This window comes from Pseudonaja textilis, chromosome 7, assembly GCF_049901715.1.
Source record: "Pseudonaja textilis isolate UNSWEBS1 chromosome 7, rPseTex1.2, whole genome shotgun sequence".
NCBI lineage: Eukaryota > Metazoa > Chordata > Lepidosauria > Squamata > Elapidae > Pseudonaja > Pseudonaja textilis.
Window position 1 is genome coordinate 9021149 of NC_141996.1, and position 272305 is coordinate 9293453.

Genomic DNA, 272305 nt, shown 5'->3' on the forward strand with positions numbered 1-272305 from the left:
TATCCTGCCCAGTATCTTCTCTGTGGGAGTAGACAAAAACTATCCACGTAATCCTCAATATACTACTATAATGGAGTTGCCCCTTAAGATCGTATGTTGTAGTGGTTGTAATCGTAACAATCTTACCTTTTTTGGGGGGTTATGATCATTAAGTGAGTCGCTGGCTTCTAAGTGAATCTTTGGTCATTAAGCAAACCAGTGGGTTCGCTATGGGTGCCATTCTGCCAGCAAATGTGCTGCGTTACTGATCACTCAAAATTCAATCAAGTGATAGCAAAGGAGGCTCAACCATCAGAACTTTGAATTCAGATTATAGGTCCTCTTTTTCGGGTTGGTTCTAACTGCAAATGGCCACTAAGTTACTGGTCATAAAAGGAGGACTACCCATAATATAACCTTTATAGGTGTATCAGGAGGATGTACCTATAAAGTCAAGAAAATCAGGATGATTGCTGTGATGGATGCAATCCAAGTGGATGGAGCTCCAATTCTACTTTCATGGTCACCATCTTTTTTCTGACCATGTCTTGTGGGTACCCTGGATCAGGAGTGAGATTCAAATTTTTTAACAACCAGTTCTGTGGGTGTGGCTTAGTTGGTGGGCGTGGCTTGGTGGTCATGTGACTGGATGGTTGTGGCTTGGTGGTCATGTTATTGGCTGGGCATGGCCAACTCAATATCAATCACATCGAGGCACGCATCTCCTCCCCTGGCCTCTCATGACTGTGGGGATGCTGCAACAGTCATAAGTGTGAAAAATGGTCATAAGTCACTTTTTTTTCAGTGCCATTGTAACTTTGAATGGTCACTCCACACAAGGAGAGTACCAGCAAAGGAGGGGACGAAAACAACAGAGACGTTCCTGAGACAGGAAGTCTAGTCCTGCCAAGAATGTAATAAGGGTTAACGGAGAGGCAGTTTCTGTAAGCAACTCCAGAATGTTTCCTTCCTGCCTTCCTTACAGGATTAGGCCAGTAATTTCTTCTAACAACCGGTTCTCTGAATTGTTTAGAATGTTAACATCCAGTTCTAGCAAATAGGTGCGAGCTTGTAGAATCCTACCCCTGCCCTGGATCCTTATCATAGGTTCAATATCATTATAACATAAAAACCCTGCCAAACAGGAAAACAATGGGAAATCCACTTTGATGTGGCCCAGGTTCAGCCCACCTAGAAAAGCTTCCAGCTTTCTCACAACCCCACATTTCTCCAGTCTGCCTTAAAGGATTGTTTCCATTCTCCAAGCACTTGGAAACTTCTCCTGCAAATGGAGCTGCTGTCACAGACTAGACAAGAAGCCAAGCTGCTTTTACAATCCTGATTGGAGATCGGACAACATAAACCATACTGCACAGGTTGGATGACAGTGATCACACATTGAGGAGGTGGGCTGCAATGTTCCCCTGCACCCTACGCAGTAAATAATCCAGCTTTCTCACAACCCCACATTTCTCCAGTCTGCCTTAAAGGATTGTTTCTGTTCTCTAGGCCGCGGGTGTCAAATTCAGTCATGTCGCGTGATGTATCATGACATTTTTTTTTGCCTTTGCGGAGCTGGGGTGGCTGTGGCCAGGGCATGATGCATCTGGCTCATAGACCACCAGTTTGACACCCCTTCTCTTGGCACTTAGCACCTTCTCCTGCAAATGGAGCTGCTGTCACAGACCAAACAAGAAGCCAAAGTTGCTTTGCAACCCTAACCAACAACACAAATCATATAGAGATACATTGCACAGGTTGGATGGTGATGAGAACACAGTGAGGAGTTGGGCTGCAATGTTCCCCCAGGGTGCTCCTCTGACAGACAAGCCCCTTGACCCTTGGAAGGGGTCAGGTGGCATTCATGCTTTCACTTACCTGCTCATTGTTGCTCGCCCACCATTTCCCATACTCCCTTTTGGAGTGAAACACTCTATTTCTGACTTGTGCTGGGCCAGCCTCCTGTCTTTGTACCTAACAAAGCATGACAATGACAGGAGCAACAAAAACAGAAAGAAATGATTGTGGGCATTCTCCTGTCATATAGCAGTGGCACAAGAGAGAGGGAGAGAGAGGGATGCACGTGCGAACCTCCAAGTGGCACACTTCCAAGGACTATACTGACCAATCGGTCTCTAGTCTCAGTAAATGATTATATTTGTAGCTCAGGGTCTTGGGGCTCTCTGAACTTGGTTGTTTTCTTGTGTACCTTTTGTTACCCAACTAGGTAATAACATCAGTACTACATAGAAAGGAGTTGGGTTTGTTCTCTGTTTGTATAGAAGTGGCTCGCCCTGTCAGTGTTGGTGGGGATTTTCTTAGAGGTTCCTTGATTAGGCTGTTGTTACGCTTCCTTCTAGTACTGATAATGTTACCTAGTATGGGTAAGGAAACGTCTGCACGAAAACCACTGGGCTCAGAGAGCACCGAGGACCCCCTCAGCCTCCAGTCTTTTAGGAGTGGGAACCACATGAGGGTGGGTAGAGGAAACTAGAAGAAAAGTCCAAGGAGAAAAAGAATAACCATGTGGTTGGAAAATGCACAGCACCTCCAGCCCCTTATACAAGTTTCTTTTTCTACTAGGAGTACATTTGGTGGCACATCTTGGCACGCAGCTGAAAGTTACAACCGTAGAATAAGATCATTGATGACAGAGGCTTGGAAATGCACAGGCTTTGCCATCTTGGAATGAAAGGAAAAATGCAAACCGTGGTTGCCAGCGTGGTCCCTGGCATTAGGAAAGGTCCAAAATGTAATCATCGTTATTAGATTATTGAAACGGCTGAGCATTTGCGAGGTTACCTCACCTCACCTAACGGCAGCATTTTTTTTCCCAAGAGATCTTGCAAACTTTTACAGACGAACTCTGAAACATGGTAACTTTGATTGGTCTCATGAATGATTTGCTCATGTAATTTGGGATTTTTTTCCCCCCTAAACAAAAGTATGTTAGGGAGCGGAGGAACTCAGCACCTGAAAAGATGGATGATGCTAATCTAATCCTTCTCTTTGCCCGAACAGCAGATAAATGACAAGCGTGCCATAATCAGACTGGTTTTTTTTTAAAAAAAATGGCTGATAATTAATGGATAACAACTGCCAAACTTAACTGAGATTGAAAAGTTGCAAGAAAAAGAAAACACGAGGTGCTGGTGCTGTGTTTTAAACAGGGGTAGGATTCTACTGGTTCGGACCGGTTTGGGTGAACCCCTAGCTCCAACGATCAGCTGGCAGTGAACCGGTTTGCTCCAATGATCACGTGGGCCCGCCCATCCACCCCTGTGCTGTACTTACCTATATCCTCTCAGCTGATTGGCACTGCAAAGTGGATTGACACTCCTCAGCTGTAAACCTCCCCAGTAGTAACATAGCGGGTAAGTGTTACTGGAAAGCTGTTCACGGGCGCGAAGTGTGCAATCAGCAAACCGGTTGTCACACTGGCAGCATCCCACTACTAGTTTTAAGGAATAAAATTGTGCAGATTCGGGTGGATGGCCACCATTCCTCCCTGGAGAGACTCCACACAATAATCTACACCAATTTGCCTCCATCCGATAGTCTCTGTTATTTTAGGACTCCCAGAATTCCTGACCCACCCGAAGGAGCCCAGACTGAAAAGGTGTGTGGTTAAAGCATCCAAACACTAGCTTTGCAGCCAAATTCAGTGATAACAATAACATTAAAATACAATATAGTCTTTTAACAGCAAAATTCAGAATGCGTAGTCAAGTGATGAAGTGATGAAGCTAAATCCCGTTAGGACAGGAGCAACCAACATGGTACCTTTTAAAAAGTTTGCTTTACAAATTGTCCTTCCTGCACGGTCTTAAACATTTGGAAGACAGCAGGTTGTTGGTCCACAGCTGTCTACGGCGTTCCTGTTTCCAAAGCAGCGCTCTGTGCAAAACTGTGATAAAACTCCAAGATTTGGAAGGTAAACCATGCAAAATATTAGATCCGTAGACATACTGAAGGAAGTCAGTTCCTACAACGGACAGAAAAGCAGAAAGTCCCTGGCTGGCGGACAAAATTGCTGAAAGAGACAAAAGGGATCAAACTGCATCACACAAAAATCCGCGCACACCTTCATTCGAGTGGCTAGAAAAGAAAGGCATTAAAGATAGATGATTAAGAAGTGTTAATCGCATCTTCGGGAGAAAGTCAAAATGTTTTCCATGGTAACATGAAGTCAGAGGTGGTATTCAGCAGATTCAACACTGTGTGAAATCAGTAGGTTAATATAAATCTGAGCTGGGGCGTCCAGGTAATCCTTGACTTACAACCCCAACGGAGCTCAAAGTTTCTGTTGCTAAGCGAGACTGTTGTTAAGTGAGTTTTGCCCCATTTTACATCCTTTCTTTCTGCGGTTGCTGAGTGAATCCCCGCAGTTCTGACCTTGTCAGAAGGTCACACGACCCCAGGACAATGCAACTATCTATACATCTATATCTGTCAGAGTATATTCATGAACGGGAATAGAGCTTGGTAACAAGGTCAGCCAATGAATAGGCATAGCAACTAAATCAGTCAATGAGGACAGTTTGGAAACTGAAACTAGAAGTAGCCTAGGCGTGACTCTATATTCAGCTCTGCAGCTCTGAAGCTCTGTTGTACTCTGAGTCTGTCTATTGAAGATGAAACTAACTTGCTTGCTTGCTGAAGACTGGAGCTCTGCTCTGAACTTGCAACATGTTTCTGTCTGAATTTGCTCCATGTTGGAGAAATCTACGACTAGTTTGTAAAATCTACTTATTATGTTTATAAAGATGTTAAATGAAGCACCAGCCATCTGTGTTTATTTTTCTGGCGCTGAATTAACGCTGGAAAACTCTGAATAATCTCTTTCTCTCCCTCTCTCTCTTTCTTTCTCTCTTTATCTATCTACACACATTTCCAGTTGCCAAGTGTCTGAATTTTAATTATACGACCATGGGGATGCTGCAACAGTGGTTAATGTGAAAAATGGTAATAAGTCACATTTTCAAGCACTAATGTAACTTCGAATGAACTATTATAAGTTGAGGACTCCCTGTATCCCAAGAGAAAGCAATCTTCAACTACTTTCTTACCGTTTCAATGAAAATCCCATGCTATTAGAACCTCAGCTCAGATATTACAAAACACCCCATGTTACCCTTAATTTCGTATATCGAAAACAATGAATAAATGGAAACGTGGAGAGATTCCTCTTTCTCATCCTTCCTCTCAGACTCAATTTAAACCTGAGATCGCTGTTTCATTGTTTAGTCATTTATCTTACCTCTGTGGGAGTAACCTTTGGAAAATAAAACTATTGAAGTTAGACAGTTACGTGTAATTGCTTTGCAAAAATGATTTTCTTTAATAAAAGATCTACACACAAAGGTCTGTCTAGATCCAGGGAAGGGCGGGGGAAATAGATGACATAGCCTCACTGGTGTTCAGAAATGCTTTAAAAAAACTTTCTAAGCTCCATTCACAATAACTCAGAGGAAGTACTTCAATACTCGATGCTCCAGTTTAAATGGGATTTCTCTGGACACATGATAGATAGAACAGAATAGAATAACAGAGTTGGAAGGGACCTTGGAAGGTCTTCTGGTCCAACCCCCTGCTTGGGTAGGAAATCCTATATCAGTTCAGACAAACGGTTGCCCAATCTCTTCTTAAAATCTTCCAGTGTTGGAGCATTCACAACTTCTGGAGATAAGTTGTTCCACTGGTTAATTGTTCTCCCTATCAGGAAATTTCTCCTTAGTTCTAAGTTGCTTCTCTCCTTGATTAGTTTCCACCCATTGCTTCTTGTCCTGCCTTCAGGTGCTTTGAAGAAGAGGTTGTTTAAGACAACGACAATGAACCAGTGCCGATGGAAAATCAAATTGTATAGCCCTCCACTTAACAAATAGTGAAAAATAATAATAAGCAATCATTGTGATAGCTTGCTGAATCGTATTTCATTTTAATGATTCCCTTTGTTGTTTTGGACAATGAAGACCACAGCAGCAGCAACAGTTTGCAGCAGCAACACATTTCTTAAAGTCTAACAGAAACCTATAAATACACAGCCAGCTTTATTCAGGGGTGGGATTCTACCAGTTCACACCTATTTGCTAGAACCGGTTGTTAACATTCTAAGCAGTTCAGAGAACTGGTTGTTAGAAGAAATTATTGGCCTAATCCTGTAAGGAAGGCAGGAAGGAAACATTCTAGTGTTGCTTACAGAAATGGCCTCTCCGTTAACCCTTATTACATTCTTGGTAGGACTAGACTTCCTGTCTCTGGAACTTCTCTGGAGTTTTTCCCCCCTCCTTTGCTGGTACTTTGCTTGTGTGGAGTGACCATTCAAAGTTACAATGGCACTGAAAAAAGTGACTTATGACCATTTTTCACACTTACGACTGTTGCAGCATCCCCACAGTCATGAGAGGCCAGGCGAGGAGATGCGTGCCTCGATGTGAGTGATGTTGAGTTGGCCATGCCCAGCCAATAACATGACCACCAAGCCACGTCCATCCAGTCACATGACCACCAAGCCATGACTACCAACTAAGCCATGCTCACAGAACTGGATGTTAAAAAAATTGAATCCCACTCCTGGCTTTATTCCTCAGGCTGTATATTTGTTTGTTTACTTTTTTAAGGGATAGCAGAGGAGTTTGGGAATGTCATTAGAAAGCCTCAGTGGGATCAGCTGCACAATTTCAGAAATACTGGAAAAGAAGCTTCCAAAATAAAAATAAAAAACTTAAGTCATATAGATCCAAGGGATTGCATTGACGTGAAAGATGATTATACTTGTCTTGTGTAAGAATGTGAGTGATAAATTAATGTTATTTTATTGATCGCCACAATGTAAAAAGTGAAGACAAGAGCAACAAAGATGATTAGGGGACTGGAGGATAAAATATATAAAGAACAGTTGCTGGAACTGGGTATGTCTAGTTTGGTGAAAAGAAGGACTAGGGGTGATATCTCAGTGGGACTAGAACTCACGGTCTCCTGGTGATTGGCCCAAAGTCACCCAGCTGCCTTTCATGTCTAAGGCGGGACTAGAACTCACTGTCTCCTGGTGATTGGCCCAAAGTCACCCAGCTGCCTTTCATGTCTAAGGCGGGACTAGCACTCACTGTCTTCTGGTGATTGGGCCAAAGTTACCCAGCCACCTTTCATGGCTAAGGCAGGACTAGAACTCACAACCTTCCACTTTCTAGCCTGGTGCTTTAACTACTAATCCAAACCGGTTCTCCTTTATGGTTGACAGCAAGTTGAGGGCTGACTCCCAAAGTGCCAGCAAGCCCACACATTTTTATGGAGGCAGAAAATTAGAATATATCCATAATTTCTATTCCTGGGATGAGCAGCCATGGCACAAGACTGGAACTGGGCTGATTGAGGGCCTGCAATGCAATTCTTTAACCAACAGAGGGGAGTAAAGGGAAGGAAAATTTAGAAGTGAGCTCACACTAAAGTCCTATTTTTATAACATCTTTTTTTAAAACTTCCTGACAGTGAGAACAATTAATGAGCGGGGCAGTTTGCCTGCAAAAGTTGTGGCTGCTCCATCACTGGAGGTTTTCAAGATGAGACTGGGCAGCTATTTCTCCGGAATGGTATAGGGCAATGGTGGCTAACCTTTTGGGGTTCCTGTGCCAAAAATTGTGTGTGCGCTGGTGTGCGCTCACATGCCAGCACCCAGAAGGCAATGCGCGCCCCCATTCCCCCTGCACATGCACGCACAATCATGCTCTACTGCCTCCCCACTGCCTCGCCCCCCCTTACCTGCACTGCGCCTCACAGATGATTTTTGGCTGGTTTGAGGCCTTTTTTGGCCTGCCAGAGGCTTGAAAAAAGCCTCTGCAGGCTTTGCAGGATGAATAATAGGCCCTTTTCATCACTTCCAGTATTACAGGAAGTGATGAAACAGGTCTATTATTCGGCCTGCAAAGCCTGCAGAAGCCTTCCTCAAGCCTTTGGGAGGCCGAAAGAGGCCTCAAACCAGCTGAAAATCAGCTGTGAGGTGCGTGCATGCACAGTGCGGTAAGTTTGCCTGTGGCTCACGTGCTGGCACAAATGGCTCTGCGTGCCACAGGTGGCACATGTGCCATAGGTTCGCCATCATGGGTATAGGGCCTCCTGCTATGGGCAGAGGGAGTTAGACTAGAAGACCTCCAAGGTCCCTTCCAACCCTATTGTTCTATATTCTGTGTTCTGCTCCACTGAGACGGTGCCGAAGAGAGAAGAGATTAGGATATTTCCTCAAGAATCTTGGTTTTGGTGTTCAGTGTCTATAATTCTGGTGGCCATTGATCGACTGAAAAAGAATACAACTTTTGCCCTGGAGAATTGCTTTCTGTCTGATCTCAACTATTCCAGCAGATGCAACAGTTGTATGGATCTTCCTACTGCCACAACTATGTGTCTTCATCAGGATCAGTGGACACATCTCATTTTTACAAACCCTTGAGCTTCTCTCTCTCTCTCTCTCTTTTTTTTTGCAAGAACAGCACAGCAATGCAAACAGGCACCCCATCATTTACAAATTAGGAAATGTTGCTATGGGCTTTCATTGCTTACTTTTCTCATAATCATGTAGATAGATGGTTTGGTAGACCCAGGGGCTGACTGCATTTGCTCTGATCTAGTACCTAGTCATTCTGGATGGCCTAGGCCATGTTAGCAATAGCACTTAGACTTATATAGCCATAGCATTTAGACTTATATATCGCTTCACAGTGCTTTTACAGTCCTCTCTAAATGGTTTACAGAGTCAGCCTGTCACCCCCAACAATCTGGGTCCTCATTTTACCCACCTTGGAAGGATGGAGGGCTGAGTCGACTTGGACGTGGTGAGAATTGAACTGCTGGTAGTTGGCAGAATTAGCCTGCAATACTGCATGCTAACCATTGCGCCACCATGGCTGGAATAAGGGGTGGACAATTAATTTTCCAAAGAGGCCACATGAGAAATGAGGACTCTTGTGGAGGGCATTCAGGCTCAACTGCATTCTGCTCATTACAGCTCGAGTTGATGAGGATCGAATGCCTGGCAGTTGGCAGAGTTAGCCTGCAATATCACATTCTAACCACTGCGCCACCACGGCTGTGTTAGAAGAAGCTTGTAAGAAACAGTAACCCCTGCACAGTAAATATACACTCTGTGCAGGCGTTTCAAGTTGTTTGGCTTCTGTGCTGACATTGACAGCTGGCAAAGTTTTGTGTAGAGCATTGACGTCATCGCTTTGACAATCTTCTACTCCAGCTTGGCAGTGCCATCAATTAACATCACATCAGCACACTGTTAATGATGGGGAGGGAGGTCTTTGCGACCTGTTGCTAGGACTTAAGCAGCAAGTTTCTTTAAGAACTGGCATGATTAATTCCTTTACAACACTCTGTATTATCTATATATAACCACTTCATTCCAATTCACGTTTTTTTCCCCTCCTGCCTTGTTTTGTTTTGGCTTCCAGTCACTTCAGCATTGGCTCAAATAGATTCATGGACCGGCTGCCAAACGTAACTTAGAGATATAATTTATCTTTTGGGAAAAGTCATTTTCGACCCATTGATTATAGGATCAGTGGGTCTGTGTTCCTAGACTTTACAAGAACAGTCCATGGAATTTGAGTTCTGTGCAAGACTTTGTGCTGTTCGTGTATTTATTTATTCAACTGGTATGGCTGCCTATCTCAAACAAGTGACTCTAGGTGGCAAACAATCATGGAATCATTTAAAACCAAAATAAAAATGAAATGCATTCAGTAAACAAGAAATATTATAAAAAAGGTAAAAGTTCCCCTCGCACATATGTGCTAGTCGTTTCTGGCTCTAGGGGGCGGTGCTCATCTCCGTTACAAAGCCAAAGAGCCAGCGTTGTCCGAAGACATCTCCATGGTCATGTGGCTGGCATGACGAAATGCTGAAGGCGCAGAGAACGCTGTGACCTTCCCACCAAAGGGGTCCCTATTTTTCTACTTGCATTTTTAACGTGCTTTCGAACTGCTAGGTTGGCAGAAGCTGGGACAAGTAACGGGAGCTAGGGATTCAAACCACCAAACTGCCAACCTTTCTGATTGACAAGCTCAGCATCTTAGCCACCGAGCCATCTGTTATGAAATATTATAGAAATGTAGAAAACTGATGGGAGAAAAAGACCTAGAGGTCCAATCAGATCTGCCCATTGACTTCTATTTGGTTTCCTTTTAGTTAGTTAATTAATTTATTATTTGTAGTGCTATATTTATTTATTTATTTAAAAATTGTCAGATGATGGACATGTGTTTATCCCAAGGATGTTTAAACACAGTTGTTGATGATTGACCCATTATTTCTGTAAGTTGGTTCCAAGCTTCCACTACTTTTTCTGCAAGGTCATACTTCCTAACATGACTTTTAAAGTTTCCCTCCTGCTAGTTTGAGGTTATGACCTTGTGTTCTTAATTTTTGCTGAATACTGAAAATGCTGCCTTCTAGAACCTTATTCATACCCTTAATATATTTCAAGGATTCAATCATGTCACCCCTTTTCCCTTCTGTCCTCCCGGCTATACATAGCAATAGCATTTAGACTTCACAGTTGCATTTTTAGCCCTCTCTAAGACGTTTACAGAGTCAGCCTATGACTAAGATGATTAGGGGACTGGAGGCTAAAACATACGATGAACAATTTCAGGAACTGGGCCTGGCTAGTCTGGTAAAGAGAAGAACCAGGGGAGACATGATAGCAGTCTTCCAATATTTGAGGGGCTGCCACAGAGAGGAATGGGTCAAACTATTTTCCAAAGCACCTGAAGGCAGGACATAATAGAAGGCAGGAATAATGGATGAAAACTGATCAAGGAAAGATTCAACTTAGAAATACGGAGAAATAAGGAGAATTTTTCTGACAGGGAGAACAATCAACCAATGGAACAGAAGTTGCCTTCGGAAGTTGTGGGAGCTTCATCACTGAAAGCGTTCAAGAAGAGACTGGACTGCCATCTGTCAAAAACGGTGTCGGGTCTGCTTGGGTGGGGAGATTGGACTAGATGATCTACAAGGTCCCTTCCAACTCTGTTAAACTGCATCAGTCCAATTCAACCCAACTCAACCATCCAATTGCTGGTCCTAGAGGAACAACCGTCCAGCCAAGATTCCAGTCAGTCACAACGCAAACTGGGAGGTATGTTCCATGCATCACATGCAATTCTGTGCCAAGCCACTTTGTAGCCCAACATGGGACATGAATCAAGCAACCTCGGCAAGAAAGCAACAGCAGTCAGGCTTGGTAGAGTGAAAACAAAGTGTACAAAGGTTCCACCACCCCTTAATACAACTCTCCACACCACCAACCTGCTGCGACATACTACAATCAACTGTCATTAGCATCTGGTCCATCACACATCCGTCTCAGTGCCATTTTAGGGGATTCTTTTTGTTTTACTTACAGGGATTCTAAGAATTAGCCCTTTTCTCCTTTCGATGATAGGACTCCAGTTGTTTAGCACTAGGAAAACAAGGTAAGGTTTTCTAACCTTGCACCTTGGGAAGATTGGCTGCTGTTTAGGGTTGCTGCTAAACACATATACATGCACACACCCCAACGCTTGAGTTTGGGAAGATGGTATTGCTGATTCCAGCCTTAAAACTGAGCCCAGTGTTCAGTCTTTGATGTATCCTAGAAAGAGTTATTCATGAGGTCTCCAATTTTATTTTATTTTTTTTGATAAAGTCTAAACTCTTTCCAGATGGCTAAATCTTGCAAGATGTTGGTGTTCTTGCTTGAGTGTGAGAAGACTGAAATCTTACAATACCAGGCATTTCCCTTCCACAGGCATTTTAGATTTGGGGTGAAAGATGTCAGCTAGGTCATTGTGTGAAATTGTGATTCTGTTACTCAGAAAGAGTCCAACTGCTGCTCTAAGTCAAGTTGAGGAATATTTACTTGTGCCTTAATTTACATTAAGCTCCATTCATTCGTTCTGTAAAGGAGATTTGGAGAAAGATAATGGAGATGTTTTTAAGCCATTGGAAGATGAAGACTATTCCTTCCTTCCTTCCTTCCTTCCTTCCTTCCTTCCTTCCTTCCTTCCTTCCTTCCTTCCTTCCTTCCTTCCTCCCTCCTTCCTTCCTTCCTTCCTTCTTTCCTTCCTTCCTTCCTTCCTTCCTTCCTTCCTTCCTTCCTTCCTTCTTCCTTCCTTCCTTCCTTCCTTCTTCCTTCCTTCCTTCCTTCCTTCCTTCCTTCCTTCCTTCCTCCCTCCTTCCTTCCTTCCTTCCTTCCTTCCTTCCTTCCTTCCTTCCTCCCTCCTTCCTTCCTTCCTTCTTCTTTCCTTCCTTCCTTCCTTCTTTCTTTCCTTCCTTCCTTCCGAATCAAGAAGGAAAACCAATGTGTTTGATGTCCAGACAGTATATATACAGTATATATATAGGGAATTGAGTTAATTAAGTTAGAATTGGGAATTGTCCCCTTCTAACTTAACTAACTCAATTCCCATTACCTATATACTGTCTGGACAGCACAGTTCCCTTCTCACCATATTAGCAAACAAATCCTTTTCTCCATTCTGTTTTTGTGAGGATGCTGGGTGATCCCAGAAAAGGGGGTTTTTAGAGACAAAAGGGATTGTCCTGGCTAATGGGAATGGTGATGTTACAATGGTGATGTTTTCTCCCAATATTATTCTAAATAGTGGTTTGGACAAGCCATGATGGTGTGTTGCATATATTTGATCCATCAACTACCATTCACAAGCTGTAATGACTGAATTTGCCCAAACTAGTGCTGCAGGGAAAGAGTAAGTAAGTGAAGTCACACAGCTTCTCACAACCAGAGATGCCTGCTGCTCATTTTGTGGGTTGCAAATAATGTGTGGAGAGATCCCTGCAGAGAAAAAAAGGGACAGATGGAAGATGTCCAAGGTTCCTTCCAGCTTTGTGATTCTATGAGACTATTAGTAACTGAGTAAGCACGAATGCCTTGGGGGAAAAGAACGGGGTTTGGATGGTGCTTGCAGGTTCAGATGGAAAAATCTAGAGACCTAAACTGTCCCACAGAATCAGAAGCGAGAATATCCTTTGCAGATGAGGTTGTGCTTTTTAATTGTTTTAAGCAAGTGCAAGGCACAGCAGGCTCAGACTCTAAGAGCAATTTCCATTCTCCATTCATTTTGCTTTTAATAAAACCAATATATGGTTTACTACATTGCTTTAGTTGCAGTAAAATAGATGCATTAAATGGTTTTTTTTTTTTAAAAAAAAAGCAGAAAATTGCACTAATGATGTCAATGGTTCAAACCTGAGGCTCGAGAGACTATTTACACTATTTGGGCAATAGGCTTCACAGCATTAATTTGAGCAGGGCACAGAGGCTAAGATCAAGTTATCATTTGGCGTCGCACGATGCTTCACAACAGCTTGGTTTTGTTAGATTGTGGGAATTTTAAATGATTGCTTAAAAACAGTTTTCTCATATACTGTTTTGTGATAGTGCTGCTGTACCATCTATTTTGGCCTCAGACTTTAAAGCAGCCTTGGTTTTCCATTTATTTATTTCACTTACTCTGTTTTGCAATGTAAAATGGCCTCTCTTTTTTTTAGCTAATGGAACTGCTGCTGCAACTAAACAATTAGTTTGGGATGGATTCTGTTTGAGCCACTATTCTCTGGGACTTTATGCTATAGCTTTGTTTAAGTGCCAAGATATGGCCCGAGGCTTGCACAGTTTGATCACATGAACCTAGTGATTCCCTCCCCATTGGTCCAAACTTTCCCCTTCAGGCATTTCCCCTCATAAACAAATCCCAATCTGATCAACAAGAGCGTCTTCCAACATAATTAATTCAAAGCAAATTCTTACCAAGCAAAGAGCACAGGATCAACCTCTTTTAAAGGCTATTTTCCCTTCCTATACTACCACTTTTCATTCTGTAAACAAGTCCATGTCTCCTAAAGCTTTTCATCTATGCCAAGAATTCACAATTTATAGTGGTTTTGGATGAAAGTCCTATAAGCCTCAGGCAGGGGGCCACGGGGTTCAGTGTTGTGGCCCACCAGGGGCTGACGGAGCTGGCAGCAGAGTTGGACAGTAATGAGGAGGTTGGGGAGGAACCTGGACCAGTCTTGGAGGCTAAAAAATGCTCGGACAAGGGCTCTGCATTGGAGGCAGGGATGGGGCCAGGGCAGGCTGGCAGTCATCAACTGCCTTCTGACTCAGACAGCAGTGAGGTGGGGGAGTTTCTGGAACCGGTTCCCAGCCTACGCACGCACATGTGCAGAGCTACCAGAAGACAAGAACAATTGAGAAAGCAGGGTCAACTCAGGAGTAAGGCCACACCTCGGAGATGATTGGCCCCTCCCATAAGACATAAAAGAGGAGCAAACAGGACGTGAGCTTTTGCAGGAAGCAATTAGTTCATCTGGTCGATTCAAGCTTTGAAAAGTCCTGTTTGACTCTGTGTCAAGTTTGGCCTTGCCCTGCGTTTGGCAATTAGTTCTCTGGCAGCATTCCAAGTGCGATAAGCGGCGGGGGGGAATGTTTATAAACATTCCCCTGAAAGACTGTTTGTGAAGCCTTGCAGGCTGTGAATGAATGTAATTCACAGCCGTGGAAATAAAAGAGGTTTTGCCGGGACTAAGATTGTTTTCTAAGGAAGCCTAGGTCAGAACACTCAGTGGTTAAAGACACTGAGCTTGTTCGATAGAAAGCTGACAGTTTGGGTTCAAGACCTCAGCACTGCATGATGGGATAAGCTCTTGTTCTTTGCTTCAGCTCCTGCCTACCTAGCAGTTCTAAAGCAGGCGAATGCAAGTAGATAACTAGGTACCATTTTGTGGGAAGGTAACAGCGTTCTGTGTACCTCAAGGTATAGTCATGTGGCAGAAATGTCTTTGGAAAATGATGCCCCCCCTTGACTAAGAAACAGAGACCTTAGAGTTGGATATGGGACAGGGGAAATCTTTACCTTTACCTAAGCCTCAGGCAACACAGTCAATGGCTAAGAAACAAGGAAGTTGGGTTTATAAAACATCATCATCTTTTCATTTCATATCCACATCAGGTGTTCTCTTACACCTACACCTTCTGGTCATTTCATTGTGCTTCCCATTGTCAGCCACATTTCAACTCTACCACCTGTAGGGAGCAATTCTGTGCTCTCCATTTCTCGGCCACTCCTGACCCGAAAGTACCCTTTGTACTTGGCTGTGCCCTATGGGATCACATTCCTCTTTTCCTTCAAATTTCACCGTGAAGGTTCCTAAAAAGCAAGTAACAGACTGCACCTTCATAAAGCGGAAGAGCTAACGCAAAAGAGCTGGGACTCTGCCAGAGCGGGAGATTTCAGGACCTCGGAGAGCTCACATATCTACAGTGTATTGCAAGCTTCGTTCATTCTTCCAAAAAATTTGATTCTACCACTTCTCTGTGGCCAACAGAGAATCTAAAAATTCTAACACGACCAAGTCTGCCTTTGCTTTCACCTGACTTGATTTAAAGCATGTGTGTCTCTTCAGGAAGCCATGAAAAATAAGCGAAAAATTGGTAGGATGAAAATAAAAATGAAAACAAATAAAAGCTAGCTGATTTATATCCTTCCTTTGCAGTGGGTGCATTCCCTTCAAATCAGTTGGGGCTGAGGTACAATAAATATTTTTTGCCCACAGCAATTTTTCTTTCCTTATTTTCTGCCCGTGTGGCTGGCTGCTTTTTCCCCGTGGTTGCTCCTCCACCCCCTGAAGCTGTGTGTATTTTAGTAAGACTGCAGAGGCTATGCAGGTGTAAACCGTGGAGTCTTTCAGATAATAGAATGGCTACGTTCTACAGTTGGAAGAGGGGATAAATGTTTCTGAAAGGTCCCCCTGAACCTTTGTCCCTCATTTGTCCCTTGTTGGCTAATGATCCTGTCAACACACAACAGACCCCTTTGAAACACCCGTTTTTGTCCTAATACTCTTGGCTTCTTGGTTCACAAAGATCACCCTATCCAAGCATCCATCGCTGCTGTCTTTGCTTGCCTTCATTTTTTTTTTTTATTATTCTTGCATCTCTTTAATTAGGAATAAGGAGGCCACCCAAGAATTAGCTTCAGACCTTGACACTAAGGTGACGAATAACAAGCATGGAAACTGCAAGGCCACAGGAAGCAATAGCATCAGAGGGATACTTAAAGCACGGCTGAGAATAAATTAAAAGGATAAGTAACGGCAGGCAGAGAACGGAAAGCCAAGAGTAGGCAGGAATGACATACAAGGAGTAAAATTTATAGTAATTGAATCGCTTGGAAAACACACATGGAAATTCCAAAAATAGCAGCTAATGATCTTATCTACTGAATGGTGAATGATTAATTTCTAGTTAGGAAGCAATTATGTTGTCTTTTCACTGTACTGTGCTGAGATATACAGTAAAGCCCAGGGTGAGTTTGACAAACAGCGGAGAGAAGTGAATTTTGAATTCATAGCTTTAGAGGAAAGAAGAAACAATCTTCATCTCCTGTTGTGTCCCAGCTCTTAGTTTTTTCTCTTTTTCTGGCATACATGCAACTGACTCAACAGGTTCTCAAAGTGCGTATGTGTTTGGGTATGTATATGTAAAAGGTCAAGGTCAAGGTTCCCCTTGCCCCCTCACTAGTTGTTTCTGGCTCTAGGGGGCGGTGCTCATCTCCGTTACAAAGCTGAAGAGCCAGTGCTGTCCGAAGATGTCTCCGTGGTCAGTTGGCCAGCATGACTAAACGCCGAAGATGCATGGAACGCTGTGACCTTCCCACCAAATTGGTCCCTATTTTTCTACTTGCATTTTTTACATGCTTTTGAACTGCTAGGTTGGCAGAAGCTGGGACAAGTAACAGGAGCTTACTCCGTTATGTGGAGCTAGGGATTCAAACCACCGAACTGCTGACCTTTCTGATTGACAAGCTCAGCGTCTTAGCCATTGAGCCACCATCTCCCCAAGTATATATAGGGATACTACAATAGCGTCTGTATTCTACATTTTGCCACACCTTTGCATGGTAAGCTTTTGCTCAGAAAGACTCATTTTATGTGCACCTAGAAACATCTAAAGTTGTGTGTATGAAGGGAGGTTAACCCATGGATTTTTTTTTCCTTATTGAATTACAATCCTATCATGTTATACAAGTAGCCTGACCTCTGACCACAATTTAGTTCAAAATTTCCACTGCTAAGTGAGACATTTGTGCTATGAGTTTTATCTCTTTCTATGACTCTTCTTGCCACAGTTGTTAAGTGAATCACTGCAGTTGTTAACTTAGTAACACAATTATGAAGTGAATCTGGCTTCCCCACTGACTTTTCCTGTCAGGTCACAAAAGATGATCATATGACCTCAGGACACTGCAACCGTCATAAATATGAATCAGTTGCCAAGCATCTAAATTTTGATCCTGTAACCAAGAAGATGCTACAACAGTTGTAAGTGTGAAAAACGATCATAAGTCACTTTTTTCAGGGTCATTGTAGCTTCGAATGGTCACTTGATGAACTATTGTAAGTCGAGGACTATCTGTATATCTAGTATAGCTGGGAGGAGAAAGCAATTCCCATAACACAAGGAAAGATATACAGGAACTCTGACGATCAGTTTAAGAAATGATCTGTTAATACTTGAAAAATTGTCTTCTGCATACATTGCTATTGTATTATTTAATTTAATCAATACCAAACCATTTGTTTCCAAGAGGAAAGTCAAGATCCATGACGGGGCTATGATCCATTGTAGGATAAGTTGCATCCCTTCTATGGGGAAAGAAGAAAGCTTGCAAAAAATAGAAAAGTGGAGAGAAAGAAATGGGAAGAAAAGGAAAACCAGAAGACTGTATTTAGGGAACTTTCTTCCAGTTAGTATCCTCCGAATATCGGGATTCCTAAAATTCAGAATTTATTTATTTATTTGCAAAGTTTATTGGCTATCCACCTTACCACAGAGTAACAGTTGCAAAAAGACAAAAAACTATAGAGAAGGCTGCTATGCCAATAAATGTGGAGAGTATTAGCTGAAGAAGGCGATCTGATTCTAGTTCGGTAAAATAATTTCATCACAAATTCTGGAATAAAAATGCTTAAATATTTTCTGCATTGCAAAAAAAAAGGTACAAAACGAAATCCAGTGCAAAGAAGGTTTCTGAATCTTGAAGAATGCCAGATTGCTCTAAATAATATCCGTGAAATATATGGCGTCGTAGAAGCAATCCTGTTTAAAACTAGCATTTTTCTCTCTGCTCATCTAACCCTCAAGAAATCACACTACAGCAAGGATTACCTTAGAGTTTCTCCAGAAGATCCCCTTCTCTTCCACAGGTTGATCAAACTGCTCGAACGGCTGGCCGCAGAAGAAGGCTTTCCATCGCCCACGTGCATGCGAACCACAGTTGACGTGGTGAACGCGCTGCGTACGTTCCTCTCTGGCTTGGCAAGGATGATGTACACCTTGGGTACGAACATGCAACCAAGGGCTACGGTGGCACTCAGGCTTACCGAAAAGCACATGGTGATAATCTTATAGTTGCTCCCGAAATAAATGGGCACAAAGGCCAGCCAGATGATGCAGGTGGTATACATGGTGAAGGCGATATATTTGGCCTCGTTGAAATTAGCAGGGACGTTTCTGGTCTTGAACGCGTAAAAGGTGCAGCTTAAAATGAGCAAGCCATTGTATCCAAGAGGGGTGACAACCCCCAGGTTGGTGGTGTTGCATATCAGGTAGACTTCTCGGATACTTGGGTAATCGTGCTTGATATCCGGGGGCTCCATAATGAAGAGGGCAACGATGATGCCAAGCTGAACGCAGATCAAGATAAAAGCTATGATCAGCTGGGCACAAGCGCTCATGAACCGGGGCTTTTTGGTACAGATTTTCTTCTTGCTGCCAGCCAGAATCCGGGCGATGCGGTTGGTTTTCGTCACGAGAGCTGAGTAGCTCATCGCTGGGGAGAGACCAATGCCGACCCTTTGAAGGTAACAGTAGATCTGCTGGGGCTTTGCAATCAGGCAGAAGGTGCACAGGTAACCCAAAAAGATGCCAGCCAAGATGATGTAGCAGAGCTCTCGGCTGGAGGATTTGACAACTGGCGTGTCACGGTACATGATGAATACGGCGGTGACGAATAAAGTAGCCAGGAGACCCAAGCAGGCAAAAACCACTGCAGCAATAGGCTCTGGATCACCCCATCGTAGATATTCAACTGGGATTAAATCACAACCTGGTAAGGAGAGGAATAAAGAAGACAATGTTTTTTAAAAAAAATAAAATAAAAACAGCAGCCCTGGTTAAGGTAAGTAGCAATAGCACTTAGACATATAGGCCACTTCACAGTGCTTTAAAATCCTCTCTGAGTGGTCTACAGAGTCAGCCTATCGCCCCCAACAATCTGGGCCCTCATTTTAACCAACCTCGGAAGGATGGTAGGATGAGTCAACCTTGAGCCTGGTGAGATTCGAACTGCCAAATTGCAGGCAGCCGGAGGTCAGCAGAAGTAGCCTGAAGCACTGCATTCAAACCACTGTGCCACCTTGATTCTGCAGACACCTGTTCCTTGATATGTTGCTGATGAGAAAACAAATCATTGCTCCTTCTAATTTCTTCAATCAATCTAGAAATCACATAGAGGTTTACTGAGATTTGTCTGAGCGATTAGGGGGATCTGATGAAGTTATCTGGGCTCAGAAGTCAACAGAGTCGGATGTGGTTGCTACTTGGTTGGGAGGTTACCAGTAAATACCGAAATAGAATTCATAGGGAAGCTGAGAACAATATCTGTGATGGAATGTTGTCTGGATTTCCAGAAGGAAGGGAGCGCATTTCAGAGGAGAAAATGACAACTCAGTTTAGATAGTTTGTGTGAGAGAAAGTGGGTGAGGATGGCTGCTCCCTAATAGTTCCCTTAGTAGATTCTTTATGTGGCTAGTCCTTTGCTTTAGTTTGGCAAGATGTTGTCTTTAGGAGAGGAACAATAATGAAATCTGCTTGGAAGATTCACAACATACCTTTCTTTAGTTTTGGAGTTTCGTGTCAATCTTGTAAAATGAAAGCCTGCTATCAACCCCATAAGGCATATATTCTGGGAATTATTAGGGAGGAGGGTTTTTTTTCCATACAAACAACTAAAGTGAGTTATCCGGGTGGTGCTTTGCTAAAATCTTGTTTCATGGGGGCCTTCAACAGCAAAGGGGATCTCAGGCGACGCCACCCTCACGAATTCCCTCGACAGGAAGGGGGGGCGCGGCCCCCCCCCCGCCCCCCCACACCCCCAAGACGGATTTAGCGCACCACCCCCCAAGCACAAGGAGGGGGCCACACCCAAGGAGTATCTCTTTCTTTTCTATTTACTCCTTCCTGCCTGGGAATCCAGACGACGTTCCATCACAATTTTCTAGAAAAAGTCAGTAGCAAAAAAATTGCCAAGAAAACTATATGGATATGTTAACACGATCACTAGAGATTGATTTGGACTCAAAAGAGATTTATTTAAATTTGGTCACTATTTCTTAGTCTTATTAAGTTTTATTATGTTTTCCCAAGCAGATATACTGATTTCATTCTGAGTATAACAAAAATCCTTCCTTCCTTCCTTCCTTCCTTCCTTCCTTCCTTCCTTCCTTCCTTCCTTCCTTCCTTCCTTCCTCCCTCTCTCCCTCTCTCCCCTCCCTCCCCTATTGTACATTTATTGTTTTTATTTTTATTTTGGATTTCTCTTGCCAATTTCTTCTAATTAAGAAATGGGAAAAAATAACTTACAGAAATCTCTACCAGACGTGCTAGTAGAATTACAAAACTGGGCCAAGTAAATGTGAACCCTCTGAAAGTTAGTCCCCAAAATGTATAACCGAAGTTTGAAAACAAGTCACACAAAACAAGTCAACCTGGGAATAAGGAGAAACTTTCTGACCATGAGAACAATCAACCCATGGAACAGAAGTTGCCCTTGGAAGTCGTGGGAGCGCCATCACTTGAGACTTTCAAGAAGTGATTGGACTGCCATTTGTCAGAAATGGTGTCGGGTCTCCCACTTGGGCAGAGGGTTGGACTAGATGACCTATAAGGTCCCTTCCAACTCTGATTATCTGTTAAGATTGCACTTTCAGGGCATAATTTTTAAAAGAAGTGTCAACGTCTCAAATTGGCATAACATGACTAATTTAGATTTTAAGGATGAAGTGAAAAAAGCGCATAGGGTTAAAATTCTGACCTCCCAACTGCCTAGTGTAATCGCAACATGCTCCTGGGATACCTATAGACCTCTCCCCAAATAAGACTATGATGTCTATGTGACTAGCCTTGGCTAGTCTTGGCTTGACTAAACAGCCTTGGCTGAGCTTGGAAGATAAGAAAGGTTTGGCTTGGTTTTTCATGCATGAGGAACCATCTGGGAACCCCAGGACTGTTGGCTTTGATAGTTCATAGAACCAGGCAAAGACAAACCACATCCAAAGAATATGGGCACATTCATGAAGTCATCAGAAGCAGAGCTCAAAATGAAGAAAAGCTTTCTCTTTACAAAGAAAAGGAACCCCCTTGTCTGCTGTGACTGCAAAATGGTTTCCTATTTGTGATTTGAGGAAACCTGTAGGTCAGTGATGGCTAACCTTTTGGGGCTCCTGCGCCAAAAATTGTTTGCGCATGTACTCATGTGCCAGGCCCCAGAAGGCAATGCGCGTGCCCCACCCCACGCCCCCTGTGCTTGCATGCGCAATTCCACCCCCACTGCCCCCTTACCTGCACTGCGCCTCCCAGCTGATTTTCGGCTCTTGAGGCCTTTTTTTGGCCTCCCAGAGGCTTGAAGACAGCTTCTGCAGCCTCTGGGAGGCCGAAAAATAGGCCTGTTTTGTCATTTGCACGAAATGACAAAACAGGCCTATTTTTCAGCCTGCAAAGGCTGCAGAAGCTGTCCTCAGGCCTCTGGGAGGCCTAAAATCAGCTGGGATTCACATGCATGCACAGTGAGGTAAGTTTGCCTGCGGCTCACATGCTGGCACAAATGGCTTTGCATGCCACCTATGGCTTGCGTGCCATAGGTTCGCCATCACGGCTGTATGTGATAGGTCTACAAGACAGATTTTGCCATATTCATCAAAGTTTCTTATTCTTACAGGAGTTTAGTTAAGGAACTGGTTTGGTGAAGTGGCTTCTTCTTCTGAGCTGCTTATCTGGTCTACACTTTGTGAGTTGTAACTGACAAAGTTGGCACTTAATCATCATCTTTTTTTAACGACTCCATAATCCCTTCCAGGGTGGAGTCTGGGCAACTGATGGAGCTAGCAGAGTGTTTACTGGTCAGCTGCCCTTCCTACCACTCATGCATCATCACAAAATCTCCAGAACTGTAAAGCCTTCAAACTTGACATTTGGCACGTGTGTTCCTCTTGGCTTCTAGATGCTCACTAAGAAAGGATTTCGAAATGACCATCACAGCATTAGTATATCATTATTAACATGCTCTGATGCTAAGGAGTTCTACTCCCCCTCCCCACCTGTAAAGAAATCTCTTCCAAAGCAAAACACAAGCAGAGGAGAGGAGTTTCAGTTTCAGTTTCAGTCTCACAGCACCAAGCAGCTTTAGTACAGAACTGTTGAGCTAAGCCATGCCCAGGCTCCTTGCCTTCTCCTTCTTGCTGACATAGCAAATACTGTTTCACTTTCCAAACAGCCCTCAACTCTCTCACACACTGACAGGACGCTAGCCAGATGAATACCGATGGATGCTGGTAGGCAGAGGCAGAATTTCCCCCTCTTATTTTCCTCCCCCAAAACTAAACCCAACCACATAGTTTCATAGCAAAGCACGGGTATCCAGCTAGTTTATAAATATATGTCAGCCATCCTTCCTTTTAGTTTGTAACCGACACATACTCTGCAGATTAACTTTGTCATAATGATCATATCCTACATTAATATTTAGTTTCCACCCTCTCCTCCTTTTCATACCCAGAAAGGGCAATTCCTTTAGCTCTTCAGCTGATTAATCAAGCAACTGCAGTAGTAATATATTTAAATTTTAAACTCTTCACATATGGCACCAGATGACTCGTGTCTCACTTCCTGGAATAAACTGTTGACATTTATGCTGTCCTTAAATGTGCCTTGCAATGTAATTTCTCCGATGTTTTCTTTCCCTATGATGAAAAAGGCTATGTTTTTTTTTTCTTTTCTTTCTGCATTATTCTCCAGGCACTTGATGGATGCGCTTGAATTTCCCTGGGTGACATTTTGGAGCTAAGCTGATTGTTAATGTTGACATTGTGTTCTGCTATGTATCTCTCTGAAGCGGCTGGATTTATTAACTTGTCTCAGTCCCCCAAAATTCACTGGTTCAGTAGAGGTGCCGCGAAACTCCCTAGAGAGATTGTTTAATCTGCAAATTGCTGATTCGGTTTCCCCGAGTAGTGAATCTCCTATCATCAACCCGTTCCCTTCTTTTTTTAGAGGAAGTCTGGTCTACTTTTCTTCTTGTCATCATTATTATCATTAATAATGTCCCTTCCCCAGTCTGTGGAGATTCTCAAACATCCAAGTCATGACCAGAGGTGGTATTCAGATGGTTCGGACCGGTTCTGGTGGACTGGTAGGAGAAATTTTGACTGGTTCAGAGAACCAGCAAATACCACCTCTGGCTGGCCCCTCACCTCCCCCTCCCTGCCCCTTCCAGGAGTCCTCCTGTGGCCCATTTTTGCTCCCAGAAGGCTCCAGTTAGGCCTACTAGGCCCAAAATGGGGCACAGGGGCTTGTGGTGTGGCCCCCTATGGTCTGTTTTTGCTCCCAGAAGGCTGCAGGAAGGCCTACTAGGCCCAAAATGGGGCACAGGGCCATGTGGTGTGGCCCCCTATGGTCTGTTTTTGCTCCCAGAAGGCTGCAGGGAGGCCTACTAGGCCCAAAATGGGGCACAGGGCCATGTGGTGTGGCCCCCTATGGTCTGTTTTTGCTTCCAGAAGGCTGCAGGAAGGCCTACTAGGCCCAAAATGGGGCACAGGGCCATGTGGTATGGCCCCTATGGTCTGTTTTTGCTCCCAGAAGGCTGCAGGGAGGCCTACTAGGCCCAAAATGGGGCACAGGGCCATGTGGTGTGGCCCCTATGGTCTGTTTTTGCTCCCAGAAGGCTGCAGGGAGGCCTACTAGGCCCAAAATGGGGCACAGGGCCATGTGGTGTGGCCCCTATGGTCTGTTTTTGCTCCCAGAAGGCTGCAGGGAGGCCTACTAGGCCCAAAATGGGCACAGGGGCTTGTGGTGTGGCCCCCTATGGTCTGTTTTTGCTCCCAGAAGGCTGCAGGGAGGCCTACTAGGCCCAAAATGGGGCACAGGGCCATGTGGTATGGCCCCCTATGGTCTGTTTTTGCTCCCAGAAGGCTGCAGGGAGGCCTACTAGGCCCAAAATGGGGCACAGGGCCATGTGGTGTGGCCCCCTATGGTCTGTTTTTGCTCCCAGAAGGCTGCAGGGAGGCCTACTAGGCCCAAAATGGGGCACAGGGCCATGTGGTGTGGCCCCCTATGGTCTGTTTTTGCTCCCAGAAGGCTGCAGGGAGGCCTACTAGGCCCAAAATGGGGCACAGGGGCTTGTGGTGTGGCCCCCTATGGTCTGTTTTTGCTCCCAGAAGGCTGCAGGGAGGCCTACTAGGCCCAAAATGGGGCACAGGGCCATGTGGTGTGGCCCCTATGGTCTGTTTTTGCTCCCAGAAGGCTGCAGGGAGGCCTACTAGGCCCAAAATGGGGCACAGGGGCATGTGGTGTGGCCCCCATGGTCTGTTTTTGCTTCCAGGGGGCTGCAGGGAGGCCTACTAGGCCCAAATGAAACATGGGGGGGCGCAAGGTGCCCCTCGTGGCCCGTTTTTGCTCCCAGGGGGTGCAGGAAGCCAAATGCTTCCTGTTACCCACCCCTGGCCAAGGCTACCATGGCCATGCCCACCTAGCCGGTCATTAGGGGCAGGGAATTGGTTATTAAATTATTTGAATCCTATCTCTGGTCATAACTGTCCCCAAGGTGTATTTCAAAAATACAGCTTTGAAAAGCACCTTTGGGATGTCCCTTCTCCAGATGTTTGCATGCTTTCTTCCAAGGGGGACAGTATGAAATGGATTGCTTAGCTCCACCCTGGCTGGACTGGGCTGCACAGTCAAGGTTCTTGGGTTGTTTTCCCTTCTTTCAGTGCTGGCATGTTGCCATCTGTTGTGGCCCGTCGGCTGCCACTAGAACTGGGCCAGCTTCAGAGCCTTTGGAAGGCTCTGATTAGGAGACAGCCTTGGAGACAGAGGTAGAGCCGTGGCCTTCCATCCTCCCCCAGGTGGAGAGGCAGCTGTCTTTGGTGCCTGAGCTGAAGGAGAGGGAGGAATAGACGGGGCCCATCCCAGATGCACATATGTGCAGAGAGGAAAGGAGAGAAGAGCAAAGGAAAGCAATAAGCTGGCTCTCAGGGGAAGGCAGATGTAGACACTAGCTAGCCTCCTCCCTGGCTGGGAAATAAATAGGAGGGGGTTTGGGAGGGGCCGGTTGTCACAAATAACTGTTCATTTCTAGTATACAGCAAGCAATTCAGATTGCTTGGCTAAACCCAGGTTTGTTGGGGCTAATTACATTTTTTTTTTTATCCACATGAATAAAAGACTGTTACTGCCCTGTTATAAAGAGGGGTTTGTTTTACTCATGAATAAATGGCTTATCATTTCTTGCGAAGGCTGGGTCAGAACACCATCAGTCTGTCTCTAAAGGTTCATTTTAATCTATCTCTAAAAGGAATCATTTTCTCTGGTAGTTAATTGTTCCATACTAAGAGGCATGGTAACTCAATGACTTAATGACTTTGGAGATGGTCTTTGCTCCAGAGGTTTGAATCCTAGCATGGCAGGGTGAGCTCCTGTCATTGGCCTCAGCTTCTGCGCACCTAGCAGTTTGAAAGCTTATTATACACGACTAGATAAATAGGTACCACTGGACCTGCCCAGTTGCGACGTCCGTTTGCAAGGCAGTTGCAGTGGAAGGAGAGGCCCAGGATTGTATTGCCTTCATGTCAGAAGCACCAAAGCACTTTCTGATTAAAACATTTAGCCGATGACATCTCTGTTGCCTGACGAACTCTCAATAGGGGGCTCATTTCACATCCCTGGCTGGAGCTGAAGCAAAGGATGGAAGCTCAACCCGCCCACCCATAGCAACACTTGGATCTCAAACGCGGGCTTGCTAACCTCCAACCCAGCATCCTCATTATGTGAGCCACCATTCTCCTACAGCAAATACCACCTCTGATGGCAGATTTTACAGTATCCTTCCCCTGCCACGCCCACCAAGCCACGCCCACAGAACCGGTAGTAAAAAATTTTTGAATCCCACCGCTGGTGTACAGCTATCTTGCTCCCTATGGCGCACCTTGGAAAGTGCACAAGAATGAACCCAACACAGCTAGCAGTCTTAGGTAGCCAAACTACTGCTCTGCATTAGCACTGTATTCTCCTGACTAATTCTACATCACGTTGGGCTAAATCGTAAGAATTGTTCCTTACTGTGTTCAATTTGGGTTGCAGACTTCTTCCTTTATACTTTAAGGCCACCCATCTTAGCCGAGGCGTAATGTTCCCTCGGTCAAATAAAGTCTGATGCATCGCAGGGACACCAAGGAAAAAGATTGCTCCAAACATTAAAGCAATCTGATTTTTCAATTCTCTTCTATCTCTCCCAATAGTGAGAATTGATTGAATTTTTTCATACAAGTGTAATTTGATGGTATCGTATTATTTTAAAAAGCTTCTGAGAAGCCAGCAGAGTGACACAGAATGTGGAGTCATAACTAATATGATAGCCAGAAGCTGAAGTTTCATGCCGAATGAGCATTCTAATTGCTGATCACTAGAATTATTCATTTTTTTCCATGCATTTTTCAAGGTGCAGGGTAGCTTCTAGAGGGAAATTTAGGAGGAAGGGGACAGTATAATGCTAAAAACTAATTTTCTTTCTCTCTTTTTGTAATAACTTTGAGATAGGTAAGGTGTAGCTGTTTTTAACATCTAAGATATAGTAATAATAGATGTACTGCAGCAGAAACAATAAAGAATATATATATATATATGTCTATGTCTATGTCTATGTCTATGTCTCTATGTCTCTATCTATTCTCTCTCTCTATCATCTATCTATCTATCATTTCTCTCTCATCTATCGGTGTCTGTCTATCTAATCTCTCTCTCTCTCTTATCTCTCTTTTATCTCCCTCTGTCTTATCTCTCTCCTCTCTCTCTTAACTCTCATCTCTGTCTGTCTGTCTGTCTGTCTGTCTGTCTGTCTGTCTGTCTGTCTGTCTATATCTATCTATCTATCTATCTATCTATCTATCTATCTATCTATCTATCCACCTCCCTCCCTCCCTATCTCCCTATCTATCATCTATCTAAATCTACGTATCATATCCCCCCCCTCTCTTATCTCATCCATCCATCCATCCATCCATCTATCCATCCATCCATCCATCCATCATCTAATCTACCCTTATCATCCATTCCTCTAGTACCTGTGTTTCCATTCTGTCAACTGAAAAATCAAGCCATCAGCATATCTAGAGGACATGAAGAATTAAAAATGCCTGCTCAAAGGGAAGGTTGATCAAAGGCTGGTGGAATTAATAAAAACATCGACTCTCTTCTTGTATTTTTCAAAGCTACTGAAATTAACAATTTCTTTTACCTACTGCGGCTAATCACAAAGACTGTGAGTTGGTCTTATTTTCCTCCTCTGAGAACAGTTCAAAAACAGTAATAACCCAAGGAAAAAAATAGTGAGGAGAAAGAGACCAAGAGAAGGGTAAATCAGTCTACAGAAAATACTTGCCTTCTTGACAGGTGTGCCCTCCCTCTAAATGCAATTCCCTTTCACTTTTTGCATCAATCTAACTAAAATCACGTTCTTTTAAATACTTCAGAACCCTAGGAGGGAAGATGAATAATAAAGCTGCTGTATGGCAAGAATGCAATATGCATTTATACTCATATTAAAAAAAAAAAACCCTGAACATTTACCAGAGCAAATGGAAGCAGATGTGGTTTTTTTTTTTTTTTCAAATTAAATGACAAAGGGATTTTTTCTAATACTGGTTAATTTTTTAAAAGCTCAGAATGCTTACAGCGTCACCAAGCTGTTACCACAAGACTTCATCTCTTCTTTATCACTGTTTGGACTGAGTGATCAAGGGATATCATTTCATCTCCTAACTATCCCAGCAAAATCCAGAAATGAAGCTTCTCATCTACAAAGAGGGATAAAACTGCAAAATGCATGCTAGGGTGTTTGTAAAAGATGAAAAGAACTTACAGGGAGCCTTATGTCTTTTGTGTTTTAATGTGTTTCAAGACAAGTGAAATATGCACCAGCTCTGATGAATGAACAACAAACCAATGAACCAATGTATGTATTATGTATGCACAAACACACACATATGGGGCAAGGAAGACCAATGGTAGCGGATTGCACTTGTGCCTGGAATTCATCCCACTATATGTGTAGATTCTTCTGAGCTTAAACTGCCAAATCCAGTGCTAGAGGCATCTTTCCATTTTTAATCCAGTTTTTATAATATTGTCCTAAACACATAAGTTCTGCTTAACCTAAATTGTGATTGATTCCTCAGAAAAAAAAAATGGGTTAAAGAATACAAATACTCTTTGAAATGTTTTCTGTCCCAATTGGATTTATCTAAATTAATTATTTCCATGTTGTTGAAAATAAGAAAAAAATAATTTACAGGGAAGGGAAGGGAAGGGAAGGGAAGGGAAGGGAAGAGAAGAGAAGAGAAGAGAAGAGAAGAGAAGAGAAGGGGGAAAGGAAAGAAAAGGAAGGGAAGGGAGGAGAGGAGAAAAGAGAGAAAAGAGAAGGGAAGGGAGAGATAGAAAATGGGGAGAAAGGGGGGGAAGAAGGGACGATGAGATAGAAGATAGGTGAGAGAGGGAGTGAGGGAGGAAAGGGAAGAAAAGAGAGAGGAAAAGAAAAGAGAATTATACAAATAATGCATGACCAAGGAACCATATTGGTGATATCTTAGCCTGTGTGATACCCAAACAAGGAGCTCTTTTCTATGCATGTTGTGTCCATATTTGCAAATCTGGTCCACTGGCTGATGTTTGAAGAAATATAACAGATGACACGGTTGAACATGCTGTCCTTCTCTTTTGCCTCCAGAAACTTGGAGAGAAACAAGAATAACTTTGCATTCAGTGCACAACTCTTCAGTCCCTAGGACAACTTTGTCTTGGGTCAGACAAGACCTGAGTGCCCTTCAGCAATCTCAGATAATGAGGCATTTCAAGGACAGCTGAATAAGCCTTGCCAGATCCACCAGGAAGGGCATTTTGAGAGAAGAAGCGTCTTAATTTCCATTCAGCTGCTAATTGGGGGATGATTTTCCCTCTCCTTTTTTTTTTCCAGGGATATGAAATTACTGCTTCAGAGCAGAGATGCTATTCAGCCGGTTCTGACCAGTTCTGGAGAACTGGTAGCAGAAAATTTGAGTCTTTCGGAGAACTGGCAAATCCCACCTCTGACTGGCCCCGCCCCCATCTATTCTCTGCCTCCCATTGAGTCCCAGCTGATCAGCTGGGTCTTCTTTTGTTGCCCTGAACAGGAGAACGGAGCTGGAGAGCAGGTCAGTGGGGTGGGGAGGGAATGGAGATTTTACAGTATCCTTCCCCTGCCACGCCCACCAAGCCACGCCCAGCAAGCCATGCCACACTCACCAAGCCCATCACGCCCATGAAGCCACGCCCACAGAACCAATAGTAAAAATTTTTGAATCCCACCACTTCTTCAGAGGAGAGAAACAGAATCTTGGGGGTGGGGAAGACCTTAAAACTTTAAGGCCGGGGACAGATTTTTTTTCCCTAAGCTACTTGTTGGTCAGACTGAAATTTTGCAAATAAGGCTGGCAAAAGTAACAATTGCCTTCTAGATTGTTAGAAAGGTGACTTTAAAAGACAGCCTAAGCCTTGACAGAGCTGATGGAGAGCGATCTGATTTTTTTTTTTTTTTAATGCATCCTGCAAACAGTCCCTGTCATCCAACCAATGCTTGCACTGGGATCAATTTATTTTCAGGTGGCGTCAGATTCTTGCCTGTTTTTAACTGCTGTAGAAAAAACATTGCAAAGCTCTGTGGATTGCAACAAAATCTGACAGGTCGCTTTAGAAGAAAGAGAAAAGCTGCAGCCAACCCCGGTGTTCATTTTTCAAAGGTGTGTTTCTAGATGAGATTGTTTTTTTTTTTAACAAGACTGCAAAAAAGAGAGTAGAGTAAGAGAGAGCAGGGAATACTAAATAAAAACAAAACAGGATGCTAGAAACAGGCAGTCCAAGGACATTTTACTTCTCTCTCTTAATTAGTTGTCACCCAGAGGGGAACGGGAGAAAAACATAAATAAAATGTGTGATTTGGGGACACAGTTGAAATCAAAGGATCTGCACTTGCATTATTAACTCTTAATATTTGTATACTGGTAACAGTCTCCTTTTAGGGTCAAAAGGGGGACGAGGTGGCCTAATGGTTAAGATGCTGGGTTTGTCAACCAGAAGTTCAGATGTTTGAGACCCAAGCACCATGTGAAAGGATGAGCTCCCGTCCTTGCTCCAGGTCCTGCCAACTAGCAGTCTGAAAGCACGCAAATGCAAGTAGATAAATAGGTAGGGATGGTATTCTATCGGTTCAGACTGGTTCTATAGAACCGGTTGTTACAATTCTGCCCAGTTTGGAGAACTGGCAAATTGTGCCCCTAGCTGGCCTCTCCCCTCTCTGCCTACCCCTCCCTTCCCTGCCCAGTCAGTCCTTATCATGCATGCACAACATCATGTGCATCGCTGTCTGCATTCTCCCCCACCTGCAACGTCCTGCTCAGTCACTCCTTATGGTACTTCTTTTTGCTTTTTTCCTTCCGATGATCAGCTGTTCCAATGATCAGCTGTTCCAGGATCCCTCTCGCTGTCCTACTGCTTCACCCAGGAGGCTTCCCCAAAGCCGAAGAGGCAAAAAAATGGAGCATGGAGGGGCATGTTTATGTGGGAGTGGCTATGTGGGCATGGCCATGTGACTGCATGGGCGTGGCTGCTTCTTTTTGTTTGACAGCACAGCCCGTCCTCACACTCCATTTTTTGGCCTTCTGGGACCCAGGGAATCCTCCTGGTGGGGCGTTTTTGCTCCAAGGAGGCTTCCCTGAGGCCCAGGAAGGCAAAAAGAAGCAGCCATGCCCACTCAGTCACATGGCCATGGTCACATAGCCATGCCCACAGAACCAGTAGTAAAAATATTTGCATCCCTCCTCTGTAAATAGGTACCACTTTGGTGGGAAGGTTGCAGGGTTTCATGTGCCTTGGCATATAGTCATGCTGGCCACATGACTGCGGAACACCCTTCAGACAATGCTGGCTCCTTCGGCTAAGAAACAGAGATGAGCACTGACCCCACTAGAGTCAGACACAACCGGACAGGAAAACTGTTGAGGTAATTCCCCATTAGGAGAATGAGTGCATACAGGGAGACGTATTTGAGAGGAGTGTTTGAATAATACACATACAGCACACAGATACACTGTACAGTAAATCTAGGTTTTTACTTCCAGAAATGTTAAGCAAAGTCCAAAATAAGCAATCCAAAGTCATTCACAGGTAAAATCAGTCAGTTTTCATCCAGGGATAATCCAAATATCAAAGTCCAGTGTCAAAAAACAGTTCAGTATCAGACTTAAATTAAATCCAGTAATACCAGTCAATTAGAAGAAATGGAGCAACGGCAATACTTCCATACTTCCTTCCAACAGAAGGAAACAGAGATACACTCACACTCTCTTCTGAGACTCAGACTAAGACAATCCAGGTTTCTGGCTCCATCTTATGGCTGTTTGAGAAACCACACCGAACTACACTTTTGCATTTTCTTAAAGATACAGTTTTAAAATGTCTATCCTGGTTTATATATTTCTAACTCAAATACCTGTTAGGTGACTTATATTCCTAACAAAAACCCTTTACCTTAATTATGTAAACCCATTCATATCTCTCAACAGTACCCAGCGAATGGGATCTAGTAAATCCCAAAATTTCCATGAATATTGTTTGAAGGTAGAAAGAAAGTTGTAAGATAGTGGAAATAAATACAAGCAAAGTTGGTGAACTTCCTATAATTATATATGCTGATGTGGTTGGGGAGGAGGAGTAGAGGAGGAGGAGGAGGAGGAGGAGAGAGGAGGAGGAGGAGAGAGGAGGAGGAAGAGGAGGTCTTTTTCCAGAATACCCCGTCTGCTTCAACATAAATCTTCAAAAATTCAACATTCTGTTGCCATTCCTATATGCAAGTCAACGTTCTATTATTCTGCACCTACCAGTGAGGTCATGGTTGGGCCAGGATCCCAGCTCACAAGCCCTGCATGTGTATTCATCAAAGACAAACTCATTTTCTTTGCATCGTGTGCAGGTCCAACAGCAGCTAACTTCTCCTTTGCGGATAACCTGAGAAGGACACACAACGAACCTATTTGTAAATTCCTTAGGTTTTCTAAAGTTTATGAAATGTTTTTTTTTTAAAAAAACAACAACTCTGCTTTTGTGGTGTTGTGTGACATCCATCCATTTTTATTTTTATTTTTACAAAAGGACTGAAGTTGTTCATGATGGTTTCTGGATGAGTGGTTTAGAGATCCTCGCCCATTTATATAGATGAGCGTTCAGGTTTTATCCACCTGGGGGCTGAGTTTTGCATTCCAACTCCTTCAAGATGTTTTGCTCATCATGGGCATTTACAGTCATGGTTGTTTAAAATCTACAGGTTAGTTCCTTCCCTTGGAGTTGGAAGAGAGAATGGACATTCTGCTAAATTCTGAATTCTACCGATTTATTTATTTATTGGTGCATTTTTAGGTATTAAAAAAAATCTATATAATGCACCGATTCACAATGACACTGCATCCTCATCCTCATCATCTGCATTTAATGACCCCATAATCCCTTGTGGGGTGGAGTCTGGGCAACTGAATGCAGCTAGCAGAGTGTTTTAATGGCCGGATGCCCTTCCTGTCACCAGTGTTCAGGGGATATATTCTCAGTGTGCCCAGAGAGAGAAATAGCTGCCTTTACCTAGGATCAAACACAGCCTCCTGATTGTGAGATAAGAGCTCTTACCCAGGGATGGGATTCAGCCAGTTTGGGCCAGTTCGGGTGAACCAAATATTAAATTTACATCTGGTTCACTGAACCAATAGTTGAACCGACCAACTGGACCAGCCCACCCCACCCCTCCTCTCCCCGTAGTCTCCATGTGGCCCATTTTTGTGCAGGTAAGTGCAGGTAAGTGCATGGAGGCTAGGGGATGGCAAATAATGGGCCTGTTTCTGGCTTCTGGAGGGCCTCCGGAGCCCGGGGAAGGCCATTTTTGCCCTCCGATAGGCGCGAGATAAGCCTCCAGACTCTGGGGAAAGCAAAAAATGGCCCTCCTGGAAGTTCCGGTAGGCCACACCCACCATGGCCACACCCACCCAGCCCCTGGGCAAAGAACCGCTTGTTGGGATTTTTTGAATCCCACTCATGGCTCCACCTCTAGGCCACCACACTATACCACTTCACAATGGCACTGATAGAAGAGAATCTTTGTAGCTCAGGGTTGAACTGTGGGGTGCTTGGTGCCTTCTCTGAGCGCCTGTGGGTAAAGGTTTGGGGTGTTGCCCTAGGCTGGGTGATCCACAGGCAATTCTATACCAAGTGGGTTTACCTTAATCTCTCCTTTCTCACATGGTTCACTGCACACGGATCTGATGACGGAACTTTTCTTTGACCAAATATCATCGTCCATCATCTTCAGCTCACCGTTGTCCCAGCTTCCGACATTGATGTAATCATATTGATCCTTATTCATTTTTTTAAAGTTCATGATCTCATACCTTTGAGAGAGAAAGAGAGAGAGAGAGAGGGAGGGAGCGGGAGAGGGAGAGAGAGAGAGATATCACTCCATTGAACTTAAACCCAAAATCAAGTCAAGGGTCCCTGTGAGGAAAGAGGTACAAAATAAGGTCACAGGTAACAAACAACATTTTTTTTCCCATTGGGCTGTTAAATTTGGGCTGCATTGAAGTCAATAGGATTAATGTTAGATATGACCAGCAACCAGCATATATTTATGAAAGTTGCAAGATCATGCCCTAATAATTTGTGACCTTTCCAGGTGTCTCCTGATAAGCAAGGAATATAAATCCTTCCATCCTCCACCATTCAATCAGAACTGAAGAAGCTTCTTGGATGAGAAATAAAATGACTTCAAAGGGAAAAAAAAAGGCCATTTGCCTTTTGAAAAACACTTTTGGGATACATATGGTTTAAAGTGTAATTTTTCTGCTTGGGATTGTACGATGTGTGGATGGCATCTTTTCCTAGGCCTTAGGAGAGAAAGCAAACTAGAAACAAAGAGAAAACATATTTGGCTGCCAAGGAAAATGCTAAATGTTTTTTTTTTCCTGTCATCTTCAAATGATTTGAAGCCTTTACTGAGAATGGTTCTGCCAACTGGCCAATTGTGATTCAAAATCCAAAATAGTGAGGCATGATTTAAATGTTAGCATGAAGCCAATTGGTCCAATCCATGGTATCTCCAAGAAGCAGCTTGTGTGAACATTTAGATCATTTTGGAAAATGAAGTGCTTCAGTCGCTTGGAGTCCATAGTTGTGGTCTAAGAAAATGATAAAAAAAAAAAATCCTATTGAGTTTACTCATGTTAGGTCCTTTAAAAACTAGATTAAATACAATGCAATACACATAGAATAAGTTTAGTTATGTCAACACCTGGACTCATTTCAAGAATCCAGATGGCTGTGTTTAATCAAGAGCCTATCCTGTTATATTGCATTACTGCCTGGTTTGGAAGCATTGCTGTTTCGGACAGGAAGGGGACCAGAGAGTGGTGAGGACAGCAAAAATAGATTATTCTGTTAAATCTGGGAGGACGGTTCAAGAATGGAGGCAAGACTCAGATAGCAACAACAGCTCTTTATTTGTGACTTCAGATCTGAGCAACTAACCCCAGCCGCAGCAGCCCCTTATATAGGGCTGGCTGCGGCTAGGCAGCCAATGAAGGCGATTTGAGTTTGCCGCTCTTGGCAGGGCCAATCGCGGCAGCCCGTTTACTGGCCAATCGCATCAGTCTATGGCGACCAATCACGATCGACTTTCAGCGGGCCAATCAGATTTGCAGGCTACGAGCCTGCTAGTCCGGAACATATTTGAAATTCACTTTCTTCTATCCAGGACATGGCATCTAAACGATGCTCGATCAGGGTCCACAGGATTGTTTGGGATGTTACACATCCTCTCCATGACATGTTTTCCCCTGTTACTTCTAGAAGGTGGCTTCATAGTATCTGAAGCAGAACATCTAGATTCCGTCATAGTTTTATTCATATAATATCAAACTTGTGAACTTCCAAGTTTCCTCCTGCTATGTATTCAAAATGGACAGTGAGGAATATACGTGTGTGTGTGTGTGTGTGTGTGTGTGTGTATAGAATCGTATGTATGTACAATTGTATATATATACAGTATGTATGTATATGACCTAGGCTTCCCCAAAAAGCACTAAGCAGACTCTTTGTCCCGGCAAAACCCCTTTTATTAAATGAAGGTGAATTTCTTGCATTCACTTTCAGCCAAAGGCCTGGCAAACAGTCTTTCAAGGGTGTATTTAGGAGCACAGACCTTATGTAGCTTGGAGAGCTGCCAAGTAAATATTTTCAAACGCAGTGCTGACAAGGAAGGACTCAGCACAGAGTCTCTGAGATGCACAGACAGATCTTCACACTGCTGCAATGAACAAATTGTTTCCTGCAAAAGCCCCCTCCCTTTTAGTTCCTCTTTTGATCCCTATGGGAGGGGCCATTCGCCGTCCACCTGTGGCCTTACTCCCACCTCGAACCTTAGTTCGTAATTGTTCTTTTCTTTTGGCAGTTCTGGGCATGCGCAGGCTGGGAACCGGCTCCAGCTGTTCCACCTCCTCACTTCTGTCCGACTCCAAAGGCAGCTGATAACTGCCAGCCTGCTCTGGCCCCATCTCTGCCTCTGATGCAGAGCCTTCATCTGAGCCTTCCTCAGCCTCCAGGACTGGCCCAGGTTCCTCTCCAACCTTCTCACTCTGCTCTCAAAAAGAATATATATATTCTTTTGAGAGCGGGCAACAGAATTTCATTTTTAATGTGTGCCAATGTGTTCACAGTAAAAACTGACAATAAAGATTATCTTATTTATGTCATCTTATTTTATTAACGAAATGGGGTACAGGTAGTTCTTGACTTACAACCACAACTGAGCCAATATTTCTGTTGCTAAGAGATATTTGTTAAGTGGGTTTTGCCCCATTTCACAACCTTTCTTGTAACAGTTGCTAAGTGAATCATTGCCATCGTTAAGTTAGTACCATAGTTGTTAAGTGAATCTGGTTTCCCCATTGAGTTTGCTTGTCAGAGGTTCACACGAGGTGATCGCATGACCCTGGGACACTGCATAAATATGAATTTTCAAGCATCTGGATTTTGATCACATGACCATGGGGATGCCGCAACCATCACAAATGGTCATAAGTTTTTCAGTGCCGTTGTAACTTGGAAAGGTCCCTATATGAACTATTGTAAATTGAGGACAACCTGTGATTAGGCTTGCCAAGGCATTGTGTGTTTTCTAGATGGTGAAATATATACTGTACCGTCCTGGTGAGTCTCCATTCTCATCGAACGAGATCATATCTCCAGAAACCCCGGTGAAATTGGACTTCATCAGTGAATCCAGGAGTTTCCGTCCATCAATTGGCTTCATGGCATCACAAAGACCTGCATAGCCTGGACACAGGGCCATTTGCATGTTGTGGAGGCCATAAGCCATGGAGTAGATTGCATTGATCACAAACCCCATCTTGGAATCTTGTACATGTTGGGTTCCTAAGGTCAAATTACCTGTGGGGAAAAAAAGAACACACAACGATCACCACTGATTCCAGTTTAACAAAATACACTTGATTGTCTGCTTGTGGGATGTTTTTCCTCCCTCCCTCTGTGATGACCCTGGGTGGGATACCAAATAAACACAGTCACAAAAAACAGGTGAAGCCCCTTTTATTCCTTCACTTTGCTTCCAAGCTCCAAATATCCATGACTGGAGACAAAAAACTCCCACATAAACAGTTACAAGAAGGAGGAAATGCCATTTAAATTATAAAGAGTAAAAAATAACACAAACCAGGCAAGATAAGGGCTGGAGGATGTCCACAGATAACAGAACACACACTGAAGAGGACACCAAACTCAGAGAGGAACCATAAACTAGAGATATTTCCATGCTTTGTTTCCAGCACTCGCTAGTACGCATGTCTGTCCTCTTATCCAGTTGTCACAGCTGCAGCCCATGAAGAGGATCAAGGCCCTCTCTCCCGAGTAGACGACGTCTCTCCCTTATCCTCTCCTCTCTGTGTGCCCTAGGATGGAGAGGGGATGGGCCTGGGTCCTCTTCTGACTGCCCAGCCGGCCTCTGCGCTTCCTCAGCCTCCTCCACAACCTCTGGAGCCACACATGCACTCCCTGTCAGCTGTTCCTCCTCTCCCTCAGAGTCAGTCTCCACCAGGGCATGACACCCCCTCCCTCCCTCTCCCTCCCTCCGCCCCCAACCCTACGTTAGAATAAATAAAAGTATCTGTATTTAGTCAACACCACAGTTCTCTTTAACACCAGGCCTGACTCTCCATTCTTCCATAGGGTCAGCAAGTAGTTATATTTTCATGGAAGTCAACCTACCAGTTCTTTTTTCAGTAAGTGTCTCCAAGCAAAGGGTCTGGCATCTCAACAAAGAGGCCTGCTTAAAAAGAACAGTTGGAAGAGAACATTCCCTGGCATGTGAGCCGCGAAAAACCAAGAAATTTCCCTACCACCAAAAATATTGCCATGGCGACGAAATAGTGTGCGATTGCTGAAGTGGCCTGCCAATGTCAAAGCACGTGTTTGCAAAGCCTCCCTCTGTGTGGTGGCTTGAAAGATGTTGGGTAGAGAAGCCATTTTCTGTTCAAAACAGTGGGAGCCACTGAGAACAGAAGGTCCTTGTAGGGACAACAGCCATTATAACGAATTCCAAATGGAGCTCTTACTCTTACTCTTACTTCCCCTGAAAGTTAATGAATACTATTCATTTGAAAAGGAAAAGTTGTTGTGTGTGGTGTTTTGCCAAGGAAACTATTCATGCCCTACAGTCATTTCCTCCCCCTCCCAGAAAATAAGAAAACCCACTTTATATAACCTTAGATTGTCCAATGTAATAATCTTATGCAATTCTATTCACAGTAATGCTTCAGGACAATTAGGTATCCTTGCTTTGTTATCATATGGTTCTCAGTTCCTGCCATGTTTCCAAGATCAGCTTCCTTTTGGGTTCTTCAGGACTAAGAACCTAGAACGAGAAGGGGATGATGATGATGATGATGATGATTTCTTCCTCCTTCTTCTTCCTCTTCTTCCTCCTCCTCTTCCTCCTCCTCTCCCTCTTCCCCTGTTTTCCTCCTCTTCTTTTTCCTGCTCTTCCCCCTCACCCTCTTTTCCACCTCTTCCCCTCCTCCTCCTCTTCTTCACCTTCACCACCTTCTCCTCCACCTCTCTCTGGTGTAAGATTTTTTAAACATTTCATTTGTGAAAATAGAAACCAAAGCCATCATTTCTCTATGAAAGAGGAGGGTAGTAGTTAGTTCCAAAGTTGCAAAATGTCAAGATGGGGAACCCAAGTGAGGAAATTTTGACTGAGAAAAACAAGGAAATGTTTAGAGCAGCGTTCATTGGAAATGGAAAATGAAGGAGAAAGGTGTGAGGGAATGAAGTAGAACAGCATAGAGGGAGAGAGAAAATGGACGCATCTCAATCTTTTTTTTTTCTCTCTCAGAAAAATACCTTCTAAGAAATTCCAGTTCAGCTTGGATTTAAAGTCTAACTTCCCATTGGCTGAAAGGATACAGAGCAGAGGCAGATAATCCCTGGCTTCCAGTGGACTTCATGAAGGTAGCTATTGAGGTCTCCTCCTCCCACGATTTCTGGCAGCCCAACAAACAGCTATGAGCAAGTTGCCGGGAAGTCCTCTTTCCCCCCATGGCTCTCAGCAGCCTACCAAACAGCTGGTAATGGGCTATGCTGTTTCAGTCTCTGGGTTTCTGCTATTACTTGCATCAAAACCCAACCAGTGATCTTCAGTAGTAGCCTAGAGCTAAAAGGGGGGGGGCATTTAAGTAATTGAGTCCCTACCTCCTGCTCAGTACAGAAATTAAAGCATCCCCAACAGATGGCTCTGAGCAGCAGGGTCTCTAAGAAGCGAAATAATGGACTATGCACCCCCTCTGCCATTTTGTTCAGGATTCTTGCTTTCTTTTTCTTTCTACCAGAAAACAGAAATGCTATCAATAAAGCAGAGTATTTGTAGCTCTGGGTTGAAAGGAGGGGTCCTTGGTGCTCCCTGAGCTTGGTGGCTTTCTTGCAGACATTTCATTATCCAAACTAGGCAACATCATCAGTGCTATTCATCAGCTACAATCCATGAACGGGGGTAACCCTCCCCTATCTTAAAGATATCTCAGAAACAATCAACAGATGAGTAAAACCATTTGGCATGTTTGTGGCACACAAAGCATCTAAAATCCTCCGAAACATATTAAACAAACCAAAGGACCCAGTAGTCTAAGAAGAACATATACAAGTCATCTACAACATGTAGGATAGACATGCAGAAGACTAGCAAAACACGCACACACACACCAATTAACAGGGAGAAGAAATGATGAAAAATTCTTAATCTCATGAAAAATGGACAGACTCAATGATAGTTTCAACTGGGAAACTATTAGTATTTTAAATCAAGTCCAATCCAAAAACACCTTGCAATTCCCAGAAGTTTGGCATTCAGACAAGTCAGCCATCAACAGAGACATAGAGGTAAACAAGTTTATCAACCATTTAAAAGAGACAGCAAAAAGCCCTAGGAAGGAAACGAAGACTCGAATATTTCCCCTCTTGCAGCCAAAAGTCAGATAAGCAGGGATCAGCACCAGACAAACAATCAGGTAGAAAACAATACTTTAATCAAGGAGTTACCAAGGAGGAAACCATGCTCCCACCAAAACTATAGTAGGGAAAGCTACGATATATACATGTACAGCAAACCCCACTGTCACTTATGCTGATGATGTTACCTTGTTGGGTAATGAAACATCTGCAAGCAAACAACCAAGAACAGAGAACATCAAGCACTCCAAAACTCATGAGAATACCACGATAGCCAAGAAATCAAGCAAACAGATCATAGAACAAATCAATTCAGAGTTGTCACTTTGATACCCAAATGGATCAAATTATCAAATTCTGGGCACATTATCTGAGACGTCCATGATGTCAAGAAAGGTGAAAAGAAAGAGAAGAAGATGACAGCCAGCAGCAAACTAGATAGGATTAATTACATCAACGGTGGGTGTACTGTTGGAAGATTGGAAAAGCCAGGTTGGGAAATAGTCTGGATATGCTGTGAACCTTTATTTATGTGATTGTTAAGAGTTGTCACTGAACTGATGGTTCATAATCAACCAACCAACCAACCCAATCAAGTATCAATCCATCAATCATTGTTGCCATGAATTAGGATTGATTCATTCTAGCCTTATCAACACAGCATATTTCACCTACTCAACCGTTTATTGAGTCCAGTTTCTGTTGTGATAGTTCTTGCAGCATACAATCGTATAATACTCATACTTTCAGAGAGCCAGGATGACAGTGGGAAAGCTTTATCATATCTCTTAAACCTTTGGGAAACCAGAAGGTATGACTTGGTCACTATCCACGCTTGGGAGACATGATCTGTGCTGAAATAATCTGACAGCAAGTTGTATAATGGGGAGCCTTGTTTTTCCACTTAAAATCTCCAAACTTTCTTGGAAGACAAGAGGCAACATATACCAGGGCTGGATAGGAGACAGAGGAAGAAAGTAAAGATAATCATTCGTTAGAATCTCTGTTATGCTGTAGCAAGTGGTAAGAGTTTACTCTGGTAAGTTTCTGTCTACTGTGTGTAAGCGAATAAAGAACTGAACCCTTGAATTGTTCCACATTGTTTTTTGGTTGAGTTGGATATAGAGTTTGTAAACCATTTGACTTGGTTATATTGACTCTTTGCAGTCCACAGTTAACCAGGTGAAGGTAATTTAATTGAAAAAAAACTGGAGTTGCTTTAATTTAAAACTAACTCCCTCCTAACCCACTGCTATAAAAAGAATGAAAAATAAAATAAAATTTATTGGACCCCTACATCAAATCATAAGCCCAGCCTTCCTTTCTGCTGGACCATTTTATCTTTTCTACTTACAATGAGCCTAAAAGCAGTACGTAAGCAATATTATCTCTATACATGTGCATATATATGCCAGATTGGAGCACAAAGCTTATACAGAATGTACAGCAATTACAACATCTGCTACACAAAGGCACACTCAGACACCTGATTAAAAATGCGAGGAGCATCCATTCGAAAACCTTTGGGTTTTAGGGGCAACCTGCCCTAGTTAATGGACATGTTTTTTTTTTAATTTTTGTCTACCATTCTACAGTGTAGGGCCTAATTACACTGCCCCTGGAGTAGTTTTGATTATGAAATGACACTGGTGTTGAAAAGATAGCTGCTCAAACAGTATTTTCTAAGATTTCATAAAGAGGGATGATTTCCCATTAGAGCGCAGCCTGAGATTTTCCATCATTATCACCACACCTGCCTTATTATTTCCCCTCCTACATATACATTTCCTCTGTTGCTGTTGAATTCATTATTGTACATTCTGCATTATTTGATCTTATAATGCGCAGAATGTATCTGTTGCTTGGTGGTGCTAATTACTCAGAGGTATACGTTCAATTATCTTCCAAGACCATACAATCCCACTTTGGGTCTTGCTTTGTTCCTTCTGCATTGGTATTTTCTGCTGTTGTCCAGAAATATGGCTTGTTAAATATCTATGATTTCTGCTCCACCTTGATCTACGACCATCATAATATATATGGTGAGACACCGTGGAGATAACAACATTGCTGTTCTGTAGAGTTGTGATGGAGCAATGGTTAGAATGAAGTATTGCAGGCTAACTCTGCTCACTGCCAGGAGTTCGATCCTGACTGGCTCAAGGTTGACTCAGGTTTCCACCCTTCAAAGGCTAGTAAAACGAGGACTTAGATTGTTGGGGGCAATAGGCTGGCTCTGTAAACCACTCAGAGAGGGCTGTAAAGCACTGTGAAGAGGTATAGAAATCTAAGTACTACCTTGAGAAGTTGCAAACCTTGAATGGATTTGTCTCCTCCAAGACAATAGAGACAGACAAAACAAGTTTGGTTTTTTTTGAAATGGGAAAGATTCACTCTACATCTGTTGAAGCTAAGCTTTGAGTAGGATAAGGTAAGGTGATTTGCTTGATTTTCATTAAATTGAATTTTAATTCAATTTAATGAATATGAACCCAGCTGTTGTTTCATCATTATATGAATATGGCTAATATTGATTTATTCGAGAAATCGTGATTGACAGTAGAGTCTGAACAGCTGGAATATCAGCAAGTGTACGATGACTCCCCCCCCGTGCTTCTCCAGATTACCGCTCCAGATGTCAGCTCAGAGAAGGATTAACCAGTTCCAGGCACATCTGGAGTGGAGTTGGACCAGAGGTGATATTCAGCAGGTTCTGACCAGTTCTGGAGAACTGGTAGCAGAAATTTTGAGTAGTTCGGAATACCGGCAAATCCCACCTCTGACTGGCCCCGCCCCCATCTCTTCTCTGTCTCCTGAGTCCCAGCTGATTGGTTGGATCTTGTTTTGTTGCCCTGCACAGGAGAACAGAGCTGGAAAGCAGGTTAGTGGGGTGGGGAGGGAATGGGGATTTTACAGTATCCTTCCCCTGCCATGCCCACCAAGCCATGCTATGCCCACCAAGCCACGCCCTCAGAACCGGTAGTACATTTTTTTGAATCCCTCCACTGAGTTGGACAACGCTCCCAAGCAGCCACCTGAGAGGGATTTGGCTACAGCTACAGCATGGCACTCTGAGGCTTCAGGTGGGGAAATCATGAAGCTGCAGCCAGTCAACGATGAGACAGAGGAACTGCCTTCTGCACCTGATCCAAGAACATGTAGGTCAGAGAAAAGGCAGGAACAGCGAAGGTCAGCCTGATAACTCACGAGGAAGCAGCCTCACCCCTCTTGATGGGCTATACCAGAAGCTGGCTATTTTGCACAGCAGACAGATGGAGACAATGCTGGCATTAATGTGTTTATTTCCTTGCCGGTTGCCCAGTACCCAAATTTTGATCATGTGGCCGTGCGGATGCTGCAATGGTTGTAAGTGTGATGGGTTGTAAGTCGCTTTTTCCAGCACTATTGTAACTTTGAATGGCTGATAAACAAATGGTTATAAGATGAGGACCACATGGAAGGCCAGGTTAGCAACTACTCCCTTTCCCGAAGTTGGTGGCAGCTGAATTCTTCGGGATAGTATTGGTTGTCCTCAACTTACAACCATTTGTTTAGTGACCATTTGAACTTAGAAAGGCAATGAAATTTAGGACTGGTCCTCACATTTATGACCATCACCGCACTCCCATGGTCACATGAACATCATTTGGCCACTTGGCAACCAGTAAGTATTTATGTCATGTGATCCTTCCTGACTTTTCCAGTTGGCTTCCAGTAAGAAAAATGGGAAAAGCTGGATTCACTTAATAGCATTGATTCGCTTAGTGGCAAAGAAGTCACAAAATCGGGCATGGCTCACTTAACAACCACCTTGCTTAGCATTGGAAATTCTGGTCCTATTGTGGTCATTAATCCAGGACTACCTGGCCTTGGTGGATGATGGGCTATGTCATTGGGAGTTTTAATCTATTTTCTGTCTTTGATTTGATGGATAAAAACTTATGGAAACCCACACGGACTGTTTTGCATACAAACAAATGAATTGACAAAATAAATTAATTACTTTTAAACAATTCTTTCATACAACCCAGAAGTGTGAATTTGCTGCCAACAGATGGAGTGATAATTCCCCATTTAGATGCTTTTAAAAGGAGAAATGAAAGAATCAAGCATTCAGCAGTTACTAATCTTAACGTTTGTTTGCTGATCCTGGAAGTAGAGGCCACAAATCTTAAATGCTAGCAGTCAGGGACATTTGGTGAAACCAAATAAGGCATTAAATGGACTTAAAGAAGCATAGAAAATAAGTTATCCATCAAGTCTGCCCCTTAAATTTGTTTATTTTTTGTTTTCTTATTTTCTTATTTTTTTAATTTTATTTTTTAATTATTATTTTTATATTTTATTTATTTTTAATTTTTTTGTCAGATGATGGGTCTGTGTTTATCCCAAGCATTTTAAATTCAGTTACTGATGATTTTCCGCTGGTGGTTTTGGTTTTGAGCTTCTGTTACTCTTTCTGTGAAGTCATATTTTCTAACGTGAGTGAGCCAAAACATGAAGAAGTTTCTTGGATGAGAAGCGAAACATCTTCTAGGAAAAAACAAAGTCCATTTGCCTTTTGGTCACCACACTATAAAAAAGATATTGAGACTCTAGAAAGAGTCTCCAGGATGATTAGGGGACTGGAAATTAAAACATATGAAGAATGATTACGGGAACTGTGCATGGCTAATCTAGTGAAAAGAAGGACCGGGGGAGACATGATAGCAGTGTGCCAATATTTGAGGGGCTGCCACAGAGATGAAGTGGGTCGAGCTATTCTCCAAAGCACCAAAAGGCCAGACAAGGAATAATGGATCGGAACTGATCATGGAGAGATTCAACTTAGAAATAGGTAGAAATTTTCTGCAAGTAAGAGCAAACAACCCATGGAACAGAAGTTGTCTTCAGAAAACATGGGAGCTTCATCACTGGAAGCTTTCAAGATGAGACTGGACTGCCATCTGTTAGAAATGGTGTAGGGTCTCCTGCTTTGGCGGGGGTTGGACTAGATGACCTACAAGGTCCCTTCCACCTCTGTTAATCTGTTTTAGCCTTGTGAAAAAAAGCACCTTTGAGATTCTTTCTTGTTTCTCACACTGTGGGTGCGTGAGTGGAACAGCACAAAGACTGCTAAAGTTTGGTTTTGAACTGGAATAGATAGGTCCACTTCATGGGTTCATTCAAGAACTGGGAATGGATGAATGACCAGATTTGACATATAAAACCCATCAACTTGAATAAGGGTGATGATGTTGCCTTCTGAACTATTTGCCTTCCAGAGTTTGGGATCTTCAGGTGTCTTAACTGTTTTAGGAACTCCTACATTTTACACGTAGTCCTTAACTTATGACCACAATAGGGACCAGATAATTCATAATTAAGCAGTGCAGTCATTAAGGACCAAACTTTGTGATCTCCTGACAGCTTCCTGACCGCTTTTGAGATGATTATCCCACTAGTGTCCTTCTGCAGATGATCTTGGCCAGCCCAGATTGAGTCTTCAATACTAATAACTCTTGATAGCCCTGTTCTCCATAAATATACCCGTTCAGTTGTGTCTGACTTTTGGTGATTCTGTGGGAAAGGTCTCTCGGGAATTGGGTTTATCTAGTCTAGTGAAAACAAGGCCCAGGAGTAACATGATAGCAGTGTTCCAATATTTGAGGGGCTGCCCCAAAGAAGAGGGAGTCAAGCTATTCTCCAAAGCACCAGAAGGCAAGATAATAAACAATGGATGGGAACTAATCAAGGAGAGAAGCAACCTAGAACTAAGGAGAAACTTCTTAACAGTGAGAACAGCTTGCCACCAGAAGTTGTGGGTGCTCCATTGCTGGAGGTTTTCAAGAAGAGACAGGACAGTCACTTGTCTGGAATGGTATAGGGCAGGGATGTCAAACTTGTGGCATCATGTTGTCATCACGGGATGTATTGTTGACTTTCCCCCACTTTGCTAAACTGGGGGTGGGCATGGCCAACTGTTCTGACTCATGTCCTTTTCCGACAAATCAAATGCAATTCAAAAAGAACAGAAACCTTGTAATGCTTTTACAAAATAATTAGCTGTGATAAGCACAAGCCTTGACAAACTGTGCGAGACTTGCCAAAAGATAACAGACAAGAAATAATTTGCAAAATAAGAATCTTCAAATACAAACTCAGGATACTGGAATGTCCATGAGGCTGTAGTTCCAAAACGTCTTTGCCTTCTGCAAAGAAGGTTAGTTTCACAGCTGGCTTTTATCTTCTTGAAGGAGGGGCCATTACCAGCCATATTCCTGAGTCGCCCATGCTGCTGCAGCTGCTCTTTCCTGCGAGCAACCCTCGGGAGCCTCCTCATCACTGCTGCCAGCCCTCACAATCTCTGAAGGCAGAAGTCCACTCCCTAATGGTCCTGCCCCCTCATCTGAGTCCTCACTCTCCTCAGCCGTCTGCACCTGCTGCCGGCTAACTACAACACCAGCGCATGACACATCTGGCCTGTGGGCCATGAATTTGACATCCCTGGTATAGGGTCTCCTGCTTGTATAGTGGGTTGGACTAGAAGACCTCCAAGGTCCCTTCCAACTGTTATCCTATTATCTTCCAATCTTACACTACTTCTTTGAATTGTTCTATGCTCTGGCTGGTGCCAGCTTTGATGTTCTTTGGCATCCTGGTTTCCTTTTACGGCTAACAAAGATAACATACAGTATCTCTCTCTTTTTTTTTTTTGAAAACCATCCCATTTGAAGTCATCATCAGATCTCACAAAAGGTAATTCTATATGAATCCTGTAATTCAACGCAGCCTTTTTCACAAGTTTAGAAGGCATCATCCGCTTAGGCAGTTAAGGACTCTGCCACTGTACAGTCCCAAGAAGAGAGAGAGAAAGAGAGAGAAAGTCATTTGAGGAAACTGGAAACAGCGAGGTGCATGACAAGGGAGGCACTGAAACTATTGTTTGAATGTTTGCTTTCAGTTTGGGTAAATTCACACGGGATCTGCCTCGCTCTTTTATTCTGGGGAAAGGCGAAATTTCTGCAGCACACAGAGCCTTTGTCCTGTTCAGAGCTGTTTGCAGAAGGGCATATTGTTCACCTGACCAGCTTTTGAAGAAAAGAACAGAAGAGGTGTGGGTAGAGGAAGAAGGAGGCCCATTATTGGTGCATTTTGTGAAAGACGGCAGAGAATGGCTTTGCTGCATACTTTTTTCAGACTCACTCATTGTCAGTGACTGTGTGTGTATTTGCGGTTGCTCTGTAAATGAGAAACCAGCTTGAGCAGAAAGCAGTCGCCATGGCATCGGTGTAAAATCTGGCAATTTAAATCGGGATTATTTCCATTTCTGTAGAAGCTTTCCAAATATTGCAATGTTTCAGGCCACTGTACTCCTTCTGGAGCTGAAGTGGTGGGATGAAATGCAGCAAGGATCCTATTTCCTGTCCATCACTCAGCAATCTTTTTTTTTTAAAAAAAATACAGAATCACCAAGTTAGGGATACCTCTTCCCGGCAGTTGGTGGAGACTCTCAATCATCCAGGTCATAGCAATAGCAGTTAGAGTTATATACCACTTTACAGTGCTTTACAGCCCTCTCTAAGTGGTTTACAGAATCAGCCTCTTGCCCCCAACAATTTGATTCCTTATTTTACCCACCTTGGAAGGATGGAAGGCAGTGGGTGGTAGGTTACCGGTTTGGACCGGTTGGACTGAACTGGTAGTTAAAAAAAAAAAAAAGCCATCCGAAGTTCAGCTGAAACAAGAAAGAAGAGAAAAGTGCAGGATTGGCCCTCCCACCTGCCCCAGTGCAGAAACATCTCTTATTTATGTTCTCAGCTGATTGGCGCTGCAGGCCTCAGCTGGTGTGGGGAAAGCTGTGTGCGCATGCGCGATCACTTAACCGGTAGTGGAACAGGTAGGATCCCAGGGTTGTGGTTTGCCAGCAGCCAGCAGTGGAATTGGGCAGTGAGGAAGAAAGGAAACCAATCAGGGAGTCTGAAGAGGACTCAGACAAGGGTCCTGTGTCTGATGCAGGGATGGGGCCAGGACCATCTGGGAATGGGGTGCTGCCTTCGGAGCCTTTGGAGTCTGGCAGCAGCGAGGCAGAGGACCCAGGGGAGCCTGTTCCCAGTGCGCGTGTGCGCAGAGCTGCTAGAAGGCGAGAGCAGCTGAAACAAAAGGGGCGACTCAGGAGTAAGGCTGGGAGGTGATGGCCACTCCCATAAGGGATAAAAGTCAGACCTAAATGATGGAACCTCTGCAGGAAGCAAAGTAGTTCAATCAGGTCCAAGTCCTCCTGGAAGCTCTGTGTACTTTGGTTGGTTTTTTTCTTGTACTTCGGTTGGTTTCTTTTATAGTTCATTTGATACTTCTGTTTTTGGAAGCATTCCACAGAACTGAAAGGTGTGTGCTTATCTTGGGTGACTGTTTAAGATTAATTCTGGCTGGGAATGAAAGCAATTCCCCGTGTTTCAATAAAATAGGCTTTACCTTTAAAACAAGTTTGTGAATAATTACGATTTACAAAGCCTGGGTCAGAACACCCACTGCTGATGGAAGGCTGAGTCAACTTTGAGCCTGGTGAGATACGAACTGCCAAACTGCAGGCAGCCAGCAGGCAGCAGAAGTAGCCTGCAGTACAGCACTCTAACCCTTGTGCCACTGTGGCTCATAGTTGTTATAGGTCATAGTTGTCTCAAAGGTGCTTTTTCAAAAGGCATTGGGGCTTTGTTTTTCCTTGAGGATGAAGAACCAATGTTTCATTTCTCATCCATGAAACTTCATCTGTTGGGATCACAGGGGGATGGAAGGATAGGTACTGACAGTTGAGATTGGATGGTGAGGGGAAGGATGGATGGGTTCTGCTTGGATTGGGGTATGGGATGGAAGGATTGTATTTCTTTGCAGTCATCTGGTTGGTTAGCCCTCTCTTGCCCTCAGGGCCACCTGAATCAGAGGGCAATTGGTTGTGGAACCTTCTTGGAATTGCTGTGTTGTAGACTGGAGGTGGGTGGTGTGTTATCTATCTCCCTCTGTTAAGAGAGGGCTGCTCAATGTTAAAATAAATAGCCTTTTTTGGCCCTTCTTTCTTTTTTTGACCCTTCTTCCCTTTCTATCCAAAATGTGGACTTTGCTGTCTACAAAAGAAGGAGCTTTATCTTTCAAATTCAGATGGACCACTGAATCTTGTCCTGTTGGATTTGATCTCCTATGTTGTGCAATGCACTTGTCCCGCCAGGTTTTTCCTTTTTACTGTTTACAAAAACAAGAAGTTGAGTTGTCCCCTGAAGGTGTGAGCAAGAAGGAGACAGCAAGGAGCCTGGGCATGGCTTAGCTCAACTGTTCTGTACTAAAGTTGCTTGGAGTGGTGAAACTGAAACTCCTCTCCTCTGGTTGTGTTTTGCATTTGGAACAGATTTCTTTTCAGGTGGAGAGGGGGAGTAGAACTCCTTAGCATCAGAGCGTGTTAATAATAATATAGGAAATACTAATGCTGTGATGTTCATTTCAAAAAACCCTTTCTTAGTGAGCATCTAGAAGCCAAGAGGAACATACGTGCTAGATTTCAAGTTTGTAGGCCTTACAGGTTCTGGAGATTTTGTGATGTGGTCACCAGAGGTCCAGAGGTTTTGTCTTCTGAACTTTTGGACTCATGCTGGAGCTCATCCTCAGCAACCAAGATGATTAGGGGACTGGAAGCTAAAACATATAAAGAACGGTTGCAGGAATTGGGTATGTCTAGTTTGATGAAAAGAAGGACTTCCAATATCTCAGGGGCTGCCCCAAAGAAGAAGGAGTCAAGCTATTCTCCAAAGCACCTGAGGGCAGGACAAGAAGCAATGGGTGGAAACTAATCAAGGAGAGAAACAACTTAGAACTAAGGAGGTATTTCCTGACAGTGAGAACAATGGAACAGTGGAACAACTTGCCTCCAGAAGTTATGAATGTTGTGAATATTCAAGGAACTGCTCTGTGTGCTTTGGATTGTTTTGTGTGTGGTAACTAACACTGAACAGTAACAATAGAGGGAAAAATGTTTTTGTGTGTGTGTACAAAAGAAAGGGATGAAAGACACACCCACCCACCAAATGTCAAAAACATCTAAATTGAATATAAAGAATCCACCCTGGCTGGTTGCTGAAATATTTTTTTTTTATAATAACCTGGTAGCTTCTCCTCCCTTTACATGACAGGCCTATAGATAATTATAAGCTTTCCCGTTCTTATTTGACAAATATACTGTATTAAATAAAGAAGTATTCCAGATGAAAAAGTCTATCATAATATATATGTAGAAAAATAGAGAGGGAGAAACAGTCAACAGGTTAGCTCAAACATTACACCAATTTTCACCAACCCCTCTGCTAACCATCTATTATTGTATAATTGTTCCTCCTTCATGGATGAGAGTGGAAGTAGAGGAAATTGTAAGAGGCAAGAAGAGTAGCATATGAAACCCCCTTATGGTGGTGACATTTGATCCTATTCCTGCATTCCATGCCACAAAACATCTTTTTATTCCTTGGCTAAATAACTTTAAAAATGCCTATTGCTGAAGATCAGAAATCCAGCCAGGTTTTTAAGGCCTTAAAGACCAAACTTTTTCTCAGAGGTCTATGGAGATTCTCAACCATCCAGCAGTCCAGGGCTGTCCTTAAAGTGTTTTTTTTTCCCCAAAAGGCAATTGAACTTCCTTGTTTTTTCTCACCCCTGAAAACATTTCACTTCTCATCCGAGAAGCTTCTTCAATTCTGAACGGAGACTGAACTTCAGAACTGAAGAAGCTTCTTGGATAAGAAGCAAAATGTTTTCATTTGCTTCTCATTCAAGGGGGAACAAAAATTACCCCAAGAAAGTCCAATTGCTTTTGGAAAAAACACACTGAGACGTAATGGAGACTTAGAAGATGAACAGCTGTCCTGCCCTACATAAGAGGTACTACAGACAAAATCAGTAAGATACTACACAGGCATCACATCAAGACGGCCTTCAAAACAGACAGAAAAACAGCAGCCATCCTAAGAAACCCCAAAGATAAAATTGACCTGGAAAACCAAGGCATATATGAAGTTCCTGTGCATCATGCCCTACCACATCATGCCCTACCACATACAGACCAATAGAAGAATAAGTACCCGCCTGGATGAACACAAAAATGCAGTAAAAAAGCTGGAACACACTTCCTCACTAGTCCAACACATGAAAGCAACAGGTCATAGCATCAACTTCAATGGCACCAAAACCCTAGCCACTATAGAAAACCCTAGCTACAGAATTATCAGATTATCAGAGAAGCCATAGAGATTGAAAAAAGACCTGAAAGCATGAATAGAAGAGATGACTCCACCAGACAGTCAATTATTTGGAAGCCTGCACTCACAAACAAAAAAATCTTCACACCACAAGCCAGGCAAACATCTGGGCACAAACAGACCCCCCCCCGATACCTCCAGCTCAAACACACCCCAACCAGGCACCCAGATGAAACCTAGCTTTCTAATAAATGATAGCCATCCACTTACTCGGAGCCAAGCCACACTAAAAGCCTCCAATACAGGAAACACAATGTTGCCAGCCAATCAAGACAAAAAAAGCTACAAAACAGACAGAAGATATTAGAAACACCAATCAAGCAGAACACAGCAAACTCCAAGACCAATAAACGCAGACCCAGACTTCCAACCAATCAGGATGAAGAAAAAACCATTCTGGCACAGCAGTAGGCTAGCACCAAATTTAAAACAGAAACGGCTGTGAAAGTCTGACTCACAGACAACCGCTATACAGAAGCCTGATGATGGCAGATGAGATTTGGCCGAAATGTCACTACAACTTTAAAAGCACAACTATAATGACGTGGGAAAATACCCGAACAAAGCTGAATACCCTTACATATAAACACCCGCGAAAACTTAAGAATATATATATATATACACACATAAAGACATAAATACTTACATAGTAGTAAAAAGCACCAACAAGACCGGGATGCAAAGGAAACAGACGCACTATCTTACTCAACTAGTGTCTCTTTCTAATTAATAATAATAAGCACAATAGCTTTGAAAAAGGATGGCCCACAAAATGCATCTTAATTGAAATTAAGTGAAACGCTGAGCAGCAGATGATGTTGCAATATGCAAAACTTTCGCAAAGTATTCATCCTCAAAATTAAGTGTGCATGCACTGTGCAATTAATTACACTAGTCATTTAACCGCAATTGGAGTCGCTCCAGCAACTCTGACATGTATAATCATAATAATCAGCCTGTTGGAGGATAAATAGCATTCTTTTAGATTCCTTTCAAAGGTAGGAGAAATCTCGATCTGTTAGGGTTTGAGCTGTCTTACTTGGCTAGTTCCTTGTTGATTATGTTCTCTGTAGACAAATCTTGGATTAAGGGAGTTCACCAAAATTACCTGATAAAAACTGGGCAAGGTTTATTGGGACTTCACTTCTGTGTATTTTTTTTTAAGTCAGCCTATGCCAATTGAATAACAAGGAACGAAACATAGATTAAAGAATTAATGGCTTAGGATTTGATCAAAGTTTGCCCCTTGTGCTATATGGATATCCTGCTTCTAATTTAATTATTTCAAAGGGTCAATACTCTTAAGTATGCCAAACATTAAGTCTATCTCCTTTCCTTTCCTTTCCTTTCCTTTCCTTTCCTTTCCTTTCCTTTCCTTTCCTTTCCTTTCCTTTCCTTTCCTTTCCTTTCCTTTCCTCTCCTCTCCTCTCCTCTCTTCTCCTCTCCTATCTCCTCTCCTGTTCTCTCCTTCCTTTTTTCCCTTGCCCTCTCTCCTTCCTTCCTTCCTTCCTTCCTTCCTTCCTTCCTTCCTTCCTTCCTTCCTTCCTTCCTCCTTCCTTCTCCTTCTCCTTCCTTTCCTTTCTCCTCTCCTCTCCTCTTCCTTTCTGCCCTCCCCTCTTCCCCCCTCCCCTTCCCCCTTCCCTGTTCCACCTGCCTCCCTGCCTCCTTACTTAAAACTATCTCTACCAAAATCTTGCAATTCTCCAAATGCTCTCATCTAAGATGAGGATGCTGGAAACCTCACACATTCTCTCTTGAAATTTTACAAGATAAGACAAACACACGAGATTTATGGCATTTTTAAAATCCTTCCACTGAATTTTATGACTCCATAATTCTGTTAGGAATTGTGAAACGCAATGGTTGATGCTTTGACATTGCCTCAAGACGTCCATTTTATACCGGGTTGCCCATGCATAAATATATTTCTAAAGAAGTTCTTTATGATCCAAATATAAAATGTTTATTGAAAAAAACAATGAAGAAGGAATGAAACAATAGTTAGCAACTGAATGGCAACCTGAGAATCTGGTCAAAATCTTGCCAGTTATGGTATTAATACCCATATTAAAAATGAAATTATGTGTACAATTTAAATTTAAAAAAACTGTGTTTTCTTGACTACTTTTCCATCAATGAAATGATGTGGAGGGGCTAACATTACTCATTTTTCAAAACGCTTCCTTGATTGAATTGAATTTTCTGGATTGTCACCACATGACCCGGAATTGAAGATAGGTTCTCCCATTATTTTAATGAGGAACTTGAATCTTCCAAGACTTTTCAATAGCACACATATGAGAAGAACTCCAAAAGAATCTCATTGTGTGAGATTCAAACGTCGGTGTGTTAAAAAAAATTATATTGTCACAATTCCAAGAATTACGCTCAATTTATCAGAAAATGAAGTTGTTCCTCTTCAGCAGACACATTCATTCATTCATCCATTCAATTTTTATTGCCACTGAATTCAGTCAAGTGATTCTGGGTGGCTTAAAACAAACAGTTTAAAATACAGTAAAGTAATATTTGTTCTCACTATACATGAAGCACAACCCATGGAAAATGTGCTGATTTCTCTGGAGAAACTGATATCCCAGCATAGTTAGCTATGCTGTATGTTGCTTTAAGCCAAGGAAAAAAGAAATGAAAACAATATAGCATTCCTTAAAAAATGGCACATCAACCACAAATACTGTCATCAAAGATGTCCTCTGTTAAATGAGAAACATCTATATTTCTTTTGCTACACATCCTTCTTCTTTAATAAAGTGTTCATTCTATTTTTCTGTTTAGGTAAAGAAATATCTCTGAAAGGAAGATCCAGTGGGTCACAGGTTGTCCAGTAATGCAATATAATCTGACACTGCATTTATCACAAATGCTCTACAGAATATGTAGGTTTAAAAACAAGTACAATTCTACAGATTTTGTGTATTTTCCATGAGCACACCTTCATTTGGCTTAGGAAATGAACCAGAGGTAGGATTCAAATTTTTTTACTACCGGTTCTGTGGGCGTGGCTTGGTGGGCATGGCTTGGTGGGTGTGGCTTAGTGGGCATGGTTTGGTGACATGACTTGGTGCGTGTGGCTTGATGGGCATAGCTTGGTGGGCATGGCAGGGGAATGATACTGTAAAATCTCCATTCTCACTCCACTCCAAGGGAAAGATACTGCAAAATCCCCATTCCCTCCCCATCCCACTAACCTACTTTCCAGCTCCGTTCTCCTGTGCAGGGCAACAAAAGAAGACTGGGGAAGGACAAAGTCCAGCTGGGCAGAGCAGGCGGGAGGAAGAACAAGGGAGAGGGAGTTCAGAGGAAGACCCAGGCCCACCCCCTTTTCATCCTAGGACACGCAGGGAGTAATGGAAAAGAGAACAATGTGGGTTGCATGGCTTATGGGGGAGGAAAGGGCCCTGATTCCCTTCATTAGCCACACCTGCGAATGAGAGTTTAAAAGAAATGCATGCTGTGTGTTGCAGCTTCTGGGAGCAAATGTGAGTTTATCTTGTGTTGACTTCGCTCATCTGTGTTCCTGGTGTCTTCCCAAATGTGTTGAGTTATTGCCATGCCTTCTCATCTGGGAATTCTTGATCCTGCCCTGTCAGACTAATTGCCTTATTTTGCCTTGATTGGACTTATAGTTACAGTTTTTGTTGACCATGTTTTGGACTTGATTCTCCGCAGCCAAAGGCTGTTCCTGGGAGAGTTTTTCTCTAGCCAGAAGGTAACCAGGACATTGGGGGCAAAGTGGGAGCTAATATAGGGATTCCTACTGATTATCTCACTGTATTGCCTTCGTGGCATGCTCCAGGTCATCATACCACATAAATACTACACACAGAACAGCCCAGTTCCCTGAGGATGGGATGCAGCCAGAGGTGGGCTTCACATAATTTAATAACCAGTTGGCCTAGTGCAGAACCAAAAATGTGAGAGTGCGTGGCTTGAACGCAGATTCAAACAAAAAGCAATTTTGTGAATGTGGCTTCCAGCACACCTTCTCGGGCAGCTGTGCTCAGTAGAGAGGATGAGGTGCAGAAATCAGCTGGGCTGGGTGGGCAGGGCGAGTGAGCGAGCGAGCGAGCCAGAGAGTGAGGTACATAGGATGGGATAGGATGGTCTCAACTACCAGTACGGGCGAACCGGTCCAAACTGTCAGCAGCCCACCTCTGGCTCCAGCACAAGTCCAAAAGCTTGGAAGACTAAAGCTCTGTTCCTGATGACGGACTCAGATTGAATGCTGCAAGATGACATCTTTTTCTAATATAAATTAGAAATAATAAACTAGACCTGGATATCTGAACCATTTGGACAACAATTGGACAACACTTGGCTTTCAATTACATAAAGCTGTAAGAGTCAGAAAACTTACTGGTGCAGGTCTTGTTGAATTTGGGGTTCTCTTGAGGGGACCCCTTCAGTCGGCACTGGAACCGGTGCTGCCAAAATTCCTGAAACCATGGATTTCGCTGGTTGGTTTCTGGCTGAAGCTTCAGGTAATAATCATCAAACCATTTCACACCAGGAGACTGGAGTTTGATTGTTATTCCACCAGCAGCTTCACGCTGGTAGCCATCTGTCACATCATACCTGTCGGCCCAGCCATCACTGCAGAGATTTTAAAAAAAAGGGAGGGGGGGAAATGTTTTTGTGTTAAAGAAGGCTCCTTTGAAACATGAAAGGGAATTGTTGGAATATATTCTTGGCAATAACCAGGGGATCTGAAGTTAACAAGGGCTGCGGAGAAGGCAAAGAAGGCACAGAAGACACCTTCTGTGCATGCAACCCTAAGTGCATGCAACACTTAGGGTTCCTTCAGGTTTAAATTGTTTATGTCCACATTGGAAGTGAGCTGAGTTTTGGCGTCTTATCCTGGATAGCAGCTCGTATTGCAATTCAAAGGAAGAGTCGCCAGCCAAATTAGATCATCCAGAGGTATCAGGTGGAAAGCATCAGACTGAAAACGTGGACCTGTCTAAAATTGTTTGGAACCTGTGTCAGCCATGCATACCTGCTGAGGTCTCATACTTCTCAGCAATTATTCTACAACTAAGGCAACAAACCTAGAATGAATTCAATTAATGATCTGAAATGAAGGCTAAAAGAGTATTCTTGTAAGGCACCGGGGCTAATTCATAAGATTGGATTCATTAATTTATTAATTCTGGATGGTTCTCAGAATGCTGATTATGATTTCTCATAGGATTGAGCATTATGATTGTACAATTTAATATTTTGCAAGAGTTTAATTCTAGGGTCACTCAACATTTTTGTGTAATTGCCTACATGATTATGGGGTTTGTTTGAAATTTTGATCTGGTTAGTGTTGTTGTTGTTGTTGTTATTATTATTATTATTGGAATCTGGGCCCATTATACCATTTAATGAAATGCTGAACCTTTGCTATGGAATCGATTGAAGCCATTTTGAGATGTCTATGGTACAGTGGTGGAATTCAAATTTTTTTACTACTGGTTCTGTGGCCGTGGCTTGGTAGGCATGGCAGGGGAAGGATATTGCAAAATCCCCATTCCCTCCCCATCCCACTAACCTGTTTTCCAGCTCCGTTCTCCTTTGCAGGGCAACCAAAGAAGACCCAGCTGATCAGCTGGGACTCAATGGGAGGCAGAGAATAGATGGGGGCGGGGCCAGTCAGAGGTGGGATTTGCTGGTTCTCCTTTCTACTCAAAATTTCTGCTACTGGTTCTCCAGGACTGGTCGGAACCTGCTGAATACCACCTCTGCTATGGTACCCTGGTGTATTCTTACAAAAAGTCTGTTTTAGGAATGATTACGTATGTCTTTTGGTTTGGGTTAGGTTCTCTTTTTCCTAATATGAAACTCATGTTTCTATAACTCACAAATTATCTGTTAGACTATCTCACAAATCTATGTGAAATAATCTGACAGATAATTTGTTGTGGAATATTATAAATTTGCAGATTAAGCTGCTCTTGAAAACCTCTTTGGAAACTTAAACTTATAGTAGTGGAGAATATGTGTAGCTCAGGTTGAATTGTTGGGTTCTTGGCAACCTTTTTTTTTTTTTTCCTCCTTGCAGATATTTCATTTCCAGGCTAATTTTTCCCATTTTAACTAGTGCGGTTTGATGAATGACCAACATTATACTTCCTTCGAAGTCGTGCCCCCTATTTTTAACATAAAACCATTGGTTATTGATTCATTTTAGAGTCATATTCAAAGTTTTGGTTTTGTACTAAAATGTTTTGCTTGTTTTGCAAGTTACTCTTAAGGGCTGTGTCCTCCTGTAATAATAACCTGTCTGAACATCAAGATTATTCAGCAAATGGAAATTACCTTTTTCTTGTGGAGCATTTTAGTTATGGAATTGTCTCTCCAAAAGTATACACTCTTCCTTGTCCAGATTAGTCTTCTCCAGACTTAACAGCTTTTAGATGTATAGAAATTACAATTTGCAGAATGTCCAGCCCATCTGGCCACCATTCAGTTACTGGTTGAAGATGTTTTTTCTTTATTTCACTGGAAGAAGGCCACGCTTAAAGCACTGGAAATTATACCTTCAAGTATGGTTTACCTGAATCAGTACTGTTTTATTTATTTATTGAATTTAAACGTCTTTGGGGGAGTATTTTATTGCTTTTTTTCATTCTGTGTTGAAAATTGCCTTTGAATTAATATTAGCAAGAGGTAGAAACCATGTCAGAGAGAGAGGAAGGGAGGGAGGGAGGGAAGGAGGGGGAAGGAAGGAAGGAAGGAAGGAAGGAAGGAAGGAAGGAAGGAAGGAAGGGGAGGGGAGGGAGGGAAAGGAAAGGAGAGGAGAGGAAAGGAAAAGAAAGGAAGACAAAAAGGAAGAGCTAGAGAGAAATTAATAAAGGGAGAAATAGTGGGAAAAGAAGAAAGAGAAGAGACAATATGTAAGGGCGGAGGGAGAAGAAAATATGCCTTTTAAATATTTCTCCCTTTGGTCTTATTCACCACTTGAATCTGACTTTTCTCAAATTGTCACAAAAGCGTATGGGTCCTAAAAAGGCAGGTAAACATGAAAGAAAGGAGATTGGTTCCCATGTCTGATTTAGCAGCTGCTCCTTCAATTTGTTCTTATATACCTCTTCACTGGCACTACGCAATCCTTTTTATGGATAAATTACTGTACGGCTCAATTTTAGTGAGCTTCAGTTGAAACTTCTGCAGCCGAACCTTCATTGAAATTCCTGGCTGATGCCACAACATAAATCAGATAAAACGAAGTAAGAGGATTTACTTCAGCCACCCGTGAGAAATCCTGGAATTACTGGAAGACAACTTTGTCCGATAAAGCAACAGGTTTACTGCATGATGAAAATAATGCAAAAGAGCAACTATTTGTCCAAACCTCTGATAGTTTATTGGGGCAGTAAAAACAAATGAGCTACCTCAGCTCTAAATGTCTATGGAGATTCTCAGTCATTCAGGTTATGGTTGTCTCAAAAGTACTTTTTCAAGAGGCGGCTGGACTTTCTGGTTTTTCTTCGAAGACGTTTCGCTTCTCATCCAAGAAATTTCTCCAGCTCTGACTGGATGGTGAGGAATGGAAGGATTTATACTCCTTGCTAACCGCTGGTCATTTGCATCTTTTTGGAGGGTCTTTAGGGCCGCTTGGAGGTTTGTCTGAGTCCTCAGAGTCACCTGAGTAGTGCAAATGGGTGTGGGGCAAAATAGGTGTATTGAACTACTCAGGTGACTCTGAGGTCATAAATAAACCTCCAAGTGGCCTCAATGACTCTCTCAAAAGGATGCAAATGACCAGCTGTCTGCAAAGAGCATAAATCCTTCCATTCCCCATCATCCAGTCAGAGCTGAAGAAGCTTCTTGGATGAGAAGTGAAACATCTTCAAATAATAAAACAAGAAAGTCCAGTTGTCCCTTGAAAAAGCACTTTGGAATGATCAGCTCCAAAGACTACCTGGAGGCAGCAGTTGGAGAGATGGTAGAACTTTGGATTTCATGAATACAGGAAACATAAGACACTTTTGGCCACTAGCAACAACACAATTCTTTTCATTGGTATAGAGGTAGTCCCTGACCTATGACCACAATTGAGCCCAAACCTTCTGTTGTTAAGTGAGACATTTTTAAGTGAGTTTTGCCCCATTCTATGACTTTTCTTTCCATAGTTGTAAATCACTGCAATTGATAAGTTAGTAACCCCTGTTGTTAAATGAATCTGGCTTCCCCATTGACTTTGTTAGAAAGTCATAAAAGGTGATCTCATGACCATGGGATATTGCAAATGTCATAAATATGAACCAGTTGCCAGGCATTTGAATTTGGATCATAGGATCATGGGGATACGGCAAAGGTCATCCCTGTGAAAAACAGTTACAAGTTACATTTTTCACCGCTGTTGTAACTTTGAACGGTTACTAAATGAACTAAAGGACTACCTGTAATGTGGAGAACCTGTAACCATAGCTGGGGGTTTCCTAACATTTCATGCTTAGACAAAATGCTATTTTTTGTTTTTATTATTGAACAAAAGAACTGAACGAAAAGATTCAACCTTTTTATGAACACTGGAATATGTTGGCATGACTTCATGTGCTTCATGGGGACATGACCACCACCTGAATATTTTAACTATAAGCTGAGCCTATTTGTAAAATCTATACTGATCCCTATACAAAGTTTGGCAAGAGCATGACTCAAGCTGGTGAAAATTGTGATTTGAGAGCAGCACAACTGGCATAGATAGGATCAAGGAGGACTACCTTATACAGAATGCAAATAAGAAACTGAAGATGAGGATGACCATGAAGATGAAGATGAAGTTGATGAGTGAAGGCCAGGATGAGGATGATTACTACAGCTTGTTCCAGTTGTGTACGCTGATTCTTCCAGAGATCACTGTAGTACAAAAAAATAGCATTTCAACACAAGCACTGGTCAAAACCATACAACAAGACTCCATGTGGGTAGAGTCAACACTTCTAGTAATGCAACCTAGCCCCAATCTGGCAACCTCAAGAAGTGTTGGGAAAGTTAGGATGGGAAAATTAAGGTTAGTAATTCTATTGTCTATTATTATTATTATTATTATTACTATTATTATTATTATTATTATTATTATTATTATTATTATTATTATTATTATTATTATTATTATTACCTTTATTGTCAGAGTACAACATGTGTACAATGAGACTGGCTGAGCCTCCCTTCATGCACCCCCCGCAACACAACTCACAGTGAGGACAGAAGTCCCTAACCCAGTCCCAATCTTATTACATGATGTAACCTTGTTGCACAACACACTGGCCCCGCAAGTCTATCCTACTATATTGACATGAAGTTATTTTCCTTTCAGGAGTCTAACCGTCTATGGGTAGAAACTGTTCTTCAATCTGTTGGTACAGCTGACTATGCTTCTATATCTCCTATCCGATGGTAGGAGAGTGAAGAAGTGCTGATGTGAGTCATTCCTGAGAATTTTCCTCACTCTTCTAAGACAGCAAGCCCCCAGCGAGGTCATCTAGTGGTATCAGGGAACAGTCCACGATGTTTTGTGCTGGGCTCACCACCCTCTGTAATGTCTTTCTATCCAGCTGTCAAGCCAGCAGGCCACACTGTAATGCAGTATGTGAGGACACTTTCTATTGTGGACCGGTAAAAGAAGGTCATCAGTCATTGTTCCACTTTATTCTTTCACTAGACCCTAAGGAAATACAGTCTCTGTTGGGTCTTTCCGGCCACCTGGGTTGTATTGATTTTCCAGGTGAGATCTTCACTGAGGTGGACACCCAGGAATTTAAGGGAGAAAACTCTCTCCACACAGCCTCCCTCAATGTAAAGTGGGACTTCTTCCAGAAGTCTAACACCATCTCCTTTGTCCAACTAAGATTTAGCATATCTGGTGGTTCCCAGATTGGGTTTCAAAGGTAAAGGTTTCCCCTGACCAGTCGTGCTTGACCCTAGGGGGGCAGTGCTCAGCTCCATTTCGGAGTCTGCATTTTCTGAAGACACTTGTCATGTGGACTGCATGACTATCACTGCTGCGTATGGAACACTATTACCTTCCCACCGAAATGGTACCTATTTATCTAGGTACGCAGGAGCTGGAGCAACTTATAGGAGCTCACTCCATCATGCAGCACTTGGGTCTTGAACCAGGGCGGCCAACTTTCCAGCTGACAAGCACAGGGTCTTTAACTGCTAAGCCATCACACTCATTCATAGGTAATACTTGTGTGCCACGAAATTGCACTTGAACAGAATATAAATGGACTCACCAAATTATCCATTCTGTTTTTGGGCAGAAAATGAATGAAGGGAGTAGACCTGCGCATTCGTCTTTTTTCGTTTAAATGAAGACAAGAAATTTCCCAATTGCTGTTTGGGAGTGAGCTTCATCATTTAAAGTGGCAATAAATCAATTGTTTTCCCACTGACTTTTCCCCCCTCGTTGCCAGCGTAACAATAGCAAAAGATAGTTTTATTATTTATCATTTTACATATAATCATTTCCATTCTCTCCTGGGCTACAAACAAATATCATTCTTGGATTTTGTAGGAGAAAATGACTATCCATCAGAAAAAGATGATGGGGGATAAATAGAGAGCTTCAAGTGGGTTTTTGGGAGGAGGCGAATAAAGAGGAAAAATTAACATTTCAGGCATTTTTAAAAATGAAAAAGAAAAAAAGAATGAGAAAAAAATCCATTGCAACTCTGCTCTAATTATGGAAAATGTCAGCTGCAGAGACAAGGAAATTGAAGACAATCACTAATGGAACTGAATATGAATTTTCAATAGATCCTTTGGATAAGACGTTACTTATTAAAATGCTGATAGATTAAAATATTAAGGGATTGACTGATAAGACAGGTATGATATTTAATGGAATGCTGATAGCAACTAAGCAGTATTGAATTAAATCATGACAATGAACTAACGTTGTAAACCACAGAATCCTAATGGCAATTGCTGGCAGTGATATTGTAAGAATCAAAATGGTGTTAATGACTGTAATATTGAGAACTTTTTTCCCATTGCACTCAACTGAACTGGTAAAGCATAGAGTTACAGTGGAGGCAAATAATTAAAGTTTCCCCCATGCCGAAGTCCTGAGTGGGTTGCTTCCAACCATCTATTTGTGTTTAGATGATTAAAATAGCTGTGCAATAATTAAAGTCTGCCAATATCAAATCCAGCAATAACAAGGAAAAAAAAGCAATATTTTCAGGCTATTAGTTTTGGATCCTTGTTTGGGTGTCACGGTGGCCTAGAGGTGGAGACATTTGTGTCCCAATCAGGAGGCTGTGAATTCGATCTTAGGTGGTGGCAGATGTTTCTCCATCTGGGTTACAAAGAGTAAATATTTGCTGGGAACTCTGCATAGGCATCAGGAAGGGCAACTGGCCAGTAAATGTTCCTCTCCATTGAGTCACCCTGACTCCATCCTGCCTTCAACCCGAAGGGAGTGATGCAAGGGATTACGGGGTCATAAAAAGAAAGAGAGCGTTGGATCTTTGTTTCAAAATCTCAAAAAGTTCAAATAGCAAGCATCTTCCACAATTTTAAAAAAAAAACATGGAAGACTGCTTCTTCATCAGATATAAAGGTCTTCCTTTTTAATATATTTTTATTTGTATTTCACATCATCATCATCATCATCATTTTTCGGTACTGTGAAAATATTACCACGTTGATAGGTAATATGAACTATGCAATTTGCAATACGTGTAGATGCAAAGAATCAGGACCGCATGTTAAATTCCAGTTCAGCTGATTTATCGCTGATGTCTATACCCAAGGATCTAGTCAACTGAGAGTCTATGCTAGTTGGAGTTCGAGTCTGACTGGCTGAAGGTTGGTTCAACCTTCTAACCTTCCAAAGTCAGTCAAATGAGGAGTCAGATTTTGGGGAGCAATAGGCTGACACTGTAAACCAGGGGGTCTTCAGACTTGACAGCTTTAAGACTGGTGGACTTCAACTCCCAGAATTCCTCCTCCAGTCATGTTAGCTCAGGAATTCTGGGAGTTGAAGTCCACAAGTCTTAAACTTGCCAAGTTTGAAGACCCTTGCTGTAAACTGATCAGAGAGTGATGGAAAGCACTGTGGTGATGTAAAGCAGTATATAAATCCAAGTGCTATTGCTATCGTGAGTGTATTAATGGAACACTTGGAATGGAATATCTGGGATATATTTGAAATCCCAGTTCCCTCTGAAGTGACCATTTATTCATTCATTTGGAAATTTATATTGCCATCTATTCACACATGGTGACTCAAAGCAGCTTACAAGAATATAAAAAATACACATTTATATATATTTTAAATATAAAAAAACAATAAAACTAATAAAAGAGAGAATCATATAATACATTAATAAAATAATACAATAAAACATCTCCCCACATCCCCACCCCAGCAATAACACACCACACGAGTCATTTGATGGGCTCCATCCTGCTCTGGATTCCCCAGGCCCGCTGGAAGAACCAGGCCTTCAGTGCCTTCCGGAAGAGTGTCAGAGTGGGGGCCATTCTAATCTCTGGGGGAATTATGTTCCAGAGGGAGGGAGCCACCACAGAGAAGGCCCTTCTTCTGGGTCCCACCAGGTGTATCTCCCTCGGGGATGGGACCCACAACATTACTTGCCTCCCCGCTCTGGTGGGTCATGTAGATGTGACCAGCAAGAGATGGTCCCTCAGATAACCTGATCCCAAGCCATAAAGGGTGTCAACTCATAAAATATTTCTATGGTCTTTGTAGAGTTGCCAACCGAAAGGGAGGGGGGAACAGTGCGGCAGCTTGCAAAACTGAAACTGCATTCCATAAATGTTTCAAAGATAGTAACTAGGTGACTGAAGTTTCTTCTGTGCAACATTCTAACTGGAGAGCATGATTGATGACTCTTGGCTACGGATGTGTCCCATTGGAGAATATGAGTTATGATACACTCAGGGGGGATGGGAAACTAGGGTCAAGGGTGACAATGAATTATGTTTCTCAGAGTCGGCTACACCCAGGCAGTGCCGGCATGTTAACTCTCAATAAATCCTTTTTAAGTTTTGGAAGTTTGGCTCGAGACTCATGATTTAAATGGGGGTAACAGCCGGAATCCTGACAAAGGGCTTTAAAGATAACAACCAGCACCTTGAATTGCACCTGGAAGCAAATCGGTAACCAACGCAGCTCCCATAAGAGGGGTGATACATGTGTACACTGAGATCTCCACAAAACCATATAGGCCGCTGCATTTTGTACCAACTGGAGCTTCCAGATGCTCTTCAAGGGCAGCTCCACGTAGAGCCATCATCTGAGACCAGCACCATGTTGTTGCTACTATTACATGTATGTTCATAGGTTTGGCTAAAGGTTTCTCACTCACCCACACATGACCGTTTATCTCACTTAGGACTGTTGCAGCCATTCCAGCGGTCATGTGATTTACATTCTGATGCTTGACAACTGGTTCATATTTATGATGGATGCCAGTGTTCCAGGGATCATGTGACCTTCTGACAAGGCAAGTCAATGGGGAAACCAGATTCACTTAAATGCTAATTTAACAACAGTGGTGACTCACTTAACAAATGCAGCACGAGAAGTCATAAAATGGGGCAAAACTCACTTAGCAACATAAAGTTTGGGCTCAGTGATTATGAGCCAAGAACTACCCATATTTCTGAGTAGTGTGCAGAAAGGTGGCCAGCTCCAAGTACACAGAGCATTCCCTATATTATCTGTTGTACAAAGCATTGCATATGTGTCTCTTTCTTTTACAGCAGGGGTCTTCAAACTTGACAGCTTTAAGACTGGTGGACTTCAACTCCCAGAATTCCTCCTCCAGTCATGTTAGCTCAGGACTTCTGGGAGTTGAAGTCCACCAGTCTTAAACTTGCCAAGTTTGAAGACCCTTGTTTTACAGGAACAGTGAAAAAAAGCTATATCACGCACGCACTCAACCACTTTGCCTGATTGCCATCGTTGCTTGATTTAGGCATGCACCGCCCACAGAAATTGAATACATGAATGTATCATTAAAAAATTGAATAAAGGAAAGAAATGGAAATTGAATAAAGAAAATAAACAGAAATTGAAGGAAGGGAATAACAGAAGTCGAATCAATGAACAAATAAAAAATGAATAGAGAAAAGAAATGGAAATTGAATAAAGAAAAGAAATAGAAATTGAATAAAGAAACGGTGAATAAAGAATTGAAATCATAGAAATTGAATAATTGAATAAAGAAAAATTTAACAAAGGAAAAGAAATCAAATAAATAAAGGAAATAGAAAAGGAATAAATGAAAATTCGATAAATAAATGGGAATTGAATGAGTGAATAAATGAAAATCAAACAAATAAATAAAATAGAAATTGAACAGTTAAATAAAGAGGCCAACATTACATTTAAGATTATCCTTCTCAAAAAAAAAAAAAAGATTGAATAGGGAAAAATGTCTCTGCTTCAATTGTCTTTATCTCAGTCAGCAAATCTAAAATGTCGCTCACATTTCAAAGGTAATTATCTGGGGAATTCTCTCTCTCTCTCTCTCTCTCTCTCAAATACAAGAACTTAGCCATTTGCTTGTAAACATGTTTGTAAAATGTGTAGTAGGGCTTCAAGAGGCAGTAAATTAAAAGTGACATGATCTTTTTTTCTGGTGATTTCCCCCTAAGCCTTCTTTTTAAAAATAGATGTAGAACACAGTGATGAACACAACTTCCCTTTCATTTTACAATCATAACAATCCTGAAAGATGCGGCAGATTGTGTAGGAAGTTGTGTGGATTGTCCTTCCAATGGGTACCTCCGAATTTAGTGATTCTCTGGACTAAGTCCAGATCTGTCTTCTCTTCCCCCCAAAAATGTTTTCCAAATGTGCTGGAAGAAGCCTCCATAGCTAACTGAGACAAAATAAAATCATGTTGTAAGCTTCTGAAATTTCTTGCAAGGGATTAAAACAAACAATTAGTTTAATTCTTATGGGACAAATGTGATGTTGCAGTATTTGCATGGTGACAATAAAAACAACATTTTAGATTTGTAACAATACTACCCCATACTTCTTTATAGCACTCTCTGAATGATTTACAATGTCATCATGTTGCCCCCAACAATCTAGGTCCTCATTTTACCAATCTTGGAAGGATGGAAGGCTGAGTCAAGCTTGAACTGGTCAGGATCGAACTCTTTGCTCTGGGCAGAGTTAGCCTGCAATACTGTATTCTAAACACTGTGCAATCAGAATGCTAATGATTTCATCACAGAGATTCTGCCATTAGGTACTTATGGCCTGATGTCTTATGAACCTATAGAAGTGGCAGAATTGATGCATGGTGACACCATTGTTCAGATGTTGTTATTTGCCAATAGATGCTGATGTTTCCCAGATGTTTGGACTTCTGTGCATCAGCCAGCATGATTGCTACCGGAAGTTCTTAGAAGTGAAACACACACACACACACACACACACACACACACACACGTTTCCTGCCTTCCCTTTTTCTCTGAAAATTCTCAATTGTACTATTGTTAATTGAAATTCAGATGATTAATCGACTTCCATTAATTCCATTCCAGCATAAGGGCTTATGCTTCTGTTATGATCAAATGAAAGAGGAAACAAAACTGTAGTCTGCAATGAGAAGCATAACAATTGCACAGAAACTAAGAATGCACCGTAAGCTATATCCCATTGAGTTCAATCGTTCTACGTCCCAGATACAGTACATAACATATTGAAGGCAAAGGACAGGGAGACCCTGAGGGTGGAGTCAAGAGAGAAATTAGCCTGGAGTCATTACATTTCCACAAATGTTCAACCCCTCTTGAATTCTGTTAACTCTTATCTTGGGCCAATTTAGTACTGACTGTTATATAACAGAACGAGACTCAGGGAATCCCCAACTAAACAGAAAGTTCTTCCTGCTTTGTAATATATGATGGCTAACAAAGATGGGGAAAAATATAAAAGAAAGGAAGAGCCTCATAAATGCTGCCCTGCTAAACAGCTTGGAAGCCTCCCTGCATCTGGAATCCGTGATTCCCACATAAATTGTTCCAAAATAGAAGTGTCATAACTCCTTCGCACACCAGAAAACCTAATTTGTTTCATTTTCCCACAACGTGTCCATAACTATATCTCTTGGCGCTATTCTTCTAGCACTGATTATTATTATATCTGCTTGAGTGATGGAAGGGGTCTGCCAGGAAGCTGGAGGAGATGGGAGAAGAGTGTGTGAACATTTAATTGGTTTTGTTGTTGTTATTGTTGTTGTTTTTGTTGGCTTGAAGATTTACAGCAGCTGCCATCTGTGGAATGATTTTCTATTAGATAGCCAAATATAATTCTGACAGATGAAATCTGAAGACTTCAGCAATTCATTCCTGAGTATTTACTATAATAAAGAGATTCCAGAGACAGACCTGAATTAAAACAGGGGGAGTAACATGAAAACAGTGTGCCATTTAACCCATGAATTTGTTTTGTTGATGGCCTCAAAGGAGTGGTGGGATTCAAATTTCTTTATTACCGGTTCTGTGGGCGTGGCTTGGTGGGCGCGGCAGGGGAAGGATACTGTAAAATCTCCAGTCAGAGGTGGTATTTGCTGGTTCTCTAAATTACTCAAAATTTCCGTTACCGGTTCTCTATAACTGGTCAGAACCTGCTGAATACCACCTCTGCCTCAAAGGCACACCAGTGACTGACTGTAGAAAAAAGGAATGTGTAAAAAATTGAATCAACAGCTATAGCATTGCAGTCGACTGTTCTGCACTGAAAGGGTGTAGCGGGGTATATCTTTCTACCCACTATCAACATCAGAACAGAAATATGGCCTATATTCATGCTTCTGTCTATATAAGAGTTGCTACTCACTTAAATGAAGAAATGATAGGCACCTAACTTTTAAATGGGTAAGTGTGCAGTCCTTGCTCTCTGAGCTTGGTGGTTTTCTTGCAGTCATTTAATTTCCAAACTGGGTAACAACATCAGTGCTAGTGGGGAGTGGGGTTTGCTCTTATTTTTATATGCTAGTGGCTTGCCCTGTCAATGTTGGTAGGAGTGGCCTTGGTTGTTCCTTGATTAAGCTGTTGTTTACTGTTATCTTATTTGGCAGCTCCTTGACTGGGTTTACTTCTTGATTGTCAGTCTAATATTAACCTTTTACAAGTCTGATCTTTCATTGTCTAGAAAATTAAGGAGGGTTCTTTCTGGATGCTTCCTACACTTCCCTTCCTTCTCTGGGCTGAGATATCTTTTATTTATTTGTTGGTTTATTTGCATGCTGGTTGTCCAGTCTGTAGCTCTTCTTCCCAATGTATCTCAAGGTCAGGGGTCCACAAACTTGGCAACTTTAAGACTTGTGGACTTCAACTCCCAGAAATTCTGGGAGTTGGTCCACAAGTCTTAAAGTTGCCAAGTTTGGAGACGTCTGCTCAAGGTCATTTTCACATAACATTAGAGTACAAGTGACTCCAGAAAATGGGTATCATAGAATTTTCTGAGCCCAGTGGTGGTAAAGAACATTTTGTACGAGAATAGATGGACATTTTTTTTCCGGAGGTCTGTTAAATGGGAGCAAACTCCCTCCTGAACAAATATCCAGTTTCCAAGATTATAGCAGAGTTCTAATACTCCAGAGGTTGTCACAGAGAAGAAGGGGTCATCCTATTCTTCACAGCACATGAAGGTAGGACAAGAAGTAACACATGGAAAATCATCTAAGACCGTGATGGTGAACCTATGGCACGTGGACCACAGGTTTATGCAGGCACATGAGCCCCAGGCAAACTTACCTCACTGAGCATGCATGTACCTCCCAGCTGGTTTTTGGCTGGTTTGAGGCCTTTTATGGCCTCCCAGAGGCTCAAACGAAGCCTCTGCAGCCTTTGAAGGCTGAAAACCAGCCTGTTTCGTCACTTCCTGTATTTCCGGAAATACCAGAAGTGATGAAACAGGCCCATTTTTCAGCCTACAAAGGCTACAGAGGCTTCCCTCGAGCCTCTGGGAGGCCGAAGATCAGCTGGGAGGCACAGTGCAGGTAAGGGGAGGAGAAATCATGTGCACATGCACAGGGTGCATGGGAGGGGCGTGAGCATTGTCTTCTGGATGCTGGCACATGAGCACATGCACGCACACAATTTTTGGCACAGGAGCCCAAAATGGTTAGCCACCACTGATCTAAGAGATGATCTAACCTAGAATTAAGGAGAAGCTTCCTGGTTGTCAGAACAATTAATCAGTGGAATGACTTGCCTCCCATCCCTGGAAGTTTTTAAGAAGAGATTGGAGAGCCGTTTGTCCAGGCTGATATAATGTCTCCTTCCTGGTCAGACTAGAAGGCCCCCAAGATCCCTTCCCACCCTATTAATCAATATTCTATGTATCTTGATCCTTGCAATAAACCAGACTAAGGAGGCTTGCCAAGACTCTAGCATTTGTGGTTGTGTTATGCAAATCCAGCCCCTGGGTAAAAGAAGAGCCAGCTGGGGACCGAAACCCCAGAGCATCTGAAGGAAAACTTGAATTCCTGAGTCAGGGTATTTCCTTTTGGGAGCAAGCGTACAACCTCTGACGTGTGAGCTGGTGCACAATCAAATGCATTCAAATTGCTCTGCAGAAGTGCAACATTAGCTTCCTGCTTTTGACTCAGATTCAGCCAGACAATAGGATCATCAAAATTCAATTTGGCAAGTATCTACAGGAGAGGGGGAGGAGGGAAATGGGTTGCCAGCACGGATTTGTTAAGAGAAGTCCTTGCCAGAACCATTTAGTTTCTTTTCTTGACAGCAGTTGAACGTTACAGTCGGGAAAGCAACGGAGAAGAGGTTGGGTGATCGTGTGCCTTAGTCTGTTAACAAGCATCAGTGCTACAAAGGCTTCTTCAGAATAACAGAATGGCAGAGTTGAAAGGGACCCCGGAAGCCCGCTAGTCTACGAACACCCCCCCCCCCGGCTCAAAGAGAAGACAAATGGCTGTCCATTCTCTTCTTCAAAACCACCCAGGGTTGGAGCACCTATAATTTCTGCAAGCGAGGCTTTCCACTGATTGATTGTTCTCACTGTTGGGAAATTTCTTCTTAGTTTTAGGTCAGATCTTTCTCTGATAAATTTACTTCTTGTCCTACCCTCAGATGTTTTGGAGAATAGATTGTCCCCCTCTTCTTTGGGACAGCCTCATAAATATGCTGCACATAACCCAGTTCTTGCAACCGTTCATTATATGTTTTAGTCTTAACCCTCTAATCATCTTTGTTGTTCTTCTCTGCACTCTTTACTCTGTACCAGTGGTGGGATTCAATTTTTTTTTATTACTGGTTCTGTGGGCATGGCTTGGTGGGCGTGGCAGGGGAAGGATACTGTAAAATCTCCAGTCAGAAGTGGGATTTGCCGGTTCTCCAAACTACTCAACATTTTCACTACTGGTTCTCCAGAACTGGTCAGAACCTGCTGAATACCACCTCTGCTCTGTACTCTTTTTTTGGGTACTAATCTTGGGTACTAATCTTCTAGAGAAGATTGTAACTTTTTGTCTTTTAATCACCCTATAATTCCTTGAGATGAGGTGGAGTCACGGTAACTCAATGGAGCTGAGTGTTTGCTAGCCGGATTCCCTTCTTGTGGCCAAGGCGGAGTTCACGCCATCTATATTCTCATTGTGCCCAGAGAGAGAAATACCTGCCTCTACCTAGGATCGAACTCACAGCCTCCTGATTGTGACGTGAGAGCTCTACCTCTGCACCACTTCATCTTCTAGAAGATAGATGCCTAGCCGAAATTCAGGGTAAGGATCTATCCAATCTGAGCAACAGCTTTGCTCTACACTGTTGCTATGACATTGGCACCTTCATGTTCCCAGTCACAGATTTAAGCTGTCCTTTTGCTGCACTGCTGTAGCATTTCTCCCTTTATTCCAACATCACCCAAGACCTCAGGTGTGTAAAATCTGTTAGGCCTTGTCATTCATTATTTTGGAGGGCAATGATGGGAAAGAGACACAGACTGGGGATCAGCATGTTTTCTGTCACTATAGTTTTCTACCAAGCCTAGGATGGGCGGAGATCTGAGCAGGTGGAAAAGGTCCACTAAAGGTACTTCTCAGTAGCTACTCTAGTAGTAACATGGGACATAAGGTCCCATTTTCCCTATCAAACTTTACCATACTTTTGGTGCGATCAATGTTTTTCAACCTCACTGATTTCAAGGTCTGTGGACTATAATTCCCCAGTCAGTTTTAGGCATAAGGTGTTAAAGTGCTGTTTGGAACATCTTGCTCCCCAGGATAAAGTCTGCTCCAAGACTCCTGGTCTTCTACGAGAGCTTAAAAACCTGCTCTGGCAGTTGTCTTCAGGTCTCCAATGAGGGGGCTTTAATTGTGTGTGTGTGTGTGTGTGATAGATTAAAAAGAGATTCCACCTTCCTCCCTGATCATCCTACTCCTTTCCTCCCCATCTTTTAGTTAGGGCAGAGTATTTATATTTAAAGTATTTTATTCTTCATGTGTATAAGTTTTGTATAGATTTATCCTTTTAATATTATAATCCTCCCAGAGCTGCCCTGTGTTAAGACGGATGGCAAATAATTTAATAAAATAAAATAATAATATAGGAAGGAAGGAAGGAAGGGAGGAAGGAAGGAAGGAAGGAAGGAAGGAAGGAAGGAAGGAAGGAAGGAAGGAAGGAAGGAAGGGGAGGGGAGGGAGGGAGGGAAAGGAAAAGAGAGGAGAGGAAAGGAAAAGAAAGGAAAGGAAGACAAAAAGAAAGAGCTAGAGAGAAATTAATAGAGGGAAAGTATTGGCCAAAGAGCAGACAGGCACAGATTCTTGTCTACCCACTTCCTAAGAGGCCTGTAGGGAGCGTGCATAAGTGCACCAATTGTGCCTACTCTCCCTGTCCTATTGTTTCCTTTTTATTTCTTTTTATTTCTTTTTATTTTTCTTATAAGTATCCATCTCATGTATTCAAAACTATGTTTATTCTTATACCTGTATCTTGTGAGCGATTGACAAATCAAATAAATCAATAAATAAAATCTTCTGCCATATGAATTCCTTGAGTATCTTTGGACCAGTTCCTCTCTCTCTCAGTCCCAGTGGAGTGAGAAATATTTTCAGATGTAGTACCTTGCTAACTAGGAGAAGACAGAGAACAGGTTTTACAGTTTTGCCAGGTTTTTTTTTTTTCCAGAAATTAGGGAACACAAGGGAATAAACCTCGCAGACAGTACGACTTCCTCTCCGTAAGGTACACTAAAAGATTTTGTAAAGTGAGGGAAGAGACAGGTTGTTGTTTTCCTTTCAGCAACTTGCGCACTTCTACCCGTGTTCTTAACAAGCTGGAACATGAATGCTTTTGTTTCTGGCAGCTTGCAAGGCTGCAAAGTAGACATCAAGAAATCTGACAGGTGGGCGCTTGGCTCCAAGTTGCTTCTCTCCTTGATGAGTTTCCATCCATTGTTTCTTGTCTGGCCTTCAGGCTCTTTGGAGAATAGGCTGAACCCCTCCTGAAGCCCTCAGATATTGGAAGATTGCTAGCATGTCACCCTTATTTCTTTTTCTTTTTCTTTTCACTTTAGCCTGGCAAGATTCTGTTTGAAGGCAAAGCAACTACTTGGAAGTAACTTCGTGCATCATTCTTGGTACTTTGGGCCTGATACTTTGCTTATTATGAGCACCTTCCATTTTGGTGTATGTATTAATGGAAGTCCCGTGAATGCATTCCTCTGTATATTTGCTATTTCATGATGTAAAGAACTAAGATGGAAGAATGGAAAAGGGCCCAAACAATCTAAAGAAAATGAGGAAAGGATTAGAAAGGGATAGAGATAAAAGAAAGGGGAAAGCAAGTTGATGGCTTTGGCTGTGCCGTCATAGCTGCCATCTTGATCTTTTACCATGGTTGATGCCCCTTAGGAAAAGTTAAAGAAAAAAAAGCAAAAACAGATATAAAAAAATAAAAAAAGCATCTTGTTTTTAAGTAATAAATATTATGACAGGAGTTAATCTTTCCTCTAGAAAGTTAATGATCCTCTTGGAAAGCATTGATGTTGCCATTCAGTCATGCTACACAATGTTGTTTGGCTGAACTTTTTTCCTATTACGTCTCTCCCAAAAGCCAATTTCAGAAATAAATGATACACATTTGGCGAACAGGAGATGCCATCTCAAATGGCAAAGCAATGCCATTACCCCAGGAGTCTTATTCAAACACCTGTGTGTTTGAACTTCCATTGTTATTGTATTGCAATTGGTTACTCTAAAATATCATCCATTTTGGGTGCTGAGAATTTCATAAGTCGGATGTCTCTATCGACAAAAATGTCCCTCGGCTGCATGGTTTTGTGAAAAACTGAATTTCGATAAAGATGAGGGTGGTCTTAACATCACACCAAAAACATACCGTATCTGCATACAACTTTTATATCACTCCCCTGGAATAATAATAAAAAAAATCTCAATCGGTTGTTACAATCTGATTGGATGGTGCTAAATCATTCATTAAATTGCACCTGGGACTCCTTCTCCAGCAGTACAGCAATACAAAAAGTGTCATACAGAGAAATTATATGGGTCATCAGGCCAGCTTTTAATCACTTTCTCTACAAAGCAGCAGGCTTTGCGATTTCGGAGCTCCTATCTCCTCCCGGGCCCAATTTGCAGAGGAGATGTAAATCAAATGCAGAGGGCATGGACTGTATCTTCAGGCAAAGTTGATCAGAAACCCCTGAGAACAAATTGACAATGGGGATGGACTCGGGATATATAATGAAGTTTCCTGCTTTGCCTTATGGTAAAAGCTTACATCAAAGGCCTATTGCCATTGTTTTAATGTATCAGTGAGGTGAAGCAGCATTCTAACGATTCTGAACAACGCTGGGGAATAATTGGATTATAAAGCTGAGCTACACTTCGATTTTCATTTTTAAAAGGTATTTTGGAGCATTCGAATTACCAGGAAAAGGCACTGGTGATTTGCAGGGGTATTATGCCCATATTCTTATGCACTCTGAAGGATGGTACAACCAGAATACCTTGGTCTATTCAAGTATTGAAATATTGCTCCATCTAAAGCAGGGGTCTTCAAACTCGACAGTTTTAGGACTTGTGCAACTCCCAGAATTCCTCCTCCAGTCATATTAGCTCAGGAATTCTGGGAGTTGAAGTCCACAAGTCTTAAACGTGCCAAGTTTGAAGACCCTTGATCTAAACTAAAACATCACAAAGGGAGAGAGATGTAGGATTTTGTTGTCACCAAAACAAAACCCAGTTGTGGTCAATCTAATTGAGGGATTGAAGAACATAGAATCATAGGGCTGAAAGGGGCTTCAGAAATCTTCTAGCCCAACCCTTTACTCAAGGCAGGACACCCTATGCCAGGGAGTCCCCAAACTTGGCAACTTTAAGACTTGTGGACTAAACTATCTAGAAGGCTGAGATAGATAGCCATAAAAGTTCTGTAAATAAAGGTATAAATACATGCATACCTTTATATATTCTAATGCACCTAAGATTATGGGAAGATCCATGATAGATCAGACCAAATACCTATCTAGTCTTTAATTGTTTTTTAGACACAGCTAGTAAGATGTCTCCAAGGGAAATCCATGAAGTCAACAGCATCCTTAAGTTCCTGGTGCTGGAATATATTGGGACCATCAAATCCCAAACGATTGAAGCTCTGATAAAATGTTCCAGTATGGAGTACCACATATTTTACGTGTTGCTTCACTCTGTGTTGTTTTGCTTCACTCTGAATATTAATCAACAAATGGCTAGGGATTAACCATAGCTTAGATATGGGTTTGACTAACTGACCTCTTCTCTCTCTCTCTCTTTTCTCTCAAACTTCTATATCTATCAATCATCTATTTCTATCACTTCTCTTTGTCATCTATCTATCTATCTATCTATCTATCTATCTATCTGTCTGTCTGTCTGTCTGTCTATCTTCTATCTATGACCAACTGACCATCTCTCTCTTTCAATCATCTATACCTATCAATGATATCTCTGTCTGTCTGCCTTTCTTGTCTATCTATCTATCTTTGACTGAATGACAATCTTTCTCTCTCTCTCTCAATCATCTATACCTATCAATAATATCTTTGTGTGTGTGTGTCTCTCTCTCTCATCGCTCTCTCTCTCTCATCACTCATCTCTCTCTCCCTCTCTATTTCTCTCTATCATATATCTATCATCTCTCTCTCCCCCCTCTCTCCCATCTCTCTCTCTTCATCATCTCTGTACAATCCAAAGAAATTCTTCCATTGCTAAAGGAATGAAGCATCTGGTCCTGATGCCACCATCACATGCCCACCCTCACCCACCAGATGGGTTCACCAGGTTGACTCACTTCCTGTCACCATCTGTTCTCCTAGATGCTTTGTTTGTGCTAATTTTACACTGATGGTAACGTCACATCATGGTAGAACATCCAAAATCATCTAAAGTAAACTGCACGAAGAAAAAAGAGGAAGCAGAGGAGAGAAGAGAAGAGATGCTAAATCCCGCCTTGCCTTGAACTAAATATTTCTTACTATAGTCCATTAAAGTTCTGGTCCAATCCAACAGTCTAAATTTCCTGAAAATATGGTGTCCTTGAAGGATATATGACAAAACAAAGTCAGTATATACGATAAGCTTTTTTAGATTGTAATACAGGGATTCAACACTTTTCTGCTTTGTTCAAAGATTCACAACCTCTCCTATCCTTTATTCAAGGCAAGAAATGAGTCAGAAAATGAACAAATGGCTCCACTGCCCTGAAATAAAATAATCATAAGCCCTGGGAATCAACTGAAGAGCTTGTTCATCTAAGCAGGCTTCTGGCTGAATTTACATTTATTTCTTTTATGCATTTATTTATTCATCATGTTTATGTAGTGACCCGATGTACAAATATGACTCTGGGTGTTGTAAAAAAAAAAACAAGCCATAAAATGAACAATGTTAAAACATTCCATAATTTTTTAAAAAATGTATATTATTAAAAGACTGGGGAAGAGCATATTGGGTGTGATTGGGTTATTTGGGAGGGCTGGGATGTGATCCAGATTTGAAGGGGAAAAAAATGATTCAACATACATGATAGCATGATCTGTCAACAACTCCTTAAAGAAGCTCCTTTTATTCATGGCTGGCAGGGTTGCTCTTGTCCGTTGCTCCAGTTTCATTCCCAGGAACATGACTATTTGATTAAGGATAGCAACAGCAATAGCACTTAGACTTATATACTGCTTCATAGTGCTTTACAGCCCTCTCTAAGTGGTTTCCAAAGTCAGCCTATTGCTCCCAACAGTCTGGGTCCTCATTTTATCCACCTTGGATGGAAGGCTGAATCAACTTTGAGCCGGTCAGGAGCGAACTTCTGGCTGTGGACAGAGTTAGTCTGCACTACTGCATTCTAACCACTACACCATCACACTTCCTTCCTTCCTTCCCAATAGCACTTAGGCTTATATACAGCTTCACAGTGATTTACAGCCCCCTTTAAACAGTTTACAAAGTCAGCATGTTGCCCCCAACAATCTGGGTCCTCATTTTACCAACTTCAGAAGGATGGAAGGCTGAGTCAACCTGGAGCCAGTGAGAATTGAACTGCTGAACTGCCGGCATCCAGCAGTCATCAGAAGTAGCCTGCAGTACTTACATTCTAACCACTGCACCACCACGTCTCTTATCTGGATATCCCAGATATGGCACATAGGTGTCTGCATGCTGTCCAGATTATATTTTTCTCTTCCAGTCCAATCTGATTGATACAGAATTACAGATTAAGAGGATTGGAAGGGACCTTGGAGGTCTTCTAGTCCAAACCCCTGATCAAGGAGGAGGACCTATACCACTGTGGACAAATGGTCCTCCAATCTCTTCTTAAAACCTTCCAATGATGGAACATCCACAGCTTCTGGAAACAACCCGTTCCACGTCGGGAATTTTTTTCCTTAATTCTAGGTTGGATCTCTCTTTGATAAGCTTCCATCCATTGTTTCTTGTCCCTCTCTCAGGTGCTTTGGAAAATAGATTGGCTGCCTCTTCTTTGTTATAGCCCCTCAGATATTGGAAGACTGCTATCTTGTCACCCCTAGTTCTTCTCTTTGTTAGAATAGACATATCTAGTTCCTGAAACTGTTCATTGTATATTTTAGCCTCAAGGTCCCTAGTATTATTTGGTGCTCTTCTTTGCACTCTTACTAGAGTCTAGAGTTTAGTTGGTTTGACATCCCATTGTGAACTTGGCTCAGTTTTGAACTTGTATGATTTTAAAACCACTGAATTCAGAAGGTTCATAAAATCAATCTCACACTGGAACCAGAAGTTTTCCCTTAGGTGTGGTAGATAAAGAACTTGAAAGAAAATTCAGAAGTTGGTTACCAGGGCATATTACATCGATAGTCGCAAGAATCTTATAGGCACAAAGATGGAAAGAAATACCAATTGCCACAATAGGAGAATGGATGGTAAAGGTGACATAATTGGTGGAGATGATAAAATTGACTGTTCTAATTAGGAATAGCACTTAGACTTACATACCACTCCATAGTGCTTTACAGCACTGTCTGGGAGGTTTACAGTGTAAGCGTTACTTGCATATTGGCCCCAACAATCTGAATTCCACCTTGGAAAGATGGAAGGCTGAATCAACCTTGAGCTTGTGAGGATCGAACTCCTGGCAGTGAGCAGAGTTAATCAGTGCCACCACCATGGCCCTTCCATTAATAATTAATTAAATGTAATTGAAGAAAAGAATTCAGGTAGTTTTATCTAGAATATTGTTCTTTGGGATGAGTTCGTATTAAAAGGGAACAAAGAAGAACATGTGATTGTTAGAAGCAAACAATTATGGGTACATGCAGTTATCTTCTAATGAAAAAGAGTCTTTTGGGTGATGAGTTGCAAAATAAAGCTTAACTCCTGGGAATAATATGGATCAATCCATGTAACTTTTGGGGCAATATTTCCAGGAGTGATTTGCCCTTGACTTCTTCACAACAATTGACTGCAGCTGATACAGTTTTTAATGGCTTTTATACACACAATTAAGTGAACGGTTTAATATAAATAAAAAGGTAAGTGGAATTGAACAACCTATGTTTCTAACAGAATGTAAGGTAGATGCTCAGAGACATTATTTTATAGGCATTCTTTGAAAAAGATCCCAGAAGGGCCGACAAACACAGAAAAAGTTTTGCTGCTATGTGCTTTCACTGCCAGGTGAAAATTGATGTGTTGGAATCAAATCAGTGCACAGAATGGCATTTGCTTTCAGCACCATTTTAGTGGTAAAATAAAGGACAATTTGTAACTCAGCAAAGTTATGGATCTGAATTTTCAACCTGCATTATAAATTGAGTTGTTCTTCCTTAGATGGTTGCATTACGTTTCTTTCTGGGAACGTCTCCAGTTATCTTGATCTTCAGAATCTCCTGAGTCCAATATGATCCTATCTTGCAGCTTTTAAAGAGTCCCCAGAACTACAATATTGGAGGTGACTGAAGGGAAATATTGGGTTAGTTTGTTTATCACAAGCCAAAAGCATCAGTGAATTGTGCTGGCCAACTTTCTTTTGGCCAACAGTAATTCATACGAATGGATGGGCCAAAATGAATACACACACCTGTACACACACACACACACACACACACACACACACACACATCTATTATCAATCTGTCTCTCTGTCTCTCTCTCTCATGTCCATCTGTCTATCTATCTATCTATCTATCTATCTATCTATCTATCTATCTATCATCTCTATCTATCTATCTATCATCTATCTATCTATCTATCTATCATCCATGCTGTCATCATCTGTCATCTATCTATCTATCTATCTATCTATCTATCTCATCTATCTATCTATCTATCTATCTATCTATCTATCTATCTATCTATCTATCATATCTCTCTGTCATCTATCTATCTATCCTATCTATCCATCTATCCATCCATCTCTATCTATCTATCTATCTATCTATCTATCTATCTATCTATCTATCTATCTATCATCGTATACTTAAGACTACATGATATTCTTTGGAAGCAAAAATGAAAAGAAATGGTAGGAAAAGCATTGATATCTGTTACCTTTGGTGTTGGAGAAGACTCTTGAGAATATCATGGAAAACAAAGCAAGCAAGCAGATGGATCGTTGGACAAATGAACCCAGACTTCTCACCCGAGGTACAAATGACCAGGCTCAAATTATCTTACTTGGACACACATTATGCAAAGACCCAGCTCCCTGGAAAAGCCTATAATGCTAGGAAAGGTGAAAAGAAAGAGAAGACGACCAACAGCAAGATGGAGGGACTCAGTTACATATGGAGGAATTTTTGGAAGACCTGGGACACCTGAAAGGCCAGGGATAGATTGTCATGGAGAAAACCTGGCTATGTGGTTACTAGGAGTTGAAAACTACTTAACAGAACATAATATAACAAAAAGATGCTGAGATCCTAGGAAATGTGCAGAGACAAGCAACACAGATGATAAAGAGTCTGGAACAGAGGTGGCATTCAGCAGGTTCTGACCAGTTCTGGAGAACCGGTAGTGGAAATTTTGAGTAGTTTGGAGAACCGCCAAATCCTACCTCTGACTTGGCCCCGCCCCCATCTCTTCTCTGCCTCCTGAGTCCCAGCTGATTGGCTGGGTCTTCTTGTGTTGCCCTGCACAGGAGAACGGAGCTGGAAAGCAGGTTAGTGGGGTGGGGAGGGAATGGGGATTTTGCAGTATCCTTTTCCCAGGAGTGGGTAGGGAATGGGGATTTTGCCGTATCGTTCCTCTGCCATGCCCACCAAACCATGCTTACCAAGCCACGCCCACAGAACCGGAAGTAAAAAAAAATTGAATCCCACCACTGGTCTGGAGGCCAAATCATATGATGAATGGTTGAAGAAACTAGGTCTGTCTTGTCTATTGAAGAAAAGGTTTAGGGAGAGACATGATAAGTGTCTCCCAGTACTTGAGAGGCAGTCACAGTGGGAATTGATTTGTTCTCCAAAGCACCAGAGGGTGCTTTGAAGAAGTAGTAATGGGTGGGAGAAGTAATGGGTGGAAGCTTGTTAAAGAGAGATCCATCCTAGGAGTAAAGAGAAATGTTCTGACAGCAAGAACAATTAATCAATGGAATAGCATGTCTATCAGAATTGTGGGTCCTCCATCGCTGGAAGTTTTCAAAAATAGGCTGGACAACCATTTGATTGGGACTCTATGAGCTTTCCTGCCTTACACAGGGGGTTGTACTCAACCTTCTATCTTCTCTTCTATCACTATGATTCTATGTTCTAATCAATTAATCAATTCTTTAAAAACTTTAGGTTTATATGGCTGGTGACATTGTAACATTGTACAAGCAACGGGCAAAATTTTTCATTTTATTTTGTTTTTCTGGAAGCTGAGAAAGTTAGAAGCTAAAATGCAAACAGCATTTCTACTCTCCTCCCTCATTATGTGTGAGAAAGCAACAGGGAGCAGAGAGAGAAAAACAGAGAGGGAGAGAGAATAGCAAAGCCATTTATTAAACAAGGGGGAAAAATGTGATGTTGCAAAACTATTTGGAAATACTAATTTGATCCTCTTTTGTGCCCTAAATCTTTCAGCCTTTTTATTTTGCCCTCTTTAGTCCAGGTCATCTTATCATCTTTTTGAAACTATTTGCTTGACTGATTTTATAATTTGAAGTTTTCTGTAAATCAAAACCTTTTGCAATTTGGGGGGGCGGGGTGTTAAATATGAAAATGATGTTTCATTTGTGAAATATGAAATTGAAAACATCGGGGTTTTTTTTGTAAAGTCCCATAAAAAAGGAAGCCATTATTTCTAACAAAAATTGACTAGTGGTTTGTTTCTCAACCTTATATAGAGAGGTCCTCATAAATTCTCAGTATTCCGGTTATGCCATTGACAGCTAGCTCAAAAAATAAATGAGATTTCCAAACATTCATTAGCTCATGAGCTGCAGAAATAGAACTGATATAATGCCACTGTACATGAGTTTCTGACTGAAAGCTTCAGAAGCCTTCTTTTCTTCCTTTTTAATGTGGAGAGAAAACTGCAGTGCGCTGACAGATCGATGCGAATGCTGAACATTCATTAACCAAAGGGACAACATCCAAAATGACAAATAAATCAGAATAAGGTGTGAAATGATGTTTGCACGAGCAGGTAGTATATATGTAAGGTATGGATTCCATTGCTATAATTTATTTGCATTTATCTGTAAAGCCTTACACTTGGAGTGTTGCATTCCAGAGGTGGTATTCAGCAGGTTCTGACCTGTTCTGGAGAACCAGTAGTGGAAATTTTGAGTAGTTTGGAGAACTGGCAAATACCACCTCTGACTGGCCCTGCCCCCATCTATTCTCTGCCTCCCGAGTCCCAGCTGATTGGCTGGGTCTTCTTTGGTTGCCCCGCACAGGAGAATGGAGCTGGAAAGCAGGTTAGTGGGGTGGGGAGGGCATGGAGATTTTATAGTATCCTTCCCCTGCCATACCCACCAAACCATGCCCACAGAACCGGTAGTAAAAAAATTTGAATCCCACCACTGCTGCATTCAGTTCTGGTCACCATAATGTAAAAAAAAGATGTTGAGGCTCTGGAAAGTGTGCAAAGAAGAGCAAAAAGAATGATTAGGGGGCTGGAGGCTAAAACATACAAAGAAAGGTTGTACAGTAGGAATTAGGTATGTCTAGTCTAATGAAAAGAAGGCCTGTGGGAGACACTAAGGGGGTCAACCTATTTTCCAAAGCACTAAAAGACATGATGAGAAACAACGGATGGAAACTAATCAAGGATAGAAGCAATCTAGAACGAAGGAGAAATTTCCTAATTATGAAATCAACCAATGGAACAGCTTGCCTTCAGATGTCTATCACTGGAGGCTTTCCAAAAGATATTGGACAACTATTTGTCTGACATGGTATAGAGCAAGGCTCTTCAAACTTGGCAAGCTTAAGACTTGTGGACTTCAACTCCCAGAATTCCTGAGCTGACATGACTGGAGGAGGAATTCTGGGAGTTGAAGTCCACAAGTCTTCAAGCTGTCACGTTGGAAGACCCCTGCTATAGAATCTCCTGTTCAAGTAGGGGATTGGACTACAAGACCTCCAAAGTCCCTTCCAACTCTGTTATTCTATGTTCTGTGCATTTGAATTTTGCAGATTTATGGATTTTTATAAATTTAAATGCCACTTTATTCCCAAATGGCTTTGGACAGTTTACAGTATGTTAGCATTCTGTCTTATGTAGTGACTCAGATGGAAATGTCATTTTATATCAAGAATGAAGGATGCCTGGCTCCAGGACTACTGATTAAGCCTGCTTCAAAAAAATTACAGAAGCAATCTTTAGAACCTCTCCATAATTATATTTTTTTTTTCATGTAACAGAAGCAGAAAAGCATAAATCCATGGGGATAAATCTTACTAATGTACCGAATTAATTAACTTTTAAGTTACATTTCATGGCACATTAAAATGAAACTCAATGTTGTTTTCCTGATCTTTTCCATGTCTTTCTTTTGACTCTTATTATTTCTTTGTTCTGGACTTGTCCAATTTTTTTTTTTACTTTGGAATTTTCTGGAACTGCCCCATTTCCATTCTAAATCCTCTCTCTTTTTTTTAATTTTTTGTTGTTGAGCTATATAGTAGTCCTCAAATCATGACCAGAATTGGTGCCAGATTTTCAATTGCTAGCGAAGTCCTTGTTAAGTAAAGTATGCCTGATTTTATGACCTTTTTGTCATGTTGCTAAGTGAATCACAGCATTTGTTAAGTGAAACGGATGATCTTTAAGGCTTCCCTACTGACTTTGCTTGTTGGAAGCTGGCTGGAAATATTGTAATCACATGATTGTGGGATGCTGCAACTTTCATAAATAGAGTTAGTCCTTGACTTACAACTATTCATTTAGTTCTATGTTATACAACAGCACTGAAAAAAATGATTTATTATAACAATCCCCAAATAAAGAAATGGAATGGTAACAGATGGGACTGGATTGCAGCAAATCTGTGAGGGGTATCTTAATTACTTTACCCAAAGAAAGAACAACAGTAGTTGTGATGGAAACACTAACCACACCAGCCTCAGGGCATTGTTTCCCTCATCTCAGATTGGATGGTTTCAATAACTTAAGGCAAATTAAGAGGCATCTTTTAAAAATATATCTTCAAAATAATGTAATACAATCCTTCAGATTTATATAAATACATTTTAAGAAAGCACACAGGATTACACCTACTTAAAGTGTTACCATATCCCTAAGTGAGTCATATTACCCACCAGTATCTTAATGACATCTAAATCGCACACACACACACAGAGAGAGAGAGAGAGAGAGATGTGGTGGCTCAGTGGCTAAGATGCTGTTGATCAGAAAGGTTATCAGTTCATCAGTTCAAAACCCTACTGTTGCGTAACGGAGTGAGCTCCCATTACTTGTCCCAGCTTCTGCCAACTTAGCAGTTCGAAAGCACATAAAAATGCAAGTAGAAAAATAGGGACCATTTTGGTGGGAAGGTCACAGCATTTCCTGAGCCTTTGGCATTTAGTCATGCCGGCCACAGGACCACAGAGATGTCTTCGGACAGAGCTGGCTCTTCAGCTTTATAATGGAGATGAGCACCGCCCCCTAGAGCCAGAAATGAATAGCACATATGTGCGAGGGGAACCTTTACCTTTATATGTGTGTGTGTGCGTGTGTGTTTGTGTGTGTGTGTGTGTGTGTGTGTGTGAGAGAGAGAGAGAGAGAGAGAAAACGCTATGTCAACCATCTCGATATAAGATGGCTACATTCTGCTCATTGACACCTGTTTACATATTGTGTAAATTGTCGGTTTCTTGCACACCTGGCCTGTCAGCTTAGCATATATTGCAAAAATAGCTACCTAAATGAAATTATTTAAGAAGTTGGTAGGGTCACTGGGTAACAACAACAACAGCAGTAGCAGCAGCAGCAGCAACAAGAACAATACATTGCGGCTTCCTGCAATAACACCAGTGGAACTGCAAAAAAAACTGTGCTACTTGGAACATCGTACATTTTAAAAAGATGCATTTTTAAATGTTCAGTTGACTGAATTTCATGTTTAATGAATAAAACAGATAATAATAATAATAATAATAATAATAAAGAATTCCGGGCAGAATGGCTGTGTATTTTCTTCCCTCAATTCTACAGAAAGCTGATATTTTCCTAGCCAGTTTTCAGATTTCTTTCCTCCCCGTTCAAAAGGGCTTCTGGTTTATTCATCATATTCTTACCTTGCTTGAGAATATCTTCTCTTGAAATTCTCTGAGTTTTTTTTTTTTTAAGTTTCAAGCACAGAAGGAGAGGATGGTATGACTGTGGGAATTGTCAGAAGACAGATTTTAGGTAGTCTTTGACTTGCAATCATTCCGTTAGCAACCTTTTAAAGTTTTTGAACAGCGTTAAAAAAATGACTTATAACTGGTCCCTATGCTTATGACTGTCTCAATAGCCCCAAGATCATGTGATCCAAATTTAGGCAATTGATATCTAGCCTGTATTTGACAGAATAACAGAGTCGGAAGGGACCCGGTGCTCTTCTAATCCAACTCTGTGCTCAACCATATATCAGGGGTCTCCAACCTTGGCAACTTTAAGCCTGGAGGACTTCAACTCCCAGAATTCCCCAGCCAGCTGGCTGGGGAATTCTGGGAGTTGAAGTCCTCCGGGCTTAAAGTTGCTAAGGTTGGGGACCCATGTCCTATATCATTTCAGAAAAATGGTTATCCAATCTTTTCTTAAAACCTCCTAGTGCTGCAGCATCCACAACTTCTGGAGGCAAGTTGTTCCACTGATTAATTGTCCCCACTGACAGGAAATTTCTCCTTAGTTTAAGGTTGCTTCACTCCTTGATTAATTTCCATCCATTGCTTCTTGACTTGCCTTCTGGTGCTTTGGAGAATAAGTTGAGCCCCTCTTCTTTGTAAGGTAAAGGTTCCCCTCGCACATACGTGCTATCATTTCCGGCTCTAGGGGGTGGTACTCATCTCCATTTCTAAGCTGAAGAGCCAGCGCTGTCCGAAGACGCCTCCATGATCATGTGGCCGGCATGACTAAATGCCGAAGGCTCAGGAAATGCTGTTATCTTCCCACCAAAGTGGTCTCTATTTTTCTACTTGCATTTTTTACATGTTTTCGAACTGCTAGATTGGCAGAAGCTGGGAAAGTAATGGGTGCTCACTCCATTACACGGTGCTAGGGATTCGAACTGCCGAACTGCCAACCTTTCTGATCAACAAGCTCAGCATCTTAGCCACTGAGCCAGGAGCCCCTCAAATATTAGAACACTGCTATCATGTCACCCCTAGTCTTCCTTTTCACTAGACTTGGCCATATCCAATTCCTGCAATTGTTCATCTTATGTTAGTCTCCAGGAACCTAATCATCTTCGTTACTCTTCTCTGTGCTTTTTCCAAAGTCTCAACCTCTTTTTTATAATGTAATGACCAAAACTGGATGTAATATTCCAGGTGTGGTCTCAATAGGACTTACTTTCGCTAGGATTGGGGTTTAATGGAAAAATGGGGAGTCATCAAGGCTGGAAATTGCTGGAGAAATAATCGTTCAATAAAAGGAAAGCGATACTAAATAGCCTATTTGCTTGCAAAAAACCCCATAACACTGCCCTGGTGCAAATATGCTGAAATTCATATTTCACTGAAAGATCTTTAAAGCAAATCATCTTTTATTAAAGTAAATGAAGATGGGTAAGAATAATGCAGCGTTTGTCTGTGCCAATCTGGTTTTTAAGCATGCTAATCATTTTCTACATTTGGAAAAGAAAGAAAAGAGAGAGAGTGCGAGATTTTTCTTGCTGATTTCATAAGCTATTTCTGCGCAGTTTGAAGATGATTCTATTTTCAGAGATTCCTCTAACTTTCCCCAAGCTCCATAACTATTTCAGATTTCGGTTTCAACCATCTTGCTCTCATTCTCATCAAGCAGAGCTAATCAAATCTGCATTCAAAATAATTGCTGTAATATAAATCAGGCCAACTTTTTCTGGGTTGTTAAAAGCTGCAGGACCACTAGATATATGCAAACAGACTCCCTAAATTCAGGGCTTTTGAATGGTCATCTAGAGGCAGTTTGCTCTAGTGGTTAAAGAACCAGATTAGAAACTGGGAGACTGTAAGTGCTGGTCCCACCTTAGTCTAAATGACTTTTGGGCCAGTCACGATAGATAGATAGATAGATAGATAGATAGATAGATAGATAGATAGATAGATAGATAGACAGACAGAGATAGAGGGACAAACAGAAAGACAGACAGACGGATAGATAGATAGATAGATAGATAGATAAATAAAGAGAGAGAGAGTGATGGAGATACAGATAAGCTACATAGAGGATAGATTAAATAGAGATAGGGATAGAGATAGATAAATAGATAATTTGTTGTGGTGAAACTATTGCTGAAACTTAGTTCTCACAGCATCTCTGGACCCCCGCACAAATGGATAGCCATGTTCCTGTCAAACAGGCAACAAATGGTCAAAATAGAGAAGGCCCTATCAAATCCAGCACCAGTTAATAGCAGTGTCCCCCAAGGAAGTGTCCTCTTCATTGCAGACATAAAATTATTTAACACCACCAACAGTGCTGCTGCCCTACAAAGTGACTTCGACTATGTGTCAGAATGGTCACGCAATTGGCAACTCTAAATTTCCACTAAGAAATGCTTTGACCTACACATTGGCAAACAAAAACCAAAAAACCCAGTTAGGCAGAAACGATCTCGTAGATGACCCTCACTTTCAGGGCATAATAATGTAACTTCCTTACTAGGTTTCTCTGACTCTCTTGAGCTTTCTAAAAGCAAACAAAAATGACTTTAAGGACTACTTTAGAAGGGAAGCTCACCCGATGCCAACAAAGCATTGGCTTTTCTTTCCAATTGGGCCTTTAGATCCCATAAAAATCATTCTGGGATGGAGCCGGGGGTGTGTGGGGGAATTAGCTTTGGGTAAAAATGAGATTGGTCTTGTTGACAATGGCCGCCATTTTATAAAGAGGCAAAACAATTCAGGAAGCCATGTTATGAGGACAACCCTCAAAACACCTTTGTGATTCCAGAAGAAAAACCGTGTTTACTTCTGCAAATAAACAGGAAAAAAAAGAAAATGAAAAAAAAAAACCATGATCTTCCAGACCTATAGTGTTTTCTTCTTCCTGTGCTCCATTTTTTAGTTCAGTGTAAGTATTTAGGCTGCAGATGATTCAAGCCAAAACCCAGAAAGCTGCAATAAAAGAGCTGGACCTGAAAGACTATATTTGTCTTCTGCTGGCAAGCAAAGAGGCACGCATCTCACTTTCCTTGGAACACTCCTGCTTGCATATAAAAAAGAGAATTGGCAGTACCCGCCCCATCAATGGCTTCCAAACGAGGTAAAGAAATTATTTTGTCATTAAGTGAGGCCTTAACCCTAGTCCTTGGGAAGGAAAACTTTGATCAAAACCACCCATTATGTATAATTAAGATATCAGCCCAGCTTTCTGGGGGTGGGGTCGCAAGAGAAGGAGAATAACAGAGTTGGAAGGGACCTTGGAGGTCTTCTAGTCCAACCCCCTGCTCAAGTAGGATAACCTTTAAAAAATATATATTTCAGGTCCAGATCAGACCTTAAAATGTCAAAATGATGCCACCTTTTTGGCTTTATGGTTGGCCAGCTGTTAGGTTAATAACACAGTTTTTAAGTGAATCTGGCTTCCCCATTGGCTTTGCTTGTCAGAAAATTGCGTAAGTTGATCACATGATCCCAGGATGGTACAACCGTCATAAATACATGACAGTTGCCAAGCATCTGAAGCTTGACCTCATAGCCATGGGGCAACAGTTGTAAATGTGAAAAATGGTCTTAAGTCACTTTTTTCAGTGCCGTGGTAACTTCAAACAGTCATAAATGAATCAGAGGTGGTATTCAGCAGGTTCTGGCCATTTCTGGAGAACCGGTAGCAGAAATATTGAGTAGTTTGGAGAACCGGCAAATCCCACCTCTGACTGGCCCCGCCCCCATCTATTCTCTGCCTCCCATTGAGTCCCAGCTGATCGGCTGGGTCTTCTTTGGTTGCCCTGCACAGGAGAACAGAGCTGGAAAGCAGGTTAGTGGAGTGGGGAGGGAAAGGAGATTTTACAGTATCCTTCCCCCAGGTGTGGGGAGGAAATGGAGTATCCTTCCCCTGGAGAGGGATGGGAATGGAGATTTTTCAGTATCCTTCCCCTGCCACGCCTACCAAGTCATGCAACGCCCACCAAGCCATGCCCACAGAATTGGTAATAAAATTTTTTGAATCCCACCACTGAAATGAATGGTTGTTAAGTCAAGGACTGTACTACAAATACAGATAGTGTCTGCAGATATTGTCAGAAATAATTTTTATGTACATATCCTACAATAGCTCATTGTTGTCCCTTACATTCAAGACTGGGAAATGTGCAAACATTATTTTGGGAAGTGAATTTGCTCTCTTTAATATTCCAAAGACAATTGCAGAATGCACTAGATCAGAAAACATCTTCCTTGTTCCCTCTTCGTTTATTCATTATTTTTCCCTACCCTTAAAATTTAACAGATGCTTTCTGCTGTTGCAATGGCCTCATTCAATTCATTCTACCATAGAGATTTCAGCTTTTTTTTTTTCGCATCCCAGCAAAATTGTTCTCCAGAGAATATCATTTTCATTTTTACCTTTTGGGGTGGCTAATGCAATTTGGTATTTGCAAACAACAGCAGTATGAAAAACCAAGGTACTCACTCTTTTGTTGCAGGTGTTTTTTTCCCCTTAAAGAAATATTAACAGGTATCAACATGTATTCAGTAGCAGGGTAATTACATTAAAGAAGAACACGAATGCTGTGAATGTATTACATAAAATGAATTCTAATGGATTTAGTATAAAGGTGTATTGAAGGAGATGTTCCCTGGGAAGGAATTGCGAGGAAGATTTCTTAAATATCATGTGATTTTCCATAATTCTGCAAGTGAAATGCAGTGACAACAATTGACAAGGCTATGTTAGTCACCGCAATCAGCTATATTTGGACCAAGGACAAAGGAACAACTACTTCACTCCATCAAACAACTTCACAGAGAATGCTTTCCTCACAGAATGGGACAACTCGCCACAGACAACTCGCTGTGCCAATTTGCCATGGCCAACTCACTGCAGGGTTATACAAAGGGGTGGAGTTTGGGTTGCAATGACGTGACCCATATTTCATTAATTTACTTCCATTTGATCTCCTCTCTGACTCCTTGGGCATCTTCCAACAGATCTGAACACTTTGCATCATAGCATTGTTCTGCATTCCAGTTGGATAAATGAAAAAAGAAAAAGAAAGAAAGGAAAAAGAGACGAGAGAAAAGGTAAGGTAAAGTAAGGGAAGGGAAGGAAGGAAAGAGAACACAAAAAAGGAGGGGGAAGTGAAGAGGGAAGGAGAGGAGAGGAGAAGAGAGCAGAGGAGAAGAAAGGAAAGGAGAAAGGAAAGGAACAGAAAGGAAAGAGGAAAGGAGAAAAGAAAGGAAAGGAAAGGAAAGGAAAGGAAAGGAAAGGAAAGGAAAGGAAAGGAAAGGAAAGGAAAGGAAAGGAAAGGAAAGGAGAGAGGAAAGAGAAAAGGAGAAAGGAAAGGAAAGGAAAGGATTTGAACTTCTGTTTGTATCAGATTGCAGAAGATTCTCATCATCTAATGAGAAGCATTGTCCTAAGAAGAGCAGTGCTGAAAAAAAGAGGTCATTTTCAACACACTTTTCATATTTTCAGATACTTTTCAAATATCTGTTCTCCAAAACCTCCTTTTCACCAAACAGGCAGTAATTCAATAGGACATGGAGCTGAATTATAATATAAAAGTATAGACCCAAGAGTTATTTCTGTATATTGAGTTTCCCCGTACAATGCCATTTCCTTAACCATTGGGTTCAATGGACAGAAAAAGATGTGGAAAAACTATCAGGGGATTGAACGTTGCCTAGCAAAATAACTCCTGATTGTGTTGTCCCACGGGCAAGATCTTGATTGGAGATGACAGGCCACAATCAAGGCAGGCTTTCTCCATGACAATATTGACAGTTAAATGGCCACCAGGACATCTCTCGCGATAACTTCAGTAGAGGAAAAGAAACGTAGCTTCAGAATCTCTCTCTTCCCTTTTCCCCATCCCACCAATTGCATCTGAAGTTGGAGAAGTTGGGAGCAAATTGACTTGTTCTTTAGGAAATCAAAAATTGCTTAATAGAACAAGAAGGAGGGAGCACTTGGTTTCTTTCTTTCTTTCTTTCTTTCTTTCTTTCTTTCTTTCTTTCTTTCTTTCTTTCTTTCTTTCTTTCTTTTTTGACAAGTTGAGGGTGAGAAAAAATATTTTTAAGTGATTGAAAATTATTTAATACTGCTAATTCCCTTTCTTCTTCCTAGGACTTTGTGGCTTCAAAATGTAAGCAAGAAAAACCAAACGCACAAGTATAAAATAGGTGGTACCTGGCTCAAAAGTAGTAACTGGGAGGAGGGGTCTTGGAGTCCTAGTGGATAATCACTTAAATATGAGCCAGTAGTGTGCTGCAGCTGCCAAGAAAGCCAACACAGTCCTAGGCTGCATTAACAGAGGGATAGAATCAAGATCAGTGTTTGTGTGTATGTATTTTTAAATTGTAAAATATTTTTATTAAATAAAATATTTTGTTGTAAATTATTCTTGGGTGGGTATTTTTTTATTGTGCATATATTAAGGTTTGATTTTTTTTTGCAAGCCACCCGGAGTCACTGAGAATGAATATCAATTCATTAAACAAATAAATAAGTTTGGGATTATTTGATAAATGTGGGTGACCAGACCCGGGATGCAAATATTCAGACATCCATTAGAGAGCAGCAAAGAGATATAGAAAAACTCTAACTCGCTGGTGCCATCTACTGGTCCTTTGCTTCTTACAGTCCTAATCTGGTAGCCTTCCGCTAAATTTCTTAATAAAATAACCAAATTATTTTCTTTTAAATGTTGCTTTCCACACTATCAAGATTGCACTGCCATCATCTGCGACATTTAAACAGATATTTAGGTGCTCCATGTGAGAAGCTTTGAAATTTAGCGTTAAAAAGAAAAAAGAAAAAAAAAGAGGGGGGGAAAGTCATTTAAATAAGTCTTTTGTAAATTTTCAAAATAAGGTTAGACATATCCTTTCTGCTGTGACAGCAATTAATTATGAATCATGTAACACCAAATGAGAAAGAGAGGGTTTTTGTTTTTTAGTAATAATTAAATCAGTTGTGCAAGTGGCAATAAACAGATGTTATTGCACACAATTACAAATATCGCCGTTTTACAGTGTTTTTCATTATTTTTCAAGAGCATTTTAGCAAAAGAAACACGGCAGTGGAGGGTAGCTCTTCCCACCCGGAATGCAGGATCTGCTAAAATGTTAATGGTTTGTTTCACCACGTTTTCCCATTCCTGGTCTCAATCCAGATGGATGGGTAAATGCCATCAAGATGCATACATTCTTATTTATCGGATACTTTTCCTTCTGCTACAGGTAGTCCTCAACTTACGACCACAATCGAGCCCCAAATTATGTTGCTAAGGGAGACATTTGTTAAATGAATTTTGCTCCATTTTACGACTTTCCTTGCTACGGTTGTTAAGTGAATGACTGTGCTTCAGCTGTGGTGGTGCAGTGGTTAGAGAGCAGTACTGCAGGCTACTTCTGCTGACTGCCGGCTGTCTTCCATTTGGCAGTTTGAATCTCACCAAGCTCAAGGTTGACTCAGCCCTCCGTCCTTCCAAGGTGGATAAAAAGAGGACACAGATTTTGGGGGGCAAGAGGCTGACTCTGTAAACCACTTAGAGAGGGCTGGAAAGCACCGTGAAGCAGTATATAAGTCTAAGTGCTATTGCTTCTTAAAATTAGTAACACGGTTGTGAAGTGAATCTGGTTTCCCCATTGACTTGGCTTGTCAGAAGGTCACAAAAGGGGATCCCATGACCCCAAGGACACTGCAACCGTCGTAAATACGAGTCAGTTGCCAAGCATCTGAATTTTGATCACATGACCATGGGGATGCTGTAATAGTGGCAAGTATGAAAAAAACGGTCATAAATCATAATTTTTTGAGTGATGATGCAACTTCAAACGGTCACTAAATCAACTGTTGTAAGTCGAGGACTACCTGTAATTGACCCTTGCTGAAATTCATTCCTAGTCTCTCCCTTATAAACTAAACTAAATTAAATTATATCACTTTTTCTAAGGGATCACTGTCACTGTTGTCAGCCATTCAGTCAGGTCCAACCCTCGGCCACTCCATGGATCCACACACTCAATGCCTCTCTGTCTCGTATGCCTCCTTCAAATTCACCATGGTCATCTCAGTGTTGTCTTTTATGGCGTCCCTCCAGTGGGTGCTAAGAGCAGCCCTTTCTCCATTATCTGCTGACCACTCTCAGCATGATTGACCTTTCGATCAGCTCTCATGACATGACCAAAGTATGACAGCTTCTGTTTAGCAGTCTTGGCTTTCAAGTGATATATTTTGCTGAGCTTCAGTCTAAGCCTACTTTGTGGTTTTTGCAGTCTATGGGATGCATAATAAGGTAAAAGATTTCCCTCACACATACCTGCTAGTCATTTCCGGCTCTAGGGGGAGGTGTTCATCTCCGTTACAAAGCCAAAGAGACTGAACCATCTGAAGATGTTTCCGTGGTCATGTGTCCAGCATGACTAAATGCTGAAGGTGCACAGAACACTGTTACCTTCCCACCAAAGTGGTCCCTATTTTTCTAGTTGCATTTTTACACGCTTTCGAACTGGTAGGTTGGCAGGAGCTGGGACAAGTAACGGGAGTTCACTCCGTGACGCGGTGCTAGGGACTTAAACTGCTGAACTGCCAACCTTTCTGATCGACAAGCTCAGTGTCTTAGTCACTGAGCCACTGCCTCCCCGGGATGCGTAATAGTCACTTCTAAAAGCACCAAATGCTCCCACCCTTCTCCTATCTGCCTTTCTCAGAGTTCAAGTTTCACAGCCATAAGTAGCAATTGGAAAAAATTATTGGGTTAACTAATGTCAGATGTTACATCTTTTTCTATCCTGCTCTACGGAGTGGAGAGCTGGTTTCTGACAGAAAGTCTCTTGAAGAGACTAAAAGAAGCATTTGAAGTGTGGATTTACCAGCGGCTTTTACGTATAAGCTGGGCTGACAAAATCCGAAATGAGAAGTTGAGAAGCCACCTGGGGAAGTCAAGGGAAATCATCAAAACCCTTAGAAAGTGAAAGTTAGAATATTTGGGACATGCGATGCGACACCTGGAAATATACGCCATACTTCACTTAATCCTCCAGGAAAAGACTGAAGGCAAATGAGGTCCAGGCAGAAGAAGAAGAAGAACATCATGGCTTCAAAATCTAAGGGACTGGTTTGAACAAAACTCAGCAGCCCTTTTTCATGTGGCTGTTAATAAAAATAGGACTGCCAAACATGATAATCAACGGCCGATGATGGATATGGTACAACAACAACAAGAAGTTAACTAATCTGCATTTGGTTGTGAGGCTGATGTCTTTTCTTTTCCAGATGTTATTCATGCCAGATGTTGAAGTTCTTCCACGTTCTATACACCTCCTGATCTGCAGTCACCGCTTTGGACAATTTTAGAGCTTAGGAAGATGAATAACTTTACTCTTTCAATGGTCTCATTGTCGGTCTGCACTCCAACCCATGTGTTGTCTGCATTTGTCCTTGCTACTTTTCTAAGTAGGAAGGTGAAAAATGAAGTATAATGAGGAAATCCTAGAATCGGGGACCTGGAAGGGACCTTGGAGGTCTTCTAGTCCATCCCACTGCTTCAAGAATACCATCCTGGACAAATAGTGGTCCAATCTTTTCTTGAAAACCTCCGGTGATGGAAGACCCACAAGCTAGTTCATCCTCCCTGTCAGGAAAATCCTTCTTACTTCCAAGTTCAATCTCTCTCTGGTGAGCTTCCACCCTATCATTCATGCCTTATCTTCAGATCAGGGGTGGCATTCAGCCGGTTTGGACCAGTTCAGGCAAAGCACATGTTCACCAAACTGGTTGTTACACCGGTTGAACCCCACCACTGCTTCGGAAGCTGTGCCTCCCCGTCTTCCTGGATGCTTGACATCCCCTCCCTGGTGCAAGCAGGTGGGGTGTGAAAGGTGAAGCTTCCCTTTGAAATAAGAAGCAACTTGACACTGTCTTCCTTCCATTTAAATAGTTTTTGTGCAACTGGAATTCTGTTTCCTGGGCTCTGCTAGGAAGGCTAGGAGGAAGTGGTCAACATCCAATGAAGGAAGGGAGGTAATGGTATAAGCAGGGTGGGACTCAGCCGGCTTGGGCTGGTTCAGGCAAACCAGATGTTAAATTTACACCTGGTTTGCGGAATCAGTAGTTGAACTGACCGTCTGGCTCTGCCTACTCCGCCTCACCCCTCCATATAGCCCATTTTGGATACAGGTAAGTGCAGGGTCTGTGCAGAGGCTGTGGGACGGTGAAAAACGGCCTCCCGGAAGTTCTGGAGGTCTGGAAATGGGCCTGTTTCTGGCTTCCAGAGGGCCTCTGGAGCCCGGGAGAGGCTTTTTTCACTCTCCCAGAGGCCCGAGGGAAGCCTCCGGACTCTGGGGAAAGTGAAAAACGGCCCTCTCATCCCTGGGTATAAAATCTCCTGCTTTCTGCAGGGGGTTGAACTAGAAGACCCCCCCGAAGTCCCTTCCAATCCTACGATTTTATGTTCTAAAACCCGAAGAATCGGTTTTTAGAATTATAAGACCAATGTGGAATACCACTTCATGCAGAAATGATGGTATGCTGGACATGCAGGAATGTGTTTCGATCACAACAAGCCTGATTTAAGCCTGATTTTTTTTTCCAGCAAACAGATGCATTTGGCTGGCTAATTTTAGCAATGATCTCAAATGATCCTGTATTGGGCAGAAAAGATCTAAATAAAGGTTTGTTCCTACATGCCAAATGATCTGGAGGGTACATTTGTTTTAATATTCAAGCAATGCCTGAATAATAAAGCGAAAAAAAATGGGTTAAATAGAACAAGTCATATAGGTAGCAATGGAGTCATTCAGACTTCTAGAACAAGGGTCTTCAAAGTTGACAGCTTTAAGACTTATGGACTTCAACTCCCAGAATTCCTCCTCCAGTCATGTTAGCTCAGGAATTCTGGGAGTTGAAATCCACAAGTCTTAAACTGGCCAAGTTTGAAGACCCTTGTTCTAGAGCAACACAATAGAATATTTTGATCCCAAAGAATTCCAAATCACTTTTAATATATTTAAAATTAAACACGCTACAGATAGTCCTCAACGTATGAACACAACTGAACCCAAAATGGATGTTGCTAAGTGAGACATTTGTTAAGTGAGTTTTGTTCCAATTTATGACTTTTCTTGCCACATTTCCTAAATGACTCATTGCAGTTGTTAAGTTAGTAACATAGTTAAGTTGAATCTGATTTCCCCGTTGATTTTGCTTGTCAGAAGGTCACAAAAGGAAATCACATGACCCCAGGGACATGTCAACCGTCATGAGTCAATTGCCAAGCATCCAAATTTTGATCACGTGACCATGGGGATGCTGCAAATGGTCATAAGTGTGAAAAACAGTCATAAGTCACTTTGAACGTTCAATAAGCGAACTGTTGTAAGTCGAGGATTAAAGGTAAAGGTTCCCCTTCACATACATGTTAGTCATTCCCAACTCTAAGGGGCAGCGCTCGTCTCTGTTTCAAAGCCGAAGAATCAGCGCTGTCTGAAGACGTCTCCGTGGTTATGTGGCCGGCATGACTAAATGCTGAAGGTGCACAGAACGCTGTTACCTTCCCACCAAAGTGGTCCCTATTTTTCTCCTTGCATTTTTTACATGCTTTTGAGCTGCTAGGTTGGCAGAAGCTGGGAAAAGTAATGGGAGCTCACTCCATTATGCAGTGCGAGGGATTCCAACCACGGAACGGCCAACCTTTCTGATCAACAAGCTCAGCATCTTAGTCACTGAGCCACCGTATCCCTTAAGTCGAGGATTACCTGTACGCACAGGTAAAACATACATGTGTTTTTAGGGCATTAGCAATCTCTTCCCATTTTCCATTCCCAGCAAATTTTGATAAGACTTCCTGTCTCCCTATTCCATGCCTCTTCCATGCCATTAATTAATTATCTGCAATGGATTGAGGCACCCAGATGTAATGGATTGTATTGAAAATGTTGATAAATGAAAATAAATAAAAATATTGACTCATGAAGGGATCAGAAAAGCGCATTTGAACACCCCATTCAATACAACCCTCCAGCTGGTGAAACCCTGATGAGTGTTTGTCATTCAGGTAAAGTCCTTCTAGGTATGTGCAGGGCTAAACATATTAATTCTGTGGATTTTGAGAGGGGGCAAAATACAAGAGACTAACAAACTTAAAAATACATGCCTTTTTCTTCCCTCTCCCCCCCACTAAAGCAAATAATAGTTGTAATTTACTGAGGACTAGATGTGAAAATGGGACGTGTATAGGTAGCCCTTGATTTTCCACAGTTCGTTTAATGGCCGTTCTAAGTTGCAACGACATGGAGAGAAGTGAACTTATGACTGTTTTTCACACTTATGACCATTGCAGCATCCCCATGGTCACAAGGTCGAAATTCAGACCATCGGCAACTGACTCATTGTTATGATGGTTGCAGTATCCCGAACTGTTTTTAATTTTTTGTATTTATTTTTTTTTAAATTAAATTTTTTAAAATTTTCTTTTACATCTTTCAGTTCAATGGTGTGTTAACTGGGTACATATACCTTGTGCACATATTCGTATTTGATATACATTTCATGCTATTAATATCATTAAAATTACATTCATATTAAAAATTTCATCCTTTTTTCTCTTATCATTATAGTATTCTCATTACCTCTTATATTCATTCAATTTCTTTGTTTTCCAACCATTTATAAAATACATCCCATATCATATAATATTCTGTATCTTCTTGTTCTTTAATTTCCAGTGTTAATCTATTCATTTCTGCACATTCAAATATTTTCATAATCGCCTCTTCTTCTGTTAGGAGTCTTATTGTTCTTCCAGTTTTGGGCAAATACAATTCTGGCTGCTGTTAAGATATGAATAATCAGATATATTTTTTCTTTACTATAGCTATCACGTAGAATTCCCAATAGAAATACCTTGGGTTTTAATCTATATGTTGTTTTATCATTTTTTCCAACCATAACTGTATTTTTTATTGATTTTCCATTAAATACATTTCTCAGTGTTTAATAACCATAGTCTGGGTATTTAATTTGCTTAGCAATACGAATTTACATTCTTAATCTCCACCCCTTTTTTTCCAACCCTTAGTAAAATAGATTCCATGTTTGATAATATTCTACAGCTTGTTTCTGTTTAATTTTCAATATCAATCTATCCATTTCTGCACAAACTAGTATCTTCCTGACTATCTCTTCATCTTGCGGCTTATCTTCATTTTTCTAGTATTGCACGAATATAATCTTTAAGACGTGTAATATTAATTAATAATAATTAATATTATATATTATAATAATATATATTATAATACGTAATAATAATACGTGCATACTTTTCTTATCAATTTTTTTTCTGATATCATACCTAATAAAAACAGTTCAGGTTTAAAATCCACAGGTGTCCCTATCATCTTTTCTAGCCACGTGTGTATCTTGCCCAATTTTTTTTTGCTTTGACACAAAAAAAATCATATGATCAACTTTTGAGACCTTCTGATACGCAAAAGTCCAAAGGGAAGACAGATTCGCTTAACAACCAAGTTACTATCTTAACTATCATTTCTTGTGGCAAGAAAGGTCGTAAAACAGGGCAAAACTCACTCAACTAATGTCTCGTTTAACAACATCATTTTTGGGTTCAATTGTGGTTGTAAGTCAAGGACTACATATATATATATATATATATATGCGGCTTTTAGTGAGTATGAATGACCAAATAAATTGTATGAAAACCACAAGTTTTAGTCATCATCTTTGTAAATCAACCTGACATATTTGTATCTAACTGAATTAAAAATGATCAGTTTATCCCAATAATGGATCGGGCTATATTACCCTCAGCTGACTGAAAAAGGCAACTCATTCATCAAATCTTTCCCTCTAACTGTATATCCTATAATGGAAATTAACTATATTCAGTCTAATCAATTAATCATATCTAGAAGGGAAAGGTGACTTATGGATCTTTCAGGTCCCTTGAATAATTTTTAGAAAGATACAAGCATTTGGAAAAATTGAGGCTAAAACCTAATCTTCCTTATACACCCATTATCTACTTACATGATTGATATCAAATATCACAAACAGAAAGAAACATATCAAAATGCTTTTGGCAATGTTTGTGGCCTTGAATATGGATTAAAAAAAATATAGAACCTGCAATCTTCTACTCGGTTTCCTGAAGCTTTTGAACTTTTGAAGAAATAAATTTGATTTTCAAGTGGTAACATTTCTCATTTGGGCCCAATTAACTCTTCCGGGTGACCCAGCATTGACAGAATTACAGAATAGAAAAATAACAGAGTTGGAAATCTTCTGGTCCTTGGAGGTCTTTCAGCAAAATCCCCTGCCAAATAAACCCCTCTACCATTTCAGATAAATGGTTGTTCAATCTCTGTTGTTGAAGAAATTAGGGAATTAATTCATCTACACTGAAAGAATGAGTTCCACTTTTGATTTTCTCTCTATTTCTCTGAAGGCTGTCTTTGGTCTACTATGAGGAATTAATTCAACACCTTTTGAACCTGTATTATGAATATGTATTAAATTATTTATTTATTAAATCACTGCAGTTGTTAAGTGAGTCATATGGTTGTTAAGCAAACCCGGCATCCCCTATTGATTTTGCTTGTGAGGAGCAGCTGGGAAGGTCCTAAATGGTGATGACATCACCCCAAGGCAGTGCAACTATCATAAATCTATGACAGTTGCCAAGTGCCCAAATTTTGATCATGTGACCATAGGGGATGCTCAGTGGTGGGATTCAATTTTTTTTCACTACTGATTCTGTGGGCGTGGCTTGGTGGGCGTGGTGTGGCTTGGTGGGTGTGGCTTGGTGGGCGTGGCAAGGGATGGGTACTGTAAAATCTCCATTTCCTCCCCACTCCAGAGGAACGTTACTGCAAAATCCCATTCCCTTCCCACCCCACTAACCTGCTTTCCAGCTCCGTTCTCCTGTGCAGGGTAACAAAAGGAGACCCAGCTGATCAGCTGGGACTTGGGAGGTGGAGAAGTGATGGGGGTGGGGCCAGTCAGAGGTGGTATTTGCCGGTTCTCCGAACTACTCAAAATTTCCGCTACCGGTTCTCCAGAACTGGTCAGAGCCTGCTGAATGACCACCTCTGACAGGGATGCTGCAACAGTCAGGTGAAAACTGGTCCTAAGTCACTTTTTTCAGTGCTGTTGTTACTGTCAATAATCACTTGAATCATAGAAGAATAGAATAACAGATTTGGAAGGGAACTTTAAGATCTTCTACTCCAACCCTCTGCTTAGGCAGGAAACCCTATGCCATTTCAGACAAATGGCTGTCCAATCTCTTCTTACAAACTTCCAGCTTGAAAGTTGAAAGTTGAGGACTACCTGTAGTTCTGCAGCAGTAGATGACTGTTGATGTTGCTGTAAGTCAAATTTGTCTTCTCTGATTTGGATACCCTTAAGATGCATGGACTTTGGCTATCAAAATTGCCAGTTGTTGGTCTTGCTGGCCTGGGTCATCCTGGGAGCCAGTTCTCCCATCTGGAGGACACTCAGGTCCAAGGAAAGCTGTTCCATACTCCTCAGTTGGAATTCTTTCAGAAGGTCTCTCTTGAGAGTGGTCTTTTATATATATTTTTTTCCACTTGCATTTGGGAACAACTCCTTCTCTTCCCTTTGACCAATATTTGAGACTCCTGTCCCTGAATTGTACATGGGGAACAAGGGCTTCCCAGAGAGGGCAACATAGATATTTTCTTTCTATGAGTTGCTACCTTCAATGAAGTTCAGAATTCAAACTGTTGATTGTTTTCTGTGAGCAATTGTAACCACATGTGAGAAAGACCTTGGGAGACCAGGTGAAGAAATGCTGCCTAAGGAAATGGTCAAATAAGAGACAGCATAGTTATAGCTCACAGCTGGGTAATGGGTGGGGCAAGAGAAACAGAAGAGACTCTCCCTAGTTTATTGGGCTGTATAAGAGAGGACAGAAGAATTCTACTTTCAAATTTGCAAGATTCTGCCAATGTAGGTTTACAATAATGTAGAATTAGCTTATCGGGTTGTGTTTCCTATACGGTCTGTCTAATAAGGCTGACATCAATAATGGAAAGTCAGACTCCTGAGATACATTTTTATCCTTGTTATCTTTACAGCTTCTTCATCTCCTTTAATCATAGTTACAGCCAGTTTCATCTTCTTGGTGTTGGTGACATGCCCCCGGCTTCAAAGCAAAGTAAACATGCTTCTTTTTTAGCAGAAAAATGCCACTTTCTCGCCCAGGGAAGACAGTCTGGGAGTATAAATCAATCTTATCTACAGTTAAATGTCTCCTGTTAAGAATATTGAACCGAGGGATGTGTGTGGATCGGAAGGGGCACTAGAGTGCAGCCATATCCAAATAAGTTTGTGTAGTTTCTTCTTCCACAGTTGTGTGTATCTATACACACAGGATCTGCATCAAAAACTAAGTTAACATTTCCAAAAATGTTGTCAAGAAAATTTGTTGTTTGTGCAGGCATATGTCATGCATACATTTAGAATCAAAGAATCAGGGAGCTGGAGGGACCATGGAGGTCTTCTTGTCCAACCCTCTGTGGGAAGCGCCCCCCCAGAGAAATGACATATTGTAGGAAATATTAAAAAGGCAGAATAGAATATTTCCCCTAAAGGAGAAATGGAAAAAAAATCTTTAGGGAGGCAGAAACCAGTCCCAGTTTCCCTGCCCCAAGCAGAAAGTGAGGAGGCCAGCTTTTTGAAATGCAGATTTGGTAATCCATTCAAAACGACTGGTTCGAGACAGAAACTCAGGTGAGCAACAAACAAAAGGTTGACAAAATTAGCTCAGACAAACACCTAGGATTTGTATTTCCTCTATTGCCTATAGAGACAACTATGACCCCTACATAACCCCTCCATGACCCCATAGGAATCTGACAACAGCCAATAGAATACATGTTCTTGCACAGGAACAGGAAGCTCAAAATCAAAGCCCAAAGAAGGTATAAATGCCTACTACTCTCAACTCCATTTGATCAGCTGCCCAGAATCACATATGGTTGGGGGTCCTGCTTCATCAATAAATAGAACCTTTCTTTCCAATCAGCCTCGAGCCTCCATTTTGTTTCCAGTGCCTTTCTCCCAGTTTGGAACTAAACCAGATGGATTTTCCTTCCAGCACTCCTGTCCAAGGCAGGAGACCGTATTACATCCGGGACAAATGACTGTTCAATCTTTTCTCAAAGACTTCCAGTGATGGAGCATTCACAATTCCAGGAGGAAAGCTGCTCCGTTGATTAATTGTTCGTACTATCAGGACATATTTTTTTTCATAGATCCAGACTGAATTATTTTTGGACAGTTAGAACAATTGATCACTGGAAGGGCTTCCCTCCAGAAGCTGTAAGTGCTCCAACACTGGAGGATTTTAAGAAGAGATTGGACTATTTGCCTTAAGAAGAGATTGGTCAACTATTTGTCTGTATTGGGTTTCCTGCTTGAACAGCAGACTGGACTCAAAGACTCCTTTCCAAAGTCTGTTATTCTTTATTTTGAATCTCTCTTTAATGAGCTTCCACTCATTGTTCTCTGCTCCTTCCCTCGGGGGATTTGGAGAATAAGTCAAGTCCCTTCCTCCCTGTAATTCCCTCTCAAGTACCAGAAGACAGCTATCACGTCTTCTCCAGCAAGTTCAGGGATTCAGATGGTTCAGGCCGGTTCAGGCGAACCGGATGTTAAATTTACATCTGGTTCGCCGAACCGGTAGTTGAACCAACCACCCACCCCTCCTCTCCCAGTCCTCCTCTCCCACCCCTGTCTCTACACAGCCCATTTTGGATGCAAGTAAGTGCAGGGTCTGCATGGAGGCTCTGGGAGGGCATAAAATGGTCTGAACTGGAAGTTCTGGAAGTCCGGAAATGGGTCTGTTTCCCAGGGAGCCCAGAGCAGGCTGTTTTTGCCCGCCCAGAGGTCCCAGGAAAGCCTCCAGAGTCTAGGGAAGGCAAAAAAAAAAGAAGTTCTGGTAGGCCACACCCACGATGGCCATACCCACCCAGCAACCAGACATAGAACCGGTTGCTGGGATGTTTGAGTCCCGTTCCTGAGCAAGTTCCAATCAACACTGGTTTGAAAGCACCAAGGAAGAAAACCCTCCAAAGAAAAGCATTCTTCTGTTGGAAGACATCTGCCAATATTTAACCCCGCCAAAAAAAAAAAAAAAAGTTTGTAAGGCCAGCTTGTAACAACTATTATGTCAAGCAACTGTACACAATACTTCATGCAACGTGATGGTGCAAATCCATAGATTTCATGCACTGCCCACAAGCTTTGCACGCAGCTCCCAGAAACCCAAATCGAATTAGGCCTGAAGGAGAAAATTGGGAAATAACACTGCTGGCAAATAATTATATTCAATCTTAATTCCATGCAAATGGCATGAAACATAGGTTTTGCTCTGGTTTTGCCTGTTCCTTGTAGGAATGAAGTGCTGCCGACATTACAGAGAGATGAAATATGTCCCTAGGCCCAGAAAATTCATATAGCCGTTATTCATTTATTGTGTATAATCCTGCTGGATTATATATGCTTTATACTGCTCTCTATTGTCGTATTTGGCTCCTGTTTTGACTGGAGGAGATTCAAAGGTCAAAACAGGCATATTATACCATCACTCATTTTACAAAGACTGGCTCTCCTAAATATTACAAGCTCCCATTCCCCATCCTGATTTTCTACTTTATGTTTCCATTTTGCACATGCGGTTTGCCATTAAAAATAAAAATGCATGGAGAATAATAATTTATGGCAGAACTAATGGCAAAGAAATTGCTTGTTAGATAGGAGCATAAATAATGCACATATAAAGAAAATGTGGGAGAGGATGTATTTGTGCTGTGATGTGGGTTTTTTTTTTTTTTACCCAAATCGCTGAAGTCATGTGGAAGCTTGTAGCTAATGAAATAGGAATTTGATTAAAAGTGAAAATGACCTAGATGTCCCTCTTTATTTAGAATGAAATACAGTTATCTAATAAAAGCCACATTTCAGTTGGGATCTTTTTTTTTTTTTTTAAAAAAATGACATTCAGGATGATGGCCATAGATTTATATTTGAGGCAGCTGCCAAAACAGCCAGTGAAATCTTTGGCTGCCAGCAACACCAGCATAATTTCAAGATTATAGGAAATGTTAGTTCTGCTCTGTGCTATATTGGTTAGACAGCACCTGCTGCAATTTCATTGCCAAGATGGAAGAAGGATGCTGAAGATCTCAGGGGACTGGAGGCTAAAACTTATGAAGAACGGTTGCAGGAACTGGGCTTGGCTAGTCTAGTAAAGAGAAGGACCAGGGGAGACATGATAGCCGTCTTCCAATATTTGAGGGGCTGCCACAGGGAGGAAGCGGTCAAACTATTTTCTAAAGCACCTTTAGGCCAGACAAGGAACAATGGACGGAAACTGAACAAGGAGAGATTTAACCTGGAAATAAGGAGAAACTTTCTAACAGTGAGAACAATCAACCAATGGAACAGAAGTTGCCCTCGGAAGTTGTGGGAGCTTCACCACTTGAGATTTTCAAGAAGAGATTGGACTGCCATTTGTCTCCTGCTTGGGTGGGGGTTGGACTAGATGACCTATAAGGTTCCTTCCAACTCTGATGATCTGTTAAATCTGTTAAATCTTTGAAATTGCAGAGGGAAGGTCAGGAAAGATGGTGAGGGGTTTGGAGGTTAAATCCTGTGAAGGACACTTAAAAGAATGGGATATATTTACCCTAAAGAAGTGAAGGTGAAGGAGAGACATTTTAGTAATTTTCTGAAATCTGAAGGTCTGTCACAGGCAAGAGGATGTGAATTTATTCTCCAGAGTGAACAACAGTAAGACAAAAGAAGGAAGGAGGAACGAGGAAGGAAGGAAGGAAAGAGAGAGAGAGAGAGAAAGAAAGGAGGGAGGGAAGGAAGGAAGGAAGGAAAAAAGAAAGAAAGAAAGAAAGAAAGAAAGAAAAATAAAAATGAGTGAAAGCTTTACAGAAAGAGATTCAAACTTAAAATAAGGAGTTCCTGACAATTAAGCCTACCTCCTGGAGTCGTGGGTGTCCATCAAACAAAGGTTGGACAGCTGTTGGAAAGGTACGGGAATTCTTGATTTGGTCAAGAGATTGGACTAAAAATGATCAACAAGATTCCTTCTAAACCTATGATTATAGGACTGGGATTAGTAAGAGACTACGAAATCTAGACTGATAGCTCTAGAATTACTTCTTCGTTTATTAAAAGTCTACGTTGCTGCACCGCATGAGTTGCAATGGTTTATAACCGTAAAATGGAACAATATAGCAATAGCGTTAGTATTTAGACTTATATACTGCTTTATAGTGCTTTACTGCCCTCTCTAAGCGGTTTACAGAGTCAGCCTATCGCCCCCAACAATCTGGGTCCTCATTTTACCCACCTCGGGAGGATGGAAGGCTAAGTCAACCTTGAGCCTGGTGAGATTCAAACTGACAAATTGCAGGCAGCTGGCAGTCAGCAGAAGTAGCCTGTAGTACTGCATGGTAACCACTGTGCTGCCATGGCTCTTAATATCTAAATAATAAAATACTAAAGTCTGCGATTCTCCCGAAAACCAAAAGCATTTAGTAAAGATGGCACCATGCCTAAATACATGAGTTATGGTCACTATCAGCCTGCACAGCCTTGAACAACAAAATCTCAGTGCAACAGCCAGTATTTAAGGCTTTGTCGAATGTTGCAAAAATCAGTGCCAATATTGCCTTGGGAGGCAGATACAATATACTCAGATTTGAAGGCAAAAGGTAAAGGTTTCTCTTGTCAAATTGAGCCCGACTCTAGGGGCCGGTTGAGCCTGACTCTAGGGGGTGGTGCTCATCTTTGTTTCCTAGCCAAGGGAGCCAGCATTGTCTGAAGACACTTCTGTGGTCAGGTGGCCAGCATGGCTATACATTGAGGTATTCCCACCAAAATGGTACCTATTAATCTACTCGCATTTGCATGCTTTCAAACTGCTAAGTGGGCAGGAGCAACCAGGTTACGTACTTAACAACTGCAGTGATTCACTTAGCAACTGTGGCAAGGTTGTAAAATGGAGCAGAACTCAACAGCTGCCTTGCTTGGCAACAGAAATGTTGGGCTCAGTTGTGATTGTGAGTCGAGAGCTACCTGTAGTAAGATCATCCTAGATTACTTTTTATCAACAGGGAATTGTTTTGAACATTACATCAGTATCTGTCTGTTTCTCTAGGCCAGGATTACTCATCCTTGGCTACTTTACGATGTGTGGACTACAACCTCCAGAATTCCCCAGCCAGCATGTTGAAATTCAAAAAACCTTCAAGCAGTCAAGGTTGAAAAACACGGCTCTAGGCTAAAGCCTACCCTTTGACATCACTTCCTCAAGGGTCAGTGCATCTAATTTCTCCTCACTCTCCTTAAAGGACTTCATTCCCAATCCCCTGACCATTCCTCTTGCCTTTGTTTGCATATGTTCCAGTTGTTGTTTTCTTTTTCTTTTTACACCTGTCACTATCTTTCCAAAATTTCTACTGGTATCCCTCCAAAAACCGATAGGTGGTTTTGGTATGTGGGGTCCTTGGTGCTCTCTGAGCTTGGTTGTTTTCTTGAGGAGGTCCCATTACCCAGCTAGGTGACATCATCAGTGCACTGATGTTGTGTCCTAGTTGGGTAATGAAATGTCTGGTGATGTATATCTAGTCAGTTAATGAAATGTCTGCAAGAAAATAGTCAAGATCAGATAATACTAAGGACTCCTAAGCTACAAATATTTTCTTCTATTGGTTTTGGTGTATTTATACATGGTACATCCAGGAGTGTCTACGCGTGAGCTGTTTTAACAATTTACAAGAATCATATTTCCTGATCAATCAATCTGAATAGAGCTGGAAGGGACTTTGGAGGTCTTCTAGTCCAGCCCCCTGCTCAAGCAGGAGATCCTATACCAGAGGTTCTGACCAGTCCTGAAGAACTGGTAGTGGAAATTTTGAGTAGTTCAGAGAACCAGCAAATACCACCTCAGACTGGCCCCACCCCCATCTATTCTCTGCCTCCCATTGAGTCCCAGCTGATTGGCTGGGTCTTGTTTTGTTGCCCTGCACAGGAGAACAGAACTGGAAAACAGGTTAGTGGGGTGGGGAGGGAGTGGGGATTTTGCAGTAACCTTTCCCTGGAGTGGGCAGCAGGGATGGGATTCTACCAGTTCACACCTATTTGCTAGAACCGGTTGTTAACATTCTAAGCAGTTCGGAGAACCGGTTGTTAGAAGAAATTACTGGCCTAATCCTGTAAGGAAGGCAGGAAGGAAACATTCTGGTGTTGCTTACAGAAACTGCCTCTTCGTTAACCTTTATTACATTCTTGGCAGGACTAGAATTCCTGTCTCCAGAGCTTCTCTGGAGTTTTTTCCCCCTCCTTTGCTAGTACTTTGTTGTGTGGAGTGACCATTCAAAGTTACAATGGCACTGAAAAAAGTGACTTATGACCATTTTTCACACTTACGACTGTTGCAGCATCCCCACAGTCATGAGAGGCCAGGCGAGGAGATGCGTGCCTCGATGTGAGTGATATTGAGTTGGCCACGCCCAGCCAATAACATGACCACCAAGCCACGCCCACAGAACCGGTTGTTAAAAAATTTGAATCCTACCCCTGGTGGGGAGGGAATGGAGTTTTTACAGTATCCTTTCCCTGCCACACCCACCAAGTCATGCCCGCTAAGACATGCCCGCCATGCCATGCCCACAGAACCAGTAGTAATTTCTTTTTAATCCTACCACTGTCCTATACCATTTCAGACAAATGGCTGTGCAATTTCTTCTTAAAAACCTCCAGTGCTGAAGCATCCACAATGTCTGAAGACAAGCTATTCCCCTGGTTAATTGTCCTCACTGTTAAGAAATTTCTCCTCAATTCCAAGTTGCTTCTCTCCTTGATTAGTTTCCACCCATTGCTTCTTGTCCTGCCCTCAGGTGCTTTGAAAAATAAATTGACCCTTTCCTCTTTGTGCAGCCTCTCAAATACTAGAATACTGCTATCATGTCCCCCCTAGTCCTTCTTTTTTCTAGATAAGCACTAATCTAGAGAAAGTTCCCTATCCCCTCCCACTTGTGACTATATGATTGTAACTTTGTCGCTTATATCCTTAGGATTTATATGGATTTTTTCCTAGTATGATTTGATTGCTTATTGTACCCTATGACCATTATTAAGTGTTGTACCTGATGATTCGTGACTCTTGATGAATGTATCTTTTCTTTTATGTACACTGAGAGCATTTGCATCAAGACAAATTCCTTGTGTGTCCAATCACACTTGGCCAATAAAAGAATTCTATTCTATTCTATTCTATTCTATTCTATTCTATTCTATTCTATTCTATTCTATTCTATTCTATTCCTGTTTCTATTCTATTGCTACTTCTATTTCTATTCTATTCGATTTCGATTTCGATTTCGATTTCGATTCTATTCTATTTCTATTTCTATTTCTATTTCTATTTCTATTTCTATTTCTATTTCTATTTCTATTCTATTCTATTCTATACTGTTCTGTTCTGTTTCTATTTCTATTCTATTCAGTCTAGTCTAGTCTAGTCTGAGAGTAGCCACTAGATTCCACTGCTTAGGTCAATTCTCCCTTTTGATCATTGCAGGGTTTCCCCCCTACCTCCCATTAAAAACAAAAGCGCAAAATCAGCACTGAGCCCCTTGCTTAGGAGGACAGTCCTCCCATCCTCAATTCCCTCCTGGATCTTGACTGTTTCTGCCAAGATGTACAAGGGCTTCTTTCTCTCCCTCCGCTGAGCAGATTGAGATTTCAAGGTTTTTGGTATTTCATCCACGTTATCGGTTGCCTTCAGCTTTAGCCTCCGGAGGCACAACAGCTACACAACTAACGATCCGTCAGTCAGATGGAGGGAGAAATGTGTTTGATGTTCGCCGCTTTGTCACTTTAATCCAGTCATAGGGAAATTGATCACTTCTCTGATTTTAGAAATGAGAATAGTTGCCCTGATTTTTAACTCGCCTTCTTTCCAAGCGCAAAGGTAATGTACCGAGGGTCAATCAGAGGAGGCTTGGGTTCAAATCCCAATCATGCTCACAACTCATTCTCTTACAGTCTCATCTCCCTTACAGGGTTTTTGGGAAGACTAACATTTACAACTCTTGGAATAGTTCAAAGGATTTGATGTGATAGATAAGTGTGAACTCATGTTTATTTTCTTGTGCAATTAATGCACTTTGTTGGTCAATTTCTTTGCTTCTCCCTATGATTCTTGGGTCTGTTCTATTGTGTTCCCCCATAGTTACTTTAATAAATGCCTCGTTTAGCAATGATAATCCTCCTCCCTCTTTCTATCTATCTATCTATCTATCTATCTATCTATCTATCTATCTATCTATCTATCTATCTATCTATCTATCTATCTATCTATCTATCTATCTATCTAACTATCTTACTTTCTTTTCCAGAGAAGTCAAAGAAGTGTCTTGAAATAATCTCTTCCAAGCTAAAAACATTCTGGAGTTTATACTAATGCATGCATCCAGGCTCCTCCTCCTCCTCCTCCTCCTCCTCCTCCTCCCCCGCTTGCCTCCAGAAGTTGTGAATGCTCCAACACTGGAAGTTTTTAAGAAGAGATTGGATAACCTATGGTTGTGAAAGTCTGACCTTAAAAAAAAGCAAGCCAGGAAGAAAATAAACTCATTTGAGCTGTGGTGCTGGAGAAGGATCCTGCATATTCCTTGGATAGCAAGGAGCCAGACATGAGACTGGAAGGCAAAATCACAAAACTTTGTCTCACCTATTTTGGCCATGTCATGGCGGAGGTGACCCTGAAGGCACAAATAAACCTCCAAGTGGCCTCAACAACTCTCAGAATGAGTGCTAAATGACCAGATGACTGCAAGGAATATAAATCCTTACAAATCTTCAATCATTCAGTCAGAACCGAAGAAGCTTCTTGGATGCAAAGAGAAACATCTTCAAGGAAATTACAAAGAAAGGCCAGTTGCCTCTTGAAAAGTTTCAAGTATGAGTCAGCTGCCAAGCATCCAGATTTTTATCACATGACCACAGGGAATGCTACAACAGCCATAAGGATATAAACCGGTCATAAGTCACTTTTTTTGTGTTGTTGTAACTTTGAACCGTCACTAAACAAATCGTTGTAAGTTGAGGACTGCCTGTGCTCTATGTGGGAAATCCTAAGATTTCATGTGACTTTCCCCTCTTTTTGGTCATGCCCAAGCTCAGCGCATAATGAAGTGAGGTGAGAAATATCACCAGTGATTAATACATTTGGATTCTAATACGATGTATCTTGCCCATCGAACAAGGAATAAATTGAATTTAATTTAACTTAATTAGCACCCTTTATTTCTTAGCAAACAGTCTGTTCTGAGGGTGGCCAAATTGTTTCGGGAACCTATTTGTTCAGAGTCTAATCTCAGCCAGCCACATGTAATGCTTATTCTCTTTGGTGACCCCAGGAACATTATAAATCACAGAAAGATGTGTGTGGCCAAGGGAAGGCTTGTTCATTAGGCAAGATAACTGCATTTTATGCAACTTTTTCTTTTTAATCAGGAAACCTGGAATCCCGCCAAAACATTTACTAAGTAATTTAAAACACTGTTAGTTCACTGCAGATGCATCATAGCAAAATACCAAAAATATAGCTAGAGAGCCTAACCGACATCCCGTTACGCTTCGAGTTTGTTTGCTGTTTGTTTGTTGGATGTTTTTGCATTGCAGAGGTTTAAGGGGTCAGATGAGGATGTTATGCCTTGCAGATGGTTAAGGCACACATTTTTCAGTTAAAATCCTTCCATTTCCCACTATTCTTTCAGAGCTGAAGAAGCTTCTTGGATGGGAAGCGAAACATCTTCAAAAAAAAAAAAAGAAAGAAAAAACAAGAAAGTCCAGTTGCCTTCTGAAAAAGAACCTTTGGGACAACCATGACCTGGATGACTAAGAATCTCTACAGACTTTTAACTATCCAATTTGGGATGAAATACCCTTTGAATGGTGTGGTGTAGGAATGGATTTCTAGAGGAAAAAATTGCAGACTATCAGAACCAGGAGCACTAACTCAGGTGACCCTGAGGACATAGATAAACCTCCAAGTGGCCTCAACGACCCTCTAAAGGGGATACAAATGACCAGCTGTCTGCAAGGAATACAAATCCTTCCATTCCCCACTATCTTGTCAGAGCTGAAGAAGCTTCTTGAATGAGAAGTGAAACATCTTCAAAAGACTTTGAGTCTCATTAGAAAAGATGCATGCCAGGGCATATGGCCAGAATCTCATCTGCCATCATCAGGCTTCTGTATAGTGTTCATCTGTGAGTCAGACTTTTACAGTGGTTCCAGATTTAAATTTGGGGCAGCCTATTGCTGTGCCCAAATGGTTTTTTTCTTCTTCACCCCGATTGGTTGGGAGTCTTGGTCTGTGTTTATTGGTCTTGGAGTTTGCTGTGTTCTGCTTGATTGGTGTTTCTAATATCTTCTGTCTGTTTTTTGGCTCTTTTTGTATTTTGATTGGCTGGCAACATTGGGTTACTTTATTGGAGGCCTTTAGTGGCTTTAGAAGCAGCTGCAAGCTCACATTACCCTGAGAAGCACAAAGCTGAAGACACAAGCCTGAAGATGATGAATGAGACTTCATTGAAATGTTGCCTAGATACTTCCAATTTTACGTGGGAGAAAACCCAAATAACCATATATATATATATATATAAAAATCCAGGAGAGAAACGTGCAGAAAAATACAGGAAATAAATAAAGAAGAAGAAGGTTGAGGAGTCCTATTTTATATGAAGGCCAACTGAGTAAGGAGAGAGTCTACAACATGTCCATATTGTGCCTTGAACCTGGAACAGGTCTGCCTTTGTTTCCCTTTAGACATGGCTTGCCTGTTCGACATTGCTGGGTATTGATTCAATAAAGCATCCAGCAGAGTATTGGAGAATAGTGTAAAAACCAGAAATGACTAGCAATTCACATGACAAAAGGCAAGATTCTTTCCTCAAAGAAAAACTCTCTCTTTCTCTCTCTCCCTGAGACAAACAACCATCGTGCTGCGTCTTTCTTTCAAATGTGCAAGGAAAGTGTGATTTAAAAGAAATTCTTTCTCACAATTCCATGTGCCTCTGCAGAACGCGATGTGCTTTAGAATAGAGGTAGGGAATGATGGCCCCTTTATAACTTATGGACTTCAACTCCTAGAACTCCCAGCATGGCTGGCTCAGGAATTCTGGGAGTTGAAGCCCACAAGTCATAAAAAGACCATTGTTCCCCACCCCTGCTTTAAAATTTTCATCTTATGCTCATTTCTTTTCCCCAAGCACTGAAAATAAATAAATAAAGCAAAGCAAAGCAACCCCATTTATAAAACAAGTCCATCCCGTTTATATTTCCTGATATAAAAAAAGATAAATGTCCTTCCTGTTTTATCTTTTCCTATCTGCAGTTTTAATTTAATGATTAGAGGGTGAGGGAGAAATTCTTCAGCCTGCCTTCAAACCATAGTCATATATCCACTGAATGCTTTTCCAACTTATGTATTGAAACCTGCATGGCAAGCCAGCTGATCCCATGTGCGGATTTTCCAGCGAGGCTGGAAAAACACAATCCTGTAACAAAAAGATAGAAAGGAACCCGGAGCTGTTCCCCTCTCTTCTCGCCTTTGGAGTCAAGCCAAAGTCACAGCAACTATTCTCACTGCTTCTTGTTTTTATTTTTGCTTTTGAGCTAGTGTCAGGAATGGGCTGCTAGGGATTTGCAGGGGTTCGGGAGAGCCCCGAGCTAAGATTCTGTGCGGTTTGGAGAACCACCAAATCCCACGCGTGCACATGGAGGCTTGAGGAGGGTGGAAAATGGGCCTTCCGGAAGTTTGGGAAGGCTGGAAATGGGCCCGTTTCAGGCTTCTAGAGAGCCTCCGGAGCCCAGGAATGCCATTTTCACCCTCCCGGAGGCTCGAAGAAAGCCTCCGGAGTCCAGGGAGGGCAAAAACATACCCACACCCACTGTGGTGCAGAAGGCTGACTAGGCCACACCCACCACGGCCATGCCCACCCAGCAACCGGGGAGAGAACCTTCTGCTATTTTTTTTTGAAGCCCGCCCCTGCCTAGTGTTGATGTCTAGCAACCGGCTGGACAGGTCCTTGTGGTTATCTTGGCAAGATTTCAAGAGTGGTTGGCCATTGCATCCTTCCTAGGGCTTTAGAGAGAGCCAGTGGTCGGCTGCAACTTATTTAACAACCGGTTCAGTGAACGTGCGCTTCAGAACTGCCCACCAGAACTACCGGTTTGCTTGAACCGGTCAGAACCGGTAGCAGCCCACTACTGGAGAGAGCATCTGGCCCAAAACCACCCAGATGCTTTCATGCCTAAAAATCACAGTCTCCTGTTTTCTAGCTTCAGGTCTTCATCATTACACCAAACTGTCTCTCTGCTTTATATTTACATAGTGTATATTCTGACTGATTGCTAGCACCACTGACTACTAGGAAGTAGATAGTACATGACTGGTTTCATCCTATTGGGGACTCATCAGTTATAGAAAGCCCGTTGGTATTCTATAGCAGGTTTTTGTTTTTTTTAAAAATGACAACTTTAGGATGTGTGGACTTCAACTTCCAAATTCTGGGACTTTAAGTCCTCACATTTTAAAGTTGCCAAATTTGAAAAACGCTGCTATAGAATACCATCTGGCTAGCCCTAGAGAAATTGGTGGAGAAATTTGATGGAAAACATGTAAAAACCATGATGTAATAACTGTAATTATTATTGTTTTTTGTTCTCAGAGCTTAATGAAAGATGGGTTGTACAGTATATGACATCCTGACAAATTCACAAAAATAAATAATAAAGGAAGAAGGAAGGAGGGAGGGACGGAAAAAATGTTTACTTCCAATGGAATTGGTATTTGCACAACCATTTATTCCTCCAAAAGGTAACTTGCTATATGTGGGTATTATTTCACACGGAGTGATTTCCCTAAAGGATTTGGGATATCAGCTCCCAGAATATTTCTGTTGTTGTCTAGGCCAGTGTTTGTTACCATTGGCAAAATTAAGACGTGTGGACTTAAACTCCCAGAATCCCCTAGTTCGCAAGGCAACGTGCAGCATTCTGGGAATTGAAGTCCACGTCTTATAAAGTTGCTGAAGTTGAGAATCATATTTCTTTCCTTTCTCTAATTCAAAATAGAATTTATAAGTGGAGATCAGCTTCCAATTTGCTCAGTTTTGAAATTGCTTTCTGCCTTTCTCTAACAAAGCAGCTCTGAATCAGTATTAGAACAAAGCTGGGTCCAAATATTTTTATTTATTCTAGTAGTTAGTGAGTGGCCTTATCAGTGGCAGCCTTCCAGGCTAATCTTTTCCAGACAGCCTTCAGGGAATTATTATCGATGTTTGGGTGTTTGTTTATTTAATGATTAACCATGCATTGTTCATTGTTTTTCATTTTTTGTTTATTAACCTGCACTGTCCCTTTTTAAAAATATTATGGGCATTTTATTGCTTTTTGGCAGGTTGTTGTGAGCCACTATGAGTCTGCATAGATTAATAATTAATAATAAGATTAAATCATAATAAGATGCCCATATAAAAATTTCTCACTTGCTTCTTCACCTTTAAAAACATTTCCAATGTACCAAAAACTGTCTAAAGTATAAAACAGTTAAAATTATAATTCAGTAACACTCCAAAAATGTTAAAAGAAATAAATGTAACAAACTAAAATATGGGACGATACAGAGGTGGTATTCAGCAGGTTCTGACCAGCTCTGGAGAACCGGTAATTGAAATTTTGAGTAGTTCGGAGAACCGGCAATACTGCTCCTGCCCCCATCTATTCTCTGCCTCCCATTGAGTCCCAGCTGATCGGCTGGGTCTTCTTTTGTTGCCGTGCACAGAAGAACAGAACTGGAAAGCAGGTTAGTGGGGTGGCGAGGGAATGGAGATTTTGCAGTAACCTTCCCCTGCCAAGCCACACCCACCAAGCCACACCATACCCACCAAGCCACTCCCACAGAACCAGTAGTAAAAAGATTTGAATCCCACCACTGAGACAATACCAGATTAGACTAGAGGAGATCAGCCCAAACCAGAAATATATCTGGCTTTTCAAAATTCAATTTATTCATTGACAGAAAAATGGGAGGAACTATTTTACTAGGGGGAGACGTCTTCTCATGGCTTTGAAAAGTTGGAGCTGACAAAGAGCACTCCAATGCAGGGATGGGCAGCTACGGCTCAGGAATTCTGGGAATTGAAGTCTACAGGTCATAAAGGGACCATAGTTGCCCATCCCTGCCCACCACTGCTCCAGAGGGTTTTCATTGTCATTTTTCTCTCGAACTCCTTTTAACCACAATGTAAGCAGCCCAGATGCCATTCTTCTGACCTAGCCTTCCGAGACCTTAATTATGCACAAGCATATTTTTTTAAAAAGTCTTGTTTTATTGCAATGCTGGGAATTACTTTCCTAGCCAGTAATGAATCTCAAATAGTCCCTCAAGATAAGCACCCACCTTTCTTTCCTGTGAAGTGCCGCCAATAACAGAAATGTCAAATGAATTAGGAAAAAAAAACAACCCAAGTACAAAGAGCTTCAAGAATGAATCTGAACCGAACGAATGACTTTGCTTCCTGCAAAGGTTTCATCATCTTTGCCTGTCCTTTATACCTTATGGGAGGGACAATCACCTCCCAGCCTTACTCCCGAGTCGCCCCTTTTGTTTCAGCTGCTCTCACCTTCTAGCAGCTCTGCACATACGTGCACTGGGAACAGGCTCCCCTTGTTCCTCTGCCTCACTGCTGCCAGACCCCGAGGGCTCCAGAGGCAGCACCCCACTCCCAAATGGTCCTGGCCCCATCTCTGCATCAGATGCAGGACCCTCGTTCGAGTCCTCTCCAAACTCCCTGACAGGTCCCCTTTCTTCCCCACTGTCGGATTCCACTGCCATCTGCACAGGCTGCCGGCAAACCACAACAGCCATTTAGATTTTCCCTCAAATTATTTATTTCATTTATTATCATATTTCAAGGGTGGTGCAGTGGTTCAGCATTTAAGATGCTAGGCATGTCTGCTGGAAAGCAGACAGCCCAGGTTCGAGACCTGAGTTCCACATGATGGGGTGAGCTCCCACCCTCGCCTCAGCTCCTGTCAGCCTAGCAATTCAAAAGCATACAAATGCGAGTAGATAAATAGGTACCACTTCGGTGGGAAGGTAACAACGTTCCATGACATCATGCTGGCCACATGATCGCAGAAATGTCTTTGAACAGCACTGGCTTAATGGTCTTGAAATGGAGATGAGCACGACTAGCAGAGCAAAACTCTGCAGGACTCCTTTACCTTTTTATTTCTATGCCATTCAACTTGCCATTCAGTTCAGCTAGCAAATAATAGGACATCAAGTATATATGCTCTGCTATGGTTTGGGGTCTGAGAGATTGATTGGAATGTAGCGGATGAGTAACAGACTAGAAATTATCAGTGTTGTCTTCCAATATAAAGCAAGATCAGGTCACGGATCTTGAACCTTGAGTTTGCATTTAATTTTTAAAATTGCATCAGAAAACATTAATCAAATAATAATTATAAACTCCTTTTGGGGATATGGGGATATGGGAAGGCATACTTTTTAGTTATTTTGTTTACCCTGAAAGCACAACAAACTGACGGGGACATCTGAATTTTGCATGTAACTTTAAAATATTCTTTCGGCGGACCCCGGAGCCTCCTTTGAGCACAGATGCCAAAAACTGGCAACCTAAGGCCCCAAAACAAAACTCCACACTGTATATAAAATATGCATTCTAAAATATTTAGCTTTTGGTGAAAAATTAATATCTCAGATCTTAAATCTAGGCCTGAGAGCTAGTTTGGTGCAGTGGTTAAAGTAGGGGTCCCCAAACTTGGCAACTTTAAGATTTGTGAACTTCAACTCCCAGAATTCTCCAGTCAGCATAGCATAGAATTCTGGGAGTTGAAGTCCACAAGTCTTAAAGTTGCCAAGTTTGGGGACCCCGGGTTAAAGTATCAGAGTAAAAACAGGGAGACTCTGAGTTCTAGTCCCACTTTAGGCACAAAGCCAGTTGGGTGACATTGGGTTGGTTCCTCTCTCTCAGCCTTTGGAAGAAGACGGCAAGAGCAAGTCAATTCTCGCCAAGAAAACTACGGATTTGGCTTTGTAACTGCCAAGACTGACAAAGGCACAAACAACCCTTTCCCAGCAAACCCTTAACTGCTTCCCCAAGCATACATATTGCTGTAAATACTGCACAAAATTAATATTTAACTGAAAATTTAAAGTTTAAAATATAGACAGCCCTCACTTTCCAACCACAGTTGGGACCAAAATCTCTACATCTAAGTGCCATGCTAATTAAGTCCAATGTCATATGACTGTAATCTGGCTGTGATCGTTAATCACAACTTTACATAATTGCAACTAGCAACTTCCTGCCAGTTTTCCAATTGACTGTCTTGTTGGAAGCAGACCCCGAAGGTCAGAAATAGTGATCCTGGGACCACATAACATTGGGATCATCGTAAATGATTGCCAAGCATGGGAATTGTGATCACAGGATCACAGAGACGCCACAAAAGCTATAATATCATGGGTTGGTTGTAAGTCTCCTTTTTCAGCACCATCATCACTTCAAAAGATCACTAAACAAGTGGTTGGTAGGTGACGACCACCTGTGTATAAATACACACCTCTAAACTTGAAACCCAGATGGATCTTGTTCCCTGTTGCATCCCTTCTACACAACATTGCACTGCTTACTACCATTCTTGACTATTCTTCCCATCATTCAATGAAGACTTGGCCACCAAACGTTTGCCCACTTCTTCTGTCTCCATTGCAGAAAAAAAAAATACCTGTTCAACTACCCACTGGTTAGTTGGACATATATATATATATATATATATATATATATATATATATATATATATATATATATTTGGCTGAAGTATGGAACTATTAATGCTCAGCTCTATACTTATATAAATTGTGGAGAGAAGCTTGTGTTGATGGTGGTAGCGGTGATGATGATTGAACATGATTTCCTCCATAATTCTGGGGTTCCACTTCACTGTTCTATGAACTGATGGTTTCCAAGCCACATTCTAGTTATCTTCCTGATACAGAATAAAACAGGTTTTCAGATAGCCTTTTGAGCAGCAGAGCAGATATATTATTAACTCAGCGGAGCATGGAAGATGTAGCAAAGCCTTCAGGAATGTGACTGCTTATAGTTGTTTTTTTTTAACTGTAAAGCATCATACAATACCATCAGTAAGATTCAAAGACACACAATGGAGAGCATGAATTTTTTGCTTTCTGTATCTTTATGTCCTTGGTTTCACCGAGGACTTAAAGGAAATTAAAAAAAAAAATGCTTTTCCTGGTTGAAGGCTTGGAAGTCACTCTTCCTTGCAGAGGCAAGTTGGTGAATTGATATTTGCTACTTAAGAATGCAGAGAACAACTGTACTGAGCCAAATATTTAGAGTAGATTAAAAACACAACATAATAACAGAGTTGGAAGGGATCTTGGAGGTCTTCTAAGCCAACTCTCTGCTCAAGCAAGAGACCCTTTACAATTATGGACAAAGGGGTGTCCAATCTCTTCTTGAAAACCTCCAGTGATGAAGTACCCACAACATCTGAAGGCAAGCTGTTCCACTGGTTCATGGTTCTCACTGTCAGGAAATTTCTCCTTAATTCTAGGTTGGATCTCTCTTTGATTAGTTTCCACCCATTGCTTCTTGTCCTGCCTTCAGGTGCTTTGGAGAATAGCTTGGCTCCCTCTTCTTTGTGGCAGCTCCTTAGATATTGGAACCCTGCTATCATGTCACCCCTAGTTCTTTTCATTAGAGATCCCCAATTCCTGCAATTGTTCTTCATATGTTTTATCCTCCAGCCCCTAATCATCTTTGTGGCTCTTCTTTGCACTCTTTCTAAAGTCTCAATATTTTATTTTTTTATATCATGGTGACTGAAACTGGTTGCAGTATTCCAAGTGTGGTCTATAAAATAGTATTAACACTTCACATGATCTTGATTCTATCATTCTATTGATGTATCCTAGGGCTGGCTTTGTTGGCAGCTGCTGGCTCATATTTAAGTGATTGTCCGCTAGGAGTCCAAGATCCCTCTCACAGTTACTACTTCTAAAAGCACTAGTACTTCTACTACTTCTTACTACTACTGCTAGCTATTTGCCTTCTTCAGTGTTTTACTCTTTATCACTGGGACTTCACTTGATAGTTCTAAGAAGATGTAATCCTTCTCCACGACTGCTTTTCATCTGTTGTTATTTGGGGGCACATCAAAGTTCTGTCCAATTCATTATCAGTTCTGCAAATGGTACGGTACACCTGAGCCTGCTGATATTCAGATTTGGAAACAAGTACAGGTGGCCCTTAACTCACAGATACAGTTAGTCTTTGACTGAAGTTGAAACAATTAATGGCATTTATGTCCTTCAAGTAATGACATACTTGATGTTTTTAGATTATTGGCATCGTTTTACCTAATCTGCATAATTCCACAAATAACACCAATGTAAATTACATCAATTATATTTAATGCAGATTAAACAGACACTTAGATTTAACAGGCATCTCTCCCAAATACTCCATTAATTCAAGTTTCACTATACTCAGAAATTACATCTGAAACCAGTGATTTGCTTTGCAACACATACAGTACCTTTTTTTTTTTCATTTTAATTTTAAAAAAGCTAAAAATCCCCTTTTAGAAAATAAAACCAGGTGGGACAGGGAAACAGATGGGCATTTTGGTAAATATTGTCAGGACCATTGGAAGTTTATACTTACATGTGTACTTTGAATACCAATTGTTTACATTGAGGTGATAAGCACATCTAAATTGCAAAACCCAAGCTAAGTTCTTCACCATTAAAAAAGGAGGGCAAATCTTTACAGTGATATAAATTTGTGAACACATACCGAAGTGATATACATAAATACCAAAATGATATAAATAAATAAAATATGATAGGTTTAGCCTGAACATGTTGCTATTTGTTGTTGTCTTTTCCACAAGATTTTATCACATAAGAATTTAGTCAAATAAGGGTCAGCATCAAATTGATACTAGATAAGAGTTAAAGGAATTCTAGAGGGGTTGGACTTGAACCGCTTATGGGAACGTAATGATTCTAGGCTAATTACTTGCTTGATTCAACCGCCGGATTCTGCTTCTACTACTCCTACAAGTTCCCAGTAAACAATATGATGGACCATTCGGTGTCTTCTCATCTGGCAAATTCACTTGAGAGCTCTGCATGGTGGAAAACCCTTATTAGCACTGACACAACTAACTAAATTAAACAGAGCAATAAAACACAGTAATGTGATAAATCACCTTTTTTGATTGTCGTTGTAAATTCAAACAGTCGCTAAATAAACGGTTGTAAGTCAAGAACTCCCTGTAGTGCAGTTCTCCTGATGTTAATCAACCAAAGATATCTTTAATCAGGATGCAGCTCCAATTTAAATACAGAAGGATTTATTCTGTTTATAAAAAGAAGGCAACAACTATTGACAGATTTACTCACCTGCCCAGCAGTAAAAATTCACTGGCCAATCCCAAGCGTCTCATTGCCATCAACAGTCCTCGCACAGTCATGCCTTCGCAAAAGCATGCTACAACTCTTGCTTTTGGTAAATGGCTTCTGAGCTTTTCCAACAATTTATCAAAACTCTGTTCTCCGGCATTGCTGTAGATCTTGTAAGAATGAGCGATGCAGATCCCTTCTTTAGCTGACATGTCTTTGAAGGCTTCCATTCCACTTTCGCCATAGTTTCCTAGAGAGAAAATCAAGATGCACAAAAATATTAGCCAAAAAAAATTATGGGAAGGGCTTATATAAGCAGTGATGTGACATCATCACATAACTAGGAAACTGAAATCAAATGTAAAGGAACAGATGAGGAATAAGATGAGGAATACCTGCATAGGAAACTACTTATTTTTTTTAAAAAAAATGGAATAGCAACTCATTGCAAACCAAATATGACTATTTAATGGGACATAACTTTATAAAAGGCCAACATACTATTACAGCAACAGCACTTAGATTTATATACCACTCCATAGCATTTTACAGCACTCTCTGGACAGTTTACAATATCAGCATATTTGCAGTTTAGTTTAGTTTAGTTTAGTTTAGTTTAGTTTATTGTCATTGCACCTCATACAACAAAATTAAATACCATCTTCAGTGTACATTATGACTATGAACATAAACACAAACACATATACTTCACATTCTATACATTGAATTGAAAACCCCTGATATTGCATTAATACTGAACTATACAGTAGAATTCAATAGAGTTACTGCCCTGGGATAGAAGCTGTTTTTCAGCCTAATTGTTTTTGTTATCCTGTACCATCTCCCAGATGGTAATAGTTCAAAAAAAGGGTTCCCAGGATGAGATGGATCTTTGAGAATGTTTTGAACTTTCTTAAGGCAGCGGGAGCTCTTCCAAAGAGGGGAGAGGGCAACCCATGATCTTCTGGGCAATGATGTTAACCCTGTTAGGAATGTAAATCACCTAACAGTTATTTGGGTTGGAAATATATAAACCAGAATAGACATTTTAATACTGTATCTTTAAGAAAATGCAAAAACTGTAATTGGGTGTGGTTTCTCAAATGGCCATAAAATGGAGCCAGAAACCTGGGTTGTGTGAGTCTCAGAAGAGAGTGTGAGTGAGTTTCTGTTTCCTTCTGTTGGAGAGTATTGCCATTCCTCCTAATTGACTGTTATTCTTGGATTTGATGTAAGTCTGTTACTGAACTGTTTTTGATACTGGACTTTGGTATTGGATTATCCCTGGACTGAAAACTGACTGATTTAACCGCGAATGACTTGGACTGTGTTTGAACTTTGCTTAAACGTTTATTGGAAGTAAAAACCTACATTTACGGTACAGTGTATCTATGTGCTATGTGTGTATTATTCAACATTACTCTCACTACGTCTCCCTATATGCGCTCATTCTCCTAACGGGAATTACCTCAACAAACCCCCTGGAGGGCCCCCAACAATCTGGGTTCTTATTTTACCGACCTCAGAAGAAGGGAAGACTGAGTCAACCTTGAACCGGTCAGGAATCAAACTTCAGGCTGTGGACCGAGTTTGCCTGCAATACTGCATTCTAACCCCAGCGCCACCAGAGGTATGATGCAGTGATATCATACAATCATCATATAAGCAGTGACATGACATGACATAAGCAGTGACATGTCGACTTCAGTCTACAAACCAGGTGATCTGAGTTGAAGAAACGTTATTGCTGGAAACTTGGGAACTTAGCATCAATTTCTCATAAACAGGACATTTGATTTATTGCTTTCATAATAATGTCTGAAGATTGTTATTGTTATATTTATTTTTGCATGTGCCATATTCCAATACATACTCATTCCATGTGACCTTGTCTGATCTCAACCAGCTAAACAGGATCAGAGGTGCTTAGTACAGATATGATATACCACCAGGAAATCCCACATTTTGGAAGTCAAAATATGATCCTGGGATTATGACAGTGTAATATGTGAATAGCTGCCAAGTAAAATGTCTGGTTACATCTATGTAGTCACCAGGTTTCAGGTTCAATTCGAGGGTCACTTGATATATATGGGACAAAGAAAATACACATAAGTTGAAACATTTTAAATATCATTAAACGTGTTTGATTACCCAGAGAGATAACACTTACAATCATCAACAATAGACTAATAATGCTCCTGGAAATGCTGGTTATATTTAATTTGAAAGGATACACTTCATTTGAAATCTGTCCTGGAACCATGGTGCTACCTTTCATCAATTCATCTTTGAAACTGGACAGAAGTCTCTGAACTTTAGGAGAAAATTAGTTTGAGCTGTCAGTAAAAAAGACTAGAGAAAGAATAATCTTGGCTGTCATAAAAAAAAGCTATTCTTTACCCTGGTATTATAAACATGTATCTCAGGGGCTGCTTTTCATAGAATTTAGGGTTCCTGGCCAATCAAAGGATATATCACAAGCCTGACCAGTTGCGGATGGCATCAACTTCATTGTAATATGACAGTCTGCTATACCCAGACATGATTTTTAATTGGTAACCAGAGACTTAAGTCATTGATGTTATTGTTATTGTTGTTGTTCAGTAGAATAGAATAGACTAACAGAGTTGGAAGGGACTTCAAATCCAACCCCCTGCTCAGCCAGGAAACCCTATGCAATTTCAGACAAATGGTTTTCCAATATCTTTTTAAAAACTTCCAGTGTTGGAGAACTCACAATTTTTGGAGGCAAGTTGTTCTGCTGGTTAATTATTCTAACTGTCAGGAAATTTCTCCTTAGTTCTAAGTTGCTTCTCTCCTTGATTTGTTTCCACCCACTGCTTCTTGTCCTACTTTCAGGTGCCTTGGAGAATAGCTTGACTCCCTCTTCTTTGTGGCAGCCCCTGAGATATTGGAAAACTGCTATCATGTCTTCCCTAGTCCTTCTTTTCATCAGACTAGACATACTGAGTTCCTGCAACCGTTCTTCATATGTTTTAGCCTCCAGTCCCCTGATCATCTTGGTTGCTCTTCTCTGTACTCTTTCTAGAGTCTCAACATCTTTTTTATATCATGGCGACCAAAACTGAATGCAGTATTCCAAATGTGGCCTTACCAAGGCATTGTAAAGTGGTGTTAACTCTGTTAATTGGATAGAATCAAGATCACGTGAAATATTAATACTGCTTCAGTTGTGTCTGATTCTTCATGATCCCATGGACCATAGTACACTAGGATCTTCCTTCTCCTCAACTGTCTCCCCTATTTTCCCCAAATCTATGTTCATTGCATTGATAACACTATCTAATCATCTCATCCTCTGCTATCCCTTTCTTCTTTTGCCTTCCCTCTTTTCCAACATCAGGACATGGGTGGGCTTCAAAAAATTTAGCAACCAGTTCTCTGCCCGGTTGCTGTGTGTGTGTGGCCATGGTGGGTGTAGCCTAGTTGGCCTCCTGCATCATGGTGTGTGTGGGGGGGAAGTGTTTTCACCCACCCTGTGCTCCAGAGGCTTTCCTTGAGCCTTCAGGAGGGTGAAAATGGAGGCCAGAAAATCGGAAGCCCATTTCTGGCCTTCCAGAGCCTCTAGGAGGCCCATTTTTTGCCCTCACCAAGCCTACGTGTGGGCCCTGCACTTATCCGGGATCCAAAAGGGGCCACATTTGGACTCCTGAGAGGGGTGGGGAGGGGTGGGCGGGGCCAGCCAGAGGTGGAATTTGCTGGTTCTCTGAACCGGCCATAAAATTAACAACTAGTTCGCTTGAACCGGGGAAAACCGGTAGTCGGCCATCCCTGCATTGGAGTCTTTTTCAAGGAGTCCTCTCTTCTCATTTGGTGGTCTAAGTCTTTTAACTTCAGCTTCTGTCCATCCAAGAAACAGTCAGGGTTGATTTCTTTTAGGATTGACTAATTTGATCTCCTTGCAGTCCATAATGCTACTGACATGTAGACTGCTATTGGTAACTAGGTGTGGTTTTTAGATTGCATGAATTGGGTTATTTTGGCAGGAGGGCGATTACATTCAAGCATATGCCCAATAATGGCTTTTGTACAAGTGTGCATGCTTTGGGTAAGATGGGGAAACTCTTTTATGAAATTATGAGATCTTATTTCATTCGGAATGGGGGGGAAAGGAAAGAAGGATCGTCTGAAAATTGTTTATTTGGAAAAAGGAAAAGTAAACCAGCGCTTGGGAATAGAAGCAGCTGCACTCAGGACACAGGGAAGAAAATTTTGCACAACTTTGCAAACAAGAATGTCCATCCAACAGACATTTATCTAGCCTAGTGAATTTTTCATACAAATTCTTCTGATGGTGAGGAAGAATTTTTGAGAGAACATGAACATGCATATTTAATTGCAGTTATATGGGAGGGAATAATGAGATCTTTTTTATGATAGAGAAAGACAAGAATGGCCATTTCTGTTACTTTTGTGGCCCACATATAATTAGCTGTATTGTCAAAAGTTTGTAAGACAACAAAGGAGAATGTTTGTAGCTCAGGATTAGTGCTTGGTGCTCTCTGGTGCTCTCTTCTTGCAGATGTTTCATTACCCAAACTATGCAACATCGTTACTGCAGTGCGCTGATCATCATGCACTGATGATGTTACCTAATTTGATAAGAAACATCTGCAAGCAAACAACTGAACTCAGAGAGCACCAAGGACCCCTTGTTTGTAAGACAAATCAAACACACAAAAGCAGTGGTGGGATTCAACTTTTTTTTTTTATTACCGGTGGGTGTAGCTTGGTGGGCACACTTTGCTATGCGCTTTGCAGAAGGTTTGATACAGACTTTCTCCTGCAATCCTGCACTCTCCCTGTGTCTTCCACAGCTGATGTGTGGGAATCCGCTATGCTGCACGAAGCAGTTGAGCTTCAAAATCAGGAAACAAAGGTCAGTATGGAGCCAGGGAGGGTGGAAGGGCCAAGCAGCTGATCGTCAGAGTGAATGGTTAGCTCACAAGTGATCCTCGGAGCTACTGGTTCAGCCAAACCAGGCCAAACCGATAGACTACCACCACTGCACAAAAGGCTCATGGTAGCTACAGTCAAGAAGATCGCAAGATGATTGTCAGCCTTGCCAGGTAGACCAGACAAGAGACACAAAAAGATAAGCTAATTCTACTTTATTGTAAAGCTACATTAATTGAATTTTGCAAGCCTGGAAGTACAATTCTCCTGACATCTCCTTTATAGCCCAAAAAACTAGGGAGGGTCTCTTTTTAAGTATTTTGCCTCATCCACTACCCAGCTATGGGCTAAGTTGTCCCTTATCTGACCCTTCCCTAGGAAGCATCTCTTTGGCCTGTCTCCCAAGGTCTTTCCCCCATACCATTACATCTATCCAGCTGCAGTCCTCTGCTATCTTGCTCTGTCTTTACACTTCCTGAATGAATCATTAACTTCAGCTATAACCACCAACTCATTATTCCTAATTTAAACTTCCTCTGGCTTAGCAATAGTCATGCCTAACAGTGACTGATACTGGGCAAAAATATATTATGTACTCTTAGGAACACTCATTCTACTGAAAACTATGACAAGTTATTGGAAATTATTAGAGTCTTAACTTAAAAAATAAGTAGGCTTTTGTCCACAGCTGCCATTTTTCAATTGGCTTCAAGATGCAAATAAGGCACACTAAAGTATGTAAGAAACAATGGTTTAATTGGGCACATTATTGCCTGGCGAAACAGGACTTTGGATGTGAATTTCCTAGAAACATTATTTCCATTTCTGTAGCAGAAGAGCAGACAGAGCTGGGGGTGGAATTAAGCACATTATAAGGTTAGAATCATTGCGTTCCCACAAGCGTTAACTTTGGAAAGCTGAGGATGAGGATGAAGTTCCAAAAGGTCAGCATTACTGGTGGCTACACTTGCTGGGACTTCTAAAGTCAAAGAAACCTGTTCAATTACTCATGACAAGGGACTGCTGAAGTTAAATTGAATAATGTTGGCTAGCCATTTTGCAAATTAGCTACTTAGTGGCAGAAACGCGCTGTTATTTGCAGCTCTTTTCATTATTCATAACTGTTTCCGCATAGTGTTTTCCAGAGGCACATTAGTCCGAGCTTCGGATCACATCCTTTTTTCCTAATTGTCCAGAGAAAATGCAAGTCACATTTGGCACTTAATGGGCACCTTCTGAGCTGAGCTGGATCTGATTATTCTCCAGCTTTGCACAGAATTACAATAGATGAGGCAGTGAGGTCTCCATCGAACTGCTAACACATCTGAAGTGACAAGGAGATGTCAGATGTCAGCACTCAGCTTCAGAGGGAGGGAGCAGACTCCAGAAGAAGAATTATAGAGGATCACCAGAGATAAGAGCTCACTTCAGGGACACAGATTTTGTTATTACCTATCCTGTAAAGAAGTGTGTATATAATGATTTCTGAAGTGGGTATCTCTCTTCACAGGTATTATATTAAGAGCCGCAGTGGTTAGAGTGCAGTACTGCAGGCTATTTCTGCTAACTGCCGACTGCCTGTATTTTGGCAGTTTGAATCTCACCAGGCTCAAGGTTGACTCAGCCTTCCATCCTTCCAAGGTGGGTAAAATGAGGACCCAGATTGCTGGGGGCTATAGGCTGGCTCTGTAAACTGCTTAGAAAGGACTGTAAAGGACTGTGAAGCAGTATATATATATCCAGGTGCTATTGCTAAGTGCTATTGGTATATGATAAAGTAGGGCTTATCAACTCATCCACTCATCCAGGTGATCAGGGAGTTGATAATCACAATCAATGCCCGGCAGTCCTTCATAGGTGGTCCTTCTATGAGGACAGTTAGTCAAGGCATGCAAATGTCATCTAAGTCACTTCAACAGCTGGATCTTTGAGCCTTCAAATACCTAATTCATTTCAATTAGCCCTGGATTAGTCCATTTAGACTTTGCCCAGAAGAGATTGGTCAGCTGTTTGTCTGGAATGGGATATTAAGAGTAATTTCTTTTTCAAAGGGAAGGGTGATGGTAAGGAATAAGTTATGGATGACCTGCCTCAAAACCTATGGAGTAAATGATTGAGGTTGAGGATGGAAAGTGGCATAAGATTAACTCACCGATCTTTTCCATAATAGAAAATGTTAAACCCACCAAACTCATTAGATATCCTCTGACCCGAAAAAAAAAAATCACTTAACGATGGGACACTTGGCAACAAATGGATCAAAGGATTACAATTAGGAATTATTGTTATCAGTGTCATCACTTGGATTTAATACTGAGCTGTTTTATTATAAATGCTTCTATCCGGCTTCAATTTGTAATATACTGCAAGCATTCAACTTTCTGAAAGATAGCACAAAACCATAAGAATAAATACTATTGACGTAACTCACATAATGAGATGAAAAAAACGTTAAATGTGTTTGAATGATTATTTATTTATTTATTTAGAACTAGGCAGGTTAGAATTTTCACTTTGTTTCAAACAAGTGAAATGCTTATTATTGGTACTTTCTGACTTATTGGTACTTTCTTTGGTTTTGCATTCTCAGTTTGTTCTTTAGTTAATGATCATGAAATTTCTCAACTTCTATATGATCTTCCTTCCTTCCTTCCTTCCTTCCTTCCTTCCTTCCTTCCTTCCTTCCTTCCTTCCTTCCTTCCTTCCTTCCTTCCTTCCTTTCTTTCACAAAATAAAAATACAGCAAAAAAATAACAATATAACTGTCAGGCTCCAAAAGCCAAGAAAGACATGATGTGATTCTTCCAAGCAGATTTCTTTATTGTTCCTTGCCGATAGACAAAATCTTGCTAAACTAAAGCATGCTGACACCCATAAAGCACACTGTGGGAACCGTTAAGGAGGAGCCATCTTCACTCTCTTTCACACACAAACTATCTGAACTGAGTTGCCTCTTGCTCCTCTGGAACGCACCCCCTCCCTCCTTCTCTCCCTCCCAGGAATCCAGACTACATTTTATTACAATAACAGTGTAACAATGAAGGCCAAAGAGCAAAGAAATGGTAGAACCAGGCAACAATGAAAATATACATACACTTACCACAAGACACAACATAAATTATACCCAAATGCCTGGGACAAAAGTCCTGGTCTTCCAGGCCCTTCCCAATAGTTTTGGAGCCACCTGGGTTTTAGGAGGGATCCCCTTCCAAAGGATAGAGAAGATACATTTCTAAGGTCCCCAAGAGTTGGCATCGTTTAATCAAAAGAACTCAGAGCACATCAACCCTCTTTGACCAAAGTAATTGGGCAGATACTATTGGAGACAGGCAGTTCCTCAAATAACCTATAATGCAGCACATTTAGAGTCATCGACAAGCTTTTCTTTCTTTCTTTTTCTTTTTCCTGGATATTTTTTTAGGTGTTTTGACATGCTAACATTGCACCTTTGGGATGTGTATTTGTAATGCTTACAGTAGAAGTAGACCTATCTACGTTTATGTGCTCATTCAAAGGAATGGGCAATATAACTCTGAATCATTTTCTAAATATTGCACGCACAGTTGGTTTAAGTGCGCATCATGTACTCCAATGAAAAGAAATGTGAGGCATTTAAGTAGCAGCTTTACGTCAACCATTAAAATGTTTCCAGCTTGCAATCTACAATAGGAATCCTATTCCTGTTCTAAAATACAGAGGGCAGCGTAGCTATAAATACTGTATAAAAAGTAATAGCTGTGTGTGTGGTGCAATTATGGGTGCAGTTTTTTTAAATTATGCATTCAATTTCTAGTTTAAAAAATGAGCATCTTTCAAATTCAGCCTTTTTTAAACACCCCTGCTGTAAAACCCACATGAAAGCAAGTTTGCTGGAGTGGTCATAGGGGCAGGAGTAGAAAGATGGAGATTAGCAGTAAATTCTAGTCCTGTCCTGATCTTAGAAGCCAGTTGGCATCTTTGGGCCAGTCACTTACTCTTAGTAACAGAGAGAAGGCAAGGGCAAATAGAAATACTTGACAATAAAACTGCACGGACATCAAGCTTGACTTGAAAGCACCAAACACATATAGTTTGTAATTGTCTTTTATTTATATTCAAAGTTTTAAAGGAATTTTTTTGAACGATCTTTAGTTCTTTATGAGAAAACTGGCTACAGGGGTAGTTAATTTATATATATACATCAGCACTGATTGTGCTGTTCCCTTTTAGAAGTAAAAATAGGAAAAACCTGAGATAAGACATATAAAAGACAGATGAATCAACCTATTGTCTTGCACTGCAGCTAAACCCTGCTTACCAACTGCCTTGCTCAGTGACTGTTTGAGGTTATAACACTACTGAAAGATAACTTTAGGACCAATACAACATTACAACTTTTGCAGAGCCCCTTGATCACTTGATTGCTATTATAGTACGAATTGCTATGTGCCTGAGGTTGTTTTTTCTTCCCCCAATGCCTTGCAGAGCAGCAAGATTGAAGAGGAAGGGATTTGCAAGAGAATACAGGGGCACAAGGAACAAACACATTGGGTTTTTTTTTCTTCTTCTCTGCCCCTTTGCAGTGCACAGAGGTTGCTTAAACAAGTGGGTGGGGCGGGGAGAAAGGCGAAAACAAAACTAGCAATGTCTGCAGGCAATCTTTCTTGTGTCTATTCCTTGTTTTTTCTTTTTCTTCACCCACCCCAACAGAATGGAGAGATTGAAGAGTGAGGGATTACAAGAAGTAAACAGGCACATAATGTGGGCACAGGAGGCATACAATACACTAAGCTGTTTATATAACATGCTCAGAGCTGCTGGCAGAGGCACCTTCCTTTCATTGTCTGTTCCTCGTTGTGTGCTGGCCTACTCTTTTCTAACCCCTTTCTCTCCAATGAATGTAAATGCAAACATTTATCCCCTTCTTGCTAATTATTAATTGGGTTGAGTATTCCAAAGGGCTGGGGAGTGAGGGAAAGGAAAACTCTGTCGCAGCATGTGATTTCCCACTCAGCCATCCCTTCACCGAACAATAAGCTGCTGGTCCTCACTGTAGTCAATCAATGAGGGCTACCTGCATACATCGCCAGATGTTGCGGGCATTGCCTGCCATCCTGGCTTCCACACTACTTCATACATTGCCGTTGTCCTCATCTTTCCCTTTTTCAAATCTCCTCAAAACCACCTGTCCGAGACTTCCCATTCCTTTCAGCTATTCAATCAAGCCTCATTCATTCTTCTGATATGACCAAGCCACCACAATGTATTTCTTTCCACCCAGCTACTCACTTTTGTATTTAATCTGCATTCATTCATCACCCATTTTATTTTGACCCCGTTTCTCTTTCTTTTGCCTAAAAGACTATTTAAGTATCCTGCATCCACTGCATTCAGCTTCCTTTTATATTTTTCTTGGCATGTCTAATCCTCCGTTCCAGATATCGAAGAGGGGAAAAACATGTTTTATCCTTGGCCATTTTAACATCATAAAACAAAAACATTCATTCATGAAATCATGGCAACCACTGTCTTTTTACTGGCATCTGTCCACCTTGAAATATCCTAGTTGGCTTTGATTTTTCTATCTCTATCCCATCTTTTTACCAAGGTGTACAAATTCACTACTTGTACAATTTTTCAGTATTTATATATAACTTGCAATTGCTGGCTCTGATTTTTCTGGCAAACAGAACTATCTTGTTCTTTGATACATTAATTTGCAGGTCTTCTCATTGCCTTGTTCAGTTTAACAATCACTTCAAATCATCCAGTATCTCAGCTAACAATATGGCAGCATCTGTCTATAAAAGCATACATGATCCTTGGAACCTCTCTGGATAAGGAGAGGATGGGAGATCACCCCATTTTCTTCTCTCCCTTATTTTTCCTCTTTCTCTAAGTTTTGCTTATATTAGTTTTAAATATACAGGATAAAATCCCCACTACTCCTCATAAGGCAAGCAGGATTACAAATCAGCTTGGTCTCTTGTCTCTTTGAAAATCTTTCCTTTTAAAACTTTCTTGTGGAATTTTAAGATCATGTCATACGAGATCTGGGAGGGAGGGAGAGAGGGTGGGATGAAATATAGGTCTTGGGAGGAATGATCTCCCAGATCCAGGAGTGGTACAGAAAAGGCACACCTCTTACTAAGATTGTCCTGTTTAGTTGATGGGACAGACATGCCCACTTTGGGCAGGTCCTTGCCTGGCAGAGAAAATGGGAAAAAATAAGACCAAGTAAGAAAAAGTAAGACCTTAGTAAGACTATGCTTCTGCATACAGTTCTGGTCACCACAATATAAAAAAAAAGATGTGGAGACACTAAAACAAGTGAAGAGAAGAGCAGCAAAAATGACTAGGCGGCTGGAGGTTAAACCACAGAAAGAAAAGTTACATGAATTGGACATTTCTAGTCCAATGAAAAGAAGGACTGGGAGTGACGTGGGTCAAACCATTTTCCAAAGAACCAAAACAAGAAACGATGGATGGAAACTAATCAAGGAGAAAAGCAGCCTAGAAATAACGATAAATAAGGAGAGAGTATTCAACCGTGGGAATGGCTTGCCTTCAGTCGTTGTGGTTGCTCCATCACTGGAGGCTTTCAAAAAGAGATTGGACAATCATTTGTCTGAAATGGTATAGGGTCTCCTGCTCAAGCAAGGGGTTTGACTAGAAGACCTCTAAGGTCCCCTCCAACTCTATTATTCTATGTCCTATGAAAAAGTGGTCCATAAATAGCCAGGTCCTGAATCAGGAAATGTTTCATAAATGTTGAGCGGCATGTAGAAATCAACTGGCAGCCAGTGCATTTTATGACATAGACATACTGAGATGCACCCATAGCTATTCGTGCAACCACATGCTGGACCAGATATAGTGATCCAGTAGTTTCAAATGGTCTTCAAAACTAGGCCCATGTATAGCATATTATAGTTATCCAAACAAGAGGTGCTATGACATGACAACCATCTTAGTTTCATCTCCAAATGCAACTATCATGTCTTCTAATTCCTTATCCAAATCATTTATTCATAGATGAGTTGAATATACAGGGACTAAAATAGAGTCCTGTTATTTGAACTATTCATCCAGCTTGATTTGGAACATTGATGTATGCTTGCTTGTTCAACCACCTCTTGTATGATAGGATAGTCCAGCCCAAATTTTTTCCATAATCTCAATTAAACCGTGCATTTGTGATTTAGTCCTATGTAGATAGTGGCATTTTTAAACTATCTAACTTACTATATGTTTTAGATAGGTTTTAGACTAGGTTTATTATTAGTATTAGTATTATTAGTATTAGTATTATTTTAAAATACTCTGTAGTATGATTGTGATGTGATGTTTGGGACACTGTGCTGGAGTAGCTTTCAAATTTCATTGTATTTGTAGAATGTAATGACAATAAAGGTATTCTATTCTATTCTATTCTATTCTATTCTATTCTATTCTATTCTATTCTATTCTATTCTATTCTATTCTATTCCATTCCATTCCATTCCATTCCATTCTATTCCAATTAGATTTCCCAGGCAACTTCGGTTAATACTTTGCATGATGCCAGGGGACCGATATCTATCCCGTTCCCAGGGTCAAATAAATGGGTCAACAACAGATCAAATTGGATATACTACTTACTGTTAACAAATCCATGCTGGCTCTTGACCGTCAATGCATTTTGTTCTAAATGGTTCTACAATACTTGCTTAATAATTTAGTTCTGGCAAGGTTGTAACTGATCTCGTTCTGAGGACTTTGTAATAGCCAGGTGCTCCCTGAATAGCTCTGAATAAAAGTGAAGGTGACACCAAGCACGTTGCATGATTTAACTTATCCTGCATAGCTGACACTTGATGTCTACAAGGGATTATACATGCTTTGGGTTATTTTCATCCTTCTGCCTTCTCTGACACATTTCTTCTTAAAGGCAAAATCCTTGAACATAAACGCCATCTATAAATCCACAGTTGCATATAACCGAGGTATTAAGCATACGTCCCAATGAATTACTGCTGGTACTGCATGACTAGGCCGCAAGCTGTCATAGCTAAAGATGAAGTAGGTACCTAACCAAGGGTGGAACTTTGTCTATTGAAGATAGTTAAGAAGGAACTAAGTCATTAAGGAAACAAAGAAAAGATGTTAGCTGAACCACACAAAAGACATTGGGCCTGAGCACATGGACACCTTCCTCCCCAAATCCCATCGACAGCTACCAGTCTTACAAATCCACAAGGGAAGACTGGCTGCCCATCTTGTAAATCAACGAAGTAAGGATTTGAGGGGATAAAAGGGGCCAGGAAATTCATCCACTCTTTGAATTGCCTTTGGATCCAGGCTTGACAACTTCTGACTAGTGCCTGCCAGCCTAGCTGACAACATAGGTAAGGGTAGATGAGGGTTTGTTGTTGTTCATATGGGAAAGAGCAAACCTACATTGTAAGCAATAACATTTTGCTGTTACTTTAAATTCACTGGATCTCTGTCTATTCCAAAGAGCCTGTTGTGCCTCAGTGTTCAGTTGAAAGTGATTTGAATGTATCTCTAGTTATTTTCTGGGTTGTTTTTTTTTTAATCAGAGCTCTGAGTGTGTCAATGACCATAATCCAAATCTGGGTGTGTGCACATCACAATATAAAAAATATGCTAAGACTCTAGAAAGAGTGCAGAGAAGAGCAACAAAGATGATTAGGGGACTGGAGGATAAAACATATGAAGAACGGTTGCAGGAATTGGGTTACATCAAGTTTAACTAGGGTGACATGATAGCAGTGTTCCAATGTTTGAGGATCTGCCACAAAGAAGAGGGGGGAAATGGTATAGGGTCTCTGTTTGAGCTGGACTAGAAGATCTTCAAGGTCCCTTCCAAAGCACCTGAAGGCAGGACAAGAAGCAATGGATAAAAACTAATAAAGGTGAGAAGCAACCCAGAAATAAGCAGAAATTTCCTGTTGGAATAATTTATTAGTGCAGTGGTACCCAACCACCGGGCCTCAGACCAGTACCAGTCCATGGATCATTTTGTACTGGGCCGCCTATTTTGCTTGGGTGCTGCCATCTTGTTTCGATGGCGCTTGAGAAAGTGCTTCCGGGTGAGCTTGTCGATCGTCGGTTGGAAAGCGGCGTTTGGGTGCTGAAGGAATCCTCGCACCTTAGTTTTGTCAAGGGAGGGGGCTTCGAATGAAGAGCCGTCCCGATGGTGGTAGAGTCTCATGTTACTCAGGAGGAGATTAAGAAAGAGCCCGAAAAGCCCATCAACCGCGAGAAGGTACAAAGGAGGAGTTGAAGGTGGCGGGGAGAAGCAGGGGACGGCTTGCTGGCCAGTCGCTCGGCTCTCCTTGCCTTGGTCGTGCATGCTGATGCCGGTACCGGTCTGTGGATCGGTCCGTGGATCGTACCGGTCCGTGGTACAAAAAAGGTTGGGGACCACTGTATCAGTGGAATGGCTTTCCTCCAGAAGTAGTGGGTACTGCTGCAACATAGGAGGTTTTTAAGAGGAGATTGGACAACCCTTTGACTGAAATGGTGTAAGGTTTCTTGCCTGAGCAGGGGGTTGGACTAGAAGACCTCCAAGGTCCCTTCCATCTCTTCTGTTATTCTATCCTCATAGCATCACTGACCTTTGGAGGCATGGCAGATGAATATTTCTTCCATTATGCCCCCCCACACACACCCCACACCCATTAAATCAAACCCAATCTATTCAGTGCTACAGTCAGGGACACAAGCACTAATATTACCATAAGGGGAAAGATTTATTCTTCTTCCCTGATTTCCCGTAGCCAAAAAGCCTGCAAGGAATACGTCTGAGCAAAAGTTTACAGATGGCTCTGCTGGAAACGATTCTGCCCATAAGTGCATGAAAATGTATACAGTTATGCAGAACAGATTAAGGGATAAATTGGTAGGATAGCTCAACAGCAGGAAGGAAACCAAAATGTTTCAACGTTTGGGACATGGATCGGTTTGTCTGCCTTGCTTTGCATTCGTTAAGCCGACCACCGTTTTCATGATATCGCCATTTCATTCTCTCCCCTTGCCTGCATGTCAACAGAGGCTGAAGTTTGGTACCTTTCAGAATAGGTTCTCGTCTGAGACAGGGGAGTCAAACTCGATTTCATTGAGGGCTGCATCAGGGTTGGGTTTAACCTTGGGAGGCCAGGTGGGTGTGGCCAGATGGGCGTGGCCAGATCAATGACACTCGTGTCTGGGGTACCTGTGGTGGCCCAGGTGCTGTCATGCCCCTGATGGAGACTGACTCTGAAGGAGAGGAGGAACAGTCGACAGGGAATGGAAGTGTGGCTCCGGAGTTTGTGGAGGAGGCTGGGGAAGGGCAGGGGCTGGCTGGGAAGTCAGAGGAGGACCCAGGCCCCTCCCCTCTCCATCCTAGGGCACACTGGGAGGAGAGGATAAGGGAGAGACATGGTCTACTGGGGAGGAGAGGGCCTTGATCCTCTTCATGGGCTGCAGCTGTGACAACTGGATAAGAGGACGGACATGCGTAAGGGCGAGTGCTGGAAACAAAGCATGGAAATATCTCTAGTTTATTGTTCCTCTCTAAGTTTGGCATCCTTCCCAGTGTATGTTCTGTTATCTGCAGACATCCTCCAGCCCTTATCTTGCCTGGTTTGTGTTGTTTTTTACTGTTTATAATTTATGGGCATTTTTAGTTTAAACGCCATTTCCTCCTTCTTGTAACTGCTTGTGTGGGAGGTTTAATTGTCTCCATTCAAGGATATTTGGAGCTTGGAAGCAAAGCGAAGGAATAAAAGGGGCTTTACCTGTTTTTTTATGATGTGTTTATTCTGTATCCCACCCTGGGTCATTTGAGGCACCTCCCAGGCTCCGTTTTTGGCTGGGACAGCCTCTGCAGCATTGCACCAGTGAAAATGGGCACATACCCCCGAGCTCCATTTTCACTGGCAGAGGGCTACAGGAGGCCATTGCAGCCAAAACTGGAGCCTGGGGGAGCACAGATGTCCCGCAAAAAAACCTCAATTTTTGCTGGCAGAGGCACTGTGGGTTTTGCTGTTTCCAGGGGGCTCCGGGGGCCAGATCTAAACACCCCATGGGCTGTATGCAACCCAGAGGCCTTTAATTTGACAACCCTGGTCTAAGAAATCAAAACAATTTTCCAACCAGGCCTTTTCCAATTGCTTCTCCAGCTTGCTTTATATCAATAGCAACAGTATTTAGGCTTATATACCACCCCATAGCACTTTAGAGCATTCTGTGGGCGGCTTACAATGTAAGCATTATTTGCATATTGCCTCCAACAATCTGGGTCCTCATTTTACCGACCTTGGAAGGATGGAAGGCTGAGTCAATCTTGAGCCCTATCAGGATCGAACGCCAGGGTGTAGGCAGAGTTGGCCTGCAATGCTGCATTTTAAACAATGCTCTGCTAGAGACCTTTCTATTTTATGATATTTATGTATATCCTTCCTTTATTATTTTTATAAATAACTCAAGGCAGTGAACATACTCCTGCCTCCTCCTATTTTCCCCACAACAACAACCTTCTGAAGTGGGTTGGTCTGAGACAGAGTGACTGGCACAAAGTCATCCAGCCAGCTTTCATGCCTCAGGCAGGACTAGAACTCGTAATCTCCTAATGTACTCTAGACTATCTTTTGAGAGCTTCTTTTTCAAAGTCTTACAGTGCTGCAATCTTCTGATAACCTCCATTCAATTACACATCAAATCTGACCCTAGATAAATTTTTTGGTGCATCACAAATTGTGGCTTTGCAAACATCATCTCCTCGGTTCGCACAATGCACGGTACTAAGGCAAAACTAAAACACATTATGACTTAGGCAATGTGTGAAATCTCCTTCTGAATTGATCTAATTGTGACCATTAAGAAACCAGATTCACATCAGTGACCACCAAACATTTCTGTCCTCAAAGCTACTTGTCTAGTCGTGGATTCATCTTTTTTCTTTCTCTCGTTTTGGACGGACTCCTTGTAAAAATGGGAATGAAACCAACAACTGTAAAACTTTGACTTGGTTTTGCATTCAGAGACAATTGAACTGCTTAACAGAAATCTATCTATATATATAAAAGCAAAATATCACTCACGCATCATCACAAAATCTCCAGAATCATAAAGCCTACAAACTTGAAATTTGACACGTATGTTCCTTTTGGCTTCTAGGTGCTCACTAAGAAAGGATTTTTCAAAATGACCATCAGAGCATTAATATTTTCTATATTATTATTATTAACATGCTCTGATGCTAAGGAGTTCTACTCCCCCTCCCCACCTGAAAAGAAATCTCTTCCAAACGCAAAACACAAGCAGAGGAGAGGAGTTTCGTTTCAGTTTCAGTTTCACAGCACCAAGCAGCTTTCGTACAGAACAGTTGAGCTAAGCCATGCCCAGGCTCCTTGCTGTCTCCTTCTTGCTCACACAGCAAATACTCTTTCAGTTTCCAAACAGCCCTCAACTGTCTCACACACTGACAGGACGCTAGCCAGATGAATACTGATGGATGCTGGTAGGCAGAGGCAGAATTTTTGTTCCTTATTTTCTTCCCCAAAAACTACACCCAACCACATAGTTTTGTAGCAAAGCACGGGTAGCAAGCTAGTAACAGAATAAAAGAGTTGGAGGGGACCTTGGAGGTCTTCTAGTCCAGCCTTCTGCTGAAGCAGGAGACTCTACCAGGCTGTCAAACTCCCAGCCCACGGGATGGATGCCTCGTGTGCTGGCCCACACCCATGCCCAGTTTAGCGAAGGGGGGAAAAAGTCCTGATATATCACATGTTGCCATGACGACATGAGTTTGATACCCCTGCTCTATACCATTTCAGACAAATGATTGTCCCATTTCTTCTTAAAATCCTCCAGTGTTGTAATATCCATAACCGGTTCTGTGGGCATGGCTTAGTTGGTGGGTGTGGCTTGGTGGTCATGTGACTGGCTGGGCATGGCCAACTCAACATCACTCACATCGAGGCACACATCTTGTCACCTGGCCTCTGGTGACTGTGGGGATGCTGCAACAGTCGTAAGTGTGAAAAATGGTCATAAGTCACTTTTTTCAGTGCCATTGTAACTTTGAATGGTCACTCCACACAAGCAAAGTACCAGCAAAGGAAAGGAAGAATAACTCCAGAGACGTTCCTGAGACAGGAAGTCCAGTCCTGCCAAGAATGTAATAAGGGTTAACGGAGAGGCAGTTTCTGTAAGCAACACCAGAATGTTTCCTTCCTGCCTTCCTTACAGGATTAGGCCAGTAATTTCTTCTAACAACTGGTTCTCTGAACTGCTTAGAATGTTAACAACCGGTTCTAGCGAATAGGTGTGAACCTGTATAATCCCACCTCTGGCTATCATGTCAACCTTAGTCATTCTTTTCATTAAACTAGACATACCCACTTCCTGCAACTGTCCTTCGTATGTTTTAGCACATGAAGGGTGTGTAGTAGATACTTATGTTTCTATGCAATGCTAAAAAGACAAAAGATTTTGTGCAACCTAAACTGGACAACTAAATTCAACATCAGCCACAGTGTTCACTAAGTATGCACTTAATTTCTTCAAATTATGAAGGAGAGGCCCTAGCTAAGATTCTGCACAGTTCGGAGAACCCCCAAATCCCACTCCTGGCTCTCCACCCCACCCCACTCCTCCCAGGAGTCTCCACACGGCCTGTTTTGGATGCAGGTAAGTTCAGGGCCTGAGTGGAGGCTCAGGGAGGGTGAAAACAGGCCTCCCTGAAGTTCCTGAAGGCCAGAAACAGGCTTGTTTCTTGCTTCCAGTAAGCCTCTGGAGCCCGGGGCAGCCATTTTCGTCCTCCTGGAGGCTCAGAGAAATCCTCCAGAGCCTGCGGAGAGCAAAAATGCTCCCCTCCGCCGTGGTGCAGGAGGCTGACTAGCCACATCCACCATAGCTACACCCACCCAGCAACTGGGCACAGAACCCCTTGCTAAAATTTTTGAAGCACACCTCTGGTGATGTAAATGTATTTTCCCCACATTCTGGTCCTGGATTCAACCAGGACTTGTCAGGATTGTCATCTTTCAGGAAACGCTCTGCTTTAGCATGGCTGAATGACACAGAAGGATGCTCACGTAAAGCTGGAAAAACACACCGCTTTTCAGCGATTCTTGGAAGTGTAAATTCAAGAGGAGAGACTGTGCTGACATAAAGCAAACTAAGATTAGCTTTCCAGGCCTCTCGGTACTCAGTCAAAGGGCCTCCTTGACTGAATTCAAGAAGCGTGCCTTTTCTCCCCCTGTGAGGTAAATGACTAAAGACAAAGGCATTCCATCATCATTTTCACAAGGGCCCTCTGCAGAAGAGGGTTCAACTTTCCAAAAGCAGCTTGTAAAACATGTGTGTCCTTCTTGTTTGTACATGGATCGCTTAAGAATGGAATGGAATGGCAGGTGATCGGTTTGTCCACAGAGAATCTCAACTGTTCAGGTCATGGCTGTCCCAAAGGTGCTTGTTGAGGTAATTCCCCACTAGGAGAATGAGCGCATACAGGGAAGACGTATTTGAGAGAAGTGTTTGAATAATACACACACAATACACAGATACACTGTACAGTAAATGTAGGTTTTTACTTCAAGAAAGGTTTAAGCAAAGTCCAAAATAAGCAGTCCAAAGTCATTCACAGGTAAAATCAGTCAGTTTTCAATCCAGGGATAATCCAAATATCAAAGTCCAGTGTCAAAAACAGTTCAGTATCAGACTTACATTAAATCCAGTAATATCAGTCAATAGGAAAAATGGAGGAACGGCAATACTTTCCAACAGAAGGAAACAGAGATACTCACTCAGACACACTCTCTTCTGAGACTAAGACTAAAACAATCCAGGGATAATCCATCTTATGGCTGTTTGAGAAACCACACGCAATTGCATGCTCTTGCATTCCCTTAAAGATATAGTACTAAAATGTTTATCCTGGTTTATATATTTCTAACCCAAATACCTGTTAGGTGACTTATATTCCTAACAGTGCTTTTCCAAAAGGCAACTGGGCTTCCTTGGCTTTTTTCTTCTTCTTGGAAACATTTCATTTCTCATCCAAGAAGCTTCTTCGGTGCCTTAGAAGGACAAATCCTGAAGCAGAAGCTCAAATACTTTGACCATTAAATGAGAAGGGAGGATTCCTTGGAAAATACCCTGAGGTTGGGAAAGACTGAAGATGAAAGGAGAAGGGGACGGCAACAGGTAAGATGGTTAGATAGTGTCATTGGTGCAAGGAACATGAATTTGGGCAAACTTGGAAGATCGTGGAGGACAGAGGGGCCTGGTGTGCTATGGTCCATGAGGTCACTAAGGGTTGAGCATGACTTAGCAACTGAACAACAACAATAAGAAGAATAACAGTGCTTACTTCCAGGTTTTGGGCAAAAATGCCCAACAGCAGAAAATAAGTTCGATTAACTACCATTTTTTGATCACCAGGGCTTATGACTGTAATGGGCAGGCTCCATTATGTCTATAAGTCAAGAACTACCTATATCATAGCAAGAGTGGTAATGTAGAAATTCATCAAGCCATGTTCAAAGATACCGAATAGAAAAAGCAATAGCACTTAGACTTATATACCATTTCACAGTGCTTTTACAGCCCTCTCTAAGTGGTTTACAGAGTCAGTCTATTGCTCCCAACAATCTGGGTCCTTATTTTACCGACCTCAGAAGGATGGAAAGCTGAGTCAACCTTGAGCCGGTTGGACTTGAACTGCCAAACTGCTGGCAATCAAGCAGTCAGCAGAAGTAGCCTGCAGTACTTCACTCTAATCACTGTACCACCATGGCTCTTGGACTATGTCAATCAGATTTGTGTTGAATTGAATTGTTCGTGCCAAGCTTCCTATCCCCAATTATCCATTCTCCTAAAACACCAGACGGAAACCATTCATAGCACCCCTTCAGAAAAGAACATGCATCTGAAAAAGTTGCAATCGTGCTAGATATTTTCCATCTGATAAAATTAGAAAATGATTCCAACTCAGCAGTTGGTGAAAAGAAAGTGAAAACAATCTCCTTGTTAAGTACAATAGCAAGCAGTTAACAGAGGGCCATAAAGATTAGTTTTATTTTGGGAGTTATTTGTTAACGTTTTAAGTGAATAGATGGTTGGTCAACAATAGATGGACAACAGATTTCCACAACTGATATCTTTTTCTGTAACATTTAAGTAAATAGAAATGGGAAAAGAATAATTAGTTGTAACACCTGTTACATGTGTAGGGGGCAGAGAATATATCAGATATTTGAGACAGATTTTCAGCATCCAATCCAGGTGAATATTTTATGTTGATGGCTAATATTAATGGTATATTTGTTATTTGTCCTATGCACGTTATTATTAATGTGCATAAAACAAATTATTGTTATTGTTGTTATTAAAATATTATTAAAATACTATTAAAATATTATTAAATTATTATTATTGTTCTTTGTTTGGTTGCTTTATTTGCAAATGATGTCTTCTTTTTCTTTTTCTTCTACATTTTAACTTTGCAGATAAATGAAAATAAAAATGAAAAAATGAAAACAGAATACCACCATTGTTTCCAGTAAGATATTTTTAAATGTTGACGATGGTACTAATGAAGATGATGACGATCATTTTTCTGTTACTTTGTTTCTGGCTGTCTGCCTCAAAAGTTATTCTTTCTTTTCAGGTTAATATAGAAGACAGAGGTCAATAGCTGGAGACAGAAAGCAAATCAGTCTGGCTTTCCACATATCAAAGTAACTCTTCATGTCAAATTATGATCTTTGTTTTTCTTATACGTATTTGCTTAAATTGGATGCTGGAATTAGATATGACTAGTCCAGTGGTGGGATTCAAATAATTTAACAACCGGTTCTCTGCCCTAATGATTTCTTCCAACAACCAGTTCACCAAACTGCTCAGAAAGTTAACAACTAGTTCTCCCAAAGTGGTGCGAACTGGCTGAATCCCACCACTGGGCTAGTCTAGAGAAAAGAAGGATGAGGGGTGCCATGATAGTAACGGTTCCAGTATTTGAGGAGCTGCCACAAAGAAGAGGGGCTCAACTTATTTTCCAAAGCACCAGAAGGCAGGACAAGAAACAATGGATGGAAAGTAATCAAGGAGAGAAGCAACCTAGAACTAAGGAGGAATTTCCTGACAGTTAGAACAATCGATCGGTGAAATGACTTGCATTCAGAAGTTATGGATACTCCAACACTGGAGGTTTTAAGAAAAGATTGGAAAACCATTTGCCTGAAAGGGTATAGAGTCTCCTGCTTAAGCAGGGGATTGGACTAGAAGAACTCCAAGGTCCCTTCCAGCTCTATTCTATGAACCAGAAACTAAACTGTGTCAGAGAACAAACAGTGAAATAAAGGGAGAATGTGGTTTACTTCTCAGGGGGAACGATGATTTTGTTATTTATGCTGGACAATTTTTTTCTTGCTCAACCTTCTAATATTCTATTCATAATTCATTTTCCAATTTGCTCCCCAACCCAGCTAATCATTCCAAGCATATCTCAAGGCTGTATTTGGGATCATGTTATATATATATATATTTGTACTAGTTGTTCTTTAAGTGTCAATAGTTACATAACCAAGCGGTACCATCCATCACAAAGAAACGATCAGGAGGCGTGGAAGAAACTATATGTTTAGCAGGGATATTTTGAAATGTAAAAAAAAAAAAAGTTAATTTATGTTTGATGGATAGTTTGGTTCACCAGACAGATAATAATTTGGATTTGAGATTCACTGAACTCTATGGTTTTGTTCTGACCCAAACCTTTTTCCAATAAGATAAACAATAACCAAAGGGAACAGAAACCTTTTAATGAGTCTTACAAATCCCCGGTTAAAAGGCTGCTGCAAACTAATTAATAAGGACAAACCTCACCAAAACTGTACAAGACTGCCAAGAGTCACAGATAAGAAATATTTCACAACCCCAGAGTCTTCAAATGCCAACTTAAAACACTGTAATGCCTATGAGGCTGAGTTTCAAACGTCTTTGCTTCCTGCAAAGAACAGCTGCCTTTTATCTTCTTGAAGGAGGGCCATTACCTTACAGCCTTACTCCTGAGTCGCCCATGCTGTTGCAGCTGCTCTTTTCTGGGAGCAATCCTGCTCGCATATGCACTGGACACAGGCTCCTCGGGAACCTCCTCATCGCTGCTGCCAACCCCCACAATCCCTGAAGGCAGCAGTCCACTCCCTAATGGTCCTGGCCGCTCATCTGAGTCCTCGCTCTCCTCAGCCATCCGCACCTGCTGCCGGCTAACCACAACAGGTTTCTCTCTAATATTCTTTGAAAGAGGCTTTTGTTTATCTGCCAAATTTTCAATTAAAATTAATTTCAAATTTTAATTGGATCCATCTATGGAAATTCTCAGACATCCAAATCATAGTTGTCTCAAATAGCTTTTTCAAAAGGCAACTGGACTGTTTTATCCCCTTGAGGATGTGTACTGCCCCGCTCCCTCTACACCAGGGGTGTCAAACTCAATTTCATTGAGGGCAGGGTTGTGTTTGACCTCAGGGGGTGAGCATAGCCAGGGTGGGCGTGGCTAGCTTAACATCACTCATGTTGGGGGTGCTCCTGTCATGGCCCAAGCACTCCACCCGCAAAAATGGGCTCCCAAGTTCTGTTTTTGGCTGCGACAGCCTCCTGCAGTCCTCTACCAGCAAAAATGGAGTTTGCGGGAGATGGGACGTCTGTAACCCCCAAGCTCCATTTTCCCTGGTAGGGGGCTGTAGGAGCCCATCACAGCTGAAAACAGAGTGGGAGGGACGTGTGTGGTCCTCCCAAGCTCCATTTTCACTGGCAGAGGCACCACAGGCAGGTCCTCTGCTGTTTCCAGAGCAGCCCTGTGGGCCAGATCGAAGCACCCCACATGGTGGATTCAGCCTGCTGACCTTGAGTTTGACACCCCTGTCCTACACACATGTACATACAGCAAGAGTTCTATAGGTGTTTATTCACCACCACCCCCAAACCGGTCCTCAGAAAGCACCTCTGTTGCACAGGTTCAGATTCCAACTTCAGTACAGTAAGAGTCATTGGGTAACTAAGTCCAATGGGTACACACAAAGTCCAGGAAAGCAACCCAAGAGTCAAACAGGCCAGGATGCATGGAATGAGCATACAAGGCACAGAACTGAGCATGTTGCTCCAGTAACACTCAAGTCCTCAGTGCAGGATTAAGTAGGCAACACCCATGCAGCCTTTCATGAGAGGCAAGGTTGCCTCCTCACAAGTAGTCGAGCTGAGAGGCTTTGTACCTGTTTCCTCTCTGCCCTATATGTCCTTGGATGTGTTGTGTTTGGCCGACAGCAGGTGCAGATGGCTGAGGAGAGTGAGGACTCTGATGAAGGGCCAGGACCTATCAGGGAGTGGACTGTGGCCTTCAGAGATGGTGGGGGCTGGCAGCAGTGATGAGGAGGTTCCTGAGGAGCCTGTGCCAAGTGCATGTGTATGAAGGATTGCTCAGAGGAAAAAACAATTACAGCAGCACAGGCAACTCGGGAGTAAGGCTGCACGGTAATGGCCCCTCCCTCAAGAGGATAAAAGCCAGGTTTGGAAAAGCGTTCTTTGCAGACGGCAAAGAAGCTCTGAAGCTCAACTGGTGGACATCTTAGTTCGTGTTTGGAGAATATTGTAAATTAGTTCTTATCTCTGGGTTTTTGGCAGCCTTGACAAACAGCTTGGCAAGGCTCTTTCTTGTCGGAGGTAATTAGTGGAAAGCAGCCTTCAGAACAGAATTTGTGATTAAACCTTAAAAGTGGGGGCTGCTGCCTTTGTCTGTGTTTGTTCTTTGGGAACCTGGCTGGGTCAGAACAGGATCAGGAGGAGATGTGGACTCCACTTCCTCCTCATTGCTAAGGGGTGGCAGCTGCTTCTGGCTTTTGCCTGGAGCCTCCTGGCCAACTCGCTGCAGCTGTGGCTCATCTCCATCAGTCTCAGTCTCAGTCCCTTGTCCAATTGACCCAACTGAGGCTGCTCCATCAATCTAGCATCCTCTAAAGTCCCCATCCTGACCAACATTCACCTCCATGCTTTTCTCTTCAGTCTCAGACTCAAGAGACTGAAACTGCATCTGGAGAGATTCCAGGACAGATCCATGACAGGAATAAGAAATTTCACTTCTCATCCAAGAAGCTTACTTATAGCTGGATGGTGGTGGGGGTGGAATGGAACTGCAAAGAAATAAATCCTTACACACATACACACACCTACCCAACCTCCTGTCAGAACTAATCCTTCCATCTTCTCCCCTCACCATCTTGCCAGAATTGATGAACTGATGAAGCTTCTTGGATGAGAAGCGAAATGTCTTCTTCTTCCTCAAGGGGAAAAAAAAAGCCCATAGACCAGTTGCCTTTTAAAAATGCACCTTTGAGACATTTTAGTTGGATTCTTTCCAGGGTAGGCTTTACTTGCCAGTTGTACACCTCTCTCTTAGAATAATTAGCTAGTCAATATGGTACATCTGGAAGTATCTCAGAGCAAAGAGTGATGTCCACATCCTAAAGAGATAGGTCCCAGTTTTTCTTCAAGATCCCAAATCTTTTTGTCAGTCTCAATGACCCTAGGAACCGATTCTTGCAAAGCTTCAGAATTTTTGCCAAAGAAAATTCCTCTAGACTGGAAGGGTGCAATTCTGATGGCATCATCAGAAGTTGTGTGGCTGTGCCAAGAACTGTACCCAGCTATCAAAGATTAACAATCAGGATAAGAAAAAAGACAAATACAAAGAACAGCAAGAACTATTGTCCTATAGAAATGGAGCAAATAATTATTTTTGTTTTGGCCTCTTTTTTTTTTAACCAAACAATTTCCTGTTCTTCATTTATGAAGAAAATGTCTACTTTGGTTTTGAATGAGCAAAATGAAACGCCTTGCCCAGCTTCTCCAGTGAGCATGGAAAATAATATTCTAGATGCTTGTCCACAAACTTGAGTAGTCTGTCAAAAAAACCATTTTCAGTGTTAACAACATCAATGTACAACCCACCTTTAAAACCAGATTTTGAATCATATCATCAATTGAAGCAACAGTCGATTATGTGAGATGCCTAAACTGTTCTCTTTTAAAAAGTAAACTTCATTAATCTTTTATATCTTTAAAAACAAACAAAAAGTGTACATATCTTGACATTAACAGTTTGTGGCATTCATTTTATGCTACTACTTCATGCATTATTTACAAATATATACAATTTATGCGAATGTAAGAATTTAACCTATATATTGCTTACCATTAATCTTTCCGTCTATTTTAGCTCAATCCAGTCATACCATTTTCCCCAAATCCTGTAATACTCAGACTCCTCTTTCTCTTGTAACATCAGGTTTAATTTTTCTATCTCAGCGCAAGTCGTTAGTTTTTGGATAATCAATTCATCTGGTGGTACATTTTTATGCTTCCAACACTGGGCATAGGCAATTCTAGCTGCCATTAAGATATGTAACATGCCTAAACTGTTCTTGATAAGATGTATGTTCACTCCATTTTCAGCAAATACATCAAGCAGCCTATTGAATATGCATTCATGACCTTTCAGCTTTGTCCAGCTTTGAAGGTTGACCACAAAAATGTTATTTAATTACTGTGACTCAGAGCTGCTAAGGTCCACTTAACAGTTCCTCCACTAAAACATCATTCCATTTGTGGAATGATTCTAAGATAGATCCCAGTTTTATCTTTGAAGCAGATACGTTGTTTTTCACAAGTATAACAGAACAACAGAATAATAGAGTTTGAAGGGAGCTTGGAGATCTTCTAGTCCAACCCTCTGCTCTAGGCTGGACCTTATACCATTTCAGATAAGTGGAACTCAACTCTCTTCTTATAAATCTCAAGTCATGCAGCACCTATTGCTCTACTTCTGAAGGCAAGCCATTCCAATGACTTTGTTCTAACAGCCAGGAAATTTCTCCTTAGTTTTAGGTTGCTTTTCTCCTTGATTAGTTTCCATCCATTGCTTCTTGTCCTACCCTTGGGTGCTTTGGATAATAAACAGATAAATGGATAATCAGAGTTGGAAGGGACCTTGTAGGTCATCCAGTCCAACCCCCTGCCCAAGCTGGAGACCCTACACCTTTTCTGACAAATGGCAGTCCAATCTCTTCTTGAAAGTCTCAAGTGATGGTGTTCCTATAACTTCCGAAGGCAAGTGCTGTTCCATTGGTTGATTGTTCTCACTGTCAGAAAGTTTCTCCTTATTTTCAGGTTGAATCTCTCCTTGATCAGTTTCCATCCATTGTTCCTTCTCTGGCCCTTTGGGTGCCATGGAAAATAGCTTGACCCCTTCCTCTGTGTGGCAGCCCCTCAAATATTGGAAGACTGCTATCATGTCTCCCCTAGTCCTTCTCTTCCTTAGACTAGCCAAGCCCAGTTCCTGTAAACGTTCTTCATATGCCTTAGTCTCCAGTCCCCTAATCATCCTGGTTGCTCTTCTCTGTACTTTTTCTAGAGTCTCAAAACCTTTTTTATAATGTGGTGACCAAAACTGGATGCAGTACTCTAGGTGTGATTTTACTAAGGCTTTATAGAGTGGTATTAGTACCTCACTTGATCTCAATTGTATCTCTCTGTTAATGCAATTTAGGATTGCATTGGCTTTTTTTGGCAGCGGCTGCACACTGATGGCTCATATTTATAGTTCATATATATATATATAGCATATAGCTTGACTCCCTCTTCTTTGTGGCAGCCCCTCAAATATTGGAAGACTGCTGTCATGTCACCCCTAATCCTTCTTTTCATTAAACGAGACATACCCAATTCCTGCAATTCTTCTTCATGGGTTTTAGTCTCCAGTCTTACAATGGTTGCAGTGCTGACAAGCAAAGTCAATGGGGAAGCCAGATTCACTTATCAACCGTGTTATTAACTTAACAATGGCAGTGATTCACTTAACAACTGTGGCAAGGAAAGGTCTTAAAATGGGGCAAAGCTTACTTAACAAACATCTCACTTGACCACATTGACATTAGGTTCATCTGTTGTCTTACGTCAAGGACTTTCTGCATTTTCCTCTTTACTGGAAGGAGAATATAATTTCACCAATTTTTAGGATCCATCTCTGATACGGTGAAGATCCTGATGTGGGTCTGTTTTAGCTGAACTGGAAATAACACATGAAGTGTTGGGAAGATTTCCTCCCCTGACTTTTTCCTCTTGGACTTGGAGAAAATCCCAGCTTCCAAGCACAAACAGCTTTCATTTCTTGGACCGGATGCTCCATGGATTTAAAGTATTTTCATTCCAGCCAACCCAGCTTCAAACTGAAGGGCTCAGAAATGAAAAAAAATATGGTTTTTTTTTTCTTCCTACCACCAGATTAACTTGAAGAAGAGAAAAGCAGTGAACATGTTTCAGCTTTTTTTTTTTTTTAAAGGAAATATCTTGGGTTTTTTTCTGAACCACAGCCAGTATTCTGAACAGATTTAAAGCCTTGTAGTGTGACTGATGGAGAGCCATTAAGTTTTTTTTTTATTTTACCTCTGTACCCATTGCCAAAGTTTCTTAGGTAACAATCCATCATTTAGCTTAGATGAATCCCCACCATATGTATCTTCCACTTTAACACATTATTCTAACAAAGGAAAATTGGGGCAAAATTAGGAAAAAGCCTGCATCCCAATAGCATAACGCAAATTGGACATTTACTGAATTGTATGTTCTTCCCTAGTGTATTTGACAAGAATTCTAAAACCAAGGTAAAAGAAAATCAAGTTACTTCATAAGCTAACATATAATGATTTTGAGAATAGGTATATTGTTAGGAATCTGTCCACCAATTAGTTGGGTTGACAATATATAAACCAACAATGTATGTTTGTAGCTTTAAGACAAAGTCACTGTATTGATTTGTACTATGTTCCGATTGGTTGGTTGTATTGTGAATTGCCATAAGAGGGAGCTAGAGGTCATGGCTTGCTCTCTCTGACATTCTGTTGCTATCTAAGGTTCTCTGTTATGCTTATACTTTGATATCTTTGTTTACTGTAAATGACAAAGGCAAACGGTAAGAAGATTTTGTAACTGGATATTCTTTGGGCTGTTAAACGTATATGACCTGGACTGTTTATTGGACTGTGCTATTTCTTAAAGCAAACTTAAACTCAATTCAGCATATCTGTGTGTGACTGGATAATTATTCATAACTATTCTCATAAACGTTTCCATGTGCATATCCTTGTTATTCAAGGGTTATTCTGTACATATCATAACATACATTTATATTATATATATTTTTGGGGTGGGGGGGAATCTTTAACTTAGAAATGTAGTCTCCATGTGTTTAAGGTGCTCCTGCCAGGACAATTTGCAGAATTAGAAGCTGTCATATTCCAATTTTAAACCTGTTCACAGCAAAGTAAAATCCTGTTTTGTTTAATCTGTTTAAATGGTTTAATTATTGAAAGGTGGTTTATTTTTTTATCCCACCTTCATTATTTTACAAATATCTCAAGGCGGTGAACATATTCAACAATCCTTCCTCCCCCACAACAACAACAGCCCTGTGAGGTGGGTTGGGCTGAGAGAGAGAAAAACTAACCCAAAACCACTCACAGTTGGTTTTAATGCCTAAGGCAGGGCTTGAACTCACAGTCTTTGGTTTTCTAGCCTGGTGCCTTAGCCACTAGACCAAACTGGCTCTCTGGTTTGAGTGATCAAATACATTCTGTATTATTAGTGACTTGTGATAGAGCAAATAAATTTTGGGGCCAGATTTATGTCTTAATTCAGAAGATAATTATAATAAATCCCTATCTATCTATCTATCTATCTATCTATCTATCTATCTATCTATCTATCTATCTATCTATCTATCTATCTCCTTTCAGACAGAGCTTGTTCACACTATCATTGTCACCATCTCATCTTTTTTTTAACCAAACTTTTTTAAAACTAAAGTTTTGACCAAAACGTCTTTTTTTTTTTATTTAACCAAAACCGAAAAACCAATTTGCATCTTTTTATTTTGTCATCCTGGTCCACCCCTGGTCCTCCAATTCCAGCTGTTTGCTGTATTTTGTTTTTAGGTTGTTTAATTTCCCTGCTTCTATTCAATGGTAGGCTGCCCAAACTTGCTTTGATGAGCTAAGCAGACATCAATGAAATGAATAAAAAAATAAAATTAAGACTTTTATGAGGAAGAAAAAAACTTTATCAAGAGATGATGCCAAATCATTGTTAAAAATATGACTGCAAAAACTAGCACATAATAGTAATAGCTTATTTTTAAAAAATCCAATTTGCAGTCAAAGCCCAGTGTTTGTCTCAGATTCATGAAGAAGCCTGAATAAATTTTCATAATGCAACATTTGAGGTCATTAAATCCGTAGAAATGTTGGAAAGGACAGTGGCATTATTATTTTTTTAAAAAAAAAACTTGATATGTCTTATAATACATATATAGACAATAGGTTTTTTTTTTTCTTCTGCTGCTACATCTGCTGAAAGTCGAAATTAGATTTTTATCTCTTTTTACTGCTTCATTAACACAGCTCTCTATTACTTTTGCAAGGATTTCTACAATCAGACTAAGCAATATATATATAATAAAAAGGCGGAAAGGCGGGGGATGGTAAAGCCTCAAGAACAGTGCATTGTGCAGAGAATGAATCTTCTCTAAGGCTTCATCCATCCTTCTACAGCGCTTTATTTAAAGTCATCGAGACATGCTTTATTACTTCATTAGTTCATCAAAAGTTCTGAAGCTATTAATATGTAAATGAAAGTTGGACAGCAAGCAAATTTCACTACTGATAACACACAGGCCCTTTCATGGTAGTAAATTGACATTAGCTCCTTTTTTTTCTCTCTCTCTTCCTTATCTCTGCTGTTCAGTGAAGAAAGAACAGGCCTAGGGGCAGAATTAGGGGGACACCAAAAACCACAAATCATTTATTTTAGCAGCAAATCGGGGAACGAGATCTGGTCCAGTGAAGATGTTTAGTTTGTTGTTCTTTCCTTCTTACCATTTTTGTTTTCTTTTTTTTGTGTGTGTGAAAGGGGTGTAAACGTGGTTTATTTCTATGGGTCTATTGAGGGTAGATTTGTTTGGATGTCAACTAGTTGGCATTGACAATTTTATTCAATTTCTAAAGCCGCCCAACTCAACAGGTAACTTTGATGGAGTGGGGGGCTTACAATTCTTTATTGCTAAGAGCAGGGCTGTCTGTTGTATTTTGCCAGCAGCCAGTGCAGATGGCCAGGAGAATCGGACAGTGGGGAAAAAAAGGGGATCAGTCCAGGAGTCTGGAGAGGACTCAGATGAGGGTCCTGCATCTGATGCAGAAATGGGGCCAGGACCATCTGGGAGTTATGTGCTGCCTCTGGAGCCTTCAGAGTCTGGCAGCAGCCAGGCAGAGGAACAAGGGGAGCCTGTTCCCAGTGTGCATCTGCGCAGAGCTGCTAGAAGATGAGAGCAGCTGAAACAAAAGGGGTGACTCAGGAGTAAGGCTGGGAAGTGATTTCCCCTCCCATAAGGTATAAAGGACAGGCAAAGACGATGAAACTTTTGCAGGAAGCAAAGTCATTTGTTCAGTTCAGATTCATTCTTGAAGCTCTTTGTACTTCAAATGGTTTTTGTTCTAGTTTATTTGACGTTTCTGTTATTGGTAGCACTTCACAGGAAAGAAAGGTGGGTGCTTATCTCAAGGGACTGTTTGAGATTAACTACCAGCTGGGAATGAAAATAATTCCCAGTGCTGCAATAAAACAAGACTTGTTCGTGTGAGTAATTACGATCTCGGAAGCCTTGGTCAGAACAATGTCAAACTCGCAGCCCACAGCCAGATGCGTCATGTGCTGGCTGTGTCCATGCCCAATTTAGTGAAGTGGAAAAAAAGTCCCAATATGTCCAATATGTCATGTGACACCGCCGTGATGATGTGAGTTTGACACCCTCGGCTAAGAGCATCTTCTATCTGAAAGACTTTGCTATTTATTTTTTTGAAAGGTGGAGGTGGCTGGTTTCCTTTTTTCTTTTTGTACATGGAAATGTATGTGTAAAACTAGGGCAAGTGAATTAATGACTAATAGATTGGCCATCTAGTCAACACACAAGGAACCGCCATATCTTCTCCAAGGGGGGGGGGAAAAACCTCCAAACCTAGAAAAACTGTTCCAAGTTGGAAATAACGAGATGGCAACTCTGTCCAACAAACTTGGAAGATGCATGTATGTATGTATGTATGTGCATATAATTTTCAAACATCCAGAACAGAGGTGGTATTCAGCAGGTTCTGTCCAGTTCTAGAGAACTGGTAGCAGAAATTTTGAGTAGTTCGGAGAACTAGCAAATACCACCACTGGCTGGAGATTTTACAATATCTTTCCCCTGCCATGCCCACCAAGCCATGCCCACAGAACCGGTAGTAAAGAAAATTGAATCCCACCACTGGTCCAGAAGGTGATAAGATACCAGGCTAAAATTCCTCTGATATTTTTGAATTTCTTTGGCACTTTCCTCCCCACCATACAGAAACAGATTATTTTTTTTCAGGCAGTAATTTTTCATAATTTAGGATGGTGACGGTTTTCTGGTAACCAACTAATACACAGAATCTAAATCAGGAGTGTCAAACTTGATTTTATTGAGGGCCACATCAGGGTTGTGTTTGACCTTGGGGGGCTGGGGTGGGTGTGGCCAGGGGGCGTGACCAGATCAATGTCACTCATGTCAGGAGTGCCTGCAGCAGCCTGAGCGCTCTGTTAACAAAAATGGGCTCCCAAGGTCCATTTCAGCTGCGATGGCCTCCTGCAACCCTCTGTCGGTGAAAATGGAGCTCGGGAGGGCCACACACAGACCTCCCAAGCTCTGTTTTGGCTGGCAGAGGCCCTGCAGGCTAGTCCTTTGCTGTTTTCAGGCCGGTCCTGTGGGCCAGTTCTAAGCACCCTGAGGGCTGGATCTGGCCCGCAGGCCTTGAGTTTGACACCCCTGATCTAAATAGTCAGGAAGACTTTCCCCTCAAGAGGTTCCAAAGACTTTGATCATGTTGCCCAGTGACTGAATTAGGTTAAAAATCCTGCGCTTTCAGGCTCTCATATTCTTTCCTTTTTGTTATACTGTTAAAATTACTTTTTTTCATAACTTGATATATTTAGTTTCTGACTCATCCGTTTTAGACAATGAGTCAATGCCTACAACTTTTTTTTTTCCTGACTCATTTGGAATTATTATACAATTTTTTGATATAGCTAGGACAAGAATTCCAATTGTATTTTTCATCCCCAAATGCTGTCGGCAATGACTCAACTTTTGTTTACAAAACACAAGGGTCAAAGCAAATAAAAAGCTACTGTAATGAAATGTGCATATTTTCTCTACTACTGAGGCCTGCTCCCTGTCTAGATTTATAAACTGTTGTGGAAGTAGAGGAAGACCAAAAACTGGAGCTAGCAAAATGTGTCACTTAGCATAAATGAGTTTGAAAAATGAAATCACATTAAGCCACCTTTACCTGCCATGATTATTTGCATTTATGACCCATCTTATTTGGAGAATCAAGTTTGCATTAATTTTATTTGCTCAACAGTCCTGTTGAGTAAATTAGCCTGAGAGAGAATAGCCCAAAAGTGGCCCACTGAGATTATGAATGTATACAGGTATTCCTTGATGTACATCCAGTTGTTTAAGCAACCATTCAAATAATAGCACTGAAAAACCTAACAACCACCTGATTCATTGAATGACTCCAGTGGCAAAAAGGTTGTAAAATTGGGTGTGATTCTCTTAAAAACTGCCTTGGTTAGCAATGGAAATTCTGGTCCCAATCATAGTCATAAGTCAAGGACAACCGTACAGATAGTCCTTGACTTACAACCACAACTGAGCCCAAAATTTAAGGCAGTTGTTAAGTGAATTTTGCCCCATTTTATGACCTTTCTTGCCACAGTTAAGTGAATCACTGCAGTTGTTAAGTTAGGGTTAGGGTCATGGGACCATGGGAATGCTGCAATGGTTATATGTGTAAAAAAGGGTCATAAGTCACTTTTATCAAGGCCTTTGCTACTTTGAACGGCCACTAATTGAACTGTAGTAAGTCGGGAACTACCTGTATTTCTAGAGTCAAAATTCAGAATCTTAATTAGTGACCATGTTGACTGTCACTGAACAGCTGTTGTAGATTATGGTCACGGTATTCGGACTGATGCTAAATAAGTCTTTTCTCATGTACATTATCAAAGGTATTCATAGCCGCATAACATCATAGGTGTTCATATCTGTCACACCAGTTTGCTAGCCTTCCAAATAATTTCAGCTGATTCCCACTGTATGCCAAGTGTGGCATCTGTGACAAGTGTTGGCATTTATAGAAGTACCAGATGGCACTGCCTACTCGCCTAGTAAATAGCATAATGCACTTGGTAATTGGCAGTCATCTTTAAATTGATAGCACATCCAGATTGCTACCCAAAGGGAGCTTTAGTAGAGCTCTCTAGGTCCCAGGGCAAATCTCTCAGATGGAGCCCTCCATCCCAACACTTGTCCTCATTTAAAGGGCCGGTGGTTCCTTTGAAGGAGCCAATCTGTTCTACCACCCAAGGCTTTTCTACTTTCCCAAGGCTTAGGAAAGAATAGCATCAGCAGGGGCTGACTGGGCCCTTCCAGAGATGGAGAAATTGATCATGTGGCTGCAAGCATTAACAGATCAGAGCTGCAAAATTGCCAACTGTAGATGGCAGCAAAGAGTGAGTTTTAGTACCTCTGCTGCCACCTAGTGGTCACCTTTACTCAGCACTCTTTCTCTCTTTCCCAGAAGGCTGATGATGGAAGGACTGTTTCCTCTCTCAATCAACTGGACACTAGGACCAAGAGCATCTATAGCGGGGTTCACAAACTTTGAAATGGCAGATAAGACCAGTCAATCAAAGCCCTATCCCTTCTATGGAATGCATTACTTTCACGGAACAAAAGGTACATCTATCATTTTGTTGTTGTGGCCTCTTCCTACAGATGTCCCAGGTCAGAAGGAAGAGATGTGCTTGAGATCACAAGGACCTCATTCCATTCTTCCTACTTTTGGCTGTTGGAAAGAATCAACCAATAAACGGGGCAACCAGGGAGGGAAGCAATTCAACTATACATCCACTGATTGGCTGGATAGTGGAGAAACAGATACCAATACAAGAGAATATTTATAGCTCAGGGTTGAACTGTGAGGTCTTTGGTGCTCTCTGAGCTTGGTTGCTCAGTCAATACTGATGATTTTATCTAGTTTGGCAATGAAATATCTGCAAGAAAACAACCAAGCTCAGAGAGCACCAAGGATCCCACGGAGTAACAAAATGAGTTCCAATTTGCGGGATGTTAGAGTGACTTGTGGTCTGTAATCTTATCTGTTGTACAACAAGGGGCATGTAGCGCAGTGCTTAGAATGCCGTATTGCAGAATTTGCTTGTAAATACTGCGTTCTAATCACTACGCCACCGTGTCCCTTCATGCTCCACAGCATGGAGTTCGATCCTGACTGGCTCATGGTTGACTCAGCCTTCCATCCTTCTGAGGTTGGTAAAACGAGGACCCAAATTGTTGGGGGCAATATGCTGACTCTAAAAAACATCTTAGAGAGGGCAGTAATTGTACACTTTATTGGCCAATCACGCTTGGCCAATAAAGAATACTCCATTCCATCCCATCCCGTCCCGTCCACTCCATTCCATTCCACTATGGTATATAAGTGTGGTCCACTATGGTATATTGTTATTGCTGTTACTATGCTACAGACCCCACTGGCAAAGGAATTCTGGACTGTGAGGTCCAGAAGAAGGACATATTTTGCTGTAGCTCCTGTCCTTTGGTACAATGCACTCCTCTAGATGAAATCTGCCCCCATTGTCTTGACCTGTATAAGAGCCTCAAAGCCTGACTTGACCTCAGGCACCAACAGAGGCGTTCCATGTTGGAGTTGGTTAATGGACAAGGAAGAAGATTCCACCTCTACCCCACGGCATTCTGCTTTTTTAACATTTAATTTCTGTCCATTTTAATGTTTATGATTTTAATGTTTTGCACCTATCTTTTTATGATGTTGATAAGCCACCCAGAACTGCTTGACAGTGAGATGGATGGCATATAAATTTACTTAAGAAATAAATAAAATATTATATAGAAACAATGGAGTTTGGGTGACAGCTTAGCTACGCCCAACTCATTTGTTTGTTCCAAAAAACTCAACATAATCATAAGTAAAACCGAACCAACTCTTAATGAAAACTGTACTTGGATAAACAAAGGACCTCCAGATCAGGGGTCTCCAACCTTGGCAACTTAAGACTTGTGGACTTCTTTAACTCCCAGAATTCCTCGCTGGCTGAGGAATTCTGGGAGTTGAAGTCCCTAAGTCATAAAGTTGCCAAGGTTGGAGACTCCTGTTCTAGAACTTCTGGTCATAAGGAAGGTAAGTGTGGGATGTAATAATATAAAAACTAAAATGAGAGGGTTCTCTGGCTCATAACTATTATTTTATTCATCTGTGTACATTTTTATAATAGATTACGACGCATTCAAGACTCAAACATTTTGAAAGGAAAAGTCTACTAAATTTGCTAGTTTAAAATTGCAACTCGAGTTGACACAAATGCTGAAGGTCATCAGTATAATAAGCGCACCATCCGTGGGATGCAAAATTATCAGAAGCAGGGTTGATTAAGAGAAGGTGAAGGAATATAGACTAGAATGAAAGATAAGGAATTATCTCTACAGTCTTCAAAGCAGCGCTGCTTTCACTGGAAACCGAGATGCGTGGTGATAAGGAGAATGCAAGATAAATCCATATAAAGTATTGCTTTTTAGCATCAAAAAGCCAGAACTGAGAAGCAACTGAAAGCAAATTCCACCTTGGCATAGAAGCTGAAGAAAGACTGGGCAACCAAGTTAGCTGGTACAAGATCCCACAGATTGATTACAAACAAGGACATGACAAAGTAGCAACAATGGTACATCAGAAGATCTGCAAGAACTTGCCTCTAAGCAAGAACTGGCAAGATTAAAAAATAGACAAAATATTAGAAGCTGGGATTTTAGGATTCAAACAGATGAGCACCTGCCACATAACACCAGAGGCTTAATAATTATCGATAAGAAAAATAAAATGTCTGGATTATGAACATGGCAGTTTATAGAGACAGGAGAAGAAAAGAGAAAGAACAGGAGAAAAATCACAAAATACTTACAAACAGAAGTAGAACAACTATGGCCAAAGAAGGCAAAGATAATACCAATAGTAATAAGCACCTTGGGTATAATCCCCAAATATCTGGAGCATCACTTGAATACCATTGGCATTGACACAAAATTGCTGTCAATCAATTGCAAAAGGCAGCTGTGCTTGGAACAGCTTACATCCTGCCTTTAACACCTTTAATGCCTTTAATACCTTTAACACCATCAAAACAACAACATTTGCCAATTCCAAGAACTCAGTAGGTGGGTAAAAATGCCAAAACCAGCATTCCAACCAATAACTCCAAGACAGACATCTTCTCAAAAGTTCCTTTTATTTTGGATAGTAAACTGGCACAACTGGTGAATCCTGAATCTGAAAGTTCTGGGCTTCCTTGCAATAAGTAAAAACTACAAATCCATCCCCTGCCTGCACCCATCACCACATCACATTCCCCCAATCACCATCTGTCCCAACTTAAGATTTCCGTTCACTTATGCGCAAAATAACATGACCTTGAATTAGAAAAAGAATGTTATTATGTCTAACTACATACACTCCCACTTTCCCAGGCTCAAAATGGGGCAGCGTGGGAGCATCTGGTCTCAATATGGCTTCCAAAGCTGACAAAGACAGGAGTCATGGGGATATTTCCAAACCAGAGGTGTACTCGGTCCTTCAACTAATGTTGAAGCCAAAACCAGGTGCCTAAAAATAAGCGAAGTGAAGAAAAACTGTGGGTGGAGGCAAGAGACATTTAAATTTAATGAAGGGTACATTAAGTTAAGTACATCTCAATAATATGATTTTTCTGTATGCATTTAGGTTTTTTCCCTCGGTCACATAAACAATAATAATTTGCAAGGGTCCTAGGGATCATATTCCCAGTTTCAGGGGAGGGGGCTGCAGAGTGTCTAAACATGTAGCATTCAAAAACAACTAACTATTGATTAGGGGTTCTTGGTGCTGTGTTTGCTTGTTTTCTTGAAGATGCTTCATTACCCTAACTAGGTAACGTCATCAGTGCTAGTAAGGAGTGCTGTTTGCTATCATTTAATATCCTGGTGCCTTGCCTGTTTATATGGATGGGAGTAGATCGAGATTCTTTGGTTGGGCTGTTTACTCATGGCTGTTTGGCAGTTTCTTAATTGGGGTATTGCTTACTTCAAGGGTCCTCAAACTTGGCAAGTTTAAGACTTGTGGATTTCAACTCCCAGAATTCCTGAGCTAATATGACTGGAGGAGGAATTCTGGGAGTTGAAGTTTACATGTCTTGACTGTCAAATTTGAAGACTTCGGGCTTACTTGATCGGTAGTCTGAACTATGAATTACTAAAATTGAATAACATTCAGAGACAGCAATGAGATGATGAAGATGATGATGATCATAGTGTATTAGATGTTTGCAATCTGCATTAGAACTTCAAAAGCCTTGGAATTTAAGTACAAGACCACCGATTCACTTAAGAGATAAAGTGTTTTCATCTCCTATGTCATAACAGTTTTCTGAATCAGAGTTAGTTTGCCTTTGCATGTGTAAATGTGTACAACTGGTATAATTTCCTGAGTCTTTTACTCAAGTTTTTTTAATTGATGCTCCCCTGAACTGTCCCTACAGCAGATCAACTCTATTAATAGAAGGAAATATTTTGTAGATCATGGTTGAAACTGTGAGGTTCTTGAGGGTCTCTGAGCTTAGTGGTTTTCTTGCAGGCATTTCATTGCCCAACTAGGTAACATCATCAGTACCTGATGATGTTACCTAGCTGGATAATGTAATGTCTGCAAGAAAACCACCAAGCTCAGAGACCAACAAGAATCATACAAGACCAATTGTTCATTTTGTCTTCTAGATTCTATCTATATTTGTCATATTTCAGACCAACATTTCCCAAACTGACATTTCTTGTTTTGCAGTGATTGTTCAGTTCCAGGTAGAAAGCAAACAGCTGCATTTCAAAGTAATTGTGGTTCCCAAACAGAAAAAAAGTACACTTCCATATAGAATACCTAACACTATTATTCTAATCTGAAGCTAATTCAAGAATTGGCTTCTTGTTTGTCTTAATCACCAATTTCTCCAGAATTTAAAAAAAAAAATATTGGGGAAAGTTGGAAACTGATTTATTTGCATTAAACCAGGACGCTAGTCATCACTGATCGATGACTTTATCAAATGTTGATATTTTGATCAAATGTGAAGTTAATATGAAGCAAAACAAAAGAACTGGATAGTTTTTTTTTAAAAAAAAAGGACCAAGAGATGTAAAAGACATCATCGAGACAAGTGTAATGCGATGAACAGAGTAAGATGGAAACTGATAGACTGATTCAGATGAACACCTCGGGGAGGGAAGAAAAAATAAAGATTTGGTGGGTAGATAATTTGCTGAAGCTACATAGCTTTGCATGTTATTCACACCCACTTATTTTACGCTGCCTGTCTTGAAGTAAAGCTGGTTGCAATCCAATAACCATCCAGTGTCCTCGTAACACTGCGGTATTTTACTGTATTTTAGCAGTATATTCCAGGAAGTCCTTGATTTACAATAGTTCGTTTAGTGACCATTTAAAGTTATAACAGCCCTGAAAAAAGTGACATGACTGTTTTTCGAACTTAGGACCATTGCAGCATCCCCACGGACATGTGATCAGAATCCGGACGCTTGGTCACCGATTCCTATTTATGAGGGTTGCGGTGTCCTGGGGTTGTGGGATCCTTTTTTGCGACCTTCTGAGAAGCAAAGCCAGATTCAGTTAACAGCTGTGTTCCTAAATGGGGGGTGGGGAAGAGAACTCAGTTAATAACTGTCTTGCTTAGAGACAGAAATGTTGGGCTCCCTTGCGGTCGTAAGTCAGAGACTACCTTTAGTGCTTTATACTAGCATTGGGGAAGGAATGCAAACAGAAAACCAATCATGGCATTTATCTCCAAGCTGGCTAATTAAGCTGAAAATTGCTTCTTAAGTTCAGCTGACCAAGCAGATCTTCCATCTAACATGGGCAGTTTCCATGACAGCAGCTGCTGAACCTAGTAACCAGGACAAAAAAAGTGATGTGGAAAAGCTCCATGCCAGATAGAAATATCCTACAGTAAGTGGGTCACTTTGAAATTAGCGAGAGGGAAACTCATAACTTAATACACCCCTCTTTCCTGGTCTACCGTGCTGCCAGGTTGATGTGTAGCAATAGCCATAGCACTTAGACTTATATATACCGCTTCACAGGGCTACGGCCCTCGCTAAGCAGTTTACAGAGTCAGCCTATTGCCCCCCAATAATTTAGGTCTTCATTTTACCTTGGAAGGATGGAAGGCTGAATCGACCCTGAGCTGGTCAGGATTGAACTGCCGGCAATCAGCAGAATTAGACTTCAATACTGCATTCTAACCACTACACCACCATGCTCCTTCCTTCCTTCCTTCCTTCCTTCCTTCCTTCCTTCCTTCCTTCCTTCCTTCCTTCCTTCCTTCCTTCCTTCCTTCCTTCCCAAGCAATACCACTTAGACTAATATACCATTTCACAATGCTTTACAACTCTCTCTAAGCCAGTGGCCCCCAACCTTTTTTGTGCCACGGCCCGGTACCGGCATCACAAAATGATCCACGGCCCGGTACCAGCATCAGCACGCATGACAAGGCAAGGCGACCCCAGCGACCGGCCAGCCAGCCGTCCCCCGTTTCTCCCCACCATCTTCAACTCCTCCTTTGTACCTTTGTTGATGGGCTTCACTTCAGGACGGCTTCGGGGTGGTCGCTCGGCTCGCCTTGCCTTGGGTGCTGAAAGAATCCTCGCGTCTTAGATTCGTTCGAAGCCCCCCCCCTTTCAATGAAACTAAGGCACAAGGATTCTTTCAGCACCCAAATGCCGCTTTCCAACCAGAAAAGCTCACCTGGAAGCACTTTCTCGTCAAACAAGATGGCGGCGCCCAGCAAACCAGCAGCCCGGTAGGAAAGGTAGGCCCGGTGGTTGGGGACCCCTGCTCTAAGCAGTTTATAGAGTTAGCATATTGCCCCCAATAATTTAGGTCCTCCTTTTACCAACCTTGGAAGGATGGAAGGCTGAATCAACCTTGAGCTGGTCAGGATCGAACTGCTGGCAGTGAGCAGAGTCAGCCTGCAATACTACATTCTAACCTCTGCACCACCATATTTCCAAGTGTTCTGACCAAGGCTTCCTGAGATTGTAATTAAGCACACGCTTAGTCCAAACAACTCTTGTTTTATTTCAGTGCTGGGAATTATGTTCATTCCCAGCCCGTAATGAATCCCAAACACTCTCAAGATAAGCACCCACCTTTATCTCCTTTGAATTGCTGCCAACAACTAGTGCCAAATTAACTTTAAAAAGCCAAAGTACAAAGTCCACGCAGAGCTTCAAGGGTTAATCTGAACAGACCAAACGACTTTGCTTCCTGCAAAGGTTTCTCTACCTTTGCACTTCCCTTATACCATATGGGAGGGGCAATCACCTCCAAGCCTTACTCACGAGTTGCCCCTTTTGTCTTAGCTGCTCTTGCCTTCTAGCAGCTCTGTGCAGACGCACACTGGGAACAGGCTCCCCTTGTTCCTCTGCCTCGCTGGTGCCAGATTCTGGAGGTCCAGAGTCAGCACATAACTCCCAGATGGTCCTGGCCCCTTCTCTGCATCGGATGCAGGACCCTCATCCGAGGCCTCCCCTGACTCCCAGACCGCTCCCTCTTTTCCCCCACTGTCCAATTCTGCTGCCGTCTGCACAGGCTGCTGGTGAACCACAACACCAAACTGAATAGCTGAGCAACGTTTAATTCTGAGCAAATTGAGAATACCAACTGTGCACCAACAACATACATAAAAATAAATGAGCATTTGGCAACTCTATAAAGACCTGTTTATTTCCCCTGCTGATTATTTCACTGAAATCAGATGCCACAATGAGGATAAATTCAAGGAAGTTCCATTGGCCTTCTAGGAACCACATTTCCCTAGTTCGGGTCAATGAAGTCCAGATCAATGATGGAACTAGGTGGACAAAGCAGGCGTGAACAGCCCTCATTATCTGCAGTTGAAGAAGTGAGTCTCATGGGACTTTAAGATACGGTACCAACAAGATAATTGAATTGGTGTCAACATTCCCAAATCTCTTTGTAAATAAGAAGGAAAAAAAAAGATTAAGAAAGAAAATGCGTGAAGAAACACTTTAATAGCTGGCACTAAGGCATAGTGAGAGTGGCATGATTTTGGTTTGGCATAGCATGAGATCCAGGAATACAGATAGTCCTCGACTTACAACAGTTTATTTTTGTGACCATTCAAAGTTACAACGACACTGGAAAAAAGTGACTGTTTTTCACACATATGGCCATTGGCTATCTCCATGGTCACATGATCAAAATCCAGATTCTTGGCAACTGGTTCATAATTATGACGGTTGCAGGGTCCTGGGGGTGTGTGTCACATGATCACCCTTTGCAACCTTCTGGCAAGCAAAGTCAATGGGGAAGCCAGTTTCCCTTAATCACCGTGTTATTAACTTAACATACTGTAGCGATTCACTTCACAACTGCGGTAAGAAAGTTTGTGAAATTAGCTTCACTTAGAAACAGAAATTTGGGGCTCAATTGTGGTCGTAACTCGAGGACTACCAGGTGGTTGTTTGGAAACCGTAATTTGTAGAAGGTCGTTGTTTTGACCCGGCTCCCAAACACGACAAGACCTTTGTGGTTAATGAAACTTTCCCTTTATTAGGAGTGCCAGCAGCTGCTCTCCCACAGCAGGCAACGAAGTCTCTAATCCTGTGGAAAGTGGCACTTGGTCCCACACAGCAGGAGTCTCTCTCTCTCTCTCTCATTCCCTCCCTCCCTCCCCCTCTCTCATCCCACACTTGCATTCTTCCAGCAGCAGACACACACACACACACACACACACAGACACACACAATACCACTCTATAAAGCCTTAGTAAGACCACACCTAGAGTACTGCATCCAATTTTGGGCACCACATTATAAAAAAGATGTGGAGACTCTAGAAAAAGTACAGAGAGGAACGACCAGGATGATGAGGGGACTGGAGGCTAAAACATACAACGAACGGTTGCAGGAACTGGGCTTGGCTAGTCTAGTAAAGAGAAGGACCAGGGGAGACAGGAGAGCGGTCTTCCAATATTTGAGGGGCTGCCACAGGGAGGAAGGGGTCAAGCTATTTTCTAAAGCGCCTGTAGGCCGGACAAGGAACAATAGATGGAACTGAACAAGGAGAGATTTAACCTGGAAATAAGGAGAAACTTTCTGACAGTGAGAACTATCAACCCATGGAACAGAAGTTGCCCTCGGAAGTTGTGGGAGCGCCATCACTTGAGACTTCCAAGAAGAGATTGGACTGCCATTTGTCAGAAATGGTGTAGGGTCTCCCACTTGGGTGGGGGGTTGGACTAGATAGCCTATAAGATCCCTTCCAACTCTGATTATCTGGATCTGTACACACATGCTCGAAAGACGCTGCAGTTTCCAAGGATTACCATAATTTCTAGACAGGATTTGAAAGTGCAGGCTATCAGTGATGGACCGGCAGGGAGATGAATAGTTGTCTGCCACACCTATTCATCTCCACCCACTGCCTTTTATCCCCAGAACTAGGGTGGGACTCCACTAGTAGTGGTGGCTCTTCTGTCCCATAGACCATCCCATAGATTTCCACTGCTCTCCTCTTCTCTGCCTTCTGGACATCTGCACCAGTGGTGGGATTAAAAAATTTTTTAACTACCGATTCTGTTGGAAATGGCTTGGTGGGCGTGGTGTGGCTAGGGGTGTGGGCCTTGGTGGGCGTGGCAGGGGAAGGATACTGCAAAATCCCCATTCCCACCCCATCCCACTAACCTGCTTTCCAGCTCCGTTCTCCTGTGCAGGACAACACAAGAAGACCCAGCCAATCAGCTGGGACTCGGGAGGCAGAGAATAGATGGGGGCGGGGCCAGTCAGAGATGGGATTTGCCGGTTCTCCAAACTACTCAAAATTTCCACTACTGGATTTCCAGAACTTGCTGAACACCACCTCTGATCTGCACATCAGGCACTGGATCCAGCTGTTCCTCCTCATCTTCATCAGCCATCTCCAGACCTGGGAGCTGTTGACTCCCCATCTAAGGATTGATGGATGGTCCAGGCTCTGCCTTTGTCTCTCTCTCTCTCTGACGGCTCCATTTCCTCTTCCCCCACGGCGCTCTCAGACTGCTTTGATCCTGGCCCTGACTCCCATACTTCCTCATCTGATTCGGTTGCTGAAGGGGCCGGTGGCCGACAGGCCACAAGCGTTGTGTTGTGTGAATCCAGCCAAAACGTATTTGATCAATCTGGTCTCTTATTGACAAAGGGGCAAGGAAAAGGATTTTTGACTTATTTAATCACATTTTCCTAGAATTGATTTATTTCTGGTACAAATTACAAGGGTTACCCCTCAGGGGATCCCCTTTTCCTGTTGTTTTTTTTAACAACAACAATACTGACTTGCTTTAAACAACAGGGTAAACTAAGTTTGATCACCTGGGCAACTGCAGAAAAACAAAAGCTCCTAGATTAGACTGATTTTTCTATTTCTGTTTTATGATTCACTTTAAATAAACTTAAGCTGTTATACTGCTAGTGTATTATTTTAAGCATCACAATTCTTATTAAAATTGTTCTATATTTCTTTTATTCACCATTCTCAGATACTTGGGTAGAGAATTCCATTCTCTATCGAGTGTGGAATTTGTGATGCATTCACAATTGAAAAAAAAAAGGTATGGAAATGGAAATATTAGAGAATGGGTATATATTAGACTGCAATATTGTGTAATATGAAAAAAAGTTACATTGTTTCCTCGGACAAGTATTTTTTTAATACAATGTTATTGCTGGTTTTTTAAAAAATGTATAAAAATTACACAGATTTATTCTGAAGGTGAGTAGCCTAGAAATATGATAAATAAATAAGTAAATAATTTTAGAGATATATGTAGAAGAAAAAATGCAGACAAAATTACTTGCAAAAAAGTTTATCAGCAGAAAAAAATCTGAATAATTAGGAGAAGGTACAGAAAAATACGATGACCAGCTGGCTGGCTGATCAATAGATGATAATAGTTGATAGATAGATGATAGATAAGAGGACACAGAGAGAGAGAGATGAGAGATGAGAGATGATAGATGATAGATAGATAGATAGATAGATAGATAGATAGATAGATAGATAGATAGATAGATAACAGAGAGAGATGATAGGCACGGATAGATACATAGATAGATAGATAGATAGATAGATAGATAGATAGATAGATAGATAGATAGATAGACAGACAGACAGACAGACATGCTAGCTTTCCACTGTAAAGCTACTATTTAGTCTATACTGAAGCCAAAGTCTATACTGAGCCAGTTTGCACTTACATTCTTACTGGTGATCTAACATCTGGTGTTAATATTTCTACATTTTCTCCATACTTGTGTCAACCCACACTGTCATCACTAAATTCCCACTGGTTTTACATATAGGTCATAGTGGAGAAAACTCTTAAGTAGGGTTTGTGGGATGGTGAGATGGCGTGAGTCGGCACCTGCTGTTCTTCCCACTTATTTGACATGTGTTAATTTGGGAACCTAATGATGCTTTGATTATAACAATCGGAGCCCATAATTATAGATCGCAAACCTGCAAATGGAAAGCATGGTGGCAATTTAAAAGTAATTCTCAGTTCACGTAGAGTGCGTGAACATTTCCTAATGGTGGCTGAGGTGCTAAGGAGATGATGCCTAATTAACAACAATGCACATTTGAGAACTGACTTCAGCTTATTTTCAAATTTGGTGCTGATGACACTAGGATAATTCCGTGTCACCATGGGACGTAAAACTGTAATAGAACTGAGATTGAAAATTTTGCTGATCAGGGAAACAGGTAGTCAATGACTTATGACTACACTTGAGCCCAAAATTTCTGTTGCTAAATGAGTTTTGCCCTGTTTTACAATTTTTCTTGCATTTGTTAAGCGAGTCACTTTGGGATACCATCGTTGAAAACTACAGCTGATATCTTCTGCCTATCCTCCAACTCAGAGCTGCATCCCAGATGTAGCGAGCACATTTTATTTTTATTTATTTATTTGATTGGTCCATCGCTTACAAGATTATAGATATAAGTATAAATATGAGTAAGAATACAGGAAATAGGTCCGAATAAATGGGGGCAATAGGACAGGGACAGTAGGCACGATAGTGCACTTATGCACGCCCCTTACAGACCTCTTAGGAATGGGGTGAGGTCAATAGTGGACAGTTTAAGGTTAAAGGAGTGGGGGTTAGAGCAGGGGTCACCAACCTTTTGGACCTCAGAGACCACCAAACTAATTTTAAATCCCCTGGACCACTAATATGAATTTTGACTGATGGTGGCTTGCTGACATTGGTGGGAAAGTCGTTCCCATATTCCAGAGCTGCAGTAGTCACAGGACTGGCCCTTTGGTCATACCGTAGCAGCTCCTCCAGTCCATGGTAGGCTTGTGCACCTGGGTGGAGGAGTAGCTGCTCCGGGATGACCAAAGGGCCAGTCCTGTGACTACTGCAGCTCTGGAAAATGGGACCGACTTTCCCACCAACATCGGCAAGCCATCCCGAGGCAGATTTCCCTCTCCCGCCATTGGTCTTACCTTCCAGTTCCAGCTCGCATGGCTCTACTCAAAGTAAGATTTGCATTTGGTCAAAAGGTGGGGGCCAGCAGATAGGTGGGTGGGCCATGTGGGCGGTGCAGCCTTGTGTTCCTGCGTAGCATGTATTAATTGCTTTGGGGGGGGGACATTTCTCTGCAGACCACCAAAATTTTCTCACGGCCCACCAGCGGTCCCCGGCCCACCAGTTGACGACCACTGGGTTAGAGGATGTAACAATAGAGTCAGGTAGTGCATTCCAGGCATTGACCACTCTGTTGCTGAAGTCGTACTTTCTGCAATCCAGTTTGGAGCGGTTTACATTGAGTTTGTATCGGTTGTGTGCTCTTGTATTGTTGCGGTTGAAGTCGAAGTAGTCATTGACTGGTAAGACGTTGTAGCAGATAATTTTGTGTACTACGCTTAGGTCCAACTGTAGATGGCGTAGTTCAAGGTTGTCCATCTGGAGGTACAACTAGAAGAAGGGCCTTTTTCCAAGCAAATTTGGCACACAGGATCCGTTCATAAATCAAATCAAAAAGAGCTCCCCCTCCAAGACAAAACACTTATAGCCGAGCTGAAATTCTCATTCCAGGTTTTCTATGAAAATCTTGAAAGCAAAGCTGCCGCGATGAGTCTCATATCAGGATTTCGTTGGTTGCCCAATTCTGAACATTTCCGGGGTTCTGTAAATGGGAAGCCTTATTTGGAAAGCTGCCATCTACAGACATGATTGTAGGAAAAATCATTGTGAGGCTTATTCATCTCCTTGTCTCCTGCCTCCCCGATAGAGTCTGATCTTTAAGGTTTGACAGGCGAGTGGCTCACACCATGATTTGCATTTTGATGGTTGACAATGCATCCTACAAACCAGGTCAGGCAACCTCGCAGGGACTATGAATAGGCAATTCCCTTGTGGTGGCTATAGAAAGGAGTTGTAGTTTGCAAACTGTGAGGTGCCTCTTCTATATTTCTTATAATTTTTAAAACGCCACTGGGAGTCCAGCAATGCCGATCACTTTGAAATTAAGATGATTCTTATATTTATACGTTTACTATTCCCGCCTTTATTATTTTTACAAATAAATCAAGGTGGTGAATATATCCAACATAATTTCCTCCTCTTATTTTCCCACAACAACAACCCTGTGAGGTGAGTTAGGATGAGAGTGATTGGCCCAAAGTCAACCAGATGCCTTTCATGGCTAAAGCAGGACTAGAACTCACAGTGTCCTAGTGATTGGCCCAGAGTTACCCAGTTGACTGTCATTCCTAAGGCAAGACTAGAACTCACAGACTTCTGGTGATTGGCCCAAAGTCACCCAGCTAGCTTTCATGCCTAAAGCAGAACTAGAATTCACAGTCTCCTAGGGAAATCAAAAAAGTAAAAAATCCTCTTTGCAAAGACTGTCACATTGCTCTATGCTTTCAAAAGGTTAAAAAATATTATGACATCTTAACTAGCCTTTGTATGGACATATGTGTGTCCGTGCACATCTGTACGTGTGCCATACACACACATGTATATTAGACACAGAGAGATATATGAATATATGTGAATCCATGAATAAGTCTGCAGATTTTTATTTTAATTTAAATGTCCTTGTAAAAAAATGTGAGATAGAAATCTACCTCTGGGCAGATAGATGCAGAATAGACTTATATCGGTTTGTCTGTTCTTAATCTATCTCCTTCAATATATCTAAGGCTTAGATGAGATTATGACTGGCGAGGGCTCAAGCCAGCATAGCAAAGTACATGGGGTTTATCCGAAGGACTACTATAATCATGGGTGCCTATTCATATTGTTGCAATTGTTTTAAGTATTAAATATAGCTTTGAAAAGAAGGTCACTCATATTCAAGGGCCACTTGTGGCCTTTCACTGATCCAAGCCAGCTATCCAGTTTTCAAAAGTGTCATGAACAAATAAAACTGGACTGTCATCTTACAAAATATTAACAGAAAAACAGAGTTGGAAGGGACTTTGGACGTTTTCTGGTGCAACCCCCCCAAGCAAGAATCGAGCAAGAATCCCTATTCCATTTCAAGCAAATAAATGGTTGTCCAATCTTTTCTTAAAAACCTCCAGTGATGTATGTAAACTGTCAAGTGCTCACAACTTCTGTAGGTAAGTCATTCCACTGAATAATTGTTCTAACTGTCAGGGAATTTCTTCTTAGTCGAAGGTTGCTTCTCTCCTTGATTAGTTTCCATCCATTGATAACAGATAACAGACAATCAGAGTTGGAAGGGACCTTGTAGGTCATCTAGTCCAACCCCCTGCCCAAGTGGGAGACCCTACACCATTTCTGACAAATGGCAGTCCAATCTCTTCTTGAAAGTCTCAACTGATGGCGCTCCCACAACTTCCGAGGGCAAGCTGTTCCATTGGCTGATTGTTCTCACTGTCAGAAAGTTTCTCCTTATTTCCAGGTTAAATCTCTCCTTGTTCAGTTTCCATCCATTATTCCTTGTCTGGCCTACAGGAGCTTTAGAAAATAGCTTGACCCCTTCCTCGTCTCTGTGGCAGCCTCTCAAATATTGGAAGACTGCTATCTTGTCTCCCCTGGTTCTTCTCTCCACTATATTAGCCATGCCCAGTTCCTGTAAACGTTCTTCATATGTTTTAGCCTTCAGTCCCCGAATCATCCTGGTTGCTCTTCTCTGTACTTTTTCTAGAGTCTCAACCTCTTTTTTATAGTGTGGTGACCAAAAGTGAACGCAGTACACAGTACTCTAGGTGTGGTCTTGCTCTTGTTGTACCATCAGATGCTTTGAAGAATAAGTCAACCCCTTCTCTCTCTCTCTCTCTCTCTCTCTCTGTGTGTGTGTGTGTGTGTGTGTGTGTGTGTGTTTTAAACTAACAAATGTATACACACATGCATTCATGTATACCTCCACAGTTATTCTCTTTCAGGGTAAGCAGAAAGTGCCTGAATATGTGTGAAGCGCAGAAAATGAGTACAAAATAGTAAGCAAAAAAAAAAAAAAAAGATTAAAGGAATTTTTTTTCTAAAAATGATGTTTCTCTGAAAGCAAATAAACTCTTGACACTCCAGTAGCTTTTCAAAATTGCAATATGTTTCTGGCTCAATCAGAGAAGGCTACACATCTCTTCTACAATTCATTATTCATCAAATTTCTATCCCATTTTACTGTGGGAAAGCATCGCTAAGGAAGGTTTTTTTCTCATCCTTTCATCATTCTTCTTCTAGCTGTTCTCTCATAAATGTGTCTGTGATGAAGCACACAGATTTGAACACCTTCAAAAAAAAACCAGGCACTGATTTTAGTACTGTTTATAAAAAGTTGTTTTTATCTCCCACCCTTAGCAGAAATCTCTTGAACACAATAAAACATGCAATACTTCTCAGCGAACATGCAAAGATTGCATTCCTTTCTTAGCTTTAAAAAACAACAACAGTGTAGAATAGATGGCTCAGTAGTTAAAGATACTGAACTTGTCAGCTGGAAAGCTGACAGTCCGGGATTCGAGACCCGAGTTCCATACAGTGGGTTGAGCTCCCATTCCTTGCTCCAGCCCAACTAGCAGGTTGAAAGCATGCAAATGTGAGTAGATAAATAGGTACCACTTTGGTGCAGATGTAAATAGATAAATAGGTACCACTTCAGTGGAAAGGTAAGAGCATTCTGTGCGCTTTTGGCATATAGGTATGCTGGTCACAAAATTGTCTTCAGATAATGCTGGCTCTCTTGGCCAAGAAACAGAGATGAATTCCGTCCCAAGAGTCAGACATGACTGACAGGAAAACTTTTACCTTTACCTTATCCTCACAAGGTTAAGACAAATTTGTATTCCAACTCAGAGACACATATTAGCTTTAACCTTATTCTTGTAAATTGCATTTCAGCTCCTCTAAAAAAAGGCAAATGCTGGGAAATGCGTGTGTGTATCCAAAGGAGAACACACAATGAAGAAATGTTTAAAAAGCACACACAAATAGAATTCTTTTATCCTTGCACTATAGATTATGCTGTAGTCATATGCCCGGGTTTGAACTGCAAAGATGTAATTTACATAATAGACTTCTAATTCTCTGAAGATTAAGGCAACCAGGTTTAATCTTTAAAAATGACAAGCATTTTCTCTAAGAAGTAGCTAATATGGGGGCTGCTAAAAGCAGATTTTATCTAGTTGCTCTCTTTGCTCACGAAGGTGTATCTATGTCTGTCTCCAAATTTCACAGAGGAAGTGTTATAAATTTGCATCTGGGATGTTTATGGAGATTCTCGGTCATCCAAGTCACGGTTTCAAAAGGCAACTAGGCTTCGTTTTTCCTAAAAGACATTTCACTTCTCATCCAAGAAGCATCTTCAGCTCTGACTGAATGGTGGGGAATGGAAAGATTTATATCCCTTGCTGACATAGGATTGCTTTTTGGTGGGGAAAAAAAACCAACCCTTTGGGATTGCATCTGGAATGCTGAAGAATTTCATTTGGTTCATATTTTTCAGACTACTGATCTCATTCATGCTTAGCAAACAGAAGTAGAAGCGTCAAGATTAGCTAGGGCCACTGAGATTGTATCCACCATTATATGAGTTCAAACTATTAATCTTTTCAATCAGCATTTTGGGGATCTGTTGCTTTAAAAGAAAAATGAAAATAGAGCCTGTCTTGCTGAAACATGCTATTTCATTTGAAAATAAATTCATACATAAACAAAACAAGGTTATCCTTCATATTTTTGCCTATCCAAATCTTGTGATGCAAAAGTCATATAAAATGTGCATATGAGAGATGGATGCACTAATAAAATGTATCATTTAAGCAATAAAAATATAATAAGTTTTAGTGTGAGTGTGTGTGATTCAAAGAATGAAATGGAATGGAATGGAATGGAATAGAATAGAATAGAATAGAACAGAACAGAACAGAACAGAACAGAACAGAACAGAACAGAATAGAATAGAATAGAAAGTCTATAATCTGAAATGGCATGATGTACCCATCACAACTTTATGTTATTGACATCTTTCTGGATTGATTTATTTTTAACATTTTTTGTATATTACTTTGTCTACATATTGCTTTAAAGCCACCACTATATTTAATGGCAACAAATTCCAAACATAACATATGATGTAATATATTTGGTTAATGAATGACATCTTTTGCTGAATGTTCTAACTGGAATATTGAATGAACTGTAGTCTCGTGGATGAGTTATTAAAAATAGGAAGCACGAATCTATTACAAATGATGCAATTTTTACATAAATTTCCTCCCCTAAGATACATACATGGAGTTTTATTTCACTTAAAAATGTACATAGATCAGCATTCTGATGTTATTAGGAATATGGTTGCTTTTTTTGCACACGTTTTTAAGACCTTAGGAATTGCTAAATTGGATTTGACAAATAATGTAACTGCAAGGCTTCCTGTATTGATCATCTGTAATTTCCAAAACGCTAACATAGTCAGAGGTCCTAAATAGCAAATACTGTATTCCAATATCTAGGGAGCAACTGTCAGAAAAGTTTGGTCCTAGGATGAACCCATGGATGGACAAACTTGTTAATGTTAATTTTGTATTGCATTTTTCATCTTTCCAAGAATCTTGAACTGGATTCCTCATTTCTACTTCTTTTTTTTAAAAAAAAAATGTTTTATAATAATCAGCTTTTCTAATAGCCATGCATTTGTATAGATTGTCTTGTCCACATAACCATTTAAGATTAGATAAGTAAACCATTTTTGTCACTGTTTACTGTGAGCACACTGGCACACCTTAAAAATGAAATTATGTTGCCTGCTCTCAAAAGAAAGTAGACATCCATCCATACACATATATAAAATGTATATACATACATACCTACATATATAAAGCATATCTACATGCATATCTACATATATCACATACACACATACTGTATGTGTGTGTATATGTGTGTGTGTGCACACACGCACACACACACACACACACCATGTTTCCTCAAAAAGAACACCCTGTCTTATATATTTTTTTTCCACCCAAAAAGGCACTAGGTCTTATTTTGGGGGGATGTTATCCACTGACCAACCTCACTTGCGTGCATTGTCCCTGGCCTCCTTTTTGCTGTCAGAGGCCTTCAGGAACTTCTTCTTCTGTGGCCGGCGAGGCTTTCCTGATTGATCTGGAGCTTTGTTATCAGCTAGGAAAGCCTTGCCAGCCTTGCCAGCCTTGCCAGCTGCAGAAGAAATGGGCCGGCAAGGCAGGTGTCGGAGTGTGCAAGGCCTAGCTACAACTGACCAAAGTAAGTAGTAGGGTAGCTCCACCATTCCTATCCCCACCCTTGTTTAATTTTTACTCATTTATTCTGGAGTGGGCAGGATCTTAATTAGGGCTTATTTTGGGGGTAGAGCTTATATTGGGTGCATGTGTAAAAATCAAGGTAGGACTTACTTTCAGGCTATCTATATCTATATCTAGATAAAGATATGTAGATATAGATATAGATTAACACTTCACAAGCAACTCTCTCTAATGCAGCATGTGCATTTTGAAGGAAAATCACCCATCTCACACAAAGCGACTCTGGGCAGCGAACAACAAAGCCAATAATTAAAACTCAATATAAAACTCAATTGTTTCAAATCAATTGAAGCAACTGCATAACCAATGCAAATAAAATCAAGATGGGGAAGGGATGAATGAAGATGTCATATGTGGTACATACCATCAAAGCTGATAACCAGCCGGAGCACAGAACAACTCAAAGAAGCAGCGCAAGATCGGAAAGACACGGAGAAGCCTGGCCCATAGAATCGCCAAGAAACAACTGAACGGATAACACCTCTACCACCACCACCACCACCACCACCAGCTGGTGCAACCAAACACATTGGCTCCCTGCGGTCAAGAGATCCTCAGGCTTGGTGAATAAATCACATTCTGAAGCTTTTGTGACAGGCCATAAAGGTTGGGGCCAGGGGTGGGATGCTGCTGGGGGTTTGCAGGAGTTCGGGAGAGCCCCTAGCTAAGATTCTGTGCAGGCTACTTCTGCTGCTTGCCAGCTGCCTGCAATTTGGCAGTTCGAATCTCACCAGGCTCAAGGTTGACTCAGCCCTTCCATCAGCCTCTTTCAGAGTGTGTTACAATAATCCATTTGGGAGAGAACCCTCAGATCCCACTCCTGGCTGCCTCTCCCCTCCCAAGGGTCCCCAGGGGGCCCGTTTTGGATGCAGGTAAGTGCAGGGCACACACGGAGGCTTGAGGAGGGCGAAAAACGGGCCTCCTGGAAGTTTGGGAAGCCTGGAAATGGGGCCATTTCCAGCTTCCAGAGAGACTCCAGGGCCTGGGGGAGGCCGTTTTCGCCCTTCTGGAGGCTCAAGAAAAGCCTCTGGAGCCAGGGGAGGGCAAAAACGCCCCCCCTCCCCGGGCTGTGGTGCAGGAGGCCGATTAGGCCACGCCCACCATGGCCACGCCCACCCAGCAACCGGGCAGAGAACCGGTTGCTAACATTTTTGAAGCCCACCCCTGGTTGGGGATAACCTCACCTCCAGGGGATGAGGGCAGGTGCCCTAGCCAAAAAGGCTCTTCTCCTTGGTCCTTTCAGGTGAAGCCTGCAACGTGCCTTCTCCTGTTGGACCTGCTATGATTGGCATCAGGTGGTTCCTCGGATCCCCTGACCTTGCCAGGTAGGGCTTTGGAGGTCAAAATCACCACCTTGAATTGCACCCAGAAGCAAAGTGACAATTAATGCAGGTGGCAGAGCTGAAGCATAATCGCAATAGCACTTAGACTTATATACCGCTTTATAGTGCTTTACAGCCCTCTCTAAATGGTTTGCAGAGTTAGCCTGTTGCTCACAGCAATTTGCCTCCTCATTTTACCCCCCTCGGAAGGATGGAAGGGCTGAGTCAACCTTGAGCCTGATGAGATTCGAACTGCCAAATTGCAGGCAGCTGGCAAGCAGCAGAAATAGCCTGAAATTCTGCACTCTAACCACTGTGCCACAGAGGCTCTTTTATGATAAGCTGTGGTCCTTCTATGAATACCTATAAATAACTACCTGGGCCATTGCATTTTGAACCAGCGGAAGCTTCCAGATACTCTTCAAAGTCAGCCTCTTTCAGAGTGTGTTACAATAATCCATTTGGGAGATAACTAGGGCATGAGTAACTATACGGTAGGGGAGTCATATTCAAGGCCCATGGGCTGGATTCGGCCCAGGAGGTGCTTAGTTCCAGCCCATGGAGCTACCTTGGAAAGAGCAAAGGACCAGGCCTGTGGTGCCTCTGCCAGCAAAAACAGAGCTTGGGGGTGTGTAGGCTGCACGCAGCCCCCTGGGCTCTATTTTCACTGGCAGAGGGCTATCAAAACAAGCTAAAAGCAAAACCAAAGGAGAAATGTTTCCCCTTTTGCATTTGAGCATGCAAGAAGGGAGAGGAAAGGAGAAAGAGGAAAGACAAAGAAGGAAAGAGGGGAAGAGAGCAAGGAAGGAAAAATAAGGAAAGAGGGAAAGGAAGAAGGAAGGAAGGAAGGAAGGAAGGAAGGAAGGAAGGAAGGAAGGAGATTATTATGAGAGTGAGGGAGGATCTCAGGGAAGTCCTTCTTAGCACCTGGCCACCACAGGTGCCTCCAACACAACTTCCATGTCACGCCCACCATGGCCACGCCCATCCCCAGCCCTCTGAGGTCAAACACAACTCTGATGCGGCCCTCAATGAAATCAGGTTTGACACCCATGCTCTAAGGGTCTCACAATCAAAAAACAGGTGCAGTTGGCACACAATACACAAAGTTTTTCAAAGGCCCTCCCAACCCTGACCGGCTTACTTATGTATGGGTGTGTGTGGGTGTGTATTTTTCCAGTGAAAATTGCTTGTTTCCAGTTTGGAAAATAAAAACATCAGGTACATTCGCACTAAAAGGCACAGATCACTTATTTATTTTCCCTTCTAAAGAAAAGATGCGTCTCTTTTGGGCCATCTAGCATCTGAGATCCAGCTGGGTTCTTGCCTCACTGCAACATCTGACTTAACAAATGGTTCTGGAAGATGCTTTGCTATGCATGTCTCCCCCCCCCCGACAGTTTGGAAGATAGATCAGTTCTGTGCATTGATAAGAAAAGACAGCTAAGATAAAGTTGTGTCCTTTGAAGGAGAATTTCGGGGGATCAAGCTGAAAGCCTGCAACTCAAATACATTTTTCCAGGGAAATTAAAACTGCCAGTACAGCCATAAATCATTTAAAGGGATAAAGAAAGTTGATAAACTGGGAGATCTCTGGAAAAGGAGACCAAATTAACTCTCTAGAAAGAAACTACCACCTCGTTATTCTTTCCAAATCCTACGGCCTTTGTAGTCTTGCCCCAGAGTCTCGGGGTTTGAATTCTAATTGCCTCACAAAATTCACCAGGCATGTGATTCCTTTTATCCAGCCATAAACGCTTTCAACTCTTCCCCTCAGGACGTCACTACAGGGCATTGCATGCCAAAACAACTAGAGACAACTAGAGACAATTTTTTTCCCCTTGTGTCATCACTCTGCTGAACACCTGATTCCCACAGCCTTGTCTTATGTCTAAGGATATTTACCCATTTACCCAATAGTATGGCTGTATTGCTATTATCCTTCTTATCTTTTCTACTACCTTCTCCTACTGGTATCTTATGATTATATTACTTCATTATTTGTTTGTACACTGAGAGCTTATGCACCGGAGACAAATTCCTTATAAGTCCAATCACACTTGACCAATAAAACTATATTCTACTCTACTCTACTCTACTCTACTCTACTCTACTCTACTCTACTCTACTCTACTCTACTCTACTCTACTCTATTCTATTCTCCCTTTCTCTTTTCCTTTCCCTTCCCTTCCTTATCCAAACCCATGTATAATTTGCATAAATCTATAAGCTTTCCTCTCTTCTCGTCTGTTTTTGCTTCCAGACTTGCCAATAAACCAATTGATGTATGGATGCAGAATGTTTGGGTCTCCAATTCAGGTGTACTGGTGGGGAAATTATCCTGCTTCTAAGCAAGATGATGTACCCAGATCCTTCCTAAGACTGTGAAGCAATGCACACTTTTCCATTGTAACTTGGCACCCAAATAAACCACTGCAGATCAGTGGCTGCACACTTGATTTGCATGCAGAAGACTTCTGCGTTCATCTTAGCATCTGTCCTGAAACAAACCTCAGGGCTGTGACAAGCATTAGCATAACTGGTGGGAGAACAGCGGCCACTCGGGGTAAACAAGTTTAAGGCTAACTGGACCAATTCAATCTCCAAAAATTGAATGCATATTTTATTTTTCCCGTTTCCCAACAGGATCACTCTCATTCTTGATGTTATCCTTTATTTTCACACAGGAGCAACAGCGGCCTGCAAGTCTGCACCAACACATGCCCCTGGGGTGTTCCCAAGAGAGTGAGTGACAGGAGCTTTCCCTCCTTTTAAATATGTTTTAAAATTCACGCAGTGTCAAATGGTAGCAGCTGTGGTATGAAAGCCAGCCTCAAACTGTTAACTCCAGTTGCTAGCAGCAGTGGCACTTTTTAATACCTGCAAATTTGTATTGCATATTTTTTCAGCTGCTCTAACGTATTCCAGGTGTTAATAAAGCTGTTTCAGTCAGCATTTCACAATGGGTAAATGTAAGAGATAGCAATAGCACTTAGGCATATATACCACCCCAAAGTGCTTTACAGCACTCTATGGGTGGTTTACAGTATATTGCCTCTGGCTGCTCATTTTACCGAACTCAGAAAGATGGAAGATTGAGTCGATCTTCAGCCTCATCAAGATTGAACTCTAGGCTGTGGGCAGAGTTTGCGTGCAATATTGCACTTTAACCACTGCACCACCAGGGTTAATAGAGATGGGCCTCCTGAGCCATTTCCTCTGCTACCTTGAGTTAGCATTGGGCTACCAAGACTGGGAATAGAATAGAATAGAATAGAATAGAACAGAACAGAACAGAACAGAACAGAACAGAATAGAATAGAATAGAATAGAATAGAATAGAATAGTTGGTAGGCACCCTGGAGGTCTTCTAGTCCAACCCCTTACTTGGGCAGGAAACCCATATCATTTCAGACAAATGGTTGTCCAATCTCTTCTTAAAAACTTCCAGTGTTGGAGCATTCATACCTTCTGGAGGCAAGTTGTTCCACTGATTAATTGTTCTAACTGTCAGGAAATTTCTCCTGGGTTCTAAGTTGCTTCTCTCCTTGATTAGTTTCCATCCATTGTTTCATGTCCTGCCCTCAGGTGCCTTGGAGAATAGCTTGACTCCCTCTTCTTTGTGGCAGCCCCTGAGATATTGGAACAATGCTATCATGTCTCCCCTTGTCCTTCTTTTCAACAGACTAGACATCCCCAATTCCTGCAACCGTTCTTCATATGTTTTAGCCTCCAGTCCCCTAATCCTCTTGGTTGCTCTTCTCTGCATTCTTTCTAGAGTCTCAACATCTTTTTTACATCGTGGCGATGAAAACTGGATGCAGTATTCCAAGTGTGGCCTTACCAAGGCGTTACAAAGTGGTATTAACACTTCACGTGATCTTGATTCTATCCTCTGTTAACATAGCCAAGGAGTGTGTTGCCTTTTTCTTTTTCTTTTGGCAGCTGCATCACACCGCTGGCTCATATTTAAAGTGATTGTCCACTAGAACTCCAAGATCCCTGTTGAGCAACCTATATGGTACCTGTGCGTTTGTTTTTTTCTTGCCTAAATGTAGGACCTTATTTACGTCAGAGATGCCACCATCTCTCTCATTTCAACAAGAAAATAAACAAATGAGGATCACCAGGGCTGTCAGTGGACTCGGCCTACCTGATATGGAAGAATAAAACAACTCTATAGTACTAAGTGTTTCATGCTTTGACGTTCCATTTTTGGCATTCTATAGGTTATCTAGGACAGGGGTCCCCAATCCTCAGGCCGGAGCCCGCTACTCGGCTATGGTACATTTGGAACTGGGCCACGCAAGCGACGGGCAAGCATGTGCGCACAAGCAGCTCCACTTGCATAGCGAGGCTCCATTTGCTCATGTGCAATTCTCCATTTACATGGGCACTTGCACGTGAACTCTATTTGTGCGGGCACCCACACTTGTATACAAAGGTTCATTTGCACAAGTGATGGGGCATGCGCACCCATATGTGCACTCATGTGTGTGCCTGCCATGCCAACAAATCCATCCCCCCCCTCCCCCACTGCTGGTCCACCAAACTGGAAAGGTTGAGGACTGCTGCCCTAGGCATTCTATAGAACACCCAATTTCATGGTTATATATATATAAAAGGTAACGTATATATCAAAGTCTGTAGAGATTCTCAGTCATCCAGGTCATGGTGGGAATCCCTACAGACTTTTAGCTATACCATTTGGGATGAAGAACCTTGAATGGTGTGGGAGGAGGAATGGATTTCCAGAGGAAAAAATTGAAGGTCACAGGAACCAGGATCACCACTCAGGGGACCCTGAGGAAACAGATAAACCTCCAAGTGGCCTCAATGACCCTCTAAAAAGGATGCAAATGAGCAGCTGTCTGCAAGGAACATAAATCCTTCCATTCCCCATTATCCTGTCAGAGCTGAAGAATCTTCTTGGATGAGAAGCGAAACGTCTTCAAAGAAAAATCAGAAAGTCCAGTTGCCTCCTGAAGAAAGCACCTTTGGAATAACACACATATATATAGAGAGAGATCAGGCCTGTCAACCCGGTGGCCCATGGGCCAGATACAACACCTGCTGGCCACACCCACCCTGGCTTCACAAAGGCAGAAAACATCATGATACGCCACGCAATGCGATCGAGTTTGACACCCCTGATATAGATCTTACATATAAGGTAAAGGTACGTGCTAGTCGTTTCTGGCTCTAGTGGGTGGTGCTCATCTCAGTTACAAAGCCAAAGAGCCAGCGCTGTCAGAAGATGTCCCTGTGGTTATGTGGCTGGCATGACTAAATGCTGAAGGTGCACTAAACGCTGTTCCCTTCCCATCAAAGTGGTCCCTATTTTTCTACTTGCATTTTTTACATGCTTTCGAACTGCTAGGTTAGCAGAAGCTGGGACAAGTAATGGGAGCTCACTCCGTTATGCGGAGCTAGGGATTCAAACCGCCGAACTGCCAACCTTTCTGATCGACAAGCTCAGCATCTTAGCCACCAAGCCACCACTTCATTTCAGTGGGGAAGAGTGGCCAGATACACTTGAACTTAATCCATCTAATTTCACAACCTGACACATGATGGGCAAATCCAAGCCATCTTTTCTAATTTCTTACAGAATTTTTTCCCCCAAAGAGCTGTGGATTGTCTGGCATTTCTAAAGACTTTTTGAGAAAAGAGAAATGGTGCATTTCGGCTCTGCTTAATTGGCTGGCAACACATATTGGACCTTGACAGATCTTGAAAAGAAAGTTGAGTGATGTTTGTTAAATCTTGGAAGGTGGACCATGAAGATATCCCAGGGCTCTAGACTTAGACTGGGAAGCCTTAAAAAAAAAAGCACTGAAAAGGAAATAGTAAGCTACCTTCATCCTGTTGCCAAGAAACCAGCAGGGAGACATCTACAAACTCATCCAGAGTTGAAGGCAAGTCAAGAGAGATTTTATCTTTATATAAATGAGCTGTATAGATGGGAGATCACACAGCAGGTGGTAGCACTCAGATAATTTTGGCTGATCTCCAAACTCTAAGCACCTTCTAGTATAGTTCTTAGATCAGAGACCACAAAGACATCCAAAGCTCAGAAGTTAAAAAAGTAAATAAATTGGAAAAAGCCAAGAATATATGTCACTTCCATATTATTACCAATAAAATAACATGGATGTGTCCTAGAAGTTATCAACAATTGACCTTGAGTCAAAGGAAATTTGTAGAGAAGTTTTAAGGAGATAAAAGGGGAGAAAGGATAAAGGCAAAGATGTCCCCTGTTCAGTTATGTCTGACTCTAAGGGGTGGCCATTTCTTGGCTGAGGGAGCCAGAGTAGCCCGAAGATGCTTCCATGGTCATGTGGCCAGGATGGCTATACTCCAAAGGTGCACAGAATGCTTTTATTGTTTAAGCATTGGGGAAATCAGGAGATTTAGGCACTTCAAAATAAGTACAAAAATTTATTGCAAGCTTGGGTTTGCAAGGCTGCGGTGGTGGCAGGAATCCGCAATCGTGCGCAGTCCCTGCTGCACTCGCCGCCGAAGTGCCTCCGATCCATTTGGACCTGCAGGATATGGTTGCCCCGTAGAGGCAGCCGAAGAGAGAGGAGATCCAGACAGGGGGTTGGGAGTATCGCAAACCCCCTCCTCAGCCGGCAAAACTCCTTTTCCCCAAGGCGGTGGAGCGGCGGTCAGTAATGGCCGCCACAAAGAAGCCTGCAGCCCAGTAAAATTGTGCAGAAGGAAGTTGGAGAAAGTGAAAGTTTTTTGGCTGAACCGGGACAGCAAGGAATCTTGAAACACCCTAGAAATTTAATTGTTTGAATGACACATTGTTTCCCAAGGAGACTGTGAAAGAGGCGGAAGAGAATTTAAAAGGGAAAGTTATTTTTTCTCACTCTCCCTCCCCATGGAAATAGCTGATGGAAATTGGAAAAATCTGCTCGGGCACAGAAGGTAGCTAAACCTGAAATTTAAAGCCAAGGGGATTAAAGATTTCTGAATATTGGAACTTTGCTATAAGTGGGAGGAAAGAGGTAAAGAACTTATTTTAAGATTGTATTGAAGGAGACTGCTTGGAGTTTATAAGATCAGAAATAAGTGGCAATTAGACTTCTAAAAATTTACTTTGGAACTGTGTAACTGAATTCTACCCCAAGAAGAAAAAATATAAAAAGAAGAAAGTGTTAAATGAAACAATTTGTTCTGATTTGGATTGCTTTGTGACTTTGGGATTTTTGGGAACTATTTCTTGAAAGACTAAAAACATTTGGGTTGTTTTTAAGGGGAAAAAAATGGCATTATCAGTTGAAGAATTACAAATGGAATTTCAAAAGCTAAAAGAAGAGGAACAAGAAGGCAAGGGCTCTTCTGGATCTATTTTTCATTTTTTAGAAATGGCAATTTCTACCTACCAGGAAATACAACAACAAGGAAGCTGGGATGGAGAAGGAGAAGCCATCTTTAATGGACAGATAATCTTAGTTGAGGAAGAAAAGAGAAAGGAGGGAAATAAAATGGAGAATTCAGAACCTAAAAAAGCAACCAAGAAAGGAAAAAAAATAAGATGAAAAATTGATACAATGTCCGAAAGCAACAGAAAAGAGAAATACAACAGAGAGGGAGGATTAAGAGAGTGGAGCTTGAGAGATGGGGGAGCGGGGTAAAAAGGCTAGAATTGATAAGAAAGGAAGGGGAAAAGTAAAGAGAAGTGATAAAGGTTTAAAACAAGATGTTAAAAAACAGCTTTTTTCAGAGACAAAGGGTAAACTATAATTTAAACAATGATTCTGCAAAAGTACATAAGATTGTATTGTAGATATTAGTATTTGAAATTGAGTTAGAAAACTGAAATATTATATGAGATAATAATGCATTAAAGGGAACTTATAAAAATGTTTAAGATTTAACAATAGAGTTTAACTTTCTATGGAATATTGTCTTTACTATTATATAAACTTAATTCTCTTTTTTTCTTTTTGTTTTATTATTCTAAAAAGTGATACTTAGAATGTACTAAGCAGAATCCGTATGGAAAGTATGTATTATTTTAAGTGTTAAATTTAGGGGAAAGATAAAAAGTTTTCATACGTCAACCAGTTATTACAGGAGAAATATTGTATTAGAAAGAAAGAAAAATAGATAATTGAAAGAGAACGGACAAAAGATGCAAGTATAAGTATTTAAACTGAGATGAAATAAATAAAATAGAATTAAGGGAGTGAATGAAGAGAGAAAATATACAGAAAATATAGAATGTTAAATAAGATATGAAATAGTATATTAGTGAGCATGAATTTGATTTATGTCTGTACAAAAAGATGTTACCAGGAGTAAGCCGCTTTCCAAAAAGAAGTTTTATGTATTTATGTTTTGTGTCTTGTTTGTTTATCAAAACGTTAGAAGAATGTTGGAAGATAACAATGAAATTTTAAATAAGACAGATGGATATAATGAACATATACAATTTAAGGTAAAAGAAATATAATTGAATAAAACGAAAGGGAGAAATAAAGAGAAGTTGGGAAAAGATATGAAGTTGAACAGATAAGATCAATATACATATTAAACTGTGTTGGTATGGAAATGTGATAATTTGGAATTATCCTGTCTTTAAATAAGATGTATTATTTGGTTGTTTTTTTAGAAAAGATGTTTTATGTTATTACTCTACATTTTGTTTGCTTGTGTATTGTTTTTTTAAAATTAATAAAACTTGTTTTTTAAAAAAAAATATTGCAAGCTTAAGCTCTCTACAAGAATCTGGCCGACTGGCAGTTAAAGGAAATGAGCAGGAGATAAGAGAGGCATTCAAGAAGAGCTGGACTTAGATCACTAGTGGGTATGAAGGGACTCATGACTATGATGCATTTGACCCCTCCCTCAGGCTCAGCCTCTTCCTTTCCTACAATTACCTTACCATTCAAGTGGTACTTATTTGTCTACTTGCATGTTTGGAACTGCTAGATAGGCAGGAGCCAGAGCAAATAATGGGAGCTTGATCCTTCATGTGGCGTTTGAGTCTTGAACCCAGGCTGTCAGCTTTCCAGTTCACAAGATCAGCATTTTTAACCACTGAGCCATTGCGCCCCCACCATGCAAGAGAGAGAAAGGATTTCTTAAGCCTGGGAAAGTAGTAAGTTGAGAAGGAAATTCAAAATTATCCAGGGTGGCTTTATAAGGCCTGGAGACTAAAACATATGAAGAACAGCTGCAGAATTTGGGGTTGCCTAGTTTAAAGACAAGAATAATTAGGGGTGACATGATAGCAATATTCCAGTATTTGAGGGGCTGCCACAAAGAAGAGGGGGTCAAATTATTCTCCAAAGCACCAGAGGACAGGACAAAAAACAATGGTTGGAAACTAATTAAAGAGGGAAGCAACTTCCAAACAGTGAGGACAATTAACCAGTGGAACAGAAGTTGCCTTCAGATGTTGTGAGTGCTTCATTACTGGATGTTTTTAAGAAGAGACTGGACAGTGCCATATTGCGACTGAAAAAGAAGAAGGTGCAGTAGGCGGAAAGGTGGAAGTTAAGGAATAACGTGAACCAAGATCTACGAGAGCTGCCAAACCTACCTTTAAAGTATAACCATGGAAGAGAAAAAAAACTGATTACAATTAACATAAACGGACTTAACTCAGCTGTTAAAAGAAGAAAAGCTTTCCATAAATTAGAGAAATTAAAATTTGATATAATCTGCCTACAAGAAGTACATATTAAAAAGCAACATGAACAATTGTTGATACAGCCAAAGTTAGGAAAAATATTTACTTCTTTGATACAATGCAAGAAAAGAGGGGTGGTTTTATACATTAAAGACATTATCCCAGCGAAATTGATCCATACGGATGACGATGGAAGATTGTTAATGGTGGAAATAATGGACAATAATATGAAAACACTCCTGATTGCAATCTATGCAATCAAGAAGAGTTTTATAGAAAATGACATATGAAAATAATTGAACTGGACTACGCTAATATTGTTATGATGGGAGACTTTAATGGAATTGTAGACAATAAATTGGACTATACAATACAGAAAACAACAAAGCAAAACAGAAAGACCCTCCCTAAATCCTTTTTTAAAATGACAGATGAAATAAATTTAAAAGATGCGTGGAGAGAAAGAAATGCTAAGACTAAACAATACACCTTCTATTCAAACAGACATTTATCATGGTCCAGAACAGATATGATATGGATGTCAACAGAATTGTTAGCCAATATTCAAGAAATAAATATTGAAACAAGTATTTGGGCAGATCATAATCCAATGATAATTAAATGGAAAGGACAAAGAAGATCTAGATGGACGTTAAATAATACTATACTAAAATAAAAAGACTTCATACAGAGGATGGAGAAAGAACTGGCTTTTTTCTTTAAAGAAAATAAAAAAGAATACACATCAACCCACAATGTATGGGATACAATGAAGGCATATTCCAGAGGCTTGATAATAGACTATACAGGGAAAAGAAATACCATGAAAAGACTTGCCTCTAAGACATTGAAAAAGAGTTACAGAAAAATAGTTACAGAAAATGCCACAGAAAAAGGACATTAAGTTAAAAATGGATATAATTAAACATAAAATGGGATTAATGGAAAAAGAAGAATTAGCACAGAAAATCAGAGGTGCTAAACAGAACTATTTTGAAGATGCAAATAAACCAGGTAGATGATTAGCGTATAAACTGAAAAAGGAGAAAGAATCAAGGAAAATATTGCAATTAATAGATGATCAAGGCCAAATTTGCTATGGAAGTAAAGAGAAGAAGGAAATTATACGAGACTATTACGGGAAACTATACACACAAGATAATATTGATGATGGAAGAATTAAACAGTACTTACAGAATGCTAACCTACCCAAGATACCTAAAGAGATTGAAACAATGTTAGAAAACAATATAACGATGATGGAGTTAACTGAAGCACTTAAGAAGCAAAACAATGGAAAGGCACCAGGCCCAGATGGACTTCCAGCGGAATTTTACAAAACACTACAAGAATCATTGAATCTTCCATTGCTAGAAGTTATGAATGAAGTTATGTTAAAGAAGAAGATACCTAAATCATGGTCAGAAGCTTATATTACACTGGTCCCAAAAGAGGAGGGCGATCCATTACAAATCAAGAATTATAGACCTATTTCCCTACTAAAAGCAGATTATAAAATTTTTCCTTCTATATTGGCAGAAAGACTTTAAAAATGCCTAAATTATTTTATTTACCCTGATCAAAATGGATATCTGCCAAAGAGAAAAATTAAAGACAATATGAGAGTAATCTTGGATACTTTGGAATACTACGAGGCACATCCTGAAAAACAAATGGCTTTGATATTCTTAGATGCACAGAAGGCATTTGACAATGAGAATTGGCGATTTAGGTTATTACAGCTGGAGCAGATGGGTTTTGGTAAAAAATTAATCCAAGCAATGGAAGCTATATATCATAAGCAAATGGCAAAGGTAATGATAGTGGGAGAATTAATGGACTCTATTGATATAAGAAAAGGAACAAGACAAGGGTGCCCACTGTCACCTTTGTTGTTTGTGTTAACGTTGGAAGTGCTAAACAGAAATATTAGAGAAGAGGACATAAAAGGGATGAAAATTAAAAAGGAAGAATTTAAATTGCAAGCATTCGCCGATGATTTGGTATTCATTTTAGAAGACCTACTAGAAACAGCATTAAAATTGATAGAAAAGGTTGAGGTATATGGGAAGATGGCTGGTTTGAAAATAAATAAAGACAAAACAAAGATTTTGACAAAGAATATGTTATCAAGACAAAAGGAAGAACTGGCGGATGTATTGAAAATCCAGGTCACAAATAAGATCAAGTACTTGGGGATACATTTGACAGCAAGATGTAGTACACTAAAAGAGAATAACTATATTAAACTTAAGCAGCAGCTAGCGCTAGATTTGGTGAAATGGGAAAATTTACAACTGTCATTAATAGGGAGAATATCAACAATCAAGATGAATATATTACCCAGAATTTTATATTTTTCCAAACAATTCCATTTAGGCTTTGAAAAGATTATTTTGAAGTTTTAAATAAAATTCTGTTGAAATATATATGGCAAGGTAAGAAAGCGAGCATAAAATTTAAACTTTTGCAAGATGCTAGAATAAGAGGAGGATTTGGTTTGCCTAATTGGGAGTTGTACTACCAAGCTACAAATTTGATGTGGGTTAAGGAATGGATAACATTAAGAAATGCTAGATTGTAGACATTAGAAGGACATGAACTGTTGTTGGGGTGGCATGCTTTTTTATGGTATAAAGGAACTAAAACACGGGGGTATTTTAGAAGACATTATATATGGGAGTCTCTGGGGTTAAATTGGGAGAAGACTAAAAGGCAATGTTATTTGAAAATTCCAGTCTGGCTATCGACTATTGAAGCATTTTCTTATCCTATAATATACAAAAAGGAACAAACAGTTAGATATGGTGAAATATTGAATGAAAAGGATGAACTTAAATCTATGCAAAAACTAGAGAAACAAGGTATAAACATGAATTGGTTTTCATATGCACAAATACATTCAAGGTATGATAAAGATTCCAAAATAAAAGGTTTCTATGATAAATTGATTGATTTAGATAAGATTTTGACAGGTACTGATGAAAAGGTGATTAAAAAACTGTATGGATATTTATTAAAAATTAAACTAGAAGAACAAGTCAAAGAAACAATGATTGCTTGGGGGAAGAATTTTGGATATGGGATTGATCTAGAGAAATGGCAAAAATTGTGGTCTCAAAATTATAAAATGACAATGTCAACAGCATATAAAGAATATTTGTATAAGATGTTTTACAGGTGGCATTTCCCACTGACAAGAATAGCAAAAATGTTCAAGAACAAATCTGAAAATGTTGGAAATGTCATCAGGTACCTGGCTCATATTACCAAATGTGGTGGACTTGTGCAGATGCCAAAAAATATTGGACTAAAATCTACACATGGGTGGAAAAAATGACAAAAAAGCATATAGACTTGAAACCAGAGATATTTTTATTGGGAATTTTACCTGAAATTTATAGTAAAGAATTGAAATGTTTGATTATAAATGTATTATCAGCGGCTAGGACTGTATTTACTAAAAACTGGAAAAATGAGAAAATACAAACACAGGAGGAAGTTATTAAGAAAATATTGGAATGTGCTGACATGAATAGATTGACATTTGAAATCAGAGAACAAGAAGATAAACAATTTTATAAAATTTGGGATCTATTCTATCAATGGTTAGACAATAAAGCATGGTAATGAAATATGTAGATTTTTAGAACATAATGAATATATAAAGATATATATTTTTTATTATATCTACAAAATGATTGTAGGATAGATTTGAGATGATAATATGAACTGTCATAAAACAAATTAAGTAAAATATGGATTATCTTGTAAAACGTGAATGAATCATAGTAGAGTCAAATGATTGATTAACAATGATATTAATGTATTTAGGAATATTTGATTGACAATACGAGAACATATACAATGTAATTGTAATTGAAGGCGACAAAGTGGAAGCACAAAACAATTTGTAGACCAACCAACACACTGTATGCACGTATATGGAAGGTGGTTTGGTGTTTTTATGTTGTGAATGTTTATGTTTGTCTTAAAAACAATAAAACTTTTTTTTTTAAAAAAAGAAGAGACTGGACAGTGACCTATCTGAAATGGTATAGGTTCTCCTGCTTCAGCAGAGGGTTAGACTAGATCTCCAAGGTTCCTTCTAGCTCATTCATTCTATTCAAAGATTCTTTGCAAAGGCTTTCAAGATTTGGTTAATATATTTTAGAACAAGAAAGTAGCATTTTGGAATCCTTGCAGGGTCTGATTCCTATCCTGGCCTACTTTGAAGGGCTGATCATCCTCATCTTGATGTTGATAATTGATTCCTACACGAGATATTTTCCCCCAGGAGAGAAAAAAAGGAAAGTACGTCCCTTCTACGCATTCTAAACCTGCCATCTGTCTGGGTCATAAACAAATTACACTTCATTAACGATGCTTAATTGTTTCCTTTGTAAGCTTTTGTTCATGAGCACCATGAATCTGAGCCTGCAATTTTCTCCTCACCTGTAAAGTCCCTGCGATATTAAATCACACCCACGGGACTGTTGGAAAGGAGTTGCAGGGTGGAAATGGAAATTAGCAAATGTGCCTTTGAGCAAGATGTAGAAACAGGTCTATATTTCAAGATGATACGTTTTGGTCCATTATGCCCAGCCAGTTTATGATTAGAAGGAAGGGGGGGAAATAGATCATCAACTCTCAAAATGGGCTCCTGTTAATTATCTGAGATATTGATGAGTAATGTTCAAGCTAAACAGTCTCTTCCACCCAGCCACCCACCAGGTCCATCAAACTGTACTTGAGACCATAGGATCATCTCTAGTGGGATTGTAGGAAGTTAGCGCCCACCCCTCTCCTAGAAAAATGAAATATCCTGGGAAATATAAAAAAGGCAGAATATTTCCCCTGAAAAGAGTAAAGTAGAAACTCAGAGAGGCAGAAACTCAGCCTCCCTACCTTTGCTAATGGGCCATTAAGGCCTAGGCCAGAGTATTCTACATAACAAAGCCCTCTACCCATCTCACCACCTGGCCTGGGAAGATTGCATCAGCCAACACGCAGGTGAAGCCAAGTGGTCTAGGCAAAAGCTACAGAGTTAACTAAGACCCCCGCCCCTGAGAGTCTGACAGCCAATGGGATACTTTTCTTGCACAGGAACAGGAAACACTAAGGTGAGGCCCAACAGAGGTTATATAAGGGTCTCTCAGCATCTTGGCCTCCTTTCTTGATCTTCTCTTTTCACCTTGAAGCATGTGATCGTCCTTTTCACTTCGGAGCTCCAAGCCATGTGGTCCTGTCCACCATTAAACCATCTTTCCTAACAGCCTCCATGTTTCCAGGGTATTTTCCCCCACTTGGAACTGAACCCAGAAGGATATTTCTTCCAACAGGGCAAGAAGACATGATGACACGCTTCCAATATTTGAACGGCTGTCACAAAGAAGAGGGCGCCAACCTAATCTCCAAACCAGCTGAAGGCGGAACAAGAAGCAACAGGTGGAAAACTAATCAAGGAGAGAAGCAATCTAGAAATAAGGAGAAATTTCATGACAGTGAGAACAATTAATCAGTGGAATGACTTACTTTCAGAAACAAATGCAGGACTTTCCTTTTCTCACCCTTGAACATCTTGTTGGATAGGATCCAATGCTCAAGTCTGTTGAGATCCTTCTGAATCTTGAGTTTAACTTCCAAAGTGTCAACAATTCCCTCCAGCTTTGTGTCACCTGCAGATTTTATGACCGCTCCTTCAATCCCCTTTATCTGGGTAATGTATGAAGATGTTTAAGCACGCTGAGCCCAAGAGAGAAGCTCTCGCTCTCTATCAAGACAGTGCAGAATTTGGATAACAGAAGGCAGATTCCAAATAAATATTAAAAAGAACTTTTTAAATGGAATTTGGACAGTTCTTAACGTAAGTGTAAAACACAGGCGTCTTTTCTGACTAACAAATTTGTGAGCTGCAAGACGTGAAAACATGTGTTTTCATCAAATTCATTGGTTGGAAAAAGTGCTACCGGACCTCGGATAAATTTTTGCTGTGATAGACCAACTTGGTTTCTTGCAGTACCTATGCGTAAAAAAAAATCTTCCAATCATAGAAGCCATTGATAATAATTCTAATGCCTGAACTAAAAAAAAAAAAAACACAACTGTATGTTTGGTGCTGTGAGTCACCCTTCAAAATAATAATGGCTTTCCAGAGGCTGTAATCTATATTTTTCTACAATATTTTGACCCAAGAGGTAATACAAAGCCCAAAGCATCACAAAAGAGGTTTTCTTTCCTCCTTTTGTTTTTAATTTAAAAAGAAAACACTTAAAAATGTTTCCATTTCCAAAAAGATAGAAATACCGGGTAGCACAGAAGAAAGATATAATGCAGGATGGGAATCCTTCAGTCGTCTGTAAAGATTCTCAGGAGAATATGATCCAGAGGCAAGAAAGATGGCCATATTATATTTCACAAAATATAGAATAATAGAATAATAGAAATGGATAATAGAATGTCCCATTCCTATTTCTTGACTTCAGGCAGAGGAATTGGAGGGGGGTGGGGGGAGGAATTGTAGAATTCCACAATCAAGCTAGAAGTTCCTTCTGCATTGATGTGTGTTGTGATATTGTGCATGCATACAAGAAGAAGGCTCCAGAAACCAAGAAAAACACACTGAGTTACTTCTATTGTTCCTCACCTATCAAGAGAAATCTTGCCAAAGTAAGTATTTTGCAACATTAGGCATATACTCCGAGAACTTTTAGGGAAGGGCTGCCCTGACCCTCTTCCTCTCAACCAAACTATCTAAACTTTGCTGTTGCTCCTCTGGAATGCAACCTCTCCCTCCTCGGAATCCAGACTACATTCCACCGCAGAGAGCTTGCATACCAATGGTACAACACTCATCTCAGCTTTTTGATGAACATGTCAGATGCTCTGACAAATGCATCTGAGATTTCCAAAACCAGTAGCACTGAAAACCCTAGACGGACAGTGGGAAGACCCAGGGATGAGCTTTACCTAGTAATTCTGTAATAATATTGCCATGTTGTTACCACCTGGTCTTCTGGTGAACCAAGAATCCACACCTGATCGTTGGGCATTGCTTTGCAAGATAAGAGGCTCATATGAAGGAAATGGACTAGATCTATAAGCTTCTATGTCTCCAACATTACACATGTAAGCCAAGAGGCTCAGATTAACCCAAGATGCTAATTTTTTGCAGTCGGTGTTTTGAACAGAAGATGAATGAGGAAAAAGCATCAATGCTGGGCCCATAACAATAAAGAGACATCTAATCTGTTTTTTTTCCCTTTTGACCTGTTTATCTTGAATGTCAAAGGAGACACTTCTTAAAAACCAGCAGCAAGCAAGTCTGCTTTTGAAAAGAAATACTGTCTCCCTAAATACGATGCTCTGCTTTTAAAAAGAAATTCCAATATCTAAGGGCTCACCATAAAGGAGAGGGAGTCAGCCTATTCTCCAAAGCTTCTGAAGGCAGGACAAGAAGCAATGGATGGAAACGAATCAAGGGGAGAAGCAACCTGGAATTAAGACGAAAGTTCCTGACAGTGAGAACAATCAATCAGTGGAACAGCTTACCACCAAAAGTTGTGGGTACTCCAGCACTGGAAATTTTAAAGAAGAAATTGGACAGCCATTTGTCTGAAATTGTATAGAGTAGTAGTTGCCAATCAGTGGGCAATCACTGGTGGTCCACGAGAAAAATGTTGGTGGTCCACAGAGAAATGTCCCTCCCCAAAACTGTTAATCCAGGCTGCACGGGAACACAAGGCTGCGTCACCGACATGGCACGCGGGAACACAAGGCTTGCGTCATTTGCATTGCGTACAACACAAGGTAGTGAGGGGAGGGGGCAAAGCGCAGAGGAGGGAAACTTGCCTCACACGCCCTCCGCACCTGGCCTGGCCACCAGGCTGCTTTTTTCCACTTCACACAAGGAAAGCAGCAAAAGTCTTTCTTTGTCTCTCCCAAACTCCACCAGAAATGAGTCTTTGGGACCCTGCAAGACATCCTATTCCAAGAGGCTGAGCCGGCAAAGACTCATTTCTGGTGGAGTTTGGAGGAGAGAGAGAAAGACTTCTGCTGCTTCTGCTGCTTTCCTTGCATGAAGCCAAAAGTCTCTCTCTTTCCCTGAGCTGGAGATGGTATCCTGCGATCCCAAATAAAGAACAATTGATTGGTAGGAAAACAGGGTGGGGGATTTTCCTACAGGCTTTTTGGGGATTTTCCCAGGGTCTCTGGTCTGCTGAATTTAAAATTATGAGTTTGGTGGTCCCTGAGGTCCAAAAGGTTGGCAGCCCCTGGTATAGAGTTTCCTTCCTGAGCAAGAGGTTGGATTAGAAGACCTCTAATGTCCCTTCCAATGCTGTTATTCTGTTAAATATATAAATATAATGCACTTGCTCCTGCCACCTTTTTTTTACCTGCAGACAGGGATTGCTGCTCTCTCAGCAAAGAAGTGCAGCTTTGATATTTGGAATGGACATCGCTGCTTGGGTGTTTTTGTTTTGGAACCCGAAGAGCAGAAGGAGGAAGAGGCTGATGCTAAATAAGGTCAGAAACCTTATTTAGCATGCTGGAAGGAGCCCTTTTTTAGGACTCAACATTGGTTTGCATTCAAAAGCCTGAAAACTAACAATGCGGCCCATCTACAAGACCATCTAGTTTATTTCTAGGGAGGGAGGAAGTGAAAACAGATTTTATTGCAAAGGAAACAAAGATATAAATAAATACCACGTTTCTCATAAAATAAGGCCGGGTCTTATATTTTTTTGAGCCACCCAAAAACAGCTAGGCTGTCTTTTCGGGGGTGACTTAATTCTCCCCCTTGCATCCTCATCTAGAGTGCCCTGCGGGCAGCCTCGCCACCAGCCGCTCCTAACGGGTGATCATGGCGAAGCGCAGAGAGCTCCCTACTCCCACCAAACACCTTTGCTGCAGACCCAAGACCTTTGGCACCCGCCGCTGCTGCTTTCCCTTCTGCCCATTTCGCCACCATGTTTGGAGCTGCCGCTTCCATATTTGGAGTGCCGACACCATTTGGAGCTGCTGCTTCTGTGTTTGGAGTGCCGCTGCCATTTGGAGTGCCACTGCCATTTGGAGCACCGCCATCATGTTTGGAGCTGCCACTTCTGCGTTTAGAGCTGCCACAGTGTTTGAAGTGGTGGCGGCACTCCAAATGGCTGTGGTGCTCCAAACAGCGGCAGTGCTCCAAACGCGGAAGCGGCAGTTCCAAGCGTGGCGGCAGCTCCAAATGCGGACATGGCAACTCCAAACAGCGGCAGTGCTCCAAACAGCGGTGGGGTTCCAAACGCGGAAACGGCAGCTCCAAACGTGGTGGCAGCTCGAAATGTGGAAGCGGCAGCTCCAAACAGCAGCAGTGCTCCAAACAGTTGTGGGGTTCCAAACATGGAAGCGGCAGCTCCAAACATGGTGGTGGCTCCAAATGCGGAAGCAGCAGCTCCAAATGGCAGTGGTGCTCCAAACAGCAGTGGTGCTCCAAACGTGGAAGTGGCAGCTCCAAACACAGCGGTGGCATGGGCAGAAATCAGCAGCAGCTGGCGCTGAAGGTCTTGGGTCTGCCGCAAAGGTGCTTGGCAGGAGTAGGGAGCTCTCCATGCTCTGCCATGATCACCCATTAGGAGCAGCTGGTGGCGAGGAATTGCTGTCCGCGGGGCGCTCCTAACGGCAAGTCCCCCCGCCCTTCCCCTCATTTTGCATGTTTTAAAATAGGCCTAAATTTGGGGGGAGGGGCTTAGTTTCATTTTATGCCTAGAAAACATGCTGGGTCTTCCTATTGGGAGAGGTCGTATTGTTGGAGAAACACGGTACTTATTTTATTCTGGAATAAAAGATAGTCAAGATAGTCAAACATTGCTTGTTTGCTGGCTCAGGGCCTTTTTGGTCCCACCCATTGTTGAAAATCATTTTCTTCCTTTACTCCACCTTCCCCCCCAAAATGAAATTACTGTGTATCTTCACTAACAGGAAAGAAATCTCAGTCGCCGACTTTTGCAACATTACCAAGACTGTCCTCAAAAGTCACAGGAGAACAATACAGTGGCCTCCATTTAGCTGCACGAGTAGATTTCAGCAAAATAAATCACTTCATCAAAATAATTAATTTACTGTTAGGCCTTGGAAGCAGCAAAGGAAAGCAGTTCACCACAGATAAACAGTTCAGCCATAAAGGAGCTAGCAAGGTGAGGATGTTACAAAATTAGGAAATTAATACTGACTGGGGCCCGGAAGAATTTAAAAGAGTTTAAAGTGCAGAAGAAGGCCTGATGGCTCAGCCCTGGGTTCAAGACTCAAGTGCTGCGTGAAGGGGCGAACTGCCATTCTTTGCCCCACTGAGTGTGTCAAATTTTTCCATTTTCCATTTCCAAACATTGCAACTGAAATTTATAAAGATATTTTGGTTACTACATAGCTACATAAATATCACAACATTTTGTTTGTTTCATGTCCTGCCCACCTCGCAATTCAAAAGCATGAAAATGCGAGTAGATAAATAGGTACCACTTCAGTCAGAAGGTTCCACGTGTCTCGTCATATAGTCATGCTGGCCATATGTCTATGAAAGTGTTTTCGGACAACACTGACTCCCTCACCTAAGAAACAGAGATGAGCACTGCCCGCTAAATTCGGATATGACCAGAAAGGGGAAACCTTTAGCTTTAAAGTGAAGGAAACCCGTTAAAGCATGGGGCTAGAAACCAGGAGACTGCGGGTTCGAGTCATGCCTTAGGCACAAAGCCACCCGGGTGACCTTGAGCCAGTCTTTCTCTCTTAGCCCTAGCAAAGAGGCAATGGCAAATGACTTATGAAATCTTGCCAAGCAAACCGCAGGGACCTGTCCAGGCAATTCAAGGAGTCAAAACCAACTTCAAGACACTAAACCGATTAAAAAGTGAACAAAATGCATATTTCCAAATGTTTTCAATTTTGGAAACATGTTTGTAAGCACTCTAATAAAACAGTTGCAAGGAAAAGGTTGGGCCCATTCCATTGTTTTATGATGAGTAGGAGGATGAGGATGGATGACAACGTGATTTTCCAGAAGGGAGATTAGGAAGGATATTGTTTGACCTCTACTACGAATCCCCAGGATAGAGGTCTCCAAACCTGGCAACTTTAAGACTTAATGGACTTCAACTTCCAGGATTCCCCAGCCAGCATGGCTTGCTGAGGAATTCTGGGAGTTGAAGTTCACAAGTCTTAAAGTTGCCAGCTTTGCAGAACCCTTATCCTGGGAGGCCCTCTTATCAATCCAAATTATTTTTCTATCGCAGATCTGGACAGACTTCCAAGCCAAATTACTGGAGTAAAGTCAACTTCCAGAGGGTTCTAGGTTGAACCTGGACAACATACTGCTGGAAAACAAAGCTGAACCAGATCCCTATTACCATCTATTTATTTTTAATCTGAAAAACCAACCCATTCATCGAGGCAGGCAAGTAAGTAGCGATCTGAGGGAAGCCCCACCGCATACGCCTCTGGATTTTATTGTATTTTTTTTTACATTTTTGATAATGTTTGGTTGCTTCCCAAAAGCTCCACACGTGCTTAACAAACTGATCTGTTTTTGATCTAGTCTAGCTGGCAGGTGGTTTCAGCCTGAAGAACCTTTGGAGGTTTTATCCTTTCAGGTACATGATCAGAAAGTGCTCAGCTTGAAATTGTTGCAGCCATTGGCCCTGCTGAGAAACAAAATCCCCCCTCCCTCCCCCCGTCCTTCGAAGTGAGCAAAAAGGAGATAATGAAGCATTGCTGAATAATTCAGCAACACTGTCCAGGAGAACATTGGCACTCTCCGCATTCAAACACCATCCATCAAAAACGTGGAGGCAGAGAGGGCAATGTAAGCGGTCACTCTCCGTGCCAGGTGTAGCATTTCGGAAAGCCTGACAACAACAAATCTGGCAACCTTAGGAAGGTTAATAATCCTCAAAAAAAATATAACACCATTTATGGATTCTCACCCGAAGCACCTGAAAAACAGTGGAGGGCAGAACAAGACGCCTTTAAAGGATGGAAACTAATCAAAGAGAACCAACCTAGAACGAAGGAGGAGGAGGAGGAGGAGGAGGAGGAGGAGGAGGAGGAGGAAGAAAACTTTCTTAAGGATATAATTCTTTTCCTCATGATACTCCTATTATTAAGTCAGCCATTATGCCTCTATTCTGCAACCCAACAAGACAGGCACAGACTTCAGAGAGTAATTAGGACTGCAGAAAAAAGAACTGCTACCAACCTGCCTTCCATTGAGGACCTGTATACTGCATGAGTCAAAAAGAGGGCTGTGAAAATATTTACAGACCCCTCACATCCTGGACATAAACTGTTTCAACTCCTTCCCTCAAAATGACACTATAGAGCACTGCACACCGGAACAACTAGACACAAGGACAGTTTTTTTCCTAAAAACCATCACTCTGCTAAACAAATAATTCCCTCCAGACTGTTCAACCATTTATAAAGTCTGCATTACTATTACTATTAATCTTCTCATCACTCCTTATCACCCATCCCCTCCCACTTGTGACTATATGTAACTTTTGTTGCTTGTATCCTTACGATTTATATTGATTGTTTCCTAGCATGATTTAATTGCTTATTGTACCCTGTGACTGTTATTAAGTATTGTACTTGATGATTCTTGACTCTTGATGAATGTATCTTTTCTTTTATGGACACTGAGAGCATTTGCACCAAGACAAATTCCTTGTGTGTCGAATCACACTTGGTCAATAAAGAATTTTATTCTATTCTATTATTCCCCCAAAGTCTAGACAGGAAATTGCCAAATTTGAACCATTCACATATAATTTGGATGATTTGCAGTAAAACACCGAGGATTTTTGTCTCTCAAAAATGTACTGAGATTATGGTACGTTTGAGTGGGGAAATACTGTCATGGCTGACATTATGCAATTATGTCTGTGTCTGCCTTGGTGTTCCTCATCTGTCAATTAGAAAGGCAGAATGTTTTCTCTGCTATTGTCTGTCCTATTTATTGGTTCTCTATTGTGTATTCTCCATCCTTTCTCTTGTCTCAATGGTTTTGCTTCACTTTTTATTACAGTGGCTTAGATCTAATTTGTCTTGTACAATGGAAGGCATTTCCAGTCACACAAAGTCAGGAAATGTCCTTGATTCCTTCTGATTCTTCATTCTAGCTACAACCTCTCTATCAAATAAAAATATGGCTATCCCATGTCTTTTCTCAATAGTAGTTGGGAGTGGAGATAATTCTTCTTTCATATGGAGGTTTCAACTCAAAACTCAACATTTGCAATTTCCAGTTATGTGAATCTGGCAATGAAGTTCATCAGCTACTTGTATATTTATAATTAACAAATGGATATATTTATGCTTTATAACTTTCCTTTCATCAGGCAGCTTCCACGATCTGTCTTGCATTTATGATTCTTTCCAATGTCCTTATCTTCTTCCAGTATTTCTGGCACAGTCTACAATGGTATTTCTAAAGTTGTTCCAGTTGTCTTCAATATCCACTGCTTCCCCAGGAAAGCCATATCTAGTCCTTGTCATCAATAACAGGGGTCCCCAATCACCAGGCCATGGCCAACTACCGGGCTGCAGCCTGTTCGAAACTGGCTAGTGCCTGCCATTTGTGAGCAGAGCTTTGCATACAAGGGTAAGCACCCTCCACTCAAGTATGAAGGTCAATTTGTGTGTATGGAAGGCATGCACACACCACTTGCACAAATGGAGCTGTACATGCATGGTGTGCACATGCCACTCACATGCCCCTCTCCCTGGAAAGCTGGAAAGTTTGAGGACTGCTATCTATATCACTGAAACTTAAATTCCATTTGCTTGCTTCTATTTCTCTCTCTGGGCACGATGACAATATATCTGCTGAATATAACTCTGCATTGGCAACAGGAAGGGCATCTGGCCAGTAAACTCTCAGCTCCATTCAGTTGCCTTGCAGGGATTATGGGGTCATTAAAAAAAAGATGATAGTGATCCCATCATCCATTTATTCCAGTGAGATCTAGAAGGCATCAGCAAGTATTAACAAGAGACTTGATGTCTTTCAATAAAGATGACTTCACTGAATCATAAAGATTAGCTCTTTTGATCATATTACTAATGAAGAAGTGCTCCAAAAGGATTTCCCCTTTAAACTACATAGCATTATCCCAACTTCCAGGTCATATTCTTTGTATGGAGAACAATTGAATCCCCAAGATGGCAATGAGATGGAACCTCCTGTACCAAACAACCAAGAACCAATCTTCGAAATGATGCCCTGGAAGCCATGGATGGAAACTAGCCAAAGGAGAAAAGCAACCTTGAACTAAGGAGAACTTTCCTGACAGTGAGAACGATCTTGAATGGCTTGCCTTCAAGATTTGTGAGGGCTCCATCAATGGAGGTTTTTAAGAAGAGGCTGGGCATCCATTTGTCTGACATGGCATAGGGTCTCCAAGTAAGAGAAGTAAGCAGGAATTTGGACTAGAAGACCACCAAGGTCCCTTCCAACTCTAATGATGGTGGAAGTCCTGAAATACATGGCGAAGAACATTCATGGATGACTTAAAGACTCTAAACATCACATAGAAAGATTTGGTTTTGGTTTCACCCCAAACCAAAAATGTTGGAGATCCCTTGCTACCCAATACGCTACATAGCAAAGGAGGATCTAATGATAAAATGTATACATTTACAAGTATAACGTCTAAGGGCATTATATTAGAAGAAATTATCTGTAAAGATTATATATGTCAGATCGATTTCAAATGAAAATGCATGTGGGGAAATGCTTCAGAAGAGATATGAACCCTTTTGCCTTTTTTGGGGGGTCAGCATCCTAAGCTCATTCAACTCAGCTGGCAGACATTTCATAAAACTGGGAAAAAACAAATTTGGGGGATATTCATAAGAATGAAAAACAAGGAAGTGCCAAAACTGAAACATTAATATTCCATATGATATAAAAAGCTGAAGCAGAGAAGATGCAAAGAAAAACAAAACAAAAAAACAATCCCAGTCCATCCCATGATTGCAGTTGATTCAGATGATAATGACAATAATAATAATAATAATAATAATAATAATAATACTCAACAGCTGTTGATGAGAAAGACAAAAAAAGTCTGGCTAATGAATGTGGCAGTATCTGGAGATACAGGTAGAGACAAAAAGATAATAAAAATAAAGATAAGATGATCGTTGGACTAGAAGAGATCCATTCCAACTCTATTATTCTATATTCTAAAATACAAAGACCTGCAAATAGAAATAGAACCACTGTGACAAAAGAAAGCAAAGACAGTACCAACAGTAATAGGCGCCTTGGGTGCAATCCCCAAACATCTGGAACATCACTTAAACCCCACCAATGTTGACAAATTCACCATCAGTCAATTGCAAAAGGCAGCTTCATTCAGAGCTCCTTACATCCCGCAACCATATCTTCAACACCTTCAAGCATCCACATCTGCCTATCCCAGGTCCTTGAGAAGGACTTGATAGGTATATTTTTAAAAAATGCCAAATCCAGTCTGAACATCTGGATGACCGTGTGACAAACCACAATAATAATGTTAAGTTTTGCCCCTTTGTGAGACAATTACAAATGCTTGTGTTGAAAACTGTCTTTTTTGTGTATGTGAAATGCCACTGAGTAATGACCTTTTTGGCAAATCTCACGGCCATTTGAAATGCTGAACTTTATATAAATAGCTCCTAAGGTACATTATGAGCTGATGCCCTGCAGGGTTGATGATAGATTTGACACCATCTATTTTTATTAAGTTCCAATCCATTTTTCAAACCTGGCAAAAGAAAATCTCCAGTTCTTTCACCCTCCTTTCTTTGTCAATAAAAACAATTCTTATCCCTCTTGAAGATGTTTAGAAAAGTGTTTATCTCCTGAGATCTACTCCTGTACCAAAGATCTACTCTTAAGGCAGTAGATCTTTGGTACTAAACTTTAGGGAAGATCGAAACTAATTTTATCTACACGCCTTCATTATTCTCTACTCAGAGAGTATACTTCAAAGAACCCAGAGACTACTCTTCTACTCAAGTTCTACAATAGCCCTTTGCAAGTTTTGTATTTTCCCCCTCCACAACAAACCACTCTTACTCTTAAACTCTTATTCAAGAGGTAGAATAAAAATGCAATCATCATCTTCATTAAATGACCCCATAATCCCTTTGTCAACTCGTAAAGCATTCCTATGCCCCTTTTCGAGTTGCCATAAGAAGCGGGGAAAAACATGAAAGAGCAGTATGGCAATTAAAACCAGAAGCACATTCTGCACTTGTCTTATAAAGATTGTAGCCTAGGATACTGGATCTTCTGCCCATGAAAATCCTTCATTGGAGAGTGTGATTGATGGCACCCAGCCCGTGAACATGTTTCATTGGAGAATCTGATTTATGTCACACCCAGGGTGGTAGGAGGAAACAAGGTGATAGTAAATTATGTGTGTCAGAGTTGGCTTCATACAGGTTAGTGCCGGACATGTTGCTCCTAATAAATATTTTGGATTCTTTTGAAGCTTGGCTCGAGTCTCATGATTTAATTAGGGTGATCGTTGGAACCCTGACACCCTTGCAAGGTGGAGTCTGGGCAACTGAATGGAGCTCAGTGTTTACTGTCCAGGTGCCCTTCTTGTCACCAATGTGGAGTTATAGTCAGCAGATATATTCTCATCATGCCCAGAGAGAAAAATATCTGCCTCTACCTAGGATCGAACTCACAGCCTCCTGATTGTGATGTGAGAGCCCCACCTCTAGACCACCACACCACTCATAGAATAAGAATTAATAAACGTTATAAATACAGTCACTGCTGTTCAGGTACATACTTTAGACAGGTTTAACTTACAGAGTTAAACGGCTGCTTTATGCCTCTAAATGCAGGTAGTCCCCTATGTATGACCACAGTTGTGTCCAACATTTCTTTGGCTAAGTGAGACATTTGTTAAGTTAGCTTTGCCACATTTTATGACCTTTCTTCTTACATTTGTTAAGTGAATCACTGTAGTTAAGTTAGTAACATGGCGGTTAAGTGAATTTGACTTTTCTATTGACTTTACTTGTCAGAAGGTCACAAAAGGTGATCCTATGACCCCTGGATACTGCAACCATCATAAATATGTACCAGTTGCCAAACGTCCAAATTTTGATCATGTCACCATGGGAATGCTGCAATAGTCGTAAGTGTGAAAAACAGTCATAAGTTACTTTTTCCAGCGCCCTTGTAACTTTAAACTGTCAGTAAATGAACAGTTGCATGGCAAGGAATACCTGTCCATCAATCCTAGACAGTATGACCATGGGACCATATAATTAGGTAATTATGGAAATTCTAATCCAGAACATGGGACAGGCAACTGGGTTTCTCATTTCTGGTCGCCAATGACTTGCAATGACTCTTTGGGGTCTTTTCTTACTTGACGAAGGAAAAGGGGGAACTCATCAAATTTGCAGATGACCCCAAGCTGAGGGGGGAATTGCTAACACGTTGAAAGAAAGACTTAAGATACAGGTGGATCTTGACAGACTTTGATCCTTGGGCCCTATCCAACCAGATGAAGTTTGATGGTGAGAAAAGTAAGGTCCTGCCCTTAGGCAGGAAAAACCAAATGCCTAGGTATAGAATAAGAGGTCAACAGTAGTAACTGCGAGAGGGATTTAGGTGTCCTGGTGAACTACCACTTAAGTATGAGCAAGCAGTGTGCTGTAGCTACCCAAAAACCCAATGCAATCCCAGGGTGCATCAAAAGAAGGACATTATCAGGATCACAAGAAGTGATAATACCGCTTTTTTTACCACACTACTGAGCTCACATGTGGAATACAGCATATAGTTCTGGTCGCCATGACTCAAAAAAAGATGTAGAGGCCCTAGAAAAAAACGCAAAGAGCAACAAAGATGATAAGGAATCTGGAGCAGAGGAGGTTTTCGGCAGGTTCTGACCAGTTCTGGAGAACCGGTAGCGGAAATTTTGAGGAGTTCAGAGAACCGGCAAATCCCACCTCTGACTGGCCCTGCCCTCATCTATTCTCTGCCTCCTGAGTCCCAGCTGATCGGCTGGGTCTTCTTTGGTTGCCCTGCACAGAAGAACGGAGCTGGAAAGCAGGTTAGTGTGGTGGGAAGGAATGGGATTTTGCAGTATCCTTCCCCTGCTACACCCCCCAAGCCATGCCACGGACACCAAGCCATGGACACAGAACTGGTAGTAAAAAGTTTTGAATCCCACCACGGGACTGGAGGCCAGATCCTAGGAAGAGTAGAGAAACTATGTATGTTTATCTTATTGAAGAGAAAACTAAAGAACAGAACAGAACAGAACAGAACAGAACAGAATAGAATAGAATAGAATAGAATAGAATAGAATAGAATAGAATAGAATAGAATAGAATAGAATAGAATTCTTTACTGGCCAAGTGTGATTGGACAAACAAGGAATTTGTCTTTGGTGCATAAGCTCTCAGTATACATAAAGAAAAAATAAAATACATTCATCAAGAATCATAATATGCAACACTTAATGATAGTCATAGGTTGCTAATAAGCAATCAAATCATACTAGGGAACAAATAAAACAATATAAATTGTAAAGATACAAGCAATATGGTTGTAGTCATAAGGGGAAAGAAATAGGTAACAGGAAGGATGAGATAGTAATACAGTTTTACTAGGTAGTTTGACAGTGTTCTGGGAATTATTTGTTTAGCAGAGTGATGGCATTTGGGGAAAAAACTGTCCTTGTGTCTAGTTGTTCTGGTGTGCAGTGCTCTATAGTGCCGTTTTGAGGGTAGGAGTTGGAACAGTTTATGTCCAGGATGTGAGGGATCTTTAAATATTTTCACAGCCCTCTTTTTGACTCATGCAGTATACAGATTCTCAATTGAAGGCAGGTGGGTAGTAATTGTTTTTTCTGCAGTCCTAATTATCCTCTGAAATCTATGTCTGTCCTGTTGGGTTGCAGAGCCAAACCAGACAGTTATAGAGGTTTAGATGTACAGACTCAATCATTCCTCTGTAGAACTGAATCAGAAATGATAGGTAGAGGGCATCCCTTTATTCTCCATCGGGAAGACACGAATTGATGGGTGGAGCTTATCAGAGGGAGATCCAACCCGGAAATACAGTAAGGAGGAATTTCCTGACAGTGGGATGATAAATCACTGGAACGGCTAGCCTCCTAGAATTGTGGATCCTCCATTCCCGGAGGTTTTCAAGAATAGAAAACCATTTGATCAGGATGGCATAAGGACTCCTTCCTTGGGCAGGGAATGTGGAGTAGAAGTCTACTACAAAGTCCTTTCCAGCCCTTTGATTCTAAGGTGCTGAAATGCCAAGCAGGGAAATACTGACCACTGAGGTATGGTTCTTCTTTCAAATATATACTGAGAAGGTATCCTCTGCCTCTGATGGATTAAATGCAAACTCAGTTATTTTTAGACTCGTGAATCATGGTTAAAATGCATCTCAGTGATTCTGTTGAGACTAAGTTTGATTTAATAGCAATAGCAATAGCACTTAGACTTATAGCATTCTCTAAGCGGTTTACAGAGTCAGCACATCGCCCCCAACAATCTGGCTCCTTATTTTACCCACCTCAGAAGGATGGAAGGCTGAGTCAACCTTGAGCCTGGGGAGATTCGATCTGCCAAATTGCAGGCAGCCGGCAGTCAGCAGAAATAGCCTGCAGTACTGCACTCTAACCACTGGCGCCACTGTGGTTCTTAATGTTCTATATGCAGAAGAAAAATGCTGTAGAACAACGGTCCCCAACCTTTCCAGCTTGGCGGCCTGACCCAGCGTGCAGAGGGGCATGTGAGTGGGAGGCATGCATGCGTGTGCAAAGGTCCATTTGTGTGAGCAGCAGACATGTAGATCCTCTGCTTGCACAAATGGAGCTTGGCGCATAAGCAGGGAGTACTTGCACTTGTGCGCAAAGCTCCACTCGCATCAACCAAGGTGTGGTGACCCAGGGTGGGCATACAATAAAACAGTCACAAAAACCCGGTGAAGCCCTTTTTATTTCTTCACTTTGCTTCCAAGCCCCAAATATCCTTGACGGAAGACAAAAAAATTCCTACACAAGCAGTTACAAGAAGGAGGGAAAAAAACAACACAAACCAGGCAAGATAAGGGCTGGAGGATGTCTGCAGATAACAGAACGCACTCTGGGAAGGACGCCAAACTCAGAGAGGAACCATAAACACGCTTTGTTTCCAGCATTCACCCGCATGCATGTCCATCCTCTTCTTCAGTTGTCACAGCTGCAGCCCATGAAGAAGATCAAAGCCCTCTCCTCCTGAATAGACCATGTCTCTCCCTTATCCTCTCATCCCTACGTGCCCTAGGATGGAGAGGGGATGGGCCTGGATCCTCCTCTGACTGCCCAGCCTGCCTCTGCCCTTCCCCAGCCTCCTCCACAACTTAAGGAGCCACACTCCACCCCCTGTTGGCTGTTCCTCCTCTGACTCAGAGTCAGTCTCCACCAGGGGCATGACACTAGGGCTCTTGTGCAAAGGGTGCTTGTAATCATACACAAAGCTCCACTTGCACACATAGTGGGCCCTTGGGTGGAGGGTGCTTGTGCTTGTGTGCAAAGCTCCAATTGCATTAGTGGAGGGCACTCACATGCGAAGCTTCATTTGCACAAATGGAGTTTCACGTGCGAGCGCACGCACCCTCTGCTCATTACAAGGGGAACTTTGCGTACAAGCATCCTCCACTCGTGCGAGGAGAGCTTCACACATCCATGCTTGCCCATCCCTCGGCCCAGTTTTGAGCAGGATGCAGCCTGGTAGTAGGCCACAGGTGGCCCAGGAGTTGGGACCCCTGCTGTAGAAGATCAGAGCAGAAACTGTCTTCTAATGATTGTCAATTTCTCTAGCTAGGGTTATACCAGCGGCAGAAAACTGTATATTTTGGATGACAACTCCCAACACACCGATTATGGGTCATGCACACATTACTTGGTCAGCCACAGGTCACCATCACAGGGATTCTCTAGGATTTCGAGAGAGGAATCTTTTTCAGCCATAGCCTTGCTGAAAATCAAGACTGAACTGCCTGCACAACATCTGTTTTTTTCCCCCTCTATTATGACTTTCTGCTGGTAAGTGGTCAAGGTTAATTGACTTCCCTACCTGAAAATTTCCTTCCAAGACTTCATCCATAAATAATGCTGAGAAACATTTTCCAGATATTACTACAATGGGAAAGTGTTTCCTATTCAGCTGTGGCATTTAACTTTCACTGTAGTAAACAAGATTTGGCAGTAAGTGAAAACTGATTAAGTATCATCAGCCAACATTTGGCAGTACCTGAGTAATATCAATCAATATTGGACATTTTTAACTAGCATATGTGTGGATGTGTGAGCGCATGCACTTTTTACAAAATAAATTTTTGGCCATAGTTGACAGTTGAAAGACACTAAATGTCAAGTTTTGACAACATCAATCAATGGCTTGAAGCAGAATTTTGATTTTGGAATGGAGGCATTAATTTATGGCACTAATTAATATTTAGTTCTGTCCCAGGTTTTCACTTTAGGATTACAGTAGCAATTATAAGCAGCACAGTGGCTTAGAGGTGAAGATGTTCACCTCCCACTTAGAAAGTTGAGAGTTCAATATAGGCGGCAACCAGAGATGGTATTCTGCCGGTTCTGACCAGTTCTGGAGAACCAGTAGTGGATATTTTGAGTAGTTTGGAGAACCGGCAAATCCCACCTCTGACTGGTGCCACTCCCATCTATTCTCTGCCTCCCATTGAGTCCCAGCTGATCGGCTGGGTCTCCTTTGGTTGCCCTGCACAGGAGAATGGAGCTGGAAAGCAGGTTAGTGGGGTGGGGAGGGAATGGAGATTTTACAGTATCCTTCCCATGCCACACCCACCAAGCCACACCCACCAAGTCACACTCACAGAACCTGTAGAAAAAAAATTGAATCCCTCCACTAACAGCAACAGATGTTTTTCTATCAGGATGCAAAAAGAAAATATCTGCTGTGAACTCTACACAGGTGTCAGGAAGGGTATCCAGTCAGTAAATGCTCAGCTCCACTGAGTCGCCCTGACTCCACCCCAAAGCAAGGGATTACAGCAGGGGTGGGATTCAATTTTTTAAACAATCGGTTCTGTGGGCGTGGCTTAGTTGGTGGGCATGGCTTGGTGGTCAAAATGACTGGGTGGACGTGGCTTGGTGGTCATGTTATTAGCTGGGTGTGGCCAACTCAATATTACTCACATCGAGGCATGCATCTCCTCGTCTGGCCTCTCATGACTGGGGATGCTGCAACAGTCATAAGTGTGAAAAACGGTCATAAGTCACTTTTTTCAGTGCCATTGTAACTTTGAATGGTCACTCCACACAAGCAAAGTACTAGCAAAGGAGAGGAAAAAAACTCCAGAGAGGTTCCAGAGACAGGAAGTCTAGTCCTGCCAAGAATGTAATAAGGGTTAATGGAGAGGCAGTTTCTGTAAGAAACACCAGAATGTTTACTTCCTGCCAGGATTAGGCCAATAATTTCTTCTAACAACCGGTTCTCCGAACTGCTTAGAATGTTAACAACCGGTTCTAGTGAATAGGTGCGAACTGGTAGAATCCCACCCCTGGATTATAGGGTTGTAAAAAGAAAACAAAATTGTAATAACAATTATAGAGGGACTATATCAATAGCAATATTTGCATTTTGACCATTTTTCATAACATTTCTAGTTGGGAGGGATGGTTACCAAGGGAAATAGTTTCACGATTTACATGCAGGTAATGTTTTTTTTCCTCCAGTGTGTTTTTTTATTATAAAAGTTATTATTTTTAAGACAAACATATAGAAACAAAACATAAAAACATAAAAACATCTTCCATTTTGTATACATACAGTATGTCAGCCGGTTACAAATCTTTTGTGCTATCCTTTCGTAGTCATTACTCACAGTTTATATACATTTTCACATTGTCAAACTAACATATGCTTACATATTTATCAGTTATTAATCATCCATGATTAAACTATTTATTCCATCATTTTATATGAGATATTCCAAATTTTATTTTGAAATTTATATTGTACTTTCATCCAATGGTTATATATGTCTGTATTATATTTTATATCCATCTATTGAACTTCTATTAAAAAATTATCTATTCTACTATATTACCATATCTTCCAGTATGTTTTTGTCCTGATTGGATCACAGTCTGAGACAAACTACAGATTGTCCTCAACTTACTACCACAACTGAGCCCGAAATTTCTGTTGCTAAGCAAGACAGTTGTTAAAGGAGCTTTGCTCCATTTTACAACTTTTCCTGCCACAGTCAAGTGAGACACTGCAGTTGCTTAAGCAAGTAACAAGGTTGTTATGTGAACCTGTTTTCCCCACTGCCTTTGCTTGTCAGAAGGTCACAAAAAGAGATCACATGACCCCGGACACTGAAACTGTCACAAATACATGCCAGTTGCCAAGCATCTGGATTTAGAACATGTGACCATGTTGATGGTGCAATGGTCATAAGTGTGAGAAACAGTCATAAATCACTTTTTTCAGCTGCTTTTGTAACTTTGAATGGGTCACTAAATGAATATTTATAAGTCAGGGACTACCTGTATATGGCAGATACCATAACCCTTTAAGGGGAGAACATATTAAAAAGAGCAGCGAATAATTCAGAACTGAAGTCATGACCAAAGATTACTCTCACAAAAATTGGAATATATATAATAGGTGGTCAAAAGAATCTTGCGTTTAGTCAATCAGAGGTCAAAAAAGTCAAAAAGACATCTATTATAAGTACCATCTCTTTCTCACTTCTCTTTGGAACAATATTCTAATATAAGTTTGAGCATCAGGTTGCTCTAATGGTTAAGGCACCAGGCTAAAATCTGGCATATGGTGAGTTCTAGACCTTCCTTAGACATGAAAGCTGGCTGAGTGATTTTGGCCAATCACCAAGAGACTGTGAGTTCTAGACCCGCCTTAGGCATGAAAAACAACTTTGAGCCAATCATCAGGAGATTGTGAGTTCTAATCCTGCCTTAGCCATGAAAGCCAGCTGGGTGACCCTGGGCCAATCACTCGGTCTCAATCCAACCCATTTCACAGGATTGTGAAAATAGGAGGAGGATACATTCACTAACTTGAATAAAAATAATAAAGATGGGAAATAATTGAATGAATGAATAAATTAAACAAGTGAAATTAATGGGGAAACCATTTAAAGATGTCAATGTTATGCTGAGTGATGCACCAAAATTTTGCTTTTGAGAAACTGGGTTATATCAGGCAGGAAATAGTGCTAAAAGTATTGTTTTGAAAAACTGGAAAAGTAATCATGGATGCAGGAAATTGATTGGTTGATTGATTGATTGATTTCCCATCTTTATTGTTTTCATAAATAACACAAGGTGACAAACATACCTAATATGTATAATCGATCTATATCTGAAAAGGCATTTTTTGAACTAGTAAAAAATGGTGCTATATGTTTTCTTTTAACACAGATTTTACCCTGTTTCATAACAATAGAGTATTCACCATTATTTTTCCTCATTAAATTTGAAATGTTAATATAGTGTATCATATATGATAATAGGCAACACATTAAGGTAGCTAAAATTCTATTTGTTTATTATTTATTTATAGTTCATAATTATTAGTTACAAATATTATTGATAACATTTAATGTATTCGTTGTTTATTTTTCTCTCCATTTTTATGTATGTATTTTTTGTTTATTTTCTCTCCATTTTTATGTATTTCTCTTTAAAAAAATTGAGGTGAAATTACATAATAAAGATAAAAATTTCTTCACCAAATGAGAATACGTTGTGGTTTTCGTTCTTCCCCTCACTTTCTGTCTCACTGATATATAAGTTTGCCTTAATAGCACTTTTAAAAGATGAATTACCAAGTGTCCAATCTTAATACAATAGTTTTTGTCATCTTAGCTGATGTTGCGGTGTTTTGGAAAAACAGCATTGGTCACCCCTCCTCTGTTCACTTTCTCCACGACTGATGCCGGGTCCAATTTTGGAATTAGCCTTGTCCAAATTCTACCAGCAATTCTGACTGAATGTTAATCCTTTCACTGAAGGAAGAAAGTCTCCTCCAGAGAAACAAACCTGATTAAAAAAAACAAAACACCATTGCAAAGCAAATACAGGATTTAATCATCTGCAGAAGATTGACCACCAAATAAATAGCCTAATCATAACATTAAAGCAAGTTACTATTTCATAGAGGAACAAAATTGTCACAGGGGTCTTATTATGTCTCATCTATCAAGGTCATAAGTCTTCCTCAAACAAGCTATTTTAAATCTCTAGGAGGCCTGAGATTATATATTCCAAGGGAAGAGAACATTTGTAGCTCAGGGTTGAACTGTGAGGTTCTTGTTGTTCTCTGAACTTGGTTGTTTTCTTGCAGATGTTTCATTACTTCACTAGGTAACATCATCATACACTGATGATGTTACCTAGTCGGGTAATGAAACGTCTGCAAGAAAACAACTAAGCTCAGAGAGCATGTAGGATCCCACAGTTGTATATTTATTTGAGCAGCAAGCTCATTTTCTTCTTGCTGAATTTTATATCAAAATTCATATTGTTCTGCTCTGTTTGTTACCTATTAAAGTCATAAAACCAGAGAATGTATGAATTGGAAGTGACTTGGTTGGTCATCTAAGCTAGCCTCTGATCAGTGCAGGAGCCATCCTCAACTGGTGTTGCCACTTGTGAACCTTCAGGGAAGTAGAATCCATCATTGTTCTGAGCATCCAGTATACGACTTCACAACTCTTACTATCCTCAAATTCCTCCTAATGCACAATTGTGGGGAAAATGTGAAATCCTGAAATAACTCAGTGGATTATTTTAGCTGGCTTGAGTGAAAAATATTCTGTCTGGTCATTTTAAATACTGAAATATACTTCAGAGCAGCTCTCCTCCATGGGGGGTAGCAAGGAGGGTGTTTCTAGAGAGAGTAACCTCATTTTTTAAAGATCCTGAAAACATACAGAGTGCAGAAAAGAGCAACCAAGATGATTAGGGAGCTGAAGGCTAAACTTGTGAAGAACGGTTGAGTTTGTGTAATGAAAGGAAGGAGTAGGGCAGACATGATAGCAGTGTTTCGATATTTGACGGGCTGCCATAAAGAAGAGGCAGTCGAGCTATTCTCCAAAGCACCGGAATGCAGGACAGGAAGACAGGATGGAAGGAGAGAAGCAACCTAGAACTAAGGAAAAATTTCCTGACAGTAAGAACAATTAACCACAATTGTTCCCACAAATGTACTGAGGGACTACATTACAGCCAATATTAGAAATTAATTCAGAGACTTTATGTTCCACATATTTTCTCACCTCCCTAAAAGTCATTCTCATTGATTTTATCTCCAGGTCTGGTAATAAAATTCCAATTACACAGGGATGAGAAGGCATAGTTGTTTGATTCCTTCCTTAATCTCTTATGACCCAGCTTTACTGGATGTCCTTTGATCAGAGTCTTACATGGAGAGAAGGTGAAAAAAAATGTGTTTCTGTTCACACCGTGCATAATTTTATACGCTTCTGTCACAAGCAATCCCAATTAACCTTTCCAATACATTTTTGGGGAGTCAACCCTCCTCTCTGACACTCTCCCAAAAGCTGAACTTTGCAATGGTCAACAAACAGATTATGAAGGACATTTTCAACACAAGAAATGCCAAAGCACAAATTTATCACCTGCGCAATTTCCTACCTGAACCGAGAATAACAAGGACAGCAGAAATATAATTGTATTGGTGCTTTACCAAATAGATATTCCAAACAAGTTCTCCCCTGAGGGTCACACAGGATGGACTTTGTTATACCTAAAACATGGTTTTTGTAGTACCGTTGCTCTGGCTAACTAACATGGGTTTTTCGACTGTATTGCTAATAATTTGCCATAAGCCTTATCCTTCAAGGAAAAGTCTCTCTTTCAGAAACCAGGACTGTGCAGGAGAGCATGAGACATATTGTAGAGAGCAGCTTCGTTTCTAGCTGTTCTCAAGCCTCCATGAACAAAGCTAAATATTTAGCACAAATTTATCCCAAAGCAAACCTTAGGAAATGTGCAAAATGTATCTTTGTTGTTGTTGTTAGTTGCAAAGTCGTGTCCAACGCATTGCAACCCCATGGACAATGTTTTTCCAGGCCTCTTTTTTTCCTCTACCATCTTCTAGAGTCCATTTAAGCTCACACCGACTGCTTCAGTGACTCCATCCAGCTTCCTCATTCTCTGCCATTCCCTTCTTCTATTGCCCTCAATTGTCCCCAGCATGAGGCTCTTCTCCAGGGAGTCCTTCCTTCTCATTAGGTGGCCAAAGTCTTTGAGTTTCAACTTCAGGATCTGGCCTTCTAAAGAGCAGTCAGGGTGGATCTCCTCTAGGACTGACCAGTTTGATCGCCTTGCAGTCCAAGGGACTAGCTGGAGTCTTCTCCAGCACCAGAGTTCAAAGGCCTCCGTTCTTTGGCGCTTATACCCATTTTTATTTTTATTTTCCTTTGCAAATGTTTCTTTTACATTTGTAGAATCCAATCTGGGTCGGTCACTGAGATGAGAGGTTTTGTCTTCTGAGCTTTTGGACTTCTTCAGGGAATTTCTCTCTAGCAAAGTGTGTGCTTTGGGCTGTTCTGTGTGTGGTATTTATATGGTGCCTATTGTATGTGACTTTTTAGGTGTTGATTGGGATGTTGATAGCTGGTTATTAAGTCGTTGGCTGTCCTTTGTGCTGCTCAGCCCTCATCTTCTAAGTACTTGATAAACTGGAGGTAAATCAGCACTCCTGTTGATTGACGAGGGGCCTGTTTCCCAGGCTTCAATCACTTGCCTGGCTGTTTTTGTGCCTGCTCATCCAACAATCTTAGTAGCTACAAAATTAAATCTATGTCCTTGTTCATTGCAGTGTGTGAGGCTACTAATGAGTTTGAGCCTCCTCGTCTGACCACTTGCCATCTGGGGCTTAGCTTCCTCCTCGCCTGTCTTACATAGTTACAGAGACATTCCATGCAGGGAATCTGGGAGATTACATTGGAAGTATCTACCATCTTCACTTGATAACTGGCTCATATTTATGACAGTGGTGGTTTCCTGGTGTCATGGGATCACCTTTTGTGACTTTTTATTACAATGGGGAAGTGTGATGACCTGGGGCATGGCAAAAAAGCAATAAAGTCACAAAAAGTAGGTAAAGTCCCTTTAATACCTCCAACTTGGCCGCCAATGTCCAGTTATCTTTGGCTGGAGAAAAAAAATTCTCCCAAGAACAGTCTTTAAAGGGAAGAAATTCAGTCCAAACCCAGAGTACATAAAAATTAGAAATAAAAACCAACACAAACCACATTGCAGCAATTAATGGGACAGGGCAGGATAAGGAATTGCAGAATTCAAAAGATAACAAAACAAAACAAAAGTTGGGAGGACGCCAGAACCCAGATAAGCACAAATGCTCTTTTTAAACACTGTGTTCCCAGCTGCAGCTAATGCAGGAAATCAGGGCCCTTTTCTCCCCCATAACCCACGGAACTCACGTTGCTCCCTTCTCCGTTCCTCCCTGCATGCCCTAGGATGAAGAGGGGGTGGGCCTGGGTCTTCCTCTGAATGCCCAACTGGACTGTGGACTGTGCCCTTCCCCAGTTTCTTCCACAGCCCACGGAGCCACACTCCCACTCCCTGTCAGCTGCTCGCCCTCCCCCTCAGAATCAGATTCCAACAGGGCCAGGACAGGAAGCCTGATTCACTTTACACCTATGTTACTAAGTTAACAACTGCAGCGGTTCACTTAACAACTGTGGCAAAAACAGCTGCAACATGGGGCAAATCTCACTTAACAGCTGTCTCGCTTAGCAACTGAAATGTTGGGCTGCATTGTAGTCGTAAGTCAAAAACTACCTAAAGATTAATTTGTCTGTTTCATTTGGAAGTATATGCCCAAAAGGTTTGATCTCAAATCTTGGTCAGTTGGAGAAAAGCATGCATTTAATAACACTGGGATTTCCATTTAAAGTTTGTAGTTAGCCCCCCGCAAAAAAATCTTCTCTGGGAAGTTTGCTGTTCATTAGAAAGTCCATTATAAATTTAATTTCCTTTGATGAGAGGGGAAGCTATTGAAGCATGGATCCTAGGCTCACGGCGTGAGCAGATGAAACATTTTACTGCTAGAAAGCTGTTAGTGGGTGAAACTCTAATTTGTTTTACTGCTGTTTATTTCTCGATATTTTTTTTATCTTTCCATCTTCATTTGTTTTACTGAATTTTACACAAATGAACTGGTTATTAGCTATCTCAGCAGCTTCATGGAGAAATGTGAAGTAAACTTCTTAGAATGAAAATGAAAAAAATTATTTTAACAAGAAAGAAGCCTTTAAAGGCTTTGTTCCAAACAAAGTTGTTGGTTTTTTTTAAACTGGCTCCCTGTGAAATCACAGGCACTTTATTAGCACAACTAATTTATTTGGATTGCGCCCAACAAGTAAAGACTATTTCTCTGTATTCACCAAACGGTTCATTTAGTTAGTCCGCACCGAGTGCCATGTAACCATAAAATCTTCTTGACTTGATGGACTTTTTTAGATACATCTGTGAAATATAGGAGGAAGAAAAGGGGAACAAATATTCTAACATTAGCAGTAAAATTCTAGCATGCACTGTCAGTAGCTTCCCACAGATGTTATAGCAGATATAGTCTTCTATATGACCAGGCTGGCCTGAGGGAAGGGTCAAAAGTATCATAAGTCATGAGTCCGTGCACAACCACAAGAGATCTAAATCCAGCTCACTTTGAATGCCCTTCTTATCTCCCACTCATTTCTCCTGACCGTTAATTGGTCAGATTCTTGTAGCAAGCAATAAATCTTTATACTCATTTGAACTGCCTGAATCTCTTGATTTCCCTGTGCTTGACAGTGAATGTTCTTCCACGTGAAATAACCACCTCTCTCATAGAAGAGAATCTTTGTAGATCAAGGTTGAATTGTGGGGTTCCTGATGATCTCTGTGCTTGGTTGTTTTCTTCCAGACATTTCATTACCTGACTAGGTAACATCATCAGTGCTGGAAGGGATTTGCTGTCTGTTTATATATAAGTGGCTTGCTCTATCAATGTTGATGGGAGGTTGGTTCAATGATTAGGCTGCTGTTTATAGTTAGCCTGTTTGTCTGCTAGTTCCTTGATTCAATACAATACTGTATTCTAATCAATGTGCCACCATGGATCAGCATTGCAACTTCAGAAGAACCACCAAAGAGTGGATTGGAAGAGAAAACTCAACCATTTTTGACTCAAAGACCCTGTTTAAGATAGTATTCTTCAAACATCATAAGGCATGACTGAACAAGTTCTCCATGGAATGCCCAAAGCTGTTTCTATTCCATCACATCACAAGAAGCTGGAGGTCTTATTCCTTATATCTTGCAGATGTGATCTGACAACTGGCACCACTAGGTAATCTTTTATTTTGAATAGGATTGAGATGCTTATCCACCCAAAGAATCCAGTGTCCCCAATTACCAAGCACTGGCCTTGCTGTGTCACCCTAATTTTCATGTACCTTTATCTTTTATATTGTTCATAGCTGCCACTGTTGTGATGAATAGTCTGGCGGTGGGCCTGTTTCATTAAGCTAATTAGCCAGGCATTTTCATAATGTCAACTAAAGGACTTTGGGGTTAAGCGCTTTGTTTAAGTGGTTAATGACATGGAAAAACCTTCTTCCCATTAGAATCAAGTTCAACTCATGATGTGTTGGCTAAGGAGATTGACGTCAATGACTCTTACTTTATTGTAACATCTCCTGTTCTCCGGGTCAAGAATGGCAAATCTCTCCGGATCATGTGTATGCAAATAAAAACCTACCACCCAACTGGACTTCCTTGCTTTTCCCCTTGAAGACATTTCACTTCCCATCCAAGCAGCTTCTTGGATGAGAAGCAAAATGTCTTCAAGCAAAAACGAAGACAATCCATTTGCCTTTTGAAAAAAAAAACCACTTTGGGGACAACCATGACCCGGATGGTTGAGAATCTCCATAGATATCAGCCTGATCACTGATCCCTAGTAAATCTCACTCCAAATTTCTCTAGAATTTGAAAATTGTTCCTTGACTCCTATTCTCCAATTCCTGTTCTTTACTCAATTAACAATCCATGAGATCAACTCTTTTCTAATCACAAGCAACTGAATAAGCTTGATGTGAGCTAGCAACAGTGGTTAAAGAGTTGCAGTTGAGAAACCCGGTTCTAGTTCATGGCAGCTTGTGATGCTTGGCCTAGACCTTCCTTCTCTCAGCCCCATCTGATCCCACAATAAACCGCAAAAAGATATTCATGGAAGCGTCTTTCAGTTCCTAAAAGAAAGGGCAGGGTATGACACAAAAAATTAAGTTGTTTAATGAGTCCTATATAAAATTAAGAGGGTTCACATTGGTCCAAATTTCTTGCACTTTTGTTTGTTTGATTTGTATCCCACCTTTCATTCAGGACCTGAAGGAGTAGTACACAGTACTCGCAATAGAAGAAAATATATATAGTTCAGGTTTGGACTGTGGGGTCTCTGAGCTTGATGAATTTCTTGCAGGCAGTTCATTACCAAACTAGATAACATTATCAGTGCTACAAAGGACTGGAGTGTCTGAAATGGAGGAGGACTGTGGTGTCCTTAGTGCTTTCTAAACCTGCTTGTTTTCTGGCAGACGTTTCATTACCCAACTATATAACACCATTATGCCTAGTACTGTGTATAATGCAAAGCATTGTGGATAACCCTTCATCCTATTTTCTTGCATTATGATATACGAATATCATATATTAAAGCTTCTGCAGTCCACGGTGTACTCTTGCCCAGAAAAATTCACCTCTGCCTGGAATGAGGGTGCCAGACAGCCACCTGTTAAAGGACAAATTATTCAAATTATGAATTGAAAAGAAGAGTTGAATTAATCCTATTCTTTATAAAGTGCTATGCACTATGGTTCTTGACTGCACCAAGGATCTCAAAAATGTTTGAATCTGAAGATTGGGAATAGAGAACCAACTGAAAACAAGGAATGTGTATTTAGTTGCATTAGTTCATTCATTTATTTATAACCCACTTTATCATTTTCACAAATAACTCAAGGTGGCAAACGTATCCAATACACCTCCTATTTTCCACACAACAACGAACTTTTGAAGTGGGTTGGGATGAGAGAAAGTGGCTGGCCCAAAGTCACCCAACTGGCTTTCACGGTGGAACTAGAACTCACGACCCCTTGCTTTCTAGCCTGGTGCCTTAACACTAGATCAAGCTAGCTATGAAGCATCAATAGGGATCCTCATGAAACCTAAAACATATTGAAGTAACCTCTGTAAAACAAAATCAATAAAAAAATCCTTGTGGAATTGTGTTACACTGTTTTGAGTATATAAAATAAATTGGAGCACATGGGGTCATACACATGTTTAAATCTGCAGATGGAGCAAGTCGTTGCCTAAAACTACATCCAGAAATGAAAAGACTTACCTTTAGTTTATTGTGAAATCCACACAATATAACACATCATTAATCTTTTAATTATTACGAGGTATGCAAACATATCATGGTAATAAACACAACACACTGCTTAAACGATGAATTAATAACGGCTGCATTCCCAACCGCACTTGCAAGACTATATACAGCAAATCCTCGACTTACGATCGCCATTGAGCCCAACATTTCCGTTGCTAGCGAGACACTTGTTAAGTAACGATTCCTCCATTTTACAAGCTTTCTTGCCACATTTGTTAAGTGAATCACCACAGTTATTCGGTTGTTAAGTGAATCTGGCTTCCCATTGCCTTTGCTTGTCAGAAGGTCGCAAAAAGAGATCGCATGACCCCGGGACACTACAACCGTCATAAGTATGAGTCAGTTGCCTGAATTTTGATCACGTGACCCTGGGGATGTTGCAAGTGTGGAAAAACGGTCATATGTCCCTTTTTTCAGTGCCATTCTAATTTTGAACGGTCACTAAACCAACAGCCGTAAGTCAAGCACTGTCTATATTCTGTTACACTCAACAGGGCCCACTACCAAGGAAGAATGCATAAAATTGGGTTGCTAATGGATATTAGCTAGTCAAACCAAATCAAATCCTAGTCCCCTTTTTTGAGTTCCATATCAATGTAAACCCACATTTTATATATACTATATATCTACATACTTCCCTGACAGCTTCTCACAAGTTGATGGAGAGGCCAAAACCCGCTGTGTTTGCTCAATGCTCCTTGCCATCTTCTTCCCCCTTCTCTCCAGGAGCCCCCGTGCAGCCGGTTTTGGACCCCAGGGCCCATGAGGAGGCTCGGGGAGGGTGAAAAATGGGCCTTCCAAAGCTCCAGAAGGCCAGAAACGGGTCCATTTCTGCCCTCCGGAGGGCCTCCGGAGCCTGGGGAGGCAGTTCTCGCCCTCCCTGAGGCTCGAGGGAAATCTCCGGAGCCAGGAGAGGGTGAAAAAATGAGCCCCTGGAAGTTGTGGAAGGCCAGAAATGGGACCATTTCTGCCCTCCAGAGGTCCTCTGGAGCCCCGGGAGACCATTTTCGCCCTCCCAGAGACTCTGAAGCCCAGGGAGGGTGAAAATGCCGCCCTTCACCATGTGCAGAAGGCCGACTAGGCCACACCCACCATGCCACAACCACCCAGCAATCGGGCAAAGAACCCATTGCTAAATTTTTTGAAGCCCACCCCTGCCTGGGAGGGGAAAAAGGGAGAGACAGAGGAGGAACAAAGTCAATGGGGAAGCCAGCAGGAAGTTGCTCCTGCTTCCAATACTATTTTGCCTGCCTGGGGTAATCCTCCTTCTGTGTTTAAGTAAAGAAGCAATGACCCAATGGTTCACAAAGTTGTCTAGTGAAATAATAATAAATAGGATCATTATGACATTCATGAAATGTAGGCAAAATGCAGCAGTTGGTTGACCCTAAATATTAAACAGTAAATCAAGAATATTGTGCATGGGTGTCTCTGCTATTTAAGCACAGACAGAGAGAGCATGTAAGGAAACCTTGTGTATAAAACAACAACAACTACAACAACAACAACAACAACAACAAAAGAACCTTCTTACCTTCTGTATGTACTGCAGAGACATAGGTCCAGTTGTACCTCTTGACAATGTCCACCATAGCACGGGCCTGTTGTGCATCTGAAGGTACCACTCGCATGAAATACTTGAACAAAGTCTTGTCACTTAAGTCCATGCTTGTGGCAGAGTAGGCAATCTGAGGTATGTTGAAAAGCTGCAGCAGATTTTGGACCTGGATTGCCACGGAACTGGACCCGGGACCTATCACACCCACAATGGGCTTCTTAGCGTGATACATAGACGTAGAGCCATCGACACACTTCATCAGTCCTTCCTCTTCTTCTGCCGAGATGAGAGAATCGCGGATGAATTCAATGCTCTGCTCAAGAGCCACAGCTGAATGCCAGCACGAGTCCCGTATTTCACAACCCAAGGTTATGTTGGGTAACAGAGTTTGGTTCTGGTTGATACGATCGAGGGTATGAAGCATTGCTTCCACTCTCTGGATTCCATATTGTTCTCTCACCTCTCCACATTTTCTCTCGTGGACCTTGTCAACAGTCGGCTGATGATGGACGGAGAAGAGAGCCCCAATGATAACATCTCCAGGCATGTAGGCCACCACTCGTCTTTCGTTGGACTGAGCAGAAACCAAAGCACTAAAGTTCCCACAAACATTTTCCTTCAAGAACCAGATAAGAAGCAGAAAGAGCATTTTAGGGAGCTGTTTAAGCCAGAATTGGAAGCATGATGAGATGACAAAGGGTGACCATTTCTTTTCTTTTTTTTTCTATCTTTCTTTTTTAAAAAAGCAATCAGCGAGTCTTTGGAGGAATCGAAGCAATCAAGCTGAGGAACAACTGGGTGTTTCCAAGCATCTTCTAGACTATGCCCAACATCTTCTCATCTGCTCATGTTGCTGCAATGTCTACAAGAAAAAAATTGGTTACAGAATTAGAGCTGTCAATTTGTGCCAATTTTTTGGAGATATTACAATCTTTGGAAAATTAAATTTACACACATAATTATTGGCTCTCAACTCATATAAACCAGGAACATGTATTTTCTTAACAGGGATGTATTATCCACAATCAATGTACTATAATGTGTTGGTACTATTTTTTAATATATTATAAATAGTGATGTCTATTGCTGGTCTAAGACCGTAATAAAGTTATATTCTATTCTATTCTCATCTGCTCAAAAGGTAGGATGCAAGCATAATCTTCAAAATCTTTAGGAAAAAGATGATGGGAAAAGGTTTTTTTTTTAATAAATGAGCACTTATAAACTTGAAACACCTCAACAGTTATTCTAGATAGAGTACCAGCTTGTTTTGATGCTTTCTAGAATATCAAGGCAATAGAATAATACAATAGAATAGAATTCTTTATTGGCCAAGTGTGATGGACACACAGGGAATTTGTCTTTGGTGCAAATGCTCCCAGTGTACATAAAAGAAAAGATACATTAATCAAGAGTCAAGAATCATCAGGTGCAACATTTAATAATAGTAACAGGGTACAATAAGCAACAGCACTTATGCTTATATACTGTTTTGCAGTGCTTTACAGCACTCTCAGGATAATTTACAATGTCAGCGTAATGCCCCCAACAATCTGGGTCCTCATTTTACCAACCTTGGAAGGATGGAAGGCTGAGTCACCCTTGAGTCCCAAAAGGATCAAACACCAGGCTGTGGGCAGAGTTAGACTGCAATGACGCATTCTAACTACTGCACCACCAGGCCTCTTACAAGGCAAGATGCAAACTTCATACATTCAAAATAAAACAAACAAGTTAGCTCCAAACTCATGACTGGTTGATTTTCAGGCCTGGAAATGAACTGAACTCACAGTCCATTTTGCACAAAAATCTGTTCTCGATTCCTTCAAGCCTGACTTATTCTGGCAGCCTTATTTACCGAATTTCATTTATTTCTCAGTTTTTGTAACGCACCACAATCCACAGATTCAGAACAGTGTGTAACTGAGGTCCATCTCTGTTGCAATACCTGCCCTATGGAAAGCTACCTCCTTGAACTGTGTCCTGATACTCTTGACCTCTTGAACCACTTGGGCCATTAATGATTAACAATTTTCCATCATTAATACTTAGGTTTTTTTAAAAAAAATATCTAGATCAGGGGTGTCAAACTCATGTCGTCATGGCAGCATCAAGTGATATATTGTGACATTTTTCCTCTTTGCCAAACTGGGTATGGGCATAGCCAGTGGGTGATGCATTGGGCCCACGAGCCATGAGTTTGACAGCCCTGATCAGTGGTGGGATTCATTTTTTTTTACTACCGGTTCTGTGGGTGTGGCTTGGTGGGCGTGGCAGGGGAAGGATACTGCAAAATCCCCATTCCTTCCCCACTCCACTAACCTGCTTTCCAGCTCTGTTCTCCTGCGCAGGGCAACAAAAGACCCAGCCAATCAGCTGGGACTTGGGAGGCAGAGAAGAGATGGGGGTGGGGCCAGTCAGAGGTGGTATTTGCCAGTTCTCCAAACTACTCAAAATTTCCGCTACCGGTTCTCCAGAACTGGTCAGAATAGGCTGAATGACCACCTCTGGTTGGATATGTTTGCTATCCTCAGTTATTTGTAAAAACATTAAAGGCAGGATACAAACAAACAAAACTCTTATTATGGAACTTCAAGGCTGCACCCACTCCCAAAAAATTCAGGGTGGATATACAATATTTGAACACTGCATCCAGTTTTGGTCACCGCGTCACAAAAAAAGATGTTGATCCTTTGGAAAAAGGGCAAAGAAGACCGACTAAGATGATTAACGGCCTGGAGACAAAAACATACGAGGAACGGTTGAAGGATTCGGGTTCTGCTAGTCTAGAGAAAAGAAAGATGAAGAGTGACATGATAGCAGCATAAGAGACTAGACCAGGGGTGTCAAACGACATTTCTTCAAGGATCAGATCAGCATTGTAGTTCTCCTCCAAGGTCTGGCCATGGGGGGAAGGGTGTGGAGATGCGACAGATTCCTCCTGAAGCACCCTGCTGGCCAAAATGGGGTGCGGGGGGGGGCGCTTGAGGCCCCCACGCCCCATTTTTACCAGAAGAGGACTGCAGGAGATTGTCCAGGTCAAAAGTTGAACGCCATGGGCCGGTCCTTTGCTATTTCCAGGCCAGCCCCGTGGGTCACTTATTGGAAAGGGTCTCCTGTTTGAATAGGGGGTTGGACTAGAAGACCTCCGAGGGCCCTATTCTGATTGACATTTGGGCCAAGGGGCATTCTTTTTTACTTCCTTGTTTTGGCCTCTCTGACAATACACGCCCGCAACAAAGAGACGCGAAAAAAGCCCAGGTATTACTGTTCACGTAGTGCCGTGATTATGGACTTGCAAGGAAAGCGCCAACCGTAAGAGTCTTTGGTGGCTGGTTGAGCTTTGGATGGCTTTGTTGTTAAATTTGAGCTCTGCAACAAAGCTCTGTCATTTGGGTGAGCCAAGCTCCGTTTAATTACAGCACAATCTGCTTTCTTCTATTGCAGCTCTTAACTGCTTATTGTATTCCTCCAAAGGCAACTCAATATCCTTTACAAATGCCAGAGCATTTAAACCACCTTGCTTAAATTAATAGGCTTCGGTAGAATCTTATACCTGAATAGAATTTTCCCTTCCTGTACATTTTTCAAAGGGCAACTTCCTATTCTTCTTGTTATTTTTTTCCCCTGCAACTGAAAATAGTATTACCATCCTTATTTGGGAAAGCAGGTCTGCCTCCAATGGGCTTACCGCTAGTCCTCTACTTACAACAGTTTGTTTAGTGACCATTCAAAGTTACAACAGCACTGAAAAAAGTAACTCATCACCATTATTCACACTTATGACCGTTGCAGCACTCCCTTTGTTATGAGATTTACATTTGGATGCTTGCCAACTGGTTCATACTCATGACAGTTTCAGTCCCCAAGGGTTATTTGAGTCCTTTTTGCAACCTTCTGGCAAGCAAAAGTCAAACCAGATTCACTTAACAACCGTGTCACTAGTTTAACAACTGCAATGATTGGCCTAACAAAAGTGGCAAGAAAAGTCTTAAAATGGGGCAAAACTCACTTAACCGATGTCTCACTTAGCAACGTAAATTTTGGGCTCAATTGTGGTTGTAAGTTGAGGACTACCTGCATTTTAAATCACTATGGATGGTCAGTGGGGCTGATCCCAAGGAGGGAACCATTGTTAATGCATTTGGACCATTTACAAAACACAAGCAAAGCTGAAAGCATTTACTGTTTAATATAAAACTAGAGCGCAAAGTGATAGGAAAGGAGAAACTATTTAAGCTTTGGGAGATTTTAAAAAATAACATAATAAATGTACGAGAAGTAATTAAACTAAAGTTTTGGACCGCAGTTCAAATTATTTGAAATTATTGGACCCAATAGCTCGGTCCTTTTTAATATTCAATATTCCAGTCAATCACCTATCGATACTGGCAGATGTTTTGCAATAGTAGAAATTCATTCACCTCTTTTTCCAGACAGTCACAGTACTATTCTTGTCCAGCCACAGATAGAAAGATGGAAGGGAGGGAGGGAGGAAGGAAGGAAGGAAAAGAAAGGAGTGAGGAGAAAGGAAAGAAGGAAGGAAGGAAGGAAGGAAGGAAGGAAGGAAGGAAGGAAGGAAGGAAGGAAGGAAAAGAAAGGGGGAGGGAGAAAAGAAGGAAAGAAAAAGAAAGGAGTGAGTGAATGAAGAAGAAAGGAAGGAAGGAAAAGAAAGGAATGAGTGAGGAAGGAAGGAAGGAAGGAAGGAAGGAAGGAAGGAAGGAAGGAAGGAAGGAAGGAAGGAAGGAAGGAAGGAAGGAAGGAAAAAGAAAGGAGTGAGTGTGAGTAAGAGAGGGAGGGAGAGAGGAAGGAAGGAAGACCTAGTTGAGCAAACATAGATACAAAGAATCACCTCCTGTATATGTATACAGATAGACCTTGACTTACAACCATTCATTTAGCAACCTTTTGAAGTTACAATGGCACTGAAAATAGTGACATACAACCACTCCTCCAGTGGTGGGATTCAAAAAATTTTTCCTACCAGTTCTGTGGGCATGGCTTGGTGGGCGTGGCAGGGCAAGGATACTGTAAAATCTCCAGTCAGAGGTGGGATTTGCCGGTTCTCCAAACTACTCAAAATTTCTGCTACCGGTTCTCCAGAACTGGTCAGAACCTACTGAATACCATCTCTGCACTCCTCACTCTTACGTCTGTTGCAGCATTCCATTAACATTCAAGCCCTTGGCAACTACCATGAACAACCTTCCCAGGTGGCTTCTGACAAGCCAAGTCAGTGAGGGAAGCCAGACTGGCTTAATAATTGTCCAATTCACCTAACTGCCTTGATTCGCATAACAACCTGACAACTCACTTGACAATCGCCTTGCTCAGCAACAGAAATTCTGGTCTGAATTGTGATTGTAAGTCAAAGATATCCTGTAGTTTTGTACCACTTACGTTGTGTTCACAGAAAAGGGTCACAATAAGTGTTAGTTTAAATTGGTCTGGAAAACTGAGCCGAGCTAGGTGTAGTTAATGTTTTCAGGTTACACACTCTCAAGGACGACCAAACTGTAAGCTAGACTAGAAATGAAAAGAAGGACCAGGAGTGACAGGATAGCAGTCTTCCGATTTCTAAGGGGCTGCCACAAAGAAGAGGGGATCAACCTATTCTCCAAAGCAGTGGCCACCAACCAGTGGGCCAAGGACCACTGGTGGTCTGCGAGAAAATTTTGCTGGTCTGCAGAAAAATACCCCCCCCCAAAGCAATTAATCCAGGCTGTGCAGGAACACATGGCCCACCCACCTGCTGGCCCCACCCCTTTGGCCGAGCGCAAACCTTACCTTGAGTAGAGCAACCAGCAGGGGAGGGAAATCCGCCCCGGGGTGGATTGCTGACATTGGTGAGAAAGTTGGTCCCATATTCCAGAGCTGCAGTAGTCACAAGACTGGACCTTTGGTCATCCCGGAGCAGCTACTCCAGTTCACGGCAGGCCGGTGCACCCAGGTGGAGGAACAGCTGCTCTGGGTTGACCAAAGGGCCAGTCCTGTGACTACTGCAGCTCTGGAAGAAGGACTGACTTTCCCACCAATGTCAGGAAGCCACTGTCAGTCAAAATTCATATCCGTAGTCAGTGGGATTTAAAATTATGAGTTTGGTGGTCCCTGAGGTCCAAAAGGTTGGTGACCCCTGCTCCAAACACCTGAGAGCAGGACAAGAAGCAACTGATGAAAACTAATCAGAGAAACAACCAATCTAGAACTAAGGAGAAATTTCCTGACAGGGATAACAATTAACCAGTGGAACAACTTGACTCGAAACGTTGTAAATGCTCCAACACTGGAAGTTTTTAAGAAGAGATTAGACAACAATTTCTCTGAAGTGGGGTAAGGTCTCCTGCCTGAGCAGGGGGTTGGAATAGAAGACCTCAAAGGTCCCTTCCAACTCTGTTATTCGATTCTGTATATGTCAGAAAGACAAAGGAGCGGAAGCCACCAACACAAACAGCCTCCATTCCCTATCTGAATGTGACCACTATCTCCAGGAATCTGATAGATCTCTCCACAGATTTTTAAACACAGATTACTTGAAACCTAATAGCAGCAACCATGAGGGGGATCTTGGAGTCCTAGTGGACAATCATTTAAATATGAGCCAGTGGTGTGCGGCAGCAGCCAAAAAAGCCAATGCAGTCCAGTAGTGGTATTCAAATTTTTTTACTATCGGTTCTGTGGACGTTGCTTAGTGGGCGTGGGGTGGCTTGGTGGGTATAATGTGGCTTGGTGGGCATGGCTTGGTGTGCATGGCAGTCCCATTCCCTCCCTACCCCACTAACCTGCTTTCCAGCTCTGTTCTCCTGTGCAAAGCAACAAAAGAAGACCCAGCTGGGACTTGGGAGGCAGACAATAGATGGGGGCAGGGCCAGTCAGAGGTGGTATTTGCCGGGTCTCCGAACTATTCAAAATTTCCGCTACCGGTTCTCCAGAACCTGTCAGAACTGGCTGAATTTCACCTCTGATGCAAATCTAGGTTTCATTAACAGAGGGATAGAATCAAGATGTTCTAATACCACTTTATAAAGCCTTAGTAAGACCACATTTAGAATTCTGCATCCGATTTTGGTCACCATATTATTTTTTAAAAAATGTAGAAATGCTGTAAAGAGTTCAGAGAACAAAATTCCTTTTTTTTTGGTGAAGGAATAAATGCCTAAATATCTGGATCTTGGGCTCCAGGAAACCAGAAAGAGAGCAACAGCTTTCATTTAAACTGCAGATGTTGTTGTAAGAGCACCCACTAGTGGTGCCAACATACTAAACTTGTCAGCTTTTCCATTCTGCTTCTTTCAACGGTTCGACTTACGGAGCATTTTATAAAACAAGGGGAGGGGTGATTTTTGCAATATAAAAGAGAGCAGGTAAGAATCTTTTTTGGTCTTATCTTGAATGACAAAGGGTTTTCTGTTTTGTTTTTAGAAAAGGAAGAGATGTTTAGCAATTTTCTCCAAAATGGTGCAGGGGGTATGTATTGGACACTACTGTATCTTCCTGTGGTCTGAATTTAGCTGGAAAATACCCAAGTAGGCTTCTTAAGGAAGCTGACATTCATGGTGGTGTAAATTGCTATGACCAAGTAAACAGCACTGTATTTTGAGAGATTATATTCTATCAAATAGCTCCGTTAAAGCCCCGTGGACAGTTTACGGCATGCCATAAAACCACAGATCGTTATAAAAGCAACAAACACACACACACACAAAATCATTGTACAATATGGATAAATTATGGGATGGTTGACTAGTACTACCCAGTTCCTAAGTTATCTAGGCTTTATGAGAATTGGAATTTGACACAACCATTGATTCTAACCTATTGTGTTTTACAGCCTAATCAAGAAACGCACATTTTTTTTAAAAAAAGATCCACACACACCGACTCATTCTTATGTTCAAGAATGGAGGGGATCGTGGAAAAAGAAATACTCTCAAAATTTGCAGGAAAATGCATTCCACCACGACTAAATCATTCAGCAAAACTGTTTTATTTTGATGCATTTCTATTGCCGGATGCAATACGATTGGCTAATTAACACAGCAGCTTCAACCAGCAGACTCTATTTTGATGAGTTCCTTGTCTGTTTTGTAAAACATACTAAATGTACAGCTCTAACAATTGCCCACCCACAGCCCCCAAAGAGAGAATCCTTAAAAATAAAACATTGCACCATACATTTTGTGTTAGAACAATGCCCAGATGGGTCAAAAATGCCTTTTTGATTGTGACAGAATACGCAGAAATATTTTTTTCCTCTCTGTGCTTCTTGCAAGAGACAGTGGTGTATGGGAGCAGTAGAAAATATTACTATCCCATTTTTAAAAATTCCATGACTGAGGATTGGAAAGGTGTGCAAAAGGAAAGGTATTTTTCTAGACTTGACGGATTGCTATCGTTCTCGCTGTTTTCTGCTGACAATAAACTTTCTGTATTCATTTTATTTTGCATTGCAAATACGGTAGAAAAAAAAATCAAGTCTTGCCCAGCCCTTTAAAAAAGGAAAGTAAAATCCCTTGAAATATAAATCATCAGAACAAGCTAGATGAAGAGAAGAATCTATTTTTATATGAAGCAGAGAGACTTATTTTGGATCAATTCAATTATTTTTAAAGCAAATCCAGAGAAGTAAGCCCATGTGGAAAAATCAAGTGTTCACTTTTCTGAATATCAATTTGTGTAGAAAAGCCAGTTTTCTTTAGAGAAAGATTTTTTTTTTTAAAAAAACTGCATTTTTCCTGGTACAAACCAATCTCTCTTTTTTTAAGTACGTGAATGGTCTTTGGCCCAAGAAAACAACTTGTATTTGATTGGGGTGGTCATTTTAAACCATGAGGGCTTAAATTTTAGTTTCATTTGAATGCCTTATTTCATGGTTTTAATTTTATTTAATCTTGGCTGTTAGCCATCATAGTCATGAGGGCGATTTGAACTTTTTTCTCCTGGTGCTGATCAATTCCCCCCGCCCCTCTCTTTCTGGATTTGTATTTGATATGGTTGATGGATTAATTGGATTAATGATATAGTTCATACACGCCTCTATTAAGATAGAGACATCTGAAAGACCAGCAAATTCATGATGGAAGAAATTACATGTAGATGCCCAAATTACATGCCCAGTGACTCGGAAAATTTTTTTTTTTTAAGAATAAATGACTGGAATCTCATGAAAGCTTTGCATATCTCACAATATTTCCAGATGAGAAGGCTGAAATTTATGACAGCTGGGGGAATACAGCAGTGAACTCTCAAAATCAGTCTCTTTGAACTCAAAGAATTCCCGTTTTCCATGATAGTTCTCAGGACTTTAGGTCCTGCAAGTTGCTTTCTCTCTTAAGAAAACAGTATTGAAAAAGAGAGATGTGATGAATAAGCTTTATACCTGTTTCAGAATCCACCTTAAAGAGATAAATGTTCTGTGGGCCCTTCAGAACATTTGACCATCTGGGGAAAGTTGACAAGATAATTTTTAGCAGAACTCCCAAACTACCTCCCAAAACCAACCCATGCTCTTTAAAATGAAACAATCCCCCAAACTTCTCTCTACTTGTCGATATTTCTGATATAGCCTTATTCATTCCATAGCCACCCCTTCACCTTCCTCCTATTGTTAACTTCAGCTTTTGTTCACGGAAAGTTTGACCTTCATGATGAGCAATCGTTTGTTTCACTGCCACTTAAGTACAGCTTAAGTTTATTTATTTTTTTGTATCAAGCTCATATCTTAGTGATGTGATCAGTGTGCAGGTAGTCCTTAACTTACAACAGTTCATTTAGCGACCGTTCAAAATTACAATGGCACTGAAGAAAGTGATTCGTGACCATTTTTCATACTTCTTACCACTGCAGTCATGTGATTTACCATCAGATGCCTGACAGCTGCTTCATATTTATGACTTTTGCAGTGTCCTGAGGTCATGTGATCCCCTTTTGCGACCTTCTGACAAACAAAGTCCATGGGAAAGCCAGGTTCACTTAACAACGTTGTTACTAATTTAAGAACTGTAGTGATTCACTTAACAAATCTGGCAAGAAAAGAGGTAAAATGGAAGTAAATCACCCAACAACATACATTTTGGGCGCCATTGTGGTCGTACATTGAGGACTACCTATACAACCTCAGGGTAAGGGGCTGTTCCTCAATTTTTTGAGCAGTCACACCCCTTTGTAATGTGCCTCATGTGTAATACAAATACACATATACACACATACATGTATACACAACAACGTTCAGGGAAGGAACACTTCCACTAAGCCATGGATACCATTTCAAATCTGGCCTTCAGTCAGTCAGAACTGGGTTTCATTTTCGACTGGCAAATGCTCTAAAACCCCTTCTGTTACTAAGCTGTGAATAGAACGTGCACTTTAATGGGCTTCAGATTAGATTTTTCAAAGACCAACCAGATAATTGTGCGGAAAAGGAACTGCAGATGAAAACTGCCTCACTGCTGTACTGCCAAACTGAGAAAAGAAAAAGAAAGCAGGAAATAATGTTTGCTGGAGTATCTGTCAGGGATTGTAAACACCCCATAGTAGACTGTTAATACACGTCATTATTTACACCTCTAGTCCACCAATTGTAATGATTTGGGGGCTGTATTACTGCTGCAATTCTAATCTGAATTGCAGGGGGTTGGACTAGATGACCTACAAGGTCCCTTTCAACTCGGGTTATCTGTTATGTGTTATCCCCATTCTCAAATCTGACACTGACATTGAAATATACCAATAAAGGAAAATATGTGTAGCTCAGGGTTGAAATGATGCTCTCCAAGCTTGGTTGTTTTCTTGAAGACATTCCATTACCCAACTAGGTAACGTCATCAATGCTTAGCAGTGTTGATGATGTTACCTTGCTTGGGTAATGGAATGTCTGCATGAAAACAACCAAGTTCTGAGAGCACCAAGGACCCCTCACTGACAAATGTGCTAGCGCAAAACTGCCCCTGGCTTGAGAGAATTATTCTTACTTTCACTGAAGCATTACTGTATTATATGGCTAAATTCCACCAGGATTTCCCAGTCTAATCCAAAATGAAGTCATTGCCTTTTCCTACTTTACAGAGCAATAACATGACTGTAGCAACAAAGCCAATCTTTAGAAAGCATTGCATTGAGTCAGCTCTAGCAGGGATTATGTTGAATGTCCCAAAAGTGCTTTTCTCCCCTGCTGTTTTTTTCTGTTCAGTTCTGAAGTGAAGAAGCTTCTTGGATGAGAAGCAAAATCTTTTCAAGGAAAAAAACAACAACAAGAAAGTCCAGTTGCCTTTTGGAAATAGCATCTTCAGGACAACTATGACCTGGAGGATTGAAAATCTCCATAGTTGAATAATTGGGGTGCCAGACTTAAATTTCAGGACAAAATCAGAAGTAGTTGTATCGGCTGAAATTATCTTTCTTTAAGCTTGCTGAGTTCATCATCAAAGATTATTAATGGCAGCTATAAGATACACATTGATGATCCATGGTTATTCGTTATGAGCCATTTCCCCACCTATCCTAGAAAAGCTGGTGACAAGTGTATTTATTTATTTATTCCAGCTCTAAGGCCACGTGATTATTCCATGAATCTGGGTGGCTTACAAATAAATAAATGAAAACAATACATATAAAGGAGAACATAGCCAACCTTTTAAGTAGTTCCAATATAACCAGTGAAAGAGAGTTTGGGAAGCAGATTCCTTTGGTGGACAGAAGTTGGAACTCTTTTTAAAGGTTATCTGGGTTCCTGCCTCAATCTGTCTCTTCTTAGAAGTAGGGAATCTTATAGAGATATTTATCCCTAAGTCTCCAATATGCTCTTTCCTATAAAACTGATTCAGTAAGATTTGTAGAGATCTTGGAACTGACTGAGCACAAAACCCCAAAAACTTTAACCTTAGACTGTCTACTATTGACCTCACCCCTTTCCTAAGAGGTCTGTAGGGGGCGTGCATAAGTGCACCGACGTGCCCACCGTCCCTGTCCTATTGTTTATTTTATTTTTCTTATATGTATCCATTTCATGTATTCATAACTATGTATATACTTATGCCTATTATCCTGTAAGCAATTGACAAATCAAATAAAAAAAACATAGATCTGAGGCGAAAGCAAGAAGATGCAGCAAGCATTGAGATGTCTGAGTCAACCGAATCAAATGGGAGTTAAAATAGCAAGACGCCCACTGCTCACCCACAAAACCATCCAAATGGTGCTTCATCATTTCTCTCTCTCTCTCTCTCTCTCTCTCTCTCTCTCTCTCTCCCTCCCTCCCTCTCTTTCCCCCTCTCCCTCCCTTCTCCCCTCTCTCTAACACTGTTTCTGGGGTGCTTGAATGCCTTTCCTAATCCCATTCTTTTCTCTCTCAAAAGTATTTCTATCCCTTCAATTAGAGTGTTCATTTATTGTGTTCATGAAACATGCTAAACACTAAATCTGGGTTAACTGAGAGATGGCATTGTGTACCTGACACACAAAGGCCATAAATAAAATGATGGATGGACTACTCCATACAACTTGTTAAGGCAATGGCTGTGTTTCCTACAGCATACTAAATTATAAAGCATCCAATTTCATTTCAGCTTGGCATGATGTTTTGCATTACCCCATCCTATGAACTGATAAGGTTGAGCCAATTATATGAGAGGAAGGAAGGAGAGAAAAAGAGAGGGGGGGAGGGAAAGAGGGAGGGAGGGAAGGAAGGAGGGAGATCCCACTGTAACTGAGGAGACCCAGCAGCAAATGTGGGGAAGTCAAAAAGCCATCTCAACTTATAGATTACCAAGGATGTGATACCACAGTGACAATAGTCTAATAAAGTGGATCAACGTACAGAAAGCAGCTTCTATTAATGCTACGTATAAGCAACCTTTCTAGATTCTCCATCCAATTTGTGGGCAGAGAATGAAGTGATTTATTTGTGGGCAGAGAATGGAGTGATTTATTTGTGGGCAGAGAATGGAGTGATTTATTCAAGCAAAAGAAAACTTCTCTTAACAGTTTTTCAAGGCTAGAGTAACTCTTTATTGGTGAACCAGTGCACCAGTTCTGGGGGGAAAAAAGGCCTTTTGAGAAGGATTCCTTCCTGGACTTTACCCTTGGAAAGCTGGGGAGGCTCTAAATTGCTGGAGAGAGGATGGTACTGTGAAATAGGATATTTTCCCCCGTCCTTAAATAAATGCAGGAAAACAACTCTTTGTCCATGGAATTTATCCAACATTCTGTCTTCTTTTGAAAATATGCTTTCAAAGCTAATTCTCATTCAACATACTGAATAAAACACTGCCAGTAGGGGGAAAGAAATCAGACAAACATCTTCTCAGTCTGTGGCTAGCTTGTATAGAAGAGAATCAGGACAGTTAAGACTAAAAAAAAAAAGTTGTTGCTGAACTGATAATTAGATGACACTGATTACCTGCTTGGTACTCAAAAGCAGACCAAATGTCTTTTTTCCTCTCAAGAATTCCTAATTTGACGATAATTTAAAAAGGGCTCTATGTGTTTTTCCAACATTACACCCAGTGACTCTCCTCTCTCTCTTTATTTGTTTGGATTGAAGTTATATTTTAGTAGGTTACTTCTAGCAAGTAATTTGAGGTAGGTTTGCAACCACTTGGGATAAATACGACAGTGATGTTGACACAGCACCAAAACCCTGCAGTCTAACATGACTGCATACGAAATGTTATGTTAGACAAGGTGATCTGGGCACACTTGAGATTTTGTGGCTGTGTGTAGTTGACAACACCGGAACAGTTAACAGCGTATCTTCACAGTGTTATAGTTGGCTGTCTCCAGTCATGCACAGTGTGAAGAATCTAGAAGAATCCAGAGACTTGCTTTTTTGAGGGTGGGGGAGAGGACTTCCTATCCAAAAGATTTAAGAAAACGGGAAGAATCACCCATATCCTGTACAGACAGGTTGAATGTGAATTCTGAACTTCAAACTCCATGAAAATTGGGAAATGTCCACCCAGCTAATATTTTCTCCACTACGTTCTACATGCAACAGGGTATTTGATTGTTATTTGAGACATACATTAATATTATTTTCATTCCCTTAGTTTAATTAGCCGGCATACATAAAGGTCGTGATTTTTTTTTTTTTTAAAGAATACAAAATATGTGCTTGGTTAATGGGAACATCATCCATATCTCTAATAGTAAGAAAGAATGGGGAATGTGTGTGTTGGTTGTGAGGAAATCAACCAAGGGTAGTCAAGTGTAAGCTGTTGCATAAAGCAACCGGGCAACATAAGATGGGACAAATTCTAAAGGCATCCTTCAATCTCAAGTGCCACTTCCATGAGGTGCAACCAAGATCGCACAAAGTGTATAGAAACCTTATCCAAGCGCCGCAAAATTACAAACGCAACAGAACAATCGCAACTTCCCTGGCTGTTTTTCGCCCAACTTTGCCCGATAGCTTCCGCTAGGTGCTGTCCCTGGTGCTGAACAGCCGATTAAGACGATGATCGAGGCAGGCGTCTGCTCGTTAGGCAACGGAATCATCTTAAGGGTTGGGGGCTGTGGCATCCATGACAACTACTGCGTTCCTCGATGTTTGTGTATCTCTCTGTGTGTGTGTGTGAGTCTGTGTGAGTGTGTATCTGTGTGTGAGAGTTTGTTTTCGTTACTGTCTGTATCCTTGCTGCTGCTCTACGGTTCATTCCCTTTTATCACATCATCTGCACCGGATTTTTTCAACATAACGCGCTTGGGCTACGACCTCCACCATTCCGAATCCATCCCAGGTTGGCTGGAAAAGGTGGGAATTGAAGTCTAAAACATAGCTAGAGGACAACCAGGTTTGTGCAGACTGACCTACATCCAGGAGCCGTGCCTCGCTCGGGGTTTCTACAGCCTAGCCCTTGCGGCTGGGCATTCCCTTAAGTGATCGGCTCCATTGACCCTCTGTCGCTTCAGATGTAGACAGCCCCGGGAAGTGGCCTATTGGATCTCAATCCCGCTCCCTCCTCTGGGTACACTCAACTATGATATCCCTCGATCGCGGCTAGTTGTGAAAGAATTAATCCTATCCCCCTCTCTTCCTTTCCCAAATGCCGTTGTCCAGTCTTTCCTCCGAGTCCTAAGGGAACTTCCCAAACCTTATCTTACCTTTGTTTTTTTCTCTCTCCCCCCTCCTCACCACCCGCAGCGCCCCCCACCAAAAAACCCGGCATCGCCTACCTGGAAAGCCTTCCCCCACCCCATGTAACGTGGGGGATTTTGCCCGCATCTAGCTGCATTCCTCCTCCCCCTCCTCCCCTTCAGACCCGTGTCGGCTATGCTCGGTATTGCTTAAGGCGAAGGTTGCCTCTCTCCCCCCACACCCTACCCCGCCCCCAACCCACACATGCTCGTCCAAGGACTGAGGTCCCGTCCCTCCCCTAATGCAACATCCCCCCCACACACACACACACACACACATAAGCACACCCTACCTTATCTCAAGGCTGGATCCAGACACAGCCTCCCCCTCGCTCGCCAGGCGAGGCAGACGCGGCAGGAAGAGAAAACCCGAGTGGCGCGCCTGCCCGCAGAATTCCTTCACTGCCAGGAGGGCGAAGGGTGCCTCGGAGCTCCCGCGGCCGCTTGCCTCGTTCCTTGCTTCCCGCTTTCCTTCGCCCGGGCCACGGTCGCCTGCTAACAATCGCGGCGGTGTGTCGGCGGCTTAGCTCGGCTGCAACTGCTGCTGCTGCTGCTGCTGCTGTTTCGGCGCTCTCCGCTTCCCCATCAGCCAAACGAGAGAGAAGCAGGCAGGCAGGCAGGCAGGCAGCGCCTCCTCTTCCCTTCCTTGAGAGGAGGCAAGCCCCGCTCCCTCTCTCTCTTTCCACCGCCTTTGGCAGAATCCTTCCGCCCGCCCGCCCGCACGCCCGCCCGCCAGCCAGGTGATGGGAAGAGGAGAGAGCGCTTAGCGAGCGAGAGAGCCCGAAGCCCCCGAAGCCCTCCCGCTTGTCCTCGCTTCCCTTGCTGCCCCTCCTTTCTCTCGCCCGCTCAGCCTGCCCGGTCCTCCTTTTGGGCTGAGCGGAGGCGCTGAGCTTCCTCGGACAAGAATTCGAGGCTGAAATCCGGGGAGGGTTCCCCCGAGAGGCAGGAGACCAAGCAGGCTTCAGCTAAAACCCCGGGCAACTCTTTGGCAGGATGCCAAGCCATGGTTTGCTCCGAACCTGGGTTTAGTAAGCCACGCCTGATCGCTTGGTGCACAGAGTAGATTGCCTTTTACAAGCGGTAGAGCAGGCAATGGGCTAGCTTCCCTTGGTACATCTGAGCCAGTTTTGCAAACCACCCTAGTATAGGTTCCCACAATGCCATAACACACACACACACACACACACACACACACACACACACACACACATACACACACAAAATAAAACCATGGCTGTATTCACAAGTCAGACCCATGATATTATAGCATAGTCAAATGCAAAAATTGACCAGGGTAACCTAAAACTCTTATGCCAATGTCTATGGAGATTCTCAGGCATGGTTTGAAAGAGGGGCGAAAGAGGCCATCAATGTCAAAATTGAACAGCCCCCTCTCAACAGAACGGGAGGGATACCATATCCTCTGTCTCCAGATACAGTCCTTTTGACAGTTTCAGGAAAGCTCAACATCCATTTGCAAAAAAGCTCAGGTGACACTGAGGACACAGATAAACCTACAAGTGGCTTCAACAACTCTTGAAAAGAACGCAAATGACCAGCTATCTGCAAGAAGCATAAATCCATCCATTCCTCACATTCCGCTCAGCGCTGAAGAAGCTTCGTGGAGGAGAAGCGAAACATCTTGAAAGAAAAAACAAGAAAGTCTAGTTGCCTCTTGAAAAAAACACCTTTGGGTCTTTTGCCAATGCTCAAACTGTGATCTCAACCATTCTATGTCCATGGAGATTCTCAGTCATCCAGGTCATGGTTGTCCCAAAGATGCTTTTTCAAGAGGCAACTGGGCTTCCTGTTGTTTTTTTCTTTGAAGATGTTTTGCTTCTCATCTAAGAAGCTTCTTCACCGCTGATTGGATGGTGAGGAATGGAACCACTTATCTCTCTTATTTTCTCAATATTCAATTTTCTCCAAAAGGGAGAAAGGGAGGTTATTTTTAATTACTGTGCCATTTATTTGTTCACATTTATTTACTTGTAGCACCAACTTTGCCCCAAGATTTCAACTGCCTTGCATAATATTGCATTCCCTTCCAATACCCTTTTTATTTAGGGTACACTGAAGAACAACCAACACATCTTCATTTTGCCTGGCCGTGTTGTGTGACCCAGCAATTGAGGTTTGTTCATTCAGTCAGAAGGAAGGAAGCCATGGCTTAGCATATTTTGGAAACCAGTCCATTCATATGGTGGCTGCATTGGCAAAACAAATTTAAACCAGGTCTGGATCCTGACTTAATACAATACAAGCTTAATTAATGTTAGCTTTGTTTTAAGTTTTGTTTCAGTTGAATTATCCACAAGCACACATCTCAACTGCTTTATGGATCCATAAAATTCCACAGAATTGTAAAGAGACACACACAAAAAAGGAGTTTCATTATTAAATATGGTTCTGAACCTAGATCGTTCCAGTTGTCCTTTGACACAGCAGCTGAATTCACACCCAAGGTGAGAGAACACAGCCACTATCATGATATGATTTGTCCCAAACAATAAGTTGTTGACGCTCTCGGAGTTTGGTTGTTTTCTTTCTAACTTGGATAATGAAAAAATGTTAAGATATTTAATTTAACAGCTGGAACAGTGAAGTGTATAATGGGCCAGAACACACAGTTGTAGTTGATTGATTGGAGAATGTGGGCTCTTGCATGAGGCAACCTACATTATGATTGGTCACTGAATGTAAAGGGGGAGTTTCCCTTTTTTCCCGCCTTTTTCTTCAATGTGCTCTGTATGCTGTTGTGTGATTTACCTGACGATTTACCTCATGATGTTCCTGTGTTCCTGACTATCTTGTCTGCTGAAAATATAAATGTTAATTATATGTATTCATACAAAACTACAAGTTTGCGTCAGTGCCTTTGACTTCATGTGGTGAGCACTTAGTGTGCAATTCCCTGATAAAACTTCAACAAAGAAAACAATAAAGCATAGAAAGCACCAAGGACTCCAGATTTCAACCCTGAACTACAAATATTCCCTTCTATCATTCTATCAATATTCTCCTCTATCATTAATAATAAGGCTTTCCATGATAACTCATTGATCCCTGAAACCTGAGAGGAGGATGGGGTTGTCAGAACATGCTACATCCCAAAGTAATTTTTACAGTTGACTTTCAACGATTTGTTTAGTGACTGTTCAAAATTACGGCATTGAAAAAAGTGACATACGACCATTTTTCACACTTATGACAGTTGTAGCATTCCCACAGTCACATGATTTATGTTTGGATTGCTTGACAACTGGTTCATGTTTATGATGGTAACAGTATTCCAGAGTCACATGACTATATTTTGCACCCTTCTGACAAGCAATGGGGAAGCCAGATTCACTTAACAACCATGTTGCTGATTTAACAACGACAGTGATTCACTGAACATATGTGGCAAGCAAAGTCCTAACGTGGGGCAAAACTCACTTCACAAATTTCTCACTTAGCAACATAAATTCTGGGCTCCACTGTGGTCATAAGTCAAGGGCTACCTGTTCTCAATTTTACTTTAGTTCAATGTGTTGGGCTGACTTTGACTCATCTTGCAAAGCTAAGCAGGGTCAAATCAGGTTAGCGTTTGAATGGGAGACACCAAGGAACTGCCAGGCCTGCAGGCTACACTGTGGAGTTCAAAATTTTCTTTTACAATGAAGGCTGGAAGCCAAATCAAGACTCGGACTAGATTTGAAAAGCCAACTTTAATTAGTCTCTTTTTCTTCAAAACCTGGGTACAAAGTCTAAGTAGGATAAAGGTTTTCAACATATGGAGAGAGATTGTCTACAATTCTACAAAGCAGGCATTTCCAGATTTAATCTCAGTTAAACATATTTTTAAAAAGGTTGACCTTAACCCTTGCAATATTGATTGGGCACCCAGGCCAGGGGACAAAGAAAGGAAAGGGAAGAGAAAGGGGCTTCAGCACTTGGTGTGTTGATCTCAAAATACTATGAGTAACAAAATATTTTTGTTATTAATAAAGGAGAATATTTGTAGCTCAGGGTTGACCTGAGAGCTCCTTGGTATTCTCAGAACACCAAGGACTCCTCAGGTCATCCTGTTCTCCCAAATATCATTTTAGCCCTTTAAAGTTATATTATCCCTGTTACTGCTGTAATATTTGTCACAGAACATTATCCTTGTGGTGCAAAACAGGGCAAGTAAGTAGGAGGTTCTTAATTCTGCCTAACTGGTTTTAATTCTTATTCTGTTTCTTTATGGGGTTATTTTTAAAGTTTGTTTATATCTTGCTGTAGGATTCTTGCAATGAGAGGCTCTGCACGATCCTTTTATTATAATGGGGAATGCTGGGGTGATATTTGACTTAAAAATGCACATTCTAAAGTGCAACAGAAGCTCAACTATTTTTGGCTGCTCAATGAAAAGCTTCTCAGCTTTTTAATGCTCACAAATCTTTATGCCATTGGAATAAAAAAAAAAAACACTTGTGGCAGATGCAAACAAATGCCGTGCAGGAAAAAAAAATCACCTGCGTGTTGCTGTTATCTTAACCTGTTTCAAGGGAGAAGAGAATTTTGGAGAAAAGTTGTGTTTGTTGTGTCTTGTATTAACTTCCTTGGCAACTGATTCATATTTATGACGGTTGCATTGTCCCGGGGTTATGGGATCCCCTTTTGCAACCTTCTCACAAGCAAATTCCATGGGTGAGCCAGGCTCACTTAACTATGTTACTAACTTAACAACTGCAGTGATTCACCTACATACAACTATGTCAAGAAAGGTTGTAAAGTGGGACAAAATTCACTTACCAACTGTCTCTCTCTTAGTAAAAGAACTTTGGTCATAAGTTGAGGATTACCTATATTGACTGGATCTATGAAAATAAGGAAAATTTATGAAACCTAAAAAAAATGGTAAAAATAGGAAAAGTGTCTTAGATTAGAAGGGATAATAACAAATAATTCCCTCAACACTGTCCAACTATTTACAAAGTCTGCACTACTATTACTGTTCATCTTCTCATCACTCCTTATCACCCATCCCCTCCCACTTGTCACTGTATGACTGTAACTTTGTGGCTTGTATCCTTACAATCTATATTGACTGTTTCCTAGTGTGATTTGATTGCTTATTGTACCCTATGACTATCGTTAAGTGTTGTACCTTATGATTCTTGATGAATGTACCTTTTCTTTTATGTATACTGAGAGTATTTGCACCAAGACAAATTCCTTGTGTGTCCAGCCACACTTGGCCAATGAAGAATGTCTATTCTATTCTCTTATATACTGCCTCATAGTGCTCTATAACACTCTCTTGGCTGTTTACAAATATTGCCCCCAACAATCTTGGTCCTCATTTTACTTGTAAGGATGGAAGGCTGAGTCAACCTTGAACCCCATCAGGATCAAACTCCAGGCAGTTGACAGTGTTTGCCTGCAATACTGGACACTTAAAAAAATAATAATAATATAATAATTCCATCTTCAGTTGAACAGTGTGTTGTCTGGGTACAAATATCTTTGTTAAACAATAATACTGGATTCTAACCACTGAGCCACCATGGCTCAAAGAAGCAAAACTGATGGAGAGGTAGTTGTGGACCTACATGTCAAATATCTCCAGCTAAGTGGTGAATCAAAATATATAAAAACACCACCCTCAAATTTGGCTGAAGATTTTATTTCAGCAGGAGCTAAGAAGCAATATGGAGCTGTTTTGTACAGTATATAAACAGCCAAACAGAAGCAGAACTGATGTTGATTGATGATTACGGTATCTATGTGGGGATGGAAGCTGCTTTATATGGGGACAAAACTTTAATAATGGAAATCTCTGCTTCAAAGGAAGAAGGCTTTAGTTTTACAAAGGACTTTTGGATAAATTAATGGACTTGCCATAAGAAAAATAGTGTTTAATGGGAGCTGGAATGAAGTAATTTGTTCATAAAGGGACATATCCTCTGAGAAAGATATTAAACCAACAAAAGGCAAATTACCAAAATCTTTTTTTCTTTTTTACATGACAGACAATTTAGAGCTAATAAATTTACTGAGACACAAACATTGTAATGCAAAAGAAGATATTTATTTTTCTGAATGACACAGATCTTTTTCAAGATTTTGGATTTGTAAGAATTTGGCAACTAATATTTTCAAAGTGGACATAAAAATAAAGAGGCAAGAGAAAATACAGGCAATTTTAGATCAGATAAAAATGAACGAGGAGTTCAAGAAATTCCCCCCAAAGAAAATTATTTCACAACAAAATAATAAATTTTTACAGTGGCAATTGTCTTTGCTAACAGTTTACACAAATGGGGGTAAAAATTAGTTATGCAGAGCAAAAAAAAAAATTGAATTTGCAAATAAGCCAGGGAAATGATTGGCATATAAAATGAGGAAAGAAGAAGAGGGGGAAAGTTATATTAAAGCTACAAGATGGAACTATCATAACAACTAATAACACAAGAATTATTTCATCAATGTTATTCTAAATTATACGAAGGAGGAGAAACTTCTCTGGCAAAGGTCAATGAATACTAAAAAAAGCAAAAGATATTGAAGGTCGCAGAAAAACGGAAATAACTACAGGTAGTCCTTGACTTGTGGCTATTCATTTAGTGACAGTCCAAACTTATAACACCAGTGAAAAAAGTGACGTGATAATTTTTCACACAACTATTGCAGCATCCCCATAGTCACGTGATCAAAATTAGACATTTGGCAACTGATTCATATTTATGACGGTTGCATTGTCCCGGGGTTATGGGATCCCCTTTTGCACCCTTCTCACAAGCAAACTCAATGGGTGAGCCAGATTCACTTAACAACTATGTTACTAACCTAACAACTGCAGTGATTCACCTACATACAACTATTTCAAGAAAGGTTGTAAAGTGGGACAAAATTCACTTACCAACTGTGTCTCTCTCTTAGTAAAAGAACTTTGGTCGTAAGTTGAGGATTACCTATATTGACTGGATCTATGAAAATAAGGAAAATTTATGAAACCTAAAAAAATGGTAAAAATAGGAAAAGTGTCCTAGATTAGCTAAGGCCCAACATTTTGAAGACAAACTATTGCAGTGGTTGCAACATCTGATGAACTGTATTTTACAGACTGGAAAGATACCGGACAGTTGGACAGAGGCTAATATAGCATTAATGCTTAACGAAGGTCGAGATTTGACCTCAGCAAAAAGTTATTGTCTGACATCATCACTGGATAATTTTTTCTTTTGACTTTTAATAACCCTGTAATACCTTGCATCGGGCCAAAATTATGCCAAAATTAACTTGTTTGGGTAGAAAAAGATCAGCAACTACATTTATAAGGATCAAGAAATCCGTTACGGATTTTTTGCTGGAACAAGAGAAAATTGTGATTTATGGGCTTGAAGCTTAGAAAAGAAACCTGATGGAAAGAAATTATGATGTAAATTTAAAGAGAGCAAAATATACATGCATTTATAACTGCTGTCAAGATGATTAGAAGCCACCATTATAATCTTCCCTTCCCTTCCGTTTCCTCCACTCCCCTTCTTATCCCTTCCCTTTCTCTTTTCCCTTCCCTTTCCCTCCCCTTCCTATCCCTTCCCCCTTTCCCTTCCCTCTCCATTGCCCTTGCCTTCTTTTTTTTCATTATTTACTAGTTTGTCTCTATTATCTTTATTTTCTTTTATGGTTTTTACTTTTGTTATTCCATGAAAATTTATATGTATATATATATATATAAATTTATCATGGAATATATATAAATAAAAACCATAAAAGTAATAATAATGTGTGTATAATGTGTGATAACTATGTGGATCTTTGGTTGTTCGGGTTTCTCCCGCGTAAGATTCAAAGTATCTAGGCAAATGCGTATTCGATGAAGTCTCATTCATCATCAGGCTTCTGTCTTCGGCTCTGAGAGCTTCTCAGAGTGATGTGAGATTGCAGCTGCTTCTTCCTTTTAACTGCTAGTGGGGTGGGACATTTGGAACCCGTTACCTCATGAACAGACTTCTTGCAGTACCTAACATGAAGAATGACACCAGACCCACACCCATGAGAGATTTGCACACAAGATGCCACCACCACACTTCCATGTGCCAGAAACAGGACTCACACCCACTCAGAAGATGAGACACGACCACGGACCAGAAGCCGCACTGCAGCTGCATCACTACCCACTTCAAAACCCTCTGAGCCATACATGAAGCAAACCGACACCCACCATGAAGATGCAGCACGACCACGAACTCGAAGCCAAACAGCAAGATCACAGCTCACCAACTCAAATCCCCCAGCAACTAAGACTAACCTGAGCACAACCAAGCCCCCACCTGAACAGAACATGCCTCTAGCCAATCAGAACACGGCCAACCCCCAATCAATCAGAACACAGCCAAACCCCTACCAATGAGAACACACCCCCACCCAATCAGAACACAGCCAAGCTCCCACCCAATCAAGTCCCACCCCCACTAGCAGTTAGCATCTTGTATTCATATGGATTCCAGAAAAGCGCTACAGAATTCCTCCCGACGCTGAAAAATAACAAATTGAAATTCACCGTGCTTCTTCTGCAGACATCTTGCTAAGACGAGGCAGTGAATTGCATCTTGTAGCCTCATACATACTACCTCTTATCAGTTCTTTGTAAAAAAAATTAATATATTTTACTTCTGACTTTATTGGTTTTTTTTAATCTTTTCTGCAATGCCTGCACATTCTTATCTCTTTTAGGTATTTTGAACTTCAGTTAGAACCATTATGGTGTTGTATTATAATAGCCTTTGTACTACTATTTAGTCCCAGATACAAGGAAAGAGGATGAAGACGAAGAGTGGAGGAAGGAAGGAAGGAAGGAAGGAAGGAAGGAAGGAAGGAAGGAAGGAAGGAAGGAAGGAAGGAAGGAGAGTGAGCGAGGGAGGAAAGGAGGGAGGGAGGAAGGAAGGAAAGAGAAAAGGAATGGAGGAAGAGAAGGAGAGAAAGAGGGAGAGAGAATAAGACTAAAGGAAAGAGGAAGGGAGGGAAAGAAGGAAGGAGGGAGGGAAAGAGAGGAAGGGGGAGGGAGGGAGGGAAAGAAGGAAGGAAGGAAGGAAGGAAGGAAGGAAGGAAGGAAGGAAGGAAGGAAGGAAGGAAGGAAAGTGGAGGAAGGAGAGAAAAGGAAGACAGGGAAGAAAGGAGGGTGAGAGGAAGAAGAGGGAAGGAAGGAAGGCCATTGAATTCCAGCCATCCCAGAAGAGTTGCCATCATTGAGCATTCCTATATAAATCATTGTATAACAGTTATATAAAAGTTGTTAGCTGAATTGTCACAGTGTCCTGCTTCTTCTCATTCCTTCTCTATGCCCTCTGTACCACCCCTATTAAATTATTAAAGGCTTCTCTTTAATGCTCCTTAAACACATTTTTGGCCTGTTTCAAATGCGTATTTGATTGGCATATGCACACATGTGCCACGCCCTTTGAAGTATTTAAGCACCCAAGCTTGTCCAAAATCTACATTCCATGCACAAGCCTGCCCAGATAATCAAAAGGACAGTGTGATCTCTTTGCTTTGTCGTTCAGCACCCGAACCCACATCATGGAACAGGGCCTGTGTTTGTGTGTGCGACTAAAAGAAAAACAAAGAGCGGCGACATTCTTTGAACTGCGTTTAGGGGGAAAAAAATAGAATGGACCAGTGTTCATGATAAAAGAATGCATACCTTTTCAAAAATTAAATCCTCTCCCCTCCCCCGATCTTTTAAATAGCGATAGCCTTGCAAAATGATAGCGACCCTCCAGGTCAGGAAAAGAAGTAGCGGTGTGGATAATGTTCAGTGAAAAGGAAAAAGACGCCTGCTTTTCTTATTAAGCAGCTCAAGTGAAGCAGTCAGTCTGTAAATGAGAAAATGGCCTAGACTAGAGAGAAGCTGCGCCGAGGTTTTCAGAAAGTGAACGTATAGATCAGCAACGGGAAGCTTAAGATCTGATGTTTGGCTGGGGTTAAAAGGATCTGATGTCAAGATCAGGGGAAGGTTTCAAAAATTTCAGCGATGGCTTCTCTGCCCGGTTGCTGGGTGGGCGTAGCCATGGTGGGCGTGGCCTAGTCAGCCTCCTGCACCATGGCGGGTGGGCCATTTTCACCTTCCCCAGGCTCCGGAGGCTTTCCTCGAGCCTCTGGGCAGGTGAAAACGGCCTCCCCCTGGGCTCCGGAGGCCGGAAACAGGCCCGTTTCCGGCCTTCCAGAGGCACCAGGAGGCCTGTTTTTCCCTCTCCCTAAGCCTCCATGTGGGACCTGCACTTACCTCACACCGAAAATGGGCTGTGTGGAGACTCCTGGGAGGGGAGGGGCAGGATGGGCAGGGCGGGGCTAGCCAGGGGGTGGGATTTGGCAGTTTGCCAAACCACACAGAATCTTAACTAGAGGATTGCTCGAACCCGTAGCAGCCCCATCCCTGGGCACGATCCGTATAAGAGTGAATGGTCCGTTTATAGAATGTGTGTGATTTTTCCACCTCAGCGGGATTTTTAGAAGATGCTGGAAAGCCACTGCTCAAGACGTTTGTCATTATAATAGAATAACAGAGTTGGAAGGGATCTTAGATTTCTTCTAGTCCAACTCCCTGTCTAATCTCTTCTTAAAAACTTCCAGTGTTGGAGCATTCACAACTTCCGGATTCAACTGATTTAATTGTTGTAACTGTCAGGAAATTTCTCCGTACAGGTGGAAACTTAGAAAGAGCACTGCAAGAATTCATAGATTGGTTGACCATTTGAGAAAAAAACAACAACACCTTAATATTTATTTTCCAAAGCACATAACCAAGTGTTCTGACACAAACCTTGTTCCAAGGAAACAAACATAAAACAGAGGTAACAGCAAAACCTTTTAATGATTCTTCACGAATTCCGTTCCTTCCTGGTTAAAAGGCTGTTTCAAACTAATTGAACCTGATAAGAATGAGCCTTACCAAGGTTGTGCAAGGCTGCCAAGAACACTAGATAAAATTATTAAGCAATATTTCAAACAGAAAGAGTCTCCAAACACCAACCAAGATATTCCGAACGTCCACAAGGCTTGAGTACAAAAACTTCTTTGCTTCCTGCAAAGAACTCTGGTTTCTCAGCTGGCTTTTATCTCTTAAGGGAGGGGCCATTACCTTGCAGCCTTACTCCCAAGTTGCCCGTGCTGCTGCAGCTGCTCTTTCCTTCGAGCAGCCCTGCGCGCACGCATACTGAGCCCAGGGTCCTCGGGGGTCCTCTTCCTCACTGCTTCCTCACGTCCACAATCTCTGATTGGTCCTGGCCCCATCCCTGTATCACATGCAGGCCCCTCATCTGAGTCCTCGCTCTCTGAGACCTCAACTGTCCACATCTGCTGCCAGCGAACCACAGCACAAAGGACATTTAATGCATGTATCATGTTCTTCCAACTATTAGGAGAGACTTAGTAGTGGGATACAGGTAGGCCTCAACTTAAAACCATTTGTTTAATGACCATTCAAACTTACAACACCACTGAAAAAGTGACTTATGACCGTTTTTCCAACTTATTGCAGCATCCCGTAGTCACATGATTTAGACCCTTGGAAACTGCCAACTGGCCTGTATTTATGACGGTTGCAGTAAGCCATGGAATCTCCTTCTGTGACCTTCCGACAAGCAAAGTCAATGAGAAAACCAGATTCCCTTAATAACCGTGTTAACAACTGCAGTGATTCACTTGACAACTGCAGCAAGAAAGGTCGTAAAATGGGGCAAACCACACTCAATGTCTGTCTTGCTTAGCGATGGGAATGTTAGGCTCGACTGTGGTCGTAAGTCGAGGACTACCTGTTAGTAATTCCATCAGTGATACTGATGCATCAGTGAAGTGTGTTCTTAATTTGAGTAGTTGTTGCAGCTCACTGATTACTGGTGTGTCTTAATGCCTCAGTGATTGGGGGAATATGCAGGTTCAGAAGTTAGATGTCATCAGCAAAGAAGTTAAATCCTGTAGGTTGATTTATTTATTTTTAATATTGGCTTCTGTAATTTCCGAATGAATATGCAGAATGTGAAGAAGTGACTCATTCGAAATACAAGTAATAATGGGGGCAAGATTCAGACTTATCTTCTCCCTTCTGCTTAATTTAGACATCCCAATTAATGACTGTTCAGCATGCATCCATTCAGCCAATGGTATAATTCATTATTTCTAAATATTACCTACAGGTTTTTGATGTAGAATTACTATGCTAAACTACGTATATCAATCAATGCCTTGCAAATCAAATCTTGGCCTCTGTCTAGGACGGTAAAAAGGTTCTTCTGGATTTTTGGTATATATGAAGTAATAAAACTATTAATCCCGGGGCTAAAATTACAGTTACACTTTTTTTACATCTTGATTTTAAAACGTAATTGAACAATTATGTGCTTAGCCACTGCATACTCTTGTTTTGTTCTTCTAGCACAAAATGTAATTGTCTCTGGGATTTCATCTTTAATTAAATCCTCAATAACCTATTTCATGGTTGTTTTGAGTTTCTAAAAGGTATGAAATAAAGGAGCATTTACTTAATACAATTTTAGATATTCTTTAGATGCCTGGTTGAGCATCTTGGGATAAGTTTTAATTTCTTTTGTTTTCTATTTCTACATTCTCCAGACTTTTTAAAAAAGTTTTAGCCAATTATCTTGATGTTTCAATTTTATCCCAGATGCACATATAGCTTTTCAAGTAACTTAGGGAACAAGTATTGTTGTTAGTTTCAAGAACAAGAAACTCCAGTCTTTTCTTCTTTAAAATCTTTTTGTTGCTATGTTGCTCGTGTTAAAAATTAAATTGTCCTAATTCTTTCTGAATAGTTCATCTGTTTAAGCTGATTCATAATGAAACTCCTTGTACAAATTCACCTCACAGCACTACGCAATTGTACAGGTGTACAATTGTACGATATGAGACATTGAATTTTTTTTTGTACAAAAAGTTTTCTTTCACCATTTCTTGAATTTTATTTAAGTACATATTTTCTGAGCAGAGAGGGAAAATTATCCAAATATATCCATATGTGAAAGTAAAGATTCTCCTCTGAGACCCGTACACTCTGAAGCATAGTTTGGCCCCCAAAACGGCCAAAAAAATTCCCCCAAACCGCCCCCAAAACAGGCCATTTTCCGGGTCGTTTTCAGGCCATTTGTGGCACGAAAAATGAACTGTAAACTGCCCCAAAACAGCCAGAAAATGCCCCAGAAAATGGCTAAAAAATACCCCAGGCTGTTTTCCAGCCTTTTTTTTGGGGGGGGGGGGGCATTTTTGTGCCAAAACTGGTCTGAAAACTGGCCTGAAAATGCCCCCCAAACAGCCAAAAAACAGGCATTCATTCAAATTTTTTTACCACCAGTTCTGTGGGCGTGGCTTAGTGGGTGCGACATGGCTTGGTGGGTGTGGTTTGGTAGGCGTGGCCGGGGGAGGGAAGGATACTGTAAAATCTCCATTCCCTCCCCACTCCTGGGGGGGGGGGAGTTACCATCGGTTCCCCGAACTACTCAAAATTTCCACTACTGGTTCTCCAGAACTAATCAGAACCTGCTCAATACCACCTCTGATGCGTGCACTGGCTAGCTGGTCTTCGGTTTTCCGGCACTCTGACACATGCATGCACATTCCAGTTTGGGCACTCGGGGCCAAAAAGGTTTGCCATCACTGGTATAGTGTCTTCTGCTTGACCATTGAGTCGAGCTAGAAGACCTCCAAGGTTCCTTCCAACCTATTATTCTATATTCTTACACAAAACCTTGCAGAGGCCATCACCTCCCGAGGCAAATAACCTGGATTGGGTTTTGTTTTTTTTCCCTTCTCCTTGGTGATAAACATCAAATGGATCTGGCGCCCACGGCAGAATTCGTGTCCCCGTTCAAGACCAGCAAAATCAGTCAGGGAGGCTTTGAGCTCTACAGCGTGCTGGAAATAACAGTCTGGCCTCAGTTAGGAACACAGAACGTTCCTAAGACTAGCGCTTGCCTGCCAGAGTTAACTCCTCTGTTGACACGCATAAGCACGGTCAAAATCTGCTTTGCAGGCTTTGCAGCATAACCTAGAGAACGATGATGTCTTTTAAAAAGGGCATTTTTAAATAGCTTTTCACATAGCAGGGATGATCCAATCCGCTGCTCCTTGAAAGATTCTCCCACCCACTTTGGGTGGCACAGCCAAGGGCGTCTCCAGTTGATTCCTTGACTTTCAATTTTTCATTCAGCAACAGTTCACAGTTACAACAACACTGAAAAAAAATAAGTGACTAGGACCATCCCTCACACTTACGACCACTGGTCACATGATCAAAATTTGGTCACTTGGCAACTGGCTCATATGTATGATAGTTGCAGGGTCCAGGGGTCATGGGAATCACTGTTTGTGACTGTCTGAGAAGCAAAATCAAGATGGAATCCAGATTCACTAACAGCTGGGTTACTAACTTGTCAACTGGTTCACTTAACCACTGTGGCATGAAAGGTGGGGCCAAACTCACTTAACAAAGTTTTCACTGAACAACAGAAATTTGGGGAATAGTTATGGTCATCAGTAGAGGACAATCAACCTATCTACATTCACCTGAATTTTATTTATTTATTTATCTGATTTGTCAATCGCTTACAAGATAATAGGCGTAAGTATAGACTTGAGTAAGAATACAGGAAATAGGAACTAATAATTGGGGACAATAGGACAGGGACAGTAGGCACAATGGTGCGCTTATGCACGCCCCTTATAGACCTCTTAGGAATGGGTTGAGGTCAATAATGGATAGTTTGAGGTTAAAGGAGTGGGGGTTTGAGGATGTAACAACAGAGTCAGATAGTGCGTTCCAGGCATGGACCACTCCGTTGCTGAAGTCGTACTTTCTGCAATCGAGTTTGGAGCGGTTTACATTGAGTTTGCATCTGTTGTGTGCTCTTGTATTGATGTGGCTGAAGCTGAAGTAGTCATTGACTGGTAGGACATCGTAGCAGATTAATTTTGTGTGCTATGCTTAAATCTAACCGTAGATAGTGTAGTTCAAGGTTGTCCAAGCCCAACATCTCAAGCCTGGTGATACAACATTCCTCCAGGTCTTCTTGTCCTCTACCATCCTCCAGAGTCCATTTAAGCTCACACCGATTGCCTGAACTCCTGATTTGCTATGCTTGACAATTTATTTATTCAATTAACAAGGCCAAAGTGATGAGTAAATCCCCACTAATTTCTTCAGGTCAGATCTGGAAGAGGAAACTCAAAGACTTTGGCCACCTAATGAGAAGGAAGGACTCCCTGGAGAAGAGCCTAACGCCAGGAAAGATTGAGGGCAAAAGAAGAAGGGGGCTGCAGAGAATGAGGTGCCCGGATGGAGTCATTGAAGCAGTTGTTGTGAGCTTAAATGGACTCCGGCGGAAGGTAGAGGACAAGAAGGCCTGGAGGAATGTTGTCCATGGGGTTATGACGGGTCGGACACGACTTTGCAACTAATAACAACAAAAATTTATTCAGGGGACGTGGAAAACTGGGGGATATTTGCTTAATTTGGTTTGGGATTACAACTACAGCTCCCCATAGCTCCTTCTCAAGTGTACCATGGAACAGGACCACAAACATTAGATGCTTAGTTTCCTTGATCCATAAACAGGTAACTTTTGACAGCCCAAGCTTGCTGGATAATAATTCTCATTGTCTTTAGGAAGCATCACCAATGGTGAGATATAGAAACTGTAGCAGGATAGATTGTCTATCTTTCCTTTAGATATAATTTCTCCAGTCATAGGAATTCCGGAAGCTCTTCCTGTCATATATCTGACACTTAGGTTTAGAGCAGCTGTTCTTCTGGTCCTTTAGGATTTCAGCCTCCAATTTTTTTCAGTCTGGCTAGGTGCTCTACTCGATAATAATTTCCCCAACTATCAGAACCAGGCTTAGCCTGGTCAATTGAATATGGAATTCAATAGGACATCCAATAAAGATATGGTAGGTTTAACAGATTAACAGAGTTGGAAGGGACATTGTAAGTCATCTAGTCTTTTCATTATTAATGGCAACCTTTCTTCCTCTGTTCGGTTATATAAACCTTTGAATTGCTGGACAAAAAAAAAAAAACCCACTGCATTTCTCTTGATATTTACACCCAGAGAGGCAGAAATACACAATTCAAGTTTCATTCCTATCTGTATATATCCCTCTTATAAATCAAGTCACATTAATACTTATATAGATACTCACCCACTCATGCATGAAGTCATACTCCTAAATGTGTGTGTGTGTTTTGTGTGTGTATATGTATGTATGTATGTATGTATGTGTGTATATATCACACTAGCTCTATACCCGTGCTTCGCTACGAAACTATGTGATTGGGCTTAGTTTTGGGGGAAGAAAATAAGGGGGGGAAATTGTGCCTCTGCCTGCTAGCATCCATCGATATTCATCTGGCTAGCGTCCTGTCATTGTGTGAGAGAGTTGAGGGCTGTCTGGAAACTGAAACAGTATTTGCTGTGTGAGCGAGGAGACAGCAAGGAGCCTGGGCGTGGCTTAGCTCAACTGTTCTGTACTAAAGCTGCTTGCTGCTGTGAAAGTAAAACTGAAACTGAAACTCCTCTGCTTGTGTTTTGCATTTGGAAGAGATTTCTTTTCAGGTGGGGAGGGGGAGTAGAACTCCTTAGCATCAGAGCGTTTTAATAATAATAATATAGGAAATACTCTAAATGCTCTGATGCTCATTTCAAAAAATCCTTTCTTAGTGAGCACCTAGAAACCAATTTATATTGATATTGATATTGATATTTATGTGTGTGTGTACAATACACACAAATGCAGATAATTCGGGTCACACTGCTATTTGAATTTACCTTCTCTCACACACCACAAATCATGTATATTACACACAAAATTCAGATCACATTTTCACCTTTATGTACTGTACTCTGCCTCACACTTATAAATCATGTCACACTCCAATCTCCCAGTCACAACACGAAAGGCACACTCACAATTCAAGTCATACTCTGAATGTACAATCGCACACTGTGTATGCACTCTCAGAGAGGGGGTGAGTCGCACTTCTACAGGTAGTCCTTGACTTACAACCATTCATTTAGTGGCCGTTTGAAGTTACAATAGCATTTTAAAAAGTGACTTATGACCATTTCTCACACTTATGACTGTTCCACATCCCCAAGGCCACGCAATCAAAATTCAGATGCTTGGCAACTGTCTTGTATTTATGCAGTGCATTTATGCAGTGCATTTATGCAGTGTCAGAATGGGGGAAGCCAGATTCACTTAATAACCGTGTTACTAACTTAACAGCTGCAGTGTTTTGCAGGGGCAAAACTCACAGCTGTCTCGCTTAGCAACAGAAAAGTTGAGCTTGATAGTGGCCATAAGTCGAGGCCTACCTGTATATGAACTCTCATGCCAACAAAAATCATCAGCACCGGCCTTTTATGAAGCATTTTTAGTTGTACACCTTTATTAATTTAGAGCAGGGGTCTCCAACCATGGCAACTTTAAGCTTGGCGGACTTCAACTCCCAGAATTCTCCAGTCAGCAAAGCTGGCTGGGGAATTCTGGGAGTTGAAGTCCGCCGGGCTTAAAGTTGCCAAGGTTAGAGGCCCCGATTTAAGCAAATCTTAATTTACCAAGTCCTGACTGTTGACTGATTCTTGATTCTATCGGAGTTCCAATTTTAATAGTCCCCCCAGCTTACTTTGCAACTCGAAACTAAAAAAGTCTAAAAACAATAACCCCAAATACAGCTACTAATTTAAAAAAAAACAACAACACCCCAATAATTCCAGAAACAACCTCTACTACAGCGAAGCTCCGAGTTCTGCTCTAGATCGAAGGGAAAAGAGGATGGAAAAGAGAGGAAGGGAGCTGAGAACGCGGTTTGCTGGAAAAAAAAGGCGAAACCAGGATTGTTGATTTGAGCCCCCGCTGTTCACCGCTGGCCCCGAGCCACCTTCTGCCCTCCCACGTTCAGGTAGTCGCGCTAGTTACCCGCCGCCCTCTGTCTGCCTCCCGCTGCAAAGCCTTGACACGCGTGATCCGGGTGCCATTCCCGCAGTTCCCGCCCACGCGCCAAGCCGAGGCGGCTACTTGCGAGAGCGCCCGTTGGAATGCAGACACGCGCGCAAAGCCTTGGCCGCGCTCCCACATGCACGCGGAGGAGGGGGGTGGATTTGCGAGGGCAGCCACATCCTTGCTCGTCCGCGTGGGTCATCCGTGGCTTGGGAAGCCCCCTCCGCAGCCGACCCTGCGCAACAGGTGGAACAACAACAACAAATCTCTCCATCAAGACGATGAGGAGGAGGAGGAAGAGGAGGAGGAGGAGGATGAAGGGTGGTTGTGGGAATGAAACCCAAGAGCCCGGCTATTGCAGCCTACTAGCCGATCCGGTCACGCATTCATAGAGAGAGAAAACGCGCATCCATTCGCATTTTTACGCGCATCCAGTCGCAACGTTCAATTTCGTCTACTTCCAGGGAGATCTCTCTTCTCTCTCCTCCTTCCTCTCTTCTCTCCCTTCCCTCCCTCCCTCTCTCTCCTCCTCTCTCTCTTTCTCTCCCTCTCCCTCCTTCCTCTCCTCCTCTCCCTCCCTCTCTTTCTCTCTCCCTCCCTCCCTCTCTCTTTCTTCCTCTCCCTCCCCCCCCTCTCTTTCTCTCTCCCTCCCCCCTCTCTCTCTCTATCTATCTATCTATCTATCTATCTATCTATCTATCTATCTATCTATCTATCTATCTATCTATCTATCTATCTATCTATCTATCTATCTATCTATCTATCTATCTATCTATCTATATATTACGGACGATCCCTTGCCTCTTTTCTCTTTCTCCTCGATTCGGATCCAGAAGCTGCTTCGGACCATCCAGGCGCAGGGCGGGCGCGCGAGAGAGAAAGACCCTTTCTCGGGCGCGCCAGATGTCCTGGGTGGGAGAATCCTGGGTGACCCACTTCTTTCGAAGTTCAAAGCCGGGAGAAGGGGGGGGGGGAAAGAAAGGAAAGGGGAGGAGAGGAGAGGGAAACACACCAGAAGAGAGCGCGCGCGCAGAAAGGGAAAGTGGGGAAGGGGAGAGAGAAAGGATGCAGGAGGAGGAGGAGGAGGAGGTGGGGCGGGCGGTGGTTACCTCAGGGCGACCTCTTAAGGCTCCGCATCTCCCGGAGATCCCCTTCTCCTCCTGGGCTACTCACAGCGCACCTGTCCGTCCGTCCAAGGTGACTTTTATTTTCGTTCCCAAACCGGGAGGTGGGTTCGGAACGGGTCGCCACCGCTGTCCCCCTCCTCCTTCCTCCTCCTCCTCCTCTTCTTGCCTTCGCCGCTTTCTCCGGGGCCACAAGCAAAGGCGGCGGAAGGGCAGAGAGGCCAGCTTTCCGAAATCTCCCGACCCTTTCCTTGGAGTCGCTGGGGCAAACCGCGCCCCCTCTTCCCACCTCTCGCCAAGCCTCCAGCGGCAGAAGAAGAAGAAGAAGATGCTGCGCTCGGCGGGCGCGTGGGTAGGGGCCGTGCGTTGCACGCGTGTCTGGAGCCTGTAGACCCCCCCCCCCGCAAGGTGCCAGTGGGTGGGGGTTGGGGAAGGATAGGCGGCCGGCCCACCTGTCGCCGGTACAGCAGCCTTCTTCGCGGGAGGAGGCGGAGAGGGGGAGACGCGGCGCCCTCTCGCGACCAGAACCCCGAGGCACTCCCTTACTCCTTCCTTGGCGCAATGCTTGGTAGTAGTCCTCGACTTACAACGGTTCGACGTTCAAAGTTACAAAGGGCGAGGCAAAATGTGTCTTATGACCGATTTTTTTGCACTTACGACATGGTTACAGTGGTTCCCCTTGGGATGTTTGACAACTGACTGGCATGTATGATGGTTGCATCACCACTGACTGGCATGTATGATGGTTGCATTGTCCAGGGATCGTGTGCCTCTTTGGGGGCAACCATGACCTGGACGGCTGAGAATCTCCATCGACAAAGCCTGGAAGGTGATTTTATAGAAACTTTTAACAGATTAACAGAGTTGGAAGCGACCTTGTAGGTCATCTATTCTAGTCCACCCCACACACACCTGCCCAAGCAGGAGACCCTACCCCATTTCTGACAGAGGGCAGACCAGTCTCTTCTTGAAAGCCTCCAGGGATGAAGCTCCCACATCTGCAGAAGGCAACTTCTGTTCCAGTGGTTGATTGTTCTCACTGTCAGAGAATTTCTCCTTATTTCTAAGTTGAATCTTTTTCCTTGTTCAGTTTTCATCCATTATTCCTTGCCTGGACTTCAGGTGCTTTGGAGAATAGCTTGACTCCTTCCTCCTCTCTGTGGCAGCCCTTCAAATATTGGAAGACTGCTATCCTGTCTCCCCTGGTCCTTCTCTTTCCTAAACTAGCCAGTCCCAGTCCCTGTAACCGTTCTTCATATGTTTTAGCCTCCAGTCCCCTAATCATCTTTGTTGTTCTTCTCTGCACTTTTTCTAGAGTCTCAATATCTTTTTTTTATAGTGTGGTGACCAAACCTGGATAACATTGACTCAGAGTTGGTTGGGAGACCAAGAGGAAAGGGAGAATTGGAAGAGGGATGTAACTCCCTCATGTAAGTCCCCGTTCAGTATAGAATCTGAATTTAAAAAAATCCCAGACTAGGGAATGCCCTTCTTCTACTTGACTTCCTCCAACAAATGAGCCTCCCTCAATTTAAATGGGTCCACAGTCAAAAACTGCTTTTCCCATTGGGAAGTTTTCTCTAATGTTCAGCAGGAATCTTGTTTCTGTTTCTTCTCCTTGCTGGAACGATAAAGAGGTGAACGAACATCTGCGCAGGTGTGTATTTGTCTGTGGGAGAGAGAAAAACAAATGAGAGGAAGAATAAGAGTGTAGGTGTTTGAGAGAAAGGGAGAGAGAAAGAAAGAGAAAGAAACAAAAAGGAAGAGAAAGAAAGAGAAAAAAAAAGAGAGAACGAGAAAGAAAGAAGAAAGTGTCCAACGTTTTGCCTGCAAAGATGTTAGGAGTATTTATAGGAAGTGTATTTGCAAGATGCAAAGGTTTAGAGTTTGATCCCATGAACAGGCAAGGACGCTTAATGCATCAATAAATAAAACTAGCATTCTTGACACCTTTGCTACTGCATGCTGTGAACCAACTCTGTCTGGAAACAAGGGCTCTCTCTCTCTCTCTCTCTCTCTCTCTCTGTGTGTGTGTGTGTGTGTGTGTGTGTGTGTGTGTGTAGATAGATGTGAGAGAGGCAGCAGGGGACGAAGGGGGATATTGTTGATTCCCAATTCCCAGCCCAGCCCCCATTTTCAACAAGTAACCCTTGGAAGAATTACCAGTGCAGAAATCGCAAAGTAGTCCTGGATCATGTGTCATCCTCTTTAGAGATTCTGCTTGGAGCATCCTTGCCAGATGTTGGAAACAGCTGGGCTGAAGATTAAAAGCCTGGCAAAAATCAAAGGAAGGAGCAAAGGACTCGCATTTGCCTACCTAATATTTGTCAATATGTGAGAGTCTTGCTCCCAACCTCCCGAGAAATTGTGTGGTGCGGGGGGGAGAGGGTTGGTTTATGGAATAGAGTGATTAGATGTTGGTTTAAATTTCATTCTGACCAGCAACTGAACATTTGAGGCTTAAGAAGTTGACCCTTTTTTCTGTGCCGAATCATCCCTGGCTTTCTGATTTGTGGAGACAAATTGCAATTGTAAGAAGATGTGGCAGGATGGAAGGCTTGGATTGAGGAAACCAATCAGCTGAATAACAGAGTTGGAAAGGACCTTGGAGGTTCTTCTAGTCCAGTAGTCGCCAACCGATGGGCCACGGCCCACTGATGGTCTGCGAGAAAATGTTGGTGGTCCGCAGAGAAATGTCACCCCCCCCCAAAGCAATTAATCCAGGCTGCACGGGAACACAAGGCTGCGCCACCAACATGGCCCGCGGGAACACAAGGCTTGCATTGCTTGCATTGTGAACAACACAAGGTAGTGAGGGAGGGGAAAGGGCGGCGTGGGGGAACTTGCCCCGCGCCCCACTGCCTAGCCACCGTGCTGCTTCTTTCTGCTTCTTTCTTCTTCTGCTTTTGGCTGCAGGCAAGGAAAGCAGCGAAAGTCTTTCTTTCTCTCCCCCAAACTCCACCAGAAATGAGTCTTTGGGACCCTGCAAGGTATCCTGCTCCAAAAGGCTCCACTGGCAAAGACTCATTTCTGGTGGAGTTTGGGGGGAGAGAAGGAAAAACTTCTGCTGCTTCTGCTGCTTTCCTTGCATGAAGCCAAAAGTCTCTCTTCTCTCTCTCTCTCTCCTCCTGAGAATAAGAGCTGGAGACGGTGAAGAATGATTGATTGGTAGGAAAACGGGGTGGGGATTTTCCTGCATACTTTGGGGGGCTTTTCCCAGGGTCTCTGCAGACAGAGACCCCAAAAGTCTGCAGGAAAATCCCCCACCCCATTTTCCTACCAGTCAATCATTCTTTATTTGGGATCGCAGAATACACCCCCCCTCTCTCCCTGAGAACTGAGCTGAAAAGCAGGTTAGGGATGTGGCTGCCTTGGACGGGGTGGGGTGTGTGAGGGACCTCTGTGTGTGTGTGTGTGTGTGTGTGTGTGTGTGTGAGAGAGAGAGAGAGAGAGAGAGAGAGAACATCACCATCAGCCCTCCGAGGTTAGATCGGATATCTCTCTCTCTCTCCCACCAACATCAGCCAGCCACCGCCAGTCAAAATTCATATTAGTGGTCCACAGGATTTAAAATTATGAGTTTGGTGGTCCCTGAGGTCCAAAAGGTTGACGACCCCTGGTCCAGAAGACCTCCAAGGCCCTTTTCCAACTCCGTTATTTTCTTTTAAAAGGTTGTAAAATAGGTGCAACTCACTGAATGACTGCCTTCCTTAGCCATGGAAACTCTGCCAGTTATTGTTAATCAGTCACACACTATCCGTATTTGTTTAAGTCATCTCAATTGGAAAGAAGACTTAATGATGAGATATAATGGGGCATTCAGTAGCGTTACTTTCATTTTGTAAATCACTTCTCTGTCTATTTCCCTTGCTACTTGCGTGCTGTATTATGTATGCACAGTTGATGGGCAGGCATATGTAGGTTTGGGAACTATAAAATGTATTTCAACATTCTGAATGTATGCAAATGCATTCTGATTTATAGACCCAGATGGGAGCTTGGAGTTGGGGAAGTTGATTGTATGTTTCAACTTACAAAGTTTTTCCCCTCCATTTCTGCTATTAATTATTCTTCAAATTCCCTTAATACTCCCTTTCAAGGGCTTTGATATTTCAAAGACACCGAGGAGCTTGGGGGATGGGGTTAAGGCAAGATTAGTATTGTTGGGCACATACATTCTCCTTCATCTTTTACCAGTTCTTATTCAGCTTGAAGGAAAAGTTGATGCTAGAAATTCTTTTAGCGAAAAAGAGAATTTCGGAAAAATACCCCTGAGTAGGATTGGGCTGCAACTGTTTAACAATGATTTAGCTAGGGGGTCTAAGGGTAACAGGATAGCAGCCTTCGGGGGTGAGATGCTGGGTGTTTGCAGAGGTTCAGGAGAGCCCCTAGCTAAGATTTTGTGCAGTTTGGAAAAACCCCAAATCCCACTCCTGGCTAGCCACGCCCACCCTGCCCCACCCCTCCCAGGAGTCCCCGTGTGGCCCATTTTGGAGGCAGGTAAGTGCAGGGCGCATGCAGAGGCTCGGAGGGGGCAAAATACGGGCCTCCCAGAATTTTGGGAAGGCTGGAAATGGGCCTGTTTCTGGCTTCCAGAGAGCCTCTGGAGTCCGGGGAGGCCATTTTTGCCCTCCTGGAGGCTTGAGGAAAGCCTCCGGACTGTGGGAAAGGCAAAAACACCCTCCCCACCATGATGCAGGAGGCCAACTAGGCCACGCCCACCCAGCAACTGAGCAAAGAACCTGTTGCTAAAATTTTTGAAGCCCACCCCTGGCAGTTTTCTAATATCTGAGGGGCTGCCACAAAGAAGAGAAGGTCAACCTACTTTCCAAAGCACCAGAAGGCAAGACAAGAAACAATGGGTGGGAAACTAATCAAGGAGAGAACCAACTTGGAATCAAGGAGAAACATCCTAACCGTGAGAACAATTAACCAGTGGGACAGTTTGCCTTCAGAAGTTATGGATGCTCCATCATAGAGGCTTTTAAGAAGAGACCAGACAACCACTTGTCTGAAATGCTATAGAGCAGTGGTCGCCAACCAGTGGTGGTCCACGAGAAAATGTTGGTGGTCTGCAGAGAAATGTCACCCCCAGAGCACCCCACAAAGCAATTAATCTAGGTTGCACAGGAACACAAGGCTGCACCACACACATGGCCCATGGGAACTCTCCCTGCCCACTCACTCCTTACTTGGCAAACTTGCCTGCTAAGTTGCTATTTTTCCTTTTTCCGGCCATCAGCTGTTCTGCTGTTGGGGAAGATTTAGATTAGCTAGAAATCAGGAAACTGTTGGATTTCTTGCTTTCTAGCTAATCGTTAGAAGAGTTGAACCTTCCTTAGGACTGAAGCAGTGCAGGCTGAGCTAGCTGATGGCAGAAAGATAGATCTCTGAATGAATCTGTGATTCTGTGAGCAACTCAATCTGTCTGCATGTTTTGCCTTATTTTGGGTAAAAGTTGCTCTTTTTTAAATAAAAAATTCCATATTTATATAAATATTTATAATATTTACACACAAGCCATGCCCAGCCAGTCACATGACCACCAAGCCACACCCACAAATTAGGCCATGCCCACAGAACCGGTTAGTGGTCCCCAGGATTTAAAATTATGAGTTTGGTGGTCCCTGAGGTCCAAAAGGTTGGTGACCCCTGCTATAGAGTCTCCTTCTTGAGAAGAGGGTTGAACTAGAAGGTCTTTTCCAGCTATGTTATTCTGTGAATACTTATAATGATGAGGTGGCTGTGGTATCTTCTTTATGCATGTTACTCTCAGGTTTCCAAGTGTTGAAATCCATTTAAAAAGAAAAGAACAAAGTCCATCTTCCAAGATAAACTCTTTTATTTAGGAAAGCATCAAATTGGCGAAGTCCATGGTAATTCCGGATCTGACACAACCCAGAATTACCACACAATATTAAATGTTATAAACAACCTCCCAAAGTCACATTCTCCAATAGAAGTAATTCAACGTTGCTTCATGTCATAAATCTCCGCTTCAAGGGGCCCAAGCACAGACAGCTCATTTCCCACGGGAAGGAGAATCACCTAGCCAAAACAACTCTCTTTATCTCCACTCCTCCCCACTTAGGAATGTGGCAATCCTGAAACCCTTTTCCCCTATGACTGCCACAGAGAAAATAAGAAAAAGAATATATGTTAAGCTTAACTGAAACGGCTACACATATATCAATTTTGGGCTTGACAGTTACATCGAGAAAACAAAGGTGTCCCATCGTTTTTTGGTACAAACATCTGTTCCGTAGTAGTATCTTCCTAGTTTGGCATCTTTCCATCACTTCCTAAGAAGTGATGGGAAGATGTTAATGTCAGCATTAATGAGGGGGGCAGGGGAGGGCCCTATCTTTGAAACTAGTTGGAAAATATCCTTCCCCTGAAGAAATTGTGAGGAATTATTTACCCAATTTCACGGCTCCTGAATTCAGCCCAATATTCAAAGGGCTGATTGTGTTTAGCTCCTCGTTTTAGCCTGGACCCAATATGAATCCGGCATTAAGAAGGCTGGAGAAGCACTAGAAAGAATAACATGTGATATAAACCAAGCTTTGCCCTTCAACTCCATCCATGAACATTCACCCCGATTTAAAACGACATTCCATTCTCCTGGGAGTTGCTCTTTAAAACATCTGCACTTGAATGGATGCCAGACAGGTTTAGCTCTTGCTAGCTAACAGTACTTCATAAGTGAGTGCCATATCCGGGCGGTATTTATTACACCGAAATTAGACGAATATACTAGGACTACTTAAGAGAGTTTACTGAGTGTGAAGGAAGGCTGAATTTGCAATGCACGTGCCTCTGATCCTCTGGTCACCTAGGCAACATAGGATTATTTTTTTAGGAAAGCTTGTAGGTGTTGGAGAAGTTCTAAGGCATGTGCCTGCACAAGGAGGGACTGTGCCATTATTGGTATTTAACTTAGTGGAATAAAAAGGACCTGACCTGGGGTGCTCACATTGCAGCCCTGGTCAAAAGGGCCCAGCAGAGATTATACTACCTGAGACTTCTCAGAAAACAACAACTGAATGAAAAACTGCTAGTGACCTTCTAGCACTGCATTGTAGAGAGTATCTTAACTTACTGCACCTCTGTATGGTTTGCCAATTACACAGGGGCAGATAGGAAAGCACTCCAGAGGGTTAATGTCATTGCCCAGAAGATCATGGGTTGCCCTCTCCCCACTTTGGAAGAGCTTTATAGCTCCCGCTGCCTTAAGAAAGTTCAAAATATTTTCAAAGATCCATCTCATCCTGGAAAACCCCCCCCCCTTTTTTTTGAACTATTACCATCTGGCAGATGGTACAAAATAATAAAAACAAGGACAAATAGGCTGAAAAATAGCTTATAGCTCTTTTGAATTCTACTGTATAGTGTAACATGAATGCAATATCAGGGGGTTTTCAATTCAATGTACAGAATGTGAAGGATGAGTGTTTGTGTTTATTTTCATGGTCATGATGTGCTCTGAAGATGGTATTTAATTTTGTTGTATGAGGTGCACTGACAATAAAGTAAATTAAACTAAACTAAATGTAAGCACTTCTCTCTGGCCAAGGGAAGATTGAAACCAGCTGCTAAGTCCTGCAACCAGAACACGGAGACCAAAACCTGGTTTTGATCTGTGGATCCAAAGCCAACCTCTTGTTCAGAGGAAATAGAGTAGAATAGAATAACAGAGTTGGAAGGGACCTTGGAAGTCTTCTAGTCCAACCCCCTGCCTAGTCAGGAAATCCTATACCAGTTCAGATAAGTGGTTGTCCAATCTCTTCTTGAAAACTTCCAGTGTTGGAGCATTCACAACTTCTGGAAGCAAGTTGTTCCACTGGTTAATTGTTCTAGCTGTCAGGACATTTCTCCTTAGTTCTAATTGCTTCTTTTAATTAAATTAAAACTAAAAATATCACCAAGAAAATCAAGGCCATCATTTCCCAGTTGCTAAGCACTGAGGTAGAACATCATTAAAACCCTACCTCTAGTTTGATGGACCATTGAATTCAGATGCTTCTAGTTGCCAGCAGTTACTTCTTAGCATACAAGAAGATGATAAGAAGATGAAAATTCTCTAGCATTGACCTTCTATTGGATTTTTTTGAGATAGACTGCATCTAAACATAGAAATCCACACAATGCAGTAGGCCTCAAATTATAACTAGGTTCTACTATATCACATGACCTAAAATGGACACCTAACATCAAAAACGTCATCAAAAAAACACAACAAAGAATGTTTTTTCTGTGCCAACTCAGGAAGCTCAAACGGCCCGAGGAGCTGCTGATCCAGTTCTACAGAGGAATGATTGAGTCTGTCATCTGCACCTCTATAACTGTCTGGTTTGGTTCTGCAACCCAACAGGACAGACACAGACTTCAGAGGGTAATTAGGACTGCAGAAAAAACAATGGCTATCAACCTGCCTTCAATCAAGGTCCTGTATACTGCACGAGTCAAAAAGAGGGCTGTGAAAATGCTGCATTTACAGAGCCCTCACATCCCGGACATAAATTGTTTCAACTCCTACCCTCAAAACGACACAATAGGGCACTGCACACCAGAACAATTAGACACAAGGTCAGTTTTCCCCAAATGCCATCACTCTGCTAAACAACTAATTCCCTCAACACTGTCCAACTATTTACAAAGTCTGCACTACTATTGCTATTAATCTTCTCATCAGTCCTTATCACCCATCCCCTCCCACTTGTGGCTGTAAGACTGTAACCTTGTCGCTTGTTTCCTTACGATTTATATTGACTGTTTTCTAATATGATTTGATTGCTTATTGTACTCTCTGACTATTATTAAGTGTTGTACCTTATGATTCTCGACTCTTGATGAATGTATCTTTTCTTTTATGTACACTGAGAGCATTTGCACCAAGACAAATTCCTTGTGTGTCCAATCACACTTGGCTAATAAAGAATTCTATTCTATTCTATTCTATTCTATTCTATTCTATTCTATTCTATTCTATTCTATTCTTATTTTATTCTATAACCACAATGGAGCCCAAAATTTCTGTGGCTAAGTGAGGCAGCTATTAATTTTGCCTCATTTTATGGCCTTTCTTGCCACAGTTAAGTGAATACACTGCAGTTGTGAAGTTAGTAACAAGGTTGTGAAGTGACTCTGGTTTCCCCATTGACTCTGCTTGGCAGAATTTTACAAAAGGAGATCACATGACACATCCTGGGACACAGCAACGGTCAAAAATATGAGTCAGTTGCCAAGCATCTGAATTTTGATCGCGTGACCACGGGGATGCTGCAACAGTTGTAAATGGTCCTAAGTGGCTTTTTTCAGTGCCATTGTAACTTTGAACAATCATCTAAATGAACCATTGTAAATCAAGGGCTACTTGTATAAGATTATTTTTTGAAACAGTCAACCCTAAAACTATAGTGTTTCCCTGAAAATAAGACCCAACCAGAAAATTAGTCCTAGCATGATTTTTCAGGATGCTTGTAATAGAAGTCCTACCCCCCAAAATAAGCCCCAGTTAAGATCATCAGCCAGATGGACACATTTAATACTGTATTTACCCTAAAATAAGACCTAACTGGAAAATAAGCACTAGTGCGTCTTTTGGAGCAAAAATGAATATAAGACCCAGTCTTATTTTCGGGGGAAACACGGTAGCTGTATGCAGGATAGGTAGCATTTCTCCAGCTCAAATGTCTTCTCAGTAAAAACATCAATCAAAAAAAGGAAATATATATTGCAAAAATAGTTGCACACCACAGTTGGAAAGGGAGGGGGGAACTGAGTTTATGTCCTACTGGATCTACACAAACAGAATTGAGAATCTGAGTCAAAATCCCAATCGAAATAATGCAGGAGGAAGTCAGAATAACAGAATTGGGAAGGATTTTGGAGGTCTTTTAATCTAACTCTCTATTGAAGCAGGAGATCCTATGCCATTCTGGACAAATGGCTATCCTATCTCTTTTTAAAAGCCCCCAGAGATGGAACATCCATAACCTGTGCAAGCAAATAGTTCCACTCATTAATTGTTCCTACTGTCAGGAAATTTCTCCTTAATTCGAGGAGTTCTTAGTTTTCCTATTGGTCCCTCCTGTGTTGAAGTAGAACAGGGCTCCCCAAACTTGGCAACTTTAAGACTTGTGGACTTCAACTCCCAGATTTCCCCAACCAGCATGGCTAGCTGAAAAATTCTGGGAATCAAAGTCCACAAATCTTAAAGTTGCCAAGTTTGGAGACCTCTGAACTTAAATGCAAGTGAGGTTGCCCTCTATGGTCTGTAATCTATAGATATATTAAAAAGTCACCCTTTTGCATTCATTAAATCTCTTCCAAAATATTCCTAGATTGCTCTAGGCATTTTCTTTCTTTCTTTTTTATTATTGTTTTTTTAAAATATACTTTTATTATATTTTCTCTTTCTTTCTTTTTTAATCAAGCAGTTGATTAACACTACCTTGATCTTGAAAAAGAAAAGAAATAATAATGCTTGAAGTTTTATCTCCTTTTACTGCCTCCTCCTACAACAAGCAAGAAATGGATTTCCTGAACTAGGGACATGCTTAGCTTAGCATGCCAGCTCAGCCACTCTAATGCTAAGATGGACTGCAGGGGACGTGAATAAGCTAGAAAAAAAAACCCTAAATCTTCCTATTCCTCTGATTCATCAGTTAAATGGGGAGCTTTTAATTTTAAAGAGAGAAAATGAGATGGAATGTGGAATACATCAATGTTTGGATTCCATTAAGACACAACATGCTTAATAGATATAATACAGAAGGATTATTTGCTGGTGGGCAATACCTGGCAGGGAGGGAAAAGGAAAGGAATTGGATAACTTTTGACCTTTATATCTCCACCCCCGGATACAATTCTGGCTGGCAACCATCTTCAGTTTGCAGATTTGAAAGAATATGATTTCAGTCCAGCAACCCTATTTTTAATACCGGTGGATTTATAGCAGATTTCTGCACATTTTGGTATCTTTCCAAGGCATGAGCTTTGGTTCTCAGAATCCCCCAGCTGGCATGGCCATCAGAAGGAATTCTGGGGTTTGAAGTCCATAACAGAACAACAGAGTTGGAAGGGACCTTGGAGGTCTTCTAGTCCAACCCTCTTCTCAAGTAGGAAATCCTATACAAGATTTCAGACAAATGTTTTTTTTTCCCCATCTCTTCTTAAAAACCTCCACTGCTGAAGCACCCACAACTTTTGGAGGCAAGCTATTCCATTGGTTGGTTGGTTTCTCTTCTGGATAGTTGATTATTGACTAGATCTTACGCAATAGCTTCAACTTGACCAAGAATTCAAAACAAGAGATGTGTGAACACTTAAGCGAGGGGTAAAGTTCAGGAGTATCCAACCCAGTTTCAATATTTGCTTTTTTTTCTTTCTCTCTTTGCCAAACAGAAATTTTTAAAAAAATGCTTCCATCTAGATCTAGGAGCTGAAATCCTACAGGTAAATCTACGTCCGTCGCTTGCATTTACACCTACGGAAAAGATCATCCATGCAGTAAAAAGACAACTTTATCAGTGATGGGATTCATTTTTTCTCTACCGGTTCTGTGGGCATGGCTTGGTGGGCGTGGCTTGGTGGGCATGGCAGGGGAAGGTTACTGTGAAACCCCATTCCCTCCCCACCCCACTAACCTGCTTTCCAGCTCCGTTCTCCTGTGCAGAGCAACCAAAGAAGTCCAAGCCAATCAGCTGGGATTCGGGAGGGAGAGAATAGATGAGGGCGGGGCCAGTCAGAAATGGTATTTGCCGGTTCTCCAAACTACTCAAAATTTATCAGTTCTCCAGAACTGGTCAGAACCTGCTGAATACCACCACCTCTGATATTTATCCTCACAAAACATGTCTTGATTTAGGCTTTTCTACTCTCTTCCTTTTTTTTTTTGTTTGGTTAATCAGAAAGAAATTCAGCTTCTGCAAGTGGGTCAAAGTGATTAATTGATCTCTTCAATCAGTTCCAAAGAACTTAGCTCATCAGGCCGAATGCTGTTTACTTTGCCAGCATTTCCAATTATAATATGTGTTTTGTTCTAACTTGGGTGCATAGCTCCCACTTCAAAAGGTAAACGGAAGGTCAAGTGGTCCAATTTCTAGTCCTTGCCTTTTATTTCTTATTTATTTATTTATTTATTTATTTATTTATTTATTTATTTATTTATTTATTATTTAGTTTAGTTTGTCAAGCATGTATGAGAAAACAAGTATAAGCATGAACATAACATATAAACATATAAGTATACATGGGTGTAAGTATATACATATAATAGATGAGTACGAATAAACAGGAACAGTAGGGCAGGGATGGTAGGCATGCTGGTGCACTTATATATGCCCCTTACAGACCTCTTAGAAATGGAGTGAGGTCCATGGTAGACAGTTTAAGGTTAAAGTTTTGGGGGTTTGAGGATGTAACAACAGAGTCGGGTAGTGAGTTCCAGGTATTGACCAATCTGTTGCTGAAGTCCTATTTTCTGCAGTAGAGTTTGGAGCGGTTTACTTTGAGTTTATGGTTTGCCTGTGTGTTATTGTGGTTGAAGCTGAAGTAGTCATTGACAGGTAAGACATTGTAGCAGACAATTTTGTGTACTAAGCTCAGGTCAGACCATAAGCGGCATAGTTCAAAAGTTGCCTAGATCAAAATTTTCAAGCTTGGTGGCATAAGGTAATCTATTGCGAGCAGAGGAGTGGAATACCTCTGGACTCGCTCAATTGTATTCATGTCCATTATACAGTGTGGATTCCAGGCAGATGAGCCTTCTTCAAGGGAAGAAGCATTTGCCATTTTGCTTGGTTTATTTGAAGGCAGACCTCAGATGACCTTCACTCACCTTCGTATCCAAAGGACAGGTGGAAAGCTTTGTGGAATTTAGAAAGGGAAGCTTTTAATGGCCTTTGTTTGCTAGGTCAGGAAAGAAGTGAGCATCTGTCAGTGTGTCCTAAATAATCAAAAGTTTTCCACCAGGGCTGATGTTCTCCAAGACAGAGCTGAAACATTGATGGATGTGACTGCCGATGTGTTTAATCCGGAGGGGCCTCGGACTTCCTCGCCCTCTGTCCCCGTGTTCAAAGCAAAGAGAAAACTGGCAGAAAACTGAAAGGGAGGGGAGGATCATCCAGATAAATTAGAGGTGTATATCGGTGTTGGCTAAAGCCTGAATTCTGAGACAAGGCTGAGGAATTGAGAATGGACTCCCGAAGGGGCGAGATACAGTAGATCTACTTCTTTGCAAAGGTAGATACCTCGAAAACCTGTTCCAGGATGCTTTCTCTGCAGTTGGGCTTCTGATCTGGCGATCAAAATGAATCAGATTATTGTCAAAATGGATTAGGTCATTTCTGGAATTTTGGAACTGAACATTGAAGGAGATTGGCTGGCTCGCTCTATAAAGTAAGTCTCAAAGATCTATCCGTCTGAAGAAAGTTGGATTGTTTTTTTTTTTAATAACAGATAAAAATTGACTTTCTGGAGCTGCAGAGTCCACATTCATCTGTAGAACCTTGGTGCTGTCTGAGCTTGGTTGTTTTCTTGCAGACATTTCATTACCCAACTAGGTAACATCATCAGGGCCAGAAAAGGAGGAGGATTTACATATAAGTGGCTTGCCCTGTCAGGATTAATAGGAGTGTTCCTGGTGGTTCCTGGATTAGGATGTTGTTCACTGTTGGATTGTGTTTCTGAATTAGTAATTCCTCCAATACGGAAATCCTGTTTATATCAGTTGTGCAACAGTGAGATGGGTGGCATATACATTTAATAAATAAATAAAATAAAATCATGGCATGTAAACTTTTTGTGGATTCAGATTATGATCTCACTCTCTCTCTCGCTTTCTCTCTCTCTCTTTCTTTCTCTCTCCCTTTCTCTCTCTCTCTCTTTCTCTCTCTCTCTCTCTCTCTCTTTCTCTCTCTCTCTCTCTCTCTCTCTCTCTTCTCTCTCTCTCTCTCTCTCTCTGTGTGTGTGTGTGTGTGTGTAAAACCCTGATTTCAGAGTACAAGTGCTTCAGAATGTGTTATCTGCATATTAAGCTGCTATCATTAGAGTGAAGAGCAACAAAGATGATTAGGGGACTGGAAGCTAAAACATATAAAGAACGGTTGCTGAAATTGGGTATGTCTAGTTTAGGGACAAGAAGGACAGTGAGATGGGTGGCATATACATTTATAAAATAAAATCATGGCATGTAAACTTTTTGTGGATTCAGATTATGATCTCTCTCTCTCTCTCTTTCTCTCTTTCTTTCTCTCTCTCTCTTTCTCTCTCTCTTTCTATCTCAGGGGCTGCCACAAAGAAGAGGGAGTCAAGCTATTCTCCAAAGCACCTGAAAGCAGGACAGGAAGCAATGGGTGGAAACTAATCAAGGAGAGAAGCAACCTAGAACTAAGGAAAGACTTCCTGACAGTGACAACAATCAATCTGTGGAACAACTTGCCTCCAGAAGTTGTGGATGCTCCAACTCTGGAAGTTTTAAAGAAGAGATTGGACAACCATTTGTCTGAAATTGCATAGGATTTCTTGCCTAAGCAGGGGAAGACTGGAAGCCATGGTTGTTAAGTAAATCACTGAATCATGTGGCCATTAAGCAACTTGGGCTTCCCTCATTGACTTGGCTTGTCAGAAGCTAGCTGAAAAAGTCACAACATGGTGATCACATGACTCCAAGACCCTACTGTATTTCCCCCCAAATAAGACCCTGTCTTATATTTTTTGCCACCAAAAAGGCACCAGGTCTTATTTTTAGGGGGGAGGGATGTTGTCCACTGACTCACCTCACTTGCGCGCATCACTCCCGGCCTCCTTTTCACTGTCAGAGGCCTTTGGGAACTTCTTTTTCGGATGGTTGCAGCCAGACCTTGCACAACTCTGCCCATTTCTTCTGCAGCCAGCCAGCTTTACCTGAAGGCCTCTGTAGCCGATAACAGAGCACCGGATCAATCCAGACAGCTTGCCTTCAGAAGTTGTGGGAAAGCCATCACTTGAGACTTTCAAAAAGAGATTGGACTGTCATTTGTCAGAAATGGTGTAGGGCAGTGATGGCTAAACTTTTGGGGCTCCTGTGCCAAAAATTGTGCGTGCGCTGGCGCGTGCGTGCTCACATGCCAACACCCAGAAGGCAATGCGTGCCCCCCCATGCTCCTTGCACATGCGCACGCAATCCCCCCCCTGCCACCCCTCGCCACCCCCTCTTACCTGCACTGCATGTCACAGCTGATTTTTGGCTGGTTTGAGGCCTTTTTTGGACTCCCAGAGGCTTGAAAAAAGCCTCTGCAGGCTTTGCAGGATGGATAATAGGCCCATTTGGTCACGGGCCTATTATTCGGCCTGCAGAGGCTTTTTTCAAGCCTCTGGGAGGCCGTAAAAGGCCTCGAACCAGCTGAAAATCAGCTGTGAGGCGCACACATGCGCAGTGAGGAAAGTTTGCCTGCGGCTCGTGTGCCAGCACAAATAGCTCTGCGTTCCACCAGTGGCACGTGTGCCATAGGTTCATCATCAGAGGTGTAGGGTCTCCTGCTTGGGCGGGGGATTGGACTAGACTTACAGGTTCCTTCCAACTCTGTTAATCTGAAGAAGAAATGGGCCAAGGTATGTGAGACTTGGGTGCAACTATCCAAAGGTAAATAGTAGGGCAGCTCCACCACCCCATCTCCACCCCAGCTTAATTTTTACCTATTCATCTAATTAGGGCTTATTTTGGGGGATAGGGCTTATATTGGGTGCACATGTAAAAATCAAGTTAGGACTTACTTTCTGAGTAGGTTGTATTTTGGGGAAAACATGGTACAATCATCAAAAATACATGCCATCTGATTTTTTTTTTATCACGTTGACTGTGAGGATGCTGTGATGCCCTCATAAATGAGAACATCAGTTGTAAATCAGGTTTTTTTGTGTGATGTTGCTACTTTGAGTGGTCACTCAATAACGGTTGTAAGTCGAGTAAGCTATAGTCCTGTTTTATGACACGCAGGATAAACAGAAACACAGAACAGGAAGTTCTCGGCTTACAACCATCAGAGACCTTTCAAAACGAAAACAGCACTGAAAAAAGTGATATGAGACCATTTTGCACACTTACAACCGTTGCAGCAACCCATAGACATGTGATCAAAATTCAGACGCTTGGCAATGGACTCATATTTAGGACGGTTTCAGTGACCCTCTCGTCTTTGTAGGAGCTGACTGGGTGGTGGGGAATGGAAGGATCCAGTCAGAGCTGAAGAAGCTTCTCGGATGAGAAGCGAAATGTCTTCAAAGAGAAAGCAGAAAGTCCAGCTGCCTCTTGAAAAAACACCTTTGGGACAACCATGACCTGGATGACCGAGAACCTCCATGGACAAATTTCTCCAGAACTTCTTATATTTCAAATGAGTTACTGCAAAACTTTCTGCTGGAAAGTGCTGAATTGTTAAACTCAACATGCCACAGGATGGGGTGAGATGAGAATGCCTGTCAGAAGTTTAAATTAACCTTTAAAACTGGGGGGGAGGGGGAATCCATTCAAGCCGAGGCAGCAGAAACCTTGTGATAATCTGTGTTTCCTGAAGCGAAGAGATTAACCTCATGCTTCTCAGCAAGATCATATGATGGGCTCCTGATCCCTACCAAGAGGCATTTTCCCAGGAATGTGCTGGCTTTCTAAAGGGATGCTCAAGGACTTTCCTGTTACAATTTGGGCTCTGAAAGCTTTTGTGTCAGATTTGATTTAACTGGTGGAGGAACTGTAGTGTGTGTGTGTGTGTGTGTGTGTGTGTGAGTGAGAGAGAGAGAGAGAGAGAGAGAGAGAGAGAGTATGTAAGAGAGAGAGATACAGACAGATAAAGAGAGAGAGAAATAGTGTCTGTAAGAGATAGATGATATACAGATAGATAGATATAGAAAGAGAGAGAAATAATTGTGTCAGAGAGAGAGAGAGAAACAGTGTAGGGTGTAAAAGAGATAGTGATAGAGATAGATAGATGATAGATAGATAGATAGATAGATAGATAGATAGATGATGATAGATATAGATAGATAGATAGATAGATAGATAGATAGATAGATAGATAGAGAGAGATAGAGATAGATAGATAGATAGATAGATAGATAGATAGATAGATAGATAGATAGATAGATAGATAGATAGATAGAGACAAAGAGACAGAGAGATAGTGTGTGTAAGAGATGGATGGCTGGATGGCTGGATGGCTGGATGGATGGATGGAGAGATAGATGGAGAGAGAAAGAGAGAAATAGTGTGTAAGATAGATGATGGATAGATAGATAGATAGATAGATAGATAGATAGATAGATAGATAGATAGAAAGACAGATAGAAAGATAGACAGATAGATTTTGTGTGACACTTGTATATTCTGTTTTACATAGAGGGTTGCAAATTTAGAAATAAGTAGTTCAATTAGCAATATGGTTCATTTGCTTCAATAGCAGAAGAAACTGGGATCAGGCCAAGGAGTACACTGAAATCTTTTTTAATGATTATTATTTCAGAGCAGAACACCCAAATAATAATAGCTTTTCTATTTGCAGTTGCTACTTCTGTAAAGATATGACAAACAAACACAGCACAAGATTGGCAGTGTTTATGACATCAGGAGGAGACACTGATAGATAATCATCCCATTTTTCTCTCCTTCCTTAGACTTCTTTATCTTTAAACTCAACTTGAACTAGATTGGCTCTTATACTGATATTTGCCTTCCTTCCTTCCTTTCTTCCTTCCTTCCTCCCTCCCCCTCTCCCCTTCTTCCTTCTACTTCCTTCTTTCCTCCTTTCCTTTCTTCCTTTCCTCCCTCCCTCCATCCCACCCTCTCTCCCCTCCCACTCTCTCCTCCCTCTCTCCCCTCCCTCCTTCCTTCCTTCCTTCCTTCCTTCCTTCCCCTGCTTCCTTCTTTACTTTCCTTCTTTCCTTCCTCCCTCTCTCCCCTCCCACTCTTCCCTTCCTCCCTCTGTCTCTCCTCCTTCTCCTCCCTCCCTGCCACCCTCCCTCCCTTCCTCATTTTCATTTTCTCTTTTTAAAAAGGAAGATGTTTCAACAGGTCATAAAGGCAAGTGGTTGCCATGCACCTAAAATGCAGTCATGTAACCACATAGAAGGGGAGAGAACATTTTATAAGAGCCAGAAGTACTTCCCAGACTGTAAAACACCTGTTCTGAGACTGCTATAGCTCTGAATACTCATGAAACGATCAGTCATAAGTCAAGGACTACTTTACTTGAAAGCTGTAAATGCAGGGATGGATGGATGGATGGATAATATTTATTCTGACCACTGATAAGAACATATATAAACTAAGTGCAGGAAAAACAAACCAACAAGCCATCTACGTATCCATCAAAACTTGGAAAGATGAATGTATTCATGTGTGAACCTTGGGTTAAAGGTGAAAAGACAATTTTATACCTGTGTAACGAAGGCTCAGGATGAGACTAAAGCAATGTCGGGGAGACACAGAAGAAAAATGAGGTTGCCAAGGCCTATTTGTGTTGTTGTTAGTTTTCAAGAGCACTCCCATTTACGCTTCCTGGTTTGTTTAGTCCAGCACTGTTGTCAAAGCTGGGACCGCAATGCTGAGCCACCACAATGGCCTTTCGTATAGCCACACAGCATCCCAACAAACATTAAAAAGAGTTGGAGCTGTGTTGTTGTGCTGCTTCCACACACAATGCCACTGGTTTAGTCACTCCCTCTGGGAGGAGAAGTTGAGCTTGGTCCATCATGCTCCAATACGCCTGCACATTTCTCACACTGCAGGCTTACCTCGTTCTCATTTCAAGGCTGTTGGGCATTGTGTCATTGAAACTTCACTTATTGTCACTTACACCAATCTAGAAATAAAGAGAAATTTCTTGACAGTGAGAACAATTAATCAGTGGAACAACTTGCCTACAGAAGTTGTGGATGCTCCAACACTGGAAGTTTTTAAGAAAAGATTGGGCAACAGAGGTGATATTCAGCAGTTTCTGGCCAGTTCTGGAGAACTGGTAGTGGAAATTTTGAGTAGTTGAAGAACCAGTGGTAACTTTCTCCCAGGAGTGGGGTGGGAATGGAGATTTTGCAGTATCCTACCCCTGCCATGCCCACCAAGCCACACTCACCAAGCCATGTCATGCCCATCCAAGCCATACCCACAAAACTGGTAGTAAACATTTAAGCTAACAAAATTTGTTTTTTTAAAAACAAAACAAAAACAAAAATAAGTCAGAATAGCAGATAAATTAGAAAAGAAATGTTATTGAATAAAGAGTAAAGAGAAATAATGTGAAATTTGTAAAGGGAATTTACGTGCTTACATGGAAATGGGATAAACCAGAAAAATGCGATATAAAATAATGTGTTATCTGCTTTGTAAAGATCTATGATGGAAAGCGGTTTTATGTTTTTAATGTTTAATGATGTTTTTTTTTTTTTGTTAAAATTAATAAAATTTGTTTCAAAAAAAAAAAACATTTTTGAAGCCCACCACTGTTGGACAGCTATTTGTCTGAAATGGTATAGCATTTCCTGCTTGAACAAGGGGTTGGACTAGAAGATCTCTAAGGTCCCTCCCAACTCTGTTATTTCGTTAAATGGAAATGCAAAGAACCAGCATGACTGCCTTAACTGCTCACCCCCCAATAATTGGCATGTCTGTGTCCAGGAAGGTTTTATACACGATTCTTCCTGCCTATATAGGGGTGGGATTCAAAAATCCAAGCAACCGGTTCGCTGCCCAGTTGCTGGGTGGGCATGACTATAGTGGGCGTGGCATACTGGAACTTCAATGAAGGCCGTTTTTCACCTTCCCAAGGGTCTGGAGGC

At 41.6% G+C, this 272305-nt stretch overlaps 1 protein-coding gene across 1 annotated transcript; it reads right to left on the reverse strand.

Annotated features, from left to right (window-relative positions):
- Positions 1-18207: 18207 nt before the first annotated feature.
- GRM5 (glutamate metabotropic receptor 5) lies at positions 18208-219112 on the reverse strand. The gene is made up of 7 exons (XM_026706939.2): positions 218235-219112; positions 120130-120379; positions 55610-55845; positions 36637-36883; positions 33663-33831; positions 32281-32407; positions 18208-19151 (listed from the first exon to the last, which is right to left on the reverse strand). Exons 1-7 carry the CDS (start codon positions 218905-218907, stop codon positions 18208-18210), a joined length of 2646 nt encoding a protein of 881 aa, XP_026562724.2. The 5' UTR covers positions 218908-219112.
- Positions 219113-272305: the final 53193 nt, after the last annotated feature.

What these genes read in the sequence shown, in the direction of transcription:
- GRM5 (XM_026706939.2), bottom strand. Translation starts at nt 218,907, where the DNA reads ATGCTCTTTCTGCTTCTTATCTGGTTCTTGAAGGAAAATGTTTGTGGG. An exon ending in GAATTTTTACTGCTGGGCAG is followed by an intron (nt 55,846 to 120,129) that starts GTGAGTAAATCT and finishes AAATCTCTGCAG; the next exon opens with TGATGGCTGGGCCGACAGGT. An exon ending in GCCCAACCATGACCTCACTG is followed by an intron (nt 19,152 to 32,280) that starts GTAGGTGCAGAA and finishes TCTCCTTACCAG; the next exon opens with GTTGTGATTTAATCCCAGTT.